The sequence below is a fragment of the Phocoena sinus genome, chromosome 9 (genome assembly GCF_008692025.1).
Source record: "Phocoena sinus isolate mPhoSin1 chromosome 9, mPhoSin1.pri, whole genome shotgun sequence".
In the NCBI taxonomy this organism is placed as follows: Eukaryota; Metazoa; Chordata; class Mammalia; order Artiodactyla; family Phocoenidae; genus Phocoena; species Phocoena sinus.
In genome coordinates this window covers 46,265,739-46,523,815 of record NC_045771.1, presented here as the reverse complement: position 1 = coordinate 46,523,815, position 258,077 = coordinate 46,265,739, and the positions used below count along the sequence as shown (strand labels likewise).

The 258,077-nt window shown below is 42.0% G+C and overlaps 3 protein-coding genes across 9 annotated transcripts; 1 reads left to right on the top strand and 2 right to left on the bottom strand.

Annotated features, from left to right (window-relative positions):
* Window positions 1-37,090: 37,090 nt before the first annotated feature.
* On the bottom strand, window positions 37,091-128,911 carry NOD1 (nucleotide binding oligomerization domain containing 1). Of its 5 annotated transcripts, XM_032643193.1 has the most exons (14): window positions 128,224-128,911; window positions 86,512-86,606; window positions 84,313-84,620; window positions 83,053-83,227; window positions 78,875-80,699; window positions 74,825-74,908; window positions 73,463-73,546; window positions 72,275-72,358; window positions 61,264-61,347; window positions 60,301-60,384; window positions 57,796-57,879; window positions 53,266-53,349; window positions 52,722-52,806; window positions 37,091-39,421 (listed from the first exon to the last, which is right to left on the bottom strand). In XM_032643193.1, the coding sequence occupies exons 3-14, from the start codon at window positions 84,511-84,513 to the stop codon at window positions 39,377-39,379; spliced, it is 2,919 nt and encodes a 972-aa protein (XP_032499084.1). In that variant the 5' UTR covers window positions 84,514-84,620; window positions 86,512-86,606; window positions 128,224-128,911; the 3' UTR covers window positions 37,091-39,376. The 5 variants fall into 5 exon arrangements, with proteins under 5 accessions (XP_032499084.1, XP_032499085.1, XP_032499088.1 ...); XM_032643194.1 differs by lacking the exon at window positions 86,512-86,606; XM_032643197.1 differs by lacking the exon at window positions 52,722-52,806 and having other exon boundaries at window positions 128,224-128,907.
* Window positions 128,912-137,641: 8,730 nt separating this feature from the next.
* GGCT (gamma-glutamylcyclotransferase) lies at window positions 137,642-146,057 on the bottom strand. 3 transcript variants are annotated; one of them, XM_032642183.1, is made up of 5 exons: window positions 145,868-146,057; window positions 145,088-145,259; window positions 141,001-141,146; window positions 139,925-140,060; window positions 137,642-138,798 (listed from the first exon to the last, which is right to left on the bottom strand). In XM_032642183.1, exons 2-5 carry the CDS (start codon window positions 145,226-145,228, stop codon window positions 138,655-138,657), a joined length of 567 nt encoding a protein of 188 aa, XP_032498074.1. In that variant the 5' UTR covers window positions 145,229-145,259; window positions 145,868-146,057; the 3' UTR covers window positions 137,642-138,654. The 3 variants fall into 3 exon arrangements, with proteins under 3 accessions (XP_032498074.1, XP_032498073.1, XP_032498075.1); XM_032642182.1 differs by lacking the exon at window positions 145,868-146,057 and having other exon boundaries at window positions 145,088-145,692; XM_032642184.1 differs by lacking the exons at window positions 137,642-138,798; window positions 145,868-146,057 and having other exon boundaries at window positions 139,934-140,060; window positions 141,089-141,146; window positions 145,088-145,745.
* Window positions 146,058-207,251: 61,194 nt separating this feature from the next.
* GARS1 (glycyl-tRNA synthetase 1) lies at window positions 207,252-248,220 on the top strand. The gene is made up of 17 exons (XM_032642180.1): window positions 207,252-207,648; window positions 214,625-214,726; window positions 215,605-215,707; window positions 216,736-216,877; window positions 218,098-218,186; window positions 218,883-218,959; window positions 222,311-222,456; window positions 224,551-224,700; window positions 227,352-227,514; window positions 228,629-228,793; window positions 234,603-234,710; window positions 235,507-235,652; window positions 240,760-240,845; window positions 242,447-242,556; window positions 245,055-245,148; window positions 246,165-246,355; window positions 247,919-248,220. The coding sequence occupies exons 1-17, from the start codon at window positions 207,427-207,429 to the stop codon at window positions 248,042-248,044; spliced, it is 2,220 nt and encodes a 739-aa protein (XP_032498071.1). The 5' UTR covers window positions 207,252-207,426; the 3' UTR covers window positions 248,045-248,220.
* Window positions 248,221-258,077: the final 9,857 nt, after the last annotated feature.

Below are 258,077 nucleotides of genomic sequence, written 5' to 3'. Positions count from 1 at the left end.
CTTTACAGGAAATTGCTACTTGGTATGCTCCTAGTAGTGATCCTTATTCAGGAACAGCTGGTAAAATTGTTTTGGTAATAACTTACCCAGACAATACTTCGAATACCATATTCTGTGAATGCTGTGCTTAAGCTAAGAAACTGGATGTTCTTTTCAAATCACAGAATTCCTGTATTATATGAATGGGAAATACCTTGTCTTTTAAGTTATCTGATTCTCTGTGGAAAGTAAAAGGCATCAGTGAAAACCAGATACGTTAATGTTGGGTTTTATTGAAAATGCAACATTACTATACTTAGGGGAGTTGGCATATTTTCAGATATTTAAGCCATCATTAATTTTAGACCAATAGCTAATAATAAGATAGATTGTTGGTTGCTTGTTTATAGAGAGGCAGAGAGTGGCATGGCATAAACTCACATCCCAGAAATTTTACAAAGTGATATTATAGTATTTGTTAACCAGCCTTGTGCTTCTTAACTCTGCCCTGGACTGTGAGGCACCTTTCAGGACCCCGAGTCTTAGAATCAGAAGTGATTAATTTCTTCTATTACTAAATTCTCAGGGCTTCCTTTTTGATTTGGTATGCTGAGATTGATAAATACTGATGATTTATATTTATAAACTTAGAGTTCTATCAGAATCCTGTTACCAGTGAATCTGGTGCCAGCATCTTGAAAAGCTTTCATTATTAGTCAAAAGCATTTTGAGCATCTGTGTGCGTGTAATACAGTTAGCAGACCCTAGAGAGAGATACAAAAGAGATTTTGGAGCTGGATGATGATACTGATCTGTATTATAGCAGTCCATTACATTTTATGGCTTTGCAATGACTATATGAGTTTCCTTATTTGAAAATCATGATATTGATAGATATTTACCTCTACTGCTCTGTTCATGGTTTCCTCAACTCTTCTGTAATACTTTATAATTTCCTCTATTAGAAAAGATTTTCCTGTTAAATAAGGTATCAAAAGCATCAATCACAGGAAATATAGAAAATGTGTTAGGAACAACTTGTATTAGTATGTTCTAAACTAAAATGGAACAATTCATTATTGATATTTTAATAAATAAGACTTCAAAATGATCTTGCCAAATTATCCCATTATTTAGAAGTAGAAAATAAGAAGAATGTTTTCAAGGAAGTTTATCATATCCACCCTTATGTCTAGAAGTTGACAGTGCATTACAATAAAACAGAATTACCTGAGTGCTGAAAGGTTACCATGAATTAACTGATGTCACAGTTTATTTTTGTATACAGAAAAAATTTATTTTTTTCAGTTTAACCCATTACCACAAAAATTGGATCTAAAAATATTAGTTGAAATTCTGCAATAGCTTAATAAACGACTGTTTGTAGTGGTAATGGACAAAGAGGCCTTTTTACCATAACCATTAGGAAAGATGTACTCTGAAATTTCTAATGTAAAACCTATTTTGTAAATTTGTAATTGAAATATTACTGGAGAGCTATTAAGTTTTGGGGAGGGATGGTCTGCCAGTGCACGATCATAACTTTTAAAATTTAGGTTGTATTTTAGTAACATTCCATTATGTTTTTAAAGGGAGAGTTATTATTCTTTCGAAGCACAATTTTCATGATGGAAGAGGTATTGAATTTTGTAGCATAATGGTTAACCACATGAGTTCTGGAGCCAGACTGCCTAGTTTTGCCACCTCCTTGACATTGGACGAGATACTACTCTGTGCCTCGCTTTCGCCTATAAAAAGAGGTAATACTTCTGCCTACCTCAGGGTTGTTGTGAGGATTAAATGGGAAAGTACATGTATGCACCAGGCACAGAGTAAGCACTTAATAATGTTAGTAGCTTCTATAAACAATAAATATATTTGTGCCCATCTGTGAATAAATTTTGTTATTCTCTTCATTCATGATGTGCAGGAGTCATTCATAAACCTTAACTGATACGCTGAAGAAACCCAAGTATTCCGGAGGACAGTGCAGATTCTGGTCTTGCTCTTGCTGAAATCTAGAGATTTATTATTTCAGCAATTATATGTTAAGCACCGCTTGGTTCTGGGCTGTTAGGGAGCCAAGAATACAGAAGTCAAGGAAAACTGACCTCTAGGAATTCAATCTTTAGTGGGTGATGCAAATAAGGAGTAATAAATGCCGTGATAGCCATTAGTACACACAAAGCCTGTTGTGGAGGTAATGAGAAGGGTCATTAAACTCAGACTAGGGAAGAGAATGACTAAGCCTTTAAGAAGAAATAACCATAGCTCTAGGGATATGGATAAAAGGTCATGTGGAGCAGGAGACTGGGAATGGGATTCCCAGGCAGAAAGCTTAGCACATACAAGCATGGCACTCTTGGAGGGTTGCTGTGTCTAGAGAGGTAAGCAGGTGACAAATCATGAAGAGATGTATGTGCCAAACTATGATTGAAGGATTTTAAGCAGGAAAAAGACAATCAGATTTACCCTTCAGGTTAGAGACGAATGGGACTAGAGGCAGAGAGACCTGTAGAAAATTTATAGTAATTCAGGCAAGATGATGAGGGGCAAAACTAAAGCAATGACAATAGGGAAAGCGGCGATGGAAGAACTTAACTCACCTTGGTAGTCATTTAGATGTAAGGGATGACAGATAAGACCAAGACAACTCCCAGCTGTACTTTTTCCGCATCTTGAAGGGTGGAATCTTTTTTTTTAAATTATTTTATTTATTTATTTTTGGTGGGGGGGACTGTGTTGGATCTTCATTGCTGCATGCGGGCTTTCTCTAGTTGCGGTGAGTAGGGGCTACTCTTAGTTGCGGTGCGCGGGCTTCTCATTGTGGGGCCTTCTCTTGTTGCGGAGCACGGGCTCCAGAGCGCAGGCTCAGTAGTTGTGGTTCATGGGCTTAGTTGCTGCTCTGTGGCATGTGGGATCTTCCTGGACCAGGGCTCGAACCCGTGTCCCCTGCATTGGCAGGCGGATTCTTAACCACTGCGCCACTAGAGGAAGTCCCTGAAGGGTGGAATTTTAAGGACAGAATGTCTCTCCCAGGGAAAAGCCAATTATGCCAGAAGTATCTGCTGGAGAGCTAGAGATAAAGAACAACAATTCTAACATGAAAGATCTTAAATGGGAGGCAGAGCTTTGAGAGAGAAGCCAGACAGGATTTGCTTGCTCTGTGTTTGTGTGTGTGTGTGTGTTAGAGTTCAAGGGGTGTCTAGACAGAAATGTGGCCAACACTGTTAGAAGTGCATGGTAAGTGGGCTACACTGAACTAAGTTTAATGACATCTGGGTTGGGTGACTTGGACTCCTCCACCACTAATCTCTCCCTTAACCTCAGATACCTGTTGGAGTAGGTTTGCTTAGTGAAATGCCAAGATGTACTCTGAAGCATTCTTTTTTTTTTTTTTCTGAAGCATTCTTGAGGTTTTCTCTTTGATTCATTTGTCCCATACCCTGTGCATTGTACCAGTCTTCCACTACTCTTGGAAGCAGAGTCTTTTTAGTAATAGGAAGGATGAATCCTGCTTTCCTGATGGATATTGCTGTTGGGATGAGAGGGTTAGGCTATGCAAGAGGAGGGCCAGAAGAGGTTTATTAGTTCCTGAAATACCTTGGGATATCCTGGTATTAGATTAGGTCAAGGAGTCAAGCCCCACCCCCCCATTCACTAATCTAATACAGCGTATCCATGGGAACTTTCACAAAATCTCCAAATTATTTCAAAGGTTCTCCTGAAGATAACTTGGAACTTCCTAGACCAGGAGTTTCTACAAGGAAAGCCTGTGAGAATAATAGAAACTTAACACCTGAAAGGGAATTGTTCTAAAATGTCAAAAATGCTTATATTCATAAATATTGCCACATGATTTAAAATTTGGTTTCCCACATAGAGTGAAAAGTTTTTCTGCAGTAAGTACCTTAATGACAGAGTTGTTATACCATACAGTGCCTTATTTCTGTGGTTCTTTCCTGTCAACTTATGAATTCCGTGTTCACTATTTTATGAGATTTCTAAAAGTACCTGACCAAAAAATATCTTTCCAACAAAATCAGTTTGAGATTTAAATGCTTTTGTATTGTCTTGATCATTTAGTAGCTGGATAACTGAAAGCAAACTGTACAGTATTAGCAATGAAAATTTGTATTTTGGGAAAATATCAAGTTACTGTATGTCATGAGCCTTTCAGAGTAACTCATTAATATTTGAAATGTTATTAAATCTGTAAATGTTAAGGATATTCATGTCCAGGTATTCAGAGGATAGCCGTCAAGGAAGTCGAACGGTATATGGTTCAACCATTGCTGGAACTCAGACATTGCAAAGGCTATAAAGGCCTTCCTGAGGTATTTCAGTATCCAAACTATTATCATTTTAGTATATAATCAGTTTAAAAACTATCAATGAAATATTTTACATTCTTTTTGTTTTTCAGTCTCTGAAATCTGGTATATATTTATAGCACATCTGTATTCAGAACTAGCCATATTTTAAGTGCTCGAGAGCCATATGAGACCAGTGGCTACCGTGTCGGACGCACAGGTCTAGATGACTGGGAGGTTGTTTTTCGACTCTGTCCTTAACCTGAATATTTTTGAAAACCTTGTAATTCCAACTTTGTGAAGACCTGGGTTTCTCAAAGTTAATGTAGCTACTACACATGAGCAGAGCTGGTCCTATGTTGTTACCAAATTGAGGTAGAGTTGCCAGGTTTTTTTCAGTGAAGAGGGCTGGAAATATCTTGAAAAGGTTGATGGTCTGATGAATCCTCTTTGTGCGCTCTCATAGATGTCACTGGCTTTTGTCATCATCAGTTTTCTTGGTGAGCACACACAGGCTCTGAATAACTGGTCAGTTTGATAGTTAGGAATTAGCGTATGAAGTTTTAGCCAAATGACCAGTAGGAATTGTGAGCAGTGCTGATGATAGCACTAGTCTAAGTTGTCCCCTGTGTTGAGCTCTGTGGGGGCAGCTTCATGAGTTTGAGGCCTTCTAGCCAGTAGTTGACTTTTTTACCACATCCGTGCTTAAACTTCTAAACTTGTTCACCTGACCCTCATTCACAAAACTGAGACTCTTCAAAATCCAGCTTGAGAGTCACCAATAGTCAATTCTAAGCTCTCTTCAGTAAGATGTTCTCTAGTTTGTGTGGGATTCTGTGCCCAAGTGTGCTGTTGAAAGGAGTCAGGGGGTGGGATTGCCAGGGAGTTTGTCTGCAAGAGTGGACTACACTGAGGGAAGACAGATATTATACTCTTCTGCTTTGGGATCCTCATAAGCCAGTGATTCTCAGCACTTGGCTAAACATTAGATCAACTCAGAAGGTAGGAAGGGAAGGCAGAGGCAGCTTTTTAAAGATATTAAAGATCCCACCCCAGAGATTCTTGAGTTGATGGTTCTGGTGTGATCCTGTTGTGTAGCCAGTGTACAGCCCTTATCTAGGGCTTCCTCACACCCCCAAAATAGGGTGTCAGCCGTTGAGGAGGAGAGTGCCAGGCATGTTTCAGACCTCTGCAACTAGCTTCATCCCCTCCAATTCTCTTTCCTGCTTGATGGAACTCTTGGATCTTTTTGAATGAGAAAACTGCTCCTGTATTGTTATGCATTCTTCCCAGCTCTGTGGTTCGTAGAATAAACTACTTTATCCAGCCAGGCTTACATCCTTGATTTGCACAGCAAAGTTTATAGATTGTTAAAATCCCTTTCTGCCTCCAGAACACGGCTCTGATAAATCAAAAGCCCTTTGGCTTTCAGGCTCCCGTCTCTTCCTTTGGCTTTCAAAAACTCAGCTTTAACACTTGAAATTGAAATTGTCTTTGTTTTAATCCATATTGTCTCTCCCTACTGAAGCAGCAGCTGCCAATGAGTCACTGAGTAAGCTGCCATAGCAACCAGGAATGCAAGGAATGAAAAATGTAGCAGTTAATAATTCAAAGATAGTGTTTTATTACACTCACATCAATCACTAGAAAGCACTGTGGTAACTGTGTGGGCATGTGAGTAGCTATGGTCTCGTATAGTTTTCATTCTTAATGTTGGTAATCTTCAGAAGTCTTTCTCACCATGAAGAATGTGTGGGAGTTACTTGAACTAGAATGCAGGGTAAACTGAAGTGGTTCATTCATTTAGCACATATTGATTGAACATTTGAGAGATGGAAGATACTGTGTGAGACACTGGGTGAACACTGATAAGGAAAAAAGATAGATCCTGCCTTTACGGAGCTTATGGTTCAGTATTCCTATAGCAGAAGTTGGTAATCAGCTATGGCACAGCAGATACATAAGTAACCTGGATGCATGAAATCTAGCTCTTTTTCTTTCTTTCCAGTTTTATCAAGCACGTGTAAGTTTAAGGTGTACAGCGTAATGATTTGACTTACATACATCATGAAATGATTACCACAGTAAGCTTATTAAACATATATCATCTCATGTAGATACAGAATGAAAGAAAAGAAAAAAATTTTGTGCTGAAAACTCTTAGGATTTACTGACTTAACTTTCATATATAATACATCAGTATTAATTACATTTATCATGTTGAATATTACATCCCTAATAATTATTTATCTTATAACTGAAAGTTTGTGCCTTTTGACCACCATCTAGCCTGGTTCTTGAATAAGCATTTGTGTCAGATCTTTCAAGGCCTAAGATTATTAAAGTCATCAGAAAATATTTGTGCATCTGGTGACAGTTGTGTACCCTGTGCCAGACCTGGGTATGTGTCAGTACTGCTAAAACAAAGGTGAAAGTGCTCCAAACACTAGGATTACAGTAAAGACAGGCAGACAGATTTGTTAACTCCTTTCCATTTTTAGAGGCCTGTTTCCTCAATGAGAACGGTGTTATATTTCTAATCAAATTTTTTTCTTCTCAGCATATTAAAAGCAACTAATACTTTATAATTTACATAGGGCAATAACATCCATTGTAAGTATACAATCTGATGAGTTTGGACACACACATACACTTGTGAAACTGTCACTACAACCAAGATGAGTACATTTCCATCCCCCCTCAAAAGTTACCTCAAGCCCCTTTACAGTCAGTTTCCACCCATCCACCCTCAGGCCTGGACAGCCGTTGATCTGCTTTGTGCCGCTATAGATTAGATGAAAACATTCAGCGTGTACTTTGTGTCCGGCTTGTTTGGCTCAGCATATTTGTGAGAGGCAGCAGTGTTGTTGCTTGAATCAGTTCTTTTTTATTGCTGAGTAGTAGTATATGAATGTGAATATCATATAGTATGTTATCCATTCTCCTGTTGGTGGACACCTGAGCTATTTCTAGTTCGGGGCTATTATGAATAAAGTGGCTATGAACATTTATATATAAATCTTTATGTGAACATGTGATTTAATTTCTCTTTAATAAATACCTATGAGTGGAATAACTGAATTGTATGGTAAATATTTGTTTAACTTTATAAGATACCACCAGACTGTTTCCAGAGTTGGCTGTACCATTTTACATTTCCACCAGCAATGCATGAGGATTTTGCCACATCACTGTCTCTTCAATTTTGACCATTCTAGTGGGTATGTTGTGGTATCTTCTGGTTCAGTTTGAATTGACCTAACCACTAATAACGTTAAGCATCTTTTTATGTGCTCATTTGCCACTCATATTTTTTTAGTGAAAGGTCTGTTCAAATATTTATCCTATTACTTTTAACAGTTTTGTTGAGGTATAATTTACATAACCATAAAATCCAACCATTTAAAGTGCACACTTCCATGGCTTTTAGTATATTTACAAAGTTGTGCAATCCTCAGCTTGTCTAATTCTATAATATTTTTATCACCATAAAGAAACTTTATACCCATTAACAATCACTCCTCATTTCCCCCTTCTCAGCACTTAGGCAACCACTAGTCTATATTCTGTCTCCATAATTTCCCTTTTCTGGATATTTCGTATAAAGAGAATAATACAAAATATGGTCTTTTGCATCTAGCTTTTTTCACCTAACGTGTTTCTGAGGTTCACACATGTTTAGCATGTATTAATAATTCTCTACCTAGTTTTGCTGAATAGTATTCTGTTGTACGTATTGATATATACCACATTTGTTCATTTACTGATTGACAAAATTTGGATTGTTCCCACTCTTTTTTGTTATGAATAATGCTGTTAGAAACATTCGCCTTCAAGTCTTTGTGTGGATATATATTTTTCATTTGTCTTAGGTAAGTACCTAGAAGTAGAATTGTTGGGCTATATGCATGCAGTCGTCATCCCATCCCAGCCTGAGGATATGTTGGAGGCTCACTGTTATCTCATTCGCATATCACTATGTTAAGTTTCTGCTGTTCTGTTCACCCGTTGCTTGGCACAAGTAGTGTCTCATCCTCAGGCTAGCTGTAATGTTTGGCCTTCTCTGGTTGCCCCCAAGATGATACTTTTCCCAACAATACCCCTGAGCATGAGTTTTCTTACATTTTGCTCCAAATCAGTCTAACCCCTCCAGCAGGGAGGCTGCAGATACAGCCTGCCCACTCTGGTCGAATTACAGTGCCATCAGCTTGGGAGATTTCTGGGGAGAGGTGGAGCTGCTCCAGGCTGAAGTGCTGGGCTCCCACTGATTTTGCCAAGATTCAGTAGGTTTTCTTAAGTAAATGTTGCCTGTTTGTTGCATGCTTTTGGTCAGTTTCCAGTTTTGAAATGATAGTTTTGTCAAATTTTATCATTATTTTGTGGGGATGAAATTTGCCATACTTCTTACCCAGTTATTCCTAAAGTCTCACAGGGCTGCTTCTTTTTAAATTGGGTTGTGCATCATTTCATGATTGAGTTGCAAGAGTTCTTTATATGTTCTGCACACAAATCTGTAATCAGATATATGATGTGCAAATACTTTCAGTCTGTGGCTTGCCTTTTCATTTTCTTAACAGTGTCTTTGAAAGAGCAAAAGTTTTCAATTTTGATGAAGTTCAATTTCCTTATTTTTTTCCTGTTTATGCTTTTTGTGTCCTAAGAAATCCTTGCTTAATACAGAGATCTTTCTCCATAGCTCTTACATTGAGATCTGTGATACAATTCGAGATAATTGTTGTATATGGTGTGAAGGTAAGTACTGAGGTTTATGTTTATCCATATGACTCTCCAGCTTATTTAGATCATTTGTTGAAATGATTCTCTTTTCCCTGTTGAATTAATTTGGCATTTTGTTGAAATTAACTTGGCATTTTGTTGAAAATCAAATGATATGTGTGGATCTGTTTCTGGGATCTGTTTTGTTCCATTGAACTATATGTCTTACGCCAATGTTACATTGTCTTGATTATTGTAGATTTATAGTCTTAAATCATTGCTTTCAGTTTTTGTTTTTTGTTTTGTTTTGCGGTACGCGGGCCTCTCACTGCCGTGGCCTCCCCTGCCGCAGAGCACAGGCTCTGGACGCGCAGGCCCAGCGGCCATGGCCCACGAGCCCAGCCGCTCCGCGGCATGCGGGATCCCCCCGGGCCGGGGCACAAACCCTCGTCCCCTGCATCGGCAGGCGGACCCCCAACCACTGCACCACCAGGGAAGCCCTACCTTCAGTTTTGAAAAGAAATTTTGCTGGGCATAGAATTCTACATTGTAATTTTTTTTTCCTTCTGTACTTTAAAGATACTGCTTCATCATCTTCTCTCTTACATAGCTTCAGGCAAGAAGTTTGCCATCGTTCTTTTTTTTTTAATTTTTAATTGAGACGTAATTTGTATACCATAAAATTCACCATTTTGAAGTGTACTATTCAGTGTTTTTGGTATATTCACAAGGTTATGCAACCACCACGACTGTCTAATTCCAAAACATTTACCCTACTCCAGAAGGAAACCCCATGCCCATTAGTAGTCCCACCCCATTTTCCCCTTCCCCCTTGCCCCTGGTAACTGCTAAACTACTTTCTCTCTCTATGCATCTACCTATTCTGGACGTTTCATCAAATGGAATCATAGAATATGTGTTCTTTGGTATTTGGTTTCTTTCACTCAGCCTGATGTTCTCAAGGTTTATCCATGCTGTAACACATAGTAGTACTTCATTTCTTTTTATGGTTGAATAATATTCCATTGTATGGATATACCACATTTTTTGATGGACATTGGGTTGTTTCCATTTTTTACTATCTTAAATAGTGTTACTGCGATCATTTGTGTACAAGTCTTTTTGTAAAAGTATGTTTTCAATTACCTTTGGTATGTACCTTGTAGTAGAATTGCTGGGTCATATATATGGCAACTCTGTGATTAACTTTCTGTAAACTACCAAACTTTCTCCAAAATGGCTGCATCGATTTACATTCCCACCAGCAATGCATAAAGGTTCCGATTTCTCCACATCCTCACCAACACATGTTGTTCATCTTTTTTAACATAGCCATCCTAGTGACTTCGTGAGGTGGTTATTTCATTGTGGCTTTGATTTGCATTTCCATGACTATGTTCAGCATCTTTTCATGTGCTTATTGGCCATTTGTATATCTTTGGAGAAATGTCTTCAGATCCTTTCCCCGTCTTTAAATTATTTGTCTTTTTATTGTTGAGTTTCAAGAATTCTTTTTAATATGTTCTGGATTCTTAGACCCTTATCAGATATATGATTTTTAAATATTTTCTGGGTTGTCTTCTCATATTTTTGATAAAGTGACTTTTGTAACACAAAAGATTTTAATTTTGATGAAGTACAGTTTTATCTATTTTTTTCCTTGGCTTCTTGTGTTTAGGTGTCATCTGTGAAACCATTGCCTAATCCAAAGTTAGAAAGATTTACACCTATGTTTTCTTCTAAGAATTTTATAATTTAAGCCCTTACATTTAGGTAAGGTCTTTGATCCATTTGGAGTTAATTTTTATGTAGTATGAGGTATTGGGGTCCAAGTTCATTCTTTTGCGTGTAAGTATCCAGTTCCAGCACTATTTATTGAAAAGACTATTCTTTCCCCCATATTCCTTTTTTGAAAGTCAGTTGACTATAAATGTATGGATTAATTTCTTAACTCAGTTTTATTCCATTGATCTATGTCTGTCCTTTTGCCAGTATCACACAGTCCTGATCACTATATGTTTGTAATATGTTTTGAAGCTGGAAAGTGTACTTGGCTTAGAAATGTAGGAAGTTTCCCATGGCAGTTGACCTAAAGGTAAGGTTTGTAAGTATTAGCATAGCTTTACATTTTTGTACACAGTAAATGATGATGTAATCCAAATGGTAGGAAGATCCTTGATTGGGCACTCTTCCACTATTAGAGTTGATGAATTTTTGCTTGATAGTATTTTCATAAATACTATACTGTACTTTACCTTGTCTAGCAAGGTGAGACCTCAAACCATGTTGATGGTTGCTGGTATTTGATTTGTTAGCTGACAGTCAAGTCAGGACAGCTTTTTAAAAAATCTTCCTTTGAAGATATCCCACGCTCTTGAATTAGAAGAATTAATATTTTTAAAATGGCCCTACTACCCAAAGCATTCTGCAGATTTAATGTGATCCCTATCAAATTACCCATGTCATTTTTCACAGAACGAGAACAAGTAATCCTGAAATTTATGCAGAGCCATAAAAGACCCAGAATTGCCAAAGGAATCCTGAGGAAAAAGAACAAAGGTAGAGGCATAACCCTCCAGACTTAAGCTGAATACTACACAGCTGAGGTAATCAAAACAGCATGGTATTGGCACAAAAACAGACATACGGAACAGAATAGAGAGCCTCAAACCCACACACCTAAGGTCAATTAATTTTCGACAGAGGAGGCAAGAATATACAATGGAGAAAAGACAGTCTCTTCAAGTGGTGTTGGGAAAGCTGGACAGCCGCATGTAAATCAATGAAGTTAGATGTCTCCCTCATACCCTACACAAAAATAAACTCAAAATGGCTTAAAGACTTGAATAGAAGACATAACGCCATAACACTCCTAGAAGAGAACATAGGCAAAACATTCTCTGACATAAATTGTAGCAGTGTTTTAAGTCAGTCTCCCAAGGCAATAGAAATAAAAGCAAAAATGAACAAATGGGACCTAATCAAACTTACAGGCTTCCTTTGCACAGCAAAAGAAACCATAAAACGAAAAGGCAACCTACAGACTGGGAGAAAATATTTGCAAATGATGCAACTGACAAGGGCTTAATTCCCCAAATATAAAAACAGCTCATACAGTTCAATAACCAAACAAAAAACCAACACGGTCCCATCAAAAAATGGGCAGAAGACATAAATAGACATTCCTCCAAAGAAGACATACAAATGGCCAATAGGCACATGAAAAGATGCTCAACTTTCCTAATTAGGACAGAAATGCAAATCCAAACTACAGTGAGGTATCACCTCACACCAGTCAGAATAGCCATCATTAAAAAGTCTATAAATAACAAATGCTGGAGAGGGTGTGGAGGAAAGGCGACCCTCCTACACTGTTGGTGGGAATGTAAATTCGTACTGCTACTATGGAAGACAGTTTTATATATTTACATAAACTGAATCACTTTGCTGTACACCAGAAACTAGCACAATATCGTAAATTAACTATACTTCAATCTAAAAATACCTGGTGGAATAAAAAAATAAAATCTATCTTTGAGACAGTTGCAAAAGTAAATATGTAAGTACTTAAGTAATACTACCTCAGATCTTACAGTATAAACCACTGTTAATATTTGGTGACTAGATCGCTTATCAACTTGTGCAAACATAATTTTACATAAATAGTGTCATACCATACATGTTGTCTTTCAGTCTGCACATTCAACAAATATATCATAGATATCTTAGATGTATACATCTAAGATACATACATACATATCATACATCTAAGATACATACATACATATCACAGATGTATTTCATAGTTTTGATGATAGCATTATACCACTGTTGAAGTAACTATAATTTCATTAATACTCTTATTGTTGAAATTTCAAGCTTTATCCAGCTTAACACTCCCACCAACAGGACATGTAAGTGCAAGTTTTACTTTGGGCAAAACTGAGTTTTGTCACTATTTTTCTATCTTTGCTATATCTACCATTGTTCTATATCCTCTTCCCTGTTTAATTTTCTTCTGTTAAGATGTTGTGTGAAAGAAGTTTACTTATCCACCAATATCTCTTGAAATTATAAATTAAAAAGAGGGCAACTGAAGAATATAATTGAGTATAAAATGAAACTGTGGAGTCATGTAATGCCAGGGGCATAGGTTAACCACACATGATGATAAAAATAAAACTATTAATTAAGCTTTTCACATCAGCCCTTTGATAGTTCTTTTTATTAGGGTTTTGTGTAATGAGATTATGCTAATAAAAGTGGTATCTCGTATTTTGGAACACTCACTGTGTGCCAGCAGTCATGCTAAGCACAGGCATCTCATTTAATGCTTACAACAGCCTTGTCAGAAAGGGATTTTCATCCTTATCTTCATAGATGAGGAAGCTTGAGGTTAAGTGATTTGACCAAGAGAAAACCATGGGTAGGTGACTGAACCAAAATTGTGATTATGAATATTAGGGTTCCTGGCTCCAGAAATTTGATAGTGTACCACCAGAAGATTATAGAGAGGTTATAAAAGCAAAGGTTGATAAGATATTAGTCTAGGATTTCCTAGTATCAGAAATAGCAAACCCTTTTATCTTGATGGAGCTAATCAGTGAAGCTATCTTATAGTAAGTAGGTTGCTTGATTAGTCATGGGATGCCTCAATAGAGGTTAAACAGAGAGAACAGATGTGTCAAGGACCTTGAGGATCCTCTATCTCTAAAGGCAGATTGACTGGAAACCTCAAAGCCCAATGAGGGGGAGTAGGACCTAAGTTGAAGGTCAGTTTGGAGAAGTTGTAGGGGCTACACGGTTACATTAGTTAGGCACTTAATTTGTACCTGAGGGGAATAAGGCCCTTAGTAAACCTCACCTGAGTGTGCCTAGGAGCTTTTAACGCCTCAGATTTGAAATACAGTACTTTAATACTGTAACCAAACTCTATCTTTTCAACCACATACACTATTGTTTTCCATGTACCCTAAGCCCCAGTTAAACAAAATCATTTGCTATATCTTCAAAAGACCTTTGTAGCAATCCAAGGGAATGGATGTCTAGATTATTTTTCCCTCATATGTTTGCTTATGAACATTCTGCCATTCTATAAGACCTTTCAAAATGTCCTTTCTTAGAGAAAGCTGCTTCTGATTGTGCTAAAACCTATTATGAACCACACCCCATAATTAATAATTTATAAATACTTCCTTCATCACACTTAGCCTAATGCCCTTCATTAGTTATTTATTTTCTTGTCTGATTCCATCTAATAGCCTTTAAGCCAGAGGGTGAACTAGTTTTAAGTCACGTCCACAAATTCTTTGGTGTTTCCCCAGTCAAGAGGTAGAATATCAACTTCATTTCTCTTGAGTGTGGACTGGCCCTCCTAATTTCTAACGAATGCAGCGGAAGTGATACTGTAGGACTTCTGAGGCTTGGTTTAAAAAGGCAGTATGCTTCTGTCTGGCTCTCTCAGGAAATTGTCCCATGGGGCCAAGTTTTCGTGCTCTGGGGAAGCCCAGGCCATATCAGCTGCCAGATATTTGAGTGAGGAAGGCTTCTAGATGACTCCAACCCCAGCTGCTATCAGATTACGTACAACCATGCGAGAGACCCTGGGTGAGAACTACCTAGCTGAGTCCATTCAACCCCCAGAATTGTGAGAGATGATGATACTTGATATTTGTGTTTTATGCTACTAAATTTGGGGTGGTTTGTTACACAGCAGTCACTAGAACAGAGACCTCTGCTGGAAACACTGGAGAACATCCACTGGGATGGTCCACCATCTTCATGTTTGGCTACTTCTCAGGCAGTGCCCATGGCGTGTGTTTTTCCTAAATCCTCTGTTGACCAGGGCTCTTACAAAAGCTTCTCTTTGTCTCAGCATCTTGATGCTCTTGGAATCCTTGCAGTTACAAGAAATGTACAGACAACTTTCCAAAAATGGGCAAGCAAAGTTAAGTCAATAAAGATACTACTAAATTCAAGCACGAAGGAAAGTAGTACAAGTTAAAACAGTTGTTGAGGACAGTTAACCTTATTCTCTTTAAGCCCTTCCTGAATGTCAGTGGCTCATTCTAGATATTTGTTAGCCACATTACATGCTGCTTAGTTAATATTCATTTTTGCTTATTGTCCTAGGAGCTGAAATGGGCTGTGTATAATGGTTTGGAGCTTAAGGTAAAGCAAAGAAAAAGGTTATTTTAGTTGATGGTTCTAATAATTAATCCTTTAGATATTTTAAAATAAAAAATTTTCAGCAAAATACTGGATATTTGTTGTAGAAATTTTCAAAAATACGAGTAAAGCACAGAGGAGGAAAACATCATGTTTTCCTTTTCCCATTTCCCTTAATTTTTTTTTCCCCTTAATTTGTTGGTATATATCATCCCAGACTCTTACTCTATGCTTATATGTTCACAGGGTGCTGTTATGTAATATCAGATCATGTTACTCCTCTGCTGAAAATCCTCCATGGATCCCATCTTACTCAAAGCCACAACTGAAGTCTTTACCATGACCTAAAAGACCCTATAACATCTGGAGTGTGTGCATGCGTACACAGATGTATGCGTTCCGGTGGCTCTTGCTCTTTAAGTCGTTTCCCCGCTCTTCCTCGTGTTCCCTTGTGGCCATATTGATCATTTAATGTTCGTAAAATACAGCAGGCAAGCCCCTGCACCAGAGCCTTTGCACCTGCTCTTCTCTCTGCCTGTGACCTTCCTTCAGGTCTCACAAGCATCCTTTTCCACTTTTTTTTGTTGCTTTGGTTCAGCTGTTGCCTTATCAGAGAGACTTTCCTTAACCATACAGTACAAAACAGGAATACCTTACTAGCCCATTGAGCTCCCCTCACCCTCACATCTCCTGTTTTCCTTACCCTGCCTTACTCTTTTTCTGTATCACATATTTGACGAATTTGGCCCATGAGCCTTAGTTTGCTGACTCGTGTTCTAGAAGATTTAGGTGTTATATTTAGTCTGTGATCCATTTCCAATTTTTTTTTTTTTACTGTGGTACAAAGTATGGGTTGAGGCACTTATTTTTTTTGTATATGAACAATTATTCTAGCACCACTTGTTTAAAAGGCTCTTCTTTGATTATATTGTGTCAAAAATCAATTATCTGTACATGTGTGGGTTTGTTTCTGGATTCTCTGTTCTGCCTGTTTCTGCCCTTCCCCTGTACTACACTATCTTGATTGCTGTAGCTTTGTGCTTTGTAGTCAGTTTTGAAATGAGGTGGTGTGAGTCTTCCAACTTTATTCTTTTTTTTTTCACCAAATATTTTAGTTTTTCTAGTTCCTCCCTCCCTCCTTCCCCATCTCTCTCCGTTCCTTACTTCCCTTTTATTACATTGGCTAGGATCTCCAGTGTGATGTGAATGAAAATGCTGAAAGCTGAGAACCTCGCTTGTTCTGGAACTTAAAGGGAAAGCCTTCAGTCTCACTACTAAGTTTATGTTAGCTTAGGTGTTTTGTAGATGCCATTTATAAAATTGAGGAAGTTGCCTTTTGTTCCTATTTCCTAAGACAATTTATCATGAATGGATATTGAATTTTGTCAAGTGCTTTTTCTCTCATCTATTGAGATGATTATAAGGTTTTTCTTCTTTGATCTGCTAATATGATGAATTTCACTGATTTTTGAATGTTGAACCAACCTTTTATATATTTCTCAATTCAATTTGCTAATATTAGTTAAGAATTTTTGTTTGTTTTGTTTTTTTTTTTGTTTCTATGGCCAGGAAGGATGTTGGTCTATAGTTTTCTTGCAGTATTTTTGCAGGGTAATGGAGGTCTCATTAAAAGATGTTGAGGGCTTCCCTGGTGGCGCAGTGATTGAGAGTCCGCCTGCCGATGCAGGGGACACGGGTTCGTGCCCAGGTCCAAGAAGATCCCACATGCTTGCGTACCGCAAAAAAAAAAAAAAAAAAGACGTTGAGACGTGTTCCTTCCTTTTATTTTCTGAAAGAGTTTGTATAGAATGGTGTAAAATGTCCTTTGTGCTCTGCTTTAGCTGTATCCCACAAACTGTGATATGCTGGTTGAAAACAAGGATGGGGGCAGACTATATTGGTAGTATAAATAACATTTATCACATTAGACTTGAGCCCACTGCTTGTCCCTTGAGGCAGACAGATTCCCTGAGTGAAGGCAAAGAATTCTTCCAAAGCAGGCTGAAGAGTCTCTGAAGAGAACAGACTGACCATTGCCACCAGCATAGCGCCAGTATCTGTTCCCGCTCCTAATGAGCTTATAATGTTTGTACAGTAGTGATTTCAGCAGAAGTATTTTGTTGACTTGAGGTTAGGTTCCAATTTTTATAAGACTGAAGGGTTGGGGTTAATAAATGTGAGGAAAATTCAAATATCGTAAAAGACCTGCCATCCGATGCATATAAAGTAACAGCTGTCACTTTAAATTCTTGTCAGTGAGGTCAGGTTGGGGATGAAAATAATCTAGCAGTCAGTCAGATGTAGAGCAGTAACTGGACTGAGAAGAACACACGAGGGGTTTTGCCTTCTCTTATACCACAGAGACAGTGGGAGAATGAAAATACAGCAGTGAGAATTGTGAAAGCATTCTGTGAAAACATTAGGTGATGGCTAGGGGGCACCAAAGTACGGTAACAAATAAGATTAGCAGTAAAGAAGAAAATCTGAGATATCAGGAAATTAATCTTATTCCACCACGTGGGGTGGAGGCTGTCTACTTTGTCGTCATCTCTTTGATCTGAGGACCTTGGGTTGGCAGTCTTCATCTGAAGATCATCTGCTCCTAGAGGATTGTTAAGACCCGAGCTTAAGATCTCCTGGAAAGGTCTGTTTCATCAGGACTCAAAGGTATTGATAATTTTTCTCATATTAAAACACTTTTAAAATTTCTCTTATGATTTGTACATTTTTGTTCTTTTAGCCCTAGTTTTGAAAATTAAAGAGAGCTCTCAAAATACTTTTAAGTTAGTTAAAATTCAAATTACCAAACAAATTATTTCTACTTTTCTTCCTTTTATAATGTGAAGAAGCAAATCACAAGTTACCTTGTAATCATTACAGGATACCCAAAAAACACTGAGTTATAAAAGAAACATTGGAAGTTTTAGTATTCTCAAATTGGGAAAGGCAAAAATAAAGAAGATTGACAAGGAGACAAGATAGAAACATAGTAAGAAGTATCTAACTGCAGTTTTTACAAGTTGACAGTGTAAAAACAGCAGCAATAAGTGATGATTATAGGAAACTTTAACACAGAGTTTCTTCTTTTTGAAAAAATTATTTAAGAGTATGCCAAAAACACATCGATTTCACAATATTTTTATCTTTAAGAAGAAACTACTATCTGGGCACAAAATAAGTTGGGTCATTTTACAGAAAGAAAACCCTAATTTTAATTTGATTCTTGTGTTATATCACCCAAATAATGATTCACAGTGAAGGCTCTGTCTGCCTTTCATTAATGCAACTTTCTAAAGCCTTCCTAAATATTTGTTAAGACATATGTAAACATGTAATTTAAAGTGTTAGTTCTGCTTTAAAATAGGATTACCTATTACATTGAATTTACCATCTTAGTAAAATGAACAGTTTCAATGATAAATGGTTAAACCATATTCATTATCTGATGTGTATGAGATGTATTATTTTGTTACTATACTATAATATAGTCTCAACCATTTTATTAGTTACTGCCTTAACCAAAATAACTCATTTTATTTTCCTCCAAACAACTAGAATACATAAAACCAAAAAGTGTTTAAATTTTTTTCTCCATGCATGGCTGCACATTTTGTATCTTTTACAGATTTTAAGATTTTGCAAAAATAAATATTTTCCAATGCATCTGCACTTTTTAGTCATTCTATAATTTTAAAAATAGGAAACAAGCATAAATTAAAACCATATTACATGACCAGCATTTTGTATCTTTTTCTTAGAAATTGTCAAGGTATCCAAAGATTGTTTATTAATTTAGCTCAATTTAATATTATCCTAAGTTATTAACAAAGTTAACTATGGATTGGGAAGCTGCAATTTAAGTGTACACATTAAGTCTTTATGGTTTGTAGCATAATAAGAATCGCACATGACTAAATCAACTTGACCTAAAATGCAAGCGATTTAGAAAAGTTCAAATCATGAAAGCGTTAAATCCAAGTCTTATACAAACCAGTACATTGCACTAAGATGAGTTTTATGTGATGGTACATCAGTGAGAAGACCGAGAGCTGTTTTTAAACTGAAGTCATTCCAATTTGTCCAGAGGGATATGATCAGGAATATTACGTGAACTCTTTTCTAGTATAACTCTTTACTTCTGATATACGATGAACCTCTGCATCCATAAACCAAAAATTTATATTATGTCAAAAGTTTTAACTTTCTGGCTTTTTGAATCTGATAGCCTAGCATCTAATGCCATTACTCAAACTAACAATTAACTTTTTTCTCCTGTATTAGTTTTAGCAAGAAAAAATTGAAAAGGCAATATGTGTAAAGCTTGAGACTTTAAAAAATTTTACTCGAATTTTATCTGGACTAGATGAATATGTAACAACAGATAACTTTTTGATTAAGTTTTTAAAAATAATTCCTAGGGAAAAGAGGTGGGGGAGGAGGGAGCCAGCTATAGGCAGATGAGATGGGAAAAGGTAACCTACTATCTGGTAATTATATAATTCTGAAAAGTATAATTTTATATTTATAGAAAGAGTTGTAGGATTTATAGTACAACCTGTGTCCATTTGAAAGGTTTGTTTCTATCCTTCTGTCAGAGATAATCATCTTGTTGGGCCAAGAGAATCATTGGGATTTGGATGCTACAGTTTCCCTTGGGCCCCCTTTATGATCGCCTAGAGGCTTCTAGTTCTTCCTCTTTTTGGCTAGAATGGGGAGAATTTTTCCAGCGGTTTACAGTGTCAAGTTCTTGCATCTCCTGGACCCATCGATGGAAAGAAGTGCTTGAATGAGGTCAAGAAAGTTTGGAGTATATGGGCCAGGACAGGACTTGGGAAGTCCTTAATGATGGCACAATGATCTGAATATAACCAGGATTAGAAGTTGACATATTAGGGACTTCTTCATATAAAGGTTGCAATTTTAAGGGACTCTGAATTATTATGGATCATTCCAAAGATGGAAAAGGAGAGAAGAGAAAGGCAAGATAACAAACTGGAAAGTGCAGAACAGGGTTTAGGTGAATCCACAAGTGAGGCAGATTTTGAATTTTTTACATTTTATTGGTCTAGGGAAAGAGTCTTTTAGGGAAATTTTAGAATCTGGACTGTATTTAGAAGCCTCTCCTACCAATTTTAGCTATATTTTAAAGTAACTTTATACTCACAAAGAATTGCAAAAAATAGGACTGAGAATTCCTGTGTATCTTCACCCAGAATTCCCCAGATGGCCCAGCGGTAAGACCTTATATAACCATAGTTCCTTATCAAAAACAAGAAGTCGACAGTGGTACAGTGCTTTTAACTAACTACAGACTTATTCAATTTTTACCAAGTTTTACACGCATTCTTTTTTTTTAAATGTATAGTTCTATGACATTTTATCACATATATAGATTCCTATACCTACCACAACAATCAGGATACACAACTTTCCCATTGCCACAAAGAAATTCTCTCATGCTAACGTTTTTATAATCATACCTTCTCTATAGTTGTAACCACTGGCAACCACTGATCTGTTCTTTCTCACTATAATTTTGTCATTTCAAAATGGAAATTTATAACTTCTATAAATGGAATCATAGAGTGTATAACCTTTTGAAATTGGCTTTTTTTACTCAGGATAATAGCCTTGAGATCCTTTCAGTGTATTGCAGGTATCAATAGTTCCTTCCTTTTTATTGATGAGTAGTACTCCATTGTATGGATGTACCAAAGTTGATCCATTCACTTTTTGTAGGACATTTTTGATTGTTTCCAGAGTTCAGATTATGAATAAAGCTGCTATAAACATTCATGTACAGATTTTTGTGTGGACAGATTTTTGTGTTTTCCTTTCTCTAGGATAAATACCCAGGAGTATGATTGCTGATTCTTATGGTAAGTCTATGTTTAACTTAATAAGAAACTGCCAAACATTTTTCCAAAGTAGATGTATCATTTTGTATTCCCACCAGCAATGTATGAGAGATCCAGTTGCTCTGTATCCTCACCAGCAGTTGGTATTGTGGATTTTTTCATGCCATTCTAGTAGGTTTCTAATTGAATTTTTTGTTTTCTACTCTTGTATTTAGAGAATTCCTTATATATTATGAAAATAGGTCTCACATGAGAACTGTGAATTGCAAATGTATCTCCTAGTTCATATCTTATACTTTCATCCTCTTAACAGGGTCTTTCTCATAGCAGAAGGATTTGGTATTGATAAAATTCAATTTGTTGGTATTTTTCTTTTATGATCATGATTTTGGTGTCATGGCTAAGAACTGTACCTAACCCATAAGATTCTTTCCTATGTTGTCTTTTAAAAGATTCATGATTTCACTTTTCACATTTATATCTATGATCCATCTTGAGTTAATTTTTGTGTCAGATGTGAGGTTTATGTTGAAGCCTAAAAATGTACAGTTATTCTAACACCATTTATTGAAAAGCCATTTTTTCTCCTTTGACTTGCTTTTGCCCTTCTGTCAAAATCTGTACTTGGTGGGTTATTTCTGGCACTCTTTTCTGTCCTGTCCCTCTACCAATACTACATTGTCTTTTTTTATATATATATAAATTTTTAAAATATTTAGTTAGTTAGTTAGTTGCACCGGGTCTTAGTTGCAGCACATGGGCTCCTTAGTTGTGGCATGTGAACTCTTAGTTGTGGCATGCATGTGGGATCTAGTTCCCTGGCCAGGGATTGAACCCAGGCCCCCTGCATTGGGAGTGTGGAGTCTTAACCACTGCACCACCAGGAAAGTCCCCTTCTTTCTGAAATGTTTTGTTTTGTTTTTATATTTCCATATAAATTTAGAAAGCTTCTCTGTGTCTACAAAATATCCTTCTGAGATTTTGATAAAAATTGCATTAAGCCTGTAGATCAATTGGGGGAGACTTGACATCTTTAATGTGTTAAGTCATTTTTCAATCCATAAACACAGTAGATTTCTCTCTTTATTTAGGTCTTTAAAAATATATTCATCAGAGTCTTGTAATTTTCTTCATACTAATCCTGTGCATCTTTTGTTGGATTTAGACTGTAGCATTTCTCATTTTTTTGTGGAGCAATTGTAAGTGGTTTTGTGTTTTTAATTTCATTTTTGATATGTTTGTTGCTAGTATATAGAAATTCAATTGATTTTTGTGTGTGAATCTTGTATCTTGCAAACCTGTAAAGCTCAATTTTAAGTGCTTTCCTCTCTTCTGTTTCCTGGAAGAAATGGTGTAAAATTGCTGTTATTTATTCTTTCAGTGTTTGATACAATTAAGCAATGAAACCATCTGGCCCAGAGATTTCTTTATCAAAAGGTTTTATACTGTGGATTCAATTTTTTTAGTATTTACAAAACTATTCAGGTTATCTGTTTCATTTGGGGTGAGTTTGGAGAGCTGTAGCTTTTGAGGAATTTGTTGATTTTATCCAAGTTGTTGAATTTATGGGCATAGAGTTGTTTTCCCTTATTATCTTTTTAATGTCTGCTGAGTCTGTAGTGATATTTCTTCTTTCATTCATGATGTTGGTAATTTGTCTCATCTCTTTCTTGTAGATAGAAAAATACTTTTTTATCTATTGGGTCAATTTCCTTTAAGTTGTGTATAGACTACTTACATTTAATATAATTTTGGTATGTTAGGATTTAAGTCTGCTAGTTTGTATTCTCTTTGTTCTTTCTGTTTTTCATTGATCTTTCCTACCTTCTTATGAGTTACTTGAACATTTTTTTAGTATTCCATTTAAATTGATTTACAGTGTTAATAAGTGTATCTCTTTGTATAATTTTTAGGTGGTTATTGTACATTTGCATAAATAAGTATATGTAGCAGTCTACCAGTATCTGCATTATGCCACTTCAAATGGAACGTAGAAACAGACCATTGGATAGTTGGGATTTTGTTTCCTTTTTGTGCTAAAGTGCCTGTCAGATGAACAACATTGCTTATGTCAGATTTCTCCAAAGTGACCATTGCAATACCTAACTGTCCTTGATGAAATTATGCAACTTGGAAAGATGTGTACATGATTTAGCAATGTAACAGGTATCATGAAGGAAAAGGTATTTGGCCTGAAGGGAATGCAAATTTAGACTAAAAAGTTCTCATGCGGATTATTGCATTGATTATGTGCTTGTGCAACTGCATGTCTCCGGAATCTGGTCATGGACCAGATTGCCAACTGAGGGCTGGTTTTAAAACAAGAAAAAGAAAAAAGCAGATCTAGGAAGACACAACTATAGAAAGTAAGTCTTAAAATATCTTGAAAGGTGACTGTTGTGGGTTGAATTGTCTGCCAAAAAGTTACGTTGAAGTCTAAACTCCAAGGTACCTGTGAATGTGAGATTATTTGGAAACAGGGTGAAGTTAAGATGGGGTCATACTGGGTTAGGATGGGCCCAAAATCCAATGGCTGGTGTCTTTATAAGGAGAGGGAGATTTGGAGACACACGAAGAGGAAAGTAGGCCATGTAATGACAGAGGCTGAGATTGGAGGGCTGCAGCTATAAGCTAAGGAAGACCAAAGATTGCAGCAACCACCAGAAGCTAAGAAGGATTCAAGTAATACAGTGACCCAAGGCAGAGTTTGTTCTAAGGATGCAGGGCTGATGAGATGAAATGTTCTGAACTTAGCAGCCATCAGAACCAGCCTCACTGACAATTTATCTGGTATGTGTCCCTCACTATAGGCTTTTCTCTTATAGAGGAGTAATTGTCAAGAAAGTGGGGACACAGTTTTTGAGGCACTAGCCTGCTGTGTTCCCCCCTTTGCCTGGCAAAGAATAAAGCCACCCTTTCTTTATCCTCCAAAAAAAAAAAAAAGTGGACAACTGGGCAGATAATAGGAATGCTGAGTTAAATGCTTAGCAGCCGAATTTTACCAAGGAGCAGTACAAGATCAGAATTCAAAAGTCCCAAGAACCAAATATAAGGCTAACATTGAAGGGCTCAACAAATTATTTGGAGCTCACATTCAGCTGCAGTTGTCTTGGCAAGGACGGCCTTGAGACTGGAGATTCAAGGAGTTTGAGATTTCCACACTATTTCTAAGTCACGCATGGTTTGTGTCAGGGAAGGGTCTAAGCCAGATCTCAGGAAGATCCACTGTTGTCAAAGCTCACCAGCCAGAGTCCGCCATGAACAGAACTGAGGTCAAAGTGAGGTTTCTTTAGCTAGGTGAGGACCTGAGGGGCATCCTTGTAAGAGGTTTTGGACTTGTGATTCAAAGAAGGGTTAACAAAAGTGGAGGCTGGTAGTGATTTGGGTGCTGTCAGGAGCTTGGGGCTATTCAGTGATTGTGTACCTTGGTAATTTTATCTAGGAGGCAGTACACTTAAAGCAGAGCTAGAGTTACTGTTGGCAAAAAAAAAAAAGTCATGTCAGAAGCAGGAGGTATATAATTACTTTTGTGGCTTTGTCTGTCTCTTGTTTGAGACATGCTCACTGAGTGGTTGTGCTCTCAGTCCACTGTGTTCACAGAGCTGCCTTTTCTGATCATTGTTGACATATTGTGACCATTGTTTATATTTAGATGGGACTGTTCAGCCTTTCTATTAGTAGCCAAGGCTCTTTTTCCTTCTCTAGGGGCCTGGCCTGGAGACAGCATTTATCACTTCTGCCTACATTCCACTGGTTAGGACACAGTCATGTGGCTACACCTAAGAGGCTGGGAAGTAGATTTTAGCTGTGTGACAAAAGGAAATGTGAATTAAGTTTAATAATTACATAACACTCTCTTTTTGTTGTTGTTCTTTTAAAACAATATTTTCTCTCTTTATCCCCATTCCCACTCCCATAAGACATACACCTTATTTAATATGTGTCCTTCAGATCTACCTTCTATATATTTAGATTCTATAGATTTTTATGAATCTTTGAAAGATGCATAGGATTGCTTTGAGTGCATTCTTAAAATGTTAATAAATGTTCATTGTATATCATTCAATGATTATTATTGAAAATTAATGATTATTAACTTTTTACTGTGTTTTTGAGATCTATGCTGCTACATAAAAATCTAATTTATATCTCCTGATTGCTTCAAAATATTACATTTTATTCATATTCATTTGACATTTTCTTATCATTTCACCAAGTACAAAAGTCAAAAGCTTTACTAACTTAATTTGTCATATTTATTCTTCCAGTTATAAAGCACCCCTTAGTGGCTTAAGATATTGACAGTCATTTTACTCACAGATCTGCAGTTTAGACTAGGATTGTCAGAGACAGCTCATCTCTGCTCCATGCAGTATTAACTAGTGCTGGCAGCTTCTCAGCTGCTTGGGGCTGGAGTCAACTGAATGCTCAGTCACATCTGGTGGTTGATGTTGGCTGTTTGCTGGGGCTGTTTGCCGGAGCACCTACACATAGCATGTCCATGTAGCTGCTTGGCTTCCTCACAGTGTGGTGGCTTGGTTCCAAGGGCAGTTGTCCCAAGAGAGCAAGGCAGAAAGAAGTGCATGAGTTTCTTGTGACCTTGTCTCAAGGTCACGTAGAGTCACTTCCACTGTACATTCTTGGTCAAGGAGGACACAGAGGTCTTCCTAGGTTCACAGGTAGAAGATATAGACCCCACCACCCAATAGAAGAAACACCAGTGTTACACAGTCCAAAAAAAAAAAACACGTGGAATGGGATATATTGTAGTATCCATCTTTGGGAAAGACAATCTGCCACATTTGTGAAAATTAAGAATCTGATTTGGATATAAAACATGATTTTGAGACTAATTAGCAAAGATTTTAACTGTAAAAATACAACTTTTTAATAGTCCAAATGCACTCTTTCCTTTTGGACCAAGTACTAGACTGTGGCCAACAAGCTCTTGCTCCTTGTATCCCTAGACTTTTTCTCTAAAGTTATCAGTATCTTTCCCCCCGGTCCTTATTTTTTATGTGATCAGTGCAACAGATGAGATCAACCACTTCCTAGAACATGATTACAAAACCTATGCACACCTTGGGTGTCATAAAGAGAAAGTGATTTTTTTTTTTCTTCAGAAAATACATCTTATGAGAAAGAAATAGCAACTAGTTCTCAGGCTTTCTCCTTTTGTTTTGTGCTGCTGACCAGAGGATCTTTTATGTACTGGATATTCTGATTTGATTCGATGCCCTCAACACACATTGTGACTATTCTGAAAGCTTATTGTTTCCATCACTAGACTGTAGGTCCATAATTTTTGTGGTTCTCATGCTTTTTTCTCCAACCTGATCTCTCCTGAGACTCCATTAAACATGATGGTGCTTGACGAAAGCACTGCCAAAATAGCTGTCTGCTTTTCTTTTTTTTAATTTTGTTTTGGTTTTGTATTTTTGTTTGTTTTGTTTTGTTTTTTGCGGTACGCGGGCCTCTCACTGTTGTGGCCTCTCCCGTTGCGGAGCACAGGCTCCGGACGCGCAGGCTCAGCGGCCATGGCTCACGGGCCCAGCCACTCCTCAGCATGTGGGATCTTCCTGGCCCGGGGCACGAACCCGTGTCCCCTGCATCGGCAGGTGGACGCTCAACCACTGCGCCACCAGGGAAGCCCTGTCTGCTTTTCTTAAGATGATAGGATGTGAGGAGAATGGGGAAGTGTTCTAGCAATCAGTAGGTCTAGGAGAGGTTGTAGTTGAGTTCACCTAGGCCTGTCAAGTCTTGATTTCTATACATCATTTTAGCCATATCCCTCAAAATCCAGAAAGACTGTAGCCAGGTAGATGATAATGCATAGCATAGCAGTGTTTCCCTTTTAGATAAAGTTTTCACCAAAGCAGAAAATCACAGGTAAAACAGTAAGGTGGGCCAATCAAGTCCATCCCTCTTTCTTCTTGAATCTCTAGGCCAAGATGAGATCAGTCTTGCTTTTGTTTTCCCTCATTTGTTTGTTTAGTGGAAATTTTCAAATGTATGCAAAAGTAATGAGAATACAATAGTGAACTCCCATGTACCCATCCCCTAACTTCAGCAATTATCAGCCCAAGGCCAATCCTGCAATGTATGTTCTCCACCTTCCTTCCCCAAATGTATTTTAAATGCATTATTTTAAAGCAAAACCTTGATACAGTTTCATCTGTAAGTACTCAATATGTATGTGTAAAAGATAGAGACTCTTTATAACCACAATAACATTATCACACATTTAAAAATAAGCAATTCTGGAGGCTGTTGAAACATGCAAAAGGTGTATTTGTAATCGAGGAGCATGAAGCAAAGTTACATAACATGAAAAAGGAAGTTTTAGTCTCCAAAGTCCTGGAAGAGGTTCCAGTTCAACAGGTCTGTCTGATGTTGAGAGCTACACCCTGTCTTTCTGTCCTTCTAATAAAGCCCCTCCTTTTGTGATAAGACTGATTTGTTAGACTTTCATGATTTACACTTGGAACTGTCACGACAGTCCTCCTGCTATGTAGATACCTTAATGTTGCTCTTTATTTCTCTCCATACTCTTTGATTTCTCACACTACTCAATTTAGTTATAATAATAATGCCATCAGCTCCCATTTATTGAATGCCTATCACGTGCCAGACACTCTACCAAATACTTGACACTTAAACCTCACAACAACCCACTGAGGACGGTAATTTCCCCTATTTTGTAGAGGAAGAAATAAGAATGTACATGGATTAGGTCATTTGCTCAGGTTACACAGTTAATAGGAACCAAAATCCTACCCAGATCTTTCTAATCCTCAGTCTGTTTTCCCACTCTGCCATGCTGGACTTGACAGGCATGAGTTTTGTTTCCTAAAAATCCAATATAGTTCTGTAGCATCAAGCTGGGAGTTGTTCATCAGACCGTCTTCTCCTATTGCTAGGCATGTGACTAGACCCCTTCACTGCAGTTAGGCTTGGCCACATGATTGAGTTCTACCTATAAAAGGTGAACAGAATGGTTATGCCCTATTACTTGGCCAGGCCCAATAAAATTTCCCATTTGCTGTCCTCTGTGCTCTGCTTCTTTAGTTTATGGTGCCTAAAGTGACCTTGGAAGCCACATGTTGACTATGGCAAAAAACGACAGCCTGGGTCCCTTACAGAGGCCCCTGCCACCAATCTCAGATCTCCTTGAACTATTTATGTGAGCAGGAGATAAACTTCTGTTATATTTAAACCATTATGTATTTAGGGGTCTATTTATTACAGTAGTTAGCCTTCCTTAATTTTTACGTACTATTTCAATTATGCTTTCCTGGGTAACAAACCACCTCAAAATTTTAGTGGCTTAAAACCACAGTCTTAACTCATGATTCTGTGAATCAGAAACTTAGGCTCTTGCCTACACTTGTTGGTGCAGCTACAATCGGCAGGTGGGTCAGCTGGGGGCTGACTGGTCTAGCATTGCCTGCCTCGCATGCCTGGAGATAAGAATGGCTGCTGGCTGGGCCACGTGTCTCCAGCAGGTTTGCCTGGGGTTATTCACGTGGTAGTGGAAGTGTTCTCTGCAGCAGGAGCGGGCAAGCCCCGATCTGCAAGTACTTTTCAGGCTTCTGCTTGCCTGTGTTTGCCAGTGTACCATTATCCAATGCAAGTCACAGAGGTAGAGGGAAATGTAATTTATTAGGGAGCATTTACTGCAGCACTCTCCCATATATACTAACAGACTAATGCACAAATTAGGCAGATCGTTCACATATGTACAACAGCTCAGTCGCATATTTGACAATAGAGTGCAGCTTTTTTTTGTTTTTTTTTTTTTCTATTTATTTTTGGCTGTGTTGGGTCTTCGTTGCTGTGCGCGGGCTTTCTCTAGTTGCGACGAGTGGGGGCTACTCTAAGTTGCGGTGCAAGGGCTTCTCCTTGCTGTGGCTTCTCTTGTTGAGGAGCACGGGCTCTAGGCACACAGGCTTCAGTAGTTGTGGCACGTGGGCTCAGTAGTTGTGGCTTGCGGGTTCTAGAGCTCAGGCTCAGTAGTTGTGGCGCACAGGCTTAGTTGCTCCGCGGCATGTGAGATCTTCCCGGGCCAGGGCTCAAACCCGTGTCCCCTGCATTGGCAGGCGGATTCTTAACCACTGTGCCACCAGGGAAGCCCTAGAGTGCAGCTTTAAGGCTGTTTTCATAACCCTTGAATCAAGTTGTAATCTCGGGGTTGGTTTTAATAAAAATTATATTGATTTTTGTTTTAAAATTACATTTCAGGCTTCTATATAAGAGGTGAAATATTTACCAATACATGATAAATTCATAGCATTGGCACTAGAACAGAGATGTTGTAGCTTATGGCCTAAATTTACCTGAGGTTTAATGAATCCAATTTATCAAGATCCTATGGATTTGTAGCCAAATCCATACTTTAAAACAATCTTTAAAGGGCTAAACTTAGATTCACCCTTATTTAGAGTAACTTGTAAGAAAATGATTAAGTTCTAAGTTCAGTACTTCTTCACTTTCCTTAACTTTTCCTTTATTAGGCCACATTTAACCACCTGTAAGGGCAGAATGCTTTCCTCCACTGCTCAGGGCAAAGTACTCTGCAGTGCCTTACCTCCACAATGCTATTGATATGGTGGTTAAAGGCCTGAGTTCTGGAGCCAGAATGCCCAGGTTCACATCCTGTCATTTCTGCTTGTTGTGTGACCCTGGGCAAGTTAACTACTCGGTGCCTCAGTTTCTTCACCTATAAAATGGGAATAATTACCACAACCTAACTCATAAGGCTGTTATGAGGATTAAATGAGATAAAGTATCTAAAAAAGCCCTTAGTTCAGAGCCTAACCCGGTTATAAGAGGTCATACTGATTTTCTTTTTAAATTTCAGCTTTCTTGAGGTATAATTGACAATTTTATTTTTAACTACTCTTCAGACCTATATATGAGAATGAAATATTTACAAATACATTATAAACTTAGGTTTGTAGGAGATTGCCTATTTTCTTAGGAGATGCATGCTAAAATATTGAGATAAAGTCTCATTTGAAAGTTGTATAGCAACTTTCAAATGCTATAAAAAAAGAAAAAATATGTGGAAAATATAGAACGTTAAATATGGTGCTATGTTAATACTTAATATATGTAGGATATGAATGTTCATTGTATTATGTCAAGTTTTCTGTAGGTTTGAAATCTTTCGTAATAAAACTTGGAGGGAGGATGGAAATACTTTCCCCAGTTCTCTCAGTGTCTCATTTTTCTTTTCATTTCTTCTTCTTCCCTCTATGTTATCTCCCCCAAGTTGTCTCTCATATCTCTCCCACGCAGGGCCCCTTGTCTCTCCTCATCTACAGGTTATCTCTTTATTATGTACTTGTTAATAGCCGCAGCTTAGTGTAAGTGGTTAAACATACAAACTCTGGAGCCGGACTGTCACTTACTGTGCGACCTTGGGCAAGTTACTTTAAACTCCCTGTAGCTCAGTTTCCTCCTATGGTTACCGTAAGGAGTAAAGAAACAATGAGTATCTATAAACGATTAGAAGAGGGTCTGGTATATTGTCAGCCTCTGTAGGAATTTGCCATAATGATAATAATAATCTCTTGGTGTCCCTCACGTCTTTCCTTCTGTTCAGTGGTGATAGGCCCTGGAGCCTTCCTCCTGAGGAGAGGGAGTTGGGAGAAAACTGCAAATGCTTCTTACTTAATACCTTTTTTTTTCTTTTTCCCCTGAACACAAAAGGAATTGAAGTGGGCAAAAATCCTCCTGAAAAATGTTTCCACGTTTAGAATAAATATGTTCTACTCTGTTTTTGCTTTCTGGTTTCCCCCTGAAAAGATAATTATTTAACAGTAAAATCTTGCATTAACCCTGGATGTTGGTAGTGGCATCAACACCTTACCCCTAACCTCACAGGCCCATCTAGTCTGCACTGTCTTCTCCTTTCTCACTCCTGAAATGGCACAGCGCTTCTTCCTGTACGAAGGTCAGCTTCTCACCTGTGCTGGAGATCCCAGCCTCCTCACCTTCTGAGGAACCTTGCATTCTCATTTACTCCTTCTCTCTTCTGTACTCACCTCTCCCTCCCAATTACGTCTTTTCCATGAACATTTAACTCCTCACCTTAAGTTGGACGAGGGAACCCTCCCTAGATTCCATCTCCCCTTTGAGCTACTGTCTTATCTTTCCTGCTTCACATGATATTTCTTGAAAGAGATTCTCATTTTCCAGTTACTTCTCAGCCCACTCCAGTGGCTTCCCTGCTGTCAGTTTAACAAAACAGCTGTTACTAAGGTGACCCATAAACTGTATGTCACTAAATCCTCGGGCATTTTTTAGGACTAACGTTATTACTTTTTTTTTTTTTTTTTTACGTTATTACTTTGACTTACAAAAACATTCAGCAGTTCGACTGTAATCTCCTTATCGAAACCTCTTTATTCACCATTGGCTGTTTGTTGTTCTGTGAATAATAAAGTACTGTGTCTCTGACCCAGGAGTCTCAGGTCTCATGCTAGCATCCATGAAACAGTGTCTGACTTATTAAATAACTTGTGAGTGGACTAAAATACAGTCCCAGACTTGACACTAACCATCGTATTCCTAGCAGCCCCACAGTGCCTGGCATGAAGTAGGTGTTCAGTTATTTGTGAGATGGCTGGATGGACGGATGGACTTTCTCAGCTCTGCCAAGACATTGCAGGGATAAGACCTTTCAGAAGAGCCAACCAGGTTCTGGGATTGTGAGGGAGACAGCTGAGAGAACGCGAACATTAATTTGATCTGAGGTTTCTCTGGGTTTATGTGTCTAATTGGAGAGTATTTTGATCAGCCAGCTTCTCTTCTGAAATGTAAACCATCTGACAGAGGTAATCCTATTAATTCCATTTTATTCTGAATTAGTTGAGTTGGCGTAACGTTCTACTATTTAGCTGAGTGTAGCGGAGGTGCGTGGGGAGGGCTGATGTGGGAGGTCGGCAGCCTGCGGTGGGCAGAGGCCTGGGTTCTCTTTCAAAGGGGGAATTCTGGATATTCCTGGGTTTCTTAGAGAGGGTGTGCAGGTGGGGGAACCAGGAAGTGAGAGAGAGAGAGAAGTGGGATAACAGCAAAAGGCACGCTTGGTCAGCCTCAAGATCTGCCCGAAGCCTGCTGGCGGTCGCTGTGGACACACCATAGAAATTCATCTCTGAAGCTGCTGGTGCCAGAATGCTTCAGACTTTAACTGTCCCTGTAAGGATGGACTGTTCCCCTTTTACAAACAGCATTTTTTAAAGTAACCTAAGCAAAGTTTTACATAGGATAAAATTGTTTTCAGGACAGATAAAAAGAGTGAAATGCAGAATGCATGAGAATATTAAATGTACAACTATTAAGATTTCTAGAATTAGAAACTGAATAATTGTGTAGAAAGGCAAACAGCCTTTAGGGTGACAGAGGGCGTTCTTGGAGTTGACAAGAATTATCTAGGTTTGACTCTCAACAGGAGGGGTATCACCCCAAGGGGGTAAAAATTGGTTCTTGGGGGACAAAAAACGGCCTGCATGGCCAGGGTACCTAAACAGAAATACAGTATATTTGTGGTATTAGAATTTCATGGTGGCAAAGGGCTTTAGGTAAATATGTCTTAAAAGTCTCCTTACAGGGCGGTAACAAAAAAAAAGTTGAGAAACACTGGACCTGTTGATTCAAATGGAAGGATTTTGTTGATCACCAGTGGGTCCCCCTGGGAAGACGAACTGGAAATGTGTGTTGACTCAGCAGAAGGAAAAAGATCTCACATGTTGTCTAGTGAGTATCCACTGGGAGATCTAAAAGCAGCGGTGGGCAGCTGGGCCATCCCCCAGAGCTGCTCAGTAGGTGATGTGCTTCTGGCCCCATACAGATTCAGTGCCCAGGAGGCCAGGCTGATGGCCCCAGACACACGGAGCCAGTTCCTGGACACAGCAATAGGACAGTATGAATTGGGTGTGAGTTCGGATTCCAGTAGTTAAACCACCCACCTTCCACCCTCCCGATTTGTTTTGCTGTGTTCTGTTCTTAGCTACCTCCCTCCCTACTCTTCTTTCCTGCTACCTCTCAAGACTCCCATTATTCATTTCTGCTGCAGGCAGGGGGATCAGTAGCAATGTTGAATGAAAAGAATGCTAGACACAGGACCACATGCTGGCATCAAAGAAAGAAATGACCTTCAGCCATACAATTTTAGTGTGGAAAGCTGGATTGTACACTCTTAACATCTGTGAAATCAGATTAAAATGCAAGTAGACTTTTAGCTTTCCTAATCCCTGCTTCTGAATAGGACCTGGACATGCAGGTCCTTAACAAAATAAAAATGAAGACGATATCAGGTATAGGGAATGGTTAGTTCTTACCCCACAGGTATTTGGCCTTGGAAATGGCTTCTGGTCTCTCAGCAGCATATAAGTCTAGACTTTGCTATCAGTTCGAAAATGGCAATGTTGTTTCAGAGGGGCTCCTAAGTGTGGGAAGGATGGCCTAGCACAGCCTCCTCTTTTGCCCTATCCCTGATGCTCATTAAGGTCATGCTAGAAGGGAAAGGTCTGATTAGACATCCAACGTTGCTACTTCTGGAGCTCTACTACATGTCAGGCACTGTTTTAAGTGCTTTACATATATTAATTACTTCTCATAACCAAACAACCCTGCAAAGGGAGCACTATTATTACAGATGGTAAGCTCAGGCACAGAAAAGCTAAGTCACTTGTCCAAGGTCACACAACTTCTGGTAGCACTGGAATTCGAACCCAGATCTTCAGTACCCACAGAGCTTGCTATAACTCTGCTGTTTATATGCCTTGGGGCCAACTCTCCCTAACTTAACACTGTCTTTGAAGTCACGGATGAGTGGGCTTACAATGAAGTTGCTCTTAACACCATGTACTTTGGATTTTTATGTAAGTAGAACATTGGGTCAGTCATCAGGCCCCCTGCACAGTTGAATCCTTTAGGCCACTTACATAATGGACTAACTGCTGGATACATGCTGCCCTCTTGTGATGAAAATAATCCCAATACGACCTTCTCGAGCTCTCCGGAATGCACCTTCTTCCTTTAGTCCAGTCCCATGGTTGGGGGGTAGAAGATGTGTGGGCTCTGAAAAGTCAGACTCTTGTGTCACCTGACATTCTCCAGGGTGTTCCTAGCCTTGTGACTCTCAGTCAGTGAGGCTTGTAAACGTGATTCCGGAGTCCTGTAAATTTTAGCACCATTAATATAGAAGAGACCAGACTTCCCAAAGGGACACTAGAGAGACCCCACCTGTGTCCTTGGGGGGAGAGTTCATTTTGTTTAACTTGCTCTAGTGAATTGGGATCAGGTTTAAGAGGCTTGGCAGAAAAAAGGTCAGTTGGAGAATGAACTGAAGGTCACAAACTATCAGAACAGAGGGAAAATAAAGCCAGCAGAAGGCCTGTGTTCGGGTTCTTGCCGTAGTGATAATACAGCGTGTGGCCTTGGGCAAGTCGCTTTTGCTCTCTGACGCCAGTGTCTGCGCTGGCAGAGTAAGAGGGGTGAACTAAGTGAGCTCAAAATCTTAGATATTACCAGGTCCAACCTTCTGCATTTGCCAAAATCCCTTTCCTAAAGGGTGTTGCTTCACCACCACCACCCCCATTTTTATAGGCATCCTCACTAGTAAAACAAGATACATATCCATACTCACTAGTTCTCAGTTTCCTCACTCGGGAAATAATCCCTACTGGACAGGGTTGTTGGGAAGAACCAGTTTCCATTTGACACAGTGCTAATGGGTTCAGTCAGACTGGGTTTGTTTAGGCAAAGACACACACACACATACAAATGCTTAAAATCAAGGAAGACTGATTTTGAAGATACACCTACCCAGTTATAAGTGACTATCTTCACAGTGCCACTTGAAAACATGCTGATTTATGGGTTACTCATTATTCCCTGCAGCTGTAGTTACTACCAGTGCCTGCCTGTGGCTGTAACACATCTATGTGTGGGGGCAGTGCCTGGGTACCATCTAGGGTGAACGGTCCAGGGCAGGGAGTCTCATTCGTATTCAAAGAAGACATTACATTGTTCTGTAACTTCCACCTGCTTCCAAACCATTTATTAGACTCCTATACTTGACGGGTTCACGTAGACTGAAAAAAAAAAAAAATTCATAGCAAGAATCTTTGACTTGCTAATCCCGCTCCAAAGAAATAATCCTAATGAACTTTCTACTTCCATAGAAATGTCTGTAAGAATCACCACGACCACCACAGCCAGTCTGGAAACCTGAATGTCTATCTAACACTTGGAACGTAATTGAGCAAATTATCAAACCAATAGAATACAAATGATAATTATAAAGGCTAACAATGTGGGAAAATGATTGAAAGAAATTGCAGGTGTACGCTGTGATTATAACTATGTAAAAAGATGTCAAAATAGTCAACCTTAAAAAAGAAATTCTGACATGGATGGACTTTGAGGACATCATGCTAAGTGAAATAAGCCAGTCATAAGAAGACAAACACTGTATGGCTTCACTTATATGAGGGACCTAGGATAGTCAGAATCATAGAGAAAGAAAGTAGAAGGGTGGTTGCCAGGGGCTTGGGGGATGGGGAAATGGGGAATTATTGTTTAATGAGTATAGAATTTTGGTTTTACAAGAGTAATTCTGGAGATCAGCGTTGGTGATGGTTACACAACATATGGATGTGTTTATACCACTGAAATGTACACTTAAAAATGATTAAGATGGTAAATTGTATATTATGTGTATTTTACCACAACAAAAAAGTCTCCGAGTAGGCAAAATATGGAAAAATAGCGTGCAAAAATCAGTAGCTGTGTTAGCATTGTGTTATTATAAGCGTTATTTGAATCTTTAACATTGTGATACTGCTTTTGTAACACAAATGTGACAGAGAGAAAAAGTCAAGGAAAAAAATTCAAGTTATTTCGATATTTGTTATTTGCCCAAAAAAGCACCTGAGTAGTCTTGGGGAAAATCAGAAACTTATTTAACATCCTTGAACTTATTTTATAATTTACTATTGTTTAAAATCTTTTTTTTTTTTTTTTTTTTTCATTACAGATCATCGGGGGCCTGTAATCTTTCAGTACTTAGTGCTTCCAAAGGTTTTAAGCTGGTCTTGGGTGCAGTTAATTCAGTTTTAAGTGAGAATCACGCTGGGATGGCCCCTGGGCCCTGCAGCTCTGCTGCCAGCCCATCTGTGTGGTAACATGAGCTTTGTCCTCCTTACCAGCTAATTCCACTTTCATTAAAATTCCTCTCTATGGAACTGGGATAATGGTTATGGTTCTGCCTTTCAGCTCCAGAGCAAGGATTTTTTTTTTTCCTGTAAGTGAGCAATTAGTTACTGGAAATAGATGTGTGTAACACCTGGAAGTGGATGAAAACACCAGTGAGCCAAATGCTCCTTCCCAGTTGGGCAGCTGAAAGGGACACCTGGCAAAGGCTGGAGGGCCTGGCTTTGTGCAGTGGTGCCGGCTCCCGCTCTGCTCTTACTGTGCAGTGAAGACCTGGATGTGCCTCCCTCTGTTCAGTGAGTGACACTTAAATGGTAGGGCTCTTCGGTAAGAATGATGACAACTAACAGCTATGCTTTTCACTGACGGAGCCAGGATATTGCAGGAAGCTTGATGTTGAATGTTTTTAGACTTGACTTTAAGAACTTCCAGTCCCATATTTGACCTTGTTGGGAAGTTCCCTAAGCCTAAGAGTGTAAAGAGGACACCTGGGGGTGCCATTGTGAGCAGAAATGAGAAACGTTGGTTTAATGATATTGTATATTGAGCACTGACCCTGCACTGGGCATTGTGCTAACTGCTTTCCATGCTTCAGCTCATTTAATCCTCACAACAACCCTGGGAGTCAGTACTCTGGGATTCCTATTTTTCAAGGAGGAAATTGAGATTCTGACAGTCTTAAGATGTGCCCAAAGCCCCACAGTGATTTGACATGGCTTATTTTAATAAGTTCCAAATCAGCAAGGACAAGCCACAAATGTAGTTCTGAAATACAGGAGCTATAGTTTCTCTCCCTAAATCAACTCAGTTCCTGTGGAAAGAAAGAGTCATATCTTAAGTTTGTGGAATTCCTTTATTTCCCCAAATCTTCTGTTATCTTTTTCTTAATTAGGAAGAGTCTCCACTTCTCTGCACAGAAGCTCACCTGTGGGTAATGGAGAACTTTAGTGAATTAGGAGCCTGATTTTATACTTTTATAAGAAAAATAGAAAATCTATCATTCACCATCTAAAAGACTAAAGTATTTCCAAGTTAGAATTTAAGCCAATAACACACAAATTCAATTTCCCTTAGAGGCAGCAGTTTTAATTTTGATAGTCCCTCTAAAAGCAGTAATATTTGGTAGTTTCTGGATACATTTAGACTCTCAAAAGTTTAGTTTTAGCAGCTTAATAAAGTATGAATTTGTCAGCTGAGAAGTGTGGTTCTCTCACTCGGCAAAGCCTGAAGTCTGAAGCAACCCTTGACCAGTGCTCATTCCTTTGTGCTTTCTGGGCATATCTGCTGCCCAGAATCTCTAGTAGAGAGTTGCTGCCTCAGGGGCTATTAGGCAAATACCCAAATCTGGGGGTGTGGGCAGAGTGGGTAGGAGCCGCCAAAGCCGTGCCTTAGGGGAATGGCCCCCCATGTGCTGGGTGACTGTCACAGGATTTTCCCCCTAACTTTCAGGACCAACTTCCTGAATTGTACCCTTCCTAACTGGGGCTGCTGTATAAAGTCAGGCTGGACTTCTGAGAACTCCAAGGTACTGCTGGAGGGCCCCCTCACCCCTGCCCCTCTCATGCTTGGCCCCTGTCAGCTCGGTGCCTCTTGCCACAGCGGGTCCAGGCCCACCTCTGTCCTCCCCTCGGCAGTGAACAGCCGAGGAAGATAGCAGACGTCAAACCCGGCCTGCCAGGGCCCATCATGGCACGGTGCTGAGGGATGTGAGGTTCGGCCATGCCAGCGTACCCTGGCCCCAGCCACTGGGGACTCAAGTTATTCCCTCTGAGAAGCCACCTGTGTAGATCGAGTGGTCAACTGGAGAGGCCTCAGATGCTTCCTCTGCTTTTTTCGGTCCCTTGGCGGGTAGAGAGGCCTGCGAAGGATCACACTGAGGATGCCTCTTGCCTTCCCTCGTCAGGCTCTCCTCATAGCACGTCACCCCAGGGCCCCACCCCATGCAGTAAGTGCCTCTGAAGGGGTCACAGTGTGCTTGCCAGGCCGAGTCCCTTTTTAAAATCCCAGGCTCAGGCAGTTAGAAAAAATGAGTGTCTTCAGTATTGTACTAACAAATGAATTGCCAAAAGAACAAGTTCTCTGGTGAAACCTTCTCCTTTCCCCCATTTAGCATCCACCAGGTGCCCGCCACGGTGGCAGGGGTCTGACGTGCTTGCTGGGTTCTCAGCGGCTTGCCTTGCCTCCAACTCAGTCACTCACACAACTGCTCGAGGGCAGGAAGAGACTTTCCTTCCTCAAAAGGGCAGGAGAGAGAGAGGAGAGAAACTCCTGTTTGGATGCCGGAGCGACATGGGCAAGCCAGGCCTTATTCCTTTTGAAGGACGGCGCTGATTCTTCTTCCTGGGACAGAGAACCTCTGCCCAAAGCATCAGTCTTCCAAAGGTCAGCCCCGACCCACGAAAGCCTTGAGTGGAGCCTCAGCATTACGAAGGCATCGTCCTGTCCCTCAGACTGGCTAAGAGGAGGGCATCCTGCGATCTTTGTCAGCAGACGGTGAGACTCCAGGACTAAGACGTAAGCCCATGGCGGGTCCTTCCTTTGGCACCAAGTCCCTACAGAACCTTGGATGAGTCAGATCCCCACACTGTACCCGCCCCCCCCAGTATCCACAGCTCTGAAGTGGGAATAATATCAACACATGGGGAAGTACTGAGGAGGAAGAGAACATTGCAGGTAAAACACTTGTTCGTTGAGCACCTTTTCCCCAAGAAACATGGCATCAACTTTGCACCATGTCCCCAACTCTTGATTGAATGCGGCAGTGACCGACTCACTCTCCCTGGTTTTTGGGCAGGCGTTTCTATGAGCTCAAAGTCTCATTCCTCTAATTTCAGATTAAAATAATCATGCATTAACATCTCTTCAGAGTATGTTTACAGTCACTAAAACAGCTCATACTTTTCCTGCAGAATTGTAACAGCTACTCAGGGACTCTGCCAATCAGAGTGCCCGCACAGAGCTCGTTTTGCACCACGAAGGCAGGAATCCTGGAAGCTCCACCTCGGCAGACGCTGGATGTTTCAGACATCCAAGACAGGCAACTGCACAGAGTCACCCCCATGGCCAAGACCCACCCACAGGAAGACATCCCCTCAGAAACAGACAATCCGCTTCTCGTCTTCAAAGACTTTGGCCTCCTCTGGCTTTATCAAGTTTCCATTTAAGCTGTTGGAGAAAAACAAAGAACACAAGTAAGTGTGAGAGACTACTGTATGCTCCTTCCCATTATGTGTTCCTAACACACTCTTGTGCTTCACACAACCCTGAAATTAAGGAACAGAATCGGTCGAACACTTGTTTTTCCTTTTTTTTTTTTTAAATTGAAGTATAGTTGATTTATAGTATTGTGTTAAGTTCAGGTGTATGGCATGGTGATTCAGTATTTCTGCAGATAATATTCTGTTATAGGTTATTACAAGATAATGGATATAATTCCCTGTGCTATACAGGATATTCTTGTTTGTCTATTTTATATATAGTAATTTGTATCTGTTAATCCCATACCCCTGATTTGTCCCTCTCCCCTTTGGTAACTACAAGTTTATTTTCTATATCTGTGAGTCTGTTTCTGTTTTGCATACACAAGCATTTGTATTATTTTTAGATTCCACATGTAACTGATATATAGTATTTTTCTTCCTCTGACTTATTTCAGTTAGCATAATTTTCTCTAGATCCATCCACGTTGCTGTAAATTGTAATATTTCATTCTTTTTTATGGCTGAGTAACATTCCAGTGTGTGTGTGTGTGTGTGTGTATCACATATTAATCCAATCATCTGTTGATGGGCACTTGGGTTGCTTCCCTGTCTTGGCTATTGTAAATAGTGCTGCTTTGAACACCAAGGTGCATGTATCTTTCCAAATTGGTGTTGTAGTTTTTTGTGGATATATACCCAGGAGTGGAATTGCTAGATCATATGGTAGTTCTATTGTTAGTTTTTTAAGGAACCTCCATACTGTTTTCCATAGTGGTTGCACCAATTTACATTCCCACCAACAGTGTACAAGGGTTCCCTTTTTTCTACATCCTTTCCAGCATTATTTGTAGACTTTTTGATGATAGTTATTCTAACAGGCGTGAAGTGATAACCTCATTGTGGTTTTGATTTGCATTTTCTAATAATTAGCGATGTTGAGCACCTTTTCATGTGCCTGTTGGCCATCTGTAAGTCTTCTCTGGTAAAATATCTATTCAGATCATCTACCCATTTTTTTTTTTTTTTTTTTTTTTTTTTTTTGCGGTATGCGGGCCTCTCACTGTTGTGGCCTCTCCCGTTGCGGAGCACAGGCTCCGGACGCGCAGGCTCAGCGGCCATGGCTCACGGGCCCAGCCGCTCCGCGGCATGTGGGATCTTCCCGGACCGGGGCACGAACCCATGTCCCCTGCATCGGCAGGCGGACTCTCAACCACTGCGCCACCAGGGAAGCCCTACCCATTTTTTTTTTTTTTTTTTTTTTTTTTTTTTTTTTTTTTTTTATGCGTTACGCGGGCCTCTCACTGTTGTGGCCTCTCCCGTTGCGGAGGACAGGCTCCGGACGCGCAGGCTCAGCGGCCATGGCTCACGGGCCCAGCCGCTCCGCGGCATGTGGGATCCTCCCGGACCGGGGCACGAACCCGTGTCCCCTGCATCGGCAGGCGGACTCTCAACCACTGCGCCACCAGGGAAGCCCCCTACCCATTTTTTAATTGGGCTTTTTCTTTTATGTTAAATTGTATGAGCCGTTTGTATATTCTGGACATTAACCCCTTGTTGATTTGCATCATTTGCAAATATTTTCTCTCATTATGTAGGTTGTCTTTTCATTTTTTCGATGGTTTCCTTTATGGTGCAAAAGCTTTTAAGTTTAATTAGGTCCCATTTGTTTATTTTTGCTTTTATTCCTTTTGCCTTAGGAGACTGACCCAAGAAAAAATATTGCTATGATTGATGTTAAAGAGTGTTCCCCCTATGTTCTCTCCTAGGAACTTTATGGTTTCCAGTCTTACATTTAGGTCTCTAAGCCATTTTGAGTTTATTTTTGTATGTGATGGGAGGGAATGTTCTCATTGTTTTACATGTAGCTGACCAGTTTTATCAGCATCACTTGTTGAAGACACTGTCTTTTCTCCATTGTACTGTATATTCTTACCTCCTTTGTTGTAGATTAATTTACCATAGGTGCATGGGTTTATTTCTGGGCTCTGTATTCTGTTCCACCGATCTGTTTGTTTTTGTGCTGATACCATGCTGTTTTGATTACTGTGGCTTTGAGGTATAGTCTGAAGTCCAGGAGGGTCAGACCTCCAAATTTGTTCTTTTTCCTCAGGATTGCTTTGGCAATTCAGGGTCTATTGTGGTTCCATATAAATTTTAGGATTATTTGTTTTAGTTCTGTGAAAAATATCATGGGTATTTTTACAGGGATGGTATTAAATCCGTAGATTGCTTTGGGCAGTATGGCCATTTTAATATTTAGTCTTCCAATCCAAGAGCATGGGATATCTTTCCATTTGTTTGAATCACCTTCAATTTCCATCATCAGTGTTCTATAGAGTATAGGTCTTTCACCTCCTTGGTTAAGTTTATTCCTAGGTATTTTATTTTTCTGACATGATTTTAAATGGGATTTCTAAAACTTCTCTTTCTAATATTTCATCATCAGTGTTACAGAAACACAATCTATTTCTATATATTAATCTTGTATACTTCCACCTTGTTGAATTCATTTAGTAGTTGTAAGTTTTTGCGGGGAGACTTTAGGGTTTTCTATATAATATCATGTCATCTGCAAATAGTGACAATTTTACCTCTTCCCGTTCAATTTTGGATACCTTTTATTTCTTTTTTTTTGTCTGATGTGGCTAGGACTTCCAATGCTATTTTAAATCAAAGTGGTGAGAGTGGACGTCTTTGTCTTGTTCCTGAATTTAGCAGAAAGGCTTTCAGCTTTTCACCATTGAGTATTATACTGGCTGTGGGTTTGTCACAAATGACCTTTATGATGTTGAAATATGTTCCCTCTATACCCACCCACTTTGATGAGAGTTTTATCATGAATGGATGTTGAATCTCGTCAAGTGCTTTTCCTGTGTCTGTTGAGATGATCATGTGGTTTCTTTTGTCTTTCCTTTCATTAATGCGGTGTATCACTGATTGATTTGCATATGTTGACCCATCCTTGCGTCCTGGAATAAATTCAGTTTATCATGGTGTATGATCCTTTTTATGTATTGTTGGATTTCGTTTGCTAATATTTTGTTGAGGATTTTTGCATTTATATAAAAAATATTGGCCTGTAGTTTTCTTTTTTGTAGTGTTGTCTGGTTTTGATATCAGGGTAATAGTGACCTCCTAGAATGAATTTGGGAGTGTTCCCTCCGTCAATTTCTTGAAATAGTTTAAGAAGGATAGGTATAAGTTCTTTATATGTTTGCTAGAATTCCTTTGTGAAGCTGTCTGGTCCTGGACTTTCGTTTGCTGAGAGTTTTGTTTGTTTGGTTTGGTTTGGTGTGAAGATTCAATTTCACTTCACTTCTAGTGATCAGTCTGTTAAAATTGCCTGTTTCTCCTTGACTCAGTCTTGGTAGGCTATATGTTTCTAGAAATTTGTCCATTTCTTCTACATTGTCCAATTTGTTAGCATATAAATGTTCATATTATTCTCTTAGGATTTTCTGTATCTCTGTGGTATCAGTTGTTATTTCTCCTTTCATTTCTTATTTTGTTTATTTGGGTCCACTCTCTTTTCTTCTTGGTGAGCCTGGCTAAAGGCTTATCAATTTTGTTTCTCTTTTCAAAAACCAGCTCTTGGTTTCATTGATCTTTTCTACTTTTTCTTTTAATCTCTTTTATTTCCTCTCCAATCTTTATTATTTCCTTCATTCTGCTGACTTTGGGCTTTATTCTTTTTCTAATTCCCTTAGGTGGTATGTTAGGTTGTTTGAGATTTTTCTTATTCTCTGAGGAAGGTCTATCACTATGAACTTTCCTCTTAGAACTGCTTTTGCTGCATCCCAGAGATTTTGGAAAAATGTGTTTTCATTTTCAATTGGTCTTGAGGTGTTTTCTGATTTCCTCTTTGAGTTCATCATTGACCCATTGGTTTTTTAGTAGCATATTGTTTAGTCTCCACATGTTTGTTGTTCTCTCATTTTTCTTTCTGTAGTTGATTTCTAGTTTCATACTATTGTGGTCAGGAAAAATGCTTGATATAATTACTATCCTCTTAAGTTTGCTGAGGCTTGTTTTGTGACCTAGTATGTGATCTATCCTAGAGAATGTTCCATAGACACTTTAAAAGAATGTGTATTCTGCTTTTTTTGGCTGTAGTGTCCTATAGATATCAATAAGTCCAACTGGTCTGCTGTGTCATTTAGGACCTGTACTGCCTTACTGATTTTCTATCTGCATGATCTGTCCATTGTTGTAAGTAGGGTGTTAAAGTACCCCACTATTATTGTATTATTGTCAATTTCTCCCTTTATGTCTTTTAGTATTTGCTTTATGTATTTAGGTGCTCCTGTATTGGGTGTATATGTTAATGAGTGTAATATCCTCTTCTTGTATTGATTCCTTTATCGTTATATAATGCCCTTCTTTGTCTTTGTTTTAGTCTATTTTGTCTAATATGAGTATTGCTCCCCCTGCTATCTTGTCGTTTCCATGTGAATGAAGTTTTTTTCCATCCCCTCACTTTCACTCTGAATGTGACTTTTGCCCTGAAGTGAGTCTCTTGTAGGCAGCATATTGAAGGGTCTTGCTTTTTTATCCAGTAAGCCACCTCTTATCTTTTGATGGGAGCATTTAGTCCACTGACATTTAAGGTAATTACTGATCGGTATGTACTTATTGTCATTTTATTCCTTGTTTTCCAGTTGTTTTTGTAGTTCTTCTTTGTCCATTTCTTCTTCTTTTTGTCTCTCCCATTGTGGTTTGATGCATTTCTTTACAGTATACTTGAGTTCCTTTCTTTTTGGTTTTTGTGTATCTGTTGTAGGCTTTTGATTTGTGATTACCATGGAGTTCATATATGTTGACCCATAATTATATATACTTGCTTTTTAAGTTCAGACACATTCTAAAAGATCTACATTTTTTACTCCTGATGTCTTATTTTTTTAACACCTTTATTGGAGTATAATTGCTTTACAATGGTGTTAGTTTCTGCTTTACAACAAAATGAATCAGTTATATATATACACATGTTCCCATATTTCTTCCCTCTTGCGTCTCCCTGCCTCCCACCCCTCCAGGCGGTCACAAAGCACAGAGCTGATCTCCCTGTGCTATGCGGCTGCTTCCCACTAGCTATCTACCTTACGTTTGGTAGTGTATATATGTCCATGCCTCTCTCTCGCTTTGTCACAGCTCACCCTTCCCCCTCCCCATATCCTCAAGTCCATTCTCCAGTAGGTCTGTGCCTTTATTCCTGTCTTACCCCTAGGTTCTTCATGACATTTTTTTTTCTTAAAATCCATATATATGTGTTAGCATACAGTATTTGTCTTTCTCTTTCTGACTTACTTCACTCGGTATGACAGACTCTAGGTCTATCCACCTCATTACAAATAGCTCAATTTCGTTTCTTTTTATGGCTGAGTAATATTCCATTGTATATATGTGCCACATCTTCTTTATCCATTCATCCGATGATGGACACTTAGGTTGTTTCCATCTCCAGGCTATTGTAAATAGAGCTGCAATGAACATTGTGGTACATGACTCTTTTTAATTATGGTTTTCTCAGGGTATATGCCCAGTAGTGGGATTGCTGGGTCATATGGTAGTTCTATTTGTAGTTTTTTAAGGAACCTCCATTCTGTTCTCCACAGTGGCTGTATCAAATTACATTCCCACCAACAGTGCAAGAGGGTTCCCTTTTCTCCACACCCTCTCCAGCATTTATTGTTTCTAGATTTTTTGATGGTGGCCATTCTGACTGGTGTGAGATGATATCTCATTGTAGTTTTGATTTACATTTTCCTAATGATTAGTGATGTTGAGCATTCTTTCATGTGTTTGTTGGGCAGTCTGTGTATCTTCTTTGGAGAAATGTCTGTTTAGGTCTTCTGCCCATTTTTGGATTGGGTTGTTTGTATTTTGTTATTAAGCTGCATGAGCTGCTTATAAACTTTGGAGATTAATTCTTTGCCAGTTGCTTCATTTGCAAATATTTTCTCCCTTCCTGAGGGTTGTCTTTTGGTCTTGTTTATGGTTTCCTTTGCTGTGCAAAAGCTTTGAAGTTTCATTAGGTCCCATTTGTTTATTTTGTTTCCATTTCTCTAGGAGGTGGGTCAAAAAGGATCTTGCTGTGATTTATGTCATAGAGTGTCCTGCCTATATTTTCCTCTAAGAGTTTGATAGTTTCTGACCTTACATTTAGGTCTTTAATCCATTTTGAGCTTATTTTTGTGTATGGTGTTAGGGAGTGATCTAATCTCATACTTTTACATGTACCTGTCCAGTTGTCCCAGCACCACTTATTGAAGAGGCTGTCCTTTCTCCAGTGTACATTCCTGCCTCTATCAAAGATAAGGTGACCATATGTGCGTGGGTGTATCTCTGGGCTTTCTATCCTGTTCCATTTTTCTATCTTTCTGTTTTTGTGCCAGTACCATACTGTCTTGATTACTGTAGCTTTGTAGTATAGTCTGAAGTCAGGGAGCCTGATTCCTCCAGCTCCATTTTTCATTCTCAAGATTGCTTTGGCTATCCGGGGTCTTTTGTGTTTCCACACAAATAGTGAAATTTTTTGTTCTACTTCCGTGAAAAGATGCCAGTGGTAGTTTGATAGGGATTGCATTGAATCTGTAGATTTCTTTGGGTAGTAGAGTCATTTTCACAATGTTGATTCTTCCAATCCAAGAACATGGTATATCTCTCCATCTATTTGTATCATCTTTAATTTCTTTCATCAGTGTCTTATAATTTTCTGCATACAGGTCTTTTGTCTCCTTAGGCAGATTTATTCCTAGATATTTTATTCTTTTTGTTGCAGTGGTAAATGGGAGTGATTTCTTGATTTCACCTTCAGAGTTTTCATCATTAGTGTATAGGAATGCCAGAGATTTCTGTGCATTAATTTTGTATCCTGCTACTTTACCAAATTCATTGATTAGCTCTAGTAGTTTTCTGGTAGCCTCTTTAGGATTCTCTATGTATAGTATCATGTCATCTGCAAACAGTGACAGCTTTACTTCGTCTTTTCTGATTTGGATTCCTTTTATTTCCTTTTCTTCTCTGCTGTGGCTAAAACTTCCAAAACTATGTTGAATGAGAGTGGTGAGAGTGGGCAACCTTGTCTTGTTCCTGATCTTAGTGGAAATGGTTTCAGTTTTTCACCATTGAGGATGATGTTGGCTGTGGGTTTGTCATATATGGCCTTTATTATGTTGAGGAAGCTTCCCTCTATGCCCACTTTCTGCAGGGTTTTTATCATAAATGGGTGTTGAATTTTGTTGAAAGCTTTCTCGGCATCTATTGAGATCATCATATGGTTTTTCTCCTTCAATTTGTTAATATGGTGTATCACATTGATTGATTTGCATATATTGAAGAATCCTTGCGTTCCTGGAATAAACCCCACTTGATCATGGTGTATGATCCGTTTAATGTGCTGTTGGATTCTGTGTGCTGCTATTTTGTTGAGGATTTTTGCATCTATGTTCATCAGTGATATTGGCCTGTAGTTTTCTTTCTTTGTGACATCCTTGTCTGGTTTTGGTATCTGGGTGATGGTGGCCTTGTAGAATGAGTTTGGGAGTGTTCCTGCCTCTGCTATATTTTGGAAGAGTTTGAGAAGGATAGGTGTTAGCTCTTCTCTAAATGTTTGAGAGAATTCGCCTGTGAAGCCATCTGGTCCTGGGCTTTTGTTTGTTGGAAGATTTTTAATCACAGTTTCAATATCAGTGCTTGTGATTGGTCTGTTCATATTTTCTATTTCTTCCTGATTCAGTCTTGGCAGGTTGTGCATTTCTAAGAATTTGTCCATTTCTTCCAGGTTGTCCATTTTATTGGCATAGAGTTGCTTGTAGTAATCTCTCATGTTCTTTTGTATTTCTGCAGTGTCAGTTGTTATTTCTCCTTTTTCATTTCTAATTCTATTGTTTTGAGTCTTCTCCCTTTTTTTCTTGATGAGTCTGGCTAATGGTTTATTAATTTTGTTTATCTTCTCAAAGAACCAGCTTTTAGTTTTATTGATCTTTGCTCTGATATCATATTTTGTATCTCCCTGCTTATCCCTTTACTGTTTATTGTAGTTATAGTCACTTTTACAATTTTATTATGATGGTTTTATTAACAAGTATATAATATACTGCATAGTGTACACACGAGGACTGTACAGTACAAATTTATGTTCACAGTTTGACATTACAAAATGTCATTATTGAATTCCATCTTTTTTTTAATCCACATACTGGTTAAATGATCTTCAATATATATATTTGTCTTTCCTGTTGTTATTTTCCCTTTCCTATAGATTCTTCTTTTCCATTTAGAGAAGACTCTTCAACATTTCTTTCAGAGTATGTTTAGTATCACTGACTTCTTTCAGGTTTTTGCTTGTCTGAGAAATTCTTTTCTCCTTATATAATCTTCTCTCCTTGATAATCTTGCTGGGTTGAGTATCCTAGGTTGTAGGTTTTTCCCTTCAGTGACTTTGAATATCATGCCACTCCTTCTAGCCTGCAAAGGTTTCTGCAGAGAAATCCATGATAGCCTTATGCCGGGGGGCGGGGGGGGGGGGTCTCTTGTGTATGATGCTGTTTTACACTTGCTGCCTTTAGAATTCTAACTTTTGCCATTTATGATATGTCTTGGTGTGGGTGTGGTTTGGGTTCCTCTTGTTTGGGACCCTCTGTGCTTCCTGTACCTAGATATTTATTTCCTTCTTTAGGTTTGGGAAGTTTTCAGCCATAATTTCTTCAAATACATTTTTGATTCTCTTCTCTCTTCTCGTTCTGGAAACCCTATAACGCAGATGTTGGCACATTTTATATTATCCCATAGATCTCATACATATGTTGCTTTCATTTTTTTTCATTTTCTTCCTGTCTGCTGTACTGATTCGACAGTTTCCATTTTTTAATATTCCAGATCATTTATGTGTTCTGTGTCATTTAGTCTGCTATTCATTGCGTTTAGGGTGCTTTGGGTCTTTTTATAGTTTTTGTTAAAATGATCTGTGCTTAGATCAACTCTTTCTTCATTCAGTTAGCATTTTTATTACCAACTTTTTGAACTCATTGTTACCTCTGTTTCATTACTTTTTCGGTGGGGGGGGGGGTGGTTCTCTTGCTCTTTCAATTGGGAATAGTTCCTCTGCTTTTTCATTTTACTTTCTCTGTCTCAGTGAATTTAGGTGAAACAGTTACCTACTGTGGTCTTGAAGGGGTGTTTGTTTTCATGTGGGAGTGTCCCCATGTAGACTGTGTGCCCAGTGTTTTTGGTGTGAGGACGGGTTTTGATGTGGATGCCAGTCATGTCTTCTTCAGGATGTGCTGGCCCCTATCAGCTTGATGGGGGTGTGGCTAGAATTGAAAGAGCTAGAGCCTGCACAGGGTGTGATGCAGGACTTCCTCTCTGCTCAGTGGCCATCACACAGGGCAGGGAGCTGCTCCTAAGTTGTTGGAGTGAATGCCCTGAGGGTTGGGCTCAAGCTGGCTCTGTTCCCTTTAAGTGTATGTTTTTCCTTCTCCCTGCACTTACAGAGGTCCAATGGCACCACCTGTGTAGGCAGCTGCAGCTCTGCTCAGATGCAGCCCAAGGTCATGTCTTTTCCCCATTGTGGTCATCCCAGGTCTAGTGCAAGGTTGTGGTGTGGAGTGGGTGGGGCTGGAGCATTTGCTCAGCTAGCACTAGCGGTCATGGCATTATGGCTGTGGGAGTTGAAGCAGCTATGCTGCCATCAGACGTCTGGGCTGCTTCTGTAGTGCTGTTTTAGTAAGTGCTAACAGTGGCTGCTGCTGCCCTACCTGGACCACCCCCCAAGTTCCTGGGCCACCTCTGCATCTCTAGATCAAGTCTTCTCCCAGGACCTGGCTGCCCTAGATCTAGTGCCAAGCTGTGGTGTGGAATGAGTGGGGCTGGGGTGTTTGCTCAGCTGGGACTGGAGAGTGTGGTGACACCACCATGCTAGGGCAGACCTCGCTTTGCCCTCTCTGGTGGTAAGCAAGCACCCATGCACTCCTCACAACTGGAGTCGAGGTTTCTCCAGCCTTTCTGTCTGTCCTAGCAGTTCTCCAAGTAGCCAATGGGGCTTGTCTCCTCTGTGTGGGACACCCAGTCTGTGGCTCAACCCGCTCACTCCCCAGGGCAAGTATCCACCTGTCTGGGTCTTCCTTTTCCTCTTGGTCCCCTCCCATGGGCTCTGTCCTGATGCTTTTTTTTCCCATCCTCTGTGATTACATGGGAATCTTTCTTGCAGCCTTGGTTGTACAGGAGTTTTCCTGCCAGTTTTCCAGTTAGTTTTCCACAAGACTTGTTCCACATGTAGATGTATTTTGATGTGTTTGTGGGGGAGGTAAGCTCCACATCCTCTTACCCTGCCATCTTGATGACTTGTTTGATATTCACATATTAATCCTTTCCAGCTACCATCACTCTATGGACTGGGTCTCACTAAGGTAACCAACAGCCTCTATAAACCTGAACTTAAATGACAGTTTTTAGCCCTTGTCTTTCCTGACCCTCACAGGCATTTGGCTGTCCTGCCCTCTCCCTCCTCCTTGAAACACCACCTTCCCTTGGTTTGATATTATGCTCTCTGGTTTCTTTCCTACATCTGGCCACTCCATCTCTGTCTCCTTTTTTATATCCTCCTCCCTGTGACCTCCAAATAATGGATTTCCTCCAGGCTTGGGGCCTGGCCCTCTTCCCCAGAAGAACCTCATCTATCCCTGGCCTCATTCATATGTCATTGAGCTGGGCCAGACCGCTCCACTGTGGGGCTGCTTACCTACTTGACACCTTCATCTGGACACCTCCCAGGTACCTCAAAGTGGGTACATCTCTCCAGGGTTCCGTAGCTCCATGTATGGTACAACTCTACATCCCGTTGTGCAAGTTAGTAACCTGGGGGTCAACCTTCGTCCTCATCTTCTATCACAGAGTTCTGTTTTATTCCCTAAATACCCCTAGAATGGGCTCCCTGGAACCTCTCCATATGTTCGGCACCACCATCCTGACCTAAGCGCCCATCATCTCTTCTCTGGCTCACTGCAGTGTCCTACTGACCATCCCTTTACATGGCCTCTGGCCTCCTCCAATCCACTTTCCTAGAAGAGCCAGAGTGGTCTTTTTACAATGCACATCTGATCACATCCCTCTTTGCTTCAAACTGTTCAATGACTTTCCATTGCTTTTAGGATAAAGACCAACATACTTAATATGACCCACAGATATTTTATGGTCTAGTCTCCTCTGCCTCCTGTTGCTCCCTCTTCCACACTGTCTGAACCACAGGCCCATCTGCTTCTTGCTGTTCTTCAAGGGCACCATGTTTTTTCATGCCTCAGAGCCTTTGCACGTGCTATTTCCCCACCTGGAACACTTTCAGCTGATGAACTCCTATTCATCCTTCATGGCTCAGTTTAAATGCCACTTCCTCAGGGAGACCTTCCCTGAAACCTCATCTGTATTAGGTTCCCTTCTTAGCTTTCCCCTTTCTAGCACTCATCATGATTGTAATTAAATAGTTACTTGAATGATTTGTTTCTTAACTGTGTCTTCCTCACTAGAGGGTACACCCATGAGGGCAGGTCCATTTTGTTCACCACTGGACTCTTGGTACCAGCATCATGCCTGGCACACAAGCACTTTGTTGTTCAACAAATGAAGATGCGGTGCTTTCCCTGGGGACTCAGCAGTGACCATGACACAGGCCCTACCCTCAAGGAGCTACAGTCTAGACGAGACAGCCTCACAGGAAGCTATTACAATGGAGTGCAGTAAATGCTATAATTTACAATACCAGGTCATTGAACACTGCTAACTTCTGTCTTTCTTTGAAGACTGAGGGACTTCAGACCTCAAGTTCTTTTTGGACAGGGACAAGGCAGAAATAAATGTCAGTACAGATAATGAGTCCAAAGTGATGGTCCAAGGTCATCTGTGCCAGTGTGGCCCCAGGGAGAGCTGCTCCCTCATCTCCACTCCTGCTGGCTCAACCCCTGGACAGGGCCAACACAGCCAGCACCCTCACAGAGCCCAGTCCCAGGGAGTCAGACACCAGGGGCTGAAGTAAAGATACTCCTGGGCCAGCACCCGAGCCCTCCTCCTTGTCCTCTTTCTGAGTCCTCCCTGACACCAATGCCGCTTTCAGGCTCTGCAGAGCATGCCTTGAAGATCGACACCTGGTCCTACACAAATAGTTCCTTGTGTAGGAACAACGGTTGTCTGTTGGTAGGTGACAAAGGCACATTTCAAGCTTGATGGACTTAAAGCAGCTGCATATCCTTACAACTGTCCTAACCAGCCCCTGAGAAGGGTGGAAGCCAGCTGTAGTCCACAGACTGTCCTGCAGCCTGGCCTCCCCTCCTCTCTGCTCCCCTCCTCTGCCTGCTGTCCTCAAACAAACAACAGAGTCAGTAGGAAACGGGGTGGTTCTAGGAAAGGATCACAGGCTGAGGGTGGTTGGAGATTAACGTGAACTAAAATCCCACTGGCTCTCCAGTGCCTTTGAGGGCTGAGGAGCAGGCTTCGGCCTTGAAGGCGCACATGCCACAGCCTCTCCATCGGTCTGCTTGGAGCTGGGCTTTCTACTCTAGGGAAGTGTTTTCAAATGTTTTTCTGACTGTGACCTCAAATAAGAACATTTTACATTGTGAACCAGTATCTGTGTATACGTACACACCCACATTTGAAATGAGATTATGAAAGAATATTTCATACTAGGCACAGAGCATTCTGGCTCTGTTTCATTTTTTAAATAATGCTGGTTGCAACCCACCAAACCAATTTTATGATCCACTAACAAATTCTAAAGCGAAATTTAAAAAGGTCAGGGAGGTAGCTGTACCTTGATCTACTGTTTTTGGCTGTGGAATTCTTCTCCCCAGTCATGAAGAAAGAACTGTAGTTAATGAGCAACTACCCCCTGAGCTGAGGGGTTTGGCTCACGGCGAGGCTGCTCCGTGGATCTCAGGGCCCACAGTGGTAGCATGAACTCCTGTGGTCTCTGTCCTCACGGGGCCCTGGCTTTGTGTCATGGTTCCCATGCAGGTCTGAGCCTCACACACTGCTGGGCTGTCTCAGGCCAGGCCTGGGGTAGATAGCAAATTCCAGAGCACTTGGGAGTCTGGATTCAGAGACACGGAGCCCTCTGTTCTCAGCTCGGTTACATCAGTACTCTGAGGCAGTCAGGGACCTTTCTGTCCAGTTAATTGCTGTTTCCCTAGCAGTTAACCCAGTGGTGTAACCATTGTCACTGATGGGACACACACACTCCCCCACCCCCGAATATGCTACAGGCCCAGTCCTACCTCGGGGCTGTGTGTCCCGTAGGAGGCACAAGAAAGGAAATGGGGCTCAACATTGCAGCAGAGCAGAGCACATGCCTTCCTTCTGCTAGCATAACAGAAACAGGAAGTCGAAAAAGAGTACAATCAGCTCAAATACAGCCTGGAAGCCCAGAGAAGGAAAAGAACATGCTTTAAACTCTGGGCCAGCATGGCCATCTCTCAGGCTCATGAGTCCCAGAGTGATTAACTTTCAGTGGGAATCCCTTTCCCAGTCTGTCTGCCCCCGTGCAACCCAGGACAGTAGGCAGGACAGCGGGGCTGGGGAGGAGAACCCTGACTATGGAGTCATAGTCTGGGCTGAATTTCAGCTTCTTCTCTTAGGTGTGACCTTGGTCTGGGCCTCAGTTTCTACATCTGTGAAATGGAGACAATACTACCTACATTACAGATTGTTGGAAAGATGGGAAATAAATGGACAGTGCCCTGCATTGTACATGGCAGATAGTAAATGGTGCTGAGTAAATAATCGTTGTTGTTATCATAACAAGTGGTAGATCGGTCTTACCAAATCTCCATTATGCCAGTGTTCTTCTGTAATGCATCTGCCAACTGGGCAATCCCCTTGGCTGTAATCTGGTTCTGGATAAGCCTGAAAGAAGAATATATCTTTTGTATCAAGTAATACTGGATTAAATCTGCCCACTTCATTAGGGGGTTGGAAGGATATGATAGGATAAGAGACAGGGTCAGGGGAAGAACTGAGTCCCCTTAACTTTTCGATCTTGCTGAGATTGTGTCGATCAGATCCATGAAAATAAAGAACATGCTTTAAAATGTTTAATTTTTCTGATGGGCAGAAGACCTAAATAGACATTTCTCCAAAGACGACATACAGATGGCCAAGAGGCTCATGAAAAGATGCTCATCATCGCTAATAATTAGAGAAATGTAAATTAAAACAACAATGAGGTATCACCTCACACCAGTCAGAATGGCCATCATCAAAATGTCTACAGACAATAAAAGCTGGAGAGGGTGTGGAGAAAAGGAAACCCTCCTACCCTGTCGGTGGGAATGTAAATTGGTACAGCCACTATGGAGAACAGTATGGAGGTTCCTTAAAAAACTAAAAATAGAGCTACCGTATGATCCAGCAATCCCACTCCTGGGCATATATCCAGAGAAAACCATCATTCAAAAGGATACGTGCACCCCAATATTCACAGCAGCACTATTTACAATAGCCAGGTCATGGAAGCAACCTAAATGTCCATCGACAGATGAATGGATAAAGAAGATATGGTATATATATATATATATATATATATATATACACAATGGATTATTAGCCATAAAAAAGAATGAAATCAGGCCATTTGCAGCAACATGGATGGACCCAGACATTATCATACTAAGCAAATTAAGTCATTAAGAGATAGACAAATACCATATGACATCACTTATATGTGAAATCTGAAATACGACACAAATGAACATATCTATGAAACAAAAACAGACTCACAAATAGAACAGGCTTGTGGTTGCCAAGGGGGAGGGAAGGTTTGGGATTAGCAGATGCAAATTATTATATATAGGATAAACAACAAGGTCCTACTGTATAGCAGAGGGGACTGTATTCAAAATCCTGTGATAAACCATAATGGAAAAGAATATGTATATGTATAACTGAGTTACTTTCCTGTACAGCAGAAATTAAATACAACACTGTAAATCAACTATACTTAAAATTTTTAAAAATGTTTAACTTTTCTGTGTATTTTTATAGTGAGCATTATATCTGTATATTCATATGTAGGTAATTTAATACATGAACATATATGTATGCATGTGTGCTTGACATTTTTCACTGCAGGGGTGCCCAATCAAAAATGTTTGGAGACTACCAGTCTGAACAACAAATTCTAAGGAACACATCTGGGGAACAGGCAGTCTGATGTCTCCTTCCAGGTGGCTGGAGAAAGGCAAGGCAGTTTTTAAAGTTAAGTATTTTTTAAAGAGCTGGCCCTTCTCTTCTTTGGGGGAAACAAAGGCTTCCAAGATGGTACCATGTCCTCTCCAACATCTGAGAGGGAGGGAGGAAGAACAGTTCTGCTGCTACTCATGGGTCCCCAGTGGAAAAGCATCAATAATGGGGCTTCTAAGAGTATACCCCATTATGTTGGGTGGCATTGATTCTAATGAAACAAAGATTTCAGATATAGCTGGGAAGCCTGGGCAATTCCCAAATTGCTCCCCTGGGGAAGCCATGCGTCTAACCCACCCAGGAAAGAGCAGCACAAGTCAGTGATACGTCTGTGCTTCATCACAGGTTCATTCCTCACCCCCCAGCTATTTGTAGCATAAGGCTACTACTGAACTTGACCTTTAGAAATTCTGGGCACTGATCCAAGAAGGTAGCTGTGTACCAGGAAGATAATGACCTATATTACTGTGACTAATGAGATTATAGAAATTAAGCCAGTCCCTTAAGGAGGCAGTATAGCATCCTGGTTAAAAGCTCTCCTCATATACATACACCCACTCCCCACTTCTCAGCTGCAGATCCTTGAAGAAATAAACTTAAGCTTTCTATTCCTCAGCTGCCTGATCTATAAAATGGGAATAACTATAAGAGAACCCCGCTACCCTGGGTGTGTGAGATTTCAATAGGAGGATGTGTATGAAGTAGTTCTCATCATTTCTACCATGGTGCCCAGGGGAAGGGAGCTCTTGTCACCATTCCTGCCCAAGCACACAGGACTCGGTGGCTGTGCTGCAGCCAGGACCCAGTGCTCCCCGCCACATCCCTCAAAGACTGGGGCCCCTGGGCCAAGTGGCAGAGGTGAGACCTTCTGGTAAGCACAACCACAGTGTGACTTGGACATTTTTGCAAAAGGAGCAAAAATAGAACCTGGAAGTGGGCACTGAGTTCTGCATTCAGTTAAATTCTGCTGTTTCCTAATCACCCCCTTCCACAGTTGCAAACACTGGCACCACCTACACCTTGCTGGGGGGAAGGTGAGCTGCCTGGAGCCTAGACCTGGCAAGAGGCTGGGTAGGACGAGAAGTAAAAAGCCTGGCAGTGCCAGGTACATATGCCCACTGGCTACCTTCACTGCAGCCAGTGTAGTCTGTACTGGCATCAAGAGCTAAGACTCTCTAGCCCTGTTCTAGCTCTGTTCTCGTGGAGGGGCTGGCCTGACACCTAGGGAAGGGCATAAAAGAACGTCTACAGGTAAGAAAAGGAATAAAACCAAAAAAAACCAGGTGTAAAAGCAGCACACTCTGGGTTTTTGTTGGGTTTTTTGTTTTTACAGAAATTGACATGGTGATCTAAAATTCACATGGAAATGCTAGAGACCCAGAATAGTCAAAACATAGTCAAAACAATATTGAGAAAGAAGAACAAAGTTGGAAGACCCATATTTCCTGGTTTCAAAACTTATTACAATAATCAGGACAGTGTGGTCCTGGCATGATGATAAACATATGGCTCAATGAACTAGAATAGAAGGTCCAGAAATAAACTCACACATTTATGGTCAACTGATTTTTGACAAAAGCATCAGGGCCATTCAAAATGGAAAGAGACTTTTCAACACATGGTGCTGGAACAACTGGATATCTACATGCAATAATATGAAGCTGGACCCCTAACACCTCATACCATACACAGAAATGAACTCCAAATGGATCAAAGACCTAAATGTAAGAGCAAAACTATAACACTTAAAGGAAATCTTTGGGACCTTGGATTAGCCAATGATTTCTTACTAAGATACCTAAAGCACAGGCAACTAAACAAAAAATAGATAAATTGGACTTTATCAAAATTAAATACTTTGGTGCTTCAAAGGTCACTCTCAAGAAAGTGAAAAACCTCACAGAAAGAGAGGAAATATTTGCAAATCGCATATCTAGTAAATGTCTAGCACCCAGAATATATAAAGAACTCTAACAACTCAGCAATTAAAAGGCATACAACCCAATTCACAAATGGACAAAGGATGTGGAGACAGTTCTCTAAAGAAGGTACACAAATGGCCAATATGCACATGAAAAGACACCCAACACTGTTAGCAGTCAGGGAAATGCAAATCAAAACCATGATGAGGGCTTCCCTGGTGGCGCAGTGGCTGAGAGTCCACCTGCCAATGCAGGGGACACGAGTTCGTGCCCCGGTCCGGGAAGATCCTACGTGCTGCAGAGCAGCTGGGCCCATAAGCCATGGCCGCTGAGCCTGTGCATCCAGAGCCTGTGCTCCGCAACGGGAGAGGCCACAACAGTGAGAGGCCAGCGTACCGAAAAAAAAAAAAAAAAAAAAAAAAAAAAACCATGATGAGATACCACTTCACACCCACTAGGATGGCATTACCCAAAAAAGACAGACAATAGCAAGTGTTGGTGAGGACATGGAGAAATGGGGACCTTCATACATGACTGGTGGAAATGTAAATAGCACAACCGCTTTGAAAAACAGTTTGGCATTTAACACAGAGTGACCATATGACCCAGCAATTCTATTCCTAAGTATATACCCAAGAGAAATGAAAACATGTTCACATACAAACATGTGCGCGAATGTTCACAGTAGCATTATTCATAATAGTCATAAAGTAAAAACAACCCAAATGTCCACCAACTGAAGAACGGACAAACAAAACACGGACTGTCCATACAATGGAATATCATTCAGCCATAAAAAGCAATGGAGTACTGATATATGCTACAATGTAGGTGAACCTTGAAAACTTTTGCTAGTGAAAGAACATAGAAACAAAAGGTCATATTGTATGACTGCATTTCTATGAAATGCCCAGAATAGGCAAATCCATAGAGACTGGAAGTAGATTAGCAGGTGCCAGGGACTAAGGGAGGAGAAGGATGGGGAGTGATTACTTAACGCGTACGGGTTTCTGGCAGGTAGGGGAGGTGGGTAGTTTTGTAAAATGTTCTAGAACTAGATAGTGGTGATGGTTGCACAACCTTATAAATATGCTAAAAACCACTGAACTGTACACTTAGGAAGTGTGACTTTATGATATGTGAATCTCAAAAAATATTTTAAAAAGCACAGTGTTTAAATCTGAATTACCATAAATGTTTCAACGTCTGGTTGACTTTCAACATCTCTGCCAAGCTCTCTGCCACTTCATCATCAAGTTCATTTTTGGTGAGCCTGGAAAAGAAAGGAAGTGTCAACTCAGGACAGCACTACCTGGCACCCACTCTCCACTGAGTTCACAGAAGCGAGATCCCAGCCCCAGCGTCTGCAGCTTATGCAGCTCATCACTTGCTGAGAACCCAGCAAACAGCCAGGCTCCAAGCCAGCCTCTGAGCCCCACAGACAATAAACGGAGGTTCATTTCTAGTGCAAACCCTTCACCCAAGCTCCTACTTCTTAGCCCTGCTGCTGCGGGGGGAGCCCATACTCCCTCCCCATCCTTGCTGAGCCCTCAGATCTCTCAGAAGATGGGCCCAGAGAAAGCGACGGGCCAGTGCCTGCTTCTCGGATCTCAGCCGTTAAGATCCCTTGAACACCACGGACAGTGTGTTACTAAACACAGTCAGATGAAGACCTAGAAAAGCCTGCCGACTGCGCATTAAAATGTGTTCATCACTTTGCTCCGAGGCCACTTATGAAGGACCTGAGTTCTGTGACTGAAAGTTCAGGAAGTCTCTCAGTTGTTCGTAAAAGCAGGAAGTGGTCTGGATAAAGTACAGAGGGCTAGAAGTTCCTGGTTGTAAAGAGAATTAAACCCTGTTGTGCCAGTGGATGAAAGAATAAGTAAGGAAGGAGAAATGAATATAAAGAACATATAAAAAATCATTCCTTGAAGGGCAATTTGGTAGTGTCTATCCACACTTTAAATGTGTTTCACTTTGGGCCAACAATTCAACGTCTAGAAATCCACCCTGTGGTGTGCAAAGACATTACACACAGGTTCTGTACACGCAGTATTGGTTGCACGCAGTATTGGTTGCAGTCTTTTCGGTCATAATGTAAGGTGTGAACAAATTTCAGTATCAGTAGAGGCAGCCAGCAAAATACATTGTGAGTGTACATTCAAGGGACAGTGTGCAACCATTAGAGAGAATGAGGTAGGATAAAGAAAGAGGCAGAAGAGCATGGGGCTCAAGATGCTCTGAGCCAGACATGCCGGCTGGCAATGGCTTACTAGCAGGGCGACCACAGCACGTGGTTGAACTTCTCTGGGCCTGAGTTTTCTCACCAGCAAATGTGAACAGTAATGGTACAGCCCTCATAACACAGTTGTGAGAATGAGTTAATACATGGAAAAGGCTGAGAACAATGTGTGATGTACAGTGAGTACTCAAGAGATTTTGGGGATTGACATTGTTATTATCCCCCTAGACCTGTGGTTCTCAACTGGGGTGGCTTCTCCAGGGGACACTTGCCAATGTCTGGAGACAATTTCGACTGTCACAATTAGGGGTTACTACTGGTATCTAATGGGTAGAGGCCAGGGATTCTGCTAAACATCTTACAATGCACAGGACAGCCTCTCAACAAAAAAGAATTATTTGGACCCAAATGCCAACAGTGTTGAGATTGAAAAACCCTGACATAAAAGGAAGGACGTGTCAAATATGTACAATACATAGTTGAGATATTTTTTTAAGTCACTTGCTAAATACTATTCAGTTTCATAAGAAAAGCGATATTTATTTGAATATACATTCAAATGCTAGAAATAAAAGATTATATTTAGAAAGCATGAGGGAGGAGGTTCTTTCACTTCCTACTTTCCCAACTTCAGTGTATTATATTGTTTTCAAAAAAGCATGTATTACTTTTCAAAATCTTTTAAAAGATTTTTTTGAGGGGAAAAGGAAAATGCACTTACTGGCCAGCAGGTCTAGTATCTGAATTCTCATAATGACGACATTTTCATTAACTAATTTAGCCAATATCTCATTAGGAGGATACAGAGACTTGTAATATAACTTCCTTTCCCGGAAGCAATTTATGATACAGGCAAGTAAATAAATAAAAATACGGTAAATGACCGAAAAAAGGAACAACCAAAAGAAAGAAAACATCACTTTCAGAAGGTAACACACAGTTAACTAGTGGCCCTGGAGTGCAGAGAGGGAGCAAGGGCTGTGGGCTTCCCGTGACAGGTGAGCTGGAGCATGAAGGCCAAGTCCTGATGTGACTACCTGGGGACAGAGGAGGCTGCACGGGGGGTAGGCAGTTTAAGAGGACGAAGGGAGAAAGTTCTGAGACAAGTGAATGAATGAAAGTTGGACTCCTCAAGGCATATCTGAGGGTGTTCCAAGGATATCCTGACAGAATAACTAGCCTTCTGGTTTTCCTGAGGCGTAGGGTGGGCAAAGAAGGCTAAGGTCTCAAACTCATGTTCCTGGGACCCATTCCACCCATTCTGTACTTGTTTGTGCTTCTGGGAATGGCTATTTTCTTCTCTAGGAGGAAATGAAATTATAAACCTTCCTTTGAGGAAAGGCCTAGAGCCTTTACAACGGAGAGGCACTCTTTCAGTTAAGATTCCAGGCTGTGCACAGTCTTTGGGAAAATCCCTGAGACCCAACCGTTCAAAGTGACTCTGGTCATTACCAGAATATTCTCAGAGACGCATTCTGCTGCAGGGCCCACGCGAGGCTCTTTCCTCCTTCTGTAGAAATGCCATTGAATGCAAGACTAGGAAGGAAAAACATTTGGGGTAGGTTATTAAAAACACGTCTACATTTGGCTTTGGTTTCAGCAACTAAAACAGCTGGCAAGACTCCACCTGGACGTGGTTCCTGCCTGGGCTGATTTGAAGCAGGAAGCGTAAGTGCCGGCCTCACCAGCAGCCACTCAGCCTTTGCCGCTCCAGCGCCCAGGACGAGGCCAATCACAAGACTGCTCGAGGAGAGGCCAGACAGGAAACGGAACATGGCAAGAGCTGGTCACACGGGCTGAGGACGCCTGGCGAGCTCTGCTTTGGAGGCTGACACCTTACAGGCGCCTGTCGGTGAGGCCTGGAGAAGTTTCCTCTGTTCTTGTATGGAAGGAACTCTGCTACTGCCCCCACCGTATTTAACCCTTTGTCAGTGACAGGAAGGACACAGGCAACCAGGAGACCCCCGAGTCTCAGAGATTTGGCCAGAGGCCTAAAGGAGGGCCAGGGAGGACCAAGTCTGTTTACAGGGGTGAAGGGTCCCCTCTTGTCCCAGCACCATCCTGAGAAATGAGGAGGGGGCAGGAATCTGCGGCCCAGTGTCTTTCAGTTTTGTCTGGACTGAAGAATTCCTCCCCAACCCCCAAGGGGCACAGGAAGACTACACAGGGGCTGGCAATGTCTAGTCTCGATCTGACTAGTGTGCACACATGTCACATCACAGAGCTGAAAACTTAAGCATAATATACTTAACTGTACGCCTCTTCTATGTCGATAAAGACCACACACACAAATACCTTCCCTGTTAGGAATGCCAGCCACCCTCTTTCCCCTGGCTCCTCCTCTGGTAAAACAAGAGGAACACGGAGTGACCAGGTTGGCCCTGAAGACGGCAGTTCTCAGAAGGCAGCAGTTACCTCAAGTTAGTCAAGCTCGGGTGGTTCCTCAGAGCCTCTGCGAAGGCCCTTGCTCCTTCATCACCGATTTGATTGCCCCACATCCTGAGGGCAGAGGGAAGACAGTGAAAGTTACCTCATGCTCATCCCTTATTTTCTGCTCGTGGCCATGGCGTGTATACTCAACACACAGATGTTTCTGCTCCATCCCTGGAGCTGTGGTCTGGAGATGAACCCCTCCACCAGCCCCTTAGTGAGCTGCTCGGGAGGAAAAAAGCAGTAGAAAGCTTGTGAACAGAAATCAAATCAGACAGCTGCACAACTAGGAACCAAGTCTCACCCCTGAGCTTTTGGAGAGCTGTTAGTCAGAGCCTAAGCTCACAACTATCCCTGAAATGTCACCTGCAGGATATACAGGTTGGTGGCAACTTGAAAGGAAGGCCTGTGGCAGTGCCAGACCCAATATCCATTTGACCCTGTGCAGGGGTGCCGGACATTCTTGAAGACATAGTCGGTCTTGCATGAAGCAAAGATCAGAAAGCACACTGAGAAAACTTATCGGCAATTTCCCTGGTATGTAAAGAGGAGGTGACCAAACCACGTTGTTCAGATTGTTGCAGTCTGGGTGGGGAGGTGCCATGACAAGCCATATTCTCTCCCCCACAGTAGAAAGCCTTAGAGGATCTGGCTAAATCGAGGGTCTGCATGGTAAGACGTTGGGCTCCCATCCTGGCCCTGCCCCCCACCACCTGGGCGTGCTTGGGTAATGCGTAGTCTCTGAGGCCTTAGTCTCGTCTGTAAAGCAGGTATAAGAAGAGCATTTCCTCACAGAGTTGTTGTGAGGATTCAGTGAGTTAATATATGCAAAGCACTCCAAACAGTGCTGAGCCTATAATAAGACTCAGCTATTCCTAAAAGGCTGAGGGTCACCGTCTACAGAAAGCAAGTCTGCCAGGCTCACCGCAGAACTGGGGCTGCCTCAGCTACATGCTCTCACCAGGCAAGCGGCCTGCTGACGTCCCTGCCGGTACAGCTTCTAAAACCCCAGAATGAGAGTTTTCAGCATTTTGCATAAAAAGTGTGTGTACTAGATAAAACTGCATGGTATCAAACTTTGAATAAAGTGGAAAACTACTCATGACATGAGATTAAGTGGAAAAAAGGTAGAATAAAATTCTATACAGATAGTTTGACCTCTACCATATTAAAAAAAATAGTATAGAGAGAACATAAACTGCATGAGAGAGAGCAAGAAAGCTTACCTGACCTCAAGTGTTGACAATAATTATTTCTGAGAAGATGATCTCCATTATACTGTTCATATTTTCCATAGTTTACAAATAAAATTATCTATGTCTTTTAGAATCAGAGAAAAAATCATAACTCTATGAAAAGCTGTAGTCTCCTGAACCAAAACCATAATGAAATATCACCTCACACCCGTATGGATGGTTACTATCAAAACACCAGAAAATAACAAGTTGTTGGTAAGGATGTGGAGAAATTGGAACCCCTGTGCACTGTTAGTAGGAATGTAAAATGGTATAGCTGCTGCAGAAAACGATATGGTGGTTCCTCAAAAAATTAAAAATAGAATTACCATGTGATCCAGCAATTCCACTTCTGGGTATACACCCAAAAGGATTTAAAGCAGGGTCTCAAAGAGATACATGTACACCCATGTACATAGCAGCATTATTCACAAGAGCTAAAAGGTGGAAACAATCCAAGTGTCCACTGACAGATGAATGGATAAACAACTGTGGTATATATATAGAATGGTCTATTACACCGCCTTAAAAAGGAAGGGAAGTCTGACACATGCTACAACATGGATGAACCTTGAGGACATCATGCTAAGTGAAATAAGCCAGTCACAAAAGAAGACAAATACTGTATGACTCCACTTATATGACTCCCTACGGTAGTCAAATTCACAGGAACAGAGGATACTATAGAAAGGTGGTTGCCAGGGCTGAGGGGAGGGGAGAATGAGTTTCTGTTTTGCAAGATAGAGTTCTGGAGATGGATCATGGTGATGGTTGCACAACTATATGGATTTAATGCCACTGAACTGTACACTTAAAAGGTTAAGATGGTAACTTTTGTTATGTGTATTTTCAATAAAAAATTGAATTAAAAAAGCTTCCAGAGGGCTTCCCTGGTGGCGCAGTGGTTAAGGGTCCGCCTGCAAATGCAGGGGACACGGGTTCGTGCCCCAGTCCAGGAAGATCCCACATGCCGCGGAGCGGCTGGGCCCGTGAGCCATGGCCACTGAGCCTGCGTGTCCGGAGCCTGTGCTCCGCAACGGGAGAGGCCACAACAGTGAGAGGCCCACTTACCGCAAAAAAAAAAAAAGCCTCCAGAGCCAAGGTGGCAGAGTAGAAGGATGTGAGCTCACCTCTTCTTATGAAAACACCAAAATTACAACTAAATGATGAACAACCATTGATGAAAAAAATGCTGGAACCTACCAAACAAGATGTCCTGCATCCAAAGACAAAGAAGAACCCACAACGAGACAGTTTGAGGGGAGCAATCGTGATAAAATCAAATCCCATACCTACCAAGTGGACAACCCCCAAACTGGAAAACTATCACACAAGTTCTCCCACAGGAGTGAAAGTTCTGAGCTTCACGTCAGGCTCCCCAGCCTGGGGGTCTGGCAATGGGAGGAGGAAGAGCCCCAGAGAATCTACCTTTGAAGGCCAGCGGGATTTGATCACAGGAATTCCACAGGACTGGAGGAAACAGAAACTCCACTCTTGGAGGGCACACACAGGTATTGTGCACACCAGGACCCAGGGGAAAAAGCAGTGGCCTCTCCTAAGAGCCTAGGCCAGACCTATATGCTGGTGTTGGAGGGTCTCCTGCAAAGGCAGGGGGCAGCTGTAGCTCACTGTGGGGACAAAGACACTGGTGGCGGTAGTTCTCAGGAGTAGTCATTGGTGTGAGCCCTCCTGGAGGCTGCCATATTTTCACCAACACCTGGCCCCACCCAATAGCATGTTGGCTCCAGTGCTGGGTCACCTCAGGCCAACCAAGTGGGAACACAGCCCCACCCATCAGCAGACAGGCTGCTTAAAGTCTTCCTGACCACACAACTGCCGGCTGAACACACCCCCTGACACAGCCCTGTGCATCAGAGGGACAAGACCCAGCTCCACCCACCAGTGGGCAGGAACCAGTCCCTCCCACCAGGAAGGCTGCACAAGCCTCTTAGACCAGCCTCATCCATCAGGGGGCAGACAGCAGAAGCAACAAGAACTACAACCCTGCAGACTGTGGAAAGGAAACCACAATCACAGAAAGTTAGACAAAATGAGACAGCAGAGGAATATTTCCCAGATGAAGGAACAAGATAAAACCTCAGAAGAACAACTAAGTGAAGTGGAGATAGGCAATCTACCCAGGAAAGAATTTAGAGTAATGATAAGAAAGATGTTACAAGATCTCGGCAAAAGAATGGAGGCACAGATTGAGAAGATACAAGAAATGTTTAACAAAGACCTTGAAGAACTAAAGAACAAAGAGACAGACAATAAAATAACTGAAATAAAAAATACAGCAGAAGGAATCAATAGCGGGATAAGTGAGGCAGAAGAACAGATAAGTGAGCTGGAAGCCAGAATGGTGGAAATCACTGCTACAGAACAGAATAAAGAAAAAAGAATGAAAAGAAATGAAGACAGGCTTCCCTGGTGGCGCAGTGGTTGAGAATCTGCCTGCTAATGCAGGGGACATGGGTTCGAGCCCTGGTCTGGGAAGATCCCACATGCTGTGGAGCAACTAGGCCCATGAGCCACAACTACTGAGCCTGCGCATCTGGAGCCTGTGCTCCGCAACAAGAGAGGCCGCGATAGTGAGAGGCCCGCGTGCCGTAATGAAGAGTGGCCCCCGCTTGCCACAACTAGAGAAAGCCCTTGCACAGAAACGAAGACCCAACACAGCCAAAAATAAATAAATAAACAAATGTGGGGTTTTTTTTAAAAAAAAAAGGTTGGCCCAGTTTAAAAAAAAAAGAAAAGAAATGACAATCTTAAAAGATCTCTGGGACAACACTAAATGCACCAATGTTCACATTATAGGGGTCCCAGAAGGAGAAGAGAGAGAGAAAAGGACCTGAGAAAATATGTGAAGAGATAATAGCTGAAAACTTCCCTAACGTGGGAAAAGAAACAGTCACCCAAGCCCAGGAGGTGCAGAGAGTCCCAGACAAGATAAACCCAAGGAGGAACACACCAAGACACATAGTTATCAAATTGACAGAAATTAAAGAAAAAATATTAAAAGCAACAAGGGAAAAATGACAACATACAAGGGAACTCCCATAAGGATATCAGCTGATTTCTCACCAGAAACTGCAGGCCAGAAGGGAGTGGCATGATATATTTAAAGTGATGAAAGGGAAGAACCTACAACGAAGATTACTCTACCTGGCAAGGATCTCATTCAGGTTAGACAGAGAAATCAAAAGCTTTACAGACAAGTAAAAGCTAAGAGAATTCAGCACCACCAGACCAGCTTTGCAACAAATGTGAAAGGAACTCCTCTAGGTGGGAAAGAAGCCAGCAACTTAAAACAACCTTGTACATATATAGACTGCCATATCAAAACCTCATGGGAGGCAGAAATAGAGACACAGATGTAGAGAACAAACGTATGGACACCAAGTTGGGGAAAGCGGCGGGGGTGGTGGTGGTGGTGGTGTGATGAACTGGGCGATTGGGATTGACATGTATACACTGATGTGTATAAAATTGATGACTAATAAGAACCTGCTGTATACTAGGAATAAACCTACCTAGGGAAACAAAAGACTTGTATGCAGAAAACTATAAGACACTGATGAAAGAAATTAAACATGATACCAACAGATGGAGAGATATACCATGTTCTTGGATTGGAAGAATCAATATTGTAAAGATGACTATACTACCCAAAGCAATCTACAGATTCAATGCAGTCCCTATTAAATTACCAATGGCATTTTTTTACGGAACTAGAACAAATCATCTTAAAATTTGTATGGAGACACAAAAGACCCCAAATAGCCAAAGCAGTCTTGAGGGAAAAAAACGGAGCTGGAGGAATCAGGCTCCCTGACTTCAGACTATACTACAAAGCTACAATAATCAAGACAGTATGGTACTGGCACAAAAACAGAAACATAGATCAATGGAACAAGATAGAAAGCCCAGAGATAAACCCATGCACCTATAGTCAACTAATCTATGACAAAGGAGGCAAAGATATACAATGGAGAAGAGACAGTCTCTTCAATAAGTGGTGCTGGGAAAACTGGACAGCTACATGTAAAAGAATGAAATTAGAACACCTTAACACCACACACAAAAATAAACTCAAAATGGATTCGAGACCTAAATGTAAGACTGGACACTATAAAACTCTTAGAGGAAAACATAGGAAGAACACTCTTTGACATAAATCACAGCAAGATCTGTTTTGATCCACCTCCTAGAGTAATGGGAATAAAAACAAAAATAAATGGGATCTAATGAAAGTTCAAAGCTTTTGCACAGCAAAGGAAACCATAAACAAGATGAAAGGACAACCCTCAGAATGGGAGAAAATATTTGCAAACGAATCAACAGACAAAGGATTAATCTCCAAAATATATAAACAGCTCATACAGCTCAATATTAAAGAAACAACGCAATCCAAAAATGGGCAGAAGACCTAAATTTTAGAGGTATAAGTAATAAATCAATAGTGGAAACAAAATGTAATCATTAAAAAAAAATCCCCATTAATGCAAGAAAAAGAAACAAAAGTTTGGACCAAACGGAAAAGAGGTGGCAAAGTAATAGATTTTAATCCAATCAGTAATCACATTAAATGTGAATAATCTAAACATACCAATTAAAAAGAGACTGTCAGTTTAGATAAAAAGGCAAAACCCAACTAGATGCTGCCTACAGACAAAGATGACAGTGAAGTTGTAAAGGGGGTGTGCATATTTGGAGTTTTGGGGGTTACTGATTTGGGTGGTAGTTGTACAAAGTATTTCCTTTGTAATTGCTTGTTAAACTCCATTTTATATACTTGATACGTATATTCCCAATAAATAAAGTTAACTGGCAATCAAATGTCTGCTGAGGTGGGGGGGGGGAAGAACCTGCTGTATAAAAAACCAAATAAAATAAAATTCAAAAATTAAAAAACCTCACAGGAACAGCAAACCCAAAAACTACAATAGATACACACACACAAAAGAAAAAGCAACCCAAACACAACTCTAAAGATGGTCATCCAACCACAAGAGAAGAGAACAAAAGAGGAAGGGAAGAAAAAAGACCTACAAAAACAAACTCGGGCTCCCCTGGTGGTGCAGTGGACATGGGTCCATGCCCCGGTCCAGGAAGATCCCACATGCCACGGAGCAGCTAGGCCTGTGAGCCGTGGCCACTAGGCCTGCACATCCGGAGCCTGTTTTCTGCAACGGGAGAGGCCACAACAGTGAGAGGCCCACGTACCACAAAAAAAAAAAAAAAAACCAAAATGATTAAGAAAATGGCAATAGGAACATACATATGGATAATTACCTTGAATGTAAATGGATTAAATGCTCCAACCAAAAGACACAGACTGGCTGAATGGATACAAAAACAAGACCCATATATATGCTGTCTACAACAGGCCCACTTCAGACCTAGGGACACAAACAGGCTGAAACTGAGGGGATGGAAGAAGGTATTCTATGCAAATGGAAATCAAAAGAAAGCTGGAGTAGCAATACTCATATCAGACAAAATAGACTTTAAAATAAAGACTATTACAAGAGACAAAGAAGGACACTATATAATAATCATGGGATCAATCCAAGAAGAAGATATAACAACTGTAAATATATATGCATCCAACATAGGAGCACCTCAATATATAAGGCAAATACTAACAGCCATAAAGGGAGAAATCAACAGTAACACAGTAATGGTGGAGGACTTTAACACCCCACCACTTTTATCAATGGACAGATCATCCAGACAGAAAATCAGTAAAGAAACACAGGCCTTAAATGACACATTAGACTACATGGACTTAATTGATATTTATACAGCATTCCATCCAAAAGCAGCAGAATACACATTCTTCAAGTGCAAATGGAACATTCTCTAGGACTGACCACATGCTGGGCCACAAAGTGAGCCTTGGTAAATTTACAAAAAGTAAAATCATATCAGGCATCTTTTCCGACCACAATGCTATGAGATTAGAAATCAACTACAAGAAAAAAACTGTAAAAATCACAAACACATGGAGGCTAAACAATATGCTACTAAACAACCAGTGGATCACTGAAGAAATCAAAGAGGAAATCAAAAAATACCTAGAGACAAATGAAAATGAAAAGCACAACAATCCAAAACCTATGGGATGCAGCAAAAGCAGTTCTAAGAGGGAAGTTTATAGCTATACAAGCTTACCTCAGGAAACAAGAAAAATCTCAAATAAACAACCTAACCTTACACCTAAAGCACTAGAGACAGAAGAACAAACAAAACCTAAAGTTAGTAGCAGAAAAGAAATCATAAAGATCAGCACAGAAACAAATGAAATAGAAACCAAACAGTAGCAAAGATCAATGAAACTAAAAGCTGGTTCTTTGAAAAGATAAACAAAATTGATAAATCTTTAAGCCAGACTCATCAAGAGAAAAGGGCGAGGACTCAATAAAATTAGAAATGAAAAAGGAGAAGTTACAACAAACACCACAGAAATACAAAGGATTAAAAGAGACTACTATGAGCAACTGTATGCAAATAAAATGGACAACCTGGAAGAAACAGACAAATTCTTAGAGAAAGGTACACTCTCCCAAGACCGAACAAGGAAGAAATAGAAAATATGAGTAGACCAATCGCAAGCACTGAAATTGAAACTGTGATTTTTAAAACTCCCAACAAACAAAAGGACAGGACCTGGTGGCTTCACAGAATTCTACCAAACATTTAGAGAAGAGCTAACACCTCTCCTTCTCAAACTCTTCCAAAAATTGCAGAGGGAGGAAAGCTCCCAAACTCATTCTGTGAGGCCACCATCACCCTGATACCAAAACCAGACAAAATTACCACACAAAAAAGAAAAGTACACGCCAATATCACTGATGAACATAGATGCAAAAATCCTCAACAAAATACTAGCAATACATTAAAAGGATCATACGCCATGATCAAGTGGGATTTATCCCAGGGATGCAAGGCTTTTTCAATATCTGCAAATCAATCAGTGTGATACACCATGTCAACAGACTGAAGAATAAAAACCATATGATCATCTCAATAGATTCAGGAACAGCTTTTGACAAAATTCAACACCAATTTATGATGAAAACTCTCCAGAAAGTGGGCATAGAGGGAACATACCTCAACATAATAAAGGCCATATATGACAAACCTACATGTAACATCATGGTCAACAGTGAAAAGCTGAAAGCATTTCCTCTAAGATCAGGAACAAGACAAGGATGTCCACTCTCACCACTTTTATTCAACATAGTTTTGGAAGTCCTAGCTATGGCAATCAGAGAAGAAAAAAATAAATAAAAGGAATCCAAATTGGAAAAGAAGAAGTTAAACTGTCACTGTTTGCAGATGATATGATACTATACATAGAAAATCCTAAGGATACTTACTACCAGAAAACTACTAGAGCTCATCAATGAATTTGGTAAAGTTGCAGGTTACAAAATTAATACACAAGAACCTGTTGCATTTCTGTACACTTACAATGAAAGATCAGAAAGAGAAATTCAAGAAACAATCCCGTTTCCCATCACATCAAAAAGAATAAAATATCAAGGAATAAACCTACCTAAGAAGACAAAAGACCTGTACTCTGAAAACTATAAGACGCTGATGAAAGAAATCGAAGATGACACAAACAGAAGGAAAGATATACCACGTTCTTGGATTGGAAGGATCAATATTGTCAAAATGACTTGGGTAGCCAAGGCAATCTACAGATTCAGTGCAATCCTTATCAAATTACCAATGGCATTTTTCACAGAACTAGAACAAAAAATCTTAAAATTCGTATGGAAACACAAAAGACCCTGAATAGCCAAAGCAAACTTAAGAAAAACGGAGCTGGGGAAATTATGCTCCCTGACTTCGGACTATACTATGAAGCTACAGCCATCAAACCAGTATGGTACTGGTACAAAAACAGAAATACAGATCAATAGACCAGGATAGAAAGCCCAGAAATAAACCCATGCACCTATGTTCAATTAATCTATGACAAAGGAGGCATGACTATACAATGGGGGAAAGACAGTCTCTTCAATAAATGGTGCTGGGAAAACTGGACAGCTACATGTAAAAGAATGAAATTAGAACATTCTTTAATCACCATCACAAAAATAAACTCAAAATGGATTAAAGACCTAAATGTAAGACCTGGTGCCATAAAACTCTTAGAGGAAAACATAGGAAGAACACTCTTTGACATTAATATTTTTTTCTACCCATCTCCTAGAGTAATGGAAATAAAAACAAAAATAAACAAATGGGACCTAATTAAACTCAAAAGCTTTTGCACAGCAAAGGAAACTATAAACAAAAAGACAACCCACAGAATGGGAGAAAATACTTACAAACAATGCAACTGACAAGAGATTAATCTCCAAAATCTACAAACAGCTCATGCAGTTCAATATCAAAAAAATAGACAACTCAATCAAAAAATGGGCAGAAGACCTAAATAGACATTTCTCCAAAGAAGACAAACAATAGCCAAAGCAATATCATATCATGGCCAAGAGGCACATGAAAAGATGCCCAACATCACTAATTATTAGAGAAATGCAAATCAAAACTGCAATGAGATATCACCTCACACCAGTCAGAATGGCCATCATCAAAATGTCTACAAACAATAAATGATGATGAAGGTGTGGAGAAAAGGGAACCCTCCTACACTGTTGGTGGGAATGTAAACTGGTACAGCCGCTATGGAGAACAGTATGGAGGTTCCTTAAAAAATTAAAAAGAGAGCTACCATATGATCCAGCAACCCCACTCCTGGGCATATATCCAGAGAAAACCATAATTCCAAAGGATACATGCACCCCAATGTTCACTGCAGCACTATTTACAATAGCCAAGACATGCAAGCCACCTAAATGTCCAAAGACGAAGAATGGATAAAAAAAGATGTGGTACATATATACAATGGAATATTACTCAGCCATTAAAAAGGATGAAATAATGCCATTTGCAGCAACCTGGAGATTATCATACTGAGTGAAATAAATCAGAGAAAGACAAATATATGATATCTACATGTGGAATCTAAAAAAAAAAACGATACAAATGAACTTATTTCCAAAATAGAAACAGACTCACAGACTTAGAAAACAAACTTACGGTTACCAAAGGAGAAAGGTGGGGGGCAGTGAAGGGATAAATTGGGAGTGTGGGATTGACAAATACACACTACTGTGTTTAAATAGATAACTAATAAGGACCTCCTGTATAGCACAAGGACGTCTGCTCAATATGCTATAATAACCTAAATGGGAAAAGGATTTGAAAAAGAATAGATACATGCATAGCTGAATCACTTTGCTCTACACCTGAAAGTAACACAACGTTATTAATCAACTATACTCCAATATAAAATTAAAAAAAATTTTAAAGCCTCCAGAGACTATATAATCTTAAAATGAAGCACACCTGCCTGAGGAAGTTTACCACATAGGGCTAAAACTCCATTTGCTAGCTCCCTCCATTTGCTAGTGGTGATAAATACTGCCTTTTGCATGAATTAAATAAAGTCCATGCAATTAAAGTGGCAGTCAAACCTGGGACTTCCCACGACATTTCCCACGCAGGAGGCAGTGGGGCCCAGCCACCAGGGCATCTGTGATGGAGGCTCTCTGTAGCCTCTGCCCCACAGCTTGCACCAGCGGTCCTTTGGCTAGATGGATGTACGAAAAGACCAGCAGGCGCTCCTGTACACAGAGCAGGCCGTATACGCACACCCGTGTGTGTCCGTCTCTACTCACCCAACTTCAAAGATGGATTTGCTGTTCTTCACAGCCAGGGCGAGACACTTTCCTCCTTCGCTTGTTATTTTGTTTTTTCCCAGTCTGCAGAAAGAGTCATGCACACGTCAGCTACAGCTATGAGGGGACTCCAGCATCAGCCACCCTCGTCCTCGGCACAGAGCCCCTCTGGCCCCTCCTAGGAGGGGTGGTCTTTCTCCTGGGACCTACAGCAGCCCTCCCTGGGCGTCCTCTCAGGGAGGGGCCCAAAGCCCTGAGGAAAGCCAGTCGTGATTCCTCTCCAGGTGGTCACAATCTCTGCAGAGACTCAGGGACCCAAGTTCCCCCGGAGGTTCTTTAAATGACCTCTGAGCATCACTCATTTCCATCAGCAGACCAGAAGGTTCCCACTTCAACTGCAAATGGTCAAGGGGCAGGTTACCATCACCAGGCTCCTCCGAGGCTGGTGCTCTGACACCTTTGGCAGGACATTCCTGTGACACAGCCAGGGAGCAGGCTCTCATCTGCAATGTTATGGCCTGAAGGTTTGCCTCCCCCTCCCCCTACCAGAATCCATATGTTGAAATCCTAACCCCTAAGTGATGGTGCTAGGAGGTGGAACCTTTGGGAAGTGATAAAGTCACTCATCACGGCCCTCACAAATGGGATCAGTGACTTAGGAGTGAAGTCCAAGAAAGCTCCCTTTCCCCTTTTTCCACCACCACGTGAGGACACAGTGAGAAGGCACCATCTAAGAACAAGGCATTGGGCCCTCACCAGGCACCTAATCTGCCGGCCCCTCGATCCTAAGGTTCCCCAGCCTCCAGAACGGTCAGAAATAAATCTCGTGTTTATAAGCAACCTTGTTTATGGTATTTTGTTACAGAAGCCAAAATGGACGAAGACAATGTGGGACTTCCTCGGGGGAAAACGATCTCCAGAAAGGGTGATAGTTGTGGCCTTTCTTCCCGTTAGGAGTTAATGAAATCAAAATGCCACACTCTCCCCCCACCCATGGTAGGCGGCCCTTCCAAACACCGAGCCTCACCCACAGCTCACCTTCTACACACAGGTGTCCTGATTTGACCTGATTTGGCCCTGGGGCAAGCAGAAGGGAGCTCTAGGGTGGCATTTATTCTTTGCTTGAACAGTGAAGGGTGACCAGGAGAAGCTACTGAAGACCCCGCTCGCTGTGCCCACCCCACTTACTTCAGGTGCGTGAGGCCTGTGCACTCATCCAGGATTCTGGCGATGTACCTGGCTCCGACATCGGTGATTTGGTTGTTGTATAAGCTTTGAGAGAAAGCATGGCCGTGAGAATTTAGGACCCCATTTTTTAAAGTGAGTGGGGGCTGTCTGCTGATTTACAAAGTCTAGGTCAAAAGGAGAAAGGAAGGGCACGTGGAGGCCTGAGTTTGGGGCTGTGGGGTCTCAGGCTGGGTTCAAGGCCAACTCTGCACGTTCCCCAGCTTTATGACCTGGGGCAAGGTACCGAGCTTCTCTGTGCCTCAGTTTCTCCATGTGTAGTACGGGGTAAGAATTACGGCTCCCTCGCAGGGTTGTTATAAGGATTGTATGAGATCATCCCAAGCCCTTGCACGTAAGTGCTCGATAAATGGCAGTTGAGGGGTATTTTCAGAATAAGATCACAATTGGCATCTTAAGGGGTAAAAGTTTCTAAGCATTAGAACCAACTCAGTGTCTACCTTTTTGTCACTTTACCACTTGACACCAATTCAACAGTAAGGCAGAAAGGAGTTGAAAGTGGTAAGGAGACAGGTTTCCAGTGTTCCACAGTCATGCAGAACTCCACAGCCAAAAGGCAACCTGGGATTCAGGGCTTCAGTGTTCTCATGTGACAGCTGAGAAAACTGAGGCTCAAGGAAGCTGACGGGCTGGCTCCAGCTCAGAGAGTCAACGGCAGCCGTGGGGCTGGCGGGGCTGTGGCCCACAGTCTCTCCTGTCAAACCCCAAAACCCCAAAGGCTCTGAAAACCCAAACTTCTTCCTAACTGTTTTGGCAACCGACGTGGAGCTGTTCATGGTCTTTATCCCAACTGGTTTGAATGTTTATACCTTTTGCTGCAGAAATGTTAAAGTATCTGAAAATGGGGTACTGCCCTAGATCCCACTGGTCATGTCACTGCTAGGTAGCACGGGCACTAATTTCTGATTCGTGTCTTGCCCCAAGGGCTCTGGGTGACAGATCATGGACCCGCCATAGTGAAATCTACCACATGAACAGTATTCTCACGTCAGTAAAACATATCCCCAGGAATTCTGTCATTACAGCAATCAGTCACCACCTGTAAAACTATTTGACTCTATTAGGATCCCAATTATACAAGGGGGATGAAAAGGCTGAGGCTCAGTGAGGTTTCCTGGCTTGCTCAGAGTGGGCTGCTAGCCGAGCCAAAAGCAGGACCCAGGACTCCTGGCTCCCAGTTCAGTGCCCTTCCTGGTACCCTGGGGCCATCAGTCTCAACCACCCAGTGACCCATAGGAATGGCAAGCTCCTGCTGCTCTGTGTTCTTACTATGTAGCTGTGGCAGTGTTCTTGAGAAATACATACCCTAAAAATGTCAGAATTTTGTATTTGGTCAGCTCTTCACATAGCACCTTCACCCCACTGTCGGTGATCTGGTTCACACTGAGTCTGAAAACAGCAAAGAAAGTTAAAAATCAGAGCAGCTGCTCACTGTGAAAGACCATGAATTCCACAAGGATGCACAAGTCTGTAGGTCCTGGAGTCTTCCCAGCTACAGATGTCCCCCCGAGAGAACTGGCCATAGCAGACAGCCACACGGCCCCTACAGACCCTGGTCTTCACGGGGCTGAGAGACCCATGAGAACCAGTCCATTGGCAAGGCTACAGCACAGCCCTGATTCAACACAAGGGCAACAAGGGACACCTGAAGGACACGTGTGGACAGCCGCCTCCGATATCCTGCATTTGCCGGTGGCCTATGTGTCAATGTGGCTCTCGCTGCACAGCGGGGGGCCATGGGATTTGGAAATGTGTAGAGCTGCATTTAGTGGTCATAAGGCTGGGGGAGTGGACGCTCCACCATCTTGCAAGTGCAGCCAGAAATGTGAGGGGTCCTGCAAAAGGCAGGACAGTCCCCACAAGAACTGTCCCACCCAAAATGCCAAGAGCCTTTCCATCTGGAAATGCATGTGTGAAACCTGACTTGCCACCCGAAAAGGTCCATCGAGGGACACAGCTCCTGAGGTGTGGTTCTGTGCAGGAAGTTCAACGGCAAGGGAGAAACAGCTGGATGAGGCAGATCAGGGAGAGTGTGAGAGGTCCACACTCTCCCACTCCTCTTTAACGCAAATGCTGCTTCAGCAGGCCAGGCTTCAAGAGGGAGAGGGAAAAGAGGGCCTCAGGATGACGGATATCTCCTGGTCAAGGCCCAGCGTGTACGGGGATTGCTCTTTGAAAGCCCTATACTAGCAGGATATTTTGATTTGGCTAAAATGCAAAACAATTTTTTTTTACTACCAAGTGCTCTCTATAAACAGACTACCCTGATCTTCTCAATTCTCCACCCCTTTATTTAGGTGAGTCTGAGGGACAGAGTAAGGCTCAGAGATGGAGGAGCGTGAGGGATGAGTGAGGGTCAGGGGTGGGTGAAGGAACAGACCAGAGCTCAGCAATGTTTTTCTGTAAAGGGTCAGATAACAAATTTTTAAGCTCTGCAGGCCATCTGGTCTGTATTGCAACCACTCAGCTCTGCAGAGTGAAGCAGCCAACATATAAATAAATGTGACTGTATTCTAATAAAACTTTATCTATAAACACAAGCTGTGGGCCAAACTGGGCCACTTATTACACACTGTCCTCTGTGATAAGTAAAAGGCTGAAGAGGTAAAAGCTTGATTTTTAGGCCAATCAAAATGATCACGTCAGACACTCTGAACCCCTCCACTCATGGTACCCACCTTGGTGCTGGGGAACAGTGTGTACATACACTGCATGACTATCCCAGGGTGGCAGAGCCAACTAGTCACTCCCAATATCTGTGCTTACTTAGAAAGAGAATCCCTCATTTTTCAGCTGGGCACATGTGCTTAGGTTCTGCCCAGTGAGATCTAAGCAGAAATCTCATTAGCAATAGTGGAGAAGTCTTCCTAAAAGAATGGGGTGTGTCCTAAACTTTAACTCAAAGATACATGTGCCCTTATGTTCACAGCAGCACTAGTCACAATAGTCAAGACATGGAAACAACATAAAAGTCCATCAACACACGAACAGATAAAGATGTGGTACATATACACAATGGAATACTACTCAGCCATAAAAAATGAAATAATGCCATTTGCAGCAACGTGGATGAACCTAGAGATTATCGTACGAAGTGAAGGAAGTCAGAAAGAGAAAGACAAATGTCATATGATATCACTTCCATGCAGAATCTAAAAAAAACATACGAATGAACTTATTTACAAAAGAGAAACAGATTCACAGACTTCACAAACGAACTTACAGTTACCAAAGGGGAAAGGTGCGGGGGAGGGATGAATTGGGAGTTTGGGATTGACATATATACACTACCATATTTAAAACAGATAACCAACAAGGACCTACTGTATAGCACAAGGAACTCTGCTCAATATGCTGTAATAACCTAAATGGAAAAAGAATTTGAAAAAAACAGACACATGTATATGTATCACTGAATCACTTTGCTGTACACCTGAAACTAACATTGTTAACTATACTCCAATATAAAAAAAAAAAATGTGGTACATATATACAATGGAATACTACTCAGCCATGGAAAAGGATGAAATAATGCCATTTGCAGCAATGTGGATGGACCTAGAGATTATCATACTAAGTGAAGTAAGAAAAAGAAACTCAAATACCATATAACATCACTTATATGTGGAATCTAAAATATGACAGAAATGAACTTCTCTACGAAACAGAAACAGACTCACAGACATAGAGAACAGACTTGTGGCTGCCAAGGGTGGGGAAGGTAGGGATGGACTGGGAGTTTGGGATTAGCAGATGCAAACTATGATATACAGAATGGATATGCAACAAGGTCCTACTGTATAGCACAGGGAACTATATTCAATATCCTGTGATAAACCATAATGGAAAAGAATAAGAATATATATGTACGTATAACTGAATCACTTTGCTGCACAGCAGAAATTAACACAACACTGTAAATCAACTGTACCACAATAAAATTAATTTTAAAGAAAAGAATGGGGTGTGTCCTTTGCCCTTCCTTCTTCCTGGTGACTAGAATATCAACTGAATGGCTGGAGCGTGAGTAGGCATTTTGGGCCAAGATATAGTAGCCAAGTACTGAGGACAGCAGAGCAGTAAGCAGGAGAGAGCCTGGGCTCTTGATGGTCATTGAGACCTCACAGCAGCCCGGAACTGCCCTCCTTTAGATTTTTGCATGAGAGACAAATAAGTCTGTAACTTATCTAAGCCACCAGTATTGTGAGTTTTCTGTAACAGCCAAAACTAATCCTCACTGATGCCCTCAGGGAGCTCAGAATGCTTCCTTAGGGTTGCCCATTTCTTCCTGCCTTCTCTTCTGCTGGTTTGGAATGCTGGGGACCACCATACTGGTGCAGAGTTTCCATCTTATGAAATGGTCACAGGGAGGCACTGAGTGTGAGGTTGCCTGAGGCTACAAACAGAGTCGCTGGCTGAGAGCTCAGAGAATAGATTCCAGGCTTTCCAATGCCCAGGCCGGGGCAGGTTTGGGCTCCCTACATCCCACCCATCCCCCGACAATGTATGCTCTGGCGCTTGTGTAACAGGTACCTGGAATCAGTTCCAAATCTCATCTGCTCTTCAGAAATGCATGAGCCAAGTAGTGGAGAACTGAAACCCCCCTAGAGATTTTACAAGGTGTATTTAATACAGAAAATGCTAATAGAAGAAAGGAGACTGGTTTTTCTTTCCTCTAACCCATCACACAGGAAACGAATCAAGAGTCAGCATTCTCTACTGAGATCCCCTGGCAGCTCAGGGCTGCCCGCTTTTTTCGTGGAAGTTAACTAACGCTAATAGGCACAAAGTCTGCTTCTTCTGCCGTCATAAAGCTTTCACGTGCCAGAAACACTTCACGGGCTCTCTCTGAGCCTCACGTGAATCTCAAAAGGTTCTTTACGATTCTGGCTCCACCATGGCCCACCTGTGTGACCCTGAGCCACTTAACTTCTCTGTGCCTCTGCTTCCTCGTTTGCCAAAATGGAGACGATAACAGTACCTACCTGATAGTGTGTTAAAAGGATTAAACCGGGTAATATTTTTAACGCACTTCACCCATTCTCAGATGCTGATTGGTAATTACTGTAATTGTTAGGCTATGAGAACCTCTTTTCCAGATGAGGACGCTGAAGCTCAAAGAGGTTAAGCAACTTCTGCTCAAGGACACCCAGCTGGGGCCCATCCAGGTCCACCTGACTTCGAAGCTTTGCTCGTTACCCTCTGCCACCCTGAGACAGAGAAGCTCTGGATGTTCCCAGACCCCCGGCCACGAGTTCCAGGGTAATCCAGGAGATCCCGCTCCACAGTGCCAGTCCTGGTGTCCCCTGAGCCCTGGTGGCCCTGCCGGCTGCTCCCGGGACCTGGAGGTCTCACCTGATGACGGTGAGGCGGCTGAAGCAGGGCTGCAGTTCCCGCACACCATAGTCATTGAGATTGTTGTTGTCCAGGTCGAGCGCCAGGCGCTTGCGGAAGTGGTGCAGGACGAAGGAGAGGGCGCTGCAGTCAGCCGAGCAGACGTTGCAGAAGGTCAGCTTGAGGTAGTTGGCGCAGATGCCCCTGGCCGCCAGCTGCCCCACCTTCTCGCTCTGCGTCTCATAGATGCAGCGCAACATCCAGATGAAGGTGGGCATGGCCTGCACCTGGCTGAATCTCCCAGACTGAACTCGGGGCAGGTGCTTCAGGTGGGAGCGCAGGCTGGCGAACAGGTAAGCCCACAGGGCCCTGCGCTTTCTCCGCAGGGTGGCGGCAGGCACCAGGTGTCGCAGGAGTTTCTGTTTGTCTTTGGATAGCAGCCCGCACAGGAAGAGGTTGGTGAAATGAAAGTGATCCTTGTTCTTAAAGGGGTCCTCCCCGGCCAGGCCACGGCCCCTCAGGCACTGGATGGGTAGGAAGCGGGGATAGCAGGACGCAGCTGCTGCCGCCCCATGAGGAGCCCACTCCCGGAAGAAGCAGAGCAGCTCCCGAGTGCCCACCTTCTCGTCCACCACCAGAAAAAAGGCAGCAAAGAAGGCCTGGAGGGTGAGGTGGAAGAACTCATAGGACTGCTGGTCCCCTCCGAGGCCCAGCTCCGGCACGGCCCGCAGGAAACCCAGCTGCAGGTCCCCCTCCTGCACCTCGGACGCCTGCACCTCCTCCTGGCTGAAGACGAAGAAGCTCTTCTCCATGCCCCGGTGAGCCACCTGGCCCAGCGAGTGCAGGGTGCCCCGGCCGGCGCGGAAGGTCTCCGTCTGGCTCCGCGTGTTCTGTTGCACCAGGCTGGTGGGCTGCGTCCTGTTCAGGTGGACCTCGGTGACCAGCAGGAAGACGTCGGTCAGCGTCACCGTGCGGTCGGGCAGCTGCAGGAAGCCGTCGAAGGTGTCGTAGAAGTGCTGGAAGCACCGGAAGATGATCCAGCAGAAGAGGGGCACAGCGCACAGGCTGAAGAGGTTGGCGTTGGCTTCCAGCTGATCCAGCAGGCGCTGGCGCACGGCACGCTCGGGGAACATCCTCCCAGCGTAGGCGCGCAGGTGGCTGGGGGAGAAGCCGCGCAGGAGCACCTTCTTCCAGAGGAGATGCCGCGGGATCTCGACGCCCGTGCGGGCCGTGAGCAGCTTGTGCGCCCCCTTGAGCAGCTTCCCGCTGAGCAGGTTGGCCAGCAGGACCAGGGGGTGGGCGGGCTCCCAGGGGGAGGAGGTGTCGGGCTCGCCGCTCAGGTCGAAGTCCGAGTGAAGCTCGTCCAGGCCGTCGAAGGTGAAGAGGGCCGTGTGCGGGAAGCGCAGCAGGAAGGCGAACACCTCCTCGGGGTCCTGCTCCGGGTAGCAGTAGTGCTTGAAGAGCAGGTCCTGCAGGCACAGCGAGGCGCTCTCCTTGAAGCAGCTGAAGGTGCGGCAGCGGAAGTGGAAGAAGAACCTGAGCTCAGCGTCCAGCTGGCCCGCGGCCCAGAGGCTCTGCAGCCGCTGCAGCAGCATGGACTTGCCCACGCCCGCGTCGCCGAAGATGAAGATGGTCTCGCCCTGCTCGTTGAGGACGCCCGTGGAGGGGTCCAGGAGGCAGGCCAGGCTGCCCAGGCTGCCCAGGCTCTCGTTGCCGAAGTCGACCAGCTCCACGACAGTGTCCGTGTACATCTCCTCCAGCAGCAGCTCCTCCTTCTGGGCGTAGCACAGGACGAACTTGGAGTCGCGGCCCAGTTGCTGTCGCAGCTTCTGGCTGTATCTGCTCACTGCAGGGAGAGTGGCGCCAGGTGAGAGGTGGAAGTAGGCGGGGAGAGAGAGACACAGGAGGAAAGTGCATCAAATAGGGAGGTCTCAGGCGGAGGAGCAAGCACACGGGGAATACAAACCCGCAGCCTGGACGCTCAGGCTAAGTGCGAGCACTCCTCAAGTACAAAGAGCCGGCGCTCCAGAATCTGCGGGCCCTTGGGCCTCCACCCCTCTGTCTGACCTCAGATTCGGCCAGCCAGCGGGGACAGAATTCAGCTGGGATCAGTGTCAGAGACAGGCTCCCTACTCCTCTGCGCAAGTTGTCCCTGAACTCCAGCTAAAAACCGAAGCCCCCTCAAATGTGACGGCCAGGCCACGTGGCCCTGCTGCCCCAGCCCAACCCCAGGGTCCTGCTCAAACAGCGCAAGCCAGTCCCCACTGAAACTTGTATCGTTGAGGAAGAGATTGCCCTAACCTTTCTTGTGCTTATGACACTGTTCTTAAAACAACAGATAGTCTCATAAAACCTAATGCCGAAACTTCTTGCGATAAGATACAACAGTTGACGTTGATATGGACTGAAAAGGGGCTGTGCTTCACCATAACTGAGTGAGCAAACTAAAGTGAAAACCGGCCTTCTTACACTACACAGGGCACAGAGGCCCTGGTTCCAAAGCTGAGGCCTGGGGATCACTGATGCTCAGCACGTGCCGCAGGGGGAGCCCTGGGCTTGCCCACGGGGAAGTACACGGGTTAATACGCTGACATGGGGTAACATGCTGACGTACGTGCCATGCTCTCAGCAGAAACGAGCTACAAAATGAGCTTACTCCAGACAAAAAAAAAGGTGTTCCAAAATTCCTTTAAATAGTTTTTGGGTCTTAATGATAATTCAATTAACAGAAATTGGACACACCTGCACATTTCCAGATTCATCTACAATCCTTTCCCATCAACTTAGTCCCACTTGGTTGTCAGCTTAAAATTTGTGAAGTGAGTTCTATTTTTTAGTTTTGGTAACGCAAAATTTACAGACTATAAATTCACCTATTTTACAGCAGGTATTGTTGTCAATGATTTTTAGTAAATTTACAGAGTTAACGCAAACATCACTAAAATCCAGGGGTACACTCTCCCTCATAAGTGCATTTGCAGACAATCTCTGCCCCACCCCTGGCCCTAGGAAACTGCTGACCTGCTCTCCGTTTCTATAAATTTGCCTTTTCTGGACATTGATATCAATGGATTCATACAGTATGTCGTCTTTCACATCTAGCTTCTTGCAGAGTGAATTATACTTTCAAAGCTGTTACAGGAGCTGGGTAAAGGAGCCAGTGGAGAAGTCTTCTGCAAGAACTCTTCATCACAGGAATATTTTCCTTTTATCTTGGGGAAGGTAACAAAGTGAGGTGGGCAGGGGCAGTAAGAGTAAGAAGCTAGCAGTGGCCGGCTGGTAACTGCAGAAGCAAGAGCTTGTCCCTGACACTCTGTCTCTTGGTCTGGCTTCCCCTAAATACACACCTGACACTCTGGGACACTGTCCCTTGTTTCTGTTTTCAAGGTCAAACTGGATTCTTTAAAACTCAGAGTTTGGAAGCTCAGTGCTGGTATGTTACCAACAACTGTCTGGAAGTGGAGAGACCACAGGCACGGAAAGATGATTCCCTGGTCCCCAGACCAGACTGTGTCCCAATGTTGTGCTCTCTCAGCACCTTGAACTGCTGTTGTCCTTATCACCATTTGCAACTACACATTTGTGTCATCGTTTACTGCCAGGCTCCTGCATTAACCTCTGAGGTCCCTGAGGGCAGGAACCATAGCTGGGTCTGCTCCCTATTGTACCTCTGGCATCCAGCACACCCCGCCCTGGCACATGCTGAGTACCTCATAAATACCTGTTGAACTAATCATTTAACTAAAAGGGGCCCATGGTGCTTTGGAAATAAGGACTGGCAGTCAGGGGTGATAGAAGAATTCTTTGCCTGGAATCAAATTTGGAAAGATCTTCAAGAAGGAAAGAAATGCAAACTTGAATTTGTACAACCACTAAAATGTCTAGATAGGTCAGAAAAGGAAGTCAGAAAGAGGTCAGAACAGAGGTCATTCCTACACTCCCATGGCTCCCTACATAAATCAGACCAGCTATCTGTGGTCAGTTCAATCACAGTTCCCTTGGCTGCACTAGGGTGACAGGGACCAGCTCTCCTTTCTAAAAGGAACACAGCAGCCGAGCCTGCTGCCTGAGGTGGAAGGCAGGGCCGGTCAAGGTGGACCCCGCCTTTATCCCCTGCTGGACCCACATAGATAGCATTTCCAAGCCCCGGGGGCCTTGCTTGCTTGGTGGCTGCGGTCTCCCCGGGGGCTGACTCATACCTGGATCGGTGTTGACAACAGCTTTGCTCTGAGTGAGCTGGGAAGGGGAGAAGCTGATCTCCGACAGCCAAGGCCTGAGGTCCACGTAAGCGTCTGTGAGTCGCTGTAGCACATAGAGGAAGAACTCGGACACCTCCTCGCCCTTGCTCTGCACCAGGTCCAGAATTCTGCGGACCTAGTGCGGCACAAGCAGTAAGGTGTGAGCCGGCACTAGGGGTGTCTGCCCCCTGGAGAGGCTCCCATGCGGGGCTCTGAGCTCTTACTACAGCCTCGAGCTTGACCGTCCACCCAGCTGGTATGAGATGCTACACGCCAAATGCCCAGGATCTGTAAAATGGACCGACCACCTGAGCAAGAAACAAACCGCACAGCTCTAGGAAACCAGAGGCTTCCAGGAGCCTAAAAATAGAAAGGTCAGACTCACAGCTAGAGCCGAGCGCCCCCCTGGAATTTCCCTTTCCCTCCTTTTCTCCTTTTCCCTCTTAAGCTAACACTTTTGCTCTCTGGGAATGAGTGCTGAGGGGGAGAAAGTCACCCGTTAGGCATAATGAGATGGGTGCTGGGCCACACAGCCAGGGGACAGCAGACCCCTGTGTAAGGTGTACCTTACAAAAGCTTTTTGTCTTATTAAAAATTCAGGGAAAAAAAACCACAACAGTGTTCTACTGTGCTTTTCCCAGAAACCCTTCTGGTCTCTTCTGAGCCCAACAGGACCATGTGTCACTCCTCTCCCCAAGAAGGAGGTTTTCCTCTTGCCCTTCTATTTTTCAGAAGATGACACAAAGCTAAAGTGAAACTAAGGGCTGTGAAGACTTCCCACAGTGGAGTGTGGAAGATTCTTTACCACGGACCCAGGCTGGGATGCAGCCATTCCTCAACCAGAGGAATTCTCAGAGCCGTTCCCAGCAGTGAGCAGCTCTCCAGAGTCGAAGGGCACGGACTGGGCAGCACTGCTAGTGTTTCCTGCTCGTTTTCTTTTTAAAGAATTCACTCATTTAAAGTGAACTGGAAAACAAGTTGTTTGAGAACCAATACGCACAGCAAGGAGAATGGAGAGGTCAGAAGAGTTTGCTGTGTTTCAGGAACACAGAAGTGAAATACGTAACTGTGGAATGAGCTGGTAACTCAAGCCTTTCTGTGCGGTAGATAAGCCCCGACAGGAAATTCCACCCAATGTACTGCACTCCCAAAGCTCTTCACCCAGGTCAATGGGGAGAAGCCCCGTCTGGCCACCAAGGCTGGCATCCCTGTCACCGGCACCTTGTCGGGCTGCGTGGGGCAGGCACACACGATCTCCACGTCTTCGGCGGAGAAGTACTCATTCTGCAACAAGTTGTCCAGCAGACACTGAGTGTTGCGGACGTGAGTGACCAGATGCTCCCGGTTGACCTTCAACAATCTGATGTAGGAGTGCGACTCTGACCGGATTATTTCCATCTCACTGCGGCCCTGCTTTTCCATGGTTACAGGAGCAAGTGACCGCTTTTCCCAAATTCATCTTTGGCCGCGTGTGCCTTCCTGGCAGAAGGGCGAACAGGATCCACAGCCACAGCCTCTCGGTGCAAACCCTGAAGAGACAGAGGAAGTCACCAACAAAACCAAAGCCATGGGAAAGATCCCTCCCCCTTTCTCCCGTCCTGGAATTTCTCTAGAACAGGAAGGAGTCGTGCTTACGATATTTGATCTGAGACGCAGTAAAGTAAAAGTCATAATTTAATTGCTGCTGCTTGTGGGTTACACCACTAGGGTAGATGACCAGAGGTAGACAACACTATTGTTTAACAAAACTTCTTAATTATTATTATTTTTTTTAGTGTGCCTCAGTCCTAGATTGGGATAGGGGTGCAAAGGTATATTTTCCAAATTAGGTGACTGGAATTGGAAGTTTCCACATGCCCTATGAGGGGACAGCACCCAGAATTGGGAGCAGAGGAGCTATGAGGTTGGTGGGAGAGAGGGTCTGAGCACAAAACGGCCTGAGGAGAGAGCAAGCCGGCATGAAGTCTCCTGTGATAGTCAGAGCCCAGGAACCTGGGAACAGTGATGTGTCAGTCATCACTGCCTGTGCTGGGCTGTGCTGTAGCTCTCCCCACACCCCTGCCCCAGCTCTCCTTATATCTCCAGCCAAGTTGGGTACATACAAGCACCTTAGGGAATGAAGGAGCAGTAATGGCCATTATGGAGTGAAGCAGGACAGAAGGAAGGCGAGAGGGAGAGGTGACTGTTCCAAGGAATGGATGACCAGGAGACAACGTCTCCCTGGAAATCCCTGAGAACCTCATGCATGTGCTGAACTTCCTGCCTCGGTAGGGACAGGGGCCCAAGCTCTTTTATTTGGGTATTAAAAAAAATACCTTATCTGCACTACCCCAGAACTGCACTGATTTCTTTCTTTTAGAGTAAGATCTCTCAGCCACTTAATTCTCCAGTCATCCTGTGGATATAAATGGATCACACGCTTCGAAGTACAAAGGCCTTGAACTGGCCACTTAGTCCTTTGTCTAAAACGCACACACTCTGGAGGGAGAGTTTTAAATGTTTTTTATAGAGCTCAAAAAAAAATTCATAGACCTCTAAACATGTATGTTTCATGAGCCCACATATGTTAACATTCAGGTCTAGTGGTTCTCACATTTTTTCCACAAAGTCACATACTAGTCTCTGATCTTTGACACACCTGCATTTTTTCTTCTTTTACCTATCAAGTTGCCAAATGCAAGCCTTATACAGATTCTCAGTGGGACCCCACACAGTAAACCTTCCTTTCATAACCTGACTGAGCAAAAGACAGTACATTCTAACATTCTAAACAACAGAAAGGGACTTCCCTGGTGGCGCGGTGGTTAAGAATCCGCCTGCCAACGCAGGGGACGTGGGTTTGAGTCCTGGTCCGGGAAGATCCCACATGCCGCGGAGCAACTAAGCCCGTGCACCACAACTACTGAGCCCGTGCTCTAGAGCCTGCAAGCCACAACTACTGAGCCCATGCACCACAATTACTAAAGCCTACATGCTCCAGGGCCCACATGCCGCAACTACTGAGCCCGTGTGCCACAACTACTGAAGCCTGAACGCCTAGAGTCCGTGCTCCACAACAGGAGAAACCACCGTAACGAGAAGCCCGCGCACCACAACGGATAGTAGCCCCCGCTCGCCACAACTAGAGAAAAGCCTGCGTGCAGCAACGAAGACCCAACGCAGCCAAAAATAAATAAATTAAAAAAAATAAACAACACAAAGGCAAGAGATTCTTACCAAATGGAATTTAAAGGGATGAAAATGAGTGATTAGCTACTATTGCACTAAAAGTATGCTGATTGATTTGACTCTAATACAGCTTTTTCTATTGTCGTCAATTCTATGACCCACTTAAGGATCCATAGCTTTAGAAAATTAGTTCCCTTAAGGGATACCAGTTGATAATGTTAAATGTATATTTAAATTACTGGTTAATAATACCTTTTTAAGTTTTTGTCACGTGTTCATTGAAGAAAGTGAGAATATTTTAAAACATTCTCTCCTTAAATCTTCAATTTCCAATTTCTTTCTGGAATCTGAAAAGTCAAAAAGAAAAGTAAGAGAGAAAGGTTTCTTTGAAAACACTCTTAGGGCATCCCTGGTGGCACAGTGGTTAAGAATCTGCCTGCCAATGCAGGGGACACGGGTTTGAGCCCTGGTCCGGGAAGATCCCACATGCCGTGGAGCAACTAAGCCTGTGTGCCACAACTACTGAGCCTGCGAGGCACAACTACTGAAGACCGCATGCCTAGAGCCCGTGCTCCGCAACAAGAGAAGCCACCGCAATGAGAAGCCCGCGCACCGCAAGGAAGAGTAGCCCCCGCTCGCTGCAACTAGAGAAAGCCCGCACACAGCAACGAAGACCCAACGCAGCCAAAAATTATTTAAAATAAATTTTAAAATAAATATGAATGAAATACTAATATGACATGAATGAGTATCAAAGATGTTATGCTGAGAGAAAGAAGACTCAAAAAATCATGTAGTATATGATTCCATTCATAGGATTCTAGAAATCTGATCTAGATCAGAGCAGTGGTTTCCTGGGTAGGGGGATAGGCGCAAAGGAGAAATTGACTGCATATTGCTGGGGTGGTAGAAATGTTCTTTATCTTGCAGTGTCATATATATATATATATATATATATATATATATATGTGTGTGTGTATATATATTATACATACATATATATGTCGCATGTGAATATATGTATCACTATGCATAAATGTGTATATATGCATATCACATGTGTATGTGTGGTATATGCATATATAACGTGTGTATGTATGTATATTATGCATACACATACACATATATATACATATGATTTGTCAAAAGTCATCGACTTTTACACAGAAAATCTCTGAATGTTACTGTACGGAAAAAAAAACTTCACTGAAGTATTACGTAAAGGCAGAATACATTTCCAGGTAAACAAAAACTGAGAGACATTGTGGCCAGCATAGCTGCACTAAAATAAGTACTGAAGATTCTTTTAGGTAGAAGAAAAATGATCCCAAACTAAAACAAAATGAGAGCAACAGAAAGTTTTAATATGTGGGTAAATATAAATGTATATTGACTGAACCAAACATTATTATCTTGTGGGGTCTAAAATATATGTAGAATTAACATTTATACAAGGGAGACTGTGCAAGATGGCAGACTAGAAAGGCCCTGAGCTCACCTCCTCCTATGGAACACCAAAATCACAACTATTTGCAGAACGACCATTGATAAAAATGACTGGAACCTGCCAGAAAATTTCTTATACAACTAAAGATATAAAAAAAGAAGCACACAGAGGCAGGTAGGAGGGGCAGAGCTGCCATACAGTCAGGTCCCATATCCCTGGCTGGGCAATCCACAAACAGCAGAATAATTATGACCGCACAGGTTCTCCCAAAGGAGTGAGAGGTCCGAGCCGCATGTCAGGCTCCCAGCCCAGGGGTCCTGCACCAGGAAGATGAGCCCCCAGAACATCTGGCTTTGAAGTTCAGTGGGGTTACTTCTGAGAGTCCAAGAGGGCTGGGGGGAAATAGAGACTTCACACTGAAAGGACAGATATAAAATCTCACATCCTCTGGAACCCAGGGCAGAAGCAGTACTTTGACCGGAGGCTGGGTCAAACCTACCTGCTATTCCTAGCGAGTCTCCTGGAGAGGCAGGAGGCAACTGCAGCTCACCCTGGGGACACAGACACTGGCAAAAGCCATTTTGGGGAGCTCTTTCTACCATGTGGACACTGGTACTGGCAAAGCACCATTTTGGAATCCTCCCTCTAGCTTATTAGTCCCAGGCCCCAGCCCCACTTGGGGCACCAGTGCTGGGACACCTCAGGCCAAGCAACTAACAGGGCATGGACACATCCTCACCCACCAACAGAGAGGCTGCTTTAAGACCCTTTGATCCACAGCTGCCTCTGAACACAGCCCTGCCCACCAGAGGACCCAGGGCCCGGTTCCATGCACCGGTACACAGGCAGTAGAACCAAGACCACCAGGACCCTCCAGCCAGAGACCCTGGGACCCAGCTCCACCCAGCAGTGGTCAGGAACCAGCATCAGAATCCCCAGGGCACCAGCCCCACCCACCAGTGAGCCTGCTCTAGCCCCCCCACCAGCTCCACCCACCAGGGGGCAGACAGCAGTTGCAAGAAAACCACAGTCTTGCAGTCTGCAGACCTCCCCACTCACTAGCTGCCCAGACCCTGCCCTCGGACCAGTTGTGCCCAGGACCCGCCCGCTAGCAGGCCAACACAAGCTTCCAGACACCTCAGGTCCTGCAGCCAATTGTGTCAGGAACTGGCCCCATCCACCAGTGGTCTGACACATGCTCTGGGACCCTTGGGCTCTGCAACCAGACCCCAGGACCCAGCTCTGCCTACCAGTAGGCCAGTACTAGCCCCAGGACCTGATTTCACCCGCCAGTGGGTGAGCAACAGCCCCCGGGGTCTCCTGGACCCTGACTCAACCCACCAGTAACCCTGGAGTTCTGCAGTCAGCCACCTCATGACCCAGTCCCACGAACAAGCAGCCAACAGCCTCTGCACAAGGCAGGAACTGGCAACCAAACAGACCAAGGGCCAACCAAGCTTACCAGACTGTCCACATAGTCGGCCCACCACAACAGAAAGATCCACGCAGCCCTTGTGGGGGAAGCCCTAGAGCATACAGCTCTGGTGATGAAAGGGAAGTATTATCCTGACACACATAGGCTGTCTACAAAAGGCTTATTCTTCAAGGCTGGGAAATGTAACCAACCTACCAGACACATAAAAAAAAAACCCAGCAACTTAGGCAAAATGAGGCGGCAGAATAACATGTTCCAAATGAAGAATCAAGATAAAACCCCAGAAAAAGAACTAAGTGAAGTGGACATAGGCAATCTACCTGAGAGTGAGTTCAAGGTAATGGTCATAAAGATGACCAAAGAACTCAGAAGAATGGATGCACAGAATGAGAAGTCAGAAGCTTTTAACAAGGAGTTAGAAAATCTAAAGAACAACCAAACAGACATGAAGAATACAATAACAAATAAAAAATACACTAGAAGAACCAACAATAGACTAAATGATACAGAGGAATGGATCGGCGAGCTGGAAGACAGTAGAGGAAATCACTGATGCTGGACAGAAAAAAGAAAAAAGCATGAAAAAAAATGAGGACCGTTTAAGAGACCTCTGGGAAAATATCAAACACACCATATTTGCATTATAGGGGTCCCAGAAGGAGAAGGGAGAGAGAAAGGGGCTGAGAACATAATTGAAGGCATACTAATTGAAAACTTCCCTAACCTAGGAAAGGAAACATACATCCACGTCCAGGAGGTACAGAGAGTCCCAGACAGGATCAACTCAAAGGGGAATACAGCAAAAATTAAAGATAATGAGAGAATATTAAAAGCAGCAACGGAAAAGCAACATGTTATGTACAAGGGAACTCCCATAAGGCTATCAGCTGACTTTTCAGCAGGAACTCTGCAGACCAGAAGGTGTGGCACAATATAAAGTGATGAAACGGAAAAACCTACAACCAAGAGCACTCTACCCAGAAAGACTCTCACTCAGATTTCATGGGGGGATCAAAAGCTTTACAGACAAGCCAAAGCTTTTAAAAGAGTTCAGCACCTCCAATCCAGCTTTACAAGAAATGTTAAAGGAACTGCCCTGAGCAAAAATGAAAAGGACACAATTAGCAACATGAAAATCATGAAAGGAAAAAAAAAATCTCATCAGTAAAGACCAACATATACATGAAAAGATGCTCAACTTCACTAATTATTAGAGAAATGCAAATCAAAACTACAATGCCGTTATCACCTCACACCGGTCAGAATGGCCATTATCGAAAAATCTAGAAACAATAAATGCTGGAAAGGTGTGGTGAAAAGGGAACCCTCCTGCACTGTTGGTGGGAATGTAAACTGATACAGCCACTATGGAGAACAGTATGGAGGTTCCTTAAAAAACTACAAATAGAACTACCATATGACCCAGCAATCTGACTACTGGGCATATACCCTGAGAAAACCGTAATTCAAAAAGAGTCATGTACCACACAATGTTCACTGCAGCCCTATTTACAGTAGCCAGGACATGGGAGCAACCTAAGTGTCCATCGACAGATGAATGGATAAAGAAGATCTGGCACATGTATACAATGGAATATCACTCAGCCATAAAAAGGAATGAAACTGAGTTATTTGTAGTGAGGTGGATGGACCTAGAGTCTGTCATACAGAGTGAAGTCAGAAAGAGAGAAATTCCATATGCTAACGCACACATATGGAATCTAAAAAAAATGGTACTGATGAACCTAGTTGCAGGGCAGGAATAAAGAGGTAGACATAGAGAATGGACTTGAGGACATGGTGTGGGAGGGCAAAGCTGGGGCGAAGTGAGAGTAGCACTGACGATATATACAGTACTGAATGTAAAATAGTTGGCTGGTGGGAAGCAGCAGCCCAGCACAGGGAGATTGGCTCAGTGCTTTGTGATGACCTAGAGGGCGGGATAGGGAGGATGGGAGGGAGGCTCAAGAGGGAGGGGATATGGCTGATTCGCTTTGTTGTGCAAACAGAAACTCACAGTATTCTGAAGCAATTATACTCCAATAAAGATCTATTAAAGAAAAAAACAAGACAAACATATAGTAAAAGTAGGAAATCATCCACACACAAAACTAGTAGGAAGGTTAAAAGACAAAAGTAGTAAAATTACTTATATCAACCATAAGCAGTTAAGGGATACATAGAACAATTAAATGTAAAACATGATATCCAAAACACTAACCATGAGGGGAGGAGAGTACAAACACAGGGTTGTTAAAACACATTTGTTAAGAGATCAGCAACTTAAAACAATCACACACACACACACATATCTATATAGCTTGCTATATATAAACCTCACAGTAACCACAAAACAAAAATCTAAATTAGATACACACACAAAAAAGAAAAAGGAATCCAAACATAATACTAAAGAGAGTCTTCAAATCATGAGAACAAAAGAAGAAATGAACAAAATGACCTAAAATACAATCCCCAATTAACAAAGTGGCAATAAGAACACAATATCAATAATTACTTTAAATGTAAATGGAACAAATGCTCCAATCAAGACATAGAGTGGCTGAATGGAAACAAAAAAAGACCCCTATATATGCTGCCTACAAGACACTCACTTCAAATCTAGAGACACACACAGGATGAAAGTGAGGGGATGGAAAAAGGTATTCCATGCAAATGGAAAGCAAAAGAAAGCCAAGGTAGCAATACTTATATCGGACAAAATAGACTTTAAAATAAAGACTGTTATAAGAGACAAAGAAGGACATTACCTAATGATCAAGGAATCAATCCAAGAAAATATAACAATTGTAAATATATATACACCCAACACAGGAGCACATAAACACATAAAGCAAATATTAAAAGACATAAAGGGAGAAACTGAGAACAGCACAATAAGAGTAGGGGACTTTTAACACCCCACTTACATCAATGGACAGGTCATCCAGACAGAAAACCAATAAGAAAACACTGGCATTAAATGACATATTAAACCAGGTGGACTTAATAGATATATATAGAGCATTCCATCCAAAAGCAGAAGAATACATACTTTTCAAGTACACATGGAACATTCTCCAGGACAGATCACATGTGAGGCCACAAAACAAACTTCAGTAAATTTAAGAAGACTGAAATCATATCAAGCATCTTTTCCCACAATGCTATGAGACTAGAAATCAACTACAAGAAAAAAACTGCAAAAAACACAAACACTTGGAGGCTAAACAATATGCTACTACACAACAAATGGATCGCCAAAGAAATCAAAGAGGAAATCCAAAATACCTGGAGACAAATGAAAACAAAAACACAATGATCCAAAATCTATGGGACACAGCAAAAACAGTACTAAGAGAGATGTTTATAGCAATACAAGCTTACCTCAGGAAACAAGAAAAATCTCAAATAAAAAACCTAACCTTATACCTCAGGGAGCTAAAAAAAGAACAAACAGGGCTTCCCTGGTGGCGCAGTGGTTGAGAGTCTGCCTGCCGATGCAGGGGACGCGAGTTCGTGCCCCGGTTCGGGAAGATCCCGCATGCCGCGGAGCAGCTGGGCCCGTGATCCATGGCCGCTGACCCTGCGCGTCTGGAGCCTGTGCTCTGCGACGGGAGAGGCCACAACAGTGAGAGGACCACGTACCGCAAAAAAAAAAAAAAAAAAAAAAAAAAAAGAAGAAAAAGAACAAACAAAATCTGAAGTTAGTAGAAGGAAAGAAATCATAAAGGTTAGTGCAGAAATAAGTGAAATAGAGACTAAAAGAACAGAAAAGATCAATGAAACTTAGAGCTGGCTCTTTGAAAAGATAAACAAAACTAATAAACCTTTAGCCAGACTCATCAAAAAAGACAGAGAGAGGCCAAATCAATACAATCAGAAATGAAAAAGAAATTACAACCAACACAACAGAGATACAAAGGATCATAAGGGAATACTGAGAACTATATGCCAATAAAATGGATAATCTAGAAAAAATGGACAAATTCCTAGAAATGTACCATCTCCCAAGACTGAACCAGGAATAGAAAATATGAACAGACCAATTGCCAGTAATGAAATTGAATCAGTAACTTAAGAAAAAAAAAAACTCCCAACAAACAAAAGTCCAGGACCAGATGGCTTCACAGGTGAATTGTACCAAGCATTTAAAGAAAAGTTAACACCTATACTCAAACTATTCCAAAATACTACAAAGGAAGGAATGCTTCTGAACTCACTCTACAAGGCCAGCATCACCCTGATAGCAAAACCAGACAAAGATATCACACAAAAGAAAGTTACAGGCCAATATCACCGATTAACATAGACACAAAAATCCTCAACAAAATATTAACAAACCAAATCCAACAACTCTTTTAAAAAAATCATACACCATGATCAAGTGGGATTTATCCCAGGGATGCAAGGATTTTTCAGTATCTGCAAAATCAATGTGTTATACCATATTAACAAATTGAAGAATAAAAACCATATGATCATCTCAACAGATTCAGAAAAAGCTTTTGACAAAATTCAATATCGTTTACAATAAAAACTCTCCAGAAAGAGGGCAGAGAGGGAACATACTTCAACATAATAAAGCCCATATATGACAAGTCCACAGCTAACATCATACTCAGTGGTGAGAATCTGAAAGCATTTACACTAAGGTTAGGAAGAAGACAAGGATACCAACTCCTGCCACTCTTATCCAACATAGTATTGAAGTTCTAGCGACAGCAATGAGACAAGAAATAAAAGGAATCCAAATTGGGAAAGAAGAAGTAAAACTGTCACTGCTTGCAGATGACATGATACTATACATAGAGCATCCTAAAGATGCCACCAAAAAACTACTAGAGCTCATCAATGAACTCAGTAAAGTTGCAGCATACAAAATTAAAATACAGAAATCTGTTGCATTTCTATACACTAACAACAAACTACCAGAAAGAGAAGTTAAGGAAACAATTCCATTTAGCACTGCATGAAAAAGAATAAAATATCTAGGAATAAACGTACCTAAGGAGGTAAAAGACCTGTACTCGGAAAACCACAGGACACTGATTGAAAAGACTGAAGATGATACAAACATACAGATATACCATGGTTGGGGCTTCCCTGGTGGCGCAGTGGTTAAGAATCTGCCTGCCAATGCAGGGGACACGGGTTCGAGCCATGGTCCAGGAAGATCCCACATGCCACAGAGTAACTAAGCCCATGTGCCACAACTACTGAGCCTGAGCTCTAGAGCCCATAAGCCACAACTACTGAGCCCATGTGCCATAACTATTGAAGCCTGCATGCCTAGAGCCTATGCTCTGCAACAAGAGAAGCCATCGCAATGAGAAGCCCGTGCACTGCAACGAAGAGTAGCCCCCGCTCACTTCAACTAGCGAAAGTGCACACACAGCAACGAAGACCCAACGCAACCAAAAATAAATAAATAAACAAAATTTTTTTTAAAGTGAATGTCTTAAAAAAAAAAAAAGGTATTCCATGGTCATGGATTGGGAGAATTATTATTGTTAAAAACGACCATACTACACAAGGCAATCTACAGATTCAATGCAATCCCTATCAGAATACCAGTGGCAGAGCATGGGATGAAGATGGCAGAGTAGCAGGATACGAAGCTCACCTTCTCCCACAAATACGTCAAAAATACATCTACCTGTGGAACGATTCTCACAGAATGTCTACTGAATGCTGGCAGAATACTTCAGGCTACTGAAAGGGCAAGAAAATCTCCATGTAACCAGGTAGGAAACAGAAAAAATAGAAAGCGAGAAAGGTCTCACGACAGCACCTGTGCTCCTGGGAGGGAGCTGTGCAAGAGGAGAGGTCCCTGCGCCCTGGGAAGCCCCCTCACCAGTGGGGAGATCTGCTGGGACAGAAAGGGAGCTTCAGAGCCTCGTAGGGGAGTGCTGCTGGTTTGCAGCAGCCAGAGCACAGGGAGAACTGCACAGATGGTCAGTGCTGCCGCCTTGCACTGCCCTGCACTCCCCAGCCTGAGACAGGCATCCGCCAGTACGGGCGGGGGCTGGGTGCTGGAACCTGGGCTTCAGAGATCGGAACCGGGGAGAGGACTGGGGTTGGCCGTGTGAAGATGGCCTGGGGGGGGGGGGGCGCTGGAATCCAGTGCAACCATGGCTGGGGGCGTACGCGGAGGAAGTTTGGGCCAACTTAGAGACCAGTTGCCATTGTTTGGGGAGTGCATGAGGGGAGGCACGGGACCCAGACTGTAGCCTTTTACCCTGTGCACGTTCTCACAGAGGGCAGGACACTGCCTGCCCAGGCTGCAGGAGCACTCGTGAGCCACCACCACCCCCTTGCAGACTCCAGGAGTGGTTGGGAGCCACTGCCGCCTCCCTCCTGGACCCCAGGAGTGGTCATGAGCCACCACCTCTGTCCCTATCATGTGCTCTGGGGGTGCACCTGAGACGCCACCACTGCCAAGAACCCCAGGGCCGGGCACCAGCCACAACATCTGCACACCCCTTATCAAGGGGAGAATAACCAACACACACTGAGGAAAGAGGCAACAGGCATCCATACTAAAAACAGCCCTGGCACCAAATATATTAAAATCCACACAAGTTACACAGGGACACCCCCACATATAAGTAGCCTTCCAAGACCACACCAGATAATCGTTACTCCTAAACTCAGAGTAAGAGAACTAGAAGTAAAATGAAGCTGAGGAACCACTCCCAGGTAAAAGACCAACAGCATTCCCCTGAAAGAACATGCAGTGAAGCAGACCTCTCCAGACTAGTAGACACTGATTTCAAAAAGGAGATAATGAAAATACTGAAGGAATTAAGAAACACTGTCAATGGAAATGCAGAGTACTGTAAAAAGGAACTAGAAACTATAAAGAGGAACCAAAAAATATATAACTCATTTGCAGGGAATTCCCTGGCAGTCCAGTGGTTAGGGCTTGGCACTTTCACTGCTGAGGGCTGGTTCAATCCCTGTGGGAACTGGGATCCCACAAGCCACACAGCATGGCCAAAAAAGAAAAAAAAAAAAATTCATTTGCAGAGACAAAAGCTGAGCTGAAGGCATAGAATAGCAGAATAGCATAGATAGCAGAATGAATAATGCAGAAAAACAAATAAGTGACCTGGAAGACAGGATAATGGAAATCACCCAATCAGGATATCAGACAGAAAGCCAAATAAAAAAAAAAACAATGAAAGCAATATAAGAGACCTATGGGATAATATAAAACATACATATAATAGGGATTCCAGAAGGAGAAGAAAGAGAAAAGGGGATTGAAAATGTATTTGAAGAGTTATGGCTGAAAACTTCCCAAACATAAAGAAGGAAACATATCTAGGTACAGGAAGCACAGAGGGTCCCAAACAAGATAAACCCAAACAGACCTACACCAAGACATAACAAAAATGGCAAAAGTTAAAGATAAAGAGAGGATTCTAAAGGCAGCAAGAAAAAACAGAGTTAATTACAAGGTAATGCCCATAAGGCTATCAGCTGATTTCTCTACAGAAACACTGCAGGCCAGAAGGGAGTGGCAAGATATATTCAAAATACTAAAAGGGAAAAATCTGCCACCTAGGATACTCTACCAAGCAACATTATCATTTAGAATAGAAGGAGAGACAAATAATTTCTCAGACAAGCAAAATCTAACAGAATACAGCAATACTAAACCTATCCTAAAGGATATATTGAAAGGTCTTCTCTAAGTAGAAAAAAAGTAAGAACCTATAGGAAAGAAAAAAATCACAGTTGGAAAATAAATCACTTAAATAAGCCAGCACACAGATTTAAAAAGTTTCTGTGAAAGTGATGATAACAACAATGAACAGCAAAAGGATGAGAATGAAGGTGTAAAAGAGGACATCAAAACCATAAAATGTGGGGGAGGGGAGTAAGAAAATGTAGATTTTTTTTTTCCTAGTATGTGTTTGAGCCTATATGACTACCGGTCTAAGGCAAGTAGACATAGGAATAGGTTAACATACTTGAAAAACAGGGTAACCACACATCAAAAACATACAATAGATTCACAAAAGCCAAAAAGAAGAGAACGTAAGTATAAGAGCAAAGAAAAGGTCATCAAACCCCAAAAGGAAAAACAAAAAGAAAGGGACAAAGATAATACATAAAATCAATGGGAAAACAAGGTTTAAAAATGGCAATAGGGCTTCCCTGGTGGTGCAGTGGTTGAGAGTCCGCCTGCCGACGCAGGGGACACAGGTTAGTGCCCCGGTCCAGGAAGATCCCACATGCCACAGAGCGGCTGGGCCCGTGAGGCATGGCCACTGAGCCTGCGCGTCCGGAGCCTGTGCTCCACAAAGAGAGAGGCCACAACAGTGGGAGGCCCGCATACCACAAAAAAAAAAAAAAAAAAAAAAAGGCAATAAATACATATCTATCAATAATTACCTCAAATGTCAATGGACTAAATGCTCCAATCAAAAGACACAGAGTGGCAGACTGGATAAAAACATAAGAGCCTAAAATATGCTGCCTACAAGAGATGCACTTTAGGGCAAAGGACACACATAGATTCTAAGTGAGGGGGTGGAAGAAGATGTATCATGAAAAGGTGGGGATCACAATACTCATGAGGCTAAATAGACTTTAAAGCAAAGGCTATAAAGAAAGATAAAGAAGGACACTACATAGTAATAAAAGGATCAATACAAGAAGAGGATTTTACACTTGTCAACATATACGCACCTAATATAGGAGCACCCAAATGCATAAAACAAATACTAACGGACATAATGGGAGAAACTGACAGGAATACAATAATAGTAGGAGACTTTAACACCCCACTCACATCAATGGACAGGTCTTCCAGACAGAGAATCAATAAGGCAACAGAGATCCTAAATGATACAATAGAACAGTTAGACTTAATTGATATTTTCAGGACATTACCTCCAAAAAAACCAGAATACACATTCTTTTCAAGTGCACATGGAACATTCTCTAGGGCTGACCACATACTAGGGCTCGAAACAAGCCTCAACAAATTTAAGAGTATAGAAATTATCTCAAGCATCTCTTCTGACCACAATGGCATGAAACTAGAAATTAACCACAGAAAAAGAAATGAGAAAAAATAAATGATTACATGGAGACTAAACAACATGGCACTAAACAACCAATGGGTCAACAATGAAATCAAAGAGGAAATTTTAAAATACCTTGAGACAAATGACAATGAAAATACAACCATACAAAAATCTATGGGATGCAGCAAAAGCAGTTCTTAGAGGGAAGTTCATAGTGATACATACAGGCCTTTCTCAAAAAACAAGAAAAATCTAAAATAAACAACCTAACCTACCACTTAAAAGAATTTTAAAAACAAAAGCAAACAAAACCTAAAGTCAGCAGAAGGAAGGAAAGAATAAAGATCAGAGAGGAAATAAAAGAGATTAAAAAAAAAATAAAACCAAGAGCTGGTTCTTTGAAAGGATAAACAAGATTGACAAACCTCTGGCCAGGCTCACCAAGAAGAAAAGGTAGAGAACCCAAATAAACAAAATAAGAAAAAGAGAAATAACAACTGATAGCAAAGAAATACAAAAAACCATAAATACAAAAAACCATATGAACAGTTATATGCCAACAAATTCAACAACCCAGAAGAAATGAACAAATTTCTAGAAACATACAGCCCACCAAAATTTAATCAAGAAGAAACAGATAATTTGAAGAGACCAATCACTAGAAGTAAACACAATCTGTAATTTTAAAACTCCCTACAAACAAAAGTCCAGGACCAGATGGCTTCACAGGTGAATCCTAGCAAACATACAAAGAAGAACTTATACCAATCCTTCTCAAACTCTTCCAAGAAAACTGAAGAGGAGGGAACACTCCCAAGGATATTCTATGAAGCCACCATCACCCTGGGATACCAAAACCAGACAAAGATACCAGCAAAACAGAAAATTACAGGTCAATATCCTTGAAGAATATAGATGCAAAAATTCTCAACAAAATATTAGCAAACCGAATCCAAGCACACATAAAAAAGATCAAATACCATGACCAAGTGGGATTCATCCCAAGTTCACAAGGATGGTTCAACATACGCAAATCAATCAACATGATACGCCACATAAACAAAAGAAAAGGCGAAAAACACATGCTCATCTCAATAGATGCAGAAAAAGCATTCGACAAAACCCAACATCAGGGGCTTCCCTGGTGGCGCAGTGGTTGAGAGTCCGCCTGCTGATGCAGGGGACACGGGTTCATGCCCTGGTCTGGGAAGATCCCACATGCCGCGGAGCGGCTGGGTCCGTGAGCCATGGCCGCTGAGCCTGCACGTCTGCAGCCTGTGCTCCGCAACGGGAGGGGCCACAGCAGTGAGAGGCCCGCGTACCGCAAAAAAAAAAAAAAAAAAAAAAAAAAACCCAACATCCACTCAAGATAAAAACTCTTACCAAAGTGGGTATAAAAGGAACATATCTCAAGATAGTGAAAGCTATTCATGGGCTTCGCTGGTGGCGCAGTGGTTGACAGCCCGCCTGCCAATGCAGGGGACACGGGTTCGTGCCCCAGTCCGGGAAGATCCCACATGTCGCGGAGCGGCTGGGCCCGTGAGCCATGGCCGCTGAGCCTGCGCGCCCGGAGCCTGTGCTCCGCAACAGGAGAGGCCACAGCAGTGAGAGGCCCACGTACCAAAACAAAACAAAACAAAAATGCTATTCGTGACAAATCCACAGCCAGTATAAATGGTGAAAAGCTGAAAGCCTTCCCACCAAAATCTGGAAGAAGACAAGGATGCCCACTGTCACCTCTTCTATTCAACATAGTATTGGAAGTCGTAGCTACATCAATCATACAGGAAAAAGAAACAAAAGGTATCCAGATTGGAAGGGAAGAGGTAAAACTGTCATATGTAGATGATATGATACCATATATACAAAACCCTAAAGACTCCACACAAAAACTACTAGGACTGATAAACGAATTCAGCAAGGTAACAGGATACAAGATTAACATGTGGAAATCGGTTGCATTTCTTTACACCAATAATGAAATATCAGAAAAGGAATGTAAAAAAGCAATATCTTTTAAAATTGCAACTCCAGGGGCTTCCCTGGTGGTGCAGTGGTTGAGAGTCCGCCTGCCGATGCAGGGGACACGGGTTCGTGCCCCGGTCCAGGAAGATCCCATATGCCATGGAGAGGCTGGGCCCGTGAGGCATGGCCGCTGAGCCTGCGCGTCTGGAGCCTGTGCCCCGCAACGGGAGAGGCCACAACAGTGAGAGGCCCGCATACCTCAAAAAACAAACAAATAAATAAATAAAATTGCAACTCCAGAAATAAATTATTTAGGAATAAACCTCACCAAGGAGGAAGACATATGCTGAGAACTATAAAACACCAATAAAGGAAATTCAAGATCATTCAAAGAAATGAGAAAGATATTCCATGCTCTAGGATTGGAAGAATATTGTTAAAATGGCCATACTACCCAAAGCGATCTACAGATTAAATGCAGTCCGTATCAAATTACCCATGACATTTTTCACAGAACTAGAACAAATAATCCTAAAATTCATATGGAATCATAAAGGACCCAGAATTCCCAAAGCAATCCTGAAGCAAAAGAACAAAGCAGAAGGCATAACCATCCCAGACCTCAGACAATATTACAAAGCTACAGTAACCAAAAAAAGCATAGTATTGGCACAAAACCAGACATATGGATCAATGGAACAGAATAGAGTCCAGAAATAAACCTAAACACCTATGGTTAATTAACCTTCAACATTAACCTTCGACAAAGGAGGCAAGAATATACAATGGGAAAAAGATGGTCTCTTCAGCAAGTGGTGTTGGGAAAGTTGGACAGCCGCACGTTAAATCAAGAAATTTAAAACACAGCCTCTCACTATACACAAAAATAAGCTCAAAATGGCTTAAAGACTTAAACATAAGACATGACACCATAAAACTCCTAGCAGAAAACATAGGCAAAACATTCTCTGACATAGATTGTACCAATGTTTTCTTAGGTCAGTGTCCCAAGGCAATAGAAATAAAAACAAAAATAAACAAATGGGACCTAATCAAACTTACAAGCTTTTGCACAGCAAAGGAAACCATAAACAAAATGAAAAGACAGGGCTTCCCTGGTGGCGCAGTGGTTGAGAATCCGCCTGCCAATGCAGGGGACACGGGTTTTGAGCCCTGGTCTGGGAAGATCCCACATGCCGCAGAGCAGCTATGCCCACGCACCACAACTACTGAGCCTGCACTCTAGAGCCTGCGAGCCACAACTACTGAGCCCATGCGCCTAGAGCCCATGCTCTGCAACAAGAGAAGCCACCTCAATAAGAAGCCCACACACCGCAACAGAGTAGCCCCCATTCACCACAACTAGAGAAAAGCCCACACGCAGCAACAAAGACCCAACGCAGCCAAAAATAAATAAATAAAGTTGCTAAAAAAAAAAAATGAAAAGACAACCTACAGAATGGGAGAAAATATTTGCAAATGATGTGACAGACAAGAGCTTAGTTTCCAAAACATACAAACAGCTCATACAGCAACAAAAACAAACAACCCAATTGAAAAATGGGCAGAAGACCTAAAGAGACATTTCTCTGAAGAAGAAATACAGATGACCAATAGGCACATGAAAAGATGCTCAACATCGCTAATTATTAGAGAATGCAAAATGAAACCACAATGAGCTACCTCCCCACACTGGTCAGAATGGCCATCATCAAAAGTCTACTGCTGAAGAAGGTGTGGAGAAAAGGGAACCCTCCTACTCTGTTGGTGGGAATGTAAGTTGGTGCAGCCACTGTGGAAAACAGTATGGAGGTTCCTCAGAAAACTAAAAATAGAACTACCATATGATCCAGCAATCCCACTTCTGGACATATGTCCAGACAAAACTATAATTCAAAAAGATACATGCATCCCTATGTTCATAGCAGCACTATTCACAATAGCCAAGACAGGGAAACAACCTAAATGTCCATTGACAGATGAATGGATAAAGAAGATGTAGTACATATATGCAATGGAATACTACTGAGCCATAAAAAAGAATGAAATAATGCCATTTGCAGCAACATGGATGCAACTAGAGATTATCAAACTAAGTGAAGTAAGTGAGAAAGAGAAAGACAAATACCATATGAATTCACTTATATGTGGAATCTAAAATATGACACAAATGAACCTATGTATGAAACAGAATCAATGACACAGAGAACAGACTGGTAGTTGCCAAGTGGGGGGATAGGGATGGATTGGGAATTTGGGATTAGCAGATGTAAGCTTTTATATATAGAATGGATAAACAACAAGGTCCTACTATATAGCACAGAGAACTATATTTGATATCCTATGATAAAGCATAATGGAAAAGAATATTAAGAATGTATATATACATATAACTGAATCACTTTGCTGTACAGCAGTAATTAACACATTTTAAATCACCTATACTTTAATTAAAAAATGAAAAAAATATGATGCCATTTTTCATGGACTAAAACACGTAATTCTAAAATTTGTATGGAAAAACAAAAGATCTTGAATAGCCAAAACAATCTTGAAAAAGAACAGAAGGAATCATGTTTCCTGACTTCAGACTATACAACAAAGCTACAGTAATCAAAGGAGTATGGTACTGGCACAAAAAGGCACATAGATCAATGGAACAGAATAGAGAGCCTAGAAATAAACCCACAGACTTACGGTCAATTATTTTATGACACAGGAGGCGAGAATATACAATGGGGAAAAGACAGTCTCTTCAATAAGTAGTGCTGGGAAAACTGGACAGCTACACGTAAAAGAATAAAATTAGAACATTCTCTAACACCATATACAAATATAAACTCAAAATGGATTAAAGACCTAAATGTAAGACCAGAAACCATAAAACTCCCAGGAGAAAACATAGATGGAATACTCTTTGACATAAATTGTAGCAATATTTTTTTGGATCTGTCTCCTAAAGCAAAGGAAATAAAAGCATAAACAAACAAATGGGACATAATTAAACTTAAAAGCTTTTGCACAGCAAAAGAAACCATCAACAAAACAAAAAACACCTTACTGAATTGGAGAAAGCATTTACAAATGATATAACAGATGAGGTGTTAATATTCAAAATATATAAACAGCTTATACAACTCAACATCAAAAACCAAACAACCGGGCTTCCCTGGTGGCGCAGTGGTTGAGAGTCCGCCTGCCGATGCAGGGGACACGGGTTCATGCCCCAGTCCGGGAAGATCCCACATGCCGCGGAGCGGCTGGGCCCGTGAGCCATGGCCGCTGAGCCTGTGCGTCCGGAGCCTGTGCTCCGCAACGGGAGAGGCCACAACAGTGAGAGGCCCACGTACCGCAAAAAAAAAAAAAAAAAAAAAAACCTAGACCTCCCTGGCGTCCCCTGGTTAAGACCCCATGCTTCCACTGCAGAAGGTATGGGTTTGATCCCTGGTCAGGGAACTAAGATCCCACAAGCCACACAGTGCAGTCAAAAAAAGAAAACAAAAACAAAATACTCCAAACAACCCATTTAAAAAATGAGCAGAAGACTTGAAAAGACATTTTTCCAATGAAGACACAGATGGCCAACAGGCATGTGAAAGGATGCTCAACGTCATTAATCATCAGAGAAATGCAAATTAAAACCTCAAAGAGATATCACCTCACACGGGTCAGAATGGCTATCATCACAAAGAACACAAATAACAAATGTTGGCAAGGATGTGCTGAAACGGAACCCTTGTACACTGTTGGTGGGAGTGTAAACTGGTGCAGCCACTATGAAAAACAGTATGGAGGTTTCTCAGAAAACTAAAAATAGAACTACCATATGACCCAGCAATTCCACTCCTGGGTATTTATTCGGGAAAAAAACCATGAAAACAATAATTCAAAAAGATACATGCACCCCAATGTGCATAGCAGCATTGTTTACAATTGGCAAGATATGAAGCAACATAAGTATCCATCAACAGATGAATGGATAAAGAAGATGTGAGATACACACACACACACACACACACACACACACACACACACACACACAATGGAATACTACTCAGCCATAAAAAAGAATGAAATTTGCAGCAACACAGATGGACTTGCAGGGTATTGTGCCAAGTGAAATAAGTCAGACAGAGAAAGACAATGTATAATACAACTTATATGTGGAATCTAAAAAATAGAACAAATTAGTAAATTTAACAAAAAAGAAGCAGACTCCCAGATACAGAGAACAAACTATTGGTTATCAGCAGGGAGAGGAAAAGGAGAGGGGCAAGATAGGGGTAGGGGATTAAAAGGTACAAACTACTATGTATAAAATAAATAAGCTACAAGTATATATAGTGTAACACAGGGAATATAGCCAATATTTTATAATAATATAAATGGAATATAACCTTTAAAAATCATGAATCACTATGTTGTACACATGAAACATAACGCTGTACATCAACTATACCTCAACTAAAAAAAAACAAAAGCATTTAAACAGTAATAACACAAAAAGGTGGAAGGGATTAAATGGAGTTAAAGTGTTCTAAGTTCAAAGCATTTTCTGGTAATAGGCAAAAGTATTACTTTATATTAGACAGTAATAATTCAAGGATCCAGGTCTTAATCTCTAAAATTGCTATTAATAAAAATAGCAAGAGAATACAAGACAATAGAAGGAGGTAATATAATAATAAATATGCTTAACTCTAAAAGAAGGCAGGGAGAGGGGAAAAAAGAATGCAAAAGTGGTGAGACTAATAAAAACTAGACAACATATATAAATCCAAATGTTAGTAATTCAATTAAATATAAATGGACTAAATATACCAATTATACAACATAGGTTGGCAGACTTGAGGAAAAAACTATATGCTGCTTTAAAAGATACACCTTAATTAAACCCTGTCACTTTACTTCATTCATTCATTTACTCATTCCCCCAAGTGGGAAATGATATACTAGGTATAAACTAACCAAAAGAGAGCTGGTAGAGCTATATTAAAATTAAAGTAGAATTTAAGGAAAGAAATGTTAGTAGAGGTAAAGGAACATTTCATAATGATAAAATAATTACTTTTAAAGGTTGTTATAGAAACGTTAGTTTGTATGCACGTAGTTACTTATTTTCAAAATATATAAAGCAAAGATTGACAAACGTAATAAGGAGGAATATACAAACCCACAATCAGTGAGGATTTTCAAACAGTGAGGGACTTTATTTCTCAGAATGACTGAAATAGACCAAAAAATGAAAGAATATGGAGAATATGAACAAAATGTCTCAACTGACATCTATAGAACACTGCAGCCAACAGCAACAGAATGCCCAGCATTTAGAGTGCATGTGGAGTGTCTGTAAAGTTGACCAATACACTGGGCCACAAAGCAAGTTCTTAACAAATTTTAAAGAACTGAAATCACTCAGAAAATGTTCTCTGACCACAGTGGAATAAAGCTAGAAATAAAAAATTAAAAATACCTAGAAAAATCCCCAAACCACAAGTCAAAGAAGAAATAAAAGTGGAAATTAGGAAATATTTTGAATTGCATAATAATGAAATTACAACATACAAAATTGGTGGGATACAATTTAAAAAGTCACAGAAATATATAGCCTTATATGCATATATTAGAAAAGGAAAACAAAAACTTAAGTCATATTATTTATATTGTGCGTTTCCACCTGCTCACTGTGGAAAATTTGGAAATGCAAAAAAAAAAAAAATTCAGATAAACAAAACTCACCCATCACCCACTGTTAACATTTTGGAGTATTTTCCCTTTCTGCTTTTCTCTACGTTCAGTTATACCTATACTGATCTTTTTTGCATGTTTGCCATCACACTATATGTATGTGGTGTACCTCTACCATTATCTCATGTTTCCTTGTAACCGCCAAGGCCCTCTTTTGAGCTGCAGAAGCTGGTTTCTGACAGATGCTTTGCTTTCCCTGGTTTCTATTTTATAGAGTAAGAAACACCTGCCACTCTGCTGCTTTAAAGCCTCGTTCCTGAGAAATTCCATGCACCAAACAGAGGATCAAAATTGATGCCAAGTGGTAGCCCCTTTCTTGGCTTGGCCCTGCCTGCCTGAACTGCCAGGGCAAATCTGGACACCGTGCTCTGCAGCCTCCACCAGCTACCAGGCACACAACGGCATGCTATCCATCATGGATAGGCCTGAGGAAGGGCTTCAGTGGGTAGGCAGGGGTCAGGATGCTGGGCAGACTCTGGGATCCACAGCTTCGGGCATCCTTCCCTGGAAACCCAGTATCAAGCCTGTGCTGCTCGGGGCCCCAGCAGAGCCCTGACAGTCATTGCTAAAACTGAGTGAGCACTTCTCTAGGGGCCCAGTGTTGACCTAACACTTGCCACTCACTGCGGGAGGCCGGATAACATAAGGATTCAAAGTGGTCTCTGGAGCCAGTGGGCTGAGTTCAGACGTGACTCCACTGCTCATCAGAGTCAGCTATCTGCTCTGTGCCTCAGTTTCCTCCAAGTCTCTGACAGTCCCTACCTCCAAGTGTAGCTGTAGGGTTGAGTCCATGGTCACGAAGTGCCTAGACCAGGGCTGGTATACAGTGAATACTCAGTAATTATCACCTTGCATAATCTTCTGTTCTCTGGCAGAGGTCATTGTTACTACCCATTTACAATGAGGAAACTGAGGCACACGGAGGGTAAGCAGCTCCCAGCACCCACAGAGGTTACAACGCAGCCGGGCGGATGGACACAGAACAAGGGACTACAAGAGTGACTGAGAAATGACCACAGAGAGCCAAGGCTGTCTGTAGCTCTCCCAAAGGCTTCCTTGGCCCCGCTGGAGCCCTCTGTAGTAAAAGGTGACAGAGAGAAGCGGCGAGAGCTTCTATCTCTTAGATCCGGGATCCGAGACACCCAGAGAGATGCCGAGCCCTGATAACATGCAGCACGCAAGCTAAGGGCTAAAGACTGCCCACTGCTCAGTGTCATGGTCTCCACAGCCACCCAGGTGTGCCATCCCATCCCATGCATCATTAGAATAAACTTCAGAGGGGCTATTCAAGAAGATGGCGGAAGAGTAAGACGCGGAGATCACCTTCCTTCCCACAGATACACCAGAAATACATCTACACGTGGAACAACTCCTACAGAACACCTACTGAAGGCTGGCAGAAGACCTCAGATCTCCTAAAAGGCAAGAAACTCCCCACGTACCTGGGTAGGGCAAAAGAAAAAAAGAAAAAACAGAGACAAAAGAATACGGACGGCACCTGCACCAGTGGGAGGGAGCTGTGAAGGAGGAAAAGTTTCCACACACTAGGAAGCCCCTTCGCGGGCGGAGACTGCGGGAGGCGGAGGGGAGAGCTTCGAAGCCGCGGAGGAGAGCACAGCAACAGGGGTGCAGAGGGCAAAGCGGGGAGATTCCCGCACAGAGGATCGGTGCCGACCGGCACTCACCAGCCCAAGAGGCTTGTCTGCTTACCCGCCGGGGCGGGCGGGGCTGCGAGCTGAGGCTCAGGTTTCCGTCGGAGCGCGGGGAGAGGACTGGGGTTGGCGGCTTGAACATAGCCTGCAGGGGTTAGTGCACCACGGCTAGCCGGGATGGAATCCAGGGAAATGTCTGCACCTGCCGAAGAGGCAAGAGACTTTTTCTTCCCTCTTTGTTTCCTGGTGCGCGAGGAGAGGGGATTAAGAGCGCTGCTTAAAGGAACTCCAGAGACAGACGCGAGCCGCGGCTAAAAGCGCGGACCCCAGGGACAGGCGCGAGCCGCGGCTAAAAGCACGGACCCCAGGGACGGGCGGGAGACGCTAAGGCTGCTGCTGCCGCCACCAAGGGGCCTGTGTGCGAGCACAGATCACTATCCACACCCCTCTTCCGGGGAGCCTGTGCAGCCCGCCACTGCCAGGTTTCTGGGATCCAGGCACAACTTCCCCGGGAGAACACACGGCGGGCCTCAGGCTGGTGCAACGTCACGCCGGCCTCTACTGCCGCAGGCCCGCCCCGCACACAGTGCCCCCCTCCACCCGGCCTGAGTGCGCCAGAGCCCCCGAATCAGCGTCTCCTTTAACCCCGTCCTGTCTGAGCAAGAAACAGACGCCCTCCAGCGACCTACACGCAGAGGCAGGGCCAAATCCAAAGCTGAGCCCCTGGGAGCTGTGAGAACAAAGAAGAGAAAGGGAAATCTCTCCCAGAAGCCTCAGGAGCAGCGGATTAAAGCTCCACAATCAACTTGATGTACGCTGCATCTGTGGAATACATGAATAGACAACGAATCATCCCAAATTAAGGAGGTGGACTTGAGAGCAAGATCTATGATTTTTTCCTTTTTGTGAATATGTATGTGTATGCTTCTGTGTGAGATCTTGTCTGTATAGCTTTGCTTCCACCATTTGTCCTAGGGTTCTATCCGTCCATGGTTCCTTTTTTAATTTTTTTCTTAATATTTAATTTTAATAACTTTATTATACTTCACCTTCGTTCTTTCTTTCTTTCTTTCCTTCCTTCCCACCTTCAGACAACGAATCATCCCAAATTGAGGAGGTGGTCTCTGAGAGCAAGATTTATGATTTTTTCCCCTTTACCTCTTTTTGTGAGGGTGTATGTGTATGCTTCTGTGTAAGATATTGTCTGTATAGCTTTGCTTCCAACATTTGTCCTAAGGTTCTATCCGTCCCCTTTTTCTAAATATTTTTTAATTCAATAAATTTATTATACTTTATTTTATTTTACTGTATCTTCTTTCTTTCTGTATTTTTTCCTTCCTTCCCTCCTTCCTTCCTTCCGCCTTTCTTTCCTTCTTTCCTTCTTTGCTTTCTTTCTTTCTTCCTTCCTTCCTTCCCTCCTTTCTTTCTTTCTTTATACTTCTACTAATTCTCTCTACTTTTTCTCCCTTTTATTCTGAGCCGTGTGCATGAAAGGCTCTTGGTGCTCCAGCCAGGAGTCAGGGCTCTGCCTCTGAGGTGGGAGAGCCAACTTCAGGACACGGGTCAACAAGAGACCTCCCAGCTCCACATAATATCAAACGGCAAAAATCTCCGAGAGATCTCCATCTTAACACCAGCACCCAGCTTCACTCAACGACCAGCAAGCCACAGTGCTGGACATCCTATGCCAAACAACTAGCAAGACAGGAACACAACCACACCCATTAGCAGAGAGGCTGCCTAAAATCATAATAAGGCCACAGACACCCCAAAACACACCACCAGACGTGAACCTGCCCACTAGAGAGACAAGATCCAGCCTTATCCACCACAACACAGGCACTAGTCCCCTCCACCAGGAAGCCTACACAACCCACTGAACCAGCCTTAGCCACTGGAGACAGACATCAAAAACACTGGGAACTACGAACCTGCAGCCTGCAAAAAGAAGACCCCAAACACAGTAAGATAAGCAAAATGACAAGACAGAAAAACACACAGCATATAAAGGAGCAAGATAAAAATGCACCAGACCTAACAAATGAAGAGGAAATAGGCAGTCTACCTGAAAAAGAATTCAGAATAATGATAGTAAAGATGATCCAAAATCTTGGAACTAGAATGGACAAAATGCAAGAAACAGTTAACAAGGACCTAGAAGAAATAAAGAGGAAACAAGCAATGATGAACAACACAATAAATGAAATTAAAAGTACTCTAGATGGGATCAATAGCAGAATAACTGAGGCAGAAGAACGGATAAGTGACCTGGAAGATAAAATAGTGGAAATAACTACTGCAGAGCAGAATAAAGACAAAAGAATGAAAAGAACTGAGGACAGTCTCAGAGACCTCTGGGACAACATTAAACGCACCAACATTCGAATTATAGGGGCTCCAGAAGAAGAGAAAAAGAAAGGGACTGAGAAAATATTTGAAGAGATTATAGTTGAAAACTTCCCTAATATGGGAAAGGAAATAGTTAATCAAGTCCAGAAAGCACAGAGAGTCCCATAGAGGATAAATCCAAGGAGAAATATGCCAAGACACATATTAATCAAACTGTCAAAAATTAAATACAAAGAAAGCATGTTAAAAGCAGCAGGGGAAAAACAACAAATAACACACAAGGGAATCCCCATAAGGTTAACAGCTGATCTCTCAGCAGAAACCTTACAAGCCAGAAGGGAGTGGCAGGATATACTGAAAGTGATGAAGGAGAAAAACCTGCAAACAAGATTACTCTACCCAGCAAGGATCTCATTCAGATTTGATGGAGAAATTAAAACCTTTATAGACAAGCAAAAGCTGAGAGAGTTCAGCACCACCAAACCAGCTTTACAACAAATGCTAAAGGAACTTCTCTAGACAAGAAACACAAGAGAAGGAAAAGACCTATAATAACGAACCCAAAACAATTTAGAAAATGGGAATAGGAGCATACATATCGATAATTACCTTAAATGTAAATGGACTAAATGCTCCCACCAAAAGACACAGATTGGCTGAATGGATACAAAAACAAGACCCTTATATATGCTGTCTACAAGAGACCCACTTCAGACCTAGAGACACATACAGACTGAAAGTAAGGGGATGGAAAAAGATATTCCATGCAAATGGAAACCAAAAGAAAGCTGGAGTAGCAATTCTCATATCAGACAAAATAGACTTTAAAATAAAGACTATTACAAGAGACAAAGAAGGACACTACATAATGATCAAGGGATCGATCCAAGAAGAAGACATAACAATTGTAAATATTTATGCACCCAACATAGGAGCACCTCAATACATAATGTAAATACTAACAGCCATAAAAGGGGAAATCGACAGTAACACATTCATAGTAGGAGACTTTAACACCCCACTTTCACCAATGGACAGATCATCCAAAATGAAAATAAATAAGGAAACACAAGCTTTAAATGATACATTAAACAAGATAGACTTAATGGATATTTATAGGACATTCCATCCAAAAACAACAGAATACACATTCTTCTCAAGTGCTCATGGTACATGCTCCAGGATAGATCATATCTTGGGTCACAAATCAAGCCTTGGCAAATTTAAGAAAACCGAAATTGTATCAAGTATTTTTTCTGACCACAACGCCATGAGATTAAGTATCAATTACAGGAAAATATCTGTAAAAAATACAAACACATGGAGGCTAAACAATACTCTACTTAATAATGAAGTGATCACTGAAGAAATCAAAGAGGAAATTAAAAAAATACCTAGAAATAAATGACAATGGAGACACAACGACCCAAAACCTATGGGTTGCAGCAAAAGCAGTTCTAAGGGGGAAGTTTATAGCAATATAAGCCCACCTTAAGAAGCAGGAAACATCTCGAATAAACAACCTAACCTTGCACCTCAAGCAATTAGAGAAAGAAGAACAAAAAAACCCCAAAGCTAGCAGAAGGAAAGAAATCATAAAAATCAGATCAGAAATAAATGGAAAATAAATGAAGGAAACAATAGCAAAGATCAACAAAACTAAAAGCTAGTTCTTTGAGAAGATAAACAAAATAGATAAACCACTAGCCAGACTCATCAAGAAAAAAAGGGAGAAGACTCAAATCAATAGAATTAGAAATGAAAAAGGAGAAGTAACAACTGACACTGCAGAAATACAAAAGATCATGAGAGATTACTACAAGCAACTCTATGCCAATAAAATGGACAATCTGGAAGAAATGGACAAATTCTTAGAAATGCACAACCTGCCAAGACTGAATCAGGAAGAAATAGAAAAGATGAACAGACCAATCACAAGCACTGAAATTGAAACTGTGATTAAAAATCTTCCAACAAACAAAAGCCCAGGACCAGATGGCTTCACTGGCGAATTCTATCAAACATTTAGAGAAGAGCTAACACCCATCCTTCTCAAACTCTTCCAAAATATAGCAGAGGGAGGAACACTCCCAAATTCCTTCCACGAGACCACAATCACCTTGATACCAAAACCAGACAAGGATGTCTCAAAGAAAGAAAACTACAGGCCAATATCACTGATGAACAAAGATGCAAAAATCCTCAACAAAATACTAGCAAACAGAATCCAACAGCACATTAAACGGATCATACACCATGATCAAGTGGGGTTTATTCCAGGAATGCAAGGATTCTTCAATATACGCACATCTATCAATGTGATAAACCATATTAACAAATTGAAGGAGAAAAACCATATGATCATCTCAATAGATGCAGAGAAAGCTTTTGACAAAATTCAACACCCATTTATGATAAAAACCCTGCAGAAAGTAGGCATAAATTTCCTCAACATAATAAAGGCCATATATGACAAGCCCACAGCCAACATCATCCTCAATGGTGAAAAAGTGAAAGCATTTCCACTAAGACCAGGAACAAGACAAGGTTGCCCACTCTCACCACTCTGATTCAACATAGTTTTGGAAGTTTTAGCCACAGCAAACAGAGAAGAAAAGGAAATAAAAGGAATCCAAATCAGAAAAGAAGAAGTAAAGCTGTCACTGTTTGCAGATGACGTGATACTATACATAGAGAATCCTAAAGATGCTACCAGGGAACTACTAGAGCTAATCAATGAATTTGGTAAAGTAGCAGGATACAAAATTAATGCACAGAAATCTCTGGCATTTCTATATACTAATGATGAAAAATCTGAAAGTGAAATCAAGAAAACACTCCCATTTACCACTGCAACAAAAAGAATAAAATATCTAGGAATAAACCTACCTAAGGAGACAAAAGACCTGTATGCAGAAAATTATAAGACACTGATGAAAGAAATTAAAGATGATACAAATAGATGGAGAGATATACCATGTTCTTGGATTGGAAGAATCAACATTGTGAAAATGACTCTACTACCCAAAGCAATCTATAGATTCAATGCAATCCCTATCAAACTACCACTGGCATTTTTCACAGAACTAGAACAAAAAATTTCGCAATATGTATGGAAACACAGAAGACTCCGAATAGCCAAAGCAATCTTGAGAACGAAAAATGGAGCTGGAGGAATCAGGCTCCCTGACTTCAGACTACACTACAAAGCTACAGTAATCAAGACAGTATGGTACTGGCACAAAAACAGAAAGATAGATCAATGGAACAGGATAGAAAGCCCAGAAATAAACCCAGGCACATGTGGACACCTTATCTTTGATAAAGGTGGCAGGAATGTACAGTGGAGAAAGACAGCCTCTTCAATAAGTGGTGTTGGGAAAACTGGACAGATACATGTAAAAGTATGAGATTAGATCACTCCCTAACACCATACACAAAAATAAGCTCAAAATGGATTAAAGACCTAAATGTAAGGCCAGAAACTATCAAACTCTTAGAGGAAAATATAGGCAGAACACTCTATGACATAAATCACAGCAAGATCCTTTCTGACCCATCTCCTAGAGAAATGGAAATAAAAACAAAAGTAAACAAATGGGACCTAATGAAACTTCAAAGCTTTTGCACAGCAAAGGAAACCATAAACAAGACTAAAAGACAACCCTCAGAATGGGAGAAAATATTTGCAAATGAAGCCACTGACAAAGGATTAATCTCCAAAATTTACAAGCAGCTCATGCAGCTCAATAACAAAAAAACAAACAACCCAATCCAAAAATGGGCAGAAGGCCTTAATAGACATTTCTCCAAAGAAGATATACAGACTGCCAACAAACACATGAAAGAATGCTCAACATCATTAATCATTAGAGAAATGCAAATCAAAACTGCAATGAGATATCATCTCACACCAGTCAGAATGGCCATCATCAAAAAATCTAGAAACAATAAATGCTGGAGAGGGTGTGGAGAAAAGGAACACTCTTGCACTGCTGATGGGAATGTGAATTGGTTCAGCCACTATGGAGAACAGTATGGAGGTTCCTTAAAAAACTACAAATAGAACTACCATATGACCCAGCAATCCCACTACTGGGCATATACCCTGAGAAAACCAAAATTCAAAAAGAGTCATGTACCAAAATGTTCATTGCAGCTCTATTTACAATAGCCCAGAGATGGAAACAACCTAAGTGCCCATCATTGGATGAATGGATAAAGAGGATATGGCACATATATACAATGGAATATTACTCAGCCATAAAAAGAAACGAAATTGCGCTATTTGTAATGAGGTGGATGGACCTAGAGTCTGTCATACAGAGTGAAGTAAGTCAGAAAGAAAAAGACAAATACCGTATGCTAACACATATATATGGAATTTAAGGGAAAAAAAATGTCATGAAGAACCTAGGGGTAAGACAGGAATAAAGACACAGATCTACTGGAGAACGGACTTGAGGATATGGGGAGGGGGAAGGGTGAGCTGTGACAGGGCGAGAGAGAGGCATGGACATATACACACTAACAAACGTAAGGTAGATAGCTAGTGGGAAGCAGCTGCATGGCACAGGGATATCGGCTCGGTGCTTTGTGACCACCTGGAGGGGTGGGATAGGGAGGGTGGGAGGGAGGGAGACGCAAGAGGGAAGAGATATGGGAACATATGTATATGTATAACTGATTCATTTTGTTATAAAGCAGAAACTAACACACCATTGTAAAGCAATTATACCCCAATAAAGATGTTTAAAAAAAAAAAAAGAATAAACCCCAAAGAGAAATCACCTCAATGTTCCCTGAAGTTACTGGCAAACACGTCCATTCAGCAGCATCCTTGTTCTGGGCAAAATCATCCAGCAGAGCCCAAGTGCAGAGGCTGCAGAGGCCACCCTGCCCAGTGTGGATGTGAATGTTGACTCCCAGGTCGAGCAGACAATTTGGCCTCCATCCCAACTGAAGGGGGTGTGGAGGCTAGATGGAGAACAGAAACCTCAAGAAAATCATTTCCCAACATCCACACTGGCCTCGTGATTTCATTCTTTTCTTACACACCCAACTGTTGGGAGTCATCATTCACATATATATATATTTCAAAATAAACAACACAGCTTTCTGCAAATTCGTATTGCAATACCAGCAGATAAGATTCCTAGCAGATCTCAGCCTTGGTCCTTAAAACATTCTTTAACAGTGTGGAAGATGCTAACGTAGACAGACAACCCAGAGTTCTTTAAACAACGAGCTCCAAGTACTCAGGCCATTCTACAAGTATTTCTGCCGCCGACTTTTTCTTCAAGTACAAACATAAGTAAAATCAAGGCCGGCCTTGCTGGTGTCCAGGTGCTACGGGATCTGGCTCAGGGCCATCAGCCTCTGATCCCTCCCTGACTGTTCCCCACCCCAGCTCTGGTCATTTCTGAAAATGTGATCCCCATACATGATGCTGTTCTCTGGAACCTTGGAGGCCACAGGAAAAGGCTGATGATCCTATACGTACAGAAAGGCGTACAGAAAGGATTAGCTTCTGGGATATGACTTTACTGACCACAGGACAGTTTTCACAGACTTTCCTAACCCTTTCTTGACAAACAACACCGTGAGTAAAGCATGCTGCTCATCACATAGCTTGGATCCCCCTCCCAGGTACCAGGTAGGATTACATGTCACTGATGTTATCTGCTTTGACTCACCACATGTGAGCAGCAGAACGAGTTACTCAGCATTGATGCATCACTTGTCAGCGTGCGACTCTCCTTTTCCTCTGGCGCTAGGACCAACCAGCAACATTCTAGCTGGTAGCTGCTCCATCCACCTGGCCCACAGGTAATGACAGTAAGGAGAGCCCCTTGCGAACTTGTGATGGGCATAGAGTGTGAACAAGAAACAAACCTTTGTTGTTTGAGCTGCTGAGATTTTTGGAATTATCTGTTACTGCAGCACAACCTAGCCTAGCCTGACGGATACTATAACAGTGGACAAGAAAAGCATTTACCACATTAAGAAACTGAGACCCAGAGGGGTGAACTGAGCTGTCAAACGCCAGACGGCTGGTGGAAGGCAGAGCAGGAGGGCTGGAATGCTTGCCACGGCCCCTCACTGCCCTCACACGACAGCAGTTTCTACAGGACAGAGACCCACGACATGAAAGGACTACTCACTGTAAAGATAAAGCCACTACCATCTTTTTTTTCCAGATACTGTAAAACCGACTTTAGAATTAAGAGTTAAGTTAAAATGAAGCCTCATTTCCTACCTACCTCAGACTTAGAAGTAATCTATACAAGAAAATGCTAATTTATTTAAAGGGGGAAAAAAAGGCACAAGGGTAAGCCACACATTCTCACCATTTGTACTGAGGTGGCCAAGTCTGCTTGTTGTGGTCCCAGGTCCCCGTCACCTCACTCCACCCACCTTCTTGTCCCACATCAGAACCTCAGCCCAGTCCACCACCACCACTTCTGTCAGAATCATCCAGTAGGAACCATAGAAGCTAAAGAGACAGGATCAGCGATGAAAAAGAATGTGGTGGAGCTCCATGTACCGACAGAAAGATCTTCAAGACATATTGTCATTTGAAAAATACAAGTTTTGGAAAGAGCATAACAACACATATAATTTGTCCGTATTGTCTCCCTACAGACACGCAAAACCGTATACATTTTCTACAAGTATACATCTATGAACACAGATGCAAAGAAAAATATCTGGAAGAAGACATACTTTATGAGAAGAGAGATTACTTCCAGACAGGGAAGGAAAGGCACCAGGATTGGTATAGTACTTTTATTCATAATGTTTTAATTTTTTATAAGAAGAATATATACTCAAAGTTACTTAAACTTTAAATAAGCCTTTTTATTCATCAGGGCATCTTAGGAAACCTTGAGGCAGCTCAATGCAACCTTCTCAGCAATCACCATCTGTTAGGGAACTTTGAGTTTCAGCTCACCCTCCTAGGAAAAAACGCTCAGTCCCCATTAAACTAAACGACAATCCATTAAAATCAAACAAACTCTGGTGGAATGGTATGACTCCTTCTGTGCGCCTGTCAATGAACGGAACACTCCTTCTGATTTGGTGAAATATCATTATCAAGCTGATGGGTATCTTCAGTTTAGTAGGAGTCTGTCAACTCATGGTATTGCCACTAAACCTGGTTCGAAATAAGGTGAAAAATCAAGCCCTACAAAGACAGAATGGAGCAAAAGAGTCAACAGAACTGACTTTCAAGTAGATTTTTTTTAAACCTTAGGAGCTTAGGCAATACCACATTTAAAAAATGCTCCATAATTACCAAAGGTCTCTTCATTTCCTTTGTCTTGTATTTCCTTTCATGTAACGCAAGCTTCCGAACACTTTAAAATAATATGGGCTCAACTGCCTTCTGGGTAACATTCTGACCCCGAGTGATGTTTCCACTTTGATGGATGATGCCAAAGGTACCTCACACTTTCCACCCAATGTCTCCTCCCCACCTAAGTGGCTACTGTTACCAAGGAAACCACTTTAGATTCTCCCTTCCCTTCTGCTAAAACCACATCCTATGGCTAAAGTCTATCCAGCAAATACCATCTCTGGCAGAGCCACATCTGCCACGCACGATGTGGACTTCTAAAAACATTCTGTCTACCGCAGTCCTGGACAATAGGAATTGATCATCGCTATTTACTTACTGAATTCAGATTTAAGATCATGTAAAATAAAGCCATCCCTCCCTGCCTACCTCAAATAGGTACCTGCCTACCTCAGGGATGACATTCCTCAGATTGCAAAATGCCAACAAAAATAGGCTCTGCCAGGGGCTTCCCTGGTGGCGCAGTGGTTGAGAGTCCGCCTGCCGATACAGGGGACATGGGTTCGTGCCCCGGTCTGGGAAGATCTCACATGCCGCGGTGCGGCTGGGCCCGTGAGCCATGGCCGCTGAGCCTGCGTGTCTGGAGCCTGTGCTCCGCAACGGGAGAGGCCACAACAGTGAGAGGCCCATGTACTGCAAAAAAAAAAAAAAAAAAAAAAAAAAAAGGAGAAACAGGGAACACACAAAGACTCCAATTTATTTGTTATTTGTATTGTTACAGAGCTCCTCCTCCAAAAGCTCTAGGCTCATTAAAGAAAAACAGTGACTTATTCCAAGACACTAAAACCAGCCAAGTCGAGGCCAAGACGGTGGGTGGCAGAAGGGCAGAAAGGAGTGCAGTTGAGGGAAGAGCAGAAAAGTTAAAAAAGAATAGGCTCTGCCAACCTGATCATAAACCCCTGCATAACCTGAACACATACATCATTGAACACATCTGGAACGCTCCTCGAGGAAATGACTTCTCTCTGGAATAAGGTTCATTTTGGCGAAGAGGACTCACAGCCTCCTCAGCCCAGTGTTACAGTGAGGAAGACAATTATACCGTGTTTGCTGACATCGATCATGTGGACAGGAAGCCTCCACCCTGCTTCAAGTTGCCCAACAATGAGGTGGGTGGGCCAACACCTCCCATCAGCAACTGAACAGGAAGCTAAGACCAAGCACGTTTTTATACAATACTGATAGAACTACACAGAGATCACACACAGTGGGTCAACTCAAACAGGGTCCTACTTTCCCTGCTGCGTAAGCCACAAAACACGAGCTCAGTTCTGCTTCCAGGCTTCAGAAACTAGACAAACTCAAGTTGCCATTCTTTAATGGGTCTTCATGGAGCCCTGTCTCTCTCAGGTTTGGGGTTTGGGAGGGGGGTGGTTATTCATTTTTCGTGTTTTGGTTTCAATTTCTTAACCTGGAAAACAAGCCCAGTCCTGTATGCCTCTGCCATACCAGAAAACTACTAACAGCCCCCTCTGGAAAAAATTTAGCAGACGGATGAGGCTACAGTCATTGGAAGCTTTTAAGTTCCATTAATATTCACTTACTTCAAGTATCTGAAAGCACATAATCCCTCAGAATTTCAAAGCAGATCGAAAAGGCAGTCTGTCCTCTCAATATCTCCTCTCTCTCCCATCTCCTTTTTTTCTCTTGCGAAAGCACCACATAGTTTGAACTCCAGATACAGACTCTGCCACCTTGCCTACTACAAGCGCAGGAATGCAGACAGACGATGTAAGCACTTGGGGGGGGGGGGGGGGGGGGAGGCTGATGGAATGCAGATAACCTTTCAGGCCTTCTGGGAACTCAAATGTCTGACTCCACATCCTCAGAGCCCAGTATCTCTGAGGGGGTCAAGAAACCCCGTTCAGAGAGTGCGCTGAGCCAGCCCCTCCCTTCTCTCCTGGAACCACAGACTTCTGGAGTGGAAAAGAGTACGGTCCAACACCCCCATTTTACAGATGAGGAAACTGAGGCCCTAGGCAAGGCCAAGACTTGTCTGGATCAACCAGAGCTAGGTCCCAGGTCTCTTGGCACTGAGGCAAATGCTCTTTTATTTACTTCTGGTTAGGGTAGCCCCCTCAGCAGCCGAGAGTCTCACCCCATCCCCACAGCAGGGACTGGTACCTGTCAGATGGGCAGGGGCCCCACCTCACCATGTTCCTCCCCCTCAGTCCCTCTCTCCCCACTGGGAATTCCCATGGTACTTTATCCCCACCACTCTCACAGGATGTGGTAGTTAACTTTAATACTTAGATGACATTTAGCACAACACTGGTCACACTGCAAGTATTTATCATGACGAAGGAGAGGGTGGTGCAGGCTGGAGCTTCTGTCTGGTTCATCTTTGAGGCCCAGCATTTGCCTATGAGGGATAGTGTCCATCTGGTTAGTCCCCGTATCCCCAGCAGAGAAGATGCTAGATTAAAAAATGTTGAATGAATGAATCTAGCACAGCACACTGCTTATAACGGGAGCTTCATTAATGCTCATTGAACGAATATGTGGATTTCCAGAATTCACGGGCTCACACAGGGAGTGTCCCTGGCCGAGTTCATTAGTAGATAAATTCGGATTTGCAGGCACCAATATTTTCTATTGCTCTAAGACTTTTCTGTTGGCAGCTGCCTTGAAAAGTTTAACCAAAGCCCAGCTCTCAATTTCCAGAGCATAGCCTATACATTCTCTTGGTACATAATCACCTATTGCTTTGTGACAATGTCCTCCATTGTGCCTTATGGGGCTGATATACAATTGTTGTTTGACATTTTCCTGGTGTTACCCAGGCTTTGAAAAACAAAGTTCCAAAGACACCCTGCTCGGTATTCATCTCTGAGGGCCCAGTGAATAAAAATACCTTAATAAAAAAAGCCAACAGAAGACAACAGAGCCTTGAATCAGAAACCCTGACCTGGAACTCTATTTAAGAGTTTAAGTGCTTACGCAGAAGAAAGTTCTACAGAAGGGGCAGGTTCGGAAGCCAGAGGACGTCTGGAGATGGCATTGAGGACGGACACAGAAAGTGTCTGGAGCTTCTCAAATGAAAGGCAATTTACAAGAACAAAATACTTTAGTCACCTCAGAGGCTTGAATTGAAACCTGGCCTCGAACGAATAAACACTCAGCAGATCGCTGGCCAAAATGCTTAACAGGAGACTTTTATTGTCTGGGACACAAATCTACCTGGAGCTCGGCCAGATGGTACCTGGGATGTGTAGGAGGGGACTCCCGAGGGCCATCGGGAGATTGAGAAGATGCCAAGTTCTTCCCAGAGGCGGCACACCCTGGGGCCCCACCCAGTGAGGGGCTATCTTAGGGAGCAGGCCCTCCCCGACAGCCAAGATACACCTGACCTGCCAGGCGTCTCACTCTGTGACCTCACGACAGCTTCACAGGAGTGAGCAGAAAGGGGGTAATGCAGGTGTCCCACAGCAAGAGGCTTTTTCTGTGATCCGAAAGCTCCAAACAAAGGATTTTTTTTTTCTAAACACCCTGGTATTTTAAGTGGATGCAAATTCCCTGGTAGATGAACAAAGTGGGGAAAGCACCTCTTTCAGGGCTTTGGGGCTAAAGCCAGGGAAAAACAGACAAGCATGAAAAACTGTCCAAAGCCCTTTCCCTTGGCCAGGGGATTCCCGGAATTTTTATCCGCAGACTCTGACACCCACGCAGCCAGCCTGCCTCTGCTCTTTGGGCCCTTGTGTTCCTGCTTCCAAGGAGCCAGGAAGGACCGGACTCCACCCATGTGCATCCACCGAGGCTCCTGCTGAAGGATGCTGGCGCCTGGCCGGCCCGCACGCACTTACACACATCCACTCCCAAAAACCACGGAGCCGGTGCGGTGGGCAAGGCAGACCAGGCTCTGCGTCCTGGTTCTGCCATCTTTTCTCTGCTCTGAGCTTCGGTTCCTTCATTAGAAATTGAAAACCATAATTTCTGCCTCCATAATTGTCTCACATTAAGTCAAGGTTTATAAAGCTTAACAAGTAGGGGTTGTTAATTATCTTTTTCTTGTAGATTACTAACATTGAGAAAAGGCAGCAGTGGGAACTCCTCAAGGCCTCCCACTGTCCTTTACAATAAATTTCCAAATCCTTCCCAGCCCAGGAGGCTCTGCTTGGCCTTCCTCACTGTAACGTCCTCAATACACCCTGTTCTTTCCACCTCTGAGCCTTCAACCATGCTGTTCCCTGAATCTGGCATGCTCTAACCCCTCCTCATCCCCAGGAACTAGTTGAAAAGGCTCATTCTTGGAGGAGCAGATCCCAGACTCCCCTAATCCTAGCACAGCTCTGATAATCTGTCTCATGACATACATACTGTTATTTTCACTCACAGCACTTAACCCCTTTATAACTATGTATTTGTGTGTACCACCCCTTCCTCTTCCAGTAGCCAGCAAATTCCATTTGGCCAGGCGCTGAGCCCCTGGATTCATTCGTTGCTGTATCCCCAAAACTTGGGAGATTCCTGGCACCAGCAAGGTCTCTGATAATATTTGTTGAATCAGTGTGTTGAAGAATTGAAGCCCCAAAGAGCCAGGAGGAACCAGGAGCTACAAATAGCTCTCTGACAGCTTGCAGCACCAGGCTGGGGAGCAAGCAGAGCACTTCATACCCATGGGAAAGCCAGAAAAACAATTACCAGCTTATTATCAGAAATGCTAAAGCACCCACAATTCACTCAATGGAGAATTCCCTCTTCTGGGCTCTGAGTTCCACAGGCCTCTTGGAAGATTGCCAGAGCTCCAAAAGACATAAAACCTACTGGGGTATAAAGAAGAAGGGAGATGAGTATGGATTTTCTTAAAAAGGTAGTGTACTTGGAACAGGTCATTGCATTTTCAATGGGGTGTATTTAAATACTGTCTTGTCTACCTGAGTCCCATCCTGGGAAATTCCAGGCCTGGTTTCTGTTTTCTCAAATACCCAGCACACCTGTCTGGGTGAATACTTTAGAATACGTTTAGAAACACAGAATGTCTGCCTGTGTTTTATCACACCCAAGCTAACAATCTCAGTGCGCTGAGATGACATTGATCCAAAAATAAACATCATAATCCACTCTAATAAAGTCGGTCAATACCAGTATCACCAGCACCACCCCGAGTGGATATTAGGTCATCCAGTGTAAGCAATGGTTGAGGTTTAAATGTTATAAATCGGTGTGCGGGTGTTCCCAGGTTCATTCCATAAGCAGGCAGAGGCAGGCAGTTCTTTGGAAGGGCCTTGTATCCAGAAGGACAGCTCTACGAAGAGCACAAGCCCACCTGTGGGTCAATTCCAGGAGGCAAGCATAGGGGTGGGGAGGTGGGCAGAGAGGGAGGGACACTCACTGAGTCCCGTTCAGTGGTTAGAACCTGGATTTCTGCTTCAAATCCTGGGTGCAGCACTAACAATCTGTTGACTTTGGGCTGGTTATTTAATCTCATTGAGCCTCAACTGTCTTATCTGTAAAATAGGAGAAACGATAACTACAGTATAGGGTTGTTGGGAAGATTAGGTGAGCTAAAAAGCCAAAAAAAAAAAAAAAAACTAAAGCCCTTTGACCAGTGTTGTACATTGTAAATCTATGTAAGTGTTTCCTATCAGACGCATCTTTATTTCATTTCCTCAAAGCCTCAAGCCAGACCTTCCGCATTGATAGTTATTCCCTTTTTACAGATAGAAAAACTGAGGCTCATGTGGGTTAAGTAGCTTATTCAAAGCCACACAACTAGGAGATGGCAAGACCGCACTTGAACCCAATCATCATAATTACCATTTCCTGAAAGCCAGGTGGTATGCGAGCACTTCACAGCGACAATCTCATCAAATACTCAAAACCACTCTGTAAGGCAAGAATTACTAAAACTATTTCATACAGAGGAGGACACAGGGTTGGAGAGGTTAACTATCTTGGCTGAAGTCACACAGTTAAGGAACAAAGCAGGGGCTTGATCCCAGCTCTGACACCAAAGTCCATGGTCTCTTCCATTTAAGTCCTGCCTAATATTTGTTATAGATCTAGTAACTCCACTTGAAATCATCAACATGCCTGAATTCATATTAAATGTAAAACACTGGCCTTGTTAAGTGGAGTCCAGGGATGGCCCTCTCCATGAAGGGGCCTGCTGCCCTGAATCACAAGGAGTTAGGATATCCCCAAAGAAAAGCCTAGCTTTCCACCCAGTTCCTTTCCTTCTAGAAGGTTTGGTTTGGGGTCATAGATAGCAACTGGGGAATGTGTTAAAATGAAGCACGGGAAGTTCTTAGTCATTAGACTTTCATCTTTTGGGAATTAGAACACAAATATTTTCTCACATAAATCATCATCTGGTCCCAGCTCTGCTACCATGGAGGGGTTTTCCTTAGCAATATGTGACTGCCCTACCCAGCTAAGTGTGACTCTGAAAATATCTACCAAGTCATTTCATCCTCCCAACTCTTTTCTGTCCTTAACCTGTATCGTGAGGATGACACAGAGAAGAGTCAGTATCAACACCCTAATACAAAGATATAGTAGTGGTGACTTCTCATGGTTTTTGGCTTTTTTTTTTTTTTTTTTTGGATGCGTTGGCTCTTCGTTGTTGCGCGCAGGCTTTCTCTAGCTGCGAGGAGCAGGGGCTACTCCTTGTTGCGGAGCATGGGCTCTAGGTGCGCAGGCTTCAGTAGTTGTGGCGTGCAGGCTCTACAGCACAGGCTCAGTAGTTGTGGCGCACGGGCTTAGTTGCTCCACGGCATGTGGGATCTTCCTGGGCCAGGGTTCGAACCCTTGTCCCCTGCATTGGCAGGTGGATTCTTAACCACTGCACCACCAGGTAGGCCCAGGTTAATATTTTAATAAAACATGAGGGGCTTCCCTGGTGGCGCAGTGGTTAAGAATCCGCCTGCCAATGCAGGGGACAAGGGTTCGAACCCTGGCCCAGGAAGATCCCACATGCCGTGGAGCAACTAAGCCCGTGCGCCACAACTACTGAGCCTGAGCCTGCACTCTAGGGCCCATGAGACACAACTACTGAACCTGCGTGCCACAACTACTGAAGCCCGCGCGCCTAGAGCCCGTGCTCTGCAATAAGAGAAGCCACCGCAATGAGAAGCCTGCGCACCGCAACAAAGAGTAGCCCCTGCTCGCCGCAACTAGAGAAAGCCCGTGCACAGCAACGAAGACCCAACACAGCCAAAAATAAAAACAAATTAATTAATTAAAATATTAACCTACCAAAACCTGGTGCTGATCTGGTGCTTTGCAAATTACCTGGACCCTCATGTTGACCTATTCATTAGTTCCATAGAAAACTATAGTTTTCTTTAAAGAAAAATGACTACTCAGCAAAAAAATACCAAAGTGACAGCTTACTAGAGAGTACTCTAAATGATTTTAATGAAGTATAATAGAACACAGAATTGCCTTGCTGGTTCTGAAACGGAACAGGACCCTATGGTCCTTCCCTACCACGTCCTCCGCCTGACTTTTGTGTGTGGAAAAACTTCAGCTAAAGAATTAGTTTAATCAGAGAAGCGAGAAAATGCAGAAACAAAGGAAAACAGTCCAACAAGACTAAATAATAGTAGTTTAGTCATTAAGCATGGTTAAGGACCTTTAGTTCCTCCTCAAGGGCTGTAGATAATATTCTGAGCCATCTCCTGTGAGCTGTATTGTAGATAATGAAACGCCCACCTGGTGAAAGAAGTTAACTACATGGTAATCTTACTGTAGCCATGACATAAGCTGCCACAGTCTGTGAATTGGCCTCAAAGAAATGAAAACAAACCGACCCTGCAACCGAAGACTAACTATACCTAAAACAGTCAAGATGACGCTGGTCAGACCACGTGACCAATTTCAAGGTGCCTGTCAGAGCTGACTGCACAGTTTCTGCATGTAGCCCCCTCCCTCCGCCTATAAAAGCTCTTGCCCCCTGATTGTCACGGGGGGGAGTCGGTCTTTGGACAGGCGTCCGCCTTCTCCCCGGTTGCCGGCATCCAAAACAAAGCAAACTTTCCTTTCCACCAACCTGGCCTCTTTAATGGCTTTTGAATGGCAAGCAGTCGGACCCCACTCTCGGTTACAGTTCTATAGAGGCAGACCCCTTGTTAGGGCACTGTGCCCCTTCTGAGGGTCAAGGTAAGATCCCCTCAGAGTAAAAGCATCCCAGGCCTCACTGGCTCAGCTCCAGAGGGTGGAAGGATGGTGAAGGGGAGGAGGGATGGTGGTGAGCTTGTCTTGGTCAACTCTGCACCAAAATCTCTGCCCACAGTTTGGTCTGTGGCAGTTTCTAGATAAAATACATAAATAAGAATTCAAGCCAGAATGTCTTGCTTTGACAAACTTTCTAGCACTGAGTAAAAACCATCAGTTAATTGAAATGGCAATGATTAGTCTCCTCTTACTACAAGAGTCAAGTTTGGAAAAAAACACTTGCTGTCACTGAGTGATGCACCAAAGAGTTTCCCTTAAAACAACTTTGGACCCTATAGATGGATGAAAGGAAGCCCTTTGTATGAAACTCAACTGACTTTGCCCAGAAGATAAAAGGAAACAGGACTTCCAGAAACCTGCAAAATACCTACAGCTTCTGCATGACAAAAATTCAGCACAAGTATAAACTTTACCTTTTTAAATTTCACCTTGCCTCAAACCCCCAAAAAAGAAGAATCATAGAAGGAACTGGTAATATAAACCTCAAATCCTAGGTTTATGTCTTAAATATCGAGTCAACATTGAACTCTTTTCTTTGGATAAAAAGAGACAAGAATTTGATATTCTCATTAGGCAAGTTAGTGATAGCGCTGTAAAAAAACACTTGAGGGCTTCCCTGGTGGCGCAGGGGTTGAGAGTCCACCTGCCGATGCAGGGGACATGGGTTCATGCCCCGGTCCGGGAAGATCCCACATGCCGCGGAGCGGCTGGGCCCGTGAGCCATGGCCGCTGAGCCTGTGCGTCCGGAGCCTGTGCTCCGCAACGGGAGAGGCCACAGCCATGAAAGGCCCGCGTACCGCAAAAAGAAAAACCACTTGATCTTTATACCTACATTACATCACTGTTTATAGTATTTCTAATGTCTAACCTAAAATAAACAGTGCTGCTGTTACTATCAAAGTGATCATCAATGACACACAGAGTGGAACCAATGTGAAAGGTTCAGCTGGGATACCCCCTGACAATTGTAGGATGTGGGTCCTCCCTTCTCCAAATTCCTGACTTCTTGATCATCTAGGAAGGATTCACTGCCCCTAGACCAAGGGCCAGTAGCAAAACAGGTACAACCAGGGCACGGCCTGAGGATGCTGCCAAAAGGAAAGTCATCTGTGTGTGCCCATGTCAATTCTGAGACCCTGTAAACAGCCCAGCTTTGGGGGAGCCCATTTTTTTTGATATATGGGGCAGTGGGGTGGAGGAAATCTCAAGATTAAGGACCACTTTCTTTTGCCAAGAAATTCATTCCTATCGCATGGAGTAAAACTGTATTCTAGAGCCATTAATAAGCCCTGTTGGGGGAGAGGGTGGTGGCCTGAAATTCCTGGCTGCAAAGTACACAGTGCCCAAGGGGGAAGGAGCTACAGAGCCCTCCCCCGAGCAGGGCAGGAGAAGAACAGGGGAATGGAGCAACTACTGGCCACTCTCCCTCACCGTGGCTGTACTAAATAAACAACTGTTGAACACAGATGACCACTGCAGTGGCTAGTAACTGCCACTGATGGAGCAGCTACCACGTGCCACCCGCCGTGCCAGGCGTTTGATACACCCCATCTCATTTAACCTCACGACAGAGCTCTTTTTATCCCCATTTTACGAGAAAGAAGACAGGGGTTCAGAGAGATCACATATAACACGCCCATGGTCACGCATCACAGAAGTGACAGAATCTGGATTGGGGCGCAGGTTTGATGGGCTCCAAAGCTTGAACTTGAATTTCTTCATTACACAAAAACACAATCTACTCTTCTTAGACCCTTTCTTAGCCCTCTCTTCTCCTAGGCTGTCATTTGTTTTAAATCCACCTTTCTTACCTGCAGTAAAAGTCTGTGTCTCGTCCACTGGCCCCACTTGCTGAGATTAGAGCTATCTGTCCCCAGGGTGAGAACAGGATAAATCCTGTGCACTCCTAATATCCAAGGTAGAGTTACTATTCCCTGGATGTGGGAAATCTCAGATAGGCGGCTTTTAGGAGCGACAAACCCGACCCTGTGGCAAGCACAGCTGGCTTCATCCTTAAAGCAGAAAACCCAGTAGTTAAGGCCATGGGTTTACTGGCTTCCCACAACTTAATTTTAAAGGCCAACAATGGAGGCATTTCCCAGAAAGCAGAACTAAAGAGGCATCGTGATCTGGCAACCCTTCTGTTTTTTCACAATATGCCAAAAGACTCTATGCATATCTGAGGCCGCATATCTGTTCTGAACACACTGTTCAGGCCACCCTGCCAAGCCTTGTCTCATTTCCCTTCTTTGCGTTTCAGGAAGCTGGAGGGAGGTCCGCTGCCCCCTCCCCAGGGTCACGCAAGACACTGGGAGCAGCCGGATCCGTCTGCAGGCTGTACTCCATCAAGGCCCCTGGCGGCCTTTCCACCTTCTCTTGGCAGCCACACTTTGGTCATTGTTGCTCAACGCTGAACGCACAGTGGAATCAGCTGGGGATACAGAGGCCTGGGTCCCACCCCCAGGGATTCTGATAGATCCAGCCTGGGCATCTGAATTTTACAAACGCCCCAGGTGATTCTAAGATACAAGCAGGATTGAGAAGCTCTGCCTGGACCACCGTGGGATAAACGATTCCCCTGACACTGAAGTTCATGCCCCCCGAACTTTCGTGGCATACCACAAACTCCCAGGTTTCTCCGCCTTGCTCCACCCGGGGCTCTTCTAGAGCAGCTTTGAATCCCGTCCGCTCGCAGGATGACGCCTCCCTGCTCCTCCTCCCTCGCAGCGCCCAGGACGCCAGAAAACTTGTGCCCCGCGCGACCCACCCCCGTCGCTGGGACTTACTTGGTCGCTAGGTGTGCAGACCTCGCAGCAGCAGGGAGCAGCAGACCTCGCAGGGAGCGAGAGCCTGATGCGCCGGGAGGGCGCGAGCGGGAACACTGAGACTGGGGAGTGCCGGGCCGGGAGCGCGCGGCGCCCGCAGCTTCACCGGGACCGGGGAGGGAGCAGCCGCGGCACCGGCTGGGAACGGGAACTGGCCCGACCGCAGCGAAGGCCGCGCCCCTGTGGCCGCGCCCCGAGCCTCTGCGGCCTGCGCGGGTAAGGCGAGGCCGGGCCCGGGCAAGCGAGTCGGGGTCGGCGGGGCGGCCGCTCGCCCGGACCGGGCGGGGGAAGCCGGGAGAGGCGGCGCGCAGAGAGTAGCCCGGGGCAGCCGAGAGGGGCGGTCCCTGCCCCAGCAGAGCAGCCAGGCCACCGCTCAGGCCGAGCGGGCAGGCCTGAGAGCTCGCCCAGGAGTGACACATCGCGAACTAGACGCCAGCTCGATCTTCGCCTCCGCGAGCCTAGGCCCGTCCCCCTAAATGAGCCAACCGGAGGCAGCAGCACCTGAGCAAGATGGTGAAACGCCTGTTAAAACGTTAACAAGTGCTCCCGGGTGAAACTCGCGTTAAAACGTGACAGGTGCTCCCCGGTGAAAAGTAGCTCAAAATCATCAAGCCTTTTACGACAGAGCATATACTTCGATTTATACTTTTTAAAATGTAAGCTTTTCTTCATGTCCTTAAATCTCTTCTTGGCAGTGTACATTTTATAGTCTATACATTATGCTGTGAAGACCTGTAAGGGACTTTTTAACATGCTAATACCTTTCGCAATAAAATGTTTTTTAAACGTTTTAAATGGAGAATCTACATAAGGCATAACGATGCTATAAATAAGTTGTCACATTCACACTAGAGTACATTCAATCACATGACCACATATGCTCATGAATATTTAGATTACCATCAAAGGCTGCCTTCTGATAAAAGTTTGTTCCTAACTCAAAAGCGAAACTTTGCAAACGTAAACTTGATGGGCTACCTTGTGCAAACTTGTAAGCTCCAATATAGAGATGCTAAAGATACCAATTCCTCCAGTTTATACCCTTACATGAACCTCTGGTAGAAAAATTACAAAATTTTTCTTTTCTCTAGGATTCTGGATTTTATCTTCCATATCTTTTACACTCTCATATTTTCCATATCCTGTTTCTCTGGCTGCATTCTGAACAACTTCTCAGTTGTCTTTCCATTAATCAATTATTTTGTGGCTATTCCAACCCCGCTGTGTTACTCATCTGTGTTAGGCGGAATACTCCCTACACCTGGAACCTGTGAATATGGCAAAGGAGAATTAAAGTAGCAGGTGGAATTAAGGGTGCAAATCAGCTGACCTTGAGATGGGAAGATAATCATGGACTATTGGTATGGGCCCGATGTAATCACAAGGGTCCTTATAAATGGAAGAGGGAGGAAGAAGAAGGAGAACTAAAGAGATAGCAGCCTGAGAAGGATTTGGCCTGATGTTGCTGGTTTTGAAGATGGAGGAATGGGGCTATGAGCCAAGAAATGAGGGTGGCTTCTAAAAGCTGGAAAAGGCAAGGAAGTGGGTTCTCCAGTAGAGCCTCCAGAAGTAATGCAGTCCTGCTAACACTTTGATTTTAGCCCATTGAGACTCACTTTAGACTACTGACCTCCAGAACCGTAAGATAATAAATGTGTGTTGTTTTAAGCCACTAACTTTGTGGTAACTCGTTACAGCAGCAATAGGAAACCAATACACCATCCATTTAAGTTCTTAATCTCAACAATAATATATTTTCTAAGAGTGTTTTTGTTCTGTTTCTAATTTTCTTGGTCATTTTTAATAGTCTCCTGTTCTCTACTGATTCCATCACTTAAAAAATTCATACATAGTTATTTTCGTTTTTAATTAAACTTTTTATTTGGGATAATTGTAAATTCACATGCAGCTGTAAGAAATAATGCAGAGAGACCCTTATACCCTTAACCCAATTTCCCCTCATGGTAACATCTTGCAGAACCAGGCTGTAGGCATTGGTACAGTCAAAATACAGAACACTTCCACCACTACAACGATCCCTCACGTTGCCCTATTATATCATACCACTCCCTCCTTAACCCCTGACAATCACTAATCTGTTCCCCGTTTCTATAATATGTCATTTCAAGAACATTATATAAATGGAAGCACACGGTATGTATTGGGATTTTGTGATCTTGTTTCGGGATTGTTTTGTTCACTTGGCATAATTCTCTGGAGATTCATCTAGGGCATTGCATATATCAATAGTTCTTTCTTTTTTATTACTGAGTAGTATTTCATGCTATTACCACAGGGATACCACAGTTTAACCATTCACATGTTAAACAACATTTGGATTATTTCCCATTTTTGGCTATTATGACTAAAGCTGCTACAGACATTAAACTACAGGTTTATATGCAAACATAAGTTTTCATTTCCCTGGGATAAATGTCCAGGAGTGCAACTGATAGGTCATATGGTGGTTGCATGTTTAGTTTAAGAAACAGCCAAACTCTTTTCCACAGTGGCTGGACCATTTACATTCCCAACAGCAACGTCTAAGTGATCCCAGTTTCGCAACACCTTCGTCAGCATTTGGTGCTGTCACAATGTTTTATTTTAGCCATTCTGATAGGTGTGTAGTGTATCATTATAGTTTTAATTTGCTAATGATGCTGAACACTTTTTTATGTGCTTATTTGCCATCTGTGTCTCCTCTTGCGTGGAATGTCTCTTTGTCTTATTCATTTATTAACTCGATTGTTTGCTTTTTTCCTGTTGAGTTTTTAAAGTTCTTTATGTATTGTAGATAACAGCCCTTTGTTAGATGTGATTTGCAAATATTTTGTCCCACTCCAAGCTTGTCTTTTCATTCTCTTAATAGGATCTTTCACAGAGCAAACATTTTACATTTTGATGCTCCCTAGCTTATCAGTTTTTCCTTGTATGGATCATGCTTTTGGTATTCAGTCTAAGAACTCTTTGAAAAACCCTAGATGTTAAAGAATTTCTCCTTTCTTTCCCCAAAAGTTCAGTTTTATGTCAGACATTTGAGTTAATTTTGAGTTAATTTTGAAATGAGACTTGAGTTAAGGTTAATTTTATTATAATTGTTACTTTTGCCTATGGATGTCCAATTGCTGCTACAGAATCACCGTTGAAAAGCTATCTTTCCTCCATTAAATTACCTCTCCACCTTTGTGTGGGTCTATTTCTGGGTTCTCCATTCTGTTCCATTGATCTGTGTGTTTATCCCTCTGCCAATACCATACAATCTTGAATTGGGTCGATGGATTCCTACCATTTTATTCTTTTTTTTTTCAAAGTTGCTTTATCTATTCTAATTCCTTTGCCTTTCCATATAAATTTTAGAAAAATAATCTTGCTGGGATTTTGATAGGAATTGTGTTAAACCTGTATTGGAGAGAATTGACATCTTTATTATATTAAGCCTTCCAAACCATGAACATGGTATGCTTCTCCATTTATTTAGATCTTTGATTTCTTTCATCAGTGTTTTGTAGTTTTCAGTATACAAGTCTTACACGTTTGGTTAAGTTTGCACTTAAGTATTTCCTTTTAAAAAAGTGTATATGTTGTTGGTAAGAATGTAAAGTTGTTCAGCCAACGCGGGAAACAGTTTGGCAGTTCCTCAAAAAGTTAAACATAGAATTACCATATGACCCAGCAATTCCACTCCTAGGTATAAACCCAAAATAAGTGACAAGAGGTACTGAAAAATATATATGTACACACATGTTCATAGCAGCATTATTCACAATAGTCAAAAGGTGAAAACAGTCCAAATGTCCATCAATGGATGGATAAACAAATCATTATACACATACGATAGAATATTATACAGCCACGAAAAAGAATGAAGTGTTAATACACGCTACAGTGTTGATAAGCCTCAAAGATATTATGCTAAGTGAAAGAAGTCAGACATAAAAGGTCACATATTTTATGAGTCCTTTAATATGAAATAACCAGAATAGGTAAATTCATAGGGACAGAAAGTAGATTGATGTTTGCCAGGGAATGGGGGTGGGGGAGGGAAGAATGGATATGTGGTTCCTTTTGGGGTGATGGAAATGTTTTGGAAGTAAATAGTGATGGTGTTTGGACAACATTGTGAGTGTATTAAATGCTACTGAGTCGTTCACTTTCAAATGGTTAATTTTATGTATGTGAATTTCATCACAATTAAAAAGTTAGTTTAAAAAAAGCAATTGTAAATGGTATTATATTTTTAATTTCCATGTCCAAGTATATAGAATACAATTGATTTTTGTATGTTTATCTTGTAACCTGTGACCTTGCTGAACTGACTTCTTGGTTCTAAGGGATACTTTTTTATAGATTCCTAGGGGTTTGCTACATAATCATGTCATCTGTACATACTGTTTCATTTATTTCTTTCCCATCTGTATGCCTTTCATTTCCCTTTCTTGCCTCACTACACTGGTTAGAACTTCCAGTACTATGTTGAATAAGAATAGTGAGAGCAGACATCCTTGCCTTGTCCCCAGTTTTAAGGGAAAAGCATTCAGTCTTTTACTATTAAGTATAATGTTAGCTGTACATATTTTATAGATGCTCTTTATCAAGTTGTTGATGTTCCCTTCTGTTCCTATTTTTCTGAGGAATTTTTTTTATCATAAATGGGTATTGAATTGTGCCAAACACTTTTATACATCTACTGATGTGATCACATGATTTGTAATAATAGTTAAAATACAGTGGATTACTTTGATTGATGTTCAAGTATTGAACCAGACTTGCAGCTCTGGAATAACCCGCCTTGGTCATGGTATAGAATTCTTTTTATGTATTGCTAAATTCTATTTGCTAGTATTCTTTTTTAAGAATCTTTGAATCAATATTCATAAGGGATATTGGTTTGCAGGCTTATTTTTGTTTGGTTGGTTTTTTCTACTGTGCCTGGTTTTGGTTCACAAAATGAACTGGTAAGGGTTACCATAATGCCCCCTGTCTCTGGTAATTTTCTTTGCCCTGAAATCTACTCTATCTAATATTAATAAAGCCACTCATTCTTTCCTTTGATTAATGTTTGCATAATCTATCTTTTTCTATCCTTTTATTTTCAAGCTGCTTATATTGTTATAGTTGAAGTGAGTTTCTTATAGCCAGCATAAGTAAGGCTGGGTCATGTTTTTAATCCACTCCACCAGTTTCTGTGTTTTAATTGGTGTCTTGAGATCATTTACACTGAATCTACTTATTGATATGTTAGGGCAGCGGTCTCCAACCTTTTTGGCACCAGGGACCGGTTTCGTGGAAGACAATTTTTCCATGAATGGGGGGCGGATTGTTCAGGCGGTAATGCAAGCTACGGGGCGGATGGTTCAGACAGTAATGGGAATGATGGGGAGCAGCAGATGAAGCTTCACTTGCTGGCCCACTGCTCACCACCTGCTGTGTGGCCCAGTTCCCCAGGGGTTGGGGATGCCTGTGTTAGGGTTTTGGGGTTTTGTTTTTTGTTTTTACTTTTGGCTGCATTGGGTCTTCATCGCTGCACGCAGGCTTTCTCTAGTTGCAGCAAGCGGGGGCTACTCTTCACTGCAGTGCGCGGGCTTCTCATTGCAGTGGCTTCTCGTTGCGGAGCATGGGCTCTAGGCGCACCGGCTTCAGTAGTTGTGGCACGTGGGCTCAGTAATTGTGGCTCACAGGCTCTAGAGCGCAGGCTCAGTAGCTGTGGAGCATGGGCTTAGTTGCTGCGTGGCATGTGAGATCTTCCAGTACCAGGTTCCAAACCCATGTCCCCTGCATTGTCAGGTGGATTCTTAACCACTGCACCACCAGGGAAGCCCCTATAATTGTTTTAAATAGTACCTCTACACATATTCAGAGCCACAACTCACAATATTTTAATTTTTGCTTCAACCATTATGTAAGAAACTCAAGAGAAGGAAACTCTATTGTATTTATTCAGACTTTTGCTTACCATGTTATTTTTTTCCTTTCTGATGTTTCCAAGTTCCTTCTTTTATCATTTCCTTTCTGTTAAGAGAATTTCCTTCAGTCATTCTTTTAGGGTAGGTCAGTTGGCCACAAATTTTCCTAGTTTTCCTTCATCTGAGAATGTCTTGATTTTTCCCTTCATTCTCAAAGGTTATTTTCACTGGATTCTGGGTAGACAGTCCTTTTCTTTCAGCACTTGAAAAATGTGCCACTTCCTTCCGGTCTCCCTGGTTTCTGATGAGAAATCTGGTGTAATTGAAATTGTTTTTCTCCTGTAGGTAAGGTATCATCTCTTACTTGCTGCTCTCAAGAATTTTTGTCTTTAGTGCTCAGAAGTTTGACTACAATGTGTCTGGTGTGGATTTCTTTGGGTTTATGTTTGGAGTTCACTCAGATTTTTCTTTTCTTTTTAAATGTTAATTACTATTTATTAGACAACAGCTGTATACCAGCCATTGTGCTGGGCATTTTATGTACACTATTGCTAATCCCACCCACAAACTTGGGAGTTAGGTGTCTGTTAGGTTAAACCATGTGAGACTGTCATGGCTTCATTAAACTTCTTTAACCTGTAGGTTTGTGGCTTTTGCCAAATTCAGAATATTTAAACCACTATTTCTTTGGTCACTTTTTCAGCCTGTCCTCTCCCCTCTCCTTCTGTGACTCCCATGACACAAATGTTAGATCTTCTGTTATATCCCCACAGGTCCCTAGGGCTCTATTTTGTTTTTTGTTTTTTTTTTTCAGTCTGTTTTCTCTCTGCTTTTCAGACAAGGTTAATTTCTATTGTTCTCCCAGTTCCCTGATTCTTTCCTCTGTTCCCTCCATTCTGCTGTTGGACCCATCCACTGAGCTTTTTTTTTTTTTTTTTTTTTTTTTTTTTTTTTTTTTTTTGCGGTATGCGGGCCTCTCACTGTCGTGGCCTCTCCCGCCGTGGAGCACAGGCTCCGGACGCTCAGGCCCAGCAGCCATGGCTCACGGGCCCAGCCGCTCCGCGGCACGCGGGATCCTCCCAGACCGGGGCACGAACCCGCGCCCCTGCATCGGAAGGCGGACTCTCAACCACTGCGCCACCAGGGAAGCCCCCATCCACTGAGCTTTTAATTTCACTGTAATTTTACTGTGTTTTTCAGTCCTAAAATTTGCATCTAGTTCTTCTTTATATCTTGTTTCTTTACTGAGAATGTTTGTGTTTTCATTTGCTTCAAACACATTCCTCATTGCTCACTAAAGCACTGTTATGATGTCTGCTTTAAAATCTTTGTCAAATAATTTTAACGTATCTGTCATTGTCTGTTTGGGCATCTACTGATTGTCTTCCTTCATTTAGTTTGAGATCTTCCTGGTTCTTGGAATGATGAGTGATTTTTCAGTTGAAGCCTGGACATTTTGGAAATGATGAGACTCTGGATCTTATTGAAATCTCCTATTTTAACCGGATTACTCTGAAACCATTCCAGCAGAGGAAGGTGTGGGCAACTGCCTCGATACTGCTAAATGGAGGTAGAAGTTCAGGTTCTCACCCAGCTTCTGGTGTCACCCAAGGGAGGGTCCACCTTGTTACTACGGAGGGGAGGTAGGAGTCTCAGCTTCCCACCAGGTCTCCACAGATACCTCCTTGACTGGGAGGAGTAGGAATGCCTCATTACTGCCCCCTACATGGCCTTCACTGACACCACAGGGAAGAGTGGCTTTGTTACCACTGGGTGATAAAGTCCTAATCTGTCACTTGGTCTCCTCTGACACCACCCAGCAGGGATAGGGAGGGGCACCTTGTTACTGTCAGATGGGGTTTTAAGTACAGGCTCCTCACATGGTCTCCACTGACACTACTGGTGGGGGGGAAGGGGAGTGATTGTTACTGCTGGGCGGCTCCCTACTCAGCCTTTTCTGACACTACCCTGGCAATGCTGGTGGGGGACAGGGTTAGGGTGCCTTGTTACAACCTGGCAAGGGTGGAAGTCCAGGCTTCCCTCTTGAACTTTTGCTGGCTTGGGTGGAGGTGAGGATTCCATAGTTTTTCTCCATGGTGTTTGGCTGGGGTAAAGCACTTATTCTCTAAGTTTTATCTGGCTAGACTGTCCATTTCCCAGTCCTCTGGCTAGAGAGCAGCTTTTCTTGTTTTGTTTGTTTGTTTTTCATCTCTGCTCATGCTCATTGGTGCTTTCAGGATGCTGGCTTCTTCAGCTAGAAGTCTGAGATGCATGAGGCAAAAGAAAATCCAGGGAATTCAGCACCATGTCATGCCTTGGGTCCTAAGGTCTCTAGCTGTTCTGCTTGTTTTATATACTATGTTCAGGGATTTTAGTTGTACTTAACTAAAGGAATAGGGAAGAGTATGTCTATTCCATCTTCCCAGAAGTCAGTCTCCAAATATACTTATGTTCTGTTTTTGATCATTTCAATATCCTGAAACCTTAGGGATGTAAATTTGTTTTTTCTGTTCTCATTCATAGTGTATCATTTTCCTTTTATTATCTTTTAAATTTTTAAGTGGAAAACCTGAGAACCTGAATTAGGATCGCTTTCTTCAGAGAGGATTTGCATCTATCTCTGCTGGGAGCCACCAGGCTTACTAACTGGGGACTGTTTTAGTTCTCTTCAAGGGTCCTGGTTTCATACAGAATTCTCAGGTTCAGTTTTCCTGTCCTGAAAGGGTTAGTCATCTAATTCTGGGGCTATTATTGGCAAGGATATCTGGGCCATTTGTTTACCATTACTGTCTAGCCTTTCAGCTCACTTTATCTTCTTTCTTTTTGTGGGAGAGGGGCTGGTACAACTTCAAGATTTTCCTTATTTTCTTTCAAGCCCAGAAATGCTTTTCAAAAACTATGTTTGCTATAGTATATCCAGGAGCTGGTTGTATTGTGGTTAGAGGGCCAAAATCACTGGTAGAAATGGAAATTCCTTACATATGACATTTGCTAGTACTACCTGGAAAACGACCGGAAAAATAGTCATGATTAACAGATTTTTGTTAAAAGGCCAGACATGAAGATTTTATTGTTAACGTTTTAAATTCCTTAATGAAAGCTGTCATTTTAGGTAGGAGAGACAGATTTTAGAATAATCTACAGCACAACTGAGCCTTGCTTACTATATTACCATAACTGTGTTCTGGGTCACAGACAAACTTGGTCTTTTGGGGAGGAGTTAACAACTATCGAAAACTGGAATACCGGAGGGTATACTTGAAAACAGTGAGGTGTAACAGCTATGAAACATGGTCAAACCTGTAGTCTATGGCTCAGCCTCACTACAGAATTGCAGCTGTAGCTGAAAAGTCCTTTGGTCCTTCTTCCCAAGAGTAAAAACCAAATCTTTGTTTTATGCTCCTGTGGCTTGTTCCCTCTCATTCTAATAACGTGTTTGGAAGGTCCAGCTCACTGCATTCCACAGAGACATAAGAGAATTTCTGATAACCAGTGTTGTTTTATTCATGACTCTTCTTTCTTCCACTTATTCAGTAAGTACATTTAAGAAGGTGACCATTTCTTGGTAAGCCAAGAATCAAATTTCAGCTTCCAGGAAACACATTTCCCTCATAATCGTGACCCTTCTACTTTAAAATCTTGTTCCAAGGATAGCTCTGTACAAACTTAATTCTTCAGTAAGAACAATAATGATTGCTAAGACTTATTATATGCCAGGCTCTGTTCTAAGCTTATATATATATATATATATATATATATATACGCCTCAAAACAATCCTAAGACATAGATATTTGGGCTGTCCTCAGTCTGCAGGCAAGGAAGCTGAGGCACAGTCATATAATGCAAAGTTTCCCAGCTAGAAAGTGCTGGAACTGACAGTCAATCCTTGGCTGTCTGGTTCCAGAGTCTGTGCAATTATCCTTTAGTACAGATTGGCTATAGACCAAGACCAGATCCAGTATGTGTGATGATGTGAGTCTCTCTAACAAAAGGAAATGTGGTATTTCAGTAGGGACTATAGGTGAAACCACAAACACATTTACTCCTCTAAGAACAGTATGCCATCTTCGAAATTTTGAAGTTGTTATAATCGATTGCTTCTGCAGTTTGCTTGCTCTTAGTAAGCTGACTAAGAAAAAATCCCAGAGCAGAGTGATTTACCAGCACCATCCTCAAGTTGCAAATCTACCCTTTATCACAGAGCAAAAATACACTTCAGATCAACTCAATAAAATAACTTTAAGGGTTCACAGAAGGAATACTCACATCCACTTGTCATGCATTCCAATGCCGCAAGGCCCCCTTTTCAATTGTCTAACTCCTATCCTGGCCTTTTTATAACCTGAAAACAAGGAATCACCCAAGTGAGATACCCCTTCAGGACACTGTTGAAAATATATTAAAGAGAGATATCCCAGATCCCTGTTCTAAATGTTAAAAATGTATTAGCATATAGAGAAAATATCTGTAGACGTATTCTATTAGGTTCTAATGAGTTTTTGCTTCCCCCTTTTTGATAATGTCTTCAATTTCTTCTGAGACCTTTCCTTTGTAGTCATTTGGTTCTATTGCGTTTAACTTCTTTTGATAGTCCGGTGGCAAACCATTCTCTTTTGCACCCAGGCAAATCACCTAGAAATGGTTAAAATAAACAAAAAACCCTTTAGTTAGGAACATAATTTAATTTAGTATACCACAGCTTTATTTGTAGTATCAAAGTATGAAATATTAGCTTTCAGGTAACTCTGGAATAAACAATTCTAGAACAAAATGGAGGGAAAGTCATTCCTCTCACAATGGACATGAATGTGCAGGGAGTTTTCAAAGCCACAAGATCCACCCTTATGGAAGAGCATTTGTACTCAGTAATATGATTTAAAATGTTTTTATATTAAGAGAAAAACTTATTGTACAGAATTTGCATGATTTTTTTAAGAAACAAACACCATTCTCCAAAAAAATTTCCAGTTTACAGGTAGCAGTTGTAGTTGAATCCTGGAGTCTACTCTACCTCTGAATTAGACGTGAGGGAATAAGTAGCAAGTGTGTGCAGGGGTACTTCCCAGATCCATACCAGGCTTAATTCCTCTAGGTTCCTTCTAGAAAATTCCAGATTAGGCCCAGGAACTGAGTCACCCTCTCCAGGTATCATGTCCTGATTGGGCCTGCCAACAGGTACCTAAGTTTGGGTTTCTGAAAAGGGATGTTGGACTCTCTATCCTGAATTCTTTTTTGGTGCTTGAGGGCGTGGTATCCCTGATTCTGAAAAGCAGTGTGACTTATTTTTCCCTCCATCTGGAAATGGAAAACATTTCAGCAGTAGGAAATATATTTTTTACCTACAAAAATGAATCTTGGTGTTCATGAAATACTGTTTTATGGAGGAAGAAAAAAATGATTATAAAAGCATGGGTATAGAATAACTCTACAAAAAATACACTCATACATGCTATTTTCTACTTTAAAAAAGTAAAAAACATGTCTAGAATTATGACTCAAATACATTTCTACAAGCTTTTTTTTTAATAAATGAAGTTTTAGGGACATATTTCTATCATTATAAATAAATCTGAACATTTAGTTATTTGGTAAATAAATATCATTTTTGTATTAAAAAACATTTTGATTAAAATGAATTGTACATGTAGAATTTAAAACACACAAAACCTTTTAAAAACAAGATATTCTTTAGTTTAGCTCAGTGAAAATTAACAAGGAATCACCAAAAGTCTTTGTAAGTAGTTAGTTAAAAGGATACCTTTTTATACTGGGGTGATGGGGGAACACGCTCATAATTTGTCATCTGATAACTTCGACAGGTTATTTCTTTTCCTTCTTGAGTAGAAACATTAACTTCTATTGGGACATACATTCCACTTTTAACCCCTTCTTGCCTGAAACCAGAACAGTCAAATTTTAATCATACTTGACTTAGCCAAGTTAGTTTACCAGATTAAAAATTTTAACTACTTATGGATGTACTTGCTCCCTGTATATTTTCGGATAGAGCAGAAGTATCACCACATCAAAAGGAAGTTTAGCCTTTCAGTTAGAAAGCTGGAGACTTACTATTACTGGGTATGCTTCTAATAGACCTCTATATTTAGCCTATCTAAAAACATGCTTCAGTGTAGTTATTTCAAGCTTTGTAACACTGAAACATTGCTCTCTAGGCTACAAAAACGACTATGTGTGCTGACAGCAAGAGAATATCCACCCAGAGAAAAGTAGAGAGGATGGCTCATTCCTGTTTGCAAGTGAAGTAAAGTAATAAGCATGTCAGATGCTTGTCTGCTCTTCTCAAATCCTACTCTTCACTGCCACTTTCTTTGCATTAAATGCTCTGCCACACAACTCTTGAGTTCTATTTATAAAGAGCATCAAAGCATTTCTAATATGTTTTGAAGTTTTTACAGATGATTATTACTGTTTTTACTGATTCAACTGCCACCTTAAAGAATTACTTTTTAAAAACTAATAAAAACTGACCTTTTGAAATCAATAAAATTATATAACAATTACAAAAATCTTCATGCCTTCTCACAATATGAAACTACAAAGATATTTTATTAAAAAACAAATAGAATGAAAATAAGAACTTCTATCAATTATAGAAGAGATTACAAATGTCTCCCCAAATCTCAATCAGAGAGTGTGACCCTTCTAGGCTTTTCTTTTTAGGAATGAACATTATACCTTTTAGGTTAACTCTAAAGTATAAAGAATATGTCCATCGTATATGGTTTTGAAAAACCAACACATATATACACATCCTTGCATATGATCTACTTTCTAAATTAGTAATTATTTAACTTTTAATTAGAAGTCACCTACTTATCTAGAGAACTTAAATTGCTTTTGTTCATTTTCCATACTACTCCCCATACTTCATCGCCAGGACTTTCAAAAATGGTGGCTATACCTCCATGCCAAGTTTCACTAGTTTTGCCTTGGGGATTGCCAAAGTCAAGCTTAAAATCCTGCAAAGGAAACCAAAGTGATATGATCAGTATCCACGTGAACCAAAATTTCCTTCTTCAAAATAAAAAAAGATTTACCTTGAACTCCATGCAACTAAAACAAATTTTGAGTTCCTTCTGTTAAAAATACAAAGATAAACAACCAAGGACCCAGATCTCAAGGACTATAATTTTTCATATTTTTCTTTAAAAATGAACTGTATACTGAATATGTACACATATCTTACCATAAACAAGAGGCTTAAAAGGGAAGATAAATCCCATAATCCTGAGGCCTTAACACAGCTATCTTTATTTTTGAAAACCACTTCCCAGCCCACTTACACACACATAGATTTTAACTTAGAGACAATCATAGTGTACATAATTGTTGAAGCTGGGTGATGGCTACCTAAGGGTTATAACATTCTTCCCACTTTTATGTATGTAAGTGTATCCTATTAGCATTATTTTTTTTGTCCTAAGGGAGCTGGCATTTGAGGGTGATCTGTACACTTATAAATTTAATATTCCTGAATTGTATTAACATATCTATAATAATCATAAGAGCAGCTAACACTTACTGGAAAATTACTGGGTTCTGAGCTTTGAGCTTTATATGGACTTTTTAAAAATCCTGTCAACAACTTTTTATACCCATTTAACATAAAGAAAAACTGTGGCTTAAAAAGATTAAGCAACTTGCCTAAGGTCTCACAACTAATAAGTAATGGAGTCAAGGTTTCGAGTTTAGTTTCCTCCCTCACAGAGATGAGTAATCAAAGGACACAGCCAGGAAGATTAAAAATCCTTACTTGGCTGTTTGGTCTAAGATTTCTTTCCATCTTTCCAGAGCTTAGCTTCCTTAATGATTAAAAAAAAAAAAAGGTTAGACTAGATAATAAATCTAAGGTTTATATTTTATCTCTGTCACCTTTATTTTCTTAAAAACCTGTCAGAATTTCACAAAAAAGGTCAGTTTGAGTGACCCGTACCTTCAATTGGTATACTGGATGTTCTAGGACCAGGTATGCCTGGCAGGACATCAGGGGATCTGATAAAAGTTACAACCACACTAGGAACTGGTTGTCTATTGTTAAATCCAATAGACAATTTTCATTCCTTGTCTTGCTCTACTTCTCAGCTGCTTCTGACATCATTAACCACCAGGTCTTGATCTGTCTCCTTTCTTTTAGGCTGTTCCTTGATCTCCTCAATCCCCTTTGCCAACTCCTTCTCCACTACCTGGTCTGAAAATGTTGGAGTTTCTGAGGGATCAGTTTAGGCCCTTTTCTCTGTTCAGCAATTTGCTCAGGACAATCTCATCCCCTCCAATGGCTTCAAATACCATCCAATATTCCAGTCGTCTTCTAATCCAGCTCAGATCTCTCCTCTGAGCTTCAAAAGTGCTTAGAATATAGTGAGTATTTAATGAATGTTCACTAATATTTTTCTGCTCACTTGGATATACAACAAGCATCTCAAACTCAGTACAGCTAACCCTTGAATAACACGGGTTTGAACTACACAGGTCCACGTATACGTGAATTTTTTTCAATAAATATAGCATCTATATTTTCCTTTTACATATCATCAAATTAACTAAGTATGGGGAAAAGTTCGAGTAGAGATTAAAATAGAGAATATGTGGCATCAAAAGAACTAGGGTCTGAGTCCTGATTCTATCCAGACTTTTTCAGCTTCCTGCCCTTGGGTGAGTCATGTATCAATTCCTTTGTTTTTGAGGTAGAGATGGCAGTTCTGATTTTCGGCTGGGTGAAGGGTCGGCACCACTAATCCCGGCATTGTTTAAGGGCCAAACACATGTCCAAACCGAGCTTGATTTTCCCTCCCAAACTAATTCTCCTCTTCTTTTCACAAACATCACTGTCATCTACTCTGTTGCGTCAAAAACCTTAGTCATCCCCATTATCTCCTCTTCCTTTCACAATCAATCACCAAGGCCTAACAGTACTCACTCCTAAATATCTCCCAAAACCAGCTACCGTCCACTGCTACCACTGCAGGGTACCATTATCTTTAGCATGGACTGCTGCAAAAGCTTCCTAACTGGGCTCCCTACATCCACTGCTTCCAATCCATTTTCCATAGCAACCAGAACCAGCTTTCAAAGATGTAAATCTGATGTTTCATTTGCTTAAATTTGGCAGAGGTCCTCTCATTGGTCTCAAGATAAAGACCCAAGCCTTCTCTGGCCTCTGTGGTCCTGTAAAGTGTGGCCCTTCCCGACCTCTCTAGTCTTCATGCTACACCCTCCTCACACACTAGATTCCAGCCACACTAGCTGGAAGGTCCAGCTTTTTTCTTTCCTGAGGTCTTTTGTCCCTGCTGTTCATTCTATCTGTTTGCTTCCCCCCTCCCCAGTCATTCAGGTCTCAGTTTAAAAGTCACATTTTCAGGAATGGCTTTACTGAGCATCCCGGTTAGGTCAGGTCCCCAAGTCATACACTTCCATAGCACCTTGAATGTCTCCTTTAAAAAAAAAAAAAAAGATTTCACTTTTTTTCAGAGCAGTTTTAAGTTCAGAACAAAGCAGAGAGTAAGGTATAATATATCTCCTTTTAAGACTGACCATACCTGTGACGGAATAATCATTTGCTTGATAGCTCTTTGCTGCATTCCAATTATAAACCATCTGAACTTCTTTCCCACGTTTGGGGAATTCCCTGCCTTATGAGTTTGGGGGTAGACAGTGTTCAGAGCCTGACTCCCATTTTTGAAGTTTCAAATGCCAGAAGTTGGTTCTCCCAGCTTTTCTTGAAGTCAGGGCATGGGCACGTAGCCAATCAGGACACCCACCTAGGGCTTTGAATTGGAAACTAGTGACCCAGGGCAGCAGAAAAGTCCACCTTGGTGGTGGCAACCAGATTTGGGTTTCAGGAACTTGGAGATGCAGTGACAGTAGCAGGCAGGGTCCAGCGCAGGTGATGTACAATGCAACGTCCATGTTTACCAGGCTTAGCGGCGACGCAACAGTGGCCTCCTGGGCTGGTTCTGTTTGGTGTGATACTGGCTGTTTTAGAGCTTCCCTTTTATGCCTGCTTGTTTTGTCAGCTTTGTGGTCCTACCTTCCTGGTCATTCTGTGAGCTCTTCAAACGGCCTTTCAACACATTCTTTTTCTGCTTCAATCAGCCACTTCTGTTGCTTGCTACTAAGAACCCTGACAACGATAGCAGAGACCATGTTTGTTTGGTTCAACAATGTCAAAAGGCTTTGTACATAACTTGTTCGAGTGTCTCTCCTATAGACTGGGAGGTCCTGAAAGCAGCCAGCTTTACTCAACCATCTTTGTATCTCCAGGTAAGTGCTGGAAGAATACGCACTAAATGAATAAATGGACTGTACTAAGAGCAATGATTCTTACCAAGGCAAGCGAAGGTTCATCCAGCCACTTGATTTAACTGAGCACAGCCCTTACTGTGAATAAGAAACGGCTCCAGCTTTCAGGACCTCTCAGATCGGGAGCAAAAGGCAGGTAAATGGATTTTTACAAAACCAGGTGACAAGTCCTGGCAAGCAAAGTGGGGTACAGAACAGAAAGCAACTGATTCCCTAACTTGGGTCAGAGAAGGCTTCTCAGAGGGAACAACCTAATGGATTCTGTGATGATGCCCCTAAATCAGTGGCCAAGGGAGAGGCGCTGGGATCTGGGCAGAACGCGCAGCTGGTGAGAACGTCAGGAGAGAGACCTCAGGGTAGACTGGGAGGCACAGGTGCCAGAGTAGCACAGCTCAGCGGGGGTCAAGCACAGGGCTGAGGGCGAGAGCGACCGGCCCGGGGTCGTGCAAGGAACCCTGATGTACTTTGAGCAGAAAGAGCTGCATTCCCGGCCCAGTGCTGCCAACAAGCGGCGAAGAGAAAGCGAGTTCTCGAAATCCTGGCTCCCTCGTCTGCAGAGGGGGGCAGAGGCCATCGCAGGGGCCGGGTGGAGAGCACTGACCTGCAGGCGGGCCACGCTGCAGAACACGGCCGAGGGGTTTCGGAGGTGGATCCGCTCCGTCAGCAGGTTGCTGCCATAGGCGAAGTAGAGAAAATTCTCCCCTTCCTGGCTCCGGAGGTCCTCGCCGCCCGAGTTCGCCATGTCTCAGCGGACGCCTGCACGGACCTGGGATCTGTAGCAGGAGAGCGAGGCGAGGACGAGCATAGCGCGGTGGCCGACGACCCCAGTCCAGGAAGCGCGGCGCCGCGTTGCCTTAGAGCTTAGGGGAAAGGCGGGAAGCTGGGGCCGGGCGAGTCATCTGCGACCACTCTTCTGAATGGCTGCCAGTACCCAACGCTGTGAGTTGCTCCCTCTGATTGGCTAGCCCACCGCCTCCTCTCCGCTCGCTGCTTGGATTTTGCAATACTCTGCCCTGAGGCGACCCAGGGCTGATTCCACATTGGGCCCGCTCCTCTGTTGTCCCGCCCCCGTGTTCAAGGCTCCCTCTGATTGGCTCCCTCTTCGCGGGGGCGGGTCAGGTCCCCCATTTGTGGGTCGTAGCTCGCCGGACCTGGCCAGATTTTCTTACCTTTGGGTGCTTCCTGCGTGGTTCACTGGCTGTGTGTGCTCTTTAGGGAATTTTTGGTCCATTTAAGATGAAACAACAGCTCTGGCCATTCCCCCCACGGTCCATAACCCAGCAGGTCGTCCCTGTCCCGCTCTCTGCTTTTGGAGTCGGGACGTATATTTACCCCCACACGCTGGTACCCGTACCCCTAGCCCTGATCACCTCCCTGATACCTTTTCTAAGGACGCTTGGCTTCCTGGAAAAGCTCCTCTGAGTGTCAGGGGCTCCCTTCCCTGGTGGAAGTAGCGTGCAGCGTTCAAATCACGACGCTTGCTGTTTACTTGGAAGCCTAACCTCCGGCACTTCTGTCTCTGGTTCCTCCTTTTTTTTTCTTTTTGGTTTTCTTTTTCAACATCTTTATTGGAGTATAATTGCTTTACAACGTTGTGTTAGTTGCTGCTGTATAACAAAGTGAATCAGCTATACGTGTACATATATCCCCATATCTCCGCCCTCTTACATATCCCTCCCTACCACCCTCCCTATCCCACCCCTCTAAGTGGTCACAAAACACCCAGCTGATCTCCCTGTGCCATACGGCTGCTTCCCACTAGCTAGCTGTTTTACATTTAGTAGTGTATATATGTCCATGCTACTCCCTCACTTCGTCCCAGCTTACCTTTCCCCCTCCCCGTGTCCTCAAGTCTGTTCTCTACGTCTGTGTCTTTATTCCGGTCCTGCCCCTAGGTTCTTCAGACCATTTTTAGATTCCATATATATGTGTTAGCATACGGTATTTGTTTTTCTCTTTCTGACTTACTTTACTCTGTATGACAGTCTCTAGGTCCATCCACCTCATTACAAATAACTCAATTTCGTATCTTGTTATATCTGAGTAATAGTCCATTGTATGTATGTGCCACATCTTCTTTATCCATTCATCTGTCGATGGACACTTAGGTTGCTTCCATGTCCTGGCTATTGTAAATAGAGCTGCAATGATCTGGTTCCTCCTTTAAAATAGAGATTATAAGATGTTATGATCACAATTACATAAGTTATGATCACCCATCTCCTAGGGTTGGTGTAAATATTAAAAGTAACTTTGTTAATGTTATTAGGTGCAAAAGCTGCAGTGTAAAGATATAGAAGTATTGTATAATAACAATGACATAAAAACTCTATATTGTTAACTTTGAAATGAAAATATTAATATGAACTCAGGGCCTAGGAGCAATGACTATCCTTGGCACCCAGATTTTGATCTCTAAATACCACTTTTCCACTAAAAGGTACCAGGGCTCCTTGGAGAAATGGCTGATGTCAGTCGGGTCAAGAGCTGAGAAATAATAGGAGCACTTAGAACATCATGTGACAGAAAGTCAGGAGGTATTAAAAAACAAGGTCCTTTGAAAAGAACACAGAAGCTAGCTTGAAGGAATGCCCACTGGCCAAAGTTAGAACAATTTGAGCATCAAAATTAATAACCGCAATTTATTTAAAATGTCAAACATAAAATTCATTTCCACTAAAGTGTAAAGCAAATCTAAAAAAACAACAGTTTTAAAAAACTTCCTTTGCCATACTACTGGCAGTGACTATTACACCAACTCTCTACTCTGAAAAGTGGTAATTTAAGAAAATTACCATTTATCCTGCTTTTCTAGCTGCAGCTGTATTTCAGGGTAACCAAATGGCCCCAGTTGATGAGTAAACAGTTCTCTTTACAAAAACATGCCAGCTAAATAATGTAAAATGAAGGATAGAATTAGAAATTCACCATTTTGCAGTCCCTAGTGGAATAATTGATTCATGGCAGGATCATCAATGTGACCAGTTGGTGAGAGTGAGATAGGGAACAGGATATTCACATAGAGCCAGGGATTATGTGCCAATCATCAGGGAAATCCATAATGACAATGGAGAAATCTGGCCGCTTCCCACCTTAACCTAGATCGATCTTATCAGTAAAATGGACCAACCTGACATTATGTGTCTCCTGATGTGATACAGTATGAAGCACCAGCATCATCTGAGAAGTATTGTTTCCAAAAATCTTTAAGCTCAGTATAATCAAGCAGAAACTGCAAGGATAGAAGTAGACAATCAGAAAGATCCAGAACAAATGGTGAGACATCCTGCAGAACAAATGGCTCAATTTCTTAAATTAACACAGTGCCATAAAAAAAAAGAAAGAAAGAAAGAAGAAGAGAAATAAAGCAGTACTGAGGGAGGGCTGTTTTAGATTAAAAGAAACCTAAGAAACGTCATAACCAAATACAATGGCTTGTCCTCGGTTCTGATTTAATAAACCAGATATAAAAGATATTTTGTGAGCAATTGGAGAATCTGAACACAGACTAAAACATTAGATGATATTAGACAGTTGTTTTTTTAATTAGGTATGATAATGGCATTGTGCTTATGTAGAAAAATATCTCTTTTTAGATACACATATTGGTGTATTTAGGGGTAAAATGTTTGCTATCTATACTTTTAAATAATTCAGAAAAATTAAAATATGGAAAGTGTTAAATGTGAAACTGAGTACATATATGGATGCTTGTTTTATTATTCTTTTCTATATATTTGAATATTTTCATGTTAAAAATTCGAAAAAGAAAAATGGTGATATAGGTAAAGCACTTGACATAGTGAGCATTCAATAATAAATTTGTTTTTATATAATCTGCAAATAGGAAGGTTCATACCTTCTCCTGCCCCCCAAACATTAAGGCAGAACTTGACATACATATTTGGTCATTTCAGTAAGCAAGTTGCCTTCCTTGACAAGATAGCCCTCTATTGCACCATGAATTCCCAAGGTCTCTGCTTCGGAGCACTACCATTTAAAACATGCGTCTGTGTTTTAAACTGCTTTCAACATTTAAAATGTATTTATTATTTAATTAATTATTTTTAAGGTATTTTACTTCTTTTCTCTTCCTACACTTCTCACTAATTGCTTAATTTTACGGTGACTGACTTTTCTCAACACTATTCTGTGAAAATTTTCTGAAGTTAAACATTGATGTTTCCTCAGACACGGAAAATCTTTTCTTACCCCAGTGAAGCATTTTATTTAGTTTCCCCATGTTGGTTGCCATGTACTGACCCCTGTTGGCCAAAAAGAGTCAGTAGGTAACAAGGAGTTTTGTCTTTTCAAATTTAACCAAAATAGATAACCAACAAGGAGCCACTGTATAGCACAGAGAACTATACTCAATATTTTGTAATAACCTATAAGGGAAAAGAATCTGAAAAAGAATAGATATATATGTATGTATAACTGAATCACTTTGCTGAACACCTGAAACTAACACAACATTGTAAATCAACTATACTTCAATAAATTTTTTTTTAATTTTAAAATTAAGAAAAGTTTTTAAACTTTTTTAAGAAAGCAAAGCACACTTAGGAAAAAAAGAACAAATTTAACCAAAGCCTGGTTAATATTAGTTGACATTCATTGAGTGCTTATTAAATGCCAGTCTAAACTCGTACATATATTAGTTCATTTAATCCTGAAAGTGGTCCTATGCAGAAATTACTAATATATCCTCATTTTACAGTTGAGGAAACATATGTGCAGTAGGTCAACTAACTTTCCCCAGGCTGTAGTTAGCGGTGACTGAAGCAGAGATTAAGCAATCTGATTCTAAAGTCATCACTGGGTGTTGCTTCCCAAATTTCTCATATTGTAAAGCCCTCATGGTCTAGATATAACTGGTTATTAATAGCTCGCTTTCAAGTACAATCTCTATCGTATCTATAAGGACACTATGAAATAATAGTACTAGCATTCAATTACTTGATAATAAAGGTAATGAGGTCAGATTTCTTCTAAATGCCATCTTTTAATCCAGTGGACTTAAAGTTTTTGGTTGTATCATTAAAATTTTTGAGCACATATTCTCTCAATATAATAATATATATATAACTATATATATGATATAATATCCACAAAATAGAAATTTAATCTGGACTCTGCTTTTCTGTGGAGATGGGTTAAGGGTGCGAATCACATGAAGACAGCATAGACGTGGGTTTGGGGAGTGGTGAGTAGTTCAATTTCAATAGAGCAATGGATTTATATCAGGAAATGGGAGACAAGTCTGGAAGGATATTAGCATAGTTGATGGGAGGGCCTTGAATTTTCACTCAGAAGTTCATACTATTTGGTGGTCAAAGGGGAGACTTTTTTTTACTTTTGAGCCCTCTCCTGCACCTTTGGAAACTCCTTCTTGTGGCTGTGTGTAGGATGGCCTGGGAGTGGGTAGGATGGGGAGATGGCTGAGTGCTGGATGTAAGTTCACTGCAGTAGGCAAGCTCATGAAAGCCTGAACAGGGGCAGTAATTATGGAGGGGAAATGAAGGGATGCAAGGGGGTAAAGACATAGTCTTTTAATTTTTTTAAAAAATTTTTTATTGTATCACTCCTTTGAGTAGAAACCTTCAGAGGCTGCCTGCTATTTATCATTTTATCAAGTTCAAGCCCTTGTGCAAGCCTTTATTATCTGATTCCATTCTGTCTGGCTGGTCTGATTTCTCAGGTGATAGTAAACCCACCAGAGGTGGGGACCACACTTTATATTTCTGTATACCTACAATGCTTACTACAGAAGAGATGAATAGTAAATACTTGCTGATTAATTGAACCAGAGTCAAAATCTCCCCTACCCTTTGCACAGGCTCCCAAATCTTTTTTTCTCTTTGATTTTTTTCCAGCTTTCCTTGATTTACTGAGAGGCACTTCAGCTCTGAATTATTTTAAAATTTATACTAATGCTCTAACATATGGGATCCTGTGTAAATTTTATTAGCCATAGTACTATTTATGTCTCCTCCCAGCTTATGGTCTGGCATATGACAGGGAAACATGTCAGAATATGTTAGACCCAAAATGTTTTTTTGGTTGTTTTTTTGTTTTGTTTTTTACTTTTTGGCTGCACCTCGCAGCATGTGGGATCTTAGTTCCCTGACCAGGGATCGAACTCTCACCCTCTGCAGTGGAAGCTCAGAGTCCTAACTGCTGGACCACCAGGGAAGTCCCCAAAATGGTTTTTTTTTGGGAAAAAAAGAATAGTAAAACTCCAGGAGGCAGTAATTTCTCAGTAATTTGATAGATTTGATAGTTAATCTGTATTCTTGTTTTGAGATTAACCCTGAAAAGTAGTCCCAATAAAGTTTATTATTTAGTGCTTGGGTAAATGGTCTCTTTTGATATCAATCTCTATGTCTATTTATATCTATAACAATACACTTTGGAAAGGCATCCACCAAACTGTTAACGGTGCTTACCTGTGGGAAGGGAAATGACACTGGGAGGGGAGCAAGTTGAACAAAAAGCTTTCACCTTTTCATTCTGTATTTTTATTTTTTTTTGCATGTTTCAGCATGTATTCTTATATTTCTTTTAGTATTTAAAAATACATATATTATTAATATTATTAAATTCACATCTCATGTAATTTTAGGTCAATATCTAGAGATCTCATGTCACAAGGATAAAAAGAGGGTAATGACTAAATAAATTGCCTAAACAGAAAATTGATGCAGCAAATACATTTCCAAGTTGGCCTACCTCTCAACACATCAATCAGATAATTAGGTCAGATCAACTCAACCTTGCTCTATGGAAGGATATGATCTCATTCTGCAGGCCCCAAAGCTGTAGAATCTTACGATGTCTATCTGGATGTTCCCTCTTTGCTCTTTGAGATGTCAGCGGATACAAGAACAGTTCCCTAATCTGGCATGGAAGAAGGTCTCACGTATGTTCTAGGATAATGATCTGTTAGATCCTACTGCCAACCTTAAATCGGTTACAGAAGGTCCTGGAAATATACAGCAATTCAGCTATCTCCATGTCATTTACCACAGGTATATTAGAGCCAGAGGACCCATTCTCAAGATTTACTACTGTTAATGTTAAAGTCTGACAAACTGATCATAATATGTCCATTTTCTCAGCTTATATGTCCATGTTATTCCTAACACTTTAAATTCAGCTGAAATTAAAATGTAAAAAAAAATTTTGCTGCATGTTTTTACTGTTAATAATAGGAGTAATCTAAGTAATAACATTTTAGAATGTAGATTTACTTAAATGAAAATCCCAATGTTTCCCTTGGTGATAGACCTCATTCTTTTCTTCCTAGAAAGAAATTTAAACTCAGAAAACGCTTAATACCATGCACAGTAATTAGATGAGAGCCCAGCTTTTCTTAGTGTCCCCATAAGAAGACTGACTTTGGACTGAGGCCTAGGTTAAGCATTTGGAAACAGTTTTGGAAAGTGAGAACTATGCTTGGGTTCTCTGCTCCATTAGTGTTCTTGGATTTCACGTTTTCAGTCTATTCAACAATATTTAATTGATAATTAACTCTTCTCAGAGACATATATGCAAGTGAAGCTGGTTTACCTGACTATAATACAACTCTGGATATTTCGAAATCTTTCCAGAAGAGCTGATCTAGTGCTGGTGTCAACCTTTTTTCTTCTTTATTATTTCTGCTTTCACATGGGACCCACACATTCCAATAATAGAGCTACCAAAAGGCATCTCTACTTATTGTCTTTGTTAAACGCTTATTGGCTGAGAAGACAACAGACACTCTATACAGCTGAGTAACACAAACTCAAATGGCTCACTGGAAATGAACGGTATTCATGGGAGAAATAGGTATGTTTTGTGTATAGAGAAGAAACTTGCTTCAGTAAGTCATTCTCTAAGCTTTCTGTGGGTAGTGCATTTTATATGCATGTTTTCCCAATGCGTAAAAACTATGTCTCAAGCTAGCTAAATCATATGAACTGTTTGATTTGCCTTATGGTGCCACAAAATTGCAGTAGCAAAATTTTATTTCCATGACCCAACAATTCCACTCCAGGGTACATACCCAAATGAATTGAAAACAGGTATTCAAATACATGAACCTTCATAGCAGTACTATTCACAATAGTCAAAAGGTGGAAACAACCCGAAGTCCATCAAGGGATAAATGGAGAAACACAGGGTGATATATCCATACGGTGGGAAATCATTCAGGCACTACCAAATGTAAAATAGATAGCTAGTGGGAAGCAGCAGCATAGCACAGGGAGATCATCTCAGTGCTTTGCGACGCCCTAGAGGAGTGGGGTGGGGGGGGTGGGAGGGAGGTTCCAGAGGGAAGGGACATGGGGATATATGTGCGGGTATGGCTGATTCGCTGTTTTGTGCAACAGGAACTAACACAGTATTGTGAAGCAATTATACTCCAATAAAGATGTATTTTAAAAAAAAAAGGATTGATGTAGATGCTACATCCACATGCTACAATGTGGGTAAATCTTAAAAAACATTATGGTAATTGAAAGGAGCCAGATACACAAGGTCACATATTGTATGATTCCATTTATATGAAATAGGTAAGTCCATAGAAACAGAAAGGTGATTGGCGGTTACCAGGGCTGCGGGGAGAGGCAATGGGGAGTAACTTAATGGGTATGAGGTTTTACTTTGGAGCTGTCTTGTAACTAGAAAGAGGTGGTTGCACTGGATACTACACGCCACTGAAATGTTCATTTTGAATGGTTAATTTTATGTTATGTGAATTTTACCTCAATAGAAAATATAGAAAAACAAAAACTTTATTTCCAAGGGTTTCTATTTAGTGGTTGTGAGAGGTAACAGCAGAATATTGGTAGGTAACTTGGACATCAAATTCCTTTGATTTGAAGTGGGGTTGAAGAGGTTAAAGGATTTGTCATGTCTCGCTAACAGGTCACTCCCATTCCCATATGCACTGCACTCAAGGAATGCAAGGCCCTTACTATTTCGAAAGGGATGGTGCCAGAACCCTTGCCCCTAGTAGGTAGTCAGTGGATGCTGTGAGAAGGGAAAGTCGGTCACTACTAATATGCTGCCCCTTCCCTGGAGTATCCTTCTTAGCGTGTCCACTGCTCTATTAACAATGTGGAGTGTTCGAGAATAACAAGTATACTTGAACAGCAATATTTCCCAAAGTATGCTCTGTGGGACATCAACCCCATCAGATGGTCTTGCATTCAAAAACATCTTCTGGTGAGAGTAGCATCGACATATATACACTACCGAACGTAAAACAGTTGGCTGATGGGAAGCAGCATCACAGCACGGGGAGATTGGCTCGGTGCTTTGTGATGACCTAGAGGGTGGGATAGGGAGGATGGGAGGGAGGCTCAAGAGGGAGGGGATATGGGGACACGTGTATGCATATGGCTGATTCACTGTTGTGCAACAGAAACTAACACAGTATTGTGAAGCAATTATACTCCAATACAGATTAAAAAAAAAAAAACAGCTCCTGTGGTCAAATGAGCTGGAAACCACTATATTCTATATTTCCTCCTGGAGATCCATGATGTCTGCTACCACACAAAGAAATCTGAGGGATGCCTGTAGTAAAGAAACCTTGTGAGCTCTGTTTACTCCTGACTTTCCCAAACCTTCTCTGTCACAGAACCCCTTTGAAGTGGACAGCATAGTACTGAGAGTGTGGGAAATGCTGCTCTGTGTCAATAATCGTCTGGCCTTGATTTGTTTAGGATGATTGTTCAGTTCTTGAGAAATCATATTAAATAAAATCCTAAATTATCCAGAAAATTGAAGACAAGCAGTGGTATGTCAGCTAGAAAGGGAAGATTCTAAATCTTTGTTCTGCTCTGGTTTACCACTGCCTGGCTCAGCAGGTGATAACCCTTTCTCCTGGGACTGACTCAGCGAAATGTTGCATGGCTTTGCTGGTTAAACATCTGAGAATCAGTCTGAAACTGCAGTTATGTATAAAAATACTCATCAACCATCAACCTCTATTAAATGCAGTAATGGCTGCAAGCTGTTGAAAATGAGAATCTGATGGCAAGGCTGAGTGCAAACGTGATAGAATCCAAAATTCTCAATTAAACTGGAAAAAGATTTGACTCCTTGGCTCTTTCGATTTCCCATCCTTCTTACTTTGTTCCTTGTTCATTCCTTTAAGATTGTCAAAGCAGTTTACAGGCTTAATAGAACAGGTGAGACAACTTCATGGAAATTATCTTATCAGCATTGGTAACAGTGGCAGGTGTTGTTAGGCCAGTAGCTTCCTGAGACAAAATGCTTGAGCTTAGTCATTAAAACATTTTACGAAGTCTCAGTATTGATTCATGTTTTCTGCTGCAAATAAGAGTTCTTTCTAAATTCCAATTTGGAGGAATCTGTGGGCTTAGCAAGTTCTACTCCCTGGTGTAATGTGATTTTCCATGCTGTCAAGTAATTAAAATTTTTCTCTCTATATAATCACTAATGAATTGAGGATGACCAATTTGGTTATTATATTTGGCGGTTCCAAGTCCTTCTGCCAATCTGGTGTACAATATCTGATGGGCTCCTAAGCTACTCCAAAGTGAGCAAATAACAGTAAACACTGGTCTGGCAAAGAACAAGGTGTGTTTTCTGGGTTCTCAGCCAGGTGTCAGAGAGGAAGGTTTAGTGGTAATAGGTAGACCATTTTTAGGAAGACTATCTTCCATCTGTCTTAGAAATTACAATAAATTAAAATATTTCTGAGGAAGAAACTTAAAATACATCTTTTTTTCTTTGAATTCATTTCAACCACTCTGTCAAAAAAAATCTCTTCTGTATAATTGTTTTGCATCTAACTTTGCCAAACGATCATTGCCTAGGGAACAAAAGCAAAAATAAATTCGAAAGATTGAAACCCAGCAAAATATTCATTAATATTTATATAAGCAAATTAGGATTAGATTGGAGTGAAAAGAATCCTGCTAAAAATAAGACCTGTGAATTTGGGGCTGCATGCAAAGACTTTTCCTACATTCCTTTCCTGGAAAAACTCTTATTTGTTCTTCAAGATCAAACAAATGTTACTTCCTTTATCAAACCATCCCTAACTTCCAGGTAGATACAGTCCTCTATATTTATAATACTGGAATTATTCCTTTACTATTGCACTAAAACCATTGTAATTACTTGTTAACATGCTTCCCTCCCCACACTAGACTAGGATGCCCATAGAGTGCAGGAATTATCACTCATTCAACACAAATTTATTGAGTGACACTCGATAAATATATGTGCCAGCAGGCCATTTTGCCACTCCTCAAGAACATAATATTCATCTTTTTATTCCCAACACTTAGTACATGCCGGTCCCATTATTATTATTTTTTTTTTGGCGGTACGCGGGCCTCTCACTGCTGTGGCCTCTCCCGTTGCGGAGCACAGGCTCCGGACGCGCAGGCTCAGCGGCCATGGCTCAGCGGCCCAGACGCTCCGCGGCATGTGGGATCTTCCCGGACCGGAGCACGAACCCGCGTCCCCCGCATCGGCAGGCGGACTCTCAACCACTGTGCCACCAGGGAAGCCCCCGGTCCTATTATTGAGTAGGCACTCAATAATGAGTTGCTAAATAATTGAATAACTGCGTGAAAGGATGAATGAATGAATTGAATGTATTGTGTAATGTAGAAAAGGTACCAGTTTTGCAATACAGTTTAAGTTTCCCAGTTTGCAAACAGAATCAGTACAAAGCGAAGTTAAACTCCCAAGGAGAGCAGGAACTGTCATTCTGTAAGGAGACACAGTGATTCAATTCCTGGTGGGCCTTTAGGGTTTAAAGAGACCAAGGCTATAAGGTAGTATAACTGGGAGAGGGCAGGCTTAACCTGGCCTCTTCTATGTGCTGGAACTCCACCTTGTTCTGTGATAAAGATTGATAGCTGGCTAAATCAGGAGAATTCCCAGGGCTCCCTTGCTAATAACCAGAGAGGAGGGGCAGAGGGAAAATGGACCAAGGATGAAAGAATAATACAAATGAGATATTTAAAATACTGTAGGGCTTTCCCTTTACTGCAATATGCTTGTGGCAGAATCCATAAGGCCTGTCGATTTCTCTCTTATAATATTTCCCTCTGATATTCTATCCCTCTTCATAAATAATATGCTAGGCTCTATACAGCTGTGGCTAATCATTCTTGACAGCAGGGAGTTCTTTCCCAAGATGAACCTGAGCCATCCTCAGCCCTGAACTCACTCATTAGCAGTTTGACCACACAGGCAGTCTCTGGGGCTGGCTCAGACAGGCTGCAATGCCTCTGAATTTCACACTTGAGATGAAGGCTCAGTGCATGGGGGCTGATCTAGTTCCAATATCAAGTGTGATTTCTGTGGTTGCGTTTGGCATAAAAGAAGAGAGGCACGAAAGGGAATCATTAATCTTACTTGTGTTCCTAGTAGATTCCCTTGCCTATTTTCTGCCTGTCTCTTCTGCCAGTCTCATCAAGCTACCTCATGGTCAGCAAATAACATGTCTTGTATTTTAATCTTAAGAGAAAATAGAGACCATCAGGCACCTACCTTTTCTCCTTTCCATATCATGCCTGCCCTCACCTATCATTCTCCACTTTCTGTCTCAGAGAAAGAGGGAGTGTTCGTTTTCTATTGCTGTGTAACAAATCATCCCTAGATTTAGTAGCTTAAAAGTATGCTTATTATCTCAGAGGTCCTAAGAGTCAGGAATTTTGAAGTAGCTTAATTGGGAGAGCCTGGCTCAGGGTCCTTCATGAGGTTGCAGTTAAGATGTCAGCTCGGGCTACACTCATGTGAAAGCTTAACTGGGGCTAGAAGACCAACTTCCAAGATGGATCACTCACCTGGCTGTTGGCAGAAGGCCTGAATCCTTTACCACATGGGCCTCTCCACTGAAATGCTTGCATGTTCTCATGAAATATCAGCTGTCTTCCCCCAGACTGAGTAATCCAAAGAACAAGTATGGAGGCCACAACACCTTTTATAATTTACTCTCAAAGTTGCATACTGTCACTCCCACCACATTCTATTAGTTAGAGGTGATTCACCAAGTACTACCTACACTCAAGGGGAGGGTAATTAGGGTCCATTTTTTGGAGGAAAGGGGATCAAAGAATTTATGGACATCTTTTAGTACCACCACATAGGGATCCCTCCTCCTTTTCAGGGCTAATTCCTCCACCTATGAACTTGATTCCATCCTTTCCCACCTGCATTTGGCTAATCCGTTATGTTCTTTCTTAATCTCTTAATAGTAGATCTCGTTTATTGAGCATTTAATACATCCTGGCCACTGTGCCAAACACTTCATTAAGTGGATAATCTCACTTAATACATACAACAACTCCATGAAGTAGGGGAATGATAACCCTGCTGTTACAAATGAGTAGACCAAGGCTCAGAAGGTCTGATTGAAACGTCCAGTGTCACATAACTAGTAAGTAGAAAAGTGACTACTTAAACCCAGCCCCGACTGACTCCACAGCTGTACCCCTCTCCACTAATCTACTCTATCCTGCCCAACATGGACCTTTGATCTCTACCTCTCCATCAGCTGCTTCTTAACTTTCAAAGAGGCTCAGTTCTTCTTCATACAAAAATTACCTTCATTTGTGTCCTGCCTCATTCAAGCTTCATCACATCTTCCCATTTGTTAAGTAGTGGTCAGCAAATAGTTCCTACTTCCATACTTCCATTTGCTCCAACTCACAGCCATCCAGTTCTGCACTTACCAACTTAGTGAAATGGATTAACCAATGACTCCCTAATTTCCAAATCCAATGCCTCCTCTTCAGCCCACATTCTGCTATATTTCATCAATGCTAAGATGCTCAGTTTTCAACATTTCTGAAATAGAGATGTCTTAAAAGCAATGGCACTTCGTATGTGATCAAATAAATTTCTTTGCTCCTCTTTAATTTCATTGCATGGCTCAGTCCGTCTTCTTTGCCTGCTCCTCTTCTTCAGACATCCCTCAGATGGTGGCATAGTTAATTTGTTGGTGTAGGAGAGCAAAATTTGCCACCCCAAAGTATCTCTTTGGCATGTGGATTATTTCGAGATGAAAACAATCAAGGCCCAAAAGACTCATGAAGAACCTCTGGCTGGCCCCCTAACTGCCTAAAGAATGTAGACAGAGGACCTGTTCCAGGAAAGGAACTATCACCGTAGATAACTATAGTGTGAACTAGGTGTATAGACAGGGAGGAAGCTAGCAAAGTCTGTTTGTTAGAATTTCTCTCTCTGGGTCCCATTGTCTCTCTGTGGCCCAGCAAACATTTGTTTACCAAACGCTTGCTTTTCCGTCTTCACGTAAATTGCCTTCTTCTCCTTTGAGGTCCGAAACAACAACCCCCAACATCCTCTTTTGTCTTTAGCTAAAAGAGGTATTTAAGGTGAGGGTTTCAGTCATTTATGAGAGTTGTTCAGTTTTCCTGGGCTCTCCCATGTATACATGTTATTAAACCTTTGTTTGATTTTCTCCTGTTAATCTGTCTCATGTCAGTTTAATTCTTAGACCAACCAGAAGAACCTAGAAGGATAGAAGAAAATTTCTTCCTCTCAGACAGTGGTGACTCACCATTTTAACATTATGCACTACTGGGTAATCTATTACAAAATCTTCCGTACCGCATCTGTGTTAATCACCTCTAAGTTCTGCTTCAGCCTCCATCTTTCCTTTAATTAATTGCTTATCACCTGTCTGTCCTTTACAAGTACCACAAACTCGGCATGTTCCAAACGTTAACCCCTTTCCAGACTAACTTCCCTGCTTTTACTCCCTATCTTGGATGTTGACATCACCCTTGTTAAAGAACATCTCAGAGACATTAATTTAAAGCACAGCTGACATTTACTCATCTATAAGGGAGATTAGTTGTATACAGATTGCCATCCAATAGACAAAACAGGGTTTATGGAGGGAACACTCTCAGTCAGGGGAGAAATGACAAAATGTTTTGTTTTGTTTTGTCCTTGGGTGTGCTGATTGGCTAAAGCTATCAAGAAGGCAATTTGCACCCAAGCAGACTGCATTATTCTCAGGGAAGGTAATTTTAGTTATTCATCATTTTTCCAAGAAATCTTATGACTCAGCTGTGGAGTAGGAAGGTGGTATGTTCACCTTGCATATTTCCTGCTGATGTCCTTCCTTTGGTATCTACACCACAGTCGAGCTAGGACTTATTATAAATACTTACTCCCTTTTTGTGGTCAAATTCAGATCAACGTCTGTGGTTGACCACGAAGAATTTTGTGTCTTCTTGATGTGGTATCATCCACTAGATGTTGGTTTGAGATAACAGTTTATAGTAATATTTGAACACATATTGGAAGTGCTCAAGAAATAGAATAATTACAAATATAATTTTAAAATTTGGAACCATTTGTATCCAGTTTCCTAGTCGGCCTAAACTTAATCAGGAGAATTAGTCTCATGTCTCTTTATCCCTCATATTCCTTGGATTCCTTTGAGGCCTTTGTACATTTTAGGAACAGCAGCTAACGGTTGGGGGCCTAGGTTCAGTGAAGACATACAGATATATGTTAGCAGGTCTTATTAAAGGAGTCTAAAGACAGATGGTAAAACCACTTGTTGGAAAAATTGGCAGCCATTACAATTGTTTGAGACAGGTAAATAAGGGAGTTCAAAGAGTTTATGGGAAAGAAGACAGCTGAGAGAAAGGCAAAAACAACTATGGCAGTTATTTTACAATCTAATACCTTGACCCATACAAAGGAAAGAAGTAATAAAAGGAGCCAAATGTTAAACTGTTATATCCTAATCACAGATCTTAATCTAAAAGTCTTATATAGGAACTTGAGTAGCTACCCACTTTCAGTGCTCTGTGCTTCTAAAGCTTTTTACTGAGCCTTAGGTTTATACATCTCCAGTGGGACTGGATGTCCAGGTTGTAGAATCCTTAGTGACTTCACACTGGGAATCATAAACCCATTGGTATATACCCTAGAGTTTAAGAGCATTATTTGTGGTTAAATATACTAGATATGACCTTTCCAAGGCTGACGTCTTGGCATCCTCAGTACATTTCTCTTTCTGACTTACTTCACTTAGTATGATAATCTCTAGTTGCAACCATGTTGCTGCAAATGGCATTATATTTTTCAATGGCTGAGTAGTATTCCATTTTATATATATATATATTATATATATATATATATATATCTCACATCTTCTTTATGCATTCATCTGTTGATGGACATTTAGGTTGTTTCCATCTCTTGGCTATTGTAACTAGTACTGCTATGAACATTGGGGTTCGTGTATCTTTTCGAATTACAGTTTTGTCTGGATATATGCACAGGGGTGGGATTGCTGGATCATATGGTAGTTCTATTTTTAGTTTTTTGAGGAACCTCCATACTGTTCTCCATAGTGGCTGTACCAATTTACATTCCCACTGACAGTGTAGGAGGGTTCCCTTTTCTCCACACCCTCTCCAACCTTTATTACTTGTGGACTTTTTGATGATCGCCATTCTGCTATATACCGGTGTGAGGTGGTAGCTTATAGTTTTGATTTGCATTTCTCTAATAATTAGCGATGTTGGGCATCTTCAGCCAGTGGCTTTGAATCCTTACATCTTTAACAAGGTGGCGTGCTCTTGTTAAGAGGCAGAGAGTTCAGAAGTTACAGCTTATGCAGCACAGAATGTACTTTATTTTAAAGATAAGAACTATGAAAAAATAATGTATCAGCATTGGCCAGGGGACAGAGAATGCTGAGTTTGAAGAGCTATTCAGCAGTCATGGGGTTCATTTTTATTAGGAGGGGGAGCTAGATTGGTTTCCTTAGGTTGGAAACTAAGGAAATAGGATTACTATTTCCTAGGATTACTAGGGAAAAAAAACCTAGGATTACTTAGGTTAGAGTGGTTCTTGACAATTATGTGGGAATTAGACAATGAAAAAATGCCATAGGTGAAATGTGACTATTGTTTTGAAGCAATTAGGTTTGAACAGCAAATCTTATGAGGGCAGTGAGTGAGAAGGGGAGCTAGAATAATTCCCGCTGAGGCACCAACTAGCTTAATTGTTTCTGCCACAGCACCACAGCAATAAACAAGGCAGCTAAACCTACCATAGGCTTGCGATGAGATTTTAGCTTTTGCGTAAGCACTTTTAAAGCACAACTTGCCTTTTCTGTACGAACAATTATGAAGGATTCAGTATAGTCAGGCTGCCCAAAGTCAGGTGTTGCTCTAATGTCCGAGTAGGAAAGAAAAAGGCCTATTTAACATTTGGCTCCCAAGGGAACATCTGTTTTAGTTTGCTTTTGTAGTGACTGAGCTAAAAGCAATATGGAAAAACCCAACATGCTAATGATCTCTAGGAGACAAACAGTGCTGCCCAGTGCCCTTCTGAGGAGGGTCTAGATTGCAAGAAGTTCTTAACAAATTTGCTATTTTAAATTTAGGGCTTGAATATGGGAAATGCAAAATGAGAGAGTTATCACAGGTGAGATATGAACATACATAAAGATCAGAGCATAAGTAATGGGTGTCTAAAGATAAGAAAATCGTTACAATCTTTGTAAGATGGACAATTTAAAATAAAATTTTTAAAGTAACAATAATTACTAGGAATCCTAAGTTAGAAGTAAAGAATTTTTGTTTAAAAATGATTCAAAAGTATGACAAAAACCAAAAAAAAGGTATCCAAAGATCATTCTTTTTCTGAACTGTCATTAACAAACTCTTTTACTAATTCACATGCCATATATATATATATATATATATACACACACACACATACATACACACATGCACATATAATTAAATGATAAATTTATAGTTTTATAAGGCATATATATCACATTAAACTTACCATCTTAATAAAACTACAGCAATTTCCTTGAAAACCCAACAAAACAATTACCTTACATATTTGTATGTCTTTGCAACTACTATTTGAGTACTCATTTAATTACAACTTTTAACCAAAGAAACTAACTTCTGTTCCCTCTCAGGCACAGAGAAAACTGGAAAGGAAGCAAAGGAGCACTGTCTGCCATACTCAGGTACCTAGCAGCAGACCACAGCTCTACAAGGATGTCTGCTTGTGTACCACCAGCTCACATGCCACATTCATTCATTCTGCATGTCTGTAACATAGCAAATAGTACCCTGTATGCTAATATGACCCAAAGGCATTGGTATATCCTTATTAATTCACTAACTGATGGTCACTCTCTAAAGAATAAAAACAGGAGACAAGGGCAGATATATTAAAATTATGCTTGCTTGTTTTATATTCTCTTACTTTTTAGTTTTGATCTGCCAAGAAATTGGACATCCAAAGGTTATTTATTAACTCAATTAGTCCAAGGTCTCTCTCAAAGCCAATTTAGGATCTTGGTATTATGATTTAAGTTGATGCTATAAAATAATAGTCACTGCTGATATCAAAAAGATTGTCAGACAGATGATATTATGAAATTTATATAGACAGTGGAAATAGAGTAACTAGTTTTTAACATTTTTTGAAATTCTTAAGAGCAAATACTTTTAAAAGATATAATTATAACTCAGTGTAGTTGGACATACAAATTTCTTACGCTTTTATGTTATTAAATAATTACTAATGTAAGCTTAAACAAGACTAGTAAAAGATTTAGGGAGTCCAGATTAATGTGGATTTCTATGAATAAACAAATCCAGGTCTTGCAAAAGTTAGAATATTAGCTAACATGATTTTTTACCCTGTTAAAAACAGAGAAAACTTATTATTGTTTTCAAATCAAAATTGTCAAACCGGTAGATTCAAAGTGTATGGAATTAAATCTTTCTTTTCTTGAATTCTATTCATATGAAAGAGGATTAGCTTCCTAAGTCAATCAAAATAGAAGCTCCTTTACTTTTAAAGGGCTTTATAATTTATAAATTCTCTTGGAGGTAGGCAAAGACACACCAATCTATTTGTTTAGAAATTATTTATGCCCTAGATTTGTCAGAGTTCTCTAGAGAAACAGAGCCAATAGGATGTGGGCCTATACGGAGATTTATTATATGGAACTGGCTCACACAATTATGGAAGCTGCAAGTACCAATCTGCAGTGTGGGGCAGCGGGCTGGAAACCCAGGAGAGCTGATGGTACAGACGAAGTCGGCAGACAGTCTGCTGGCAAACTCCGTCTTGCTCAGGGAGGCCAGTCTTTTGGTCTATTCAGGTCTTCAACTGATCGGATGAGGCCTACCCACATTATGATGGGCAGTCCATATTTAAATCTTAATCTCATTCCAAAGCACCCTCCAAGACAACAGAAAATTAATCATTACGTACCCATACAATGAGAAAATCTTATCAAACTCTCAGGAAAGCTAGGTAATTATAGAGGGATATAGAGCTGAACTTCTACTTTATGATATGCTATTTTTCCATACTTGTTCAGTCCATCTGTAAGTTGAGCTAGGGGTTCAGCTTTCAGATTTATTGACACCTTGCTGTTGGGTCACAAAGCCTTCCCTCATATCTTGACATTGCTCATTTGTATTTGTATGTTCTTCTGTAGAACTTCCCTATTTCTTTTACTAGAGAATGGAGGAATAGTCTTGTACTTAGAACCTTTTCAATTTCTTAGGATGTCATGAAGCTAAGGACAAGCCAGAAGCAATCATTCTTATTCCATCTGCATTCCCAAGACACATGTTTAGATACATTTATACAATTGCTATACAATTAGAGTTCTTTATTTTTCAAGTCATAAAAAAAGTTTCAATTTTTTTCTTTTTTCTTTGCCAACATTTCCCTCCCATCTGATAGCAGATGTGTCTGAGTTAGATATAACCTATGGTGTTCACAAATAACAAATTCCTGTGGCTAGTTAATCTCCGGTAATTAACGACAACCAAAAGAAGCTGTCTGATGGGGCTTCTGAGATGCTGGTGTGAGTAGCCAAATAAATTTGAAAAGAACACAATTGGGAGATTCACACTTTCTGATTTCAGAACTTACTACAAAGCAGCAAGACAATGTGGTCCTGGCATAAAGAAAAACATACAGATCAATGAATTGAGAGTCTAGAAGCAAACCCTTGTGTTTATAGTCAATTGATTTTCAACAAAGGTAATTCAGAGGGGGAAAGAACAGGCTTTTCGACAAATGGTGCTGGGACAACTACGTATCAACATGCAAAAGAGTGTAGTTGGACTCTTCTCATATCATATACAAAAATGACCTCAAACTGGTCATAGACCGAAACATGAGGGTTAACACTATAAAATTCTTAGAAACATAGGGGTGAGTCTTCATTACCTTGGGATAGACAAAGCCTACTAAAATGTGACATTGAAAGCACAAGTGAAAAGGGAAAAAAGTAGATAAACTGAACTTTATCAAAATTAAGAACTTTTGGGCTTCCCTGGTGGTGCAGTGGTTGAGAGTCCGCCTGCCGATGCAGGGGACACGGGTTCGTGCCCCGGTCCGGGAAGATCCCACATGACGCGGAGCAGCTGGGCCCGTGAGCCATGGCTGCTGAGCCTGCGCGTCCAGAGCCTGTGCCCCGCAACGGGAGAGGCCACAACAGCGAGAGGTCCACGTACCGCAAAAAAAAAAAAAAATTAAGAACTTTTGTGCTTCAAAGGGCATCATCAAGAAAGTGAAAAGAAAACACACAGAGTGGGAGAAAGCAAAAATCACACAGTAGGTGAAACACTGAGCCTTGGATTTTGTCTTTGGGCAAGTTGATTGCCTGAAAATTACCAAGGAGAACAGTTTGCCCCAGAGGAGCAGAAGGGAATTTCAGTTATTTCTTGCTCTAGTTCAGGTCCCTATCATCGGCAGCCTCTTAACTGGGTGCCCCATCCATCTGCCACATGGGTGCCAAAATTATCATAACAAAACACAGATGTTTGCCATCCCTCTGTTTAGCAGCCTGGATGGACTCTATATTGCCAGTAGAATTAAATCCAAATGACTTATAAAAATGGCATTCAAGGCTCTTCACAATCTAGCCCCTATGAACTCAGGCAGCTACATCTCCACCAGAACTCCAGCCCCACCTGCTCTTCCCTGGATGCCATCACCTGAGCTCCTCTTTCTATCACAGTTCCCTCTACCTGGATGCTCTCTCCTTCTCTGCAAGGAAAACCTCCGCTCAGCCTTCAAATGTTACCCCTTCCGTGAAGCCTCCCCTGATTTGCTCATCAAAGCAAGTCACTTCCTTACTTGTATTCCCAAAGCACTTCGTACTTACTTCCATTCCATTACTTAGCACTTACCACATCGTATGGCAATCATTTGGCTGCTTTTCTCTCACCCTGAGGCCAGGGGCAGTGACTGTGTTGTCTCTGTACCCTCTAGTGCCTATCTTCTGATTTGGCTCCGAGAAGCTTCTCAATTCGTATTTGGTCAATGAATGTGTCATCCATCACAGGGACATTGATCAGTGAGCGTTTTTCAGTGTCTATACTAACACTGCAGGTGAAAAAAAAAAAAAAAGAGTTTATAGTCTGGCGGAGGTTAAAAGAAGTAAATATGAATAGCATAAACTATACAGCAAGCTAAAAGCCATAAGAGAATTATGAAGCAAATATTACGGGGGTCAGGTAAGGGAGAATGAATCCTAGAGAAAATTCTAAAGATTTCTACAGTCAGCCATGGGGGCCAGGTGATGGTAGGGAAGGGGCAGCCGAGGAGCTGTTTACAAATTGGACGCAAGCCAATGTTGACAATTTCAATAACTTTCAGTGTCATACTCTATTGCTGAAAGTAGAAGTCAGGGGTATTAGGGATTTTATAAAAGGGTTTCCCTCTCTGGGAACTCCCTCCACTTATACAGACAATATAACGGGAGTGCTTCCTTTGGCTGTCAAGGCGACCTTCCACTTGTTGGGGAAGGGTTGCTCTCACGGAGACTCCTGAGTCTGTCCACACTGCAGCAGGGGCTTCCTTATTGTCCCCAAAACTTTCAGCTTTGGTTAGTGGCAAAGCCTGGAACTTCTGGACCACTGTCCCCACCTTGATCTGATATTTCTATGACTACACTGGCCTGAGTGGAGGAAGGAGCAAAGAAAGCTTCACTCCTACAGCTCCACCACCACTAGACTTTCGGGCTGAAACACCTCAAGCTTCTCAGCTCTGGCTGCACTGAGGAAATTTGAAAGAGCACCTATGCCCAAATCCTAGGCCCCGGAGAGTCTGAAAGAATTGATCTGGGCTTGTTAGAGTCACCTGAGAGCTTTTACATGGCACAATGCCCAGGCTCTACTTGAGACCCATTAAATTAGAACTTCTGGGGGTGGGGCCCAGGCATTGATGTACTTTAAAGCTTCCCCAGGTGAGTTTATGGCTAGCTGGGACTAAGAACCCCTGGCATAGCCCACACCTTCACCCCTAGAGGGACTAAAGATGGGCCACTTGGACTGGAATGGAGTAGGGAGAGGGCTGGGGCATGAGCTTATAGAAAAGGGGACACCTGGGTGGGATTCAGGTAGAGGGAGGCCATCCCTTGAACCTATTCACATCTGTATAAGTGTCCTTTCATTAAACTCTCCTCAATTACCTTGTTTGAGTGAGTCACCTTTTCCTGCTAGATTCGAACTGATACAGTTGCCCCCACCTTGACAAGGTTGCAAAAATCACTGAAGGTCAGTTTGCCATGCGCAGATGCTCTAAGACTACATCTGGAAAAGACCTGGATCAGGAGAGCTGTTAAGACCACGCATGTTGAGAGACAGCTACTCCAGCCACCCCCTCCCCTGAGCCTCTCTCACACTCTCATCTCTGCTGCTTCTGACTCTGCTCTTTCCTTGCTGCCCCTAAATCTGCAGCCCCAATGCCGGCACAGGGCACCTGGTCAGCCTCCATCTCAGGTCCTGGCCGACCTGGTGCAGTGGCTGCCCCCCTCTCCAACCCCACCCAGAGCAGCGCCTCGAGGTCCCCTGGGCAGAGGACTACAGGCAGGGCAGTGCCATCTAGGAGGAAGCACAAGACCAAACTGTGATTGACATTCCCGGGACACAGAGCCATCACTACCCGTTAGCCTGATGGATTTCAGACATTATTTTCTTTTTTGCGGATTAATAAATTACACAAAGTGCATAAAACTGGATGCAGATGAATACATTTTTACATATGTGTACACCTGCGTAACCACCACTCAGAAGATAACAAAATTTCCAGCGCCCCAGGAGGCTCTCTTACACCCCTCCCAGTCAGCCTGCCCCCACAAGGGCAAACGCTATTTTGCCTTCTTTCACTAGAGATTAATTTTGCTTATTCTTGAACTCCACGTCAATGAAATCACACCCTATGTACTCTTCCGGGTCTGGCTTCTCTTGCTCAATATTACGTCTGTGAGATTCAGCCATGTTAGTGCATGAAGCAGGAGTGTGTGTTTTTCATTGCTGTGTGGAATTTCGTTTACAAATGTGTCACAATTTATTTAGCCATCCTACTCTGAATAGACATTTGGGTTGTTAACAGATTGGGGACTATCACGCATAAAGCTGCTATGAACATTTTCCAGTGCATCGATTGGTGAACATAAGCACTCATTTCTCTTGGGAATATACCCAGGAGTGGAACTGCTGGGTCATAGGGTAGACATAGAAGATGCTGCCAATTTTCCAAAATGACTGTACCAACTTACACTGCCACCAGCAATATCTGAAAGTTCTACTTGCGCCACTCTCTCATTAATACTTGATATTATCAGCTGTCCTAATTTTAGCCATTCTGGGAAGGGTATGGTTATACATCATTGCGGTTTTAATTCACATATTTAGTATACTATTAAAGAAACTAGTGAATTTATAAAACAGAGATATCAAGGAGTTTTTTATGTTGTTGCCACTGTCAGGGAGGAAGAAATTATCTATCCTTTTAGGTTCTTCTGGATGGTCTAAGAATTAAACTGACATGTGACAGATTAACAGGAGAAAATCAAACAGAAGTTTAATAACATCTATATGTTGGGGCCCAAGGAAGCTCACCCCAAAATATGCAGCAATGACATACTGATTATTTTGAATTAAAGTTACTTAATAAACAGTCATTACAAGAGGGACACTCTGACCCTCCTTTCTGTCTCCCTGAAAGCAGGGAATAAATCTCCCATGTGAAAGGTGCACCCCTGCATCTGGAGGTAGAAGGACACCCTTATCGCCAGAGGTGGGGGAATTACAGGCCTAGAAGCCTCTGGAAACAAACCTTCTTACTTCTTTAATTTACTACCCCAAGCCCACATTCTGTTTTGATTCTTCACTAATTGGGCACCCAAAACCCAAGTTTCTTTGTCCTGTCAATTCCTCACAAATTTATTGTCTCTCTGTCTAAAAAGTATAAAAGCTGCCTGCTTCGGCCACTTCTTAGGTCCCATTTCCACGAGACCTCTGTGTGCACGAAGTAAAATTTGTTGTTTTTTCTCCTGATAAAATCTGTCTTGCATCAATTTTGTTATTAGTCCAGCCACAAGAACTCAAAGAGGGGTAGAGGGGGAAATTTCCCCCTCCCCAACATACACATGGGAGAGACTCAGGAAAACTAACTCTCCAAGATGGCCAAAACCCTCGCCTTAAATACCACCTGTGGTTAAAGACAAAAGGAGATGTTGGCGGGGAGTGGTTTAGAACTTCAGAAAGGAGGAAGGCACTCCACATGAAGATGCAAAAGAAAATGTTTGGTAAATAAACGTGGGCTGGGCCACGCAGGGACAATGGGACACAGTGTGGACTCTGATCTTTATGCTTTTACAATTCAAGTAAAAAAAAATGACGGAGGCAGAGTCAAGATGGTGGTGGGGGAAGACGCCGAGTTAGCGTCTCCCCACAACTAGGGCTCCTGCCGGCCACTGGGCGGGGTCTCTGATGCCCAAGGAACCTCAGAGCGAACTGGTAGGACGTAGCGGGACTGAGGGCGGGGGGAGAAGTGGAGGCCAGACAGGATCGTCGCCCCTGAGGCCGGGGAGATCAGGAGAGGCAGGCAGGCGGGACTCTCCAGGAAGAGCGGGAGAGAAGCGGAGGGCGATTGCCTGGCCCACTCCGGCCAGGGAGCCTGCTGAGCTCCCAGGCCAGTACCCCGCCCTCCAAAGCCCCATCCAGGCCGCATGGGTCCTGGGGGCATAGGAGGGAGGCCGGGGAGATCAGGAGAGACAGGTGGGAGGAGCCATCCTGGAGGGGCGGGAGAGGCGTGGAGGGCGACTGCCCTGCCCACTTGGGCATGGGGCGCCTGCTGATCTCCCAGGCTGGTTCCCTGCCCTTCAAAACTCCCTCCAGGCCATGTGGGTCCTTGGGGACATAGGAGGGAGGCTGGGGAGATCAGGAGAGGCGGGAGGGAGGGGCCCTCCCAGACCGGAGGAGAAGGAAAAGAGAGAAGGGCATTTGCCCCGCCCACTCGAGCCCAGGAAGCCTGCTGGGCTCCCAGGTGAGGTCCCCTGCCCTCTGAGACCAGGGGTCGGGGGCACGCCTGGGCCCGTTCTGTTCCTTGAGCCTAAGCCCCACCGTCTGCAACCTCCAGGGCCTTTTCCAGCCCTGTGGGTCCTGAGCATTGGCCCCATTCACCACCCAAGCCTCACCCTTTCTTAGTTCCCGCCCTCCATAGAGCCAAGGCCTCCCCACCCCCCACCCCTTTTTTTTCTTCCTTTTTCCTCCTCCTCTTTTTTACTATTGTGGTACTGATGTACCTTCCGGTTGTTGATTCATCTATATTTTTATTTTTATATTCTTCTTAACATATCTGCTGGTTCCCTAGTCTAATTTTATTCCTTACTTTGTTATTGTTTTTTTGTTTTTTTTTGCCACCCCAGGTGGCTTGCAGGATCTTGGTTCATGAGCCCAGGGTTGGGCCAAAGCTCCTGTGGTGGGAGCTCCGAGTCCGAACCACTGGACTAACAGAGAATCTCAGACCCCAGGGAGTATTCATCGGAGTGAGGTTTCACGGAGTTCCTCCTCTCAGCTCCAAGACCAAGCTCTACCCAATAGCCTACAAACTCCAGTGTTGGAAGCCTCAGGCCAAACAACCAGTAAGACAGGAACACAATCCCACTCATAAAAAAAAAAAAGGGGGGATGACAAAAAAATATGTCGCAGATGAAGGAGCACAGTAAAAACCTACAAGAACAAATAAATGAAGAGGAAATAGGCAGTCTACCTGAAAAAGAATTCAGAGTAATGATAGTAAAGATGATCCAGAATCTTGGAAATAGAATGGAGGCATGGACTGAGAAAATACAAGAAATGTTTAACAAAGATCTAGAAGAACTAAAGAATAAACAAACAGAGATGAACAACACAATAACTGAAATGAAAAATACACTAGAAGGAATCAATAACAGAATAACAGAGGCAGAAGAACAAATAAGTGAGCTGGAAGACAAAATGGTGGAAATAACTGCCAAGGAGCAGAATAAAGAGAAAAGAATGAGAAGAATTGAAGACAATCTCAGAGACCTCTGGGACAACACTAAATGCACCAACATTTGAATTATAGGGGTCCGAGAAAAAGAAAGGGTCTGAGAAAATATTTGAAGAGATTACAGTTGAAAACTTCCCTAATATGGGAAAGGAAATAGTCACCCAAGTCCAGGAAGCACAGAGAGTCCCATACAGGATAAACACTAGGAACAACACACCAAGACACATATTAATCAAACTAACAAAAATTAAATTCAAAGAAAAAATACTAAAAGCATCAAGGGAAAAACAAAAAATAATATACAAAGGAATCCCCATAAGCTTATCAGCTTATTTTTCAGCAGAAACTCTGCAGGTCAGAAGGGAGTGGCAGGATATACTTAAAGTGATTAAAGAGAAAAACCTACAACCAAGATTACTCTGCTCAGCAAGGATCTCATTCAGATTCAATGGTGAAGTCAAAAGCTTTTCAGACAAGCAAAAGCTAAGAGAATTCAGCACCACCAACCCAGCTATACAACAAATGCTAAAGGAACTTCTCCAAGCAGGAAACACAAGAGAAGAAAAAGACCCACAAAAACAAACCCAAAACAATTAAGAAAATGGTAATGGGAACATACATATTGATAATAACCTTGAATGTAAATGGATTAAATGTCCCAACCAAAAGACACAGACTGGCTAAATGGATACAAAAACAAGACCCATATATATGCTGTCTACAAGAGACCCACTTCAGACCTAGGGACACATACAGACTGAAAGTGAGGGGATGGAAAAAGATATTCCATGCAAATGGAAATCAGAAGAAAGCTGGAGTAACAATACTCGTATCAGAAAAAATAGACTTTAACATAAAGACTGTTACAAGAGATAAGGAGGGACACTACATAATGATCAAGAGATCAATCCAAGAAGAAGATATAACAATTATAATGTTTATGTACCCAACATAGGAGCACCTCAATACATAAGCAAATGCTAACAACCATGAAAGGAGAAACTGACAGTAACACAATAATAGTAGGACTTTAACACCCCACTTACACCAATGGACAGATCGTCCAAACAGAAAATAAATAAGGAAACACAAGCTTTAAATGACACAAGAGACCACATAGATCTAATAGATATTCATAGAATATTCCACCCAAAAGTGGCAGAATACATTTTCTTCTCAAATGCACATGGAACATTCTCCAGGATAGATCACATCTTGGGTCACAAATCAAGCCTCAGAAAATTTAAGAAAATTGAAATCATATCAAGCATCTTTTCTGCCTACAACGCTATAAGACTGGAAATCAATTACAGGAAAAAAAACTATAAAAAACACAAATACGTGGAGGCTAAACAGTGCGCTACTAAATAACCAAGAGATCAATGAACAAATCAAAGAAGATATTAAAAAAACACATAGAAACAAATGACAATGAAAACACAACGATCCAAAACCTATGGGATGCAACAAAAGCAGTTCTAAGAGGGAAGTTTATAGCAGTACAATCCTACCTCAAGAAACAAGAAAAATCTCAAATAAACAATCTAACCCTACACTTAAAACAACTAGAGAGGGCTCCCCTGGTGGCGCAGTGGTTGAGAGTCTGCCTGCCAGTGCAGGGGACGCGGGTTCGTGCCCCGGTCCGGGAGAAACCCACATGCCGCGGAGCGGCTGGGCCCGTGGGCCATGGCTGCTGAGCCTGCGCATCCGGAACCTGTGCTCCGCAACGGGAGAGGCCACAACAGTGAGAGGCCTGCATACCTCAAAAAAAAAAAAAAATACAACTAGAGAAAGAAGAACAAAGAAAACCCAAAGTCAGTAGAAGGAAAGAAATCATCAAAAAAAAAAAAAAAAAAAAAGAAATCATCAAGATCAGAGCAGAAATAAATGAAATAGAAACAAAGAAAACAATAGCAAAGATCAATAAAACTAAAAGCTGGTTCTTTGAGAAGATAAACAAAATTGATAAACCCTTAGCTAGACTCATCAAGAAAAAAAGGGAGAGGACGGAAATCAATAAAATAGAAATGAGAAAGGAGAAATCACAACTGACACCGCAGAAATACAAAGGATTATAAGAGACTACTACAAACAACTATATGCCAATAAAATTAACAACCACGAAGAAATGGACAAATTCTTGGAAAGGTACAATTTTCCAAGACTGAACCAGGAAGAATTAGAAAATACAAACAGACCTATCACAAGTAATGAAATTGAAATTTTAATTAAAAATCTTCCAACAGGGCTTCCCAGGTGGCTCAGTGGTTGGGAGTCCCCCTGCCAATGCAGGGGACGTGGGTTTGTGCCCCGGTCCGGGAGGATCCCGCACGCCGCGGAGCGGCTGGGCCCGTGAGCCATGGCCACTGAGCCTGCCTGTCCAGAGCCTGTGCTCCACAGCAGGAGAGGCCACAACAGTGAGAGGCCCGTGTACCACAAAAAAAAAAAAAAAAATCTTCCAACAAACAAAAGTCCAGGACCAGATGGCTTCACAGGCAAATTCTATCAAACATTTAGAGAAGAGCTAACACCGATCCTTCTTAAACTCTTCCCAAAAATTGCAGAGGGAGAAACACTCCCAAATTCATTCTATGAAGCCATCATCACCCTGATACAAAAACCAGGAAAAGATGTCACAAAAAAAGAAAATTATAGACCAATATCACTGATGAGCATAGATGCAAAAATCCTGAACAAAATACTGGCAAACAGAATCCAACAGCACATTAAAAGGATCATACACCATGATCAAGTGGGATTTATCCCAGGGATCCAAAGATTCTTCAGTATACACAAATCAATCAATGTGATACACCATATTAACAAATTAAGGAATAGAAACCAGATGATCATCTCAATAGATGCAGAAAAAGCTTTTGACAAAATTCAACACCCATTTATGATAAAAACCCTCTAGAAAATGGGCATAGAGGGAACCTACCTCAACATAATAAAGGCCATACATATATGACAAACCCACAGTAAGCATCATACTCAATGGTGAAAAACTGAAAGCATTTCCACTAAGATCAGGAAGAAGACAAGGATGTCCACTCTCGCCACTATTATTCAACATAGTTTTGGAAGTCCTAGCCATGGCAATCAGAGAAGAAAAATAAATAAAAGGAATACAAACTGGAAAAGAAGACGTAAAACTGTCACTGTTTGTCGATGACATGATACTATACATAGAAAATCCTAAAGATGCCACCAGAAAACTACTAGAACTAATCAATGAATTTGGTAAGGTTTCAGGATACAAAATTAATGCACAAAAATCTCTGGCATTCCTATACACCAACAACGAAAATCAGAAAGAGAAATTAAGGAAACACTTCCATTTACCATTGCAATAAAAAGAATAAAATACCTAAGAATAAACCTGCCTAAGGAGGTGAAAGACTTGTACTCAGAAAACAATCAAAGATGACATAAACAGATGGAGAAATATACCGTGTTCTTGGATTGGAAGAATCAATATTGTGCAAATGATTATACTACCCAAAACAATCTACAGATTCAATGCAATCTCTATCAAACTGTCAATGGCATTCTTCACAGAATTAGAACAAAAAATTTTACAATTTGTTTGGAAACACAGAAGACCCCAAATAGCCAAAGCAATCTTGAGAAAGAAAAACGGATTTGGAGGAATCAGGCTCCCTGACTTCAAACTATACCACAAAGCTACAGTAATCAAGACAGTAGAGTACTGGCACAAAAACAAAAATATAGATCAATGGTACAGGATAGAATGACCAGAGATAAACCCACACAAAGGCGCACCTAATTTATGACAAAGGAGCCAAGAACATATAATGGAGAAAAGACAGTCTTTTCGATAAATGGTGCTGGGAAAACTGGACAGCTACATGTAAAAGAATGAAATCAGAACACTCCCTAACATCATGCACAAAAATAAACTCCAAATGGATTAAAGACTTAAATGTAATACCAGACACTATAAAACTCTTAGAGGAAAACATAAGAAAAACACTCTTTGACATAAACCACAGCAAGATCTTTTTTTGACCCACCTCCTAGAGTAATGGAAATAAAAACAAAAATAAACAAATGGGACTTAAAAGCTTTTGCACAGCAAAGGAAACCATAAACAAGACCAAAAGATAACTTTCAGAAAGGGAGAAAATATTTGCAAATGAAACAACAGACAAAGGATTAGTCTCCAAAATATACAAACAGCTCATGGAGCTCAATATCAGAAAAACAATCCAGTTAAAAAATGGGTGGAAGACCTAAATAGACATTTCACCAAGGAAGACATACAGATGGCCAAGAGGCACATGAAAAGCTGCTCAACATCACTAATTATTAGAGAAATGCAAATCAAAACTACAATGAGGTATCACTTCACACCAGTCAGAATGGCCATTATCAAAAAATCTAGAAACAATAAATGCTGGAAAGGGTGTGGTGAAAAGGGAACCCTCCTGCACTGTTGGTGAGAATGTAAATTGATACAACCACTATGGAAAACAGTATGGAGGTTCCTTAGAAAACTACAAATAGAACTACCATATGAGCCAGCAATCTCACTACTGGTCATATACCCTGAGAGAAGCATAATTCAAAAAGAGACATGTACCACAATGTTCATTGCAGCTGTATTTATAATAGCCAGGACATGGAAGCAACCTAAGTGTCCATCAACAGATTAATGGATAAAGCAGATGTGGCACATATATACAATGGAATATTACTCAGCCATAAAAAGAAATGAAATTGAGTTATTTGTAGTGAGGTGGATGGACCTAGAGTCTGTCATACAGAGTAAAGTAAGTCAGAAAGAGAAAAACGAATACCGTATGCTAACACATATATATGGAATCTTAAAAAAAAAAAAAAAAAAAGTGGTTCTGAAGATCCTAGGAGCAGGACAGGAATAAAGACGCAGACGCAGAGAATGGACTTGAGGACACGGGGAGGGGGAAGGGTAAGCTGGGACGAAGTGAGAGAGTGGCATGGAGATATATACACTGCCAAATGTAAAATAGATAGCTAGTGGGAAGCAGCCCCATAGCACAGGGAGATCGGCTCAGTGCTTTGCGATGACCTAGAGGGGTGGGATACGGAGGATGGAAGGGAGGCTCAAGAGGGAGGGGATATGGGGACATGAATATGCATATGGCTGATTCGCTTTTTTGTGCTACAGGAACTAACACAGTATTGTGAAGCAATTATACTCCTATAAAGATTTATTTTTTAAAAATGAGGGGCTTCCCTGGTGGCGCAGTGGTTGAGAGTCCGCCTGCCGATGCAGGGGACACGGGTTTGTGTCCCAGTCATGTAAGATCCCACATGCCGCGGAGCGGCTGGGCCCGTGAGCCATGGCCGCTGAGCCTGCGCATCCGGAGCCTGTGCTCCGCAACGGGAGAGGCCACAACAGTGAGGGGCCCGCGTACCGCAAAAAAAAAAATGAGGACCAGGGGAATTAAGCACCCAAAGTCACCAAGATTTTATGAGCAGAGCCAGGCTCAGAACGTAGGACCCCCTTATTGTCGCCCAGGGCCTCTGACACAGCCTCTGATTATATGATTCTCACACAACCTCTGATGATCTTTAGTTCTGTCTGGAGGTCTCAAGGCTGAAAGGATAAAAGTCTGTCTGACCCGTGTCCGGGCTGACCCTTCATCACTTGTTGGATTCCTCAGGCAAAGCCGTGTAAATCAAAATGTTTATTTAAAAGTAAGTTATTTCAAATCAATTTTAATGCTAATTATTTTAACAGTAATTCATACTAATAGTGCATGTGGTGTGGATCATTGGAGCACCCCATAATTAGAAGGACACTCTGAAGGGTTCCAGGCAACGATTGCGAACCTTTGGGTAGGTTTCATTTTCAGAAGCAGATGAAAACTCTCAAACTTCTCCCCAGGGAAAAAAAGCACGCATTTTCTGACAAGTCCCATCTTGCCTAATATTTCACGGGGCATATAGACTCCTTGAAGCCCAGCCCTGAACTTGATATTGTGTTCTATAGCATGTATCTCCTCCCACAGACATCCTGGACTGGACTTTTCATCTACCTTTGACAGAGATCCAGATACCAAAAACTTTATAATTTTGGACATACATCTCTTTATTTTAAACTTATTTTTATCTAATTAATAGAGATATAAAACAATGATCACGATTCTCTAAGTTTTTGTGTTAGAAAAGGGAATAATAAGGAGAATTGAGTCAAGTAGTCAGTATACATGGGTCCAATGGCAGGGGGGCTTTTGCTGTCATTAGTACCAGGATGACTAAGATCTCCTATCCTAGGCAAAGAGTGAGAGGAACAAACCCAACGGATAGCACTTTAAAAAAAAAAATTATTTATTTTATTTTTGGCTACGTTGGGTCTTCGTTGCTGCATGCGGGCTTTCTCTAGTTGCGGTGAGCGGGGGCCACTCCTCGTTGCGGTGCATGGGCTTCTCATTGCGGTGTCTTCTCTTATTGTGCAGCACGGGCTCTAGGGGCACGGGCTCTAGGCTCGTGGGCTTCAGTAGTTGTGGCACGCGGGCTCAGTGTTGTGGCGCATGGGCTTTGTTGCTCCGAGGCATGTGGGATCTTCCCGGACCAGGGCTCGAACCCGTTGTCCCCTGCATTGGTAGGAGGATTCCCAACCACTGTGCCACCAGGGAAGCCCCGTGGATAGCACTTTTTTTTTTTTTTTGCAGTACTTTGGCCTCTCATCATTGTGGCCTCTCCCGTTGCAGAGCACAGGCTCTGGACGCGCAGGCTCAGTGGCCATGGCTCACGGGCCTAGCCGCTCCACGGCATGTGGGATCTTCCCGGACCGGGGCACGAACCCGCGTCCCTTGCATCGGCAGGCGGACTCTCAACCACTGCGCCACCAGGGAAGCCCGGATAGCACCTTTTGATCACTTACTTTGTGCCCTGTTCTTGATGTTAGCTGCCAATCAAATGGCTCCTGATAATGACCTCGTATAACATTTGTTGTCATCTACTAAGCATTTAAGGTGTGTGAACATCAAAGATAATTTCATTACAATAAAGTATAGGGAAAAAACATTTTAATTTAATTAGTACAGGGAAATATGCATAATCTGTTTTTCCAAGCCTGGTCAGGATGTGGTGAGCATTACGGGGTCACGGTAGCAGTTACAACTCTTGTCCCTACCTGTTAGTGCAAGGCTTCCCACTTCTTGCAAATTTCTCTCCAAATACTTCTCCATCCCTGGGAATGTTTGTCTCTCAGGGCTGGTTTTGCGGGACACAGTGTCCTACACCACTTTCTCCACCAGGTGGCAGCATTACAGTAGCAGGGACAGCCTTCAATTCACCAAGCCCTCCTCCCAGATTATGACAAAGAATTCCTTTCTCCCCTTTGCATTACTTTTAAAGAGTTCCCAAGGAGACCAAGTTTTACACCATTGTAAAGCAATTACACTCCAATAAAGATGTTAAAAAATAAAAGGAGACCAAGTTTTTTTGTTTTCTTTTTGTTTTTAGAGGATATAGCTTTCTCAGCCCCTGTCTCTCCATACAAATCAAACATTAGTCCCCTGAAAGCCAAATCTGAGTCACAGCCATAGGGCTGTATTCAGAATAGCCTTGCCCCTCTAATAGTGAAGTCTTTGCTGCTGGGTCCTTCCAGTCCCTGGGCTGGTTGAGAGCTTGGGAATAAGACAGATCTCAAATGAGTCCTACCTCTTCCCATCCCTAACTATGAGATTTTGAGCAAATTAATCTCAAAACCTCTGTGTTCTCATCTGTAAAATGGGGACAATGATGGTACCCACTTCATCATGCTGACGTGCACATTAAGTGAGACTCTATCATAGTCCCTGGCACATGGAATGCATTGATCAGTGTTAGCACTTATTATAAACATATATACCTACAAAAAAGATATAAATTATTAACAGGGGTTATTTCTGGTGGTGGGATCAGAGCGGATTTTTAATTTCTTCTTTGTTTTCCAAATTCTTTTCACTAGGCATGTATTGTTTTTATAAGCAGGAAAAAAAGGCAATTAAAATACGATAGATTGTTAACTCCAGTTCCTGATGATTCCACTGAAACATTGAAATACTTTCTCCACTGCTCAATGAGCTCTGGAGGGCTGGGCCTATGTCTTATCTACTTTGGTATCTTTAACATTAAATATATCATTTGATGCCCAGTAGGTAGTCAATACTCATTTCCTGAACAAAATCTCCATGGTAATTGCTTCAGATTTTAATTTCTCAGTGTAACCGGACATCTTTTCCTTCTTCATGAATTCTTTTGTCTTACTTAGGTCCAATTTCAAATCCTTTTACGCATTTAATTGAGTCCTCTCCAAATTCTCCCCATCAAAATTCCTCTTAGACTGTTGAGTTGGTTTCAGGTGAGTTTTCAGAAAGCCTTTCACCTGAGCTCCACAAAACACTTACCAGGAAGGGATATGGATGGGGTCACTGAGTTGGGATCAATCTTTTTAGTAGCTAAACAAAGACACAAGGGCTGTTTCCTTCTTGCGAGAGCACAAGAATCACAACTAACTGCTGAACAATCATCGACAGGAAGACACTGGAACTCACCAAAAAAGATACCCCACATCCAAAGACAAAGGAGAAGCTGCAATGAAACGGTAGGAGGGGTGCAATCACAATAAAATCAAGTCCCACAACCGCTGGATGGGCGACTCACAAACTGGAGACCAATTATACCACAGAAGTCCACCAACAGGCATGAAGGTTCTGAGCCCCATGTCAGGCTTCCCAACCAGGGGGTCCAGCAATGGGAGGAGGAATTCCTAGAGAATCAGATTTTGAAGCCTAGTGGGATTTCATTGCAGGACTTTGACAGGACTGGGGGAAACAGACATCTCACTCTTGGAGGGCACACACAAAGTAGTGTGCATATCGGGACCCAGGGGCAGGAGCAGTGACCCCATAGGAGACTGAACCAGACATACCTGCTAGTGTTGGAGGGTCTCCTGCACAGGCAGGGGGTGGCTGTGGCTCACAATGGGGACAAGGACACTGGCAGCAGAACTTCTGGGAAGAACTCACTCCTTGACGTGAGCCCACCCAGAGTCTGGCATTAGCCCCACCAAAGAGCCAGAGAGGCTCCAGTGCTGGGTCATCTCAGGCTAAACAACCAACAGGGAGGGAACCCAGCCCCAACCATCAGCAGACAAGCGGATTAAAGTGTAACTGAGCTCTGCCCACAAGAGCAACACCCACTTCTACCCACCACCAGTCCTTCCCATCAGGAAGCTTGCACAAGCCTCTTAGATAGCCTCATCCACCAGAGGGCAGACAGCAGAAGCAAGAAGAACTACAATTCTGCAGCCTGTGGAAGGAAATCCACATTCACAGAAAGACAGACAAAATGAAAAGGCAGAGGACTAGGTACCACATGAAGGAACAAGACAAAACCCCAGAAAAACAACTAAATGAAGTGGAGATAGGCCACCTTCCAGAAAAAGAATTCAGAATAATGATAGTGAAGATGATCCTCGGAAAAAGAATGGAGGCAAAGATCGAGAAGATGCAAGAAATGTTTAACAAAGACCTAGAAGAATTAAGAACAAATACATAGAAGAATTAAAGAACAAACCAACAGTGATGAACGATACAATAACTGAAATGAAAAATACACTAGAAGGAATCAATAGCAGAATAACTGAGGCAGAAGAACGGATAAGTGACCTGGAAGACAGAATGGTGGAATTCACTGTCACGGAACAGAATAAAGAAAAAAAAGAATGAAAAGAAATAAAGACAGCCTAAGAGACCTCTGGGACAACATTAAATGCACCAACATTCACATTACAGGGGTCCCGAAGGAGAAGAGAGAGAGAAAGGACCCGAGAAAATATTTGAAGAGATTTTAGTCAAAAACTTCCCTAACATGGGAAAGGAAATAGCCACCCAAGTCCAGGAAGCGCAGAGAGTCCCATACAGGATAAACCCAAGGAGAAACACGCCGAGACACATAGTAATCAAATAGTCAAAAATTAAAGACAAAGAAAAATTATTGAAAGCAGCAAGGGAAAAATGACAAATAACATACAAGGGAACTCCCATAAGGTTAACAGCTGATTTCTCAGCAGAAACTGTACAAGCCAGAAGGGAGTGGCATGATATATTTAAAGTGATGAAAGGGAAGAACCTACAACCAAGATTACTCTACCCGGCAAGGGTCTCATTCAGATTCCATGGAGAAATCAAAAGCTTTACAGACAAGCAAAAGCTAAGAGAATTCAGCACCACCAAACCAGGTCTACAACAAATTCTTTAAGTGGGAAACACAAGAGGAGAAAAGGACCTACAAAAACAAACCCAAAACAATTAAGAAAATGGTAATAGGAACATACATATCGATAATTACCTTAAATGTGAGTGGATTAAATGCTCTAACCAAAAGACACAGGCTCACTGAATGGATACATAAAAAAGACCCATATATATGCTGTCTACAAGAGACCCACTTCAGACCTAGGGACACATACAGACTGAAAGTGAGGGGATGGAAAAAAATATTCCATGCAAATGGAAATCAAAAGAAAACTGTAGCAGCAATACTCATATCAGATAAAATAGACTTTAAAATAAAGAATGCTACAAGAGACAAGAAGGACACTACATAATGATCAAGGGATCAACCCAAGACAAAGATATAACAATTATAAATATATATGCACCCGACATAGGAGCACCTCAATACATAAGGCAAATGCTAACAGCTATAAAAGAGGAAATGGACAGTAACACAATAATAGAGGGGGCACTTTAACACCCCACTTACACCAATGGAAAGATCATCCAGACAGAAAATTAATAAGGAAACACAAGCTTTAAATGACACAATAGACCAGATAGATTTCATTGATATTTATAGGACGTTCCATCCGAAAACAGCAGATTACACTTTCTTCTCAAGGGCACACGGAACATTCTCCAGGATAGATCTCATCTTGGGTCACAAATCAAGCCTCAGTAAATTTAAGAAAATTGAAATCATGTCAAGCAACTTTTCTGACCACAAGGCTGTGAGATTAGAAATCAATTACAGGGAAAAAAATGTAAAAAACACAAACACATGGAGGCTAAACAATACATTACTAAATAACCAGGAGATCACTGAAGAAGTCAAAGGGGAAATCAAAAAATACCTACAGACAAATGACAACGAAAACATGACGATCCAAAACCTATGGGATGCAGCAAAAGCATTTCTAGGAGGGAAGTTTATAGTAATACAATCCTATCGCAAGAACAAGAAAAATCTCAAGTAAACAATCTAACCTTACATCTAAAGGAACTAGAGAGAGAAGAACAAACAAAACCCAAAGTTAGTAGAAGGAAAGAAATCATCAAGATCAGAGCAGAAATAAATGAAATAGAGTAAAAGAAAACAATAGCAAAGATCAATAAAACTAAAAGCTGGTTCTTTGAGAAGATAAACAAAATTGATAAACCTTTAGCCAGACTCATTAAGAAAAAGAGGGAGAGGTTGGAAATCAATAAAATTAGAAATGAAAAAGGAGAAGTTACAATGGACACCACAGAAATACAAAGCATCATAAGGGACTACTACAAGCAACTCTATGCCAATAAAATGGACAACCTGGAAGAAATGCACAAATTCTTAGAAAGGTATAACCTTCCAAGAATGAACCAGGAAGAAATAGAAAATATGAACAGACCAATCACAAGTAATTAAATTGAAACTGTGATTAAAAATTTTCCAACAAACAAAAGCCCAGGACCACATGGCTTCACAGGCGAATTCTATCGAACATTTAGAGAAGAGCTAACACCCATCCTTCTCAAACTCTACCAAAAAATTGCAGAGGAAGAAACACTCCCAAACTCATTCTACTAGGCCACCATCACCCTGATACCAAAACCACACAGAGATACTATAAATAAAGAAAATTACAAACCAATATCACTGATGAATATAGATGTAAAAAATCCTCAACAAAATACTAACAAACAGAATCCAACAGCACATTGAAAGGATCATACACCATGATAGAGTGGGATTTATCCCAGGGATGCAAAGATTCTTCAATATACACAAATCAATCAATGTGATACACCATATTAACAAATTAAGGAATAGAAACCAGATGATCATCTCAATAGATGCAGAAAAAGCTTTTGACAAAATTCAACACCCATTTATGATAAAAACCCTCTAGAAAATGGGCATAGAGGGAACCTACCTCAACATAATGAAGGCCATACATATATGACAAACCCACAGTAAGCATCATGCTCAATGGTGAAAAACGGAAAGCATTTCCACTAAGATCAGGACCAAGACAAGGATGTCCACTCTTGCCACTCTTAGTCAACATAGTTTTGGAAGTCCTAGCCATGGCAATCAGAGAAGAAACAGAAGTAAAAGGAATACAAATTGGAAAAGAAGAAGTAAAACTGTAACTGTTTGTCGATGACATGATACTATACAAAGAAAATCCTAAAGATGCCACCAGAAAACTACTAGAACTAATCAATGAATTTGGTAAGGTTTCAGGATACAAAATTAATGCACAAAAATCTCTGGCATTCCTATACACCAACAACGAAAATCAGAAAGAGAAATTAAGGAAACACTTCCATTTACCATTGCAACAAAAAGAATATCTAGGAATAAACCTACTTGAGGAGGTAAAAGACCTGTATGCAGAAAACTATAAGACCCTGATGAAAGAAATCAAAGCTGACACAAACAGACGGAGAGATACACCATGTTCTTGGATTGGAAGAATCAATAATGTGAAAATGACTATACTACCCAAAGCAACCTACAGATTCAATGCAATCCCTATCAAATTACCCATGGCATTTTTTACAGAACTAGAACAAAAAATCTTAACATTTGTATGGAGACACAAAAGACCCCGAATAGCCAAATCAGTCTTGAGGGAAAAAAATGGAGCTGGAGGAATCAGACTTCTTGACTTCAGACTATACTACAAAGCTACAGTGATCAGGACAATATGGTACCAGCACAAAAACAGAAATATAGATCAATGGAACAGGATAGAAAGCCCAGAGATAAACCCACGCACATATGGTCAACTAATCTATGACAAAGGAGGCAAGGACATACAATGGAGAAAAGACAGTGTCTTCAATAAGTGGTGCTGGGAAAACTGGACAGCTACTTGTTAAAGAATGAAATTAGAACACTTGCTAATACCATACACAAAAAGAAACTCAAAGTGGATTAGAGACCTAAATGTAAGACTGGACACTATAAAACTCTTAGAGGAAAACATAAGAAGAACACTCTTTGACATAAATCACAGCAAGATCTCTTTTGAGCTACCTCCTCGAGTAATGGAAATAAAAACAAAAATAAACAAATGGGATGTAATGAAACTTAAAAGTTTGCATAGCAAAGGAAACTATAAACAAGACGAAAAGACAGCCCTCCGAATGGGAGAAAATATTTGCAAACGAATCAACGGACAAAGGATTAATCTCCAAAATACATAAACAGCTCATGCAGCTCAATATTTAAAAAAACAAACAATCCAATCAAAAAATGGGCAGAAGACCTAAAGAGACATCTCTCCAAAGAAGACATACAGATGGCCAAGAAGCACATGAGAAGCTGCTCAACATCACGAATTATTAGAGAAATGCAAATCAAAAGTGCAATGAAGTATCACGTCACACCAGCTAGAATGGGCATCATCAGAAAATATACAAACAACAAATGCTGGAGAGGGTGTGGAGAAAAGGGAGCCCTCTTGCACTGTTGGTGGGAATGTAAATTGATACAGCCACTATGGAGAACAGTATGGAGGTTCCTTAAAAACCTAAAGATAGAATTACCATATGACCCAGCAATTCCACTACTGGGCATACACCCAGAGAAAACCATAATTCGAAAAGATGCATGCACCCTAATATTCATTGCAGCACTATTTACAATAGCCAGGTCATGGAAGCAACCTAAGTGTCCATCGGCAGATGAATGGATAAAGCAGATGTGGTACAAATATACAATGGACTATTACTCAGCCATAGAATGGAATGAAATTGGGTCATTTGTAGAGACGTGGATGGATCTAGAGACTGCCATACAGAGTGAAGTGAGTCAGAAAGAGAAAAACAAATATCATGTATTAATGCATAGATATGGAATCTAGAAAAATGGTACAGATGAACCAGTTTGCAAGGCAGAAATAGAGACAGAGACGTAGAGAACAAATGTATGGACACCAAGGGGGGAAAGTGACAGGGTGGGTGGTGGTGGTGGGATGAATTGGGAGATTGGGATTGACATGTATACACTAATATGTATAAAATAGATAACTAATAAAAACCTGCTGTATTAAAAATAAGTAAATAAAATGAAATTTTAAAAAAAGACATCAGGGCCAGGATAACCTAGATTATGCAAAAAGATTTTAAAAGGAAATAGACTTTTCGAGAAACGTATCATATTTTAACTTGAAATCCATGGTGAAGAGGGTGGTTGACTTTTACCTATAGGGTAAAGCGTGAAGGATTGTTGATGATAAAGCTTGGCTGTTGCTCTCCTTTGGTTCCTTTGATCTTCACTTTGCATGAGTGGAACCGTCAGGATCTCTCTAGAGAGGACAGGTTCCGGCACAGTGCTGCACCAGCGTTTCTTCTAGTGAAGCAAGAGCAAAATAGATGACATCAGGCTTTGGCAGCTGATACATTTTAGTTCTTTCCACACATTGTTGATAAACCTTAGCTTCTCTCTTTCCAGGGAATTTGAATCTGATGGGGAGTCCAAAGATGATTATCACTGAGCCACCTGCAGCAGGGCCTCTGAGAGACATGGAAACTCTACAGCAGCGCCCCATCTCTTCAGAGTCTCGATATTCAATCCCTCTTTTGACCCCACGATCTACATTAGATACTTCTTCGATTAAGATGTCCAAACACTTAGACTCCTAACTGGGTCTTAAAATATTCTAAGCCAGGCTTGGGTCCAGGGCCCAGGTGGAGGTGGTGAGGGGTGTTGAGATGTGACAAGATGTGGCGATGGTGGCCCTGTCACTGACGGCTGCATCAAGATCATGTGGAAGGTGGAGGGAGAAAGGGAAGTCGGGTGCTTGCACACGTTGGTCAGGCTGGTTTCTGTCCCCAGTGACCTAAGATTTCAGTTGACATGATGCCAGAGCAGGGCTGTGTTCCCTTTGGCCCCTGCACCTGAGCCCCCGATCTTGGCAGGAATGTGAAGAAGCTCTTGCCCCCTCTGCCATGCTCTTGCATCTCACCTGGGCATGTGGCCCCCTGACAAGACAGCTCTGTCTTCTGCTGCCTGGAGGGTCCTCTCTGCAGACGGCTCAAACCTGGTCCTTGTGAGGCTGAAGTGCAGACACCGTCTTTCCACCCTCTGTCTCTGCCCCCAGGCACTAGGACATAAATGTCCTCTCTCAGCATTTAGGCAACAAAGGAATAAATAAGTGAAAGTCGAATCATGCAAGTCTCCTTGACAGAGGCCAAGTACCTCTGGGTTGCTAAACTTGCCCTGACACGCCTGAGCTGAGAAGTAAAGGCCAATCAAACTCACATCTAAAACCCTGGATCATAAGGAAAATTCCAGCTAACAGGGACCGTTGCCCTGACCCCTCCCCTATGATGCTTCGGCAAAGAGCTGGTCCGGGAAAAACTCTACTCGTTCAAAAATGAGTCAGCAAAAAGGAAGCTGCCAAGGATCTCTCCAAGCAGAGGAAAGGGGTAGGAAAAGCAAGTGGTAAATGCAGAATCCTCACCAGAAACACTGCCTTAGAGCAGCCAAGAGCTGTAACCCAACAACTGCCAGGCATTTAAAAAACTTAATGAAATGGTTGCCTCTAAGAAGACAGAGTACAGGGAAAAGACGGTGAGACATGTGGAGGAGAAACATGAGCTCAGGAAAAAAAAAGTGGAAAAAGAAAAGAAAATAGAAATTAGCCCAAGGAAGGAAAAACGCTGCGGAAAATGTAAGGACATAGAGGGCAGTAATAACAAAAAGGCAGCAAAACGAAATGGAAATAAAAGGGTTTAAAAGAATCAGACAGGCGAAGTCACCTGATGTTTATTAACTGATGAAGCTCTGTGATGCACCAGGCATTACTCTAGGCACTAGTGTAGCAGAGCAAAACTTGCCCGCCCCAAAATATCTCTTTGCCATGCAGATTATTTTGAGCTGAAAACAATCGAGGCCCAAAAGACTCAGGAAGAAACTTTGATCTTCTCCTTAACTGCCTGAAAGAATTTAGATAGAGGCCCTGTTCCTGGAATAGAGCCATCACCAGGGATATCTGCAAAGAATATGGGCCGGGGGCTTCCCTGGTGGCGCAGTGGTTGCCGGTGCAGGGGACACGGGTTCGTGCCCCAGTCCCGGAGGATCCCACATGCCGCGGAGTGGCTGGGCCCGTGAGCCATGGCCGCTGAGCCTGCGCGTCGGGAGCCTGTGCTCCGCAACGGGAGAGGCCGCAACAGTGAGAGGCCCGCCATCTGGTTATCAAACAGTTGCTTTTCCATCTCCATATGAATTGCCTTCCTCCCCTTTGTAGCCCCAAACCACTTCCCCCAACGTCGTCTTTTGTCTTTAGCTGAAGAGAGTACTTAAGGTGAGGCTTTCACTCATTTTGGAGAGTTACTCAGCTTTCCTGGGGCTCACCCATGTATACATGTTATTAAACTTTTGTTTGATTTTCACCTGTTAATCAGTCTCATGTCAATTTAACTCCTACACCAGCCAGAAGAACCTAAAAGGGTAGAGGAACATTTCTCCCTCCCCGACTCTGGGAATACAGCAGCTCCATAACTGACACCGGCCAGGTCCTTACGGCCCTTGAAACAAAACTGGGTCTCGTTTTCAGCTTTCTACACCATTTACGGTCGAAAATGCAAAGACCGCTGTCGAAGGATCAGGGGAATGGAAAGTGCCCACTGAACTGAGAAGGTATCTTGAGACAAAAAAATAAGGCAGGCAGCTCCATATAATCAATGGATCAGTTGATTATAGGGTAACTTACTCACAGGGTGGGATCTGGATCAGGTGGACAACAATCCAGAGCATTTACAGCTGCACTCCACACCACCGAGGGGCCACGGGGACAATTTTGTAGTTAACCTAAGATATGGGGATAGGTGCTTGGAAACAGGACATGCATTCCTAAGGCAAGATTTATGAATGGGTAATTAGTCTCATGGTGCTGGGAATAGGTCAGAAAAGGTTTTCATCATTGTTTGGGGACTAACTGAGCATAGAGGCCACCTGGTCTTAATGATTATTAAACAGTATCTATTAACTACAAAGCCCTTGATGACACAGAAGTGATTTATTGGACAGTACAGTCCTGGGTAGGGTCAGCAGAAGGAAAGGAAACTGTAAGGTCTCAAGATGGGGTCAGTTATGCTAACAGCCATACAACCACCCAACAGAGGATCCATAGTCAAGGTATTCCATGGACCTCTCCTGCTCCCTCCCATTGACAGGCATCTGGTATGACCCAGCATTTGAATAGCCTCCTCAAAAATGAATTTTCCCAAGATTTCTAACTTTACCTTGTCATCTCCTCCATACCTTGGTCACTATTATGGGCTGAATTGTGTCCCCCCCGCTGCAGTTTATAGGATGAAGCCCTAATCTCCCCAATGTGACTGTCTTTGGAGATACGGCCTTTAGGGAGCTAATTAAGGTTAAATGAGGTCATTAGAGTGGGGCCCTGATCCAATACGACTGGTGTCCTTATAAGAAGAGGAAGAGACACAGGAATGGGTGCACACACAGAAGAGGCCAGGTGAGGACACATTGAGAAGGAAGCCAGCTACAGGCCGGGAAGAGGCTCTTAGCTGAAACCGAATTTGTGGCACCTTGATCGTGGACTCCTAGCCTGCAGAACTGTGAGAAAGTAAATGTCTGTGGTTTAAGCCACCCAGCCTGTGGTATTTTATTACTACAGCTCAAGCAATCTATGTAATACAGTCACTGAATTAGATAGATTACAATCTATCTAATACATATGCCCAGAGAGGGATCATCTCCTCTTTTTGCTTCCTGGGTAATGATCAGAACAAAAGTGGTGGTGAGCCATATAAGCTTATTTTGAAATTTTGAGATTCTACCCTGACCATTCCTAGGCATGATGTTTCCTTTTTTTCCCTAGATGCAACACCAGGCCAGGCTGGTGTGTACCCTCCTGGTGGCAGATCAACCAAAAAGGGACTGAGGGGATCCAAACTGAATTCTGGTTCAGCCACGCAGATTTTCTTCTTGGCTTGAGATGGTCCTAGAGCATAAAGATAACAGCTACTTGGTTGAGAGCGCTGCTTGGGGCTCCTCCTGGAGCAGCCCATGTAAGCACTCTTGTGGGTCTCTGTGAATTTGGTAAAAATGCCCTTGTCCCTCTCGTATGTGACCCTTCTGGACGGAAGGTCTGGGCAGGTTGTGGCGATGACTGAAGGAGAGATGAAGGTATAGGCACTGGAACAGGGTGTGCCAATTTTGCAGTGGTAGAGGAAGAACAATAACCCTGGCATCCATGGAGGGCATGCCTTGGACCCTGGAGCTGTTGAATTGCAGGGTCAGGGGTGCAATTAATGGCTCCTTGTCCACAAGACCTGGCACAGTCACACTGTCTGCCTAGACCAGGCAGCAGCTGTTACTACAACCTGCCCTTCTGTGGGTTTTGTCACCCCGGTCTGAATACGATGAAAATAGGAAAATTCATGTGGGCACGGCCGCTTCTGAAGTGCCCTTCTGTCCCTGATGCTGCCAGGCGCAGCCCCAGTCACGCCTCCCAGAGCCCCCTCATACTGCTCAAACACCCGGACTGGTACAACCTCGTCTCTATCTCATGGAAACAAAATTCGCATGCTTCTTCTGACGCCCAACTCGTTATGCCATATGTGGTAATCAAGGCTGCATCAACTTGGTGACCTGTTTATGTTCCTATCCAAACCACCACAGTGGTGACCCAAATCAAACTGAACAACTAATCCCAAACTGGAGTGACCTATGCCCCCTTGGATTGTTTCTTTGTATGTGAGGGAGAAAGGGTCACAGAATGTCTCTCCAATGGGGTCTGAGTCTCAGCCCTGGAAAAGGCCTTCTCCAAGGTGATTTCTTCCTTGGGTACTCCTTCAGTCCTAGACCCACTCTTCCTGTACTTTTTTTTTTTTTTCTGTTGTGGTAAAATGAACATAAATTGTACACTTAAAATGGTTAAAATGGTAAACTTTGTGTCATTATGATGACATTCACGACATTGGATTAACCATCACCATTACGTATTTCCAGACTTTTCCATCACCCCAAACTGAAACTCTGTACTCATTAAGCAATAACTCCCCATTCCCCGTCCATCAGCCCCTGGTAACCTCTACTCTTCTTTCTGTTTCCATGAATTCACCTCATATAAGTGGAACCATATATTTGTCCTTCTGTGCTTGGCTTATTTCACTTAGCAAAACATTTTCAGGGTTTCATCCATGTTGGTGCATCTGTCAGAATTTCCTCCCTTTCTCTGGCAGAATAATATTCTGTTGTACGTATATACCACATTTTGTTTATCTGCTTATCTCTTTCTGTGCTCTTCAGAGTTTTTACCCTTTAGTGGTTAACCCTCTGTTATCAGTTAATAATTATTCATATTAAACTTTCCTCATTCACATAGTGTAGTTCCTGTCTCCTGACTGGGACCCTGACCGACACACCTGCCTTTGGGAACTGCCTTTTTCTTCTCACTCAGTGTGACTTTGATGGGGCCAACCACGGAACCTTGTTTCCCTCATCATGCATCATACTGCCCCATCGATCTAGCAATGGTGATGAGTTTCAGGGCAGGAACACGACCCAACCAGTGCCCATCAGAATCCTTCCCCAGGATGGATGGGTGAATATGGGAATCCTCATGGGATTGCTTCTCTGGAGTTCTTGCAGTCACATTCCCAGACACGTACAGGAGGCTTATCTTGTGGCAGGATAAACTGAGACCGATATTCAAAGAGAACTAGAGATGGAAATGAGAAATGAAGAGGTTTCTGATATACCTAGAGGCAGTATAGCTGGAGAAGAAGGTCAGCATTTAAGGAAGTGGGGGAGTCGATAAGAACGGTGCGAAAGGGCAGCCAGACAGCAGAGGAAGCATCAGGAGCTGGTGGTATCCTGCTATTGTGATCAAGACAGGATCTTTCCTTTTTCTTCTTTTTTTTTTAACATCTTTATTGGAGTATAATTGCTTTACAGTGTTGTGTTAGTTTCTGCTGTATAACAAAGTGAATCAGCTATATGTATACATATATCCTCACATACCCTCCCTCTTGCATCTCCCTCCCACGCTCCCTATCCCATCCCTCTAGGTGGTCACAAAGCACCAAACTGATCTCCCTGTGCTATGCAGCTGCTTCCCAGTAGCTGTCTATTTTACATTTGGTAGTGTTGTATACGTCCATGCCACTCTCTCACTTTGTCCCAGCTTACCCTTCCCCCTCCCCGTATCCTCAAGTCCATTCTCTACGTCTGTGTCTTTATTCCAAGACAGGATCTTTTAAGAGAAAGGAAGGGGTGGGAGTTCCCTGGTGGTCCAGTGGCTAGGAGTTGGGCTTTCACTGCCATGGGCCTGGGGTTCAATCCCTGGTTGGGGAACTGAAATCCCGCAAGCCACGCGGCGCAGCCAAAAAAAAAAAGAGAGAGAGAAGGAAGGGGGTTAAAAAATGGGCTGGAGAATGGCCCCTGGACTGGGCGCTAGCTGATGGTGGGCCCCAGTGAGAGCAGTGTGGGCAGAGCACTCTGGTTTAGCACTGTGGGCCTCTCCCTCTCTGTCTCTGGGACCCTCGAGGGCCCTAGTCTCAGGCCATGCTTGCTGCTCCTTAAAGGTGCTCTCAAGCTTCCCCAGCTCATCCTTTTGACCAAGTCTGACTGATTCTCCCAAATTCAGCTCGAGCTCAGTTCTTCAGAGAGGCCCAGCAGGCCAGCTTCTTGATCCAAAGAGGAGGAGCGATTCCCGCGGCACTCGGTGTGTTCTTTCCTCGGTCAATCACTTATCACGCTGTTGCCTTCGCAGGCTTGTCTCGTGCTCCAGCCTGTGGACTCCTTTAAATCAGGGACTTTGGTTTATACATCTCTGTGTTCCAAGCACTCAGCACAGGGCCTGGCTTTGAAAGGAGCTCAGTGCACACAAATGGCTCAATGTCTGCAGGGGCGCGCTTGTGATTCTTCTGTGAGAGGAGAATGCGATCTGGTTGCCATGGCGCTGAGAGAGATTTCTCCACCTGCTGTTTCCAAAAGGAACAAGTCACAGTGAGCTGACTGCATTTGGGCATCTGGCCAGCAGGATCTGCAGAATCCAGCAAGATGGATGCGGTGCTAACCCTAAGATGGCTGAGACACTTTTCCAGCTATGCAGACCTTTCTGCCCTTTTCGCCCAGGCAGGTAAGCTGTCAAGTACCAACAAAGAATTGCCTTCTTTCTGTCCTTGGCAGATTTAAAGGGCTCTTCTTTTGCCAATATTCCCTTAGCTCTCATGGCAGTTTTTTCTCTCCCCTTGCACTGTTCTTTCTACCTCCTTGCCCACTGTTACCCTAAGACAGGGGCTTCCAAACTATAGCCTGTGGGCCAAATCCTCAGAGGACCTCAGTCTTTTCCTAAAGGCTGTCTTCACCTGATTGGATGAGGCCCACCCACATGGTGGAGATTTACTTTACTCGAAGTCGACTGATTTAAATGTTAATCTCATCTAAAAAATTCCTTCACAGCCACTTCCAGATGTGTTGGACCAAATACCTGGACACTGTGGCCTAGCCAAGGTGACATAAAATTAAACATCACACTGTATGACCCAGTGCTGGTCAACGGGATGTCAGCAGAGGTTGCTGAACAGGGAGGGCTCCTGAAGAGGGAGGCAGCTATGCTTGCCCACGTTCTGTTATTTCTTCCTCACCCTTCCTGCCCAAGAGGTGAGCCTGGTGATTGGCACTTCACTAGCCATCTTGAACTCGCCCTGGAAAAGTCAAGAGAAGCTCAAAGAACTCAAGAACTCAATATCCTCAAGCCTCGCATCTGCCCTGGACTTGTCACCTTTGGGCTTCTTCTTAGATGAGAGAAAAATAGAGCACTGGGTTATTATGCCTGTTTTCATGTCTCTGTTACTTGCGGCCAGAAGCAATTCCTGACTAATACTCTCTGCTTCTTGGCCATTCAGACCTCTCTCAGGTCTGAGCATTCTTGAGCCTGGCCCCCAGGCTCCCACTGAGACTCCCGGATGTCCCTCCAGTAGGTGTCCTGTCATTTGGGCTAGCCTGAATGGCCTCTTGTTTGTATCCAAGAACTCTCCCCGGTATAAAGCATAAGCCAGGTGGGAAGGACTAAGGGGATTAGGGGCATGATGGGGGTGAGGGGGCAGTGGAGATGAAAGAAAATGTTCCAGGTAGAGATATGAGTATGTGCAGAGGCCAAAGGTCAAAGACCATGCCTCCTGCAGGGTAGTAAGGCTGGATCATAGAGTGCAAGGGTGGACTGGCTAGAGTGAGGCTGAAAGGTAGGCTACGGTGAGAATGGATTTTAACCCCAAGGGTAAGGGGAGTGGTGGGCAGGTTCTATGTGTGTATCTATAGGTCACATGACCATATTTCCAAACTGGGAAGCTCACTGTAATTGTAGCAAGGAGAAAGGATTACAAGGGGCTAGTCTGAAGACAGCAACCTGTTGCAGGGATGCAGGTAAGGAATGATGGAGGCCTTGGGGAAAGAAGAAACGAATTTTAGAGAGGTTTGGAGATAAAAGAGTCAAGAACTATATTTGAAGGGTAAAGGAGAAAAAAAGATGTCAAGTTCAGAATCAAGAATTCTGTCTTGATGAATGGATAAAGATGTGGTATATATACACAATGCAGTATTACTCAGCCATAAAAAAGAATGAAATATTGCCATTTGCAATAACATAAGTGGACTTAACTAAGTTAAGTAAGACAGAGAAGGACAAGATTATATGATATCACTTATACATGGAATCTAAAAAATAATATGAATGAATTTATTGACAAAACAGACACAGACTCACAGAAAACAAACTTATGGTTACCAAAGGGGAAAGGTGAGGGGAGGGATAAATCAGGAGTTTGGGATTAACATACACACACTACTATATATAAAATAGACAAATAACAAGGATTTACTGTATAGCACAGGGAACTATACTCAGTATCTTATAAACTTACAATGGAAAAGAATCTGGGAAAAATATATATATACACAATTGAATCACTTTGCTGTATACCTGAAACTAACATAATACTGTAAATCAACTATACTCCAATAAAATAAAGAATTCTGTCTTGAGCACCCAGATGGATACCATTTTTTTCCCTCCAGCAGGCAGTTTAGCATCCTCACACCACACCCCTGTACCTGTGGAAGTGTTCTCGGACCAAAGAACAGACCATCTCTCATCTCTCCCCTGGAGTCACAATGGTCACAGCCTTTCAAATGGTCTCAGGCTGCATCATCAAAGGTACGGAGTTCAGAACAAGGCAGGCGATGCTCCTGCCCTCTTGACTCTGGTTAGAACATATACCAGGTGTATTGTGTCTAGTCTTGGTCCCTAACCACAAAGAGAAGTTTAACAACTGGAGCTTGTCCAGGTAAGGCGACCGTCAGGAAACCACAGCAATGAGGGCGTTCTGAGGGACCGGGGACCAGACAACCTTTAAGGGGATGAGCCTCCTGTGCGTAAATGTCTAAAGGCGGAGGGAGCAGAGGGTTCTGAGTGGCCCTAGGACACAGCAAGGACTGCTGGGCCGAAGCTGTAGGGATGCAGATTTTTGCAACGGAAAAACCTTCTCTGGGTCAGAGCTGCCCCGCGTGGACAGGAAGCCTGGGGACGGAGTGAACAGCCCATGCTGAGAGGGGTCTGGAGGGCAGCCGAGGGGTTCCCCCTCCCAGATGCCAGGGGCATGTGGGAACAGGGACCACAGCTCAAATGCCCACAGGCACTCAGAGGAGCGGTCCAGCTAAACGTACAAAAATTCAAAATTAAACCCAATGGCAGCAACAGCAAGCACTGTGCACGTGGAACAAAGTCTGCTGCAGAGGTGGGACTGAGTGGACGCACAGCCTCTGCCCAGCAATGTGGGGCGGCGTGTACTATTTCCTGGGGCTGCCATAACCAAGTCCCCCAAACTGGGTGGCTTCAGAGGAATTTATCATCTCTCAGTTCCGGAGGCTAGAAGTCCAAAATCAAAGTGATGGTGGGGTCGTGCTCCCTCTGAAGCTTCTGAGGAAGGATCCTTCCAGCTTCTAGCAGCCCCTGGTGTTTCTTGGCTTCTGGCAGCATGACTCCAATCTCTGCCTCCATCTCCACGTGGCCATCTGCCCCCTGTGTTTCCCTCTTCTTACAGACACCAGTCACATTGGAGTAGAGGTCCACCCTACTCCAGTGGGAACTCAACTTATTTAGTTATATCTGCCCTGATCCTATTTCCAAATGAGGTCATATTCTGAGGTGACCTTATCTTTTTGAGGGACACAATTCGAACCATAACTGGGAGTCTGAGGTCCCGTCCAGCTGGAGACATGTCAACCTAGGGGTAGCCGCTAGCTTTGGTGAATTTGTGTGGTTTTGCTGTCTTGTCTTCCCAGCTTGCATAAGCTTTCTCCTCCCCACCTAACTGGCAAAGCCAGAGCCCCACTGATATTTAGGGACTGACCCACCCTGTCTCTGCCGGACAGGTATAGAGGGTCGGGATGCCTTAAGGAAGGGCTGAGAAGGGGCTCCAGGGCTTCCCTGTGGTCACTCTCTGGGGCCTGGGTCTCTGGGGCTCAGAAATCTGGCTCAGAGGCTACTTCCCGCACGAAGGCCCCAGAAGCTGGGCCTGCATAGGGCTGTCACAGCGCTCACGTTGCTTAGCTGCTGGTTTGTGCGGAGATGCTCCCCTCTGCTGGGCAGAGGGAAATCTGCTGTCCTTCCATTTCTTAGGGGTTTGTCTCCCTAAGTTGCAAGTTCACAAACCCACAGTAAACACAGTCAGGGGCCAGGGGTCAGCAGGGCCAGTTCCCCCAGTTTTCAGTGGGGGAGATTGAGGCTGGAGAGGGGAAAGGCCTTGTGTAAGGCCACACAGAGACCAGACATGTTCTGCCTCCCTCCCACACCAAGGTCTGGGAAGCATCTCTTAGGATCCTGGAGGCGCGGGCTGGAAGAAAGCCAGGGTGGGGCTCCTGGGAAGTCTGCATACAGCTGAGCTTGGAGGAAAAATGGCCAGAGAAGGAGAAGGCAAAGAAGGTGGGCACCTTACTTCAAGTACAGGCATCAGAAGGCTGGACAGATACTGACCCGGCTAAGAGAACCAGGGCCGCCAGTCAGTCCACTCACTCTGGACGATTCCCCATCAGCCTGTGTGAGTGATCCCAGCATAGCCTAACTCCATACTCCTAAGAAGTCATGTACACACAGAACTTTTGTAAATCAGATGCTCTTTGTACCCTCTCCCTCCTTCTCCTGTGTCCCAGATACCCTGACCATCTTTCTCATACGTGGCCCAGTGGTAGCACAGTAGTTAGGGCAAGTTTACTGCTCTAACAGGTAGGCCAGAAGGTATCATAGCTCAAATGCAATGGAAACTTACTTTTTGCTTGTGTCAACAGTTCACGGAGTTTATCAGAAAGGGTTGGGATGAGGGGCTCTGTCCCCCACAGTCTCTCAGGGACCAGGCTCTGCCGTCTTTAACATATGGACATCGAGAGACAATCAGCAGAAAAGGGAAGAGCGTAGAGGATGACACACAGGAGTTCTCCTAAGCCAGGCTGGGAAGTGCTGTACAGTACATTTTAGTCATGTTCCATAAGCTAGAACACAAAGGATCCAGAAAGGACAAGAACAACCTGGGTTACACGGTGGTCTGATGGGAGGTGTGGCAAGAATACACCTCACAGACCTCCTCCCACAGCTGCTGCTCTTTGGAATCCATGACAGAGCTTGTGCCAAAGCACGCCTCCTACAGGCTGCTCCCTGCCGGTGACTGAGTGCAGCTGATGCACTAAGGCAGCTGGTTCCTCGAAGTACAGCGGACTCCTGTACTGTCAACTTTCGTTCCAGAACTCCCAGTGGCTTTGCTGAACCTTCCTTAGACTATGTGGCAGGTTAGGATGCTTCATCCAACTGTCATTCCCTCTTTCCTTCCCTCGGGTCAGACTTGCACCATGGTCTGGTGGTTCTCCCAGTCTCCCTGGCTTCCTCCTGCTTTCCTTTCACAGAGGTGTTTCTCTTAATAAAATCCTTGCACACTCAATCCCATCTTGGTGTCTGCATCTTGGCGGACTCAGTCTAGCACAAGAGACTACTCCCTGGTATTCTGACTACCCCAACTCTCGTTGGGGTCATTTAACCCAGGTGGTGAAGATGGACCAGACTTGTTTGAACAAAAGATGCTCTGGGTAATCCCAGAACCTGCTAATTTCATATAGAGGTACCAGGGGTTAGGATTTCAACATACTTTTTTGGGGGGAGGTGCAATTCAACTCATAACAGTCTTCACCTTCGGTTGGGCCTCCAGTACTGGCCTGACTCCTGTCCACATTTCCCCAACAGGGTTACTCTACTGTTCTTCACAAGGGCTTTTCCAAACCTTCTCCACCCTCTTCAACATTTCAGCCCTGCCACTTTCCCTTTCATATTCAACAAATGACTTTACCTACCTCTTCAGAGAAAAATAGACACCGACAGAAGGGGGGTCACTTAACCTCACGCCGTGTCTGCCTCTCACTTTCTGCATCTGAAGGCTTTTCCTGTCCTCCTCACCATGTTCTTCCTCAAGTCTAATCTATGTTCTCTTTTTTGGATCCCTTTCCTCTGATGCAGGAGCCCTGCATGTCTCCCAATTATCTCCATATCAGGAAATGACACCACACCACAATCTACCCCACTGGCTCATGCTAAAATATCTTACAAGCCCATCTTTCTTATTGCGGTACGCGGGCCTCTCACTGTTGTGGCCTCTCCCGTTGCAGAGCACAGGCTCCGGACGCGCAGGCTCAGCGGCCATGGCTCATGGGCCCAGCTGCTCCGCGGCATGTGGGATCTTCCCTGACCGGGGCACGAACCCGTGTCCCCTGCATCGGCAGGCAGACTCTCAACCACTGCGCCACCAGGGAAGCCCAAGCCCATCTTTATTATTTGCTTTTCCTGACTCTCCTTCATCCTCCAGCACAACTCATCTACAGCATGTATGATTTGCTTTACCTTCAGAATATTTCCTAAATCCAACCCCTTTCAATATCACCACTGTTACTACTCTGATCTAGGCAATCTAATGGGCAACTATGGGTAACGACCTCTTAACTGGTCTCACCACCTCCACTGTTAACTTATTTCAGCCCAATCTCCACACACAGCCAGAATGATCATCTTAAAAGGCACATCAGACCATTCACTCCCCTGCTTCAAATGTTTCAATGACTTCCCTTTGCACTGAAAATAAATAATTTTTTTTTAACTATGGCCAACAAGGTCTATATGATCTGGTCTCTGTTTACTTCTCTGATATTATTTCATGCTTCTGTCCTCTTCACTCACAACATTCCAAGCACGTGGGTTTTCTTACTGTTCTTTACACAGGCCAAGTAGGTAATGCTATTACCTCAGATCTTCTCATGGCTGATTCCTTGTCAGCTTTATAGCCTTCAAATGTCACCTCCTGAAAGAGGCCTGACCATCTATCTACAGACCACCTTTACCTCAGATCATGCTCTATACAATTTCTCCACTTTGTTATTTTTAGAGTCTTTATCACTGTCTGAAACTGTTTACGAATCAGTTCGTTTTTATCTTGCCAGTCTGGTCCCAAAGAACGTAAGCTCCTTGTGAACAGGAAGTCTGTCTGCCTTGTTCATTGCTGTCCCTCCACTGTCTAGAACAATGTCTGGCACCTAGTAGGCACTCTGTAAATGTCACTGAATGACTATGTGACAGGTGCCAGGGTTTCTAAGCAGCATGAAAGATTCAGGTAGGCCACTGTCTCTCTGCTGGGACATTCACTGAACAAGTCCTAAGAAGTCCCTTGAAGGCCAATCGTTTGGTCACTTGCATGCCAAGCTGGAACACAGGAATCCTTTCAAAGGCTAGGAGTCCTGGCACTTGGATCCAGCCTCCCTAGGGGTGCTGCATAAGCGTTTCTCACCGAGACCCTGGCACTCTGGCCAGAACACTTGCTGGTCTCCGTTTCCTGAGATCTGCAGACCTTGGTTCCCTGTCCCAGAGAAAATCCTGCCACTCTAGCCACTTCTGCTCCTCACTTTCCAAGCCCCAGGTTGGGCATCTTTCCCCATGCCCCCTAATTTCACAGTGTTAGAAGGTAAAAGTCTTCCTTTAACTATGCCCTGGGAATCAAGGAGGGAAGGAAAGGGAAGCAGTTTTCTTTCCTCCTGATGCTTCTACATCAGTAAAATCAAAATAGAAATTAATCTGATGATAAACTAATCTGCCTCAGCCATAGACGATTTCACTCAGGTTTCAAGGGATCTTGCCTCCTTATTTTTAGAGGACAGAAGCTGAAATAAATCTTTGCTAAGGCAGGCTGGAGGTTGAGGCAAAACTTTGTTAATGACCCAGGAGCCAGAAAAGAAAGTCAGTGAGAGAGAAGCAAGGAAGCTAGATCAGCTGGAGCACAGGGTGTGTTCACTCACCCTGCATTTAAAATCTTTTTCAGGCCATCTCCCTGCTTTAGCCCCCATTTGAGCTGCCTGCACCTAAGGGAAGAAGACCCAGGAAATCAAGCCTTGGAGACCTCTGCGTCTCAAGTAAAAGGTAAATGTTTACCGAACAACTGTATGACAGGTTCCTGGCTCTTCTGTACATAGTAACGAGATTCAGGGAGGACACTATTCTTACTGCTGTGACACTGTCACTGTCAAAGCCCCACAAGGTCTCTTGAAGGCCAACAGTTTGGCCACTCACTTCTCAAGAGAAAGGTTTGTATGGTCAATTCAGGGGAGAACTCTGTATTAGTTATCTATTTTTTGTGTAACAAATGACCCCAAAATCTATCAGTTTAAAAAACGACAAATATCGGGACTCCCCTGGCAGTCCAGGGGTTAGGACTCCACACTTGCACTGCCGGGGCCTGGGTTCCATCCCTGGTCGGGGAACTGAGATCCCACAAGCCACAGGGCAGGGCCAAAAAAACCCCCCCCAAACCCCCAGGAAAACAACAAAAAAGAAAACCAACAAATATTTATTACCTCACAGTTTTTGTAGGTCAGAAATTTGGGAGCAGTTTAGCTGGGTGGTTCTGGATTAGGACCTTCCAGAAGGTTGCAGTCAAGATGTTGGCTGGAACAAGACAAGGTTGCCCACTCTCACCACTCTTATTCAACATAGTTTTGGAAGTTATAGCCACAGCAATCAGAGAAGAAAAGGAAATAAAAGGAATCCAAATCGGAAAAGAAGAAGTAAAGCTGTCACTGTTTGCAGATGACATGATACTGTACATAGAGAATCCTAAAGATGCTACCAGAAAACTACTAGAGCTAATCAATGAATCTGGTAAAGTAGCAGGTACAAAATTAATGCACAGAAATCTCTGGCATTCCTATACACTAATGATGAAAAATCTGAAAGTGAAATCAAGAAAACACTCCCATTTACCATTGCAACAAAAAGAATAAAATACCTAGGAATAAACCTATCTAAGGAGACAAAAGACCTGTATGCAGAAAATTATAAGACACTGATGAAAGAAATTAAAGATGACACAAATAGATGGAGAGATATACCATGTTCTTGGATTGGAAGAATCAACATTGTGAAAATGACTCTACTACCCGAAGCGATCTACAGACTCAATGCAATCCCTATCACACTACCACTGGTATTTTTCACAGAACTAGAACAAAATATTTCACAATTTGTATGGAAACACAAAAGACCCCGAATAGCCAAAGCAATCTTGAGAACGAAAAATGGAGCTGGAGGAATCAGGCTCCCTGACTTCAGACTATACTACAAAGCTACAGTAATCAAGACAGTATGGTACTGGCACAAAAACAGAAAGATAGATCAATGGAACAGGATAGAAAGCCCAGAGGTAAACCCACGTACATATGGTCACCTTATCTTTGATAAAGGAGGCAGGAATGTACAGTGGAGAAAGGATAGCCTCTTCAATAAGTGGTGCTGGGAAAACTGGACAGCTACATGTAAAAGTATGAGATTAGACCACTCCCTAACACCATACACAAAAATAAGCTCAAAATGGATTAAAGACCTAAATGTAAGGCCAGAAACTATCAAACTCTTAGAGGAAAACATAGACAGAACACTCTATGACATAAATCACAGCAAGATCCTTTCTGACCCCCCCTCCCAGAGAAATGGAAATAAAAACAAAAATAAACAAATGGGACCTAATGAAACTTCAAAGCTTTTGCACAGCAAAGGAAACCATAAACAAGACCAAAAGACAGCCCTCAGAATGGGAGAAAATATTTGCAAATGAAGCAACTGACAAAAGATTAATCTCCAAAATTTATAAGCAGCTCATGCAGCTTAATAACAAAAAAACAAACAACCCAATCCAAAAATGGGCAGAAGACCTAAATAGACATTTCTCCAAAGAAGGTATACAGATTGCCAACAAACACATGAAAGAATGCTCAACTTCATTAATCATTAGAGAAATGCAAATCAAAACTACAATGAGATATCATCTCACACCAGTCAGAATGGCCATCATCAAAAATCTAGAAACAATAAATGCTGGAGAGGGTGTGGAGAAAAGAGAACCCTCTTGCAATGTTGGTGGGAATGTAAATTGATACAGCCACTGTGGAGAACAGTATGGAGGTTCCTTAAAAAACTACAAATAGAACTACCATATGACCCAGCAATCCCACTACTGGGCATATACCCTGAGAAAACCATAATTCAAAAAGAGTCATGTACCAAAATGTTCATTGCAGCTCTATTTACAATAGCCCGGAGATGGAAACAACCTAAGTGTCCATCATCGGATGAATGGATAAAGAAGATATGGCACGTATATACAATGGAATATTACTCAGCCATAAAAAGAAACAAAATTGAGCTATTTGTAATGAGGTGGATAGACCTAGAGTCTGTCATACAGAGTGAAGTAAGTCAGAAAGAGAGAGACAAATACCGTATGCTAACACATATATATGGAATTAAAAAAAAATGTCATGAAGAACTTAGGGGTAAGACAGGAATAAAGACACAGACCTACTATAGAATGGACTTGAGGATATGGGGAGGGGGAAGGGTAAGCTGTGACAAAGCGAGAGAGAGGCATGGACATATACACACTAACAAACGTAAGGTAGATAGCTAGTGGGAAGCAGCCTCATACCACAGGGAGATCAGCTCGGTGCTTTGTGACCACCTGGAGGGGTGGTATAGGGAGGGTGGGAGGGAGGGAGACGTAAGAGGGAAGAGATATGGGAACATATGTGTATGTATAACTGATTCACTTTGTTATAAAGCAGAAACTAACACACCATTGTAAAGCAGTCATACTCTAATAAAGATATTAAAAAAAAAAAAAAAAAGATGTTGGCTGGTGCTGCAGTCATCTGAAAGCCAGACTGGGGCTAGGAACTTGTTTCCTAGGTGGCTCAGTCACTTGGCTTACGGTAGGAGGATTCAGCTCTGCATTGGCCATTGGCACTAATCATAAAAAAGCTGGACTGCCTATACTCACGAGACTAAATAGGTTTAAAGATAAGAGGTATATTTAGAGATGAACATTTCAGAATAAGAAAAATGTCATTTGGCAAGAAGATGTAACAATTAGAAATGTGTATGTGCTGAATAAATTCAAAATATGTGAAGCAAACGTGACAGAACTAAAGGGAGAAATAGACAAATTCACAATCATAGAGATTTTAACATCCTCTCAGTTATGGATAGAACCAGTAGACAAAAAAATTAATAATGAAGAGGATCTGAACAGCATCATGAACCACCTTGTCTAGCTGACATTTATAAAACACTAAACATAACAACTGCATAATGCACGTTCTTTTTAAGGCATGGAACGGTCACCAAGGTATGCCATATGTTGGGTCATAAAACTGATCGGAGTCAGCAAATTTCAAAAGTTTTTCCCAGACCACAGAAGAATTAAACTAGAAAGTAATTCTAAAAATAATAAGATATGTTTAAAAGCCCCAGCTATTTGAAAATTAAATAATGCTCCTCTCAAGAACTAATAGGACAAGGAAGAAATCATAAGGAAAATTAGAATTTTGGACTAAATGGAAATAAAAACAACAATCAAATTTTGGGGATTCAACTAGAACAGTACTTAGAGGCAAATCTATAGTTTTAAATGTTTGATTTAGGAAAGAAGAAAGGTTTACAATAAATTATCTAGGTTTCTGCCTTGAGAAGCCAGAAAAAGAAGGGCAATTTAAACCCAAATTAAGTAAAAGGAAAAATTATAAAGATAAAAGTAGAAATCAATGTAATAGAAAATGGACAAAACAATAGAGGGTATTAACAGAGCCCAGGAGGGAACTTTGTGAGGTGAGGGAAACGCTCATTATCTTGTTTGGGATGTGGGTTATAAGTGGGAATTCCTTTGTTAAAATCCATTGAACTATGCTTAAGATTTGTACATTACAATGTATGCAAATGTCACTCCATCAAATAAAGAACTTTAATAACGAAAGAAAAAAATATGACCATGTGTAGACAGTGCTAGGGCCTCTTCCAGAGCCTTGAGAGAGTGCATCCAAATGAGCAGGTTCCCATGCCCACTAAAAGCTTCACCAGCTTCATGAGTTGCATGGCAAAACTGCCACTCCCCTCCACTCCCTGCCCCAGCCTCATATTCTTTCTGGTCTCCACTCTCAGTAGCTGTGTGACCATAGCTGTTTAATATCTTAGTGTCTTGAATCCTGAATTTGTAAAATGGGAATTATTATGTAGCCTGTCTCACTGGATTGGTGAGTAAATTACACGAGATAACTCAGAACACTAACTGGTACCTAGTAAACGTTCAAAGAATATAAGCCATTATTACTGTCTTGCAGAAGTAGTTTCCTAAGTAAAACCACTTAGGAAATTCTACTAAGGGCCATGTGGACCTAATGGGGTGTCCTGAGCAGAGGTGCAACAAGCACAGCTTTGCGTTTTAGAAATACTCACTGAGGCAGCAGTGGGGAGGATGAACTGGAGCAGGGAAAGGATAGATTTGGAGACTAGTGATGAGACTATCCTCACATGAACACAGATGAGGTATTACTGACCTAAAGAATTTTTTAAAATATGTAACTGTATTCAAAGTGTACAGAATTTGAACATACACAAAAATGTAACTAAGAGTATGTGTAAAAATTTTAATTGCTTTTTATATTGAAAACTATTAATATAAATTCAAAATTACCTTTAAAATACAGCCAAGGGGCTTCCCTTGTGGCACAGTGGTTGGGAATCCTCCTACCAATGCAGGGGATACGGGTTCGAGCCCTGGTCTGGGAAGATCCCACATACCGCGGAGCAACTGGGCCCGTGAGCCACAACTACTGAGCCTGCGCGTCTGGAGCCTGTGCTCCGCAACAAGAGAGGCCGCGACAGTGAGAGGCCCGCGCACCGTGATGAAGAGTGGCCCCCGCTCGCTACAACTAGAGAAAGCCCTCGCAGAGAAACGAAGACCCAACACAGCCAAAAATAAATAAATTAATTAAAAAATATGGCCAAATAAAAATTACGGTTAATAAATATCAAATTTTGAAATAAAAGTTTTAAAAATGCAAATAATTGTAAAATTTGTATGGAAATACAAAAGACCCTGAATAAACAAAATGATCTTGAGAAAGAAAAACAGAGCTGGAGGAATCATGCTCCCTGACTTCAGACTTTACTATATAAAGCTACAATAATCAAAACATAGTACTGGCACAAAAACAGACAGATCAGTGGAACAGGACAGAGAGCCCAGAAATAAACACACACACTTACGGTCAATTAATCTATGACAAAGGAGGCAAGAATATACACTGGAGAAAAGATAGTCTCTTAAATAAATGGTTCCGGGAAAATCAGACAGCTATATATAAAAGAATGAAATTAGAACATTCCCTCACACCATATACAAAAATAAAATCAAAATGTATTAAAGACCTAAATGTAAGACCAGAAACCACAAAACTCCTAAAGGAAAACAGAGGCAGAACACTCTTTGACATAAATTGTGGCAATATTTTTTGGGGATCTGTCTCCTAAAGCAAAGGAAATAAAAGCAAAAATAAACAAATGGGACCTAATTAAACTTAAAAGCTTTTGCACAACAAAGGAAACCATCGACAAAACAAAAAGAAACCTACTGAATAGGAGAAATATTTGCAATGCTATGACTGTTAAAGGGTTAATATCCAACATATATAAACAGCTCATACAACTCAAGATAAAAAAAAAAAAAAAAAGGCAAAAACCCAAACAACCCTATTAAAAAAATGGGCAGAAGAACTGAATAGACATTTCTCCGAAGAGGAAAAGCAGGTGGCTAACAGGCACTTGAAAAGATGCTCAACATCGCTAATCCAAGGAAATGCAAACCAAAACCACAATGAGATATCACCTCTCACCTGCCAGAATGGTCATCATCAAAAAGAACACAGATAACAGGGCTTCCCTGGTGGCGCAGTGGTTGAGAGTCCGCCTGCCGATGCAGGCGACATGGGTTCGTGTCCCGGTCTGGGATGATCCCACATGCCGTGGAGCGGCTTGGCCCGTGAGCCATGGCCGTTGAGCCTGCGCGTCCGGAGCCTGTGCTCCGCAACGGGAGAGGCCACAACAGTGAGAGGCCCGCGTACCGCAAAAAAAAAAAAAAAAAAAAAAGAATACAGATAACAAATGTTGGTGAGGACGTGAAGAAAAGGGAACCCTCATATCCTGTTGGTGGGAATGTAAATTGGTGCAGCCACTGTGGAAAACAGTATGGAGGTTTCTCAAAAAACTAAAATATCGCTTATATGTGGAATCTAAAAAATTAAACAAACTAGTGACTATAACAGAAAAGAAATAGACTCACAGATATAGAGAACAAACTATTGGTTACCAGTGGCGAGAGAGAAGGGGGAGGGGCAATATAGTGGCAAGGGATTAACAGGTACAAACTATTAGGTATAAAATAAGCTGCAAGGATATATTGTACAACACGGAGAACATAGCCAATATTTTATAATAACTATAAATGGAGTATAACCTTTAAAAATTGTGAATCACTGTCTTGTACACCTGTAACATATAATATTGTATATCAACTATACTTCAATTAAAATTTTTTAAATTACCTATTAAAATAAAGCCAAATAAAAATTCTGACTAGTAAATATCAAATCTTGAAATAAAAGTTTTAAAAATACAAATTTTTAATATTGCAGAAGGTCGTTCTGTACCTGCTCTGCTTATGGGAAATTGTGTGTACTTCTCCAGAACCACAAACCGGAACAGGAACAGAAGTAATATGAAATTGCACAGTTCTGGGAAAGGTGACTTCACTCTGTTGAGCTTGTCTACTCTTGTAGACTCCTAGGGTGGAACTGCTGGTCACCCATAAGGTGTGTATGGTTGGCTTCAGTAGCCACTGTCAAAGAGTTCTCCAAAGTGGCTGTACAAATCCACATTCCTCTCAGCTGTGTGCGAGAGTCCCAGAGCATCACTTTGCACTTTCCATCATTTCCATTTTAGGCATTCTGGTGGGTGTGTGCAATGCTATTTCTATAACTAATACATTCTTTATTTTTCTACTCCCTCTGTAGAAAGGGAATCCAGCTTTTGCAGCCAACCCGCCCTTGGGGCAGGAGGGAGGGAAGAAGCCATTTCCGGAGGGTCCATCAGCGGGGGCCTAACTACAAAAGGGAGGTCAGCTGAAGCAAGGCCAGGCAGAGGGAATCCCAGGCACCTGGACGCTCATCCCCACTTTCTGGCACATTATCTTTTCCTAGACTTTCCTCATCTCTGCTGATTCAAATCTTGTTCGCCCTTCAAAGGCTGGTCAGCACTGACTTTCTCCAAAAAGCCCTTCCTTTCCGCAACTTTTGTCTTGACATTGGAAGGCATGGATGGGTGAAGGTGGGCAAATCATTAACCTCTCGATCTGTTTCCTTATCGGAGGATCATCTGAGCTGAGCAACACTGAGTCTAAGTCCTTATCTGATGTGATGTCTAATGAGACTTTAAGAACCAGGGGGCGAAAGAACACAAACAGAAGTGTGTACTCCCGTCGGTCAGCCAGGGCGTCAGTGCCCCTGTACAAGCCTGTGCTCTGAAGGTCCTCGTGAGTTTCGGTCAGCATGTGTCGGATGGAGCTGCGTCCTTGAAGGCCCACTGACGCATAATCGTGCAAATCTGTTCGCTGGGGGAGTCTACCTGGGACCTCGCAGCCCTCCCGTGCGCCCACGGTGGGGTAAGCCCTCTCGGGGCTCTGAGGGACTCCGGGTCCTTCCGGGAATTTGTGTCGAATCGGCTGGTGGCGACCCGACGCCGCGTCGGGGGTGGGGAATGTGCGGCTGCGCGCGCACCGCGGCGTTTACGCGGCGATTTCATCATGCACCCGGCCTGGGCGCGCGCGCCGCTTCCGCCGCCGCCCCCTCCGGACTTCCCAGGGCAGCGGTCTCATGCCCTCTCTGCGCCCGGCGCTGCTTAGAGCCGCCCGCGCCGCTCTGCTGCTGTCGCCGCCGCACCGGCTCCCGGCCCGGCCTCCTCTTCTGCCCTGCCGGCCCATCAGCAAGCCAGCCCGCGCCCCGACCTCGTTCCCCGCTGCCGCCTCCCGGAGCAGCATGGATGGTGCGGGGGCTGAGGAGGTGCTGGCACCTCTCAGGCTAGCGGTGCGCCAGCAGGTACCGGCATTCTTCACCTTCCCCTCAGCCCCGGCTCTCCTCTCCCTGGTCACCTCCTTCTCCTCCTCTCTCTCTCTCTTCCCCGGGCACCGGTCCACCTCACCAATTATCCCTCTCCTTCATTCTCTGGAAGCCCTTGGTTTCTAGGCATCTTCCTCGCCTTCCCCACGTTGGACCAAGTCCCCGCGTGCGCCGGTCACCTTCCCTCCGGTGGACCCCTGTCCTCCCCTCTCCTGGGGTGATTTCCTCGGATCCCTTGACGTTCTGCCTCCCTCTTCATGCGATCGGTTCTCCCTTCCCAATCCTTGTTACTGCCCGTACCACTTGCTTCTCCGATGGGGCTGGGATCTGTGACCCTTTGCTTCTCCTCCTGTCCTAGCTCAATAGCCTCAACTGCAGATTTCCAGCCCCTGCTGTGTTCTTTGTGCTTCCTGGGTGGCGAGATTCCTAATTCTTCCCTGATCAATTACGTGCCGAAGCTGCGGGTTCTCCTCTTCTCACTGCCTGACTCTTGTTTTTTAATCTTCAGGATGCTTTGAATAGTGTTTCCTCCTTGACATCTTCCTTCATTCGGTGCTTAGTTAGCAGAATGGTCCGTTGAGGAAATAAAAATAGTTGAAACGTGGATGTGGGGAGGTGTTGAACTTTTTTTTTTTCGTTTCTAATAATGTGAGTTCATCGTCCTTCACTTCTGTCACCTTTTCTGGGTTCCCCAGAATGAGTGAGCTTTCAGATCGTAAACGTGGGAAGCTGTAAATGTCCCTGAGTGACTCGGTGAAGTCAGCCATCCTTCGTACGGAACATTTTGAAATTTGATTTTGCGGAAGGGAGGGAGGTTTCATGGGCTGGGGAGCTTGGTGATTTAATACAGGCCTCCTTTTCCTAGGGCACTGCATGAGTATCAGAATTTAGAGAGGACAAGGAAAAGATTATTTCAAAGGGATTCTCACATCCAGTCAGGTAGAGCCAAAAGCTCGGAATAGGACCCCGAGGATTGATGACCTAGTAGTGAACACCGAATGGGTTTCTCCTGCACGGGCGCCTGATGCAATAAGCCTTAGCTATGGAGGGTGGATCCCTCCCTCGGAAATAATTCATTGGGGCAGAGCTGCCGAAAATTCGGCAAATTCTGCCACTTATTCTACTTCTTTCTAGTTTGAGCCTGACTGATTCAGTAGTGTTTTATTTTGAAATTTCACTATGGGCTTACTTTTTTCTTTATTCTTGATACCAAAGCGCTGTGAATGCTTATTCTCCATGTCCCTCCACCCACCCTTCCCAAATGAAATTAGGTGTGGTTCCTTTGTCTTTTCTCTAGCTCTCAACTTTTTTTTTTTTTTCACTTCACTTTAGAAGGGAGAATACATCTAATTTGGAAAAACATACACCCAAACCCCTCCCTCTGCCACGTTAGCCTGGAACTGCAGTGCAAATTATCCATCTGTAGTAAGACTGTGGAACTAGTTAACTGAAGTAAACTTTGATGATGGAATAGCCTTCCGATGTTATTACTATCTTGTGTATTGTTTATGTTGGCTTGATTGTTAGTTTTTCGGTACTTAAAGGTATTTTTTGAATATGTAAGTTAGTTTATGTAAGTTAGTTTTTGTTTTTTTCCGTAATTTTCCAGGACCACACATATATTAGTTAACTACCTGGAACTTTGAATCGCACTGATTCCTGGGTCAATTGGAAGGGAATTTAAAGATCATCTAGTTAAACCGTTTTTTTTTTTCTTGTTTTTTTGTTTTTGTTTGCTTATATGAGGAAATGAGACACACGGTCACTTCTTCTCATTCTACATACTTCCACTGTGAAGTTTGTGCAGTTGAAGGCATCCTTGGAGTGGGATTTTTTAAGGTGCTTAATAACTGGTCTTGTTAGTGGCATGTGTTTCAGATAAATATGTATTTCATATAAATTTCCCAATCTGCTATGCTACGTGGATGCTGTTTTTTAATGATTTGGTTTGTTGATTGACTGAAATGTATCAACAAACTACCATATTATTTCCCCTTTCATTTCATAAAAGAAAGTGTATTTTAATACCAAAGAAAGGACAGACCATAACTCAGAATAAAAAACAGTCTTTTATATTTAGCAGGTTTAGCTTTGAAAAAAGGTCTAATACATTGTCTTTTTTTTTCTTTTTTTTCCCCCTTTTACTGCATATTGGTGAAAACTTTGTCCTGGAGTATCTTGTTTGGGAACTATTGCTCTAGGGCAGTGGTTCTTAAAGTGTGGTCTGCAAATTCTTGGAGGTCTCCAAGGTCAAAACCATTTTCATAATAAAACCAAGAATGTTATTTGCATTTTTCACTGTGTTGACATTTGCACTGATGGTGCAAAGCACGGTGAGTAGAACTGCTGGCCCTGAGCACTAATCAAGTCAGGGATACTAAGCCAAGTCATTATATTCTCTGCCACACTCTCACACGTTTAAAAAAAAACAAAACAAAACCTCAGTTTTGCTTTAGAGTATCCTTGAAAAAGCAGTAAGAATTATTATTATTATTATTTTAAATATTTATTTATTTACTTTTGGCTGCATTGGGTCTTCATCGCTGCACGTGGGCTTTCTCTAGTTGCGGTGAGCTGGGGCTACTCTTTGTTGCGGTGTGCAGGCTTCTTATTGTGGTGGCTTCTCTTGTTGCAGAGCACAGGCTCTAGGTGAGTGGGCTTCAGTAGTTGCGCACACGGGCTTAGTTGCTCCGCGGCATGTGTGATCTTCCCGGACCAGGGATCAAACCCGCGTCCCCTGCATTGGCAGGTGGATTCTTAACCACTGCACCACCAGGGAAGTCCCAATAAGAATTATTAATTTTATTAAATTCGGACCTTTGTGCACACATCTTTTTAATATTCTGTGTGACTAAATGGGAAGTATGCATAAAGCATACCCACATATGATGATTGAGGAAGAGCACTTATGATTGTTCGAGTTGCAAGAATGAAACACTCTAAAATGTCTGACAAAAAATTGTTATTCAGTCTTGGGTATTGTGCATTCATTCATTTTCCGGAAAATGAGTGAAGTGAGACTGTCACTTCAAAAAGCAACTGCTAGGGCTTCCCTGGTGGCGCAGTGGTTGAGAGTCCGCCTGCCGATGCAGGGGACACGGGTTCGTGCCCTGGTCCGGGAAGATCCCACATGCCGCAGAGTGGCTGGGCCTGTGAGCCATGGCCGCTGAGCCTGTGCGTCCGGAGCCTGTGCTCTGCAACGGGAGAGGCCACAGCAGTGAGAGGCCCGCGTACCGCAAAAAAAAAAAGCAACTGCTAGTATTTGTGGCCCATAATAAAATTCAATTTTGGGAAAGTTTAGAGCCCTGGATTTTTCTCTGCTTTGATTTTCTGAACTGAGAGTGCCCATTAAAACTGTTGCTTAATCCACAAAGGACAAATGATAAGTTTATGAAGTTTTTGTCAATGGTTATAAAACTTGGAAATCTGAAATTAACTTTTTAATCTTAACAAGAACCTTCTAGGCCCATATGTGTAAAGCCAAACATCTTAAAAAGGTGAGGAAATGTTTTCTTGTTTTTCCTTGGCCAACTGAATATGCATCAAGATATATATGACGGATGCATGAAAAAGATCCCTTGAAGTGATTTCTCACCTAATAAGTATTCTGCTTTATAATCACAGACTCTTAGTTCTAATATATGTCTTTATGGTAAGAATTTATGCAGGAATTAAGCTTCTAGATGATGTTTCTTAAAGGTAATTTAGAAATATTGATGATGTTTCACATCGGTTTCATTCAACACACACACACTATAGTTGGTGGTGAAGAAAGAGGGAAGAAAATAATTAGAAATTAGGAATCCTTAAGTACTTGCTTTCCATGTTTCGATCACCTCCGATTCTTTTGTTTACACAATTAAATCATTATAAATCATGGTTTTAATTATTCCATTATTCAGAGTAAACACAATTATTTCCTTAAATCACTGAGATTTTTAGAGGTGATTAACTCAGTGTAGGAATCCTCACTCTCCCACTGCTTCTGTTGATAGCTAACCTATCCTTGAATGTATGTGTGCTTCGTTCTATGCCTGAACTTTAAAAGACAGAAAAATGATTCAGGAAAACTAATTTTAATTTTAAAATTTTAAAATTCTTCCTACCTTTACCTTTACCTACTTGTGGCCTTGCCTACCCAGTGTCCTTTGAAAAGCTCCCAAAGAAAATACGGGAGTGCCAATACTTGACACATAAGGATAGGTATTCAAAAGAACTGCATGCTTACTTCTTTAAGACATTCATAAAGAACTGCTTGCCACTCTCTTTTCAGAACACAGACCCTCACAAGGTTCTTATCCCCATCAAAAAGCACTATTAGTGAACATTTATGAGATAAGTGTTCTGACGGGTAGAGGAAGGGAAAAGAACCACTGAATGAGTAAAGAATAAGCCAGTAGATATTTACCAAATACTAAGTGCTGAGCGGTGCGCTAGGTTTAGGTTGTGATAGCAGGCAACAAATATTTGAGTGCCAGAATTGACATGCCAGAGTTCCTGTCTTAAAAGAGCCTGCTTTATAATGACAGGGACAGATAAAATGCGTGTAAATAAAGAAGCCAATCAATTGATAGGGTGATTTCAGTTATTGTACGTGTAATAAAGAAGTTAAAGTTAGAAGGTGACTAAGGATGTTGCTTTAGAGAGGCCAAGATAATAGAATAAGAACTGCTAGTATAATAACAGACCAGATTTATTTGTACACAGTAAGAGATTGAGAGGAAGAACCAATTCAGTGGTTCTCAACTATATCAGACCCAGTGTACCCTTTTACACCAGATGTTTTGGAATTCTCCATTACTACCCTGTAATGAAATTCATATGAAATATCTACATAAATTAAAGAAAGATATGTGTACGCATAATACTCTAAATGTAATACAAATAAATAAAAAGTAATTTATAATAAAATAATACTATTTTAATATGTAGATTTGGGGGTATGACTCCACTGGAAGTTATATTGACTTAAGCAGATGCGTATACCTCTACGTAGATTCACTGTGAATGCGGTTGCCGTAAGTGCGCATTGATAAAGGTATATATACTGTATTGTTTACTCAGATAGGACAGCAGCATAGCCTGTGGTCACATGGTTTTTTTTTTTATTTCAAATAATAACAACTTTGTAAAATTCTGAACAAAACAAGGTACAATTTTCCTTTTTTTAAAAAAACTGAAGTATAGTTGATTTTAGTCTTCCTTTAAATTACATTTTCCTGGGTGCATTCCTGGAGAATTCAGTGTATGTTAAAACTGGGAGAATTCTTCTCATGGTATATAAGCAGAGTTAGGCTCTAGGTTGAGATCATTTTAAACAGCTTTTTCACCTCCTAACTGGGACATTCTAAAGTAGAATGAATTGCAGGAGAGGGGGACTGTCATTGAATGAGGGAAAATAGGCAGGAGCTTAGAAAATATCAACAACAGGGAGAAAGGATGATGACAGGCTCCTCAAAGGAGCTGGAGTTTTAGAAGGAGAAAAGAGGAATTAGTTTGAAAGTACAGAGGGGAATAAGGAGGACATCTGTCCCATTTCCATTCTCTTCTCTGTGTCTCATTACCTCATTTGTATTTTCAACTTTGTCTCTCTGCTACATTGCATGGGATGGAAGTTATCCACGGATAATTTCTTTAGGTCGTTCTTCTAGGTCACTAATTCTCTCTTCAGCTGTGTCTGATCTGCTATTTAAACTGTCCAGTGAGTTTTGAACTTCAGTGATTTATTTCCAGATCATCTGTGTGGTTCTTTTTCAAGTCCCCTGATTGTTTCTGATATTCTCTTGTTCTTTGCTCATGTTGTTGATTCCTCCTTTTATTTTAGTTTAAACATCTTGAGCATTTAAAAAGTATATTTGGTCATTCTCATACTTTTAAAGGATCTAATTTTGTTATTTGTCATTTCTGCTGAGTCTCACACATGGTGGCTTCTTTCCTCATGGATTTTTAAATTTTGAGTTTAGTGTTTATTGTTTTGGAAACCCTGATCTGTGAAAATCCTGAAAGGCCTATGGAAGGTCTACTCCTTTAGAGAGCAGTTGCTTCTGTTGGGCACCCAAGGGCTCTATTAATTTGATAACTTTAACTTCTCATCTTGAAGTTTCCCAAACCGTGTGATAGTGTTTTGTTTTCTCAGATTGCCTATTCCACCACATTGCTGTAATAAAATCAGTGTACAGGGTTGTTGGAAGTGAATAAAGTAGGCTAAAGAAAGTAGCAAGGAAAAAATTACAACAATAAAGGGCAGAGGAAGATTAGCCAGTAGTGACTGAGAAGAAATGGTCAGAGAAGTAAGTGGAAAACTAAGATAGTCATTTTTTTGTACACAAGAAAGGAGAGGGATTCAAGGAGAGGGTAGTCTGTTTATTGGTTCTTCTGTGTTCTCAGTAGTTACATTGCTCTTTACTTTTTTTTTTTTTTTGCTCTTTACTTTTTATCAATGCTTTTCTCTCCACCGTCTGTCTCCTCCCCACAAAGAAAACAACAAACCAACCAGTAATAATCACCCTGCAAGCATAGTTATTTATGTACTTGTATTTGGATATTCTGCTAGATTATAAATGCTGAGGGCAACGACCTACAGTTATTCATAATGACCTTTCACATAATAAACATTTGAATTTCCTCATTCTTACACGGATACTTTTTTTTTTTTTTTTTTTTTTTGCGGTACGCGGGCCTCTCACTGTTGTGGCCTCTCCCGCTGCGGAGCACAGGCTTCGGACACACAGGCTCAGCGGCCATGGCTCACGGGCCCAGCCGCTCGGCGGCATGTGGGATCCTCCCGGACCGGGGCACAAACCCGTGTCCCCTGCATCGGCAGGCAGACTCTCAACCACTGCGCCACCAGGGAAGCCCACACGGATACTTTTTAAAAGGCATGCTTAAAAACCCATTCCTAACTTTTCTTGACTTCTGAAACCAGTTGTGAATACAGATTCTCTTTGTTGGCTAGGGAGATCTTGTGCGAAAACTGAAAGAAGATAAAGCACCCCAGGTCGATGTAGACAAAGCAGTAGCTGAGCTCAAAGCCCGGAAGAGGGTTCTGGAAGCAAAGGTGAGTCTCAGGATCCTCAAAAAGGAATGTAAGTAGGTATAGGATTGTTTATCTTTATTTAGTCTCTTTGGGCAGGAGAGACTTAGAAAAGTTTCTGAACAAGTAACATTTGCTTTATCTCTATTTATCCAGTATGTCTTCCTCTCCTCCTCCTCTTCTTCATCCTTTCAACGTGTAATTCAAAATTTCTCTACAAAGCCTTCCTCAACCCTGACCTACCCCTTCTCCCCCCCAGACTCAAATCCTAGACTGGTTATGTTTCATGAATTTCCCTGGAAGGCATTGTGTTCTTTATGAATTCTCCTATACCTGCAAATAATGGTTATGCTGTTTTAAATTATTTTCTTTTAAGGAAAAGTTCTAGTCACCTGATACCTGCTTCCAAACTTTTCAAATTATAAATGTCCCATCAACAAACTGAAATCGTTTGGAGTTTTTTCTTTTTTTGGCTGCACTGCGTGGCTTGTGGGATCTTAGTTCCCCAACCAGGGATTGAACCCAGCCCCGGCAGTGAAAGCACCGAGTCCTAACCACTGGACCATCAGGGGATTTCCTGTTTGGAGTTTTAAGTCGCTATTTTGCTACAGGGATCCACTAAAAATTCAGATATGGCTTATCAGTATCTGCATCTAAGTAAGCTTAGTCTTGTAATCTTGGAAATGATCGTATACTTTCCTAAATAATTAAGTAAAAGTATCTTTTCTGTAACTCAAAGGGGAAAAAAACCCTAAGGTTTCTTTTGTTTTAAGGGTATCAAAATCTTGTCTGATAAATTTTATAGTGAATTCTGCTGAGGAATGAAGTAAATTCACATGTATAAATTGAAATTCCCACTCACTCGTTCAATCACATATTTGCTCTTTAAAAATCCCTTACAGGAGCTAGCGTTACAGCCCAAAGATGATGTTGTAGACAGAGGGAAAATGGAAGATACCCTGAAGAGGAGGTTTTTCTACGATCAAGCTTTTGCTATTTATGGAGGTAGGGGATTAATGAGAGAAAGAAAAACTGTGGTGTTAGTGGCTTTAATATTGTTCTTAAATCAAAACCACAGCTGGCTTGACATCTAATAGTTTCAGGTCACACAAAGCAGGGGATAGATATCTTGCTTTCATTTGTTTAGAGTCCTTCATTTGGCATGATATCAGTTCTTATTTCCCTCAACCCTATTTATTTTTGGAGATAGCGTTTTTCCATTAAGACTTAGGGAATTTGGAGAGGCCCAGATATTAAGTGTTTGATGTGTCCATGTACATATCAGACCCTTCTTAAAATGCCAGTGAAGACCTGAGAGCAGTAGAGGGCCATTCTAGCACTGGCTGACTGTACTGTACCGCTCCCCACAAGGGCAGTGGTAAACCATACTTTCTAGATTATTCATTATGGCAACTGCCAGGAGAAAACGTTCTTCATGGCTATGCAGATAAATCTCTACATCTTTCTGAACACTGTATGAATTTATGTAGACAAGTATAATTCACTCATATTTTTCATAGTTAACAGAGATTACTGCAACAATATTAGACTTTCAGTACTTTGCCACTGAAACTTGATTTGAGTTTTAGTCTGAGCAGATCTCTAAATGTCTTACTTCTTGAGGTTTAAATAGTGGCTCAAATACCCAAGAATAAATTAGAGAATTGGGTGCTAAACTTTGAGATCATTGTTATTCAGCTGATGCAGCAAATTATTTTCTAATTTCTATAATCTGCTTTTTCATTTTGTTTCTTACATATGGAGGAACTTCTTTTGTTTTTAGTTTTTTGCTAATCCTACTTGAAATTTCAAATATGGAAACACTGCAGTTAATGGAGTAAGACCATTTTAGTTTTACTTCTGTCAGCTACCTGGAAATAAGGCTCTTCAGTATTAAGGGATTTGAAGTGTTGACCTGAATACATTTTTAGGGAGTATGTGAAGCCTTACAAGTATCAGTTTCTCACATCTGCTTGCTTTGATTCGTTCAGAGTGACAAGGTAGAGTACCCGTTTTCCTGTCATATTTTGCAGGTGTTAGCGGTCTCTATGATTTTGGGCCAGTTGGATGTGCTTTGAAAAACAATATTATTCAGACATGGAGACAGCACTTCATCCAAGAGGAACAGATTCTGGAGATTGATTGCACCATGCTCACCCCTGAGCCAGTTCTAAAGTAAGGTCTCTACTTTGAGGGTTGACATTCTTGAATATGCATACTTAAGTAAGTTTTTGATTCAAAAAAACTACCCATGTTCATTGTGAAAATCTGGAAAATAAAGAAAAACAAAGAAAATATATACTCATTGCCCACCGGTAGCCATGTTAAAAATGTTGTATTTATCTTTTCTGTCTTTTTAAGTTCATGTGCGTTGAGTAGCACAGTGCTTTTTTTCACATAATATAGGTGAACATTATGTCATTAAGTATTCTTCTGAAGTATTTTTAATGACAGAATAGTATTCTTTTTATGGACGTGCCATAATTTACCTAACTAGTGCATGAGGGTAGGCATTTAAGTTGTTTCTTATGTTTGATTACATTGAACATCCCAATAGATGAATTTTTATGTATATCCTGATTATTTCCTTAGTATAAATTCATGGAAGCTCTGGGCAAAGGTGTGTATATATTGTAAATCAAATGCTACTCTACTATTTGTATTGATGTTTCAATGCAGAAATTTAGATTATTCCTACCAACATTGTTGAAAGCAGGTCAGGATTTCTCAAATATGAAACTGAAAGAGGAATTCTTACATTTTGTATCTCATGACTTCATTCATTTAATGTTGCCTGTTAAAGAGCTATTTTTCGCTATTTGTATAGTTTAGGCTCTCTCCTAATTTCAGCCAATTAAAACAAGTTGAATTCTTGATGATAGATCAGGACAGCCTATTCTTTAACTACTTGCCCCACTAATAGCTGTACAGAGATAATGCCAGTGTCCAACCAGGTTTCAGTGGCAGAAAACTCTTTCCTTAAGGTTCAGTGTCTATACTGAGTTATCACAAAGTCTCGGCTAGTCAAATTCCCCATGGTTTTGGCCTTTGCTTAGATCAGTAATAATAATGGGATAGGCATGGATTTATTGATTCTGCAAAGTGGCACAGACTTTATGACAATTTGTGGAAAAGTGTAATCTAGTTAGTATTTTTTTTCCTAAGGGGAGGAAGAAGTTGGGGAGAGGGTGGGAATAGATTTGAGGAAGAATTTTCTTTGGTGTACATTTTTATCTACCAGGGGATATATCATAATAGATATGGGAGCTTCCATCTTTCAGATACACAGATGTAAACTTTGGATAAATATATAGAAGGGAGATTGTCTTATAAGGTAAAGTTTATGGGTTAATTTGTATGAAAATGACTAATTGGCTTGGCATTTATTAACTTAGGACTTCTGGCCATGTAGACAAATTTGCTGACTTCATGGTGAAAGATGTAAAAAATGGAGAGTGTTTTCGTGCTGACCATCTATTGAAAGGTATGGTTCTTCATCTCAGATAAATAACCTTTCAAGTAGGATTGATCAAAATAAAGGGTTTGGATTAAACTTTTTTCTCAAGTTTTTAAATTTTTTCTTGGGACATAACATATAAAGAGTAAAGTGCACAGATCTTAAGTATACAGAACAAGTCCCTTATTGAAAAAAAAAAGTTATATACAGATAATTAGAAGTTCTAAGTCATGGAAAGAATCAAGACAATATCATGACTGTCCCTGTAAAATCAACCATGGGATTCATATAAATTAAGAACATTATCCTTAGTTTCGTTTTTTTACCTGCCCAACATTGAAACTCAAAAGTACATTGTCCTGGGGCTTCCCTGGTGGCGCAGTGGTTGAGAATTGCCTGCCAATGCAGGGCACACGGGTTCGAGCCCTGGTCTGGGAAGATCCCACATGCCGCGGAACAACTAGGCCCATGAGCCACAACTACTGAGCCTGCGCGTCTGGAGCTTGTGCTCCGCAACAAGAGAGGCCGCGACAGTGAGAGGCCCGCACACCGCGTTGAAGAGTGGCCCCCGCTCACCGCAACTGGAGAAAGCCCTTGCATAGAAACGAAGACCCAACACAGCCAAACATACATACATACATAAATAAAATAAAAAAAAAAAAGTACATTGTCCTTTTTCCCATTGATTGAAATTGACATGTACTAATACTTGTTCTCATATAGCTCATTTACAGAAATTGATGTCTGATAAGAAGTGTTCTGCTGAGAAGAAATCAGAGATGGAAAGTGTCTTGGCCCAGGTGAGTACTTGAGAGATCGCAATAACCCAGGTAGGTGCTGTCTGTCTTTCAGCATTTGATAACTGTTGAATTCCATATTGTGCTGACCTGGTCACAATAGTAAAAAAAGGAGAGTTTACCTTCTGTCCCTCATATCATCTCTTTTTCCATTTTTATTTTCTTCTCTGTCAGCCTTTTGTGGCTAACCTTTATTTCTGTCAAACTAGCAAGTCAATGTAAATAGACGTGAAATTAGTTCTCTCTCCTTGGAAACCAGTTTTCTGGATTTAATAGCAAAAACCAGGACAGTGTCTAATGATGGATAGCGTTCAGTGTGGAGATTTAGGGCAGATATCTATATGAGCACTGTCTGATCAGCCACTTGATCTGCTTCTGGTTGCACTGTCCCTGACTATATGCTGCTTTTTAGAACCTGATGGAGCAGGCCCCTGCTTTTCCTGGAGACCTTTAGTTTTATAACTTGTATTGAAGTTGACAAGTTTTAGGAAAGGCATTGAGATCATCTATTCTGACTTTTACCAAGTGCAGAAATACCTTCTATATCAGAAATAGTTCTTATCCTTTTTTTAGGTCACATACTACATTAAAAATATGATGAAAACTGCACACCTTTGCCCCAGGAAGTTGAACATGCCTGTATGTGAATGTTGCTGATTTCTCACCTCATCCATCCTTTTAAGCAAAGTACATTTCTCCAGCACCATGTTTGATCATGAGGTCCACCAGGGCTCACCTCTTAAACTTTTTTTACTTCCTTGGATAAAAGAAAACAACAACCAGTGCTGTGCTTATATATTTTTTCTTTACTTTGGTATATAAATGAGGCTGAATGTAGGACTCTAACTCTGCTTTTCTCTCATGAAAATTACTGGATACTTCTCCACTGTTGCCCTAATTTTTTTAAACATGCTGATTTTCCTCCGTGGTATCTAGCTTTCCAACATTAGCTGAGAAATTTTCTCCTTCCTCATTTAAATTGAAAAACCTCTTAATCTGGCTATTGACTCATCTGCCAATTTATTTTGAACCTTGTGAAGTATATTTTATCCCTTGCTTGAAGCTCATTGCTTTAGTGTTGTTACTCATGGTTTAGAAAATCAATTCTTGTTCTTTGATACTGTTTGGCCACACCCTCATTTCTCATTTCCTTCCTTTTCCAAAGGCATGACCTTTATAAGAAAGAAGAAATGAAAAGCACCTCAAATTACCCTTAAATTATTCTGTTTCCCATTCAGAATTTTAGACTTATTAAAGTTTTGTGTGCACATGTCTTTGAGTGTCTTTGATCTTAACAGTTTTGTTCATTTCCAAATAAATTGTCAGAGACAGGAAGTTAATTAGTTGTTAAGTCATAATTTATAGTTTGAGCACTTTCTGTTTCATCTCAGATACGTGTTCCAGGAGAACAGTTTGGGTTTTGATTTGTCATATTGTATCATTTGTTGACCCTTGAACAACGTGGGTTTGAACTGTTTAGGTCCACTTACACTCTGCTATTTTTCAGTAGCAAATACTACAGTACTACACGGTTTGTGGTTGGTTGAATCTGCAGATGCAGGGGAACTGCAGTTACAGAGGGTCAGCTATAAGTTTTATGTGTTGTTCAAGGGTCAGTTGTATATAGCTGTCAATTTAATCTTTAGTGAAATGTTAGGAACCCATGGAAACGGCCTGATACTCAGAAATGGCCTCAGTGGATTCCCTGGCCAGAGCTGCATCTGTTGCTTCAGCACATAATGGCATTTTCTGGACCTGTTAGTGCCTGTGACTCCTTGTTAGCTTTATGAAGCATGATAGTTTATCTAAAATGCATTGAGGGGGCTTACCTGGTGGCGCAGTGGTTAAGAATCCACCTGCCAATGCAGGGGACATGGGTTCGAGCCCTGTTCTGGGATGATCGCATATGCCGTGGAGCAACTACTGAGCCTGCGCTCTAGAGCTCGCGAGCCACAACTACTGAAGCCCATGCGCCTAGAGCCCGTGCTCCTCAACAAGAGAAGCCATCTCAATGAGAAGCCCGCCCACTGCAACGAAGAGTAACCCCTGCTCGCCGCAACTAGAGAAAGCTGCGCGCAGCAACGAAGACCCAATGCAGTCAAAAATAAATAATAAACTTAAAAAAAAAATTTAAAAAACGTAAAAGGCATTGACGGACTTCCCTAGTGGCACAGTGGTTAAGAATCCACCTGCCAATGCAGGGGACATGGGTTCAAGCCCTGGTCCGGTAAGATCCCACATGCTGCGGAGCAACTAAGCCCCGTGTGCCACAACTACTGAGCCTGCACTCTAGAGCCCGTGAGCCACAACTACTGAAGCCTGTGCGTCACAACTACTAAAGCCCACGCGCCTAGAGCCTATGCTCTGCAACAAGAGAAGCCACGGCAATGAGAAGCCCGTGCACCGCAACAAAGAGTAGCTCCCCGCTCGCCGCAACTAGAGAAAGCCTTTGAGCAACAATGAAGGCCCAATGCAACCAAAAATAAATAGATAAATAAAAAACTAAAAAAAAATAAAAGGCATTGATTCACCCTCTGTGGTTAAGAAGTGAGGTAGCATCTGTTCTCCCCATTTTACAGATAAGCAAACTGAAGCTCAGAGAGATTAGGATGGAACTTGATCCTGAATCACACAACCCATAAGTGGTAGAGTTGGGTGACTTACCCTGGTTTTTCTGACCCCACATGCCATCACTCATTAGTTGATTTATCTAATTATTTTATTTCTATTAGAAGTTTTTTTTTTAAGTTTTAAATATTCTTTACTATTAGATGGTTTGTCATAGTCATTTGAAGGTTTTGAATTGGAGCTCATATATCATTTTAGAGGGTTTGGCATTGATCATCAATGTATAGGATGTGCAGTGCCCTGGAAAATGCAGAAGTGAATAAGACACAGCTTCCACCTTCAAGGAACTTAATATCTGGTGGGAAAGGAAAGTTACATGCACATTTAATTAAAAGACAGGGAAGTGCACCTGGCTCTTAAGTGTACAGAGTAGTAAAATTCAACTGTGAAAACTTATTTATGCGATTCAGATTCTTGCCAACCAGTAACTACTGTAATTGAACAAGAGGTATTTTACCTTATCTTTCCTTGTACCGTTGTATCTTTCAATGGTACGTGTGTGAATTTTAGGTCGGTCCCAGAAAGATACTCCATTTCTCTGTTGGTAAATGGAAAGAGTATAAACTGTTTATGGGTTTAATGTAAATATCTTGAAGGTTAGGTTAATTCTGATGGTTTTATTTTGGGTGAATTTTAATGATGGATGGGGTTTTATATATAATACTTTATTGTATGCCTTGTTTTTTCTGTCTTTTACACTAATCATTTTCTTGATGTATTCTTTAGCTTGATAACTATGGACAGCAAGAACTGGGGGATCTTTTTGTGAACTATAATGTAAAATCCCCCACTACTGGAAATGATCTTTCCCCTCCAGTGCCTTTTAACTTAATGTTCAAGACCTTCATTGGGCCTGGAGGAAACATGCCTGGGTATGTATCACTTATTGTTTATGTAATGAAGTTATTAAAATTACTTGTAATAAAAGGTAAATATCAATATCAACCATGAAGGAAGATGTTTGAAAAGTGATTTGCAGAAAGTATAGACAAATATATTAAGGAGAAATAATGACAGATGTATCCTTAAATTTTATTTCTTCTAATTCTTTCTGAATATAGTTTTAATTTTTTAGTATATATGATGATTTTTTTTTTTTGGTCACAAAATAAACACAGAAGTCTGTGATCATCACATCTTGTAGTTATAGCTGCATAGGGCAGGAGAGAGGGTTGAAGAACGATTTTGAAAGACATTGAACTTACTGTCGAAGGAGACTTTGGAAACCATTTGTTGTAGATCAGCACTGCCCAATGGAGCTTTCTGCAGTGGTGGAGATATTCTATAATCTGCTGTCCAATATGGTAGCCACTAGCCACATGGGGCTGTTGTGTACTTGAAATGGGGCTAGTGCTTCTGAGGAACTGAATTTCTAAATTTATTTAATTTTAAGAATTTAAATAGACATGTGACTAGTGACCTACCATGTTGGACAGGATACGTTTAGTTTGTTGATTCAAGCTAAAGTGTGGTTTTCACAGACAGAGTAAAGAAAACCTGAACAGTTTACAATATGATTCAGAAGAAGAATCTGTATGTCCAGATTCCTTGTCCATTTTTAGTTAACAAACTTAGTCAACGTATTCCATTTCATAGCTTCAGATGTTTTTCTCATGGTCTCATTTTAGGGTAAGAGGATGGGTTTTGCTAGATGAAACTAGATAGATCATATTTCCTGGAGTAGAAACTAAAGAATAATAAAAACTAATTGTGACAGAATGTATTATTGGAATTATTTTAATAAGGCAGTGGGTTGATTTAGGATATTTTGTGGAAAGAGGCCAAGGGTGAACCTTTCATTTTGGCAATACATACAGAGAGTCATAAAATGGGCCATGCCCTCTGACCTGCCTTCCCACTCCTGTGAATTTATCTAACGAAATAACTCAAAGGGAAGGAAGCTATACTTATCAAGAGTGTATAAATGAAAAGTAGAAATAACCTATTTATCCCATAATTTCAGGACGGTTAAATAAATTATAGTAAAGTAGGTTATTTTAGTAGAATACTCTGCAACTGTTAAATATGAGGAAATTTTACAATTTTTTTAGAAAATACAAAAGTATAATTTAGTACACTCTACTTAATAAATATACATATTAACTGTAACTATACTTATATTTGGATAAAAACTACAAAATAAAAAGAGTTGTTGAAGAGAAGAGTGAGACGAGAGTAAAATTTTAATTTTTCTTTACTTTAAAGTTGTTTTCATAAAACGTTTCTTTTGAAGTAGGCTGTTGGGAGCGCTTTCTTATGTGATGTTTTGCCCAGAATATTGTCTGTGAAATTGAGAAGAAAACAATGGCTCTCAGGGTGTATTTGAGTGACTGTAACTTTTTGAAATGTGGAGAAATACAGAAGAGGCCTCTGGCTGAAGATATAAAGTACCACAAAGAGTCGATCATTCTGGACTTCTCTACTTCTTTGTGTCTCTGGGTACAAAGAAGAAAATGATATGAAAAACCCTGAAAATTGCCTGCCATGGTGTGATGATTATGATGAGTGAGCTCTTAATGTTAAATGTCAGCCCATACCGGCTTCTTTTTAGCTCCACGGTTATGCATTAATATGTAGGTTAACAGCAGAGGTATACTTACTTTATTTTCAAAAGGATCTAAAATTGTCATCTGCCTCCAAAGTAAATGATTAGTCGGGAGAATATCAGAGGTTAGATATTGTAAGAGAGGTCATGTGTGATTCGCTGGAGTGATGAAATTAAATGACATGTCTAACAGTGGTATTGCCCTGCCAGCCACCTGATACCTTCTCTATTACCTGTTTGAGAATGTTTGCTACTGAGGAAAATTTCTATTTCGAAAACTTCTTTTTTTTTTTTAGGGCCCATACAGCTTTGTGTGAAGATAGTATATTTAGGACTTTTAGGATTTGTATCTAGAATTTCAGATTTATTGGAAAACATAATTTCCTCCTCTATAACAGACTGATTTGTTTAAATTTTCCAGATACTTGAGACCAGAAACTGCACAGGGGATTTTCCTGAATTTCAAACGACTTTTGGAATTCAACCAAGGAAAGTTGCCTTTTGCTGCGGCCCAGATTGGAAATTCTTTCAGAAATGAGATCTCCCCTCGATCTGGACTGATCCGAGTCAGGTACTGCCCATGTTATTCTTCTGGTGAAATTAGTAAATGATTTTGGCATTGAAGTGGAAACAAAAGCTTGCTGTTTTAACAACCTTCTTCCTTCTTACATGATGATATACTTGTTGTTTGTTTGTTACCTCCAAATGTTATCTCTGGGATGATGGACAGTTTTGAGTGACTGAAGTGGACTTGAAGGGAAAGGAAGGAGGGGGAAGAATAGCTGAAGTTTCACATCTGATCCAAAATGATCTTTTCTCCTTGTTCATCTTATGTTTTGAGGATGGCAAGATCTTGATTGTCTACACCGAGGCATTTTCTGGCGGTGGTGGTATAGATGAGTGTAGGGTGAGGTGGGGAGGAAGTGATAGTTAGGGTAGGAGGGCCATTCTAGGTGTCCAGGGCAGATGGCATTGCTGGTATTGGGGTGAGGGTGTTTCAGCAGCCAGATGGTGTTCCTCCAGATATTTGGGGCACCTTTATGACAGTGTCCAGCTAGCAAGCTTACCGCTATCTATGCTAGTTCAGATGCTCTCTTGTCTCTATTCTAATAACCTCCCTTTGTCAGGTGTATCCAGAATGTGCGGGAAGGCATCCTGGCACTTCTGAGCTACGTTTTTCTTTAGAAACTTATTATGACTTAGCTATTTATGACTTAAGTTTTTTGAGATTTCTATACATTTTCTTACTGATATCATCTCTTAAGGTAATAAATTCGATATAAAAATGGGATATATCGGTAAACTTAACTTTCTTAGACTCCAAAAGTATTTTCCACAGCCCCAGTGACCTTCATGAGGAAGGAGCTTGCACAGCCTAGAGAAATGGAGTGGGGAGGACCCTCCCGGACCTTGCTGCAGAGAGAAGAGATAGTCCTAAACTTTAACTAGGTGTTATAACAATGAAAAACTTGTCAGACTTAAATCTGTTTTATTTCTCAATGGGTTTCTTCGTATCTTTTCTCGTCTTGCTTCTGGGCTTCCCCTCTGTCCCAGTAGTGTCCGCACGCATGCTTTCAGAATACTGAGGAAGCTGTGTAAGACTGAGCTTGTCTAAAGCCACTGTTTTGGAGACGATTTACATCAAGTAGAGTAGCTGTTGGATGATTATAAAGGACCGTGAAGTAAGGCAAAACCTGGGGCCTGTGGAATAAGAAGTGGTAAATAGGAAACGCAGCTCAGAACAGAGGAGCAATCCCAGGAGTTAACTGGGGAAAGACCCTTGGTGCTTCCTGACATTTTATTCCTTGGTCACTTTCAGTTCAAAGTGTTCCATCTGGATTTTGGTTGGTTTTGTCACGTGCCTCTGCAAGATCCTGGCTAGAAATCCACTCATCCTTCCACGAGTCAGTATCCCTATGGCTTTTGTTTCATGGTAGGGCTAGGACTTGTTTGTCTAGTGTTTCTTCTTGACATAGAGTTATCAGGTGATACGTCTTTGTATAGCTATGATTCCTTTGATTTAGGTTGGGAGCATTGGATTGTTCATATGAAATTTTTTTTTAATTAAATTTTATTTTGATTGGCTGGCTCTGTCTTCTAGTCCTGTGTCTATTTTATATTTCCAGAGTTCCAGGTAGACTCTCTGAACTCAAAGACAACAGACAGCTGATACAATCAGTATTAGTGTTGATTTCTATCTCCTGTCTTTGAGCTGGGATTACTTCCAGAACAGATGGAAAGACTTTGGTAGCAGATGATTTGGGGATTCTGGACAAGGTCCTTATTTTGATCTGCCCTTCATTTTAGATGTTCTGTTGCTGTCATCCCACTCGGAAGCTGTGTGAGGACAGACATCATACTTCTCTCTCTCATATTCCTATGCGCACAGAAGATGTTTGATAGCTGTTGAAAGACAAGACATAGGTGCTGCTGGACCAAATAAGGGATACCATTAAAAAATAAAATTGAAAAAAATATCAAAGCTCTTTCTCAATGCATTTCATGTATTTTTAGGAACCATTTAAGCAATTTTTCATTACTTCTAAAACATCTGAGATAATCATGAAAGTGCACTAGTAAATTGTGTGTGTGTTTTAAAGAAGAGAGACTTGATTTTGACTCCTAAAATTAACTTAAAACTCTTTTCCACCCAATAGCTACTAAATTGCCATTCAGGGAAATCTCTTTGGGAAACCATTACTATGTGCCTACTTATTTCATCATCATGCAGTTAGCTTGATGTTAGCTTTTTCAATTCATGCCTTATGTCCTCTGCCTTGAATAACACTTTATTTGAGAAGCTGCTACTCTCAAGACACCAGCTGTGTGGTGCCATTAGCAGTCATTTACTTGTTCAGAGCAAGAAAAAGGAAGAAATCACACTGTTATAAAAGCTAAAGGATAATTTCAATTCACTTTTAATTTCCCATTCTATGAAAAGTAAATCAGGAGCTTCATTTCGTGTACATCTATAAAGACTTGCTTTAAGGAAATGCTTTAAGGAAAATCATTTTATTTGGAAGCCATTATTCAGTATCTCATTTTGTGTCTGATGTTCGCTCAGGTTTTCCTAACTTTAAAAAACTGTATCAATCTGTTCTCTAAAAACTATTTTCCATATCGTTCTATATCATTGTAGAATGAAGTTGAAAATAATGGCTTTTGTTTATTGTCTTTTATAGTGAAGTGTGTAACTTTTATCCCTTATATTTTGGCTTTCAGAGAATTCACAATGGCAGAAATTGAGCACTTTGTAGATCCCAGTGAGAAAGACCATCCCAAGTTCCAGAATGTGGCAGACCTCCACCTGTATTTGTATTCAGCGAAAGCCCAGGTCAGCGGGCAGTCTGCTCGGAAAATGCGCCTAGGAGATGCTGTTGAACAGGTAAGATTCCATAGGTAACTTAATTTAGATTATACTTATTCCAGGTTTTCGGCACTTAGCAAATTCTGTGTACTGGATGACAAAATACTGTATTTTGGCAGGCATTTTATTTTGTTACAGTATGCGTTTTTATACAGTATTTATTACACACTATTATAGTGGGAGGAAATTAACCTGAACACGCCACTGTGTGGACCATTGGGGCTAACATGAAAAATATGTTTAGCAGAGCACTTGGAAAAAAGTTCTTGGTTTGAACTGTGCCCCGTCAATCTGACTTTTAACAGTGTATACTACTTTTGGGGAGACATTTTTACTCACAGAAAGCAAGCCCTCTGGATTTTAAACTCTTCTGCATTACCCATAGCAATTGGGGTAAGGCCTTGCCTGTAATAGAATTTCTCTGATTATTTGCTTGGAGAAATAAGTGAGTGAAAACATTCCAACAGTAGCTGCTGCCTAATAGTGGAATGAATTGCCCTGGGAACAATGAGCTTCCTGTCTGAAAATATTCAAGTAGAGGCTGAGTGATAACTTGTCAGTTGTTTTGCAGAAAAGAGCCCTGCAGGGACTAGGAGATGGGGCTAGACGATTTCTAAGATCCTTCTGTACTAAAAATATAAGATTACATATACTATATGGGATTCACAAATTTCAGTGGGTGAGAGTACGTTAAAATCCCCTCAACATGTCTTATGACTTTTGCTAATTCAGAAGGAATATATTTACAATTCCTTAGGATCATTATTATGAATGTCATTTTTAGCACTGTAGATTTAGAAGATATGAGGTATTAGGCTGAATTTTTGCTGACCCAGTGAGTATGGTAGAAAGATTTTGAATGACGCCATTATTATCTGCTTGTTATCTTGACAGTTAAACCTTTTGAAAATAGCCAAGATCACATTTTGGGTATTTAAGATTGTTCTGAAAGCTGGATAAATTAGCTTACCTTGTGTTTCAAAATTGTTTCAGTAGATGATGAATAACTCGATGGAAAATGGTACCTTGGCCTTCAAAAGCATTGATGTTTGTGTTTTTGTTCGTTCCTCCATGCTTGCTTGCGTGCTGCTTGCCTATTTATCTACTTATTTGTTTATTCATTTATTTTTAGGGCGTGATTAACAACTCAGTATTAGGCTATTTCATTGGCCGCATCTACCTCTACCTCGTGAAGGTTGGTGTATCTCCAGATAAGCTCCGCTTCCGACAGCACATGGAGAATGAGATGGCCCATTATGCCTGTGACTGTTGGGATGCCGAATCCAAAACATCCTACGTAAGTAGGATGCAATGGTTTTTACCATGTGATTTTCACATTGTTAACCTAGAAGCATGGATATCAGAGTTGCCTTTTGTGTGCTTCATGTCAGAGTGGAACAAAAAGAAAAAAAAAGATTTCTTCCTGAGCTAAATGGAAAAAGTAGTTGCCCCCTTGTGCTCTCATAAGTGGGGGGCTACTCTTGTGTCCCAGAAGCCCTTTGTAGACTTGGATAGCTTTTACAGAGAGAGTAAGAGTGAGAGAGAGCGAGAGAAGGCCACTGATGGGGCAGTGCTGGTGTATCCTTTCTTGGTGTGGGCAGTGTGATTGGTAATGTCCCTGAGTGCAGCTGAGATGGGGTGGCCTTCTTCCTGACAAGGACCCCAGCAAACGTTGGAAGTGGTGGTGAGGCTGAGTAAAGAAGGTCATACTGCTCTTAGTTTCGAGAGTTACTTGGTAGATTTGGGGATAGACTAGTAGATTCTGATCTCTTGTTTAGGAACTACCTTTTCTCAAATTCTGTATATTTAATAATAATTCAGAGAAGACCTCCAGGTTACCTCTTCACTGTTGCTTCCCACCCCCAACCCTCAAACATGAACATTAGTGCTGAAGCTTAGGATTGAAAGGCATTTGGATATAGGAGATGCTTCCTGCATTGGTGGCAGTGGGAACAGGGTGGCATCCAAAACAAGGGGGCCAAGAGCCTTCTGGCGTCTCCCTCGTTTGGTGCTAGGGAGGCTTCTCACCCATATGGAGACTTAAGCCCAGGAGTCCATGGTTCCCACATGTCCTTGGTTGCACTTTTTACTTTTTAAAGTGACTTCCTTTTAATGGATACATTTTTTTTAATTAAAAATAAAAGTCATTAAAAAAATGATGACCCTTTTTTGTAAAACAGAAAGCAAAAAATAATTCTTAAGTGTGTTATGTAGAAAGTGAAACTTCCTATTGTATGCTCCCCAGAAGTGTTTCAGGTCTCTTTTCTAGATCAGGCATGAACAAATGTTTTCTTTAGTAAATATAGTAAATATTTTATTTACTTTTTTTTTTATTGCCTCTCTTCTTGGTTGGGGGGTTTTGTTTTTTGTTTTCGTTTAACAACCCTTTAAAAATCTAAAAACCATTCTTAGCCTATGAGCCTTGGTTTGTCAACCCCTATTCAAGATAACTTTATATGCTTTACAAACATATACACATGTGTACATGCATAATGATATGCACATACCTGTAGTGGCTGTTACTGATATTGTCTTTAATATATTCTCTTTCCTTTGTGGAATTAGGAAAGAATCTGTTAGGTTTTTCTTGTTACTTTACTTTCTTCACAAGCTTACTTGACATATGCTAAAATGATAGTGGTAATTATTTTTGGATTGTAGGTGATCATTAACTTCAAAACGTATTACATTTTCTGGAATTTCTTTTCATTTTCAAATTAAGCCAATAAACTATTTTCTGTTTTGTATGAGAAGATTTCAAGCTAAACTGGACACAAATTCTCTTTTTTTTAATAGATTTATTTTATTTATTTATTTATTTATTGGCTGCGTTGGGTCTTCATTGCTGCGCGCGGGCTTTTCTCTAGTTGCGGCGAGCGGGGGCTACTCTTCATTGCAGTGCGCAGGCTTCTCATTGCGGTGGCTTCTCTTGTTGCGGAGCAGAGGCTCTACGCGTGCAGGCTTCAGTAGTTTTGGCACGTGGGCTCAGTAGTTGTGGCTCACAGGCTCTAGAGTTCAGACACAGTAGTTGTGGCACACGGGCTTAGTTGCTCCGCGGTGTGTGGGATCTTCCCAGACCAGGGCTCAAACCCGTGTCCCCTGTGTTGGCAGGCAGATTCTTAACCACTGCGCCACCAGGGAAGTCCTGGACACAAATTCTTGCTATCTCAATTTAGATTCTGAATCTACATTTCATTTGTTTGTTCATTTAACATTTCGAACTGTTAAGGGCTGTATACCGTTCTAAGTGTATTATTATCTTATGTAATCCTCACAGTAATTCTGTGCATTGGTCCTATTTCTGAGGAAACTGAAGTGCTGAGAGGTTAGGTAATTTGCCCGAGTCTCACAGCTAGTGAGTGGTGGAGCTGGGATGTGAGCCAGGGCTATCTGACTCCAGGCCCCTGCTCTTAACCATTGTGCTACACTGCTTTCATAAGCCCTACTGCATTCCTGCTCATCCTTTCCTGAGTGTCACTGTGAGCTGTGGCCAAACCCTCAAGGATGAGAGATCAGAAAATGTGAGCCTAATAAGCCCTGAGGATGTAATGTACAGCATGGTAACTAGAGTTAATAGTACTGTATTATATATTTGAAATTTGCTTAGAGAGTAGATCTTAAAAGTTCTCATCACAAGAAAAAAAAGATTGTAACTGTGTGTGGTGACAGATGTCACCTAGACTTACTGTGGTGATCATTTTGCAGTATATACAAATATCGAATCATTATGCTGTACACCTGAAACTAATATAATCTTATATGTTAATTATACCTAAATCTAAAAGAATTAAGAAAAAAATTTAAAAACAGAAATGTGGGCCTAGCTTTGAGATTAGGCTACAATGTTTTGTGTAAGGTCATTGGAAGACTGGACTAAAACAAAACCAGAAGCTCCGGAGTAACAGACTTCTAAGGAGAGGGGAGAACTCCTTTAAAGCCTTTAATTTTTTCTTTTTGTGTGCTTCATATTTTATTTTTTTAATAAAAAAGTGACTGATATAGCTAATGTTCCACCCTTTTCCTCTCTCTGCTCAGAGGCAACCACGATCCCAAAGTTGTTGTCTACCATTCTTAGGCGTGTTTTTGTAGTGTCACCTTTCAGTACGTAAATATGTTCATTGACGTCTTTAGTAAATGATAATGGCATGTTTATATGTTTAAGGGCATAGATATACTAGTTGACATCTTTAGTGACTGTCAAAGGATCAAGTTACATGTTTTTAAGCTTTTTTCTTTAATTCCTATTTTTTTGTTGTTGTTAAGTGTTGGGGTTTCTGAGCTTATATGAGTTTTATATTTGCCTTTTTATTTGAAATACCCCATGTGGTAACTTGTGCTTGGAAAGCTTAGTAGTTGTGGTGGTTGAATTTTCCCAAACTCTTTTGGTTAAAGGCAAAAGTAAGTATTCATGAGAAGGACTAACTAGATATCTACTTAACTAAGCTTTTTACCTCTTTTGTTCTTATTCAAATAACAGGTTCTTAAGAATTTTTGAAAACACTTTGCTTTTGAAAAGTAACTTAGGCGTTAACCAGAAATGGAACCTGCCACCCCTGTGGTAGTAATGCTGTTATAAAGTTTTATTCTGTGACCGAAACAGTACCTGTTCTTCATTGAGTTTTCTTTTGTTGGGTAGGAAACTGAATTGAGCACAAATGCCCACATTTGTGGCCGGCTGAGCTGTGTGTTTAGTACAGTTATCTGATGCCAAGTTTTGAGAGCAGTAGACACTTCATACAGAGGGAATACCGTCATCCCTTGGTGTCTGCTGAGGCTTGGTTCCACAATCCCCACGGACACCAAAATCCTGGATGCTCAAGTTTCTTATATAAAATGGCTTAGTATCTGCATAGACCCTATGCACATCCTCCCGTATACTTTAAATCATCTTTGGGTTACTTATAATACCGAACACAATGTAAACGCTACACCAATAGTTGCCAGATTCGCAGCAAATTTAGGTTTTGCTTTTTGGAACTTTCCAGAATTTTTTTTCTGAGTAGGTTTCATTCACAGTTGGTTGAATTCGCAGATGCGGAACCCACAGATACAGAGGGCTGGCTGTATTATTGGGTGTTAACACTTAAATACACCCTTCAGAATCTACTTAACAGTTTTTTCAAAACATCTTAGAGAAAGTCAATAAAACAATGAAATAGCAACATAGAAAAAGTTCCTTTTTCCATTTTGAGCATCTGTCCTCTGTCCATTGTGTTTACCCTTCAAGGCTGATGGGATGCGTTAGCACTCTATTCATTTCCTCCTTCTTGTGATGCATCGTAATCTATTATATTTCTTTTTCTTTCCTTTTTTTTTTTTTAATTAAAAAAATTTTTTTTGGCCACACAGCGGGGCTTGAGGGATCTCAGTTCCCCAACCAGGGATTGAACCCAGGCCCCAGCAGTGAAAGCCCAGAATCCCAACCACTAGGCCACCAGAAAACCACCTTTCTTTCCTTTTTTTTTTTTTTTAATTAATTAATTTATTTATTTATTTTTGGCTGTGTTGGGTCTTCGTTTCTGTGTGAGGGCTTTCTCTAGTTGTGGCGAGCGGGGGCCACTCCATCACGGTGCATGGGCCTCTCACTATCTTGGCCTCTCTTGTTGCAGAGCACAGGCTCCAGACGCGCAGGCTCAGTAGTTGTGGCTCACGGGCCCAGTTGCTCCGCGGCATGTGGAATCTTCCCAGACCAGGGCTCGAACCCATGTCCCCTGCATTGGCAGGCAGATTCTCAACCACTGCGCCACCAGGGAAGCCCCTCTTTCCTTTTTAATGGTTCAGAAAAATGCATGCCCACTATATTGTTTTCTTTGTAATTTCTCATAAGAGTCTTCTGGCGAAGAGTTATGAACCTGAGTGACGTAGGTGCGGGGCATGCTGTGATATAACTAACTCCCGACGGATTTCCCTGCACACATGTTGTCCTTCGTAACTTTGTCACCTATGTTCAGACTTACCATCACCACAGCATCATAATAGCATGTTCTTATTTCTGCTGCTCTTTTATTGTAATGTCATGATTTCTGTTGTAATATCTCCTCTTCTCACGTTGCTAATCCCCTTGGTGAATCCTTGCCTTCCCACCTGCTGCTGTTGACCTTATTTTTTGTCACCTGTGTTGGTCTCTGAACCCTAAAGGGATTTTCAGGTGACTGATGGGGTCACTAACCCATGAACTGTTGTTATGTGTGGTAAAGACTGGTGAAGTACTTCCTCCTCTTAACTATCTTCCATGCTTTTAAAAGATCATGAAAGTTTTTCTTCCTGTTTTCCTTCTCCACAAACTTTTTTTTGAGGTGAGCACCAGGTTTAGATTTGTGGGTGCATATGTTCTGTGTGGACTCACAAAAGGGATCTTGGTTGACCCCTCAACCCTTCGTGTGTGTGGCGCTAGGAAGTCTCTGGGAATGTGCTGTTGTGTGCGCTCTGGAATTCAGGAGGTCGAATTCTGGCCAGGGATGTGATTTACTTGCCTAGTGTAGGGCTCTTCCGAAATAGCCATGCCCTTCTCTTTGGCAGTTCTTAAAAGTGCACAGAGAAGAATGACTTTGCAGGTTTTACTTCTTTGATTTGAGCCAGAGTTTTAACAACATAAATGTATGAGTGTGAGGGGGGAAGAACCATTACAGTGGTCCCTCAGTATCTGTCGGGGATCATTATCCAGGAACCCCCCTGCAAGTTTGCCAAAATCCATGGATGCTAAAGCCCCTTATGTAACACAGTGTTGCCCTAGCGGTTTCTGCCAGATTCATTTTGAATCCTGGTCACAAATTTGAAACAGATCTGCCAGTTTTGTCTTGGTTCACATTTTATTTCCATAACCAAATCCTAGAAAATATTAGTTTACCCCACATTCACAATATGGCAAAATATTTCTGTCCAGAAAATGAAAAGACTACTTTGTGTACATGTGTGAATTATATTTTGTAAGGGTGTTGCTACCCGATGTATAAGACTATTCCCATTTCAAACATTTATAAAAGTTGAGTGGAGATTCTATAATTGAATTATTCTTGAGTATGTGAAAGAGTTACCTATAATCCACATGCATTTGTGAATGAACCTTGTGTGACTTACAAATGTTTTTCTTTATCGTGTCTTCTTAGGGCTGGATTGAGATTGTCGGTTGTGCTGACCGTTCCTGTTATGACCTTTCTTGTCATGCGAGAGCCACCAAAGTCCCACTCGTAGCTGAGAAGCCTCTGAAAGAGCCCATATCCTTTCTGGTCACTTCAGCAGCTCAGGACTACAGTGTAAACATCTTGGAAATGGATAAGTCCAAGTCTATACCTTGTTCTGTGGATAAACTGAGATGTTTGTGCACTATTTAAACCTATTATTTTACCCATCTCATTGCTCCTTTCCTATTCTCTTTACTTGTAATCTGACATGTGCCCGCTCAGTGTCTAGTCCTTGAAAGAAAAATGCTCTGTATGTCTTTCAGGATGTTGACCAATTTTTCTCAGCCATTTCCCACACCTTCATCTACATACATGCTCTTTAATTAAAGGGCGCCTGGTGAATACTTTCTCTATTAAAAGCTGAGTGACTTTTATGGTAGATGAAATAATTTAGTTCACTTGATCTGTAGATTATCAAAGGAGAAATTTTCTTCTTTTACAAGCCAGTGAGATTGTGAGCTGATCTAAGGGCTAGGCCAGGGACAGGAAATAGAGCCTGTCGTGTTGAGACATTTGAGAAATGAATGAATTGTTTTCAGAGGTTATTATGCTATGTATTGGGTTATACTGCTGATTAGATAATATCCCTTTATCTCACTGTAACTTTGAAAAAGTCTTTCTTGATGATGTTTACTTATTTTGACTGAGGCTTATCTGAATGATTTTGTGGGTGGTTGTTTCATCTTGCACTGGAAATCAGCATATAGAGGATCTCGGACACCAATGGGGAACTGATAGTTGTTTTAAGTCGATGATGGCTTGTCCTCAAGATCATTTCCCGAAATACGAAGGCAGTTCTGTAGTTTTGTATTCCTTGACTACTTCATACAAAACAGTCAATGTTGTTCAGTTTGAACCTAATAAGGGAGCAATTGGCAAGGCATATAAGAAGGATGCAAAGCTGGTGATGGAGTACCTTGCCATTTGTGATGAGTGTTACATTACAGAAATGGAGAAACTACTGAATGAAAAAGGGTAAGATTTAAGATGTGTACTTTTACATGGGCTCCAGTCAGCTATGTCTTCTCTGCCAGGTTTTGAAAGTTAAGGTGAGATGAGTTTCTTTAGAAATGTTTTGCAGGTAAGTACTATCTCTTGGCTACATTTAAAGGACTGTGTTTGTCTAGATTTTGGCATTATGGCCTGGAAATAGACTTGATATGGACTATAAAGATTTTTTTTTTCCCCAATAACTTTCTTAGAGGAGGAAACTTATCCAAGGTAATTAGAAACTACATCTATCTCTTAAGTCAGTGCTCTTTTTTTGAACTTTGGAGTCGTCTGTGTAATTGTTGTAAGTATAAATGTAAAAATGATAGAGAAGAATCTTTAAAGGAATTCAACAAAATCCATCACTAAACAATGTAAAATTTACTGTGTCTGGCAAATACTAAAAAATTTCTAGACATATGAGAAAGCATGAAAATATGACTCATAAAGAGGAGAAAAATCAGTCAAAAGGAACACCCAGAAATGACAAACGTGATGAAAGTAATACAGAAGGATGTTAAAACAGTTATTATAAGGGCTTCCCTGGTGGCACAGTTGTTGAGAATCCGCCTGCCAGTGCAGGGGAGACGGGTTCGACCCCTGGTCCGGGAAGATCCCACATGCCGCGGAGCAAGTAAGCCTGTGAGCCACAACTATTGAGCCCTCGTGCCACAACTACTAAAGCCTGTGCGCCTAGAACCTGTGCTCCTCAACAAGAGAAGCCACTACAATGAGAAGAACGCGCACCACAGCGAAGAGTAGCCCCCACTCGCCGCAACTGGAGAAAGCCAACCCATAGCAACGAAGACCCAGCACAGCCAAAAATAAATTTTAAAGAAACAACAGTTACTATAAATATGCTTCCTGTGCTCAAGGATGTTAAGAGAAAACATGAACATATGAGGAGAGAAATGGGAATGTATATGTAAAAAAGAACCAAATAGAACATCTAGAGGCAGTATCTCAAATGAAATTGTGTGCACCTACCCACAATACAATAGAATGAAATCTTTTTAAGTGCTTACAGACAAAAGCCGTATACCCAGCAAAATTATCTTTCCAAAATGAAGAGAAAATATTTTCAGACAAAAAACTCAAGAGGATACATTGCCAGCCAGACCTACACTGCAAGAAATGTTAAAGAAAGTCCTTCAGGGGCTTTCCTGGTGGCGCAGTGGTTGAGAGTCCGCCTGCCGATGCAGGGGACGCGGGTTCGTGCCCCGGTCCGGGAGGATCCCACATGCCGCGGAGCGGCTGGGCCTGTGGGCCATGGCCGCTGAGCCTGCGCGTCCGGAGCCTGTGCTCCGCAACGGGAGAGTCCACGACGGTGAGAGGCCCGCGTACCGCAAAAAAAAAAAAAAAAAAAGAAAGTCCTTCAGGCAGAAGTGTGGAAATTTAGAGCTACCCAAAGAAATTAAGAGCTCTAGAAATGATAAATATGTGGGTGAATATGAGTAACGTTTTCTTTCATTTCTTTAAAATGACATCTCTTAATTTCTTAAAAAGATAATGGGTTGTTTAAAGCAAAAACAATAACAATGTATTGTGAAATTTATAATGTGTAGAAGTAAAATGTATGACATCAGTAGCCCAAAGGATGGGAGCGAAGACTTGGGAATACGTAAGAATATGTATACTGTTTTGAGGTGTGTACATTACATGTGGAGGTACACCATGGTAAGTTTAGAAAAGGACATACCGTAAACTCCAGAGCAATTGCCTGGATAAAACACACAGAAACCAAAGGGATATAACTAATAACCCAATGAGAGGGCTAAAATAGAATAATAAAAAAATGCTCCAGAAAAAGACAGGAGAAGAGGAAAAATGAACCACGAACAGATGAGATCAATAGAAAATAACTCAGGAAATGGTAGATTTCAACTCAACAATATTGATAGTTATATTAAATATAATGATGTAAACACTCAAATTAATAGCTTTTAACTGTCAAACTGGTTAAAAGATTCGAGACCCAGTTAAATGCTGTTTCCAGGAAACTGACTGTAACTGTCATATACGGGCATACCTCGGACATATTGTGGGTTCAGTTCCAGACCACTGCAATAAAGTGAATGTTGCAATAAAGTGAGTCACACAAATTTTTTTTGGTTTCCCAGTGCATGTAAAATTTATGTTTACACTGTAACCTACTCTATCAAGTGTGCGATAACCGTTATATTTTTAAAATAGGGGGCTTCCCTGTTGGCGCAGTGGTTGGGAGTCCGCCTGCCGATGCAGGGGACACGGGTTTGTGCCCCGGTCCGGGAGGATCCCACATGCCGCGGAGCAGCTGGGCCCATGAGCCATGGCCACTGAGCCTGCGCGTCCAGAGCCTGTGCTCCGCAGCGGGAGAGGCCACAACAGTGAGAGGCCCGCGTACAGAAAAAAAAAAAAAAAAAAAAATAGGGAATTCCCTGGTGGTCCCGTGATTAGGGCTCCATGCTTCCACTGCAGGGAGCATGGGCTTGATCCCTGGTCAGGGAACTAAGATCCCACATGCCGTGCGGCGTGGCCAAAAGAATAAAAAATAAAAACCAATGTACATACCTTAATTAAAAAATACTTCATTTCTGAAAAATGCTAACGACCATCTGAGCCTTCAGCAAGTTGAAATCTTTAGTGACGTCAAAGACCACTGATCATAGATCACCATAACAAATATAATAATGATGAAAAAGTTTGAAATTTTGTGAGAATTACCAAAATATGACTCAGAGACATGAAGTGAGCACACGCTGTTGGAGAAATAGCACTGAGATTTATCGATGCTGGGTGGCCATAAACCTTCAACTTGCAAAAAATGCGGTATCAGTGAAGCACAATGAAACAAGGTATACCTGTACACAAATAGGCTTAAAAGGAAAAGAATTTTAAAATATTTCCCATACAAACATTAATCAAGAAGGTGGAGTGGCTTATTAACATCAGGCAAAGTAAACTTCACAACAAGGAAAATTACCAGGTTGCATTTCATAATGGTAAAGGGATCAATTCATCAAGAAGGCACATCACCTCTAACCTTGTATGCCACTAAAAACAACCTCAAAATATGTAAAGCAAACGTAACAGAACTGAAAGGAAAGTTAGACAAATCTACCATCACAGTTGGCGATTTCTACACCCCTGTCTCAGTGATCAGTAGAGCAAGTAGACAAAAAAGAATCAATAGGAATTTGAAGATATAAACACTGTTAATCGACTTACCGTTTATAGAATGCCTGATAACCAGAGTATATACATTTTAAGTACACTTGAAACATCTTTCATATTGTTTTTTGTACCACTATCTAGCTAATGACGACTTGCATTTTCAAAGCATTGTTTAAAAAAACAGAGTATGAGAGTCTGCATATGGCCTGCAAACCCTGACTATTTCATACACAGAAATTTTGCCAAACCCCTTTTACACAAAGGATTATACGCCAAATTCTAGGAAAGACAAACCTCGTTTATAGCGATAGAAACAGTGAAGGGGATTGAAGGAGAAGGGACTTAGAGAAACCTTTGGGGCGATGGTGGTTGCATGTGTATGTGTATTTGTCAAAAGAACTATCATAAGACGAACTCTTGTAAGTTGAAGATAAAATTTACAAGAAATTTTAAAACATTTCTGGTCTCCCAGAATTAATGTCTGTTTATGCTAAAATAACATCAAATGCCAATAAAGTAACCATAGGTTACTAGCAGATATCATTATCTACAAACAAGACAGGTTTTAAAAAATTATTCTCAAATAATGGCTATCTCCTTGCTAATTTCAGCTTTTTTATAATTATTACCTACTCTACACTTAGATTGTGCTCACAGAGACAATATATGTGATACTGTTTATATGGAGTCTTTAATGCATGTGTGCACAGACTTCAGACAGAATAGTAAAAGTGGAGGCAATCAATGAAAACCATTCATATGATGCATGAGATTATCACCGCAAGAAACTAGCAAAATGCAGTGTACCATGTATCAGCCATACAGCTTCAAGGACAGCCACATGAGGGCACTCTTTTCCCTGCCCTGAGCTGCTTGTGAGATAAGACACATCCAAATTGATCTTCATAATGTGAGGAAATACTTCATAAGCTGAAATACAGGTATTACACGAACTGCTTTATAAAGGTGAATTCTTTTTTTAAAAAAAATTTTTATTTATTTTTGGCTGCGTTTGGTCTTCGTTGCTGTGTGCGGGCTTTCTCTAGTTGTGGCGCGCGGGCTTCTTATTGCAGTGGCTTCTTTTGTTGCATTGCACGGGCTTTAGGCGCGCGGGCTTCAGTAGTTGCAGCACGTGGGCTCAGTAGTTGTGGCTCACGGGCTCTAGAGTGCAGGCTCAGTAGTTGTGGCGCATGGACTTAGTTGCTCCACGGCATGTGGGATCTTCCCGGACCAGAGCTTGAACCCATGTCCCCTGCATTGGCAGGCGGATTCTTAACCATTAACCACTGCACCACCAGGGAAGTCCCAAGGTGAATTCTTATAACCTGAAATGGAATGGGCGTATCTCAGGATGTGAACATATGGCATGCAGGCAGTAATTTTTGTGGGGATAGTATTTTATATTGACATGTCAAGCAGGATCATTAAACTTCTTTTAAGCTGATCTTCATCAACGTAAGTGTCAAAGTTTATTTTGGAAATAGTGTGGGAGTTTTAAAATTTCTTTCTGTAAGATGACAAGTTGGTCATTTTTACATTTGTTGGGACAGTAGTGAGAACAGTGGTCTTTTTGCCAGCAGGCCTGTTTTTGACAAATTTATTGTAATTATTCTAAAACTGAATTTTTAAAATTTTTTCTTTAGTTTTACCTTGATCTCAAAAGCAAAAGAATTGGTCATAAGTCACTTGTGGAATTTTATAAGACTAACCACATTTTTGGGTGCCTCCCAAAACACTGTTTGGTGCCGTTGTTAGAATAATTAATTTGGTATTCCTTATGAACTAATTTAAATTTGACTTCAGCTGTTATATCTGAATTGTTGACCAAGTTGTATTACACTTAAAATGAAAAACAGTTTAGCACTCTGTATAACTTCTTTAAATTAAGGCATGGGATGTGTGTTTTCACCAATATGTAATGTGCCTTGTTTCTTTGCAGGGAATTTACTATTGAAACTGAAGGGAAAACATTTCAGTTGACAAAAGACATGGTCATTGTGAAGAGGTTCCAGAAAACACTACATGGTAAATTTGTAACAAACAAACAAAAATCATTACTCCTTAAAGGCATTTTGGTTTTTTGTTTTTTTAAGTTTCACAGCATAACCATTTTATGGAAAATTTGAAGAAGAAAAATAAATCCTTAATGCTATAACCCTAAATTTGATGAATATGTTCAAGGTATTATCTCAGGTTTTTTTTTTTTAAAAAACATAATTGTACTCATACTGAAGAATAATTTATAATGCCACCTTTATGTTTCCTGTGTGACCTGAGGTACATATGAAGAATATCTCTTTGATTAAAAACATTTTTTTTTCTTTTCTCACTTTAAGGAAAAGTCCTTTTGTTTCTTAAGTAAAAGAGAGAACTCATCCCTTCTGTCTATTTTAGCAAATTAACTTGTTAAAAGTAGTTTAGATTAGTGATCTTTCATGCTTTTTTAAAAGCCAAGGAGATGATTATTTTTGGTAGAACAAATTCCGTGAATTGGGAAATGACTATTTTGGAGAATATACGAAGGATGCTTGTGGTTAACTGGCTGAATTGAAGCTTCTGGAAACTAAGAGTAGTGGGTATTTGAGATGCTACTGCCCATGGAGCAAGCAGGCCTCCTTTTCCATTTGTGTTTGGCCTGCATCGTTGTCACCAGGCTGCAATGAGCTGTAAAAGGAGTCTGAAAAGTGATAGGAGGAAGCAGGGGATCCTTCTTCATGCTCTGGGGCTTTTTAGCCACTATCCTGGCAGCTGGCTCAGAGCTGTACTTCACCATTGCTTGGATGCCAGGAAAGGATGGGCAGGAAATGCCTTGATCATATTTCTGAAATGTTATTCTCATGTGTAAGTTTTTGGTTCCAATTATCTCATTTCTCTTGAAACATAAATTCTCCAAGGTTAGGGTCAGTTACCTTAGACCTGGATAGTGCTTAGCCATGCTTCCTTTCTGAATAATAAGTAGTAATGAAGACAGTTCCTGTGTGTACCACAGGCATAGCCTCACCCATGGGAAGAGCCATGGTGTCCCAGGTAAATGTATTGGATTGAGTGCTGGTCCCTGAGCCAACTCTTCTCTGAGGGGCTCCTGACCCCAGAACCTTGGAAATACGATGGCAGTAACTTGGCTCTCTTAAGGAGTTCTCATCCAGATAGCAAGATAAAGAGTAAAACACAAATCACATGACACTTGTTGTACGTAGGAGTTGTTTTTGTTCATTTTGCCAGCTGTGGTGGTAGATTTTTTAATTCTAACAAAGTCTTACAGATGCTCTAGAGTTTTAATGCTTTCTGCATAGCCGAGGCAGATGATAGAGTGTGGCTGCTATGGTTCATAGCTTACCAACTGGGGAAGGAATACCCTGGTATCTTGTTTCATTTTTATGCTGTATAAACAAAATTAAATTTGGTAAAAAAATTTTCACTCCAGTTTTCTCTTTAAAGGCACTGTGTTTTCTACCAGGAAATAGTTTTTAGGATCGTTCTGATTTCTTTGTCCTGATGTACAAGATCGATCACAATCTATCTAGAATAGAGATATTTTTAGGGCCAGTAAGAATTGTTTAGAGAGGACCTGAAATGCATTATGTGAGGTTTGAGAGAGTGTTATTGAATTTCTCTCTCTCTTGCAGTGGAAGAAGTTGTTCCGAGTGTAATTGAACCCTCATTTGGCCTGGGTAGGATCATGTATACAGTATTTGAACATACATTCCAAATACGCGAGGGAGATGAACAGAGAACGGTGAGTTGTCATGTACAGTGTACTGTTTGTTCTCTTACAGTGTCAGAGAACAACATTTACTGAGTGATGTTAAGACAACTCTGAAACATTTCAATCAGTTGTTATTTACTGTAATGTTAACACCTTTGCTTAACTGTTTACAAAGCAAAGCACTTTTTTATCTCATTTGAGCTTGGATGTGTAGGTTATTCTAGATGCCATTGTTTTAGTTGCATTTGAGTTCTGAGACAGGACATATTACTTCGGGAGAACTGTCTGTATTGCATCAATGGAAGGAATGGTACTTTCTGGATATACTCGTGTTTTCAGAAAATTGGGAAGGAGGAGATAATTCATAGAATTTGGTCAAACCAAAAAACTGTATTTATACATTGGTAAAGCATCGAAAGGAACCTTCTCAAACTGCATAAAATAGTCTGGGGTATGTTGGGGGTAAAAGATGTAAATTCCTAGGTTCTATTCCAGAGATACTGATTCTCACTAGGTCTGAGACTCAGGGATCTGGTTTTTTGGTTCTTTTTTAAATAAGAACCCCAGGTGATTCCAGTGTGGGAGATTGACAGATAATAAATTGGGCAGTAGTATGTGAGGTGTAGCCTTTCCTAACATTCAAGCCTAGCTAAAGATAAATGTTTTTTAGAAGTTTTCATCCACTCCCTCAAGTTTTCTTTTGGCTCGGATGCTTTTGAATCACTGCTGCATGCCTACCACGTATCTCTTCATTCTGGCTAATTTCACCTTTCTCATCTCACCTCTGCCTGTGGAAATTATACTCCTTTAATTTATAGCTTCAGGTTTCCAGGAAAGGCACTCAGAAGAAGAATGCTAGGGAGGAGAGGTTGTATAGGTCAAATTAACTGAAAGAAGCATTGTTACCTGCATGACCAGCTAAAGCTGAGTGTGTACCCAATGTTGGACATGAGCTCTGTAGTTCTTTCTAGGGTGTTTCATCTTGAAAACGGACTGATGAGTTCTTGGCACCAGTATTTTGAAAAGTCTGACGTACCATGGGTAATGTGTAGCTAATAAAGCTACTCTTTTATTCTCTGCCGTAAAGTTATATCTTCATTTCCTGACATTTAAGGAGCAGCTTTTCATTCGTTAACAGATAGTAAGAACCTGAGCTGGACACCAGACGTGCAAACATAAGGCATGGTTCTTCCTGAGGAATGATGTCATACTTACCGGAATGTGCTCTTTTTAGAGGTCGAGTTTGCTTCAAGCTTTTCCTGCTATTTTTCTAATGAAAAGTTTTTTTAAAAATCTTTTAGCTGTTCCTTTGAATCTAATGCTATTGATATAACTGGAGTTTTAATAAAAATTTCATAAAGGCTAGGCAAGAATAGATTAGTTATAGTGTTTTATGAATTGCATAGAGATTCTCATCATGGAGAGAAATTTGATTAGGCTGTGAGAAGCCAAATATGTTTCTAAATTGTTAGCACATAGTCCCTCGATCCATCTTCCTGTAAATTTGGTATAAAAGCATTGCTAGTGAGATAAAAAAAAATTAATTTTCTATAAAGGCAGGTCCCCGCTTCTCTCTCACATTAAATGAAATCACAAGATGGAGGAGAGGAGTGGAATTCTGAGTGTTCCATGATTCAGGTACTATGTTGGTAGAGTCTAAGGTTTACTTACAGTGGAATATTCACCATTGCTTGGCACTTAAGATTAATCAGGCTTTGTGGGGGCTAAACTGGACCCTGTGTCATTCATTATTTTAATGGGACCTATTCATTCTGAGTCTCATATTCTTACCTTCAAGTGAACCTTTTTTACAGATATTATTTAAGAACGGTCTTCAGCTCTCATTTCCAACCCCAAATGGTGGACTAGTTTGCCTTCAACAGAGTATCTTTGTTTTATTTCTGAATAAATCTGAAACCTGTTTCAGGAGCAGTTGAGGAGGGCTGTACTTTTCTATGGGTATACAGAGCATCTTTCTTGTTTGTTTCCTACTATTTCTCTGGGACACACATTTGTGAGCTAATTAAGCTTTTCTGTTTTACTTAGTCACTAAGGCTCAGAGAGCCTTCACTTATGCTGAATCTCTTAAAGGACAGAATGGAATTTTGTCTTTTGACACTACTTCTCTGATGATTTGGGAGGAGGTTCTTTAGGGATCTCCACGGAAAGAAGTAAGGCTTTTAAGTGGTACCAAATAATTACCATCTTAGATGGTAGCTTTCAGAATGCCTTCACATCATTTAACTTTCTTACAATAGACCTGCCAAGTAAGCAGAGCAGATGGTAGAGATCTACTTTTTAGATGGAGAAACTAAGCTCCAGAGAGGGAGAGTTCACTGAGTTGGTCCAGATTCAGAACTGAGAACAAGATCTTTCTGATTCTAGTTCTGGATATCCTGCTCTCTCTGTTTTGTCACACTGCTTTTTCATATCATGTTTTCTAGTATTTTAACAGTGAAGATTGGACATTAATGTTTAGATCTTTATACACTAACATATTTGGATTTCTTTCTTTTCAAACCATCTAGTTCTTCAGTTTCCCTGCTGTAGTAGCTCCATTCAAATGTTCCGTCCTTCCACTGAGCCAAAACCAGGAGTTCATGCCGTTTGTCAAGGAATTATGTAAGCAAATCCAGTTGGGTAATCTCCATGGGAATACTGTCAAGTAGACTGAATTTTAGGAAATGTCTCTCTTTGTTTTATATTTATTTATTTATTTATTTATTTATTTATTTATTTATGGCTGTGTTGGGTCTTCATTGCCGTGCGGGCTTTCTCTAGTTGTGGCGAGCGGGGGCTACTCTTCATTGTGGTGCGCAGGCTTCTCACTGCGGTGGCTTCTCTTGTTGTGGAGCACAGGCTCTAGGCACACGGGCTCAGTAGTTGTGGCTCGCGGGCTGTAGAGCACAGGCTAAGTAGTTGTGGCACATGGGCTTAGTTGCTCCGCAGCAGGTGGGATCTTCCTGGACTGGGGCTCGAACCCGTGTCCCCTGCATTGGCAGGCGGATTCTGAACCACTGCACCACCTGGGAAGCCCCAGAAATGTCTCTTTTCTTCAAATAAAAATACATATTGAATGAAGAATAAATCTAAGGGATTTTAGCATCTGCTCTTATTTCTAAGAGAGAGAGTATGCTTGCTCGGGATGTTTTCTCCTGCATTTGAATGAGTCAGCGTAGGACCCAAGAGTCAGATTTCAAACATCCTTGCTTCTCCTGTTGACCCTGCTGCTTGCTTCATCAGGGGAACCCTAGTGGAGGGTAACATCCCCAGTGGATCTACAGCCACTGGACCCACAGCACTGAAAGGGATCCTAGTGGCCACCTGGTGTGGCCCACATATTTCAGAGCTGGGAAACAGGAAGCATTCACTGAGCTGCTCAGGGCCGTGCAAGCCTCCTGCCTTGGCTCCTTGTCTGATGCTCGCTCCCCTGCAGCTGAATGAGACGTAGGTATGAGTGAGGGGTTGGGCGCCAGCAAGGGATTATACTTCTGGAATTTTTCTTTCTCTTGCAACTGCAACTTACTGCTCTTTAGTGTTAGTCCCTTTTATAAGCGTCCTGAGCTTGTACGACATTGAGATGACATTAGGACTTTCTCGTTTTTAAATTTTTAATTTACTTAATTTATTTTGGATAGCGGAAGCCTTGACCCGGCACGGCATCTCTCACAAAGTAGACGATTCCTCGGGGTCCATCGGAAGACGCTACGCCAGGACTGATGAGATCGGCGTGGCTTTCGGCATCACCATTGACTTTGATACAGTGAACAAGGCCCCTCACACGGCAACCCTGCGGGACCGAGACTCCATGCGGCAGATAAGAGCAGAGGTGGCTGCCTTCTCTTTGGCATTTTTAATCTTAGAAATGTGTACTGGTTCCTTCTGATTTGAGATGGATTTTGTTGTGTTTATGCTCCCCTTTTTTTTTCTTTTTAATTTTAATTATAAGTTACTATCAGCACAGATTCCAAATCTCCTCGGCTTAATTATGAAAATATTCATTAACACTTCTCTAATTTTTTTTTTTTTTTTTGCGATACGCGGGCCTCTCACCGTTGTGGCCTCTCCCGCTGCGGAGCACAGGCTCCGGACGCGCAGGCTCAGCGGCCATGGCTCACGGGCCCAGCCGCTCCGCGGCGTGCGGGATCCCCCCGGACCGGGGCACGAACCCGCGTCCCCTGCATCGGCAGGCGGACTCTCAACCACTGCGCCACCAGGGAAGCCCTCTCTAACATTTTATAGCCATTTAGATCACTCTGGGCTCATTCTCTTACAGTTCCCTTTTATAGTTATTTATTTGGACAAGGAAAATATGATCCCCGGTGGTTGTTGCCATAGTTTTATTGGTAGGCTTTGGGGAGCTTAGACAGTTTTATCTTTATATTTCTATATAAATGTACACATGAGTACGTATAAACTTTTTCATGTTAATCAATTCAAAACAGTGAATAATGTTTCAGTAATTTTACTTGATGGGAAGGGAACGGTGGAGATGGGCAAAGTACAGGAGGGAAAGGAAAGAGTGGCCACTTTGACAGCCGCCTGACTGTCTTGAGCAGGGTTTTATTTAGAGTGCCTATCGTGTGCTCTGCTTGTTACAGAGGGTTAGTAATAGGGAAAACACAAGTGAAAGACTGCTTTTTTCCGAGGGAATTTTTAGTCTACTACAGAGGTCACAGATTTCTGGCTCATCTTTTTACAGAACCAGATCTAGCCACTCTGAACCGATGTTCCCATCGGGCAGGGGTTCTCAAAGTGTGGTCCCTGGACCAGCAGCATCTGCATCACCCGGGAACTTGTTAGGGAAGAGGAGTCTCCGCCCCAGACCTACTAAATCAGAAACTGGGTTGGGGGAGAGAGGGAGGGGTCGGGCAGAACTGGTTTAACAAGCCCTCCAGGTGATTCTGATGGTTACTCAAGTCTGAGAACCCCTGCTGTGTGGCAGCCAGTGTTCGGTTCTGGCTGAGGAACAGCTGGCCCCCTTCATGGGGGCTCTCCAGTTTCCCAGCTCCCTTCGTTCATGTTACTTGATTGACCCCAGTTTTAAGAGTTAAATTTTACACACATGAAGTAACTTCAAGTGGCACAGAGATTTGGAATAATTAGGAAAGGCCGTGCGGGAGAATTGAGTTATCCAGGGAGCAGGCAGCCGTTCTGGGCAGGAAGAAGAGCCTGAACCCAGGCCTGGGAAGGAGGTGAGTATAACTAGGTAAAGAGGATTCAGTGGGAGTCACAAGAAACATGGTGTGGGGACCAGTGTGTAGAGGGATCCTGTCATTGTGTAGACACTGACTTGGCTCTCTATATAGTTTCCTGAGTTCAGGGTAAATCCTCTTTTGGACAGTCTAATCGAGGTGGTTGATTCTGGGACTTCTCTTTCCTTTTACCCCAGGTCTCTGATCTGCCCAGCGTAGTTCGCGATCTGGCCAATGGCAGCATCACGTGGGCTGATGTGGAGGCCAGATATCCTCTCTTTGAAGGTCAGGAAACTGGGAAAAAAGAGACAATCGAAGAATGAGGACAGTTTTGGCAACTTTTGACCATTTGCGCTAATAAAAGAATAACTCTCATCATGTCCACTTTACAAAAAAAAAACAGCATTGCATCTCCTCCCGGGGACTGCATTTTATCCTCAGCGGCTGCCTGATCCTACTCCCACAATTAAAGCTGAAGGAATTCTGAACAAACGTGTAATCCGCTTGCTCATCTTTCCGCGTTCCCAGCAAAGCTATTTCTCCTACCTTTGGGTGGACACTCATGGCTTAATGTTAAACACAGTTAATACATTTTAAAATTAACTTTATTCAGAGAGCCGTAAAGTTCACCTGTTTGAAGCTTACAGTTTGATGGCGCTTAGTGTATTTACAGAGCTGTGTAACTGCCTTCCAATTTTAGGACACCTCCGTCGCTCCAAAAGGAGCTCTCATGCGCATCCCAGGCCCAGCTGCAAGCAACCACCCATCCGTCTTCTGTCTGGATTTGCCTTTTCTATCCTTTCTCTTTCTCCGAGAATGTGATGGTGCACTGTGCCGAAGAGGCGGCAGTCTCTGAGTAGGTGGGCGGCTTCTGGGAGGAGCTGAGGCGCGGAGGAGGCTTGCTGGGGTGGGGTCAGGGCTGCCGACCCCACTGTCCTGCTGACAGAGTCCCCCAGGAGGGGGTGCCTTGACAGAAAGCCTCTATTTGAGTTTTAAGACGTGCTTGTACTTGGCTTCCCAGGTAGCCCTGGAAATCACTGAACTCCTGATGCCAGAGGAACCCCATCTGCCTTGTCTGACTTGGCCCTTCTCAACCATCACAGCGTCTTGATTCTAGCCTAGTAGTTTTTGGCTCAGCTTTTGAGGGACTTTACTTCTATGATGTTTTTGTACAGGACACTCAGAACACAGATGTTTATTTGTTAGGAAAAAATTCAAGGATGTGCCAATTTGAGCAGCTCTTTATTTACAGACCTAAGACTGTCTGGCTTCACATCTTCCTCTCAGACAGTAGAGGGGAGGGGAGGGGCCATTTCCAGAATGTTTTCCTTTGTCTTGGGTGTGAAGAGCAGTAGAAGAGTGTGCCCCAGGGATTCTCTCATCTTTATCTCATCTCTGATGACGCCTACCACAGTATTGCACATAGTAGGTAGTCAATAAATAGACTTTGGATGAGTCTTGAAGTTTTGAACAAATATGGGGAAGAAAGCCTTTCACTAAACTTATTTCTCTTCTACCCAGTGCTTTTCAAAGTATTCATTATTAAATTGGAAGGAACTAGCTTTTAAATAAACTGAGTTTTTATTTTCTAGGGATTCTTTTCACCTCAGATTCCTAATAATCTAGCTCTTCACTTGGCGTATATTCCAGCATTGTCACATTGGGGCTGGAGTAGGTGGGGGGCAGTTGTCTTTACTTCTTCCCATTTATTTAACTTCCTTTTACAGTGGGCACCTCCATAGTCAGACAGTCACCACCACCTCAGACATTGTTATGAGCTCCTTGATGGGAAAAGATATATTAAACACATAGTGGGATTTACCTACTTTGGTTCATAAAGGGATTGGAACCCAAGCGTTCTTCGCTTTTCATTGGAAAATACATTTGCCATGAATTAGATGCTGGATATTAATTCTACCAGCCCTGCCTTCTCTGTTCTTTCCTCTACGTGCAATGCATGATTTCCCCTGAGAGAACACCCAGTGTCTCTGAAGCGGCTGATTACCTGAGTGGGGAAGATGGGCCGGTGGCAGAGCCCTCTGGTTCTGTGTCACGTGTGCTTGATTCTGAGCACAAGCAGCGAAAGAGTAGTTTTCTAAACAAAGAGGCTCTTTACACACACGAGTTGTGTGCACACACACCTCTCCTCTGTTCAAGCCCGATGTGTATGTAAAGCCAGGGTCTTTCTGGCTTGATATACTGTAAGGCCCTTATTATTTATGTATTTGTATGTAGCAAACTGGGCTGTAGCTCAAGAGCTGGGTAAGTAGCACTGCCTCTCAGGGAAGCCACGTCTGTTCTTCACTGTCCTGAAAAACAGGGACGGGGAAGGGTCAGATCCGAACTGGTTTCCATGGAATGTACATAGGAACACAGGAGTTCCTTTAAAACTTCAGTTGGAATTCAGGAGCTGAGTCTAGAGAGGTGTTCTGTGCCTGAGTTCTGCAGGAGTCCAGAACCTTAGTAGTGCTTAATAGCTCACAGTAGTATAATACTGAATATAGATGAGCGTTCCAGAAAAGGAAATCATTGCCAAGTCGTGTAAATACAGAAATGATCTTACTAATTGGGTGAGATGGTACTAGAGATGTCTGACGTCCCAAGGTCTTTGTGACAGCAATTTGCAAAATTATTTTGTTCAATACATCACTTGAAATACATTCACTCTAGACCTTTATTTATTATTGGTCCCTTAACCAGTATAAACTTAGGGTAATGGTAGTGACTGTCTTAGCCAGCGCAGGCTATTCACAAGAGAACCAGATCACCTGGAAATAAATGCAAATTATCTCTGGTTACAGCTGCACCTAAATTAACCTCCTGTCACCAGAGAAAACTATTAATCTGTGTCTCTTGCGGGGGGGCACCTAGGATGGCGAGATTTTGATAGCGTCACTCATGTGAAAGAGCCTTGCACCAGCATCTTCGCTGACAGTCTGACTGTGTGTAAGGCATAGTAGGTAGGCAGGTTTTGTTTGTTTGGCATTTGGCCTACAGCACAAAGAAATCTAGCTGAAGGTTCAGCAAATGAATGGATGAATAATTTTGCTGTGCCTCAAAATTCGCCTCTTGTCTCTTCAATAATTCTTGGTTACTGGGCTGTGTCTAACCAATAATTGTGTTAAGACCATGTGGAAGGGATTAATATCTCTTCCGGAAATTGGGATATAATTTGGGAGCTTTACCAGGAAATGCCTGAGAGCAGTAGCCTGTGGCCCTGCCCTCCTGCCAGGAGCTCCTCTGGTGCTGGTGACTTCTGTTCTCCCAGCTGGGATGGTGTACCTTCCTTGCATGTTTCAGGACACATCTTTTTAAACCTGTTGCAGCAGTGAGTTAGTTCTCAACCCTGGCTGCACACTGGAGACACTGGAGCTTTAAAAATTGCTCACATCTGTGCTTCCCTCAAACCAATTTATTGAGTTCTGTTGCCCGGGCATCAGTCCTTTGAAAGCACCTTAGGAAAACCTCTGCTATAACGGAGGCTTCACCCCAAGCCATAAAGAGTCTGAACCCCGCCCCCCTCACTCCGGGGTGGGGAAGGGTCTTCTGAACAAAGTTTCTAATGACAACAGGGGTCAAAAGTTGTCAACACCAAAGTTCCCAGAAAAGATGGATTTAGCAGGCATTGTTTTCATTGCTCCGCTGTGAACATGAAATGTGAATGCGCGCTCACGAACCCTCTACAGCTCACATCCTGCTTCCCTTGCCCAGTGTTGGGGGGTGAGTTCCCCTCCTCGGCCCCATAGGCTGGCCTGTCCCATTCCCCAGGACTTCAGTGGTTGGAGCACAGTGTTTCCAGGGAGAAGGGCACGTTTGCTGGGTGCCTACCACGTGCCAGGCTGTTATAAGAGAGGTCCCTTGTGCTCTCTCTTTCTACCCTTACAATAATTTAAGTATCATTATTGTCCTTGTACATAAAAGAAAAAGGAAGCAGAAGCTTTACAGGTTCACTCAGCTAGTAGGGGGCAGAACCAGTTTTGAACCAAGTTCAGAGTATACGATCATATCGCACTATGCTGTCATCTGTGCTCTGCTAGTTTCTACCTTTGTGGCTGGGGATGAAGATGACTAGAGGAAGGGTGCCTTGAAGGGTCCGAAGAAATCTTTCCTTTAAGAAGAGAAGTGCTCCGGCGTATTCATCCTCAGAGAATGAGGAAATCCGTGTGTTCTCTGACAGCCGTGGAAACTTACCTTCTCAAATGCTGGGAAAGCTTGAGCTTTTGCAAATCCAAATAGCTGACCTTGAGTTTTATCACTCGGTACCATAGAGTCGTGGAGTTGGCTTTGTGGCTAACTGGACAGGTTCGTAGGTCTGTAAGGGATGGGGCTCCTGGAGGAGCCTACAACTTACTTCCCGTCCTTGTCACTATCCTAACTGCACCTAAGCCTTACTCAGTCACTTTTTACAAAGCTTAGACAGTTTGTTGCCATCCGGAAATTCTTACTTGTATACAACCTCGCCCTGCAACTCAAGACCTTTCCTTATGTCCCACACTTTGGAGTTTGTAGAGGCAGATTCTCAGCCACGTTAGGAAGTCTAGTTTTCTCAGCCGTGACTCATTTCACGAGAAGCTGTGCCTTCCCTCATCTTCCTCTCTCTGTTGCCCGCACTAGAGAGGAAGATGAGGGAAGCGGCAAGAAGACTGTCCACAGGCTCACTGGTAGACTCTAGCACTGATATTCTCTGTCTCCACGAACCCATTTCTGTCCTCAGCCACCGATTTTGCTTAATGTCCTATCAAGCTAAAATTTTCCTCTTCTCATCTCTCTCTCGCCCTTGCTTATTTCCTACTTTTATCTCTTGTCCACTGTTCAGCATTTGCCCATTTGGGGTATTTCCCATAAAATGCATGCAATTTTTGCTTGGCATTGGGATGTTCACAGCATTCCTGTCCGCCTCGATATATAGATTTACCAAAACCATTTAGGCATCATTTGTGAAGCCATTTAAGATTCTTTTGCCCAGGTTAGGGCATGTGTCAGAACTGAGTCATCAGGGACTTCCCTGGTGGCACAGTGGTTAAGAATCCGCCTGCCAACGCAGGGGACACGGGTTCGAGCCCTGGACCGGGAAGATCCCACATGCGGAGTAACTAATCCCGTGCGCCACAACTACTGAGCCTGCGCTCTAGAGCCCGTAAGCCACAACTACTGAAGCCCGCACGCCTAGAGCCCGTGTGCCTAGAGCCCGTGCTCCACAATAAAAGACACCGCAATGAGAAGCCCATGCACCGCAACGCGGAGTGGCCCCCGCTCGCCGCAACTAGAGAAAGCCCGCCTGCAGCAAGGAAGACCCAGCGCAGCCAAAATTAAATAAATAAATGAATAAATTTATTTTTTAAAAAAACTGAGTCATCAGTGCAAGCAGCTAGGGCATAAACATGCGCACAGCTGTCTGCCGTCTGGGTCTGTGAGGAGTGCTAAGAGTTATTACACGGGAACCATAAGAGGCTCTCACCTGGAGAGGGGAGAACTGTCACCTGAGTCACTCATTCCTTTTTCTCCTCTCCTTGAGCGTTCGTTTCCTTTTCTGAAAGCTGGTTGAACAGAATGATTTAAGTTTTTAGTAGGTCCATCCATGAACAGCTGAGTAATACCTTTCCCCTCACTCCTGCGAGTCACCGGAGCCAGCTGAGTGGGAAGTGCCTGTCTTTGGCCTGACCGCTCTGTGCTTGTTGATACTTGGGTCCAGAATCCATAACCATTCTCGTTTTCCTGCCCGATGTCATTTCCTGCGGCTGAGGTATTATCATAGTAAAGGGTAGACTCTGGAGGCAGACACTTCCACAAGTGAATCAACTCAGACACACGGGCAGTGTTAACCGTGGGCAATGTGTATAACCTAAAGCTGACAATTCTTTACCATTAAAGAAACTGTGTCCTCATTTAGAAAGAAAGAAGAAAGCCCTCCATCAGCACAACTTTAGGCAGGTGAACCTGCGTTGGGCCCTGTGGGGTGGGGTTGGGGGGTGACCCTTGTGTTAAATGAGAAAGGCTTGATTTATTTTTTAATTCTAAGCCCACTCCAAGTCGGCCAGAGAGGAGATTGCAGAACTGCAGCTGTGGACACTGGATGGAGAGACCCAGTCCTGGGTCATGGGCAGTTGGATTAGTTGGATTTCAAAGAGAAAGGGTCTGTTTGAATGAGCAGATGTGCACTGTCTGTCTCCTCTGGGGGAGCCCAGATGCTGTGGACTGTACGTGTTGGGGACAGGGACAGTGTATCAAGATGAGCCTTAGGGGCTCCCTCAGAGGGGGCGTCATTCCTCTCGTTCCTTTCAGTGTTTTGCCTACTCTTGCACCGTTGTGCACTTTCTTGCCATGTGAAGTGCTGGACCCATCACTCTCCCGAAAGGAGCTTCTCTTTGACAATGTGAATTTAAAAGAAACTTGGATCCAGTGACACAGTTAGGCAAGCAGGTGTGGGGATGGGGAAGTGGGATTTCGGTTTCCCCGGGTGATTTTACTTAAGGAGCTGTGATCTTGCTGGACGGGGGTGGGTGCAGCTGTGAGCTCTGTGTCGGAAACCCTGCAAAGTGGATTCCAGTCCTGACTCTTCGAGAATCTAGCTGTGATAGCCCTGCTCTAACCCTCCACACCTCTGTCCCAGGCCACAGCCTGAGCCTGAACCTAATGGAAGTTTCTTGAGCTTGGGCCTGGGAAGAGAGAGCCCTTCTCTTTGGGAACCAAAGCTCACTGCCCTCCTCTTTTACCATTCAGGACTTGGTGCAGAAGTGAGCCGAAGTAGAATTTTTCCAGCCAATGTCTGCATTTGTTGGGTCTTAAAACTCAATCCAGCAATTAGTGCAGAAGCAGTTATGCTAACTAAAACAGTTCATGCTAATTAAAACCTTCTTTGGCTCATCCAAACCCACTGTTCTGCATCTGAGGACGAGTTAATTGACAGATTAAGCAGGATGAGATTATGGGAAAGAAAAAAAGCACTGACAAGCTTTAAAAAATCTTTACGAACATTCTTTTTTAAATTGAGGCCAGAGCTCCCATCTTTCTAAGAAGAGTTCTGAAGCAAGCTTGCAAACTTGGTCCACTCCATTAACCTCTCCTCTGGGTTAGTGACAACAGATGTCAGTCTTGAGTTTTCTCTCTTACGTGCCGCATCCAGGCCATCAGATCCATCTTCACTAGCTATTCAGGATTGGGCCACCGCCCTGGTCCAAGGCACTGCCATCTCCCACCTGCTCTATAGCCAAAGACTCTTACCTGAACTCTTGGCTGTACCTGCACCCCTTCACAATCTGTGTCACACCCACCCAGCAGCCAAAGTGATCCCATTCAACCTAAAAGCTCAGTGGCTTTTCTTGTCACACAAGAATAACACCTGCGTGGCCCCCATCCCCCTCCCCACCAAACACACACACGCTGATTTCTGTCCTGTTTGCCCAGCACACACAGAAGCGGGCCCTTGGTCCTCTCTGTTCATCTGCCTGCAATGTTTTCCATCCCAGTCCTTACACATTCTCCCTCACTGCCTCCAGGACTTTGTTCAGCCATCACCCCAGTGAACACTCCCCCAGCCATTCCATCTACAGTTTCAACATTGAGCCACTCCCTCTCCCCATCAGGCACGTTAAGATCCATACACCCTTCGTACCCCCATTCCTTGTCCTCTTCTCCTCTTTAGAGCTTAACACTTCATAACACATTTTGCTTGTTTGTCTTGTTTAATTTTCAGTCTCCCCATCAGGATGTAAGTTCCATGAGGACAAGGATTTGGGTCACTTCATTCAAGGCTATGTCCTCCGTTATGCCCAGCGGAGTAACTGGCACTCAGTAGGTGCTCAAGAAATATCAATACTTGAATGACTTCTGAAGGCATCTTCTCCAGGGCAGCTGCCACGTTCAGTGTTCTGGTGTAAAAACTGGCTTACTTCAAGATGACTTCCCTGGAAGTCATCAACACTTGGCTCAAAACACCTGCCCCACTTGGCAAAAACCCCACAGCCTCTGAGTCGTTCTGACCAAGGCAGGTTCTCAAACTTGGTATTGTAGTGGACTTTGTAGAAGAAACAGATCTCTAAATCCCGTGGAATACATCATCAGGGAATCCTCAGTATGAGAAACTTGAGCTAAAGTTTTGTACTGTTAAACTGTCTTTCAATTGATCCTATGAAAAAGGTGTTTTAAGGTAAAATATGTTTTACTAAATTTTTTAGATTATAACCAAAATGAAAGTAGTAAATTTAAAAATTTTTATAAAACTTGTAGACCTAAGAAGAGGTTCCAGACAGAGAAACTCTTAAGATTCCAAGGCCTTTTAGAGACAAGAGTTCCTGGATCTGGGTGAGGCCCCTTAAAAGGAACTGGTAACTCATGGTAGCTACCTTTTTTTTCTTTTTAAACTGAGTTTTCTATATTGCAGGATTTAAAAAAATTTATTTTTAATTTTTTGGCCACACTGTGTGGCATATGGGATCTTAGTTCCCCGACCAGGGATTGAACCTGCGCCCCCTGCATTGGAAGTGTGGAGTCCTAACCACTGGACTGCCAGAGAAGTTCCTGTATTGCAGGATTTTTAAGAGGATTAAATGAGAAAGTACATGGAAAAACTTTTAGTCCAATCTGCCATGCAGAGCCATGCAATGTTCACGTCTTCCTTGCTTTCTCCACATTCAATGCACTGATCCATCTGGACCTACAATTTCTACACATTTGTGTACTGTCTTTTTTCATTCCATTGTGCCTCAGTAGAAGGTCCCTCCAGCAATCTCACTTAGAAAACTACTTCCTACCCCGCAGGGCACCAAAAGGAAAGAGGCCAAGGTGAGATAGGATGGGACTTGGGGCAATTATGAACAATAAGATACAAAAACGCCACAAACCAACTGTCATTTCTGAGGTGCTGGGAGCAAAAGCAGGGTACTGGGCATGCCCCCTGCACACAGCGCCACCAAGCAAGGGGTCAGACCACCTAAGCCACCCCTGCTTCCCAGCCCACCAATTCACCCCTACGCATTTAAGGGACCAGCTTGTCACCCTCCCCGGCTTGGGGAGCGATCGAGGGCACCTGTTACTTGGTTTCGCTCCCTCGCGCTGCAGCATGAATCCCAGTGAAGCCTTGCCTGAATTTCTCGTCTGACCTCCTATCAATTTCTACTGATTAAAGAATCCAAGGACCCAGGTCGGTAACAAAGGCACTAAAATTGTGCAAACTCAGTGGTTTTCAGATTCATGCTTTTGGAACCCTTAGTTCAAATGAAATCTCTCTTGAAACCCTGACATTTCCTGGGTACTGGCAATTCAGGGCTGGGGCAGACAAGCCCCTGCCCTCATGCCATTCATGACCTGCTGGAGGAGATCCAACCTTACATACTGTAGGTGAGTGTGGCCACTGAGGAGGATCCGGGAAAGAGTTGCCCACTGCCAGGGCAGGTGGGCACAGTGGGAGACACAGCACAAGACACACCTTGTGTGCTGGTGGCTCCCAGGGCCCTCCTGTGTGAGGATGCTTGTTAAAAGTGCGAGTTTCCACCTCCCGGGATCGTGTTTCGGGAGGTCTGGAGTGGGCTCAGAAACCTGTGCGGCTTTAAATGCCCTGGTGCTTCTAACACACACCACCAACACAGGGAATTCTTATTAGCTAAATCAGAGCATTTAAATTTTATCCGGAGGTCAGGGAATTTTAAACTTGGATCCGTGGTTCCTTTGACGGTTTCTGTAGACATTTCGTGTGCTATTGAATACGCTGCATTTTTGCACATTATACATTTATACTTTTCTAGGGAAGAGAATCCATCACATTTCCAAGGAAGAACTTCTTTCTCCTCATTCCTTCAGATGCAGACTTTACCATTCAGGTGTGCCTGTTGATGGTGCTGGGGAGAGCCCAGAATCTGTGTCAGGCAGAGGAATGAGATGGGTTTAGAGACACAGGGCTGGGGGAGTTCATTTGCTTAGGAACTAGTGACACAGACCCCATAGTGCACCCTTTGGAAAGCCCTGAAAGGACGATGTATTTGGGGCTGAGCTGGAAGAATAAGAAGGAAAGGAGGCAGCTGCAGGGTCGCTCGCAGGTCTACCACCAGCCTTCCCCAGAGAACTGGAGGCCAGAACTGGAGGAGGCAGGAAGAAACGGCAGGTCTTTGAATTTCTCCACCTTCTTGGGCAGAGGGGCCTCCATGGGGATCCATGATGCCGGATTGTTTATCGCCAGTTGGGCCTCAGGGAACCAGAGGGAGCCTTATTCAGTGCCCGGAAGAGCTAATTAAGAATCACAATTAATTACTTTGTTGTATTCACAACAGAGGCTGAGGGATGAATTTCGTAGTTCCAGATCTAGAATCAGCTCCTCTCTGCCCCTCCATGCTCAGGCATTTGTCCAACAAGCAGATATCCAGA

What these genes read in the sequence shown, in the direction of transcription:
- NOD1 (XM_032643193.1), bottom strand. Translation starts at nt 84,513, where the DNA reads ATGGAAAAGCAGGGCCGCAGTGAGATGGAAATAATCCGGTCAGAGTCG. An exon ending in GCCCCACGCAGCCCGACAAG is followed by an intron (nt 83,228 to 84,312) that starts GTGCCGGTGACA and finishes GTGCCGCACTAG; the next exon opens with GTCCGCAGAATTCTGGACCT. An exon ending in AAAATTCTGACATTTTTAGG is followed by an intron (nt 73,547 to 74,824) that starts GTATGTATTTCT and finishes TTTCTCTCAAAG; the next exon opens with CTTATACAACAACCAAATCA.
- GGCT (XM_032642183.1), bottom strand. Translation starts at nt 145,228, where the DNA reads ATGGCGAACTCGGGCGGCGAGGACCTCCGGAGCCAGGAAGGGGAGAAT. An exon ending in GCAGCGTGGCCCGCCTGCAG is followed by an intron (nt 141,147 to 145,087) that starts GTCAGTGCTCTC and finishes TTTCCTTTGCAG; the next exon opens with GATTTTAAGCTTGACTTTGG. An exon ending in CATCACCCCAGTATAAAAAG is followed by an intron (nt 138,799 to 139,924) that starts GTATCCTTTTAA and finishes AACCATTTCTAG; the next exon opens with GTGATTTGCCTGGGTGCAAA.
- GARS1 (XM_032642180.1), top strand. Translation starts at nt 207,427, where the DNA reads ATGCCCTCTCTGCGCCCGGCGCTGCTTAGAGCCGCCCGCGCCGCTCTG. An exon ending in ACCCCTGAGCCAGTTCTAAA is followed by an intron (nt 216,878 to 218,097) that starts GTAAGGTCTCTA and finishes TTATTAACTTAG; the next exon opens with GACTTCTGGCCATGTAGACA. An exon ending in GCCGTTTGTCAAGGAATTAT is followed by an intron (nt 245,149 to 246,164) that starts GTAAGCAAATCC and finishes TATTTTGGATAG; the next exon opens with CGGAAGCCTTGACCCGGCAC.